This window comes from Rhinolophus hipposideros, assembly GCF_964194185.1.
Source record: "Rhinolophus hipposideros genome assembly, chromosome: 14".
Taxonomy (NCBI): domain Eukaryota; kingdom Metazoa; phylum Chordata; class Mammalia; order Chiroptera; family Rhinolophidae; genus Rhinolophus; species Rhinolophus hipposideros.
In genome coordinates, this window is record NC_138060.1 from 35,134,994 (window position 1) to 35,375,150 (window position 240,157).

General features: G+C 38.0%; 4 protein-coding genes across 13 annotated transcripts; 2 read left to right on the plus strand and 2 right to left on the minus strand.

Moving 5' to 3' along the window:
* Positions 1-97,366: 97,366 nt before the first annotated feature.
* On the plus strand, positions 97,367-131,432 carry NPHP3 (nephrocystin 3; the record flags this gene model as incomplete). 3 transcript variants are annotated; one of them, XM_081071996.1, is made up of 27 exons in its annotated part: positions 97,367-97,762; positions 99,445-99,570; positions 100,123-100,273; positions 102,074-102,226; positions 103,270-103,403; positions 104,867-105,027; positions 105,440-105,596; positions 107,367-107,441; positions 108,876-109,049; positions 110,952-111,055; positions 112,026-112,140; positions 112,393-112,536; positions 112,983-113,080; positions 114,184-114,286; positions 114,697-114,779; positions 116,246-116,384; positions 119,993-120,157; positions 120,899-120,993; positions 121,492-121,614; positions 122,864-123,053; positions 123,213-123,454; positions 124,673-124,748; positions 125,929-126,056; positions 126,988-127,228; positions 128,269-128,394; positions 128,978-129,093; positions 129,697-131,432. In XM_081071996.1, the coding sequence occupies 27 exons, from the start codon at positions 97,367-97,369 to the stop codon at positions 129,875-129,877; spliced, it is 3,996 nt and encodes a 1,331-aa protein (XP_080928122.1). In that variant the 3' UTR covers positions 129,878-131,432. The 3 variants fall into 3 exon arrangements, 2 of the variants coding, with proteins under 2 accessions (XP_080928122.1, XP_080928123.1); XM_081071997.1 differs by having other exon boundaries at positions 129,678-130,714; XR_013994869.1 differs by lacking the exons at positions 112,983-113,080; positions 125,929-126,056; positions 126,988-127,228; ... (1 more) ...; positions 128,978-129,093; positions 129,697-131,432 and having other exon boundaries at positions 124,673-124,697.
* Positions 131,433-132,828: 1,396 nt separating this feature from the next.
* Positions 132,829-149,887, minus strand: UBA5 (ubiquitin like modifier activating enzyme 5). 5 transcript variants are annotated; one of them, XM_081072001.1, is made up of 12 exons: positions 149,038-149,887; positions 144,413-144,458; positions 144,227-144,316; positions 141,107-141,216; positions 140,176-140,262; positions 139,426-139,510; positions 138,569-138,673; positions 138,271-138,398; positions 135,892-136,027; positions 135,001-135,076; positions 134,747-134,853; positions 132,829-134,193 (listed from the first exon to the last, which is right to left on the minus strand). In XM_081072001.1, the coding sequence occupies exons 1-12, from the start codon at positions 149,196-149,198 to the stop codon at positions 134,110-134,112; spliced, it is 1,215 nt and encodes a 404-aa protein (XP_080928127.1). In that variant the 5' UTR covers positions 149,199-149,887; the 3' UTR covers positions 132,829-134,109. The 5 variants fall into 5 exon arrangements, with proteins under 5 accessions (XP_080928127.1, XP_080928128.1, XP_080928130.1 ...); XM_081072002.1 differs by lacking the exon at positions 144,227-144,316 and having other exon boundaries at positions 149,038-149,783; XM_081072004.1 differs by lacking the exons at positions 144,227-144,316; positions 144,413-144,458 and having other exon boundaries at positions 149,038-149,797.
* ACAD11 (acyl-CoA dehydrogenase family member 11) lies at positions 149,845-221,455 on the plus strand. Of its 4 annotated transcripts, XR_013994870.1 has the most exons (21): positions 149,938-150,116; positions 162,675-162,774; positions 163,667-163,792; positions 164,366-164,527; positions 166,258-166,422; positions 174,284-174,425; positions 174,787-174,908; positions 176,639-176,745; positions 177,777-177,903; positions 184,240-184,317; positions 184,988-185,126; positions 189,729-189,836; positions 191,262-191,360; positions 205,340-205,406; positions 206,025-206,110; positions 207,609-207,680; positions 208,500-208,654; positions 217,734-217,850; positions 218,631-218,740; positions 219,715-219,929; positions 220,919-221,455. XR_013994870.1 is itself a non-coding variant. In XM_081071998.1 (20 exons), exons 1-20 carry the CDS (start codon positions 149,968-149,970, stop codon positions 219,827-219,829), a joined length of 2,346 nt encoding a protein of 781 aa, XP_080928124.1. In that variant the 5' UTR covers positions 149,845-149,967; the 3' UTR covers positions 219,830-221,455. The 4 variants fall into 4 exon arrangements, 3 of the variants coding, with proteins under 3 accessions (XP_080928124.1, XP_080928126.1, XP_080928125.1); XM_081071998.1 differs by having other exon boundaries at positions 149,845-150,116; positions 219,715-221,455; XM_081072000.1 differs by having other exon boundaries at positions 149,860-150,223; positions 219,715-221,455.
* Positions 189,180-208,090, minus strand: ACKR4 (atypical chemokine receptor 4). The gene is made up of 3 exons (XM_081072008.1): positions 205,794-208,090; positions 194,821-195,224; positions 189,180-193,551 (listed from the first exon to the last, which is right to left on the minus strand). Exon 3 carries the CDS (start codon positions 193,540-193,542, stop codon positions 192,490-192,492), a length of 1,053 nt encoding a protein of 350 aa, XP_080928134.1. The 5' UTR covers positions 193,543-193,551; positions 194,821-195,224; positions 205,794-208,090; the 3' UTR covers positions 189,180-192,489.
* Positions 221,456-240,157: the final 18,702 nt, after the last annotated feature.

Consider the following 240,157-nt stretch of genomic DNA (forward strand, 5'->3'; position numbering starts at 1 on the left):
TCTGTATCCTTTCCTTGAAATAAAACATAACTATGAATATAAAAAAAAGTATAGATCTGTTTTCATAGTTATATATTATTTATGCTTATGTACAATAGGTTCATTATGTTGTTTTTAAATGAACAAATACTTTTTTAAATCCCTAGTTTTAATTTCTAATACAATAAATATTGACAGCTATAACCCACATGATCAAAAGCCCTTTGGGGTCCTCAATAAGTTTTAGAGTGTGACAGGGTCCTGAGACCAACGTTTCAGAAATGCCATTCTGTGCACTCTGGGAGGGCAGAGCTTATATCTGTCTTGATCATTACTCTGTCCTACATAGGAGATATTTGAAACGTGGCTGGCAATATGTATTGAAAAAGTGAGAGTGAATGACTGCATGACTGAATGAATGACACTGGAAATGGACCTTGCCAGGAATTCCAGACAGAGGGTACGGTCTGATGAAAAGGACCAGAAACAAGAAAGTAAGGATTTTAGGAGAAGAGTACGAAACTAAATATGTGGAGCAGACTAAGCACAGTGGATAAAACTTAGGTTTTGGATATAAATAATCCTGAATTTGAATCCCGACTTGAACCTTTATTAGCTAAGTCATGTTTGGCAAACCAGCCATTCTGAGCTTCAGCTTATTAGCTGTGTGTACTAGTGCAAGTTACTACCTCTCTGTGCCTCTATTTCTTTATCAGTAAAGTGAAGATAATAACAGCACCTACCTCCTATGTTTGTATTAAAATAGTAAAGGTCCAACATGGCAGCCACTAACCACATGTGGCCATTGAGCACTTGGAATGTGGTCAGTGCAACTGAGAAACTAAATTTTTAATTTTATTTCATTTTAATTGACTGAAATTAACATTTTTAAATTGAATTGATTTTGTCAATATGGTAAAGAATAGAAAAAGAATGAATTTTGGTACTTGATTCAGGTATTAGAAATCATTTAAGTATGTTTGGAACAATTTGGGTATGTGAATCTACTTTTTTCACTGTACTTTTTATGAAATCTAAATATAGTTCAACTATTTCCAATGAAAATTTAGTATCCAAATTGAGATAGGCTGTAGGCATAAAATATACAGTGGATTTCAAAGACAATTCATATACAAAAAATATGAAATATATTAATAAGTTTTTATATTAATTACATACTGATAAAACATTTTATGAAAATCAAGTTCACCTGTTTCTTTTTACCTTTTTAATGTGGCGATTTGAAAATTTAAAATTACCCATATGGCTCATAGTATATTTCTATTGGACAGTGGCTTAGCACATTGTAAGGACTATACACAAAGTGTGACTGATCAGTGTTTTATTGTTTTCTATACTATAAAGATAGCATTTCCCTGACAAAATCATAGGATAAACTGTGAGATGGTGTGAAGCTCTTAGCACAGTGGTCGGTAAGTAGAGAGGGCTTCATGTGTTCTGGGCTAGAACTGGAAAGCTAGGTGGGTGATGCACACATGTTGTAGAAACTTTTAAAAATCGGGCTGAGGAGTTGGGGCTTAAATTTCTAGGCAACTGAGGGCCAGTGAAGCACATGATCAGAGATGTGTTTTAGGAAGATAACTCTGACAGCATGTAGTCTCCGAGGGGAGATGTGAGTTTTAGAAACAGTTCTAAGCCACTCGGAGCAAAGTCTGCTGAGCAGGTTGCGTTATCATGCTGAGAAATGCTGTCTGGGGTCACAAACCAAGTTTTCAGTGTGAGTGATGAGTCCCGTTTCGCGGGAAGCTCATGATCCAGCTTCGTGGGCAATTCTGAAAGACAAGTTTCTTAGGCGTTTTTTGCAAAGTGACAGACAACATCATTGGCTTTCAGCAGATCTTCCACTGGGACTATTCCAAAAAGGTGTACATTGTTGTGTGTTTACACAATCAAGCAACTAAATGGTCTCATTATATTGGTGTTTGTGTACATTGGATAAAGGGCTCTTTTGCAGCTTTTATAAAAAAATTTCCTAATATCAAATACCTGACCAGTCCTTCAAGTTCCTCTTTTGTATAAATAAGCCCATCCTTCCCTAGGAAATACCAAGGCACTCAAAGAAACAACATTGATATCCTTTCGTCAGCACTTCCCTCAGATCCAGGCAAAAGGGCCACTGTTCCAGGCCCACAGCTTTGAGGGTTCTGGGAAGGCCCCTTTTCTGCTGCACCTTCTCCTTTATTAGTTACCTAATGTGGCCATGAAAAATCACCACAAAAACAGAGTGGCTTAAAATGAATAATCGTTTATATCATTCATGGTTTCTGTGGGTTGTGAATTTGAGTGTAGCTTCCCTGGGTGGTTCTGGTTCAGGGTCCCTCATGGTGTAGCCATCAAATATCTGCTGGCTTGACTTGGACTGGAGGATGTTATACTTCCAAGAGGGGGTGGCTCACAGAGCTGACAAGTGGGTTTTGGCTGCTATGAGAGAAGCTTCGATCATCTCCATACGGGAAGCTTCCTCATAAGATGGAGGCTGGGTTCTGAGAGACTGAGTATACAAATGGACAACAGCTAGACCATATATGAAAGTAGAGCTCTGACTTACAGTCTGCAGCAAGCAGCTCAGGAAGCCAACCACAACCTCTGCCGCAATAAGCTTAAAAGGGCAGGACTTCATCAATAATTGATAGCTTCCCTGATTTGTGCCCCTACTTCCAACTGAGGGCTAACCAGAGAAAACCAAATATGCTCACCTAACCAATCACATAGGATGCCCCGCTTCCAGTTAGCCTGCTTACAGCTTCCCCATGTTTCCAATCAGGCCATACCCGAAGAAGCCTTCTCTTTTCCCCACTGTACAGCTTTCCCATCCTCTGCCTGACTTTGGATCTCTGTAAAACAAGTGATGCTGGCTGACTCCTTTACTACACAAGCTCTGAATTAAATAGTCTTTGCTTGTTTTCATCAGGGCGGTCTTCATTTATTTCCACAGTTCCAAAAGCAAAAGTTCTAAGTGTGTGTGACAGAATGAGCATGTGTGGCAGGGGGTGGTGGGAGGGGTAGGGTAACACAAGGGCCAGGCAAAAAACAGAAGCCGTGTCGTTTCTGTAGCTTAGTTTTAGAAGTCACATATCATTTTCACCATACTTCCTTGGTTCAGGCAGTCACAATCCCCTGATTAGGGAGAACACGGACCCCACCTCTTGACAGAGAGGCATGTCAATCCCATTGTGAAACGAGCATTCGGGATGGGATAAATAGGTGAGTTTGGGAGAATACAGGCTGCTACGCCTGCTCAGAACAAGGAGTCTGTGGGGTCAGTGGACATGTTTGCTTTGAGCCTGCTCCCCAACTTCGAGATCTGCACTGAACACTATGGTTGCTGCTAGCCAAATGCGAGTAGCAATTAAAATTAAATACAATTTAAAACTCAGTTCCTCGGTCACACGAACCACATTTTGAGTACTCACTAGCCACTCGTGGCTAGCCGCTATCGTTCACATCTGCCTCTGCAAACCCGCTTTGCTGACTTCCAACTCTCATGTAATTAAAAATTCCTCTTCCGTGAGGCCTCACGCAGGCTTGAAATCCCGCAGGGTGGAAGGAAGATGGAGTAAGGTTGTCTTCATCATTATTTGCACACTTTCTTTACCTACTCTTCTTACTCCCACCCACAGTTCAGCTTCAGGGTTCCCTAGGGAGTGAGATAAAGCTGGGGGGTGGGAAAGAAAAAAGATGTTTCTTTTCTTAAAAAGACACAACTGTAATCTGGCATGGATGACCCCTGGTGGGACCCATGTCCAAATGCTAATTCTTGTTTTCCGCTGGGACATTTTTTGATATACCCTTCCCCCTTCCAACACACACACACACACACACACACACACACACACACACTCAGACACATACAGCCTTCAATTGCAATTTCCTGGTGTGGTGACTCCCCCCTTCCCCCCAGTCTCTGGCAGTACCCCTTCCTCCTCTTTCTGCGCAGGTCATTTCACCCCAGGATGGATGCTCTCTTGGGAAGTGTTCTTTTCAAGACAACTCATAGCAGGACCTTTCCAAGGAGTCCAGATCTTTAAGGGCCCCCTACCCCCCCACAGTAACCTCCTTTCCTAGGCCACTCTATTTTTCTGCTCCAGTCCCTTTAGCGACAGTCTCTCATCTGGATTCTTCCAGCTGTGTGTCAGGGATCTTCCCTCACATCCCTAAATTCTAGGAGACGCAGGCCAAGCTCTGGGCAGTCTGCTTCACACATTCTCCCTGCTTGACGTAAAGCGATACAGAAGTTACCTCTATCCTCTGGGAAGTGAAAACTCCACAGTTCTCCAACAACTCTCTCGAAAAAAAATACTTATTCTCCGCCACATAATCTTCAACCTCCCTGACTCTGGTAGAACCAGGCTCTGGCCACCCGCTTTCCAACAGAGTCTACCTGATTTAGTGCCTCACACTGGATTGTGGGAATACTTGACCCCTGCTGTTTTCAGTTCAGAGGCTCAGCTAAACAAACTGAGATTTTAACATCCTGTTATATAGCAAAAGCTCTGACAATTAAGTTCGCGAACTTCCCACTGTGCACTTATGCGGTGGAAAGTTCGCAAACTTAATTGTTGGACCCTTCGTATGATAATAATAGCTAAATTTATGTCATGCCTACTATATGTTACTGTTCTAAATCCTTTCCCGCATTTAATAACCTTAATCTCACATTGCTCTATAGGGAGGTACAATTTTTATCTCTATTTTATAGATTTGAAAACTGAGGTACAGAGGGGTCAAGATTACCCAGGGAGTAAATGTTGAGTCCTTGATTGGAACAGATCCAACTCCCATCCGACTCCCAATACACATGTCCTAAGTCACCTTCCCGGTTTGCCTCCAACAGAATTCAGCTGCAATTCCTTACATTCTGTGCTGAGTTTGGGACTCTGAGGGTGACTTTTCTTTCAAGTGATCCCTGGAACAGCAACCCTCATGCACAGAAATGTTCCTTGAAACACTCTACTGTTTTCCACCTGGTATATCTTTAAACAGAAATGCTTGTCAGCAGCTGGCACATGAAGAAGGTCACTACCAGTTTTCCATAAGTTTAAAGAAATATTTTGGGCTGTCCTTTGAAAATCTCTTTTTCCAGATCAGCGAGTTCTCTCCCTGACGAAAGTTCCCAAACCCATATGGCTGCTGATGGTGAGAACCCAGACTCCTGACTACACAGAAAGTGGCCCTTCTGCCTCTGTGACTGGGTTGAAGAGCAAACTGTGCCCTTGGCTGGGGCAGCTTCTCGTGTTTTTTCTACAGCACGAAAAAGACACCTTTGGCACTCTCTCCTTTCTTGGTTACTTTTGTTCTTAGCTCTCTGACCTTGAGGACCTTTGTGGTGTTAATAAAATGTGAGCCAACATTGTAAATTCTGCAGAGATCACCTGGATGTCTAGACAAGGTGGCAGAATTAGCAGAGTGTAAACCAACTCTGCTCCAAATACACAGAAAGGCTGCTAATATATATTTTTTAATTAAAAATAGATATGGGGTGGACAGTAGGAAATGAAGACCACCGAATGTGGTCCAAAACAAAGCTGGATTCATTGTTTACTAGGAAGGGAGAGCCACATCACTTCATTAGGGTGTGATTTAACCTGTCTGTCCAAGCAGAAATGGAAAGAACTTGGTTATGGCAAAAATGATGTGCACCAATAAGGCCAGATTCTGAGCGTGGGTCTCTGGTTGGTCCATGAGGCAGAGTAGTAAATTCTTTCTTTGCCTGTCTCTGATATAAGGAAGTCTGGTTTCAAACAAGTCCAGGATTGGTTACCAGAGCTTCCAGTGGGTCTAGCGCCATTCAGTAGATGGCTTAAATCCTCAAAACTTAATAAGGTTTCTCTTTAACACTTGTGCTGACAAGAAAATTCCCAGAGGCCGGAAGCACAGAAGGAGACTTTAGATCATGCAGTAGGTTGAGGTTGAAGCTATGAAGCCCTCAGGATGTTGAGTCTTAGATACACCTTAGGGGCAGAGGTTTTTAATGCCTGGGAAGGAAACAGAATAGGTCTATGGACAAAAGCAGGCACCCAGAATCGGTCCCTGCACAATGCCAGGGGTCAGAAACCCTGCCCCATCTATGGGCTGGGATTGGAAAGTTGCATCTGGAAGCAAACTCTCGGCTCCAGCCCTTCGTGGGAGCATCACTAGTGAGAAATAGAAGCTTAGTATTGAGCAAGGTTGTCCAGGACGTACCTAGTGAACCTACTGGTCTTGGCAGAACCTGCCACAAATCCCTTTTGTGGGTCTCCAAACCCAGAGCACCCCCAGGACTCTCAGGGAAAATGAGCTCTCTAAAGGCTATCAAATGGTGGTAAGTGCCATGATTAATGGCTTTCTTGAGGTGGGGCAGTAGGGGAGGAGGGCTTCAAATATGCAGTAGGACAGGCCCCTCTAGAACTCGTATGGTTCATTTATCAACCACCATTGTGTGCCTGGCACTGTACCAGGCTCTTTACCACTTGTTATCTTGAACTTTCCCAACAACCACATTCTACAGCATATCCTTAACCTGGGCAGGGCAGCCTTCCAATCTGGCACTATTTTCAGAAAGCTAGACAAAATTCCACTCTTATCACATGCCTAAAACCCCACCGTTTGGCTAAAATTCATTCTTTGGAGTTGACCGCTTTTCCATCTCAATGTGTAAACACACCCCTCCATACTAGATTATACACGCTGCGCAATATAGTACAGTGGAAAGGGCTCTGAAATGGCAGCCTGGTGACCTGGGTTCTGATCTGGTCACCACTGTTCTGACTATGAGACTCCTGGTCAAGCTACATACCTAGGACGGTGTTCGGCACATACGTAGTAGATGGCAAATAAGTGACAGTGTGTAATTTTCATTGTATTATCATGTGTTCCTAACCAAGGGCTCAAGATCCTCATCCACCATGGCCCTTACCAACATGTCATAAAAGCAAATGGAACCCCGCTGTATTGCATGGGGAGGTGGGCAAGCACAGAAAGAGTCCAGGCTTAGTCAAGGCAAATCTGGAACACACTCAGAGCACAGGGGGTCACAATTGGTTTTACCATTGCCCTTTGTACTAAGGTCTCCTCACGTGGGTCTGGAAGCTCCTCTCCCCCTTTGAATTCCCTCCCTTCTCCTTTTCCCACTGTTCTTGGCCCAAGGCACCTACGTCTCTCCATGGTTGCCAAGCTGACAAATCTCATTGCTCAAGGCTTTAAATTCTTCAGAGTGGAGCAGCAAAAAGAAAGACCAAGCTCTCTCTTGCCAATATTAATGACTTCTTGCAGCATAGCTTTGATTCTACATTATGATTCAAGTTGCCCTCTCCACCAGAAGAAAGGATAGAAGAAGGATAGAAGAAAGGTCCCAGGACATCGAAATCTGTCTCACCATGCAAATGTTTTCTTATACATTTATAATCATTTTAGAAAGAAACAGCCTGTGGTTTCTATTATTTGGACAGAACTCTACTGTACACATTGACAACTTAAGGGATTTTTTAAAGCTCTCTTTTAAAATGGGAGGTTGGGGTGGGAAACACACTGTGACACACTTTAGACAGGTGAATTGCACCCTTCTTCGATACCTTGATGAGGCAGCATGGGGTGGGAAACAAAGCACCAGACTGGAGTCCCAGCTCTGCCTCATAATAGCTGGGAGACCGAGAGAGGATCACTGAGCACCAATTGCTTCGTATAAAATGTGATGATTATGGCTCCTTTTGGCAATAAAAGTATAGTATTTAACTTTGTTAATTTCTTCCTCTTTATTTCGTTTTTTAATTGAGATATACTTGACATACAACATTGCATGCATTCTATCTTTCGCTTTAGACATGGTTTGAAGATGAATACTTAAAAGAATTCATGAACAGCAAAAAAATGAACACCTAATGATATGCACGTTCACTTTAAATGAAGATGGGTGACGCTGCACATTATATGCACAAATGACCTTTGAACTCATTTATCCAATGATCACATGCACATATTCGGACAACTTTAAGAAGAGAGCCAAATGTTTCTGTTTGAAATGGTGAAAGTTATCCAACTAGATGCTCCACAGGCACCTCAAACTCAGTGTCTCTAAGAATTCATCATCCTTCCCTTTAAATCCACTCCTCATCCTGCACTGCCTGTGTCAGCTGATGACACCACTGGATTTGCATCACCTTGGCTACAAAACGAAGCCTCTCTGTCGTTTTTCTTACCCTCCACACTCATAGGTGATCAGGTCCTAATAAGTTCACCTCCCTACTTTTTTTCAGATACCTTCTCTGAGAAGGGGTGATACTCATACCTCAGACTCATCTTCACTTACCTGGACCACTACCTGCCGTCATCTTACCCTCCACCATCCATTGTGCATGCTGCTGCCATAGTAATTTTTCTGAACCACTACTCACTTCCCTGTGCAAAACCATTCATGGCTTTGCTCACACTTTTCCCTGGAGTTCTTTGCTTCCCCTGCCATGCCATCCCTCTCCGGGCCCTTCATCAGCCTAACTTCCTCTCATTCTTTGGACTCAGGAAGCATGTCTCTGCTCCCCACTCTCCTGTGAGGCTCCACCAAGTAGCCCCACTATCCCACTACCCTTTGCATAGCTGTACTGTTGTACTCAGTGTAACTTCACAGAGTTGTAACTTCCTGCCTCCCTGAGAAGAGGTAGCACAACTCCCGGCCCATCCTAGTTACTTAAAAACTTTAATTCCATCATCGGGGACCAGAAATGTCATTGATCTAAAGCGGAACACAGCCATGACCCAGCCACCTAAATCTGTTCAGTGTAGTCAAACAGAGGTAGCAGACATGCAAGGCCAGGGCCTCAGACAGATGCCAGGGTTTTTGCTGGGCACCAGGACCTGCATGGGCAGATGCCAAGTTGGGTCAAGTTGATGCTAACCAATTATTTGAGGCAGAGTCATTCTGACAGCTATTTCTGTTTCCCAACGAACATTCCATATGGCAGATGCGACATTAAGATAATTATTTTATACAAAATGTAATTAATTTGCTTGTATATTTTCTCTCCATAAAATGATTCTGTAGAAAGCAAATTTTATTATTTTGGCCTGCTTAAGAGGCTTTTTCTGGCATGGAAAAAGAAGTGCTCCAGAAATCGTGACAGAAATTCCCAAATATCACTGAGTCTTCAAATATTGCACTGCAGTGATCAATTTTCATTGACTTCCACTTATGGTGTTGACTCAATTTCTTTGCAAATCACTTCCTTCTTTACACCTCATTTTCTCCACTTGCAAATAAAAGGGATGAATCAAGTTATTTTAAAGACCTCTTTCCAGCTTTTAAATTAGAATATTCCAAGATTCATATTTATTATTTTACTTTCCATTTGGTCTGTTTTAAGTTAACTGGTGGTACAGATATTTAGCAGTAAAATAAGTAAATAAGGGGATTATTCTTTATGTAAAACTGATTTGTTGTAAAAGAGTTTTATATTGTCTATCTGGCTATAAACTGTGATATGGGGTGTGTGTGAATTTAATTAATTTGAGAGAAAAAATGGTCTCATTTAAATTGCATTAATTTGACTATTAATGAGTTGAAATGTTTGTATATTTTATTACATACTATTACTCTTTTGGAATTGTTTGTTCTTATCCATTGCTTATTTCTGAATGAAACAAAATGATTTTCTTATTTATTTGTATGACTTTAAATAGTAAAGACCTTCCCGATATGTCTGTGGTATAGATAGCAATATTTTTCTAAAATATCAGATTGTACTTTTTTTCATTACAAATAACAGAATTAAATTGTGTGGTATTGACTTGTAACTCAAACATGAAATTGAATTGTAAGTGAAAGACTTGTTGAACTTCATTTATTTCTGTAAAACAACTGAAAGGAGATACTACAACTTTTCTCTGAAGTTTAAAATAAATTATGGTACAAATGAAAAAAAAAGAACTGATTTGTTGTTATGTAGGATTTACCCTTAAATATCAAATTTCCCTAGTTCATTTAAAATAGGTTTTGAATACAAATACTTGACCTGCACATTGCCTATATTACACAAAGCAACATTTATCTCCAGGACTGCCTACATAATTTCACTACAAAAATGAAAATGCTGGGCCGGTTGTTTAAAAATTAGTAAGAATTTCAAGATGGCAACAGCAGAGAATTAAACCAAGGCTGAGCCTCTTCTGAGTGTGGGTCCCTGTGCAACTGCCGGCCCCCATCATCTGTGCCATTCTCTCTTTCTCTCTCTCTCTCATATATATATATATACACACACACACCTCTGTGAAGCAACAAAAGTATCTGTTAGTATTAAATATGCCTAAACATTTCCCCAAACCTGATCTGAAATAAATCCAAAAAGAAGTAATAAAGATGACCCAAGTGAACTGATTACTACATAGATTTTTGGCCACAATCTAATGTCCTTTATGCCCATTCAATGAAAAAGCCTCGGGCTACAATTAGACAGGGGTACCATGTTCAGCTGGGCCACGGCTCGTTGTAGGACTTTAGATAATTCACTAGACTTCCTGAGCACTCAGCCTTCTCTTCTGTCAAATAAGGGACGTCATGTTTGGCACTAGAATTCCATCAATCTCTGCTTGCTTTCTGATCCAGGACTTGTTCCATGGCACGTAATAATTTCTTAACTTACTATTGAAGTATGACATATATTTTTAAAAAGTATTCATATCATATGTGTACAGCTCATTGAATTGTTTCAAACTGAACACCTTCATGTAATCAGCTCCCTGATCAAAAAATAGAACATGATCAGAATCTCTAAAAGCTCATGTTCCATTCTGGTCACAGCCCCCCACTCCCACAAGGGTAACCACTATCCTGACTCTTAATAACACATATTAGGTTTGTTTGTTTTTGAGCAAATAATAAGTAGAATCATACTGTATGTATGCATCTAACTTTAACTTAGTATTATGTTTTGAAATTCATCTACGTGGTTGTAGCTAGTTCATTCCCATTGATACAGCATTCTGTTGTATAAATATACCACAGCTGAATTACCATTCTATGGATGATGGACATTTTGGTAGGTTTCCTTTTTGGCTGGTCACGTAATTCTATAATTTACTAAAAATTTCCACCATTTCTAATTCTCAATAATCTTAGTAAGATTTAAAATAAGTTTACTTTCTTTGATTTTTATAAACAATGAGGATGAAATGCCCTTGTACAGGAATTTCAAACGCCTTGGACTCTTTCTTTAATACTAGAAGTGAACAATGAGCAGAGGAGAATTTTCTTATTCTTCTTTCAGCTCAGCTTCTCTGCTTGGGTGAAGCTTCCTAGCCTGCAGAAGAAGCAATTGCTGTCATTGCTCATTAACATCTGACCAAACGCTGTCAGATGACGACAGAAATGACTTCTAATTATACCAGAAAGAGTATATGGCTTCCTCCATGGCTCAGGAAGGCTGTGATAGAACAAAGCTAACCAGCCCAGGGGGTATCTGAGTGATGGGAACACGTCACACTTTTTAGGAGCTGCAGGCACTTGTATAATGGATAAGATACAAGAGATGGTGGTGGTAGGTGGGAGACAGTGCTCCAGGCAGGCATGTGAAATACAGTCTCAAGAGATATGAGAATATACAAAAAACAAACAAACAAAAAGACTACATTTGGCAATCTAGGCAGGTGGTCTATGGTTGGGAAGTTCAGTAGAGAGTAACACATAGTTCCTCTCCAGAAGGGACTCAATAACAGAAGATATGAAAGCAGGCCATCCTTTCACTATATGGGCAGAGCATGGCCCTGCTGGCCATGGGCATACGACCAATCCTGAAGGAATTGGCAAGAACTAGAAAAGACCAGACCCAATGGACAAGTGATTGCAACTCCAGGCAGGTTACCCAGGTAAGGGCTCAGGTAGCCTCCTGGGACCTACCTGGTACCTTGTCACTAGAAACAAGACATGGAGTAGACTCAGCAGTAAGACTGAACAGTGATGTCATTTACTAATCCAATAAACAATTATTGAGCTCCTAGCCATATGCCAAGCACTGCACTATTTGATTGTGGTGAACAAAACATACAAGGTCATTACATCAGTTATGAAGCTTTTGGCTCCAAGTAACAAAATGTCCAACTAAAAGTGGCTTAAACAATAGGGGTTAATTAGTATTCTTACATACTGAGTCTGGAAGTAGGCTGTCCTAAGGTTGCCTGAGTCGCTCACCAATATCAGGATTCTGGCTGAACTTCTCTTCAGTTTCCCTCATGGTTGCAAGGAGGCTGCAGTACTCCCACAAATCACACCCTCACATAATAGTTCTGAAAGTAGGAAAGAATAAAATAACTTCTTGTATGTCCTTTTTTTTTTTTTAATCTAAGAGAAAAATCTTTTCCAAAAGCTTCCCAGCTGAATTCTTCTTCTATCAAATGGGTCACATGATCACAACTAAGCCCATCACTGGAAGAGGGAATGGGATGACCACAGTTGCCTGGACCAATCAGAATGCAAGCCCTGGGTTTGATATATGGTGCCTTGATACCTGAACAAACTCAGGGCCATGTCAGTGAGAAAGAAGAGGGATGGCTGTGAGTTAGACAATCAAAGAACTGTAATCACTACCCAAACTCCTGACAAAAAAGGCTTCTTTCAACTACTTTGGGGCCAGGATGGGTCCGAGAGTTTGGAGACCTCTCCTACGCAACAAAATCACAGTGAGTACCTTCACTGGGTAAGCCGGTGTGGGGTTTCCAGCTGTGAGTGCTGGAAAGATTGAGCCATAAACCACTTCCCTCTTCAAGCTCTACTCAAATAGATTTCTCATAAGGACCAGCCCATGTTTAATTTATCCTGCCCTTTCTAATTGTCGCATCCAGAGGGATGGGGTGCTATGGAAACAACAGTTACTTTCTTGGCCCTCAGAAGTTCGGTGCGTCCTAACTTTAGATCCTTCCACCTCTCCTTGAATTCGTTTATATTTTTGGCTTATACAATCTCCTGGAATAGCAGACAAAGTATGGTCCATGGATCAAATCTGCCACCTGTTTTGAATATAAAGTTTTATTAAGACCATAGTAGATTAAATATGTCTGCATATCCTTTGCTATCTCTCCCTTTTAGGTGTGGAGTCTCTCATCCCCTTTTAATATGGGCCACAGTTCTAGGACATCTCATCAACTGATTGGCTTTTTTGATTACTATTTCTCTCTATTATTGGCCAGCAGTTGCTAAATGCCCCTGTACCCCTATGTATAAGCACTTAATACACTTTTCTCATTCAATATTTAAAACAATCCATTGAGACAGATGCTATTTTCACTCACTTTCAAATGAAGAACTGGAGACCTAGAAAAGGTCAGGGAGATGTGCCAAGGCCATCAACCTATTAAGTAGCAGAGACAAGACTCAAACTTAGACCTGCCTGATTCAAGCCTACACGCTTAGAGCCATGTGTGCAAAATTATCCAAATTTTGTGTTATTATCTTCATATTTTATTAGTTAGAAGGAAAAATACAAAAAGTTAACAGTGATCATATCCAGGTGGTTGAAATATGGCTAGTTTTTATTTTCTTCTTTATTCCTTCTTATATGTCCCAATTTTCTACAGTAAAATGTGTTGTTTTTATAATTAGAGATTAGGAAGATTGCCTAGGTCCATCAGTAAAAGGTCTAGGTAAACATCCAAATGGGAGTACAGGATATAACTAATGAGCGTTTTTTTAATATGTGAGGAAATACAGAATAGTAGACCTGATAAAGTGATAACATTTGATCCAAAGCACCAGGGATGATAAGCAGCAAGTGGTTTCTCTCTCTCCTTTGCTCCACTCTGCATCCTTTAAATCCTTGGTGTTGATGACATTCCTGGGAACCCTCTTTCCTGTGATCCCAAAATAGCTACCAGAAGTTCCTGGGGTTAAAGGTTTCCAGGTTTAAATATAAAGGGGGAAGAACTAGTATTGTGCCTCTAAATTTCAGCAGAAATGTTGTCCCATCTCTTTGGCTTTGAGTGGGTCTTATGTCCAATACAAAACCAGTTTGGCCAGGAACCTATGTTGAGTGGATTGTTTCTTATCTGAATCACTTTCTCTTCTGAGTCATAAAGTAGGACCAACTCTTCTGGAAATAAATACCTGGGTTAAAAGTGGAAGGAGATTGTTTCCCAAAGGAAAATCAAGGGGCTGTTACCAGGGAGAAAAAGATTCTGGGTAACAAAAACACAGTACCAGAGTTCTGATTCCAGGTAAGATAAAGTAAACATATGCCAACCTTTCTCTTCCACTGAATTCAACAATAAAACTTAGACAGTATGGTACAGGTATTTGGAGTCTACTAAAGTAAATATCAGCAGGCAGATTGAAAAAGAATACCAAAATTCACGATAATACTAAATTGGTGGTGAGTTTACTATTTTCCCCCTCAACTATCCTCTGGCCTGAAATCAATGCAGCCTGAAACACAAAAATAAGCAGTGTGATGCAAACAGAGAGAGATCTATGAGGATCCCTCTAATTTGGGACAAGGAGCAAAAGAGTATCTCCTAAACCTCAGAGAGAGTAGGGAAAATTCTCTAAGTTATTTTTTCCCCTTTTGTTTTCTCTTTCCCCAGTCCCCAGCAATCCAGTGGCAGGTGCGTGACAATAAAGGAAATCTATAGGAAGTAACATTCTGAGGGAGGGGAACCTTCCTCTCAGTTCAGTGGAACTGCAGTTCCAACAGGGCAGGCCAAACCCCTATATTTCTCTTCTCCTTCATCCTTTCCACACAGCATCATAATCAGAGAAGTTCTAGATAGGGGACTGAAAAAGGGAGTCCTAAGGAACCAGAAAGTATCTAGGAAACAGTGAAAAGGAAGGAGCTCAGAAAGCAACCCCATATATCTGCTTAGGAACTCCTGGGCTCACCCTGACCTGTGTGTTCCAGGTCAGGTCGTTATTACACATCAAAGATTTTAAGAACTGAGTTAATAGAGGGGCTTGTGCATGGATCCCAAACTGAGCATTGAGTGGCACACACACAAAATAGATCCAAACGACACTGCAAAGTCTTTGGAAACAAAGGTGATATTACAACCATAGCCCATAGAAAGTGGAATGGAACTTACAGCCTAAAACTTAACAAGGTCAAGGGGCTCCTAAAACAATAATCTCTATATGGTCCACGGGATTTAAACAAGACCCAGAGTCTTCTAACACTGAAAGTGAAAGCCTCCAGGATATAATTCAAAATTACTTCACATACAAAGAACCTCAAAAACTCAACATGCATCAGACATCAATGATAAAATGACACAGATGGTTGAATTATCTTACAAATTTAAATCAGATGTAATAAAAATGTTTGAAAAAATTGTTAACACTCTCAAAACAAAAAAGGAAGTATCAACAACAAAAAAGAGATAGAAGAACCAAATGAGAAGAAATTCTGTAACTAAGAAACACAATAACAATAAAAGCAACAAAAATACCTCATGGGACCAATTCAATACCAGACAGAGGTAAGAGTCAGTAACCTTGCAGATAAATCAATAGGAATTATTCAATCTATGTAACAGAGAGAAATATATTTAAAAACTTGATAGTTATAAAATAGTCACAGGGATGTGAAACACAGTATGGGGAATATAGTCAATAATATTGTAAAAACTACATATAGTGTCAGATGGGTACTAGATTTATTGGGGGATCACTTCATAAATTGCCTAACCACTATGCTGTACACCTGAAACTAATATAAAATAGTATTGAATGTCAACTATAATTATATAGATATATCTATATGTATAGATCTATCTATCTATCTATCTATCTATCTATCTATCTATCTATCTGTCTATCTATAGTCATGGTATGTAAAGTACAGCAGAGGGAATATAGTCAATGGTATTATAATAGCTATATATAGTATCACATGGGTAGTAGACTTGGGGTTATTATTCACTTTGTGAAGTGTGTAAATGTCTAATCACTATGTTGTTTTGTACACTTGAAACTAATAAAAAAAGAGTTAGAAAAAGAAAAAACTTAAACAGAACCTTGGGGGCTTGAAGGAGAAACAAAAAAGGAAATGTCTAACAATCATGTCCTAAAAGAAGAGGAGAAAAGAGTATGATGCTGAAAAAATATTTAAAGAAATGATAGCTGAATATTTTCCAAGTTTGTCAAAAGTCATAAAACTAGATTCAACAAGCTAAGATAACAGATAACCCCAGATAGAAAAAACCCAAAGAAATCTATGCCTACATAAGTAAAAAGTAGAATACTGTAAACTAAAATCCAATAAAACACTTGAATGCAGTCAGAGAAAAATGACACATTACTTATAGGGGAACGATGATTCGAAGCACGGCACAGCGGATTTTTCATCAGAAACCACAGAAGCAGGAAGAAGCACAACAGTTTTCAAGTGCTGAAAGAAAAGAACAGTCAACATAGAATTCTATATCAAGTAAAAAGATCCTTCAGAAATAAAGGTAAAATGGAGAGATTCTCAGATGAAGGAAAACTAAGATAATTCAGGAATGAAGGAGGGGACATCATTACAGACACCACATTAAAAGGATAAGAAAATACTATTACCTCTGCACAAAATTCAACAACTTAAATCAAATGGATTAATTCCTCAAAACCCACAAACTACCAAAACTGATCCAAGATGAAATAGATAACCTGAAGAACCTTATATTTATTAAATAAATAAATTGAATTTGTGTTTTAAAACATTCTTTAAAAAGAACAAATATATGTTTTTAAAATTCATAGAACTGCATATTAAAGAGAAAATAAGTCAACTTTACTATATAATAATTTTTAAAAATTTAACGTTTGGAAAAATAAATCTCTAGGCGTAGATGGTTTCACTGATAAATTCTATCAAATATTTTACAAAAGCATAACAGCCATTCTACATTATCTCATCCAGAAAACAGAAGAGGATATACTTCCCAACTCATTTTATAAGGCTTGTATTAACCTGATATCAAAACCAGAGAAAAGACTCTCTGAGAGTGGAGGGGAGGGAAGGCGAGCAAGTAATATCCCCAATGAACATAGACACAAAAATCTTAAGGAAAGTATTGGGTTGGTGCAAAAGTAATTGCTGTTTTTGCAATTATTTTTAACCTTTTAAACCTCAATTACTTTCACACCAACCTAATATTAGCTAACTGAATTCAGTAAAATATAAAACAGTGCTACACTAAGACCAAGTGGGGCTTATCATGAGAATGTAGGGCTGATTTAATATTTGAAAATCAATGAATTCATGTAATCTACCATATTAAGAATATAGAAAAGAAAAACTACATGATTGTATTAACAAAGGCAGCAAAACATTTGACAAAATATAACATACATTCATGTAAAAAAATACCAAGAACCTGGGAATAGAAGGGTATTTCCTGAACTTGATAAAGATCACCTACAAAGCCTGTAACTAACATTATAATTAAAATGGAATGGTTTCTCCCTATTGGGATCAAGGCAAAGGTGTTCACTCTCATCACTTCTATTCGGCATTGTGCTGGAAATCTTAGCCAGCACAATAAGAAAAAATAAATAAATAAATAAATAAATAAATAAATAAATAAATAAATAAATAAATGAAATAAAAGTCACAGAGGTCAGAAAGGAAGAACTAAAATTCTCCATATTAGCAGACACTATTGTCTTTATAGAAGGAATCCATAAAAAGTCCTTAGAACTAATGAATGAATGATCAAGGTTGCACGATACAGAGTCAACATGTGCAAAAAAATCAATTACATTTCTATATACTAACATTGTACAATTAGAAAGTAAAATTTAAAAAATACCACTTACAATAACTCAGAAAATAGAAATATAACAAGACATGCACAGGATCTGTATGTTGAAAACTAAAAAAATGCTGATGAACTTAAAGAGGATCTAAATAAATGGAGACGATAAAAATAGTAAAGATGCCAATTTCCCCAAAATTATCTATAAAATTTGACTAATACCAATCTAAATCCCAGCAGGATTATTTTTGTAGATATATGCAAATAGATTTTAAATTTTATATGGAAAGGCAAAGGAAGTAGAATAGCTAATATATATACATGAAGGTCAGACAATTAAGTTCTCAAACTTATCCTAGAAAAAGTCTACATACCTCATTGCTGAGCATCACTACAGTCACCTTTGGGAAGTATGCACCAATGCCAACGCCTAGTCCACCCTTCAAAGCAAATTTGGAACTCTTTTTCTGGAATGGCCATCAGAGCTGTCATTCTGTTGCCCTTGAGTGAGTCCTGAATGTCATCAAAATGTCTTCCTTTCAATATTTCCTTTATCTTCAGGTAAAGAAAGAAGTCATTGGGGGCCAGATCAGGTGAGTAGGGAGGGTGTTCCAATACAGTTATTTGTTTACTGGCTAAAAATTCCCTCACAGACAGTGCTGTGTGAGCTGGTGCATTGTCGTGATGCAAGAGCCATGAATTGTTGGCAAAAAGTTCAAGTTATCTAACTGTTTCACACAGCCTTTTCAGCACTTCCAAACAATAAAATTGGTTAACTGTTTGTCCACTGGGTATAGATTCATAATGAATACTCCCTCTGATATCAAAAAAGGTTAGCAACATCGTTGCAACAAGTTTGCAAACTTAATTGTCAGACCTCGTATACAAAGGATGCCAAAAAAGTATACTCATTTTAAGAAATGAAAAAACTATATTAAAATTGTAATACTCGATAGATACCAATACAAAAGATGAATACAAGTCACGTTTGACTTCTGCAATTACAAGAGGTGCTCAAAGTGGTGACCATCAGAGTCCAGACACTTCTGATTACGGTGAACTACTGCTTGAGCAACGTTGACCAAAGTGTTCACTCGTATACATTTTTTTGGCACCCATTCCTACATCTCCTTCAAGGACCTCATAAATGTCTAACGAGGTGGACTAGAATGGAACGGTCATCCATGCATTTAGTCTTTTGTTCAAACAGTGTGTATTCAGTATCTTCAATTGCCAAGCACTGAGCTCCACCCAGGGATACAAACATAGATTAGCCTCTGTCCCTGTCCTTCACGTGCTCACAAAACATGAGATTGGTGGTGGAGGCAGGGGGTAGTAGATTCTACCATGTAGGATATTAACACACAAGAGTTTTTCATTTAAACTTCACTGGAGAGCTTTAGAAAGTTCTTCCAATCAGAAATTCAAAAGGATTGAATGGGAAAAGGTGTTTGGCAAAGGAGACTATCAAAGAATCAAGTAAAACTACGTCTTAGAAGAACAGGTACTAGGAACTAAAAATATTAAATATAAAAGAGTGTCTCCCTTTTCTAGACTCATCTAAATGCAATTTGCACTTGTCTTGCTCTCTTCTATGGTATTTGTCTTATAAGTGAGGATTGTTGTCTAGTTGGCAAGTGGAAATTTGTAAAATGATTTGGGTTATTCATAGGGGGAAAATGGGGTTATATGCAAGCCTAATAAGAATAATTATCAAGTGGTTACAACTGATGAGTAGTTATATTATTAATCATACTGAAGTCTAATATTAGCATAAAATTAGAAATGACCTCAGAAAAATTCAAATCTGCCACACTTTGCCCATATACTCCCAGGGAGAATGATTGTAAATAAGTAGAGATATATATACACATGACAATTAAGTTCACGAACTCATCCTACAAAAAGTGCTACGTACCTCATTGCTGACTATTACTATGGTCACTTTCGAAGTACTCCCCTTGGGAAGCTATGCACTGATGCCAGCACCTAGTCCACCCTTCAAAGCAATTTTGGAACTCTTTTTCTGGAATGGCCATCAGAGCTGTCATTGTATTACCCTTCATGTCCTGAATGTCATCAAAATGTCTTCCTTTTAATATTTCCTTTATCTTCAGGTAAAGTAAGAAGTCATTGGGGACCAGATCAGGTGAGTAAGGAGGGTGTTCCAATACAGTTATTTGTTTACTGCCTAAAAACTTCCTCACAGACAGTGCTCACAGAATGGTGCATTGTCGTGATCCAAGAGCCATGAATTGTTGGCAAAAATTTCAGGTTGTCTATCTTTTTCATGCAGTCTTTTCAGCACTTCCAAATAGTAAATTTGGTTAACTGTTTGTCCAGTCGGTACAAATTCATAATGAATAATCCCTCTGATATCAAAAAGGGTTAGCAACATTGTTGCAACAAGTTTATGAATTTAATTGTCAGACCTTTGTATATGTGAAGGCTTTCCTATAACCCTGTTCCACTCAGCTCACTGAGTTTGGGTGACTCTGTTAAACAAATAGGCCTTCAAACAATAAATCCCTTATAAACATGGGTAACCATGGAGATAGTAAAGAATATCTCTTTTCCTCTAGCTGTAGAATTTGGGATTGTTGAGGTCCAATCATGGTCTATTTTGAAATATTAAAAGATATGATAAAAATAACTTTGCTGGACAATGTTTGAAAGTTGTTTTTACTCATAATGTACAGCAGTCCTCATGGGGGATTGGTTCTAGGACCCCCCAGATACCAAAATGTGATGTTCCAGTCCCTTATACTATAAAATGGCACAGAACAATGAATACAGTCAGTCCTCTGTATTCATGAATACCCAAGACAGTTGTTGATTTGCAGTGGGTTGAATCCATGGATGCAGAACCTGTGGATATCGAGGGCGGACTGTATTATCCATTTATGCCCCATATCTCCATCCACCATGCTACTACTTGATTAGAAAGGAAGAGGAATGATATTTGTAGATGGGACTTGGAAAATTATAAACATTTAAAAAATTTTTTTGTTAAAAAACACACACCATAGAATTGCTGTCTCTGTCCAGTTCTTATTGATTGTGGTTGGGTCTTCATATACTCAAGTAAAACTCAGTAGAGTTCAAAAATATGTACAAACCTGGTGCCAGTGGTGGTGAGTTCACAAAAGCTTCTGTAGTTCTCATCAAAGCCTCCCTGAAACACGAAATCTATTTGAACCTCCAGTTTCTCACCTCAAAATAAGGATAATATTCACTTTATTGGGCCATTAATAAGATTAAGTGAAAATGTGTATGTTAATATGCTGATGTGAAAGGACGCTCAGGCTTAAGCTGCTTATTCCTGCCTACTCCCCTGGCCCACATCCTTCATGTCACCTAGAAGGCCATCATCTCAGTCCTGGTCTAGCTAACTCCAACATCCCCTAAATAGGCTGCTCTCTAGTTGCTGTGCCGTAACCCCTTTCTGAACAAGTTCTCTCCGCCTGCAAACCCTGATAACACTCATGCATCCATAGCACATAATGTAGCACCTTACTGTGCAAAGATACATCTATTAACATGTTAGGTGTGGTCCAGCAAGGCACCTCTGCTTGTTGGGAGGAAGAAATATCAGAGTGGGCATGGGGATGTATTCCAGAAAGTCAATGGCAGGGGGAAGGTGGTTCAGAGCAAAAATGTAATTATATACTTAACAAAAATAACGTAACCCTTTATAGTCATATGTTTTAAAAGGCTATGATAAAGTTTATGACGACTATGATAAAGCAATGCTGTATGTTGCTATGGCAGCCTTTACTAAGGTCCTGTTCCTGGGCTGCAGATGGGCCTGGCTTTTAGTTATAGACTAAGACTCCATTTATTCCCCAGTTGAAATATCTAATTCCAAGTTTCCAGGCCTTTAAATCCATGAAATGCACAAATCAATTAACAAATAGTCTAAAATATTATTTAAGAATATTCACTAACCACCATTGTTAACAGCAATCCATTCCAAATATTTACTGAGTGTCTCCATCGCAAAGCCTTGTGATAGAATCAGAGTGTTTAATTACAGTTCTTGCCCTTCGACATTTTGTAACCCCAGAAAGGAGAATGAGATTTACATGGGCAGTAAATGCTGCCACTGGTTAAGGAGAGAGCTATAAGATATCAGGGGAGGGTCTGGTCGATTTTGGCTGGGAAAATAAGACTTGATTTCACAAGGAAGTGTGTAGAAGGGAGAAAGACAAGGGAAAAAGCACATTTGGAAAGCTTCAAGAACAAGGTCAGCTCCACGTCACAAAGTCCAAAGAAGGAATGGTTTCAAATCAGCAGGGACATGGATGGTCTTACAAGGAAGCCATGGTCACTGGATTTAGACTTTAGTGACCAATTCAATGGAAGGTCCAATTTCAATACAGAGGTGGAAACAAAAACCAGTTGTAAACCAATCCCAGAATTCTAAAGACACATTTTACAATGGAGAGAGAATTCTAGTTGTAGGCAGAAGAAAAGGATTTGTTGTGAGAGAGACAGAGAGAGAGATGACAATAATCAAATCGGATGTAGCAAACCAGGCTGGAATCACAATGTGCAGAAAGAGGAAAGCCCTGAGAAGAAACACGTTACCTTCCTCATTCTGTGAGTCTCTCTTTTTGGACCTGCTTAATTTTCTTTATGGCTCTTATCACAATTTATAATTATCCTATCTCATTGATCATATATGTATTTGCTTCCAAATATTTAGTGAGTGCTTGCATGTTTATTATTAGCCTTCCCTGAATGCACCCTGAGAGCAGGATTATGGACTGCACAGTGCCTGGTATATAAAAGGTTCCTAGTAAATCATTTGTAAATTAAATATGAGGAAAGAAGGAGCAAGTGAAGACGCAGTAAGTAGAGAGAAGAAAGCTGAGAGACTGTATTGGACTCCTTGACCTTCTAAGAGGAGTGGCAAGGTCACTAGTGAGAGTGAGAGAGGTCAGAGTGGGATTGGTGGTGAGAAAAGTGAAAACCAATTGTACCACTAGTGGATGGTCAGGAGTGAGGATGAGGGGACAAAAAGCTGAACTGTGTGATCTGGGATTGGATCAAAGAGCAAGGCTACATGAATTTCTTCAAAAATTTTTGGCCATCTGAGCAAGGAGAAACAAAAACAAATGGGAGTTGCTGATGGCTGGAGTTGGCAAAGCGAGTACAGCAGAACAAAGTGGCATCAAACATGATAACCGGCCAATACCCCCCTCCCTAATTTGTGAGGTTATAACATAGGCAACTCATTGAAAAAGGATATTCAGGCATACCTACCTTACATTCTCATCTTCTTCGAAGGTCCAGGCCACAGCTTGATGGAAGAGCTATCCCGGGGGATCAAAATCTGAGACATCACTGCAAGTCCTTATGATTTCTTAAAGAGTGATGGGCAATAAGACACCTGGTGGGAGGACCAAAGGCGGCATTTGTTAACTGTATGTCACCAGATCCCAATTTCTCCAACGTCTCTACTGCAGTGGTGCTCAAACCTTTGCATTCATCAGAATCACCGGGGGTGCTTGTAAGCACAGATTTCTGAGCCCACCCCCAGAGTTTCTAACTCAAGAGGTCTGGAATGGGGCCCAAGAATTTGTGTTTCTAAAAGATTCCCAGATGGTGCTGACGTTGCTCATCTGGGGACCACTCAGAGCGCTATACTTCTAAGGCTGCCTCTGTATGCTTCCATGTACTATTTCTCTCCTGCCTTTTTATCACTGACAGAAACATTTGAGTGCCTATTATGTTCCAGACAATATTCTAGTTCTCAGAACAGAGCCTGACCCAGACTAGACACTAAGTAAATATTTGTTGACTACATGAATGAATGAATAGTGAAAAAACCCAGACACAATCCTCGCCTTCACGGAGCTTACAGACTGGTGGGGGACTCTACATTACTATAATAATCTCATAAACAACTATACAATTACAAACTGTGCTACATGCTAGAAAAACAAATTCCAGTGTGCTATTAGAGTAATATTAACAAGAGGATGGGAAAAGCCTGGAGTGGGCGGGGGTGTGTGGTAAAATGGCGACCTGAAGGCACTACTGATTTAAGATGATTTCACCCGGATGAAATGCTTGTAAGAGTTATGAACACAGAGATCCATAGTCCACCACACTGGTCTTTTTTCTAAATTCCATGGCACTCATCGCAGCACTACCAAGCACAGTGTTCTATAATTGTTAACCGATTCGTGATACACTAGCTAGCAACTAGCTGAATGGTTCTGGGACAGTAAGTAAAGCAATTTGGACTTTAAGCCTCTTATCTGTAAAATAAGGGCGTGGTGGTGGTGTGGTTTCTATCATTGTTCCAGAACTGAGGTTCTTAACCTTAGCTGTGCATTAGAACCTTCTGCGAGACTTTAAAATAAGGCCTGAGTCCCAGCCCCAGAGACTCCAATTTAACTGGTCTGTGTGCAACCTAAGAGTCGGTGTTTTTAATAGCTCCCCTATTAAGTTATTCTAACGTATAACCCAGGTTGAGGCTCGGGGGGGGGGGGCCTAGAAAAATTCTAGATGAGTCCTATAATTGGTTGCAGTAGCCGAATTCTATGACACTATGAGTTAAAAACCCCAGGGTTATACATCTTCATTCTTGGTTTCCATAGCAGAATATATTCAAATTTTAGCTGAGATAGGTTCCATTTTAAACAAGCCTCTCAGAACGAATCAGTTTCAATGTAATTAGTTTCTCTCGGGTTTTTAGAAAAATTCTTAGATTTTTTATTCAACTTGAACTCTAACTGAAATGTAACCTAAACCTGATCTTAGCAAAGCTCATTTCTTTCCAGATTCTGCAGGTCATGCTGATGGCACCTGCTATCATTTTGTTCAAGAGTTCTTGAGAGCGACTTCAAGCTGACGCCAGGGAAAAGGCCTGAAGAAGTGCTCTTTATTATGGAAAGCCTGTCCATGTCGCGTTTTGTATGTAGTGAAAACTAGAGACCCAGGTTTAAAAATGTCTGTTCTTTTGTCTCAGACATAAGGCTACTCAGCAAGTTTTTCCCATCTTGACTTGGTTAGCTCAGTTAGAAGCATATGATTTTAAGATTGGTTTCTTTGTTGCCAGTGATACCAATCTGTAGGAGAAACTTCTAGTTCATGATCAGCAGCACTTTATCTTGGCCCGTGTCTCTATCAACTCCTTCCCTGTTTTATGATACTCTGTCTCTGAGATCCATCCAGATCCGTCCAGGGGTGTGATGGAAATAGTTAACAACTATTGGGCGTGAGGGTAAAGAGCCCTGATTTGCAGTGTTTGCCATCTTCTGTGGTGTAAATACTCCTATCCTGGTTTATTTGAACCCAACCAGCATGTCATGCCAGAGCACAGAATTTGGGAGAGACATGTGTTATTGACTCTCACGACCTGGTACCAGCCAGTGCCAGCATACCACTGATCCCACCTCTGAGGCTCTTCTTAGGAAGAAGAATATAATCTGGTGATGTATTATTTGATATAAACTAGGACATCCTTCCATCTCTTCTAAACCCACCTTCTCACCCTCAATCCCCATAAAAACGTACTCCTCTGCTCCCTCAAGATCCTTGCACTCATTTCACTTAGAAAGGCTATGACAGGGACTAAATATAGATTTAGAAGATCCACGGACTGGATTTCTATGTTCACCACCACCATCTGCGTGTTGAAGCAGGTCACGTAACCTCTCAGAGCCTCAGCTCTTCCTTAGTGAAACAGGGATAATAATATTCATCTTCCACAACTGTTGTTAAGCAAGGAAGAGATGCTGTATGATTAGCAGAGTGTCTCAACCTTGAGTTTGCATCACAGTCGCCTGGAGACATTGTCAAAACAGGATTGCTGACCCCCACCGACCCCAAACATGTACACACCATGCTTCTGATTCAGAAAGTCTGAGCGTCTGCACTTCTAACTAGCTCCCAGGTGATGCTGTTACTGCCTTCTAGAGATCACGCTTTGAGGAGCACTGTGACAAATCACCTTATGAATTTTTAAATGCCATGTACACATAAGGGGTTTTTAATAAAGGAGGACTCTGGCTTAATGCCTCATCTGTCCTGGCCCTGGGGAATATACACATTTAAATGAGTTCCCCACGGAGATATAATAGTGGCTTTGGCAAAGGAATGAATTCTGTGCATTTCACCAGAGGGTTTAATGGATTGCACCCTGAGATTTGGGGATGTTGTAGAAGTGCCATATGGTTTAGAATGGAGTATGACACCATCTCCATTCATCTGAGGAATTCCTTCCTTCATCCGAGGAATTCCTCAATCCCTGGAAAATGAGAATCATACTTTACGTGCATATGGGACTTTACAAGACGGTGAACCTGTCCCTCTTCCAATGCTTCCCTATTCAGGGTATTGCCTCACCACCCAAGGGTTCTCAGGCCAGAATCAAGTCCTGTTCATTTTGTTGCCTAAATATCTTTCACTTCCATTCTCTTCTCTCTGTGCCACCAGCACCATCACCCCTCTAGGAGAAGCCTCTATCTTCTCTCAACTCGGTACTACAATGGCCTCCTAGCTTGGCTACTTGTACCGACTCTGTGTATCTTTACTGCACTCTTGATAGTATAGGCAGAGTAATATTCCCACCACACCTGATGGCTTGTCCCTTGGTTTCAAGGTAAAGACAAAACATCTGAACGTGGCCTAGAGGACTCTTGCTGAGCTAGCCCCAACCGACTCCCTCTAGCTTCAATTCAGGGAATTCCAGCCACATAGCACTGTCAAGGGAAAACCCAAATGGAGATTCAAGCAATAAGAGATGTTCCTTGCAATGTTTGCAAGAGAGTCCAACCTTCAGAAGAATGGGTCACCCTGAATAAAGGATCAAGTGGGTATTTAAAGAAAAATACTATGAAGTTACAATCAGTCTGGTTATTATTTTCATTGCTTAAAAATCAAACACACAAAAGTTCCTCCCTTGATTATCATATCTGCACGGATAATTATATATCTAAAGACATCAAAGTTATAAAAATCAGTGATAAAGTTGTTTTTAATTTTAGGGGCTCAAGGCTTTATTTTGAAGATTAGGATTTCTGATTTTTGTGATCATCCCATGATGCAAAGTTGCTTTTATTTTTCCCTCTGACTATGTATGCAATGTGTACCCTTAATTATATTGGTGGAAGGGCAAGGTGCCAGTGGTCTTTTCCCATGACTTTTCAGTCCCTTGTATACACTATATCTCTTCTTTGTGGTGCCTTTGTACATGCTGTTGCCACTGTCTGGAATGCTCTCCTCTATCTTTTCCTTTAGTTAGCTCCTATTTTCCCTTCAGATTATAGCTCCATTATCACTATAGCAGGGATCGCTTCTCTGACCTCCAACCTAGATCACATCTCCCTAACATAGCCTCTCATAGCACCATATACCTCTGTCTTGGGACATTTGTCACAGTTAAAGTTTACATTTGCTTGTAAATGTAATCAGCAGCACTTTAAAACTCAGCCTCTAATTTTTCCACTAGACTCAAGTAAACCCATATGGGAAGAAACTATGTCTACCTTTGCTCTATCCTCACATGCCCAGACCCTGGTAGAGTACATGGCATAGAGTAGGTGCTCAATAAATGATTTTAGGCCTTCCATATCAGGATCTCTTCTGGTTTGCATTTGATTCCCTATGAGGTGGGCAGAACACATGAGGTGTGACCAGACAATATGGTGAATGTTTAAATTTAAAAAGCTCATGACAGTGAAAGACACATTGCCATTAATCCCCCCTCAAAATACTCTCCCTCGCTTCAAACACACTTATCCCATGGTTCCACTTTCTGAAGCAGTTCCCGGAAGTCCTCTTTTGTGAGTGTCTTTAGTTGCGCTATCGTGGCTGCCTCAATGTCCTGAATTGATTCAAAATGTTTTCCTTTCATGGTCATTTTCACTTTGAGGAAGAGCCAGAAGTCGCATGGTGCCAGATCCAGTGAATAAGGTGGATGAGGACACACTGTAATGTTTTTATTTGACAGAAATTGCCGTACCAGGAGCAACGTGTGACACGGAGCCTTTCCATTGTGATCAAATATGGTGAATGCTGCTGCCGAGTGCCATCCAACAGAAAGGCTGGGATCTTCAATACAGGAAGTGGAGTGTTGAAATTTAGTAACAGTGTGTGACTAGTTTCAACTTGTTCAATGCAGTCAGTCGGGTGTGAGCTACAATTGAGAGAAGGTATGTTTTAAAGTGTGCCATAAATCACCCTTCATCATGACAATGCTCCATGTTGTCATGAAGGGTAAATGCTTTGAATTGATTCAGGACATCGAGGCAGCCACGATGGCACAACTAAAGATCCTCATGAAAGAGGACTTCCAGAACTGCTTCAGAAAGTGGCAAGAATCATAGGATAAGTGTGTTTGAAGCGAGGGAGAGTATTTTGAGGGGGGATTAATGGCAATGTGTCTTTTACTGTAATAATGGCTTTTTATTTAAACATTCACTGTCTTGTTGATCACACCTCATACATTGCAATTCAACTGACAATAAAATTGAGGCTCAAAAACATCTGTGTCTTGCTAAGCCTATATGAGTAAGCAGAGGAGTGGAAATTCATCCCTTTAAGCTGGGTCACAATGCACTCTGCTTCTCAGAGCCTAATGAATCCTTTTTAGATGCACTAAAATACTCCTAAAGTATTTCAGGAGCGGGGTGACGGTGGGGGGGGGGTAATGAAAGGGAGAGATGATCTTTCACAAGATGTCCTCAAATATCTGGCTTTGGAAATGTCAGATCAGATAGTCCCCAAGACCTTGAAAAGAACAGAGACTATGAACTCTGCAGTTACATAACCAATGCAAAACTCCCGGATATCTTTGTTCTTGTTCTTTCTGCTTAGCGATAAGCAGACATCAAAACAGACTGACAATATTGCTGCTTGTTTAAAGCTAGGAGTTTAAGGAGTAGGCGCCTGTTTGACTTCACATAATAAAATGCTAATTGAACTTCACAGTTGACAAAAGTAAGAATACGTTATTTGCATAATGGCAAATGTGTCAGGTCTTCAATAAATCTTTGATATCAAGACTCAGTGCAGAGCTCCATGGGTATAGTGGCTGGAACATTTGAGGTAGTACTTTTCTCCAAGCTCCCTTTGAAAGTATCAATTCTGACTTAATCCTACAGGGCTCCTCTATACTTATGGTATGTGATTTGATGGGAGTAGCACCGTATGCCCTAGTTTTGGCTTGAATGGTGTCGCAAACACTCTAGGCTCTGCAATCTATATTTTCCTACAAAGCAAATGACATACACTTATGCTTAATTGCCTCCTTGTGTTGCCCAGAATTTAGTGCCTGAGTTGATTAGAAGTAGATGGCTACTTCCAGAAATTCTCTTACTCCCTAATCCCTCCCTGCTGACTCTGCATCCCTGTGGATTCATGGAGGGAGAGGCAAGTGAAGGAGAATAGCATCATTTTGGATGAGTGGAGATAGTTACAGTGAGAAGTCGGGGTGCTCCAGTGAGAAGTCGGGGTGCTCCAAACAGTTCTCCAAACCCTAGTTTGGCTGGGCAAGAAGATCCAAGGACAGAAAGCTCTCCGAAAGGACAAACAGGTCTAACAGTTGTTTGGGTATGAACATCCCTTGTCAAGTAATGGGTGAAGTGTACTTCTAATAAAAGATGGTAGGGGCATGGACATAGCTGGCACACTTCTATGGGCATATCAGCTTACAAAGTAGTGACACACCCATAAGGGTCCCTGAGGCACCATGGTCTCAAGGACAATTTTCCTTAAAATATTCAAATGACCTTAAGATGCCTAAGGGTGGAGCTGCTGGTGCAAGTTGTACAAGGTAAGCCTTACCAAAGGAGACTGAAATCACTACAGAGCTGGAAAACAGCTGAACAAAGGGTTTAGTAAAGTAACATTGCAATGAAACTGCTTTTCTATTATTAAGGCTGTCTTGCTAAAGTGTTCCCCTCAGTCGTCCTTCCCTATTTACAAGTGGGAACTAAACTCCCAGCAATCAACATGGTTATAGTGGGGCTGCAGGAAAAGAATCTCCACCACATGGGTCAGTGAGGTCCTTCCTTGGGGATGTGAAAGGGGAATAAGAGATTCCAGTTGGTCTAGCTCTTCTGTCGTTAATTGAGGAGTGCAAACCAGGGAATTGTTGGCAGTGGCTATTCCACCATGTGGACTGGAAAATAGAGACAGGTGGTCTGGACCAAGAAGAAAGAATTTAGCAGATGCACACAGAAAAATGAAACAAGAGACAGAGCAGAAAAATTTCCTGGTTCCCAATAGCCTTCCATTCCTGGGTTTCTGAGCTCCAACTGGCCCTAGCCTGCCCCTTAGGTTGTCTGAGGCACCCTTGAATCTTCATATGTATTCCTGTTTTTACCTAGGCTAATCCCAGGGGGATTCTGCTATATGATTCTCCTGGTTAGAAGACAAGCCAAACTATGTTATTTATATGTGCGATACCAGTTACAATAACAAGAACAACAGCACTGTGAAATAAATGAAGACCAGTCAAAAGAGAACAAAGAGAGGCTATTTATTCAGAGTTTGGCGGAGCAAGGGAGTCAGCCACCATCACTTGCATTTGGCAGAAACTCAAACACAAGCAGGGGGATAGGAAAGCTTTATAGTAAAAAAAAAGAGAGAGAGAGAGAGAGAGAAGACTTCGGGTATACCCTGTTTGGAGGTTGATAGCATGGCGATGTTAGAGTGGGCTAAATAGAAAGAGTGCATCCTATCTGATTTGTTTGCGGAGTGTGTTTGACTTTCTCTGGTTGGTCCTGAGTGGGAGGGGGGGTAAAAAAATAGGAAAGGTGGCAGTTTTTGACTGAGTCCTGATCCTTCTAGGTCAGTTACTGCAGAGGTTGTGGGTCAGAGATCTTTTTTATATGTGGTCTAGCCATTATCTGTTTGTATATTCAGTCTTAGAACAAATACTCATTGAATACCTCTTAACTGATAAAACTAATAGTCTCCCTGCTGGCTAAATATTAGAGTCACCCAGGAAGCTTTAAAAGCACCACACTGGACCAATGAACCAGAACCTCTGGAGATGGAGCCCAGACATCAGTATTTTCAGCAGCTCCCCAGACGATTCCAATGTACAGCCCAGGTAACAAGCAAACAAAGGAAGAATCGACACTATCTTTGGTAAGGCTGCTGGCTTCTCCACTGACCCTCTTTTAAAGAAGACACGTCATTGAAAGAGCTTACATAAAACTGGCAGAGTGATAAAACTCAGAAGCCATGAAATAAGAAAAGAAAGTGGCTTTACCAGGCCTGGAGAGCCCATCTAATACTTTTTTAAAAAAACAAGAGTGCCCTAGAATGAATGCATTTCCTACTATTTTTGTGCATTTATAAGGCTGTCCCCTGGTGGCAAAGGCTCTATAGGATTTTAAAAGGAGATTTGGAGGACCTTAATAAGAGCTATCATTTATTCGGCATATTTCATGTTCTAGACATTATGCTGAGCACTTTGTGCATTATCCCTTTTACCCTTCACCATTCTACCTCATAAGTTTAAACAGAAATGTGAATTTATGCTAGAGACAGTAGTTTCTCCCAAATCATCATCTAATTATTTATTTAACAAGCATTTATTAAGTAACTGCTATGTGCCAAGACTAGTCTAAGTTCTAAAAATGTAATACTGAGGATAATAAACATGGTTTTGGCACTCATGGAGCTTGAAAAATAGTGTGAGATTAACATTAATAAATAATCATATATCATTACAAATTGTATTAGGGTTTCGAAGGAAAGTTATAGACAGCCAATGATTGGCGAACTGCTCTAATTAAAGATAAAAGAGTAAATATGTTAAGCTTGTGGGCCATAAAATCTCTGTTGAAATCTCTGTTGCAACCTTGACATTGTATTGCAAAAACTGCCAGAGACAATATGTGTACGAACAGATGTGGCTGTGTTCTAATAAAACTTTATTTACAAAAACAGGAGGCTGGCTGGATTTGGCCCAAGGGTCACAGTTTGCAGACCTCTGGATTATAACAGAGATGTAATCTACATTGAGGAGTGAGGAAAGAGGATTCTTTAAGGAAAGGACATTTGAGAATTGATTGCAAAAGCTGTCTTTGGCATTCTGGCGTCCCATGTATCTTAGAACCTTTAAGTACCAAAGTACTCATATTTTGTTGGTATGATGTTGTTATGCTGGCATCTTGGAAAAAAAAAAAAAAACTGAAGCCAGAATCATATGTCTTGAGAAATACCAAGAGTTATATTCCTCATTAAAATTTTGAATCAAAGTCGCAATCATTTTGAAAGTGTTCTTTTCTTTTTCCCTCTGGGATACAAAGGAAAAATAGAAATGACAGTGGACAAAAACCTGAAAAAGTAGACTAGGTAGGTATAAGTTTCTATATTTACAGATAACTGCATTGAAATCTTTACCTATACATGAGAAATGTAAGGATGACAAAAATAAACCAAAAATGCTTTCTTTGAAACAAAAACTGTACCTCATTTTTTTAATGGGGGTGGGGGGAGAATAGTGGATTCTGTAGTTCCTATCAGGGGAAGTGTTCAAAAATATCTTCTCAGAGTTTCAATTAAGAAATGGTATTATTGGTGGGGGGTGGAAGATGAGGGTAAGGGGATCAAATATATGGTGATGGAAGGAGAACTGACTCTGGGTGGTGAACACACAATGGGATTTATAGATTATGTAATACAAAATTGTACACTTGAAATCTATGTAATTTTACTAACAATTGTCACCCCAATAGATTAAAAAAAGAAAAGAAAGAAATGGTATTATTTGTTATGGCTGAGTAGTAGTCCGTTGTATACAAGTATATGTACCACATCTTCTTTATCCAATCATGTATTAAAGGACACTTTGGCTATTTCCATGTTTTGGCAACCATGAATAATGTGGTAATGAACATAGGGGTACATATAGCTTTACGGATAAATGTTTTCAGATTTTTGGGGTAGATACCCAGATGAGGGATTGCTGGATCACATAATAATTCTATTCTTAATTTTTTCAGGAACCTCCATATTGTTTTCCTTAGTGGCTGTACAAATTTACATTCCCACCAACTGTGTAGGAGGGTTCCTTTCTCTCCACAGCCTCTCCAACACTTGTTACTACTCATCTTGTTGATGATAGCCATTCTGACTGGGGTGAGGTGGTATTCACAATTGGATACTACTCAGCAATAAGAACATGAAATACTGCCATTTGCGACAACATGGATGGATCTTGAGAAAATCATGCTAAGTGAAATAAGTAAGATGGAAAAAGTCAAGAACCATGTGATTTCCCTGACGTGGGATATAAAACTGAAAGCAACAAATTAACAAAAATACAAAAACTAATAGGCATAGACAATAGTACGTTAGTTACCAGAGGGAAAAGGGTATGGGGGTGGGGGTAGGAAAGGATAAAGGGGGTAAAACATATGGTGACAGAAGGAGATTTGACTATAGTGGTGAACACACAATGCAATCTACAGGCAATGTGTTACAGAATTGTACACTTGAAACCTACATAATTTTATTAACCAATGTCACACCAATAAACTTAATAAAATTAAAAAAAAGAAATACTATTTGAAGATAGGAAAGTCAGAAAGTAAATGTGCGAGTTTTAAATTCCTTCTTGACATTCACGAACCAGAAAGTCCAATAGTTGGATAATTCTGCACACCCCCCCCAGTCAAAAGTGAAGCCCACCTCTAAACTGGGGGGCTGATGTGGTACCACTTTTTAAGAAATTTCTCTGTAATTCACCTGCTCCAGTGCTTTCTCATCAGAGTTGTAAAGACAAAAACTTTAAATAACCTATTGTCAAGATGCCATTTGGGTTGAATATGCTCCTAATGGGTGACCATTCCCATAACTCTCCCGCACTCTACCCACCCCCAGGTATCTTAGACCCCAGATATAGAAAGACCATGCCTTACCACCAGTGTATTTTGACTCCTTCTCAATTATTATAATAATTGTATTCTGTCATGCCTAACCCCATTTGCTGACAGGAAAGCATTGAGCCTTCCCAAACTTCCACAGGAATGAGGGGAATCAGTTCCATCTCCATAAGGGTGTGAATTCAAACCCATTCAGTATCCCCCTTTTCTCTCTTAGACACCCTTATATCACCCAAAGGCACCTCATGTCCCAGTCTGACTTTTACCTTTGGATTATGTCAACAATGAGTTTTCTATAGTATGGCCCACAGACAAAATAAATATGATGCCCAGATGTGACCAGCTAGTGTTAGATGATGCCATTCGTTATTCATTCAACAAACCTGTGCTCAGTGTATACTACACATCAGCCACGCTATGAGGCAAAAAAGAATAAGATATGCACTCTATCGTTCCTCAGAAGCTCAGTATTTAGTGGAGGACAGACTCATAAACAGACAATTCCAATACAATAACAGTGACTGTATTGCATTCTGAATTGTAGATCCTTTGTGATATGTGTTTGCTTTCATTGTGGCAAGCACATTATACTCTGTGTCTTTGTAAAAATATATTTAGCATCAAAAATTCTGGTGAAAAACTGTTGGGTCTTTTCTCCCTCCAAAACTGGAACATCTTATTATGACAGCTGAAGATAGAATAACCACTGAATACCTGGAGGGAGAAAGTTGCAAAAGGAAGCTGTCTAAAAACAGAAGGGTCACCTGTTCCGGAAGGGCCTCCTGGGAGTTGGGGATGCTGCCCAAACAAAAATGATGGATGTTTGCTGAGCCAATCAGGTTCCTTCTCTCATTATTTGGAATTGGAAATAGGGGAAGAAGAAGTCCATGGGTGGTATGAAGCAGATGTGGGCATCCTTGAAGAAACGGATGCATTAGAGGAGCCATCCTGCTAGTGGAGGAGTCTAAAGGGCAGATTCGTGAAACATGTTGAACTGCCTCTGACCTCAGCCCCTCGATACCTCCTGGCTTTAGAAGACCAAACCCTCTGGGTAGGTGTCCCTGAAAGTCTTCATCCACCTTTGCCTCAAATGTAGCTTTAGAATAACTATCCCATTTCTGAGTTACCCGAGTCTCTACCACTCTTTTTTTTTTTTTGTTTTGGTCTTGTTTTGTTTTTAATTTAGAAGAGTTTATTTGAACCAAACTGATGACAATTGCCGGGAAGGAAAATCTCAACAGATTGACAAAATGCTCCCTCTACTACTCTTGACCAAGAGAGGAGTTTAATTGGCAGGAGTCTGTCAGAAGGGCAGATTCTTGCTTCCCTTCAGAGACTATGCTTCTTTGTCCTTTCTTCTGACATTTATCCTCTCTCCATATGCTGAGCTGTCATGCCATATTAGGGACATATGCTTATCTGAAGACAAGAAGGTCAGGAGCTTTGAAATTTAATTTCTCTGGTGTTGGGGTCTCTGGCTGTTTCTTTGGCCTTATTTAGGGTCCTCTTATACCTCATAGGATCGTAAAGAAGATGGAGTAGAAAAGTACAGCAAACATTTAATAGAATCGTGTGTGTCTGTGTGTGTGTACACATCTGTACACTCTCAAATCAAATCACAGCCCTACGCTTTCCTAGCTGTGTGACCTTCAGTAGGTTACTTAACATGTCTGAGACTAAGGCTAATAATAGAACCCTCCTCATCCAGTTGTGAGGAATAAGTGAAATATACATGTGGAAATCTTAATGCACTGCCTGGTACAATGTAAGCATCCCATCAGTGCCAGCTATGATTACTATACACATACAAGAGATTATTTACCCATTTAAAAGGGCTGTCTGAAGAGGAATGGATTCTCACAGTTAGAGATTGGCAAAAGGGCCTGACAACCAGATTGGCCTCTCACTATAGGTTTCTTACCTATAACTGTAAACTGAGTTAAAGCTGTATAGCAGGCAGCCATCTGAAGCTTTGGGATAAGCAGCAATGAATCATTCTTGGGCATCTGAGGGACTCTGTGAGCCTTCATCTAGGAAGCAAGGATGCCCCATGGGCAATTAAAATACAGTCATAGCAATAAGAAAAGCTCCACTAATTAAAACATAGCACATATGGTCATGAGGGACTCATCAACCTACCTGTGATCTCACACTTGCCTCGTGTCCTCTGTGATTTTAAGCCCTAGTCCTGCCTCTGGCACAGTATACAGGCATGTGAGGTTCCAGGAAGGAAAAGCAAGTGAGAGAGGCCCCTCCAGACATAAACTCTAATCCTGACATCAGGCAGCAAACAAGGCTTCTTCAGCAAGTGAACTCATACAATCAAACAACTTGGGCCAAGACTGTTTTTGTCTTTAACGACTCCAAACATACACAAAAAGGAAGCAATGACTGTGGAAATGCCTACATTTGCAAGGCTCTTGGAACCAGAGAAGTAGGACTTACTAGACCTCCATATATAAAAATCTGGGCTGCCAGTTCTTCTAGAGTGGAATCATCCACACAAATCTTTAAAATACTTTAATTGCCAAGTGCATATTTTATTAATTGCAGTGAAATTTCAGCCTTCCTGAATGGGTGGGAGAAAGGTTTTCATGTCTGTTGCTAAATAATTAGAATATAATGACATTCTCAGCATTAAAAATGAGCTAAATAAAATAAAATGTTTCATGACATAGATTGAATCAGCTATAACTGCTGAGACTAGGACAGTTAGAAATTTCTGTCAGAACTTTCCATGTGGAAGGAGGTGTCCTATACCTGTGCTGTCTAATATGGTAGCCACTCGGCACTGCTGCAGCCATATGTGTAGCAAAATGTGGTGACTGTAACTGAGATGCTGAGTGTTTAATTTTATTTCATTTGAACTAATTTGAGTGTAGATTGAAACAGCCACATGGAGCTGTGACTACCACTTTGGAAGTTGCAGGAGAATTAGAGACTGGATTAAATCTGAGGTAACCCAGTATAAGCAACATTTCAGAATTAACACAAGTTATTTACCTGTCATTTGTCTTCTTCTCAAAATACAAAAATAAAGTCAGAATACACAATATCCACTCTCCAAACATATACAAAACAAAAACTGATTATCTGTGCTTTCTGGTTAGCTTAGATTTCAGATAAAGAGGTATTTGCCATATATTCAAACGTCAAAAAAAATTACAAGAGCCATAGAATTCTAGAATTGGAAGAGACGTGACAGATTATGCAAAGTGTCAAAAAACAGATTGCTTGGAAATAGTTGGGGATATTTGGGGTTGTCAGAAAGACAAGGAGTGCTATTGGTCAGAGGTCAGAGATTTTAAGAATCCTGCAACATGCAGGACAGTCTCACAAATGGAAGAATTGTCCTATAACTGTGAGTTGAGCAAAATCCAATTGCTCCTCCATTGAAAATGCTTTCTATCCAACTGTTTATTTTAAAAATTGGGAATTTGTTCCCCAGGAAATTAAATGATGTGCTCTGGATGCCACAGCTAGGGAAGTTACCTAGACCATGACATAGGAGGCCAATGGCACTTGGGGGTAAAACTTATGTGTGCTGTTGCTCTGCAGGCTGCACTGGATTTTTATGAGAAATGAATGAATACATAGCAAAAGAAGATGTTTTCTTGAAGTTCACTGTCCATAAACTCAAAGTAAATTGAAGACAAATTCTCATACTGAGGGCTTGAGATGACCCCACAGACTGGTACCTGGGCATATAAAGACCTCTGAACTCCCTTGAATACAATGGCAGAGTTGAGTATTTGTGACAGAGACTGGCCTGCAAAGCCTAAAATATTTATACCTGACCCTTCAAGAAAAAGTTTGCCCACCTATGACATCAATTATTACAATACCATACAGTTAGTATGATAATGGAGGTAAGTACCAAATGCCACGGGCATTAAGGAGTTACCGCAGTAAGTAGAGGATCTTGCAAACATTTCCCAGAAAACTGGATTTTGAAGGATAAATAGTTGAAGAACATGGTATGCTTCAGGTAAATTGTGTCCCTTCCAAAATCCCCATGTTGAAGCCTTAACCCCTAATACCTCAAAATGTGACTGCATTTGGGTAGGGTCTTTAACGAGATGATTAAATTAAAAAGAGGCCATTATGTGGGCCCTAATCCAATCAGACTAGTTTCTTTATAAGAGCAGACTTGGACACACAAAGAGACACCAAGGACAAACAGTGGAATAACCATGTGAGGACAAAGCAAGGAGTAGGTGGCCGGCTACTAGGGTAGGAGAGAAGCTTCAGAGGAAATCAAACTGCTGATACCTTGATCTTGGAGTTCCAGCCTCCACAACTATGAGAAAATAAATTTTTATTGTTGAAGCCCCCCAGTCTGTGGTACTCTGTTATGGTAGCTCTAGCAAACCAATACAGGATAGAAGAGAATATTATTTTTAGATCGGGGAAATCAATATAGTCAGAGCCTCAGGGCATGAAAAGCTATGACATTTTCAACAAATGGTAAAAAGCTGTCCTTGGAGAATTGTGAGTACTAGAATATGGGATATGGGGGAAAATACACAATGGAGGAGGGACTCTAAATGCTAAAGCATTCATCGTATCCTTGGGTAGATAATGAGCTTTTAGGATTTGATTTCTAGAATGGCAAATTTGATGGTAGATGAGAGAACAGTGCCAGGAAAACCAGTTGGGAAGCTTGCAATTTATGGGCCAGAGATGTGGAAAACCTGAACTATAATACTGCCCAAGGGCACAAAATGTGAGTGAATTTAAGAGACATTTCTGGAGAAAAACAAAAAGATTTTGTTGGACAGTTGGTTGTGGAAGAAATGCTTCAGTAAGACTCTGGCCTCAGTACAATGAAATCTCCACAAGTTTGAAACAGGTCCTTTACACAACTGTATACTTATTTCTAGCCCAGGAATAACAGAAATACTATTTTAAAGGGCCAAATAAACTGTGCTTCATAAGTTTCGTGATGAATAAAAAATACCAAATTACTAATATATATATGTGTATATTTATATCTATATCTATATCTATATCTATATCTATATCTATATACATATATATAGTCACAGGATGTAGAGCACAGCATAGGGAATAGAGTCAATGGAACTGTAAAAGCTATATATGATGTCAGAGAGGTAGTAGATTGGGGTGGGGGTTATCACTTTGTGAGGGGTGTAAATGTCTATTACATTGTTTTGTACACCTGAAGCTAATTTAAAAAAATACCAAATTGCTTAACTTGAAAGAATTTCTAGATAGAGAAAATCAGATCTTTTGTAAATTAAAGCAGAAAAAGAAAAACATAAGATGGATAGTTAAAACTAGACAGACAATGAAACATAGTTTATTAATACTAGTGTTTGGGAGTGTTGGAATGATGGGTGCATGGGCCTTATCAAACAGAGATGGCAGCCTTAAAAATGAACTCTGCTTTTGTGAGGCTGGACTAGAAATTGATTACTTTAATATAAATTTTCACTGATGCCACAGTTTTGAAATAATAACAGCATCATTGCACAAAATGTGTTTTGTCCTGCATTAAAACATTTGCTCTTAATAATGTGATGCTCTTTGAAACTGATATCCTAATTATGCAGATGTTCCTCCCTGAATGAAATATAGCCAAAAAAGAACCAGCTCAGCCAGACGTAATGCCTGAAGATACCCTTATTTTCAGAGGCCTTATTTTGAAGGACGTCAGTTCCACTAGAATCAAAAATGGCAAAATGAAAATGGCAACGAAAATTTTCTGTTGTTCATACTGCATACCCACTGTGAATTGTCAATCAGAGATTTAGGTTAATGGAGAAGCCCTTATCTTACAATTTGCCAGTTGTCGTGGGAGAAGGGAAAAAAATGTGGCAAAACACCACGACTCTATAAAGTTTTTTCCCAGAAAGATTACAAAGCATTGCCAAAGCAAGTCACATGGCTACACTTAACTTCTAGTAGGTAGAAAATAAAATCCCACCATGTGCCCAGAAGGAGAGGGAGCTGGAATCTATGGAATGGAACATTTGTGAAAAGTTTTAATGGCTACTAGGGCAGACTGTCTCTCAGGTCCTCAAAGTACGACCAGTGACCTCTATTCTGTTCATATTTTTCTGTGAGATAGAGCTCATGAACTTTTAGCAAAGACGCATGTTAAGTGATAATTTCAATGAAATTCAAAAAGGTATGCAAGAAAGTCCATTTGTGTCATTCATTTATACTCTTGAAGAAAGTAATCATGACCAAAGAGTATTAATAATGACAGCTAATAGTTGTTGAAGGCTGACTACATGCCAAGCTCTGTTCTAAGCACTTTGCATGTAGTAACTAATTTTATACTCATCACAACCTATGAAAAGGCCACAGTTATATCCTTATTTTACAAATAAGTAACCTGAGGCATAGGGAGGTTAAGTAATATTTCCTAGGCTTTACAGCTAGTCAGTGGCAAAGAGAAACAGCAAACCAAGCAAAATAACTCTAGAGCTAACCTACCGAATCACTTATTATTTGCACAATAACAACAAATAAAACTAAATACATATTTAATTGAAGGAGGATTTCAGTAGCTGGAAGAATATTTCATTGCATTCCAATATTTTCATTTTCAGTTCATCCCAATAGTCCATCAACATTCCAATATTCACATGGTTTTAATAACACTAGATGTTTATACTGAATTGTTATATCATCTTCATCCATGTCATAATCAGAAACTATGTATTTTAAAAACACCTCTATTTTTTTCTAACAGTACCATTTAATTTTCCCAGCTCCAAAGAGATTTGGTATTTTTATGTGAAATTTACCTTACTGACTCTAAGGGGTCAAATTCCTTCAGATCAGTGTAAATGAACAATTAGTTCTCTAACTACATAGGGCCACCTCTATCCCTCCCCTGCTTTCTTTTGGAAATAACCTCTTCCCCCTCTTTTTCCCTTCTCTACCAACATGGTTTCTGAATCAATTGTCTTGTACAAAATGTGTCCTGGCCAGTTACCTGGTCCTGGGGAAAATATCTGGGCCAGTCACCTCCCAGAACTTATTCTGGTGAGCAGATTGGTTCCGGAGTGAGCATGTGATCCAAACGGAACCACTTAGAGTCCTTTGCCAGGGGTTTGTTAACTGAAAATGAGGAGAATCCATCTCTTTCCAGGTGACTAAAACTATAAATGAAAAGCTCAGGTAAGGTCCAGTCAAGAGCCAAGTTTTCTTTCCATGAAAGCAGAGCAAGCCAGTGAAAAAAAAGTGAGGAGGAGAGAAATGAGGTAGAAAAAGACATGAATAGGCAAAAGAGGAAGAGAGAGGCTGCCCGAGACTGGTATGTAAGCCCCATTCCTGCCCTTGAGATCAGTGACACATCACAACATCCTTACTCCAACTACTGTTACTTGGCTTTCTGTTATTTACAACCAAAATAGTCCTAATTAATACAATCAGCTTATAAAATTCTTTATCCAGCTGGTATAGTATTGAAAGATCTCAAAAGGGTACATGTTTGCGAACATGATTGCTTATGATTCACCAAAGGAAATAAAATGATCAAAGTAGAACAGAAGATTGAAGGAATCCCATTATGACTAACTACCACTATGCAACCATAAGAAAAGGGGTAATTCCAGATTTTCTTTAATTTTTGCCTGTCCTGGCAAAAGGAAAGAGAAACCAGAACTACACTGTATCTACTGCTTACTGAGAAAGGAGCAATAATAGGATAAAAATCATTTTAGACATGCTCTCAAGTGAATAGAACCCCAATTTCAGCATTCCTAGTAGATGACAAAATTTTAGGGATCTCTTATTCCAAAACTCTCTTATTACATGCCTATTCCTTTGAGATTTTGAGAGGACTCCATCTTCTTGAGCAGGTTCAATGAGTATTTTTTTTCCAACACCACCACGCAATTCTCCGTATCTCTATAATTTAATTCAATTCTGACACTGTATACCTGGAGATAGCATCAGTTCCTACATGTTAAGAGTTCAGTCCCATAAAACTGCACCCCACTCCCCCCACTTCAGATGCCAATTGCAAGTCCAGGTTGTCACTTGTGCTTCTGACCCACTGATCAGGTTCCTACCACCCCCAACTCGAGTTCAAGTAACCTGACAGATCAGCTCACAGAACTCAGAGAAACATTTGCTTAATTTTACCAGAGTATTATAAAGGATATTATAAAGGATACAGATGAACAGCCAGATGAAGAAGTATATAGGGCAAGGTATGTGGGAAGGGGCTAGGAGCTTCCGTGCTTTCTCTGCACCACTCTCCCAAGACTTCCATGTGTTCACCAACCCAGAAGCTCTGTGAATCCCATCCTTTTGGGTTTTTATGGAGACTTCGCTCATAGGCATGATTGATTAAATCAACGGCCATAGTGATTGAATTTAATCTCCAGTCCTTCTCCCCTCCCTAAAGGTTGGGGGTAGTGGGACTGATCACAAGGTTGGTTTCCCTGGAAACCAGTCCCCATCTTTAGGTTACTTAGGGGCTTTCCAAATGTCACATCATTAACATAAGATAGCTTTCTCTTTCTTTATTTAGGACATTCTAAGTGTTTTAGGAGCTCTGTGCGAGGAATTGGGATGAAGGCCAAATACGTATTTATTATATACCACAATATCACAGCAGGGGAACAAATTCCCTTTCAAGACACTGATTATGGAAATGGTCATCAGGATTCCCCCTCCATGATCATGAGGCTCTAGAATTTGGAGGGGGCCCAGCTTTACCTAAGAAGGTGTTCTTCTAACCCCCCTCCCTCTTAACCCCCTAAATTATATGGACCACTCTCATGACAATATATCCATTAGGAACAACTAATTAGACAAGTTTCCAATTTCAAATAAAAAGAAGTCATATTATATCACTATCAATGCAATCAATCCTTAATTATTCATATTAATAGATAGGAATAAAATGTGAATTATCCCAAGAAGCAAATAATTTCAATTTAACTCTTACAGTTAAGTCAGTTTATCTGCTTTGTAGATTCTCCAAGACCTCTTTCCAACTATTATACCATAGGATCCTAGGTTATAAAAGAAGTATCAAATTGGAGGAACTTAAAACCAGGAGTAAAAAAGATGAGTTTTGACTATCAGTAAATGGGGGAGTGGGTGCATCTTAATATCAAATATAAATAATTTTTGGATAATTCGTTTGTCTATCTCCTTATATAGATAACAAAATAATTACTATAGCTGCTTTTGGAATGGTGTTACATACTCCAACATACACACGTGCATGCACACACACACTTACCAAACTCAGAAACACTTCTCTGTAAGTTTGACTCTGTTGGTAGGCTTTAATGAAAAAGGATAAGAAATAAGAGAAAACACTAGCTCCTATTTTATAAAGAAGAATACTGTCTTGGCCTCAGTTCCCCTCAAAGCAGAACTGAGGCAAAAACCTCTATGCAGGTAGGTTATTTTGAAATATGGTTCCTAGGGAGCAAAACTACAAGACGGGAAGCAAAACAAGAAGGCAAAGCTGACACAAGAACGTATTATTGAGTTGGCCATTCCTACAAGCAGCCATTACTTGATGCACCAGGACGTTTCAAGGATCCTTACATAAGGCTCCTTGTATCTCAGAAGCGTCCACCCAGGGGACAAAAAAGGAAGCATTCATCTGTCTCGTCCTCTCTCCCAATGGTCAAGGGAGGCTCATGCAAACTTCTGGGTTGCATATCTATAAGCACAAAGCAGTACCGCATGTGTGATATCAGAGAAGCCATAGGGCAAGAAACTAGAGGCACATGGCATGAGCCAATAGTAAGTCTCAGTCTAATTGCTCCTGTATGAAGAAGATTAAAATCTGTAGGAACGAGCTCCCACAAAAGTAGTTCGAATAAGCGGTGGGCCTGGTAAATTTTTAAGTAATGCACAAAAGCTGTCCAATCAAATAAATAAGGTCATAGGGTTTGGAATAGAGAGATGTACTTTCAAGGCAACTTTTAGAAGTGTATCTTTTGTCAAAAATGCCATACATCTATTCATGAACATGCTCCTAACATCATCGTGTTAACGAAAGACGGGGCCGAATTTCCTCTGTATTGTCCCTGCCACTGAAGAAGAGAAATGTAGCAGCTCTGTCTAGCACAAAATTTCAGCAGCTGAGAGTAAGAAAGACAGATGGCATACTCCTAAAGCATGATTCGATTGTTTGGTGGGGAGATGACAGAATATCATGAGCTCAACAAATACAATATCATGCATGGCTAAATATATTCAGCAGCAAACTAAAAAAAGTATCGAAAAGCTCTTGAGCAATCATTATTTTCCATAAAGAACAACTATGAGTCTCCAGGTCAAACCATTCTCAAGGTTTAAAATCATCAAGACTCTCTGGGGTTCATCTTAAAATGATCTACGGATCTCAAATTTATGGGGCCATCCCATAGGAGAGGTACAAAATTAGACAAGATACTTTGTATAAAAATGAGAATTTCTCTTAGTAAGACAGCATTCACCTAAGTCCTCAACGGGCAGACAAACGATGTCACAAAAAGAAAGTTAAAAAAATTCAAATATTTGCCTTTAGTCATTTGTTCCTTGCCACTCTTGAAATAAGCCACGACTGTGTAAGACCCTAAAGGAAATTAAAATATGGTCTTTAGGAAAACAAGGCAGCTGGCAGACGTATTAGGTTGGTGCAAAAGTAATTGTGGTTTTTGCAATTATTTTCCTTTTAGACCACAATTACTTTTGCACCAACCTAATAAAAGAAAGGATTGTGTTTCCCATAGGGTTTCCATGGGAATTGGAGATTAAACTCTGAGCTTATTTTGCTGCAGACAAATATTTTATATACAGTGTTCCACACAGTGGAAGGAACTCCCTGGGTCAATCCACCAATGGGAAGGAACCACAACAGTCGACACCAGGGCTGTCCACCTCCCTCCAAGGGCTCACCACACACTGAAGGCCGCTGGACTCTCAACCAAGTATGTCAGCAAATGACCATAATATAAGGCACGTAGGCAGAATTTCTGAGGAGAAAGTACTTTAGAAATGGTAATGTATTACCTTGAAAATGTGAACCTGAGTTTTTGTTTTATTCTCCCACAAATCATGTTCATCATGATTTGGCCAAGTCACAGTCTGAATGCCTTGGGGAAGGAGGCAGGGCCACTTAGGACAAAGAAGTCTTCAAATGCACAACAGAGGAAATGGCTTCAAGGAAGTTCCCACCAGACAGAAAGGGCAGGTTCTTCCCTACCTGCAGGTCATTCCCTCCCCTGAGAGAGAGGGGAGAGTGGAGGAGAGTGTCTGGTTCCATAAAGGCCCAGCACGCCTGTCTCTCTGATTCTTAGATCAGGCAATGGGAACAGACAGTGAATGAATAGAAATCTAAACTAGATAGGAAGCAATACAAAAGTGATTTGGGCATGGCTATAGGTCAATGGGGGGAACGAAAAGTATAGAGACTATCAAGCATGCAAGGTGCTGCCATGGAAAGGGAACTTTATAGCAGAGGCTGGGCCAGGGACCGGCATCCTGGGCAAGGCTCCTGGATGGGACTCAGCCACCACCTGAGATCTGAGGACGTGCAGGGCCTAGAAAACCCAGCCAGATAAGACAGAGTCAGCAGTAGTCCTAGCCACAAAGTCCCAGTCTGACTTCTGTAGCTGAAGTCAGCAGGGTATCCAGTATAAGAAGAGCATAAACACCTGTCTTCCCTTCTGCCACAAGGACAGGAACCAGCCCCGTGCCTAGATACCGTGTTGGCAGGGAAAAAATTCCTGAAAGCTTGAGCATGTGACTATTATCAATTGGCACATTTAAGTCCCATTGTCAGCCTCCAATGAGGTGCAGACTCGATAGCAAAATAAGTTACAAAAAATAATGTTACCTTATTTGTACATTTCAGTTGTCATTCAGGATACACGGGGTTATGATGATGTAATCACCCCCAAATCTCAGTAGCTTAACACAATTATTTCTTGCTTATGCAATATGTCCATTGTGCATTGGTGGGGCTATGAGTGGCTACCAGTTTCGAGTCCATGTCACCCTCACTCCAGAACCCAGATTAGTGAAGGCTCCATCATCTGGAACATTTGAGGTTCCTATGGCAGAGGAAAGAGAAAACTGGAGGGTTTTACAGCAGTAATTAAATACTTCAGTTCACATGTCACTTCTCTCCACATCCCAGGGGCCAAACTAGTTCCATGGCCCTAACCAAACGGAAGATGAGTGGAAAAGAGTAACCTCCCACGGGCCAGGGAGAAAGGCAAACGGGATAGGACGAGTATTAAGTCTCTATCACATAAGGAAGAGATTTACTCTACTACATAAATTATTATTATAATCTTTTTGAACATTTGAATTACCCAAATTCTGCATTATCTCCCAGAACCCAAACTGTAAACCCCCCAACCCCCACCCAGGTCATCTTTTCCTTCCCAAACTTATCTTAGAACTGACCTGGGCTTCTTCATCCCGAACCCAACCTCCTCCTACTACCTTCTCTCCAAATCCTTTCCACAGTGCCTTCATGAATGTACCCATTGCTAGGGAAACTAACTTCTCTATTCTTGATTCCCTCAGTTCCCCGTGACCACCAAACGCTTCCCAGCTTTTACAAGCCACCCCGGACCCTCAATACGCTCATAGCATCACTTGGATGCCTCTGCTTCTGCAGCTCCCATGCAGCCAAAACCCAACATCTGTAGAAACTTGATAGTCCAACGTCCTAAGATTCCAATAGTCAAAGGCCAGTTAAAATAGAACTAATCAATAAAGATCAGTCTCAGCTGTTTTATACTTTGAAAATTGCAAAAATCTGATCCATCTAAACTGTATTAAAATTTGAGATCAATTCTAATATTTCATGACCCAGGCACTTATTTTTTTAAAAGCTTTCTTCCCGTTTTGTTCTTCCCGTTTTTGCTCAGGAGTGTTGATTAGGAGCCTAGAATTTCTGTTGATTGGACTGTGATATGGACAAACCCAGAAAACATCACTCTGATGTTAGCTCCCATAGCATATGCATTGTTTAGGAATTTGAAATCATCCCAAATAACTCCCCAAATGTGGTCCATATATTTGCATTCACTTTACCCTGAGCCTTTATAACACCAAGGATTTTAGTCATTTCCCTCTCAGTCTTTATCTAGAGGTTGTGAATGTTTTTAGTCTATCCTGTGTCCTGGTCCACGATACTGACTTTGTATGTGGGGAAGATAAGAGCTTTCCCCCTAGACCTAAATCTACACAGTTAAAGGGTATGATTTAGCCTGATTCTCTTTGCACAGGTCTGAAGGGAAATTGGTGGAAATTAAGCATAGGGTGGATTAGGGAATTCATTGGTTTCTTGTCAGGGAGTGGAACAGCCTCAGATGAAAGCTTCTCTCTTATCTCCTATGGGTTATGCCTGCAAACTCCCAGGGGTCTTCAGTAATTGTTTGCAATTCCACCATATGTCACTTCCTTGTGCCCTTCTGAGAAGCTTGTCATCCAGCAAACTGTACAAATACTACCCTAATGAGACTGAACCTGAGGTACAGATACAGGCAGACCTCTTCCTGAAGCAACATTTTTTATACTCAGGAAAACAGGAAGAAAAGAGGAACAAAACATTCTTAAAACCAGTGATGAAAGTTCTTACCTCCATCTCCAACCTCTTCTCAGAGGTGTTTACTTCTCAAGCCCAAAACTCTTTGAATCTAATAGCTTAGGCTCCTGGTAGTCACTAAACCTTTGGCAGATTGTATTTTCCCAAAGATGCGCACCAATGTATGTATCTTGTCCCATATATTCCTCTTACAATGTGATTGACACTCCCCACCCTGAGAGGCAGGACCTACCTTCCTTCCATTAAACCTGGGTGAATTCAAGACTGCCCCTACAGATACAGTACAGCATGTGATGATGTGTAAGTTCTGAGGTTAAGTCAGACAAAAGAGACAGTGTCCACCTGGCTCTCTCTCCTAGGAAACTCACCCTTGGAACCCAGCCACCATGCTGCAAATAAGCCCCAACTAGTCCATGCAGAGAGACTGCATGGAGAAGCCCGTGTGGAAAGGAACTGTGGCCCGAAGTGACACCTAGTAACAACTGCTAGTTGATTGCAGGAGCTGTCAAACGACTCCTGCTCCCAGAATCCCAGTTTCTATTTGATGCCCCAGGCCTCATGGTACAGGATAGGCAACCCCTGCTGTGTCCTGTCCGAATGTGTTACCCGTAGAATTCGAGAGTATGATAAATATCCATTGTATCCCACTAAGTTTAGGGTAATTTGTTATGCAGCCATAGTAACAAAGGAACAAACTTTTTTCAGGTATGTCATCTCCCATTCGTCTTTAGATTACTCTCAGAGTGATGTCTTCAAACAATCTAAAGATTACATAATAACATCTAGGGAAGTAGGAAGATTATTTCTGCCCATCCACATTTCCACAAAAGAGGATTTTGTTTCTCTGTAAGATGAAAGCAGATGAAATGTTTCTAATCTTTACTTCTTAGAGGAAAATGGAACTTTTTGAACTAAAACTCTGTTCCTCGTATTGACAAGGCCCTTGAGCCCGCAGAAGGTATATTTGTTTTTGTGCCTACTTGGCTTCCTCTTAATTCCTGAAGAATTGAAATGAGGGGAGAGCAGTTTCAAAGAGACCAATAGTCATGTCAAGACCCATTAATCTGAGAGGGATCTGAAACAAGTGGTCTGCAGAGCTGGTTTTCATCCTAAAGATAAAATTAGTAAGACACTCCTTCATGAGGAAGAGGAATAAGTGAGAAATGTCATGAAAATATTAAACAGTAATAAGAGACAAAAGCCTCTCCAATAACCTTTCTGTAATTGAGAGACAGTTTTCATGTTAACTCATGTTTTCACCAGGTCCAAAGAGACTCTAACTGCATTTCTCTTTTCTGTCTGCACTCCCACACCCTCAATGTACTCATCTGGCCTCTAGCTTTTAATCTCCCCTCCTTTCTGACAACTCCCAAATTTGTGTCTACAGCCCAGGCCTTGTCCCTAAACTCTATCCATTTGCTATCCAACATCATTTGAAGTTTAACAGGCATTTCAAGTTCAACTTATCCCAAAAATGGACTCCTGATGTTCCTTCCCAAACCTGTTCCTCTTTCTGCCTTCTTCATCCTAGGTGATAGAAATTCTCTCCTTCCACTGGCTCAGGACAAAAACCTTGACATCCCCTTGACCTCACTTTCACAAACCTCAGCTCACCCATCAGCAAATCCTATTGGCTCTAGTCTCAAATCACACCCAGAATCTAACGACTTCTCATGACCTTTACCACTACGTCATTTCTCAGCTAGAGTATTGCAACAGCCTCCTAACTGGTATACCTGCTTCCACCTTTGCTTTCCTATGATCTGTTCTTTCTCCAAAAAACCAGAATGATCCTTTAGGAATATAAGTCAAATCGTGTGCTTCCTCTGCCCTGTATCCTCTAATGGCTTTGCATGTCACTTGTAGTGAAAGCCCAAATCCATAAAATGACAAAAAAGGTCTGCCACAGTTGGCCCCCAATTTCTCCTCTCTTATCCCTCTCCCCCTGGATCACTCTGCTCCAGGCTCGCTGGCTTCCAGGCTGTTCTAGAAGATGCCAAGCACCCGCCTGCCTTAGTGCTTCTGACTTGCTCTTCCCTTTGGCAAGAACACCTTTCACCCCCAATCCTGTCCCTTATCTGTGCAGCTCATTCCCCACCTCCTTCAACTTATCAGCAAGGCTTTCCCTCACCACTCTGTTTAGAACAACAAATCCTATGCCCTAGCGCTCTTCACTATTTCAATTTTCTTCAAAGAAGTTATTACCCACCCCCCAACCACTAAATGAGTGAATAAGTAAACAAACATTCACTTATTGTCCATCTTCCCCACTTAGAATGTAAGTTTCATTACAGAAGGGATTTTTTTGGAGTCTCTTTTGCATGTTGCTGAATTTCCAGGGCCCAGAATAATTTCTGGTACATAGCAGTCACACAAATGGCCAGAACAAACTACACCTGTTGATGAACGAATGAACTAATAAAGGACCATAGTCAATTCATAGCCAAGCATCACCTGTGCTGAAGGCAGAAGCCATGTGGAAAGCTTTGGAGAATGTGTACGTGTGCCTGGCCAGCTCCTGGGTGCAGAGTAATGGCAGCAAGACTCGAGGGTAAGGTCAGTCATCTTTAGCCAAGGGAACATGGCATCACCCCGTGAAAAGTGCAAGCTTTAGTGCCAGAGCTCTGGTTTTCAAGTCTACTATTCATATAATTTGAGACAAGTTACTTCACCACATTGAGCCTTGGTTTCCTTGTCTGTAAAATAAAAGTAATATCAGCTATTTTCCCTAAGTGATGCAGTAAAGATCAAATGAGATAACACATGGACACAACGATCTATAAGTTATAAAGGTGGAGATAAATATAAAAAGTTATAATTATATAAGAGAACAACCATTTAGAGCCTACTTAGCAATTTAACACACAGTGACATATTCAGTGCCATCGATGGGTATGTGACTTTCACATAAATGGCCAAAATGACTGGCTGCTTACTGCTGTGAGACTTACTGGCTTCAAAGGGGAAGGGACTGACAATTTTTAGTGCTCGTAAGTAGTGGGTACTTCACATACATTATTCCATTTTATTCTAATAAAAATTCATGGGAGGTAAATCTTACAATAGTCATTTTTAAGTGATAAGTGAGGTTCAGAGAGTTTAAGTAATTTGCCAAAAGTCATGCAGCTAGGAAATATAAAGCCATTTCCAAAACACCAAGCCATTCTCTTAGACTTTTAAAATTAAATCTCTCTACCCATGATTCTCTACCCTGTGTTAAGGAGAGGTGCAAAAGTATTAGGGTGGTGCAAAAGTAATTGCGGTTACACAGGTTAAAAACAATTGCAACAGACCGCAACTGCTTTTGCACCAACCTAATAAAATGTGAATGGAAGAAGAAGGTGAAACATTTCATTAGAATTCATAACAAATGGGAAAAGCATGATACAAAAGAATACACACTCTACTATTCCATTCAGATGAAATCCTAGAACAGACAAAACAGAAGCTACAGAGATAAAATCAAACTGGTGATTGCTGTGCGTGTGGTGGGGTAGGAAGGGGTAGCAGGGATGTATTGGGAAGGGGTTAAGGGAACTTAGTAGGGAAATAGAAATCTCCTATATTATCTTGATAGTGCGTTAGATGGTATATGCAATGTTAAAATTCATCAAACTGTATACTTCTTAAGATCTGTGCATGTCACTGTCCATAAATTGCTGTCTTAGTCTGTTTGGGCTGTTCTCACAAAGTACCACAGAATGGGTAGCTTATAAACAACAGAAATTTATTTCTCAAAGTTCTGGGGGCTGGAAGTCCATGACCAAGGTGCAGCATGGTCAGGTTCTGATTGAAGCCCTCCTATGGGGTGCAGACTGCTGCCATTTGGCCTTGTCCCCACATGGTGGGCAGGACAAAGGCGCTGTCTCTGGGATCTCTTTCATAAGGGCATTGATCTCATTCATAACCTAATCGCCTTCCGAAGGTCATACCTCCTAACACAATCCTATCAGGCATTGGGAGAACACAATCATTCAGGCCACAGGAACTGCATTTCCTTTTTAAAAGTTGGAAGTCATAGAAAAATGATTTTTATATTTGAAACCCAAGTGAAAAATAATGACACTGCTTTAAGGGCTATTATTAAACCTCATGAAAAATCCAATGATGTAGTTTCGAAAATCAAAGTCATCTTCGAGATGAAGAAGCTGAAGTACAATATTAAGTAATTTTGTGGTCCACGCAGCCAGGAGGGATGGAGCTAGGAGTCAAACAGTCGGTGTAACTAACCACCCCACTACAGCTGCATCTGAAGGTTCGTCGTGACAACAATGAAGCCGGAAAGGGAAAGTTTTGGTTTATTTTTTCCAAATATGTACCAAGTTTTTAGCTTTAGCATCTTGTGGATAAAAAGACTATATGAATACTGAATAGCCAATTCAGACCTTATTCAAAGAGGTGCCTTAGCAGGAAATTATAAAGAGTGATGATAATCTGTGGAACCATAGGGATAGAAATAAGGATTAGATTTTGTTTCCTATGCCACAATCCATTTTATTTTACCTTACTTAAAATGTTTTTTAAAAATTTAATCTTATCTTCATAGGAACAAATGAAGTAAACATATAGCTTTGAGTTGTGACAAAGAATGAACGTTATATTGAATAGCCACCATAACCAAGATTAAAGTCATCTTGAATGAAGCTCATTTAAAACTAATATGGAAGCTTTAGCCACATTGATTTGTGTGGTCTATTTTTAATGCATCTCCCTATAATAGCTTTTATTTAATGTGGGAAAGGAGGCAAGAATGAAAATGTCACAGAATAGATACGAGCCTTACAGCACATTATTTCCCAATAGTCCCTTCCTTTAGTGATTGAATTCACTACATCTTCCTTAGTAAGGCAAAATGGTAGGTAATTTAAATTCAAACAACCATTCTGGACATAGCCAATGTAGCAGGCAGAGGTTTGCAAAAAGGAACGCAGAGATCAGAGAAAATATTAACCATAAAGAAACAATGGAAGATAAATACTAGAATCTTGCTTACCACACAGGCCTCTAACTATGGGGAATGACTACTTCCTTGATATTTTTGTCAAATGAGGCAGTAAACAGAAAGGCTTTGGAAGAGAAAAGCATTTATGTGGGTGAAAGAAACATAAATAAAATAGGTACATGATATACATAATGCTAATACCAAAGAAGAATATTTGGTGCATGCAAGCCAAAAGTTCTACAAAAACCCCATACTGCCATGCAAAGGAGTGCAAGTCTTCTACAGGACGTCTTACAACAATGCCATCCACTAGAACTTTTTGCGATGATAGAAATGTACTATATCTGCTCTGTTCAGTGTGGTAGCCACCAGCCACATGTGCCTCGTTGAGCACTTAAAGTGTGGCTAGTGTGAATGAGAAACTGACATTTTAATTGTACTAAGTTTGATTAATTTAAATTTATATAACCCAAAGTGACTAACAGCCATTGTATTCAACAGTATATCCTTAGAAACAAATATTTGAAACTGACCCTATCCTCAAAGAAACCCCTGATGACGCTGTCGTTTCCCAAAATAACTTTTAAACATTAGTCAGACAAAGCTGCAATGAACATTGGCGTACACGTGTCTCTATAGAAAAATGCTTTTATATTTTTGGGGTAGATACCCAGGAGAGCGATTGCTGGGTCATATGGTAATTCTATTCGTAATTTCTTGAGGAACCTCCACACTGCCTTCCATAGCGGCTGCACCAGTCTGCATTCCCACCAACAGTGTATGAGAGTTCCTTTTTCTCCACAGCCTCTCCAACACTTGTTACTATTTGTTTTGTTGATGAAAGCCATTCTGACTGGGGTGAGGTGATATCTCATTGTGGTTTTCATTTGCATTTCTCTGATGATTAGCGATGTTGAGCATTTTTTCATATGTCTATTTGCCATTTGTACGTCCTCTTTGGAGAAATGTCTCTTCAGGTCCTCTGTCCATTTTTCAATTGGGTTGTTTGTTTTTTTGTTGTTGAGTTTGTTTACGGTGGCCAAGACATGGAAACAACCAAAATGTCCTTCGATAGATGAATGGATAAAGAAGTTGTGGTACATATACACAATGGAATACTATTCGGCGTTAAGGAAAGATGATATAGGAGCATTTGTGACAACATGGATGGATCTCGAGAGAATAATGCTAAGTGAAATAAGTCAGACAGAAAAAGCAGAGAACCCTATGATTTCACTGATATGTGGTATATAAACCGAAAAGAACAAGACAAACAAATGAGAAACAAAAACTCATAGACACAGACAATAATTTAGTTGTTACCAGAGAGTAAGGGGGTGGGGGGTGGGTGATGAGGGTAAAGGGGATCAAATATATGGTGATGGAAGGAGAACTGACTCTGGGTGGTGAACACACAATGGGATTTATAGACGATGTAATACAGAATTGTACACCTGAAATCTATGTAAATTTACTAACAATTGTCACCCCAATAAAATTAATTAAAAAAAAAATAATAATAATAATAAAGACACACCCCATTAAAAAATGGGCAGAGAAAAACAAACAAACAAACAAACAAACAAAAACATTAGTCAGACATGTCTATATGGTTTAAAGAGTCCTATTTGTTGTAGACACCTACTGTTCCAAGGGGAAAACATGTAGTCATGACTAATGAAAGTTTGCCCCACAGTAATGAAATGGAGTGTGACATTTGGAAACGCTGTTCCACCTCCCCTTGCCCCATGAGATTCCTAGGGCATGGACTTACACACAACTGTAGACCTTTATCTGACTCTTGGATTCTAAACCAAAAAAATAACAAGGCTGCCTGGTGGGTTTCTTGAGAAGGAGATACAATAGATCTGACAGCATGGCTCCCCTTCTGCAGGAGCTTGTCACTTACTAACAGAATTCTTCCGTGTGGTCAGTTCCTCCACATGCCATAATGCTATAGCATTATAGCCCACTATAATCCTCTAGCCTTCTACGCGCTCCCAAATAAATCTAGTTCTTGGTGGAAGCCACCCATGGAGTCTGGGCACTGAAATTCACTTCAACTAACCACAGCATTAAGCTTTTATTATGAACAAAGTCATAAATATAGCTAGAGATGGAATGCAGATTTCATTTAATCAACTGGTAATAATTGCCGGGAGCAGTTATTAGTAATTAATATCTGGAGGTGTCTTGAAGTAACTTTAGGCTTAGTGCTGTAATTATTTAGTAGCCTCTTCTATGGGGACACAAATGAGGACTTGTGGCACCTGGGCTGTATGTCTGCCATTCCAGTGTGAGTCAATGTAGGGATACATAGTTAAGGAAAACAGAATCCAAACACATTTGCCACTAAATATCCTACAAGAAAGCATTATAGGTAGAAATGCTTAATTAATGCTTAAATAATAGAGCACAGAGATAATAAAGATTAATTGCAACTGGAAATATTGTGGATGGCATCATGGAAGAGGTGACCTTTGAGCTGGGTCTTGAAAGATGAGCGGATTGTGGAGTATATAAGGAGGGCAAAGATATGACTGGCAATAACAGACCCAGGAATGCATAGCATGTCAGAGGAAGGGCAAATGTGGTTTGACAAAGGCAGAAAGGGGTGCAGTGAAGGCTACCACCAAAAAGACAACATGCAGCCAACTCTAGAAAGATACTGGATGCTGTGTTATGAGATTTGTTTTGCAGTAATAGGTAGCCAGCAAATTTTCTGAGCAAAGTTGTAGCATGGTCATATCTGTATTTTAAGAATACTGCCATGAGCAAGATGGATACGTAAAACAAGATGTCAAATGTAGCAAGTAGTTCTGTTCATTTACTTGGAATATAAGCTTCACGAAATTCCAAAATTGAGTTGAAAGGGTTTATTATGACCATCACTGTTCATTGGCACCCCAACAACCATTTTCTCTTCTTTGTCAGTTTATAAAACATGTTAATTTTGCTTAGGCAGCAAGGCCTTTCACCTTACCTCAGAAGGTGGACTATTATTGGTCCATAAAATTCATGGCCCTTTGCTAGTGATGTTTTTCAATAGGCACAGAAAAGGCATTTGACAAAATTCAATGTACATGCATGACATGTGATAACTTTTGGAGTGATGGATATGTTTTTACCTTAATTATGGTTTCACTGGTTTATATGTATGTTCGAAGTCATCAAACTATATAAACAGGTGCAGTTTTTTGTATATCACTATACCACAATAAAGCTGTTTTAAGAAAACTCTCATCAAAGCAGGAATAGAAAGGAGTTTCCTCCTTCTGACAAAAGGCATCAATAAAAAAAACATGCAACTGATGTTTTCCCTAATGGTGAAATATTGAATATTTTCTTTCACCCTAAGATTGGGAGCAAGGCAGGGATGTCTACTCTCACCACTTATACTAAACATTGCCCTGAGCATCCTAGTCATACTTTAAAGCAAGAAACATGAGTAAAGGGAATAAAGTTTGAAAGGAAGACGGAAAACTGTCTTTATCCACAGTCAACAAGACAATATGCATAAAATATTTTCAAGACTGTACTAAACAACTAGTAGAACTACTACATGAATTAGAAAAGTCACAATATATTCATTTACAAAAATGAATTATACCTGTAAGTCGTTGCACACGGAGACTGGACCCAACCAGGAACCAAGCAGCAGGCTCGAGTCCTGGAGAAGCACGTGGCTGTGGGAATGAATATGAAGAGTTATAATGATGGGAGCGCAAGCTCACCCCTGGCTGAGCTTTCCCCCTGAGGGATGGGGATCTCCTCTCTGGCCCTTTAAAGAAGAGCAGGGGTCCAATCAAGGTCTACACTAGCAGCTTCTTGTGAAGCCACCAGCCTCTGTGGGGCGGCAGGGTCCCCTGACCTTGACGAAACACATTAGAGTTGGGACTCCAGAAGTTGAAACGGAATGATCAGGATGGCCGTGGGCTTCTCAGGGGAAGGGGCTCTCTAGGAAGGACGCTGTATTTCCTGTTCACTGAGCATGTCAGGGCTCACATGTTCAACTTTGGGACCCCACCTGAGTGGTGCCTTTTTCTCATCCCAAACTATAAATTGGGGCACTCTAGTTACAGATGTATAAGATCCCTTACAGCTCTAATATATTGTGATTTTAATGTACGATTCAAAGTGAAACCCAAACACTGAGCACATAACTATATCCTTATGTTTGTAGACAGTGGGGCTCCTGTCTAAAAAAAAAAAAATGTAAATTAGGGATCCATCTGTGACCATTAAATAGCCTAAAATTAACACAGAAGGCATATTACTGTTAACGATCCATGAATTCACTCCATATGCATTCATTAGAAATCATTAAATGAAAGCTGGAATGCAAAAGATAATTATATAGTTTGAATATCTAAAGATTCTTCCTTATAAGGGACAGATTTGTATGTATGTGTAAAATAAAAGTGTGTTAGTGTGATATTGAAACTGAACCACTTGCTTCAATGGAAGATGATTGTTACATTAATTTCCTGCTTAAATTTGCCTTAGACTACAATCATCAGCATTGCAAATATACATACAGTTCAACCCAGCAGTTTTACTTGTGGAAATTTATCCTGATGAAATTTTTTACATAAATACAAAAATAAACATGTAAAATGTTCATGGTCACAACATAGATAGCAGGGGAAAATGGAAAGAATTGAAATGCTCATCAATAAGGATTAGTTAAATAAAATATCAGTCATCTATATGCTGGAATACTCTACAATTACTAAAAAGAGTTAAACATACCTTTATAGCAGAGAAGTAATTTTATATTAACTGATGTGGCTTTCATTTACAGATTGTTTACCCCACATCCATTCCCTGCTTTACATCAAATGTGTATTGAGGTTGAGGCCATCCTGTGTCAGGTAGGCATGGTTACAAAGAGCACAGACCACAAAAAGATGATTCTTATCACTTAGGACCCAAGGCAAGGACCCAGAGAAAGGTATTCTTGCTCCAAAGGCCATACTTTTGAGAATGAAAGGAAGGCTGTTAGCATTGACATGGAAATAACATGGACTCTTCTGGGGAAAGAGGACCACCTGACTTGTGGACCTTTCCCTTCAGGTTAACTCATTTTCTAATAAACCAAAAGCAAATGTCGTCTTTTTGCAGATAAGGTCCTTGTTCTCAGGGAGTTTAGACAAAGTATACAAAATAATGAACAAGATAATTGGAGACTGATAAAGCTTTGAAGAAAATTTTAAAACCGGGTGAAGTGATGCAGGATAGAGAGGTAGAATGGTCAGGAAGGCTGACTTGAGGAGAAGATATTTGGCTGGAGACCAAAATGTCCTGACAGGGGGAGGCCAAGATGTGGGGACAGAGAGCTCTTGACAGATGAGCAGCAAGAACAAAGGCCCCAAGACTTCTGTTGTGTTGAAAGAACAGACCTCATGGAAAGGGAAATCCATTGAAGGTTTTAAGCAAGGGAGTGACACAATCTGATTCAGAGTTTAGGGAAAGGAACAAGAAAGAAGGAAACTGTGGAGCCAAAGACAACTTAGGGAAAAGAATGGACGATATGTCTCGGAGAGAAAATTAGTAAAGGCAGGAATAGAGAAGGGGGAGTTCTGGAAAGAACGATCCTTGTCCCTGCTCCAGGCTCGAGGTGACATAGGTGATACTGTGAATTGACAGTGTCAGGACTGGCTCACCTAAAGGGCAAAGGGCTTTTCCTAAAATTCCAGGTAGAAAAGAGAGAGATAGCAGGAAAACCTGAAATTAGAGAAGTGCTGGCTAGTCAAGGAAAGACTAACATAGAAGTTACTTTTAAACATATTTGTTATGATTACAATTTATCTCAGACTAAGCCACTGGGATTGTGCTAACTTGAATCTTTAACTAAAAGAGGTAATTTGGGTTGTTGGATAATCCCTCTGTGTGGAAAACTCTGCAGTGGTGAATATTTTGCAATTCCATCTTTTCTGAACTGTGTATTGTGTTCCACTGATCTGTGTGTCTATCTTTTTGCCAGTAACACACTGTCTTGATTTGTAAAGACTTTATAAATACTTAGTTTTGAAATAAGTCTTTGTTCTTTTTATTGAAATGATTTGGCCTATTCTGCGATTCCATATTTTAAAATATTATTTTAGTATTTTGTAGAAATTTTTCCATATTTTTAAAAATATAGATGGTTCATGTATTTTTATTTGGAAAAAGGAAAAGAAAGAAGAGCCACATGGATGGAACACTTTGGGCTGCAAGTGACAGAATCCTTCATTTTAGTGCCTTAAACAAAGAGGGTTTTATTCTTCCCAACATAAGAGAAAGTCTCGAGATAGGTGTCTGTTAGCATGGCTTCAGTGGCTTAGCAATGTCAGAGCCCACTTCTCTGTGGGTCTCTTACCTCTCCCCCAAAAAGGCACAAAATGGCTGCTACAGCTGCTGCCTTCTTCTGCATTCAAGGTAGAAAAAAAAAAGGAGAAAAAGGGTAGGGGTAACATCTCCTTGCCCAGCATTGTGTCATATGGCCGCCTTTGGCTGCAAGAGAGGTTGGGAATGGAGTATTTTTGTTTTTCAGCCTATATAATAGACATAGGCCATGAAGAAGGAGATTTGATGTGAGAGTTGAGAATGCCAACCTCTGGCGTCTGCCACAAAAGTTGAGGAGAGGTTTAAACCAACCAAACAAACAAAAAACAAAACAAAACCCAAGTTTGTCATTAAATTTGGTCCCCCACCATCTCCCGAAAAAATCAGCAGGAACAACCAGTGAGAAAAAAATCCATCTTAAGCCACATCACCTTCCTTTTCAATGTTGGATGGGAACCATGTCAGTGCCTCCTGATCCTGCCTCTCTCTGTCACAGCAGTTAATTCTCCACCAGCGTTCTACAGAACTCACACAGTCCTTGAGAGTCAGAAAGATCACCCAGAAAAACAAATCTAGTCTATTGCTTAAGGACAAGCATGACATTATGATGAGGCTACAACATATCTCTCTTTAATAAACTTTCAAAAAAAATGTTGGAATTCAATGCACATTTATGAATTGCCCATTTCAGTCCCTGAATGGGGCAAACTGGGCATTTCTTCCTTTCTCTCATTCAATAAACATTTATAGGGCTCCTATGTGCCAGGCACGGGGTGTTTTCATTCCACTCCCTTTTATTATTGTCCTTTTTTCTTGAATTATTGTTCTCCTCATGTGTTTGTTTGTGTGTGTGTGTGTGTGTGTGTGTGTGTGTGTGTAAAAGTATATGACAATATATCAAACCTGCAAAGCCCAGAGCACAATAACTACAGCTCTGTCTGGTCTCCCTGCCAGAAGAGCATTGCTCATATCCTCTTGGGAAGCAAAGCCTGGGAAGGTGTAAAACATCAGGATGCAAGAGGTTTCCTGTGAGGAATGCTGCTTCTTATACCATTCATGGACTTATTCAGGCACTTATTTACTGAATAAATAGTTACTGAGCCCATTTGCTAGATTCTAGATTCTAGTGAACCTATAGACATGGTCTCTACCCTCATTGAGCTTATATTTGTTATGGGACAATGGTTTTGAAATATTAATGATGTTATTTCTCCCAACAGTTCACTTTTTTCTTTTCCTGCTCCCACTCAAGTAGCTAGGCTGTGTTCATTGCCTCAAGTGAGAGAAGTAATAAGCAGCAAGCAGAGAAAAAAAGCAGACTTCCTATATTTTAAGGAAATAGAAATGACATTAGACATAGGCAAAATGCTAACATGAACAAGGCTTCACCCCACACAGAAACTCCACTAGATCAAAAAAGATTCCTTTGAGCTGAAAGGAGGAAAAGAGACAGAGGGCAAGGGAACTCCCCTGCAGGTAAGTGGGAAGAGGAGGGAATAATCCACACCAGAAGGGGCCATGAAAAAGTACAAGCTGTATCTCTGCCAAGAACCCTAGTGAAGACAATTTGTGTGCACCCAGGAACCAGATGGTAGCCAAAGGTGCATCTGCTAACACAATCCTTTAACCCACACCTGCGCCTATACCAACCATCCCTTCCCCAAGCATCCGAACTCCACGCCTGCCTCTTCTTCTCGAGCACACACTTAGACTCTATTTCTCAGCTCCTGTGCAGTTAGAAATGAAACCATATCATGAACCATTGAGTTCTATCCAATGGAATGTGGGAGGAGGTGATATATACCACTTCCTATCCTGTCCATAAACACTTCCAATGCAATCCTCCATGCTCCCTCTTTCCTGTGCTGCCAGATATAAATGATGAGCTAGGGGGTGGCAGAGCCAAAAGATGGAAGGAGCCTGGGTCCCTGAGTCCTTGCTTGAAAGAGTCACTGGGTTTCTGGTCTAACTCTGACCAGAAACATTTGCACTGTGGGAACAGAAGTTAATTTTTATTGTGTCAAGCCACTAAAATGTTGCAGTTTGTTACAGAAATTTTACCCTACTCTGAAAAATATTCTGAGCAACCCACCAGTTCAAGTAACACTTTCCTGTCCCCGGACTTAGTTCACTCCTTATTTAACTTACCCTATAAAAAACAGGCACCCCATTGCAAAATACTAGGACACAGGAAGCACCCCCCAGAAGGAAGGTGGAACCCTCACAATCTACCATGGTGGTGTGATGGTAAGGAAGGGCAAGGATACTCTTATACTTGTGAATCTAAACAACTTGCTGAAGATTTTTCCTGAGTTAGGAGAGTGATTAAACTCACAAGCATCACACAGTATAGAAAGGGGAAAGAAATATGGAACAAGTAAGTGTAGAGTTATGTGTAGAATTAAAAGTTGTGCAAGCTCTGTGAAGGAAAAATATGAGTAGTGTAGAGAACACAACAAGTGAGGAAATAACAAATATTAGGGAGTGGGAATGAGTGAAGAGTTCTCTGAGGAAGGAACAGTTGAACTGAAACCTAAGAGGGAATCAGAGTCAAGCAGATTAAGAGTTTGGGGTAATAGCATTCCAGGCAAAAGGGACACAATGTGAAAAGGCCCCAAGAAAGGAAAGAGTTTGGCTCATTTGAGGATCTGTAAGATGTCAGTAGAGCTGTGATGTAGAGAGAAGGGCATGAGATGGGGATGGAGAAAGAAACAGAGGCAAATTCATACCACCCCATGGAGGCCTGGTTCTTGATTTTACACTGTATTACAAAAGCCTAGGAAGAATTTTGAACAAGGATCAGGGTCAGGATTGCATTTTAAAAATATCAAACTGGCCAAGATAAAAACTGTTTGGGAGGGAAGCAAAGGTGGGAGGAGAGAGCCCTTGTAGAAAGCTATTTCAGAAATCCAGGCAAGAGATGATGGTGTGTTGAATGAGAGGTGGGGAAGTGTGTATATGTGGGGAAACAGATGGGATGAAGATATGTTTTGTAAGCTGATGGCATAACGAGTCTTGCCTTCAACATCTTTAAACTCTAGTGAGAGATGAGAGCAGGTAGTAAGTTGAGTAAGACGCAATTCTAGGCTTGGCCCTCTAAATGTTGAGAGGATGTGGCAGCCAACATTAACAGCAGGTCCTCCTATGTCTGAAACACCACTGTTTCAGGAGATTAGAGGTTGCAGGGAAAGCTGGGCTTGGAGAGAGAAAGTTGTCACCTAAATGGGTAGATGACTGTGTACTCACTCAAATGTGTTGTCATGCCCAAAGGACTAGAGCCAGATTAGTTAAGCACCTTCGAAACCTAACAAATAATGACTCTGTGTAGACATGATCTAAGCACTACAGAGGAAGGGCAGCACTAGAATCATTTCATCCATTGTCCATTCCTAATAGCTATTAAAAATAAGAGTAAGAAGAAGAATAGCTAGCATTATAGAGATCTTTGTGCCAGACGCTGTGCTAAGGAATACTCATGCATCTCTGACTTAAGCTCATCAGGGCTCTGTGAGATAAGTACTATTACAGTGGTTCCTCAAACAATGTTATTTCTTCAGTCATTCGGTTATAATGTTGATGAGATGTCCTGGGATGTAACTCTTATTTATATCAATTAGCCTATGGTAAAATTGGTTTCATCCACACAGTGTGAGAGATATAAATGATAAATGTCTAAGTATTTAAAAAAAATTGTTTTCATTACACATCGTTTCAATTCAAGTAGCAGGACCTATGAATTGCATTAAGTGAGGACCTAATGTATTACCCTCTTTTACTAACACTAAGGCTTAGAGATTAGCAGCCTGTCCAAGGCCATGTCTCTAATAAGCACAATAGCGTATATTCAAATCCAGTTCTGTCCTGACTCCAGATTCCAGGTTTCTCCCCATATAGCCTAATGTGTTATAAAGGATTGTGACAATGCATTTGGGCTCAGTGGGGCTAAGGCAGGTGAGTGCAGTCTGGTCAGTCATGTATTTGCCACCTCTGTACCAATTCTCAATGCCTCCAAATATATAGACCCTATTTAAATAATAGTAGATGCTAGGATTAAACATCTCTCCCCTAGCTGTCTTACTGTAAACCGAGTACCTTATAACCATGTTGCCTTATTCTGAAAGATAAATCACTGTGGATCGCATCCAACTTAGAATAACTGAAGAAAAATGTAATCTTACTTTATGATTTTATAGGATATCATATTCTAATGCCTGGTTATATTTTTTTAGAACAACTAACTAGAAAGTATATTATTTGAAGACTCTAGTATGTGAAGACCTCTAGACACCTTAGCACAAAAATTCTAAAAACATTATGAAAGATGAAAAACCTACTTTGAGAGCCTCTTCTCTTTAGAGCTCAACTGGGGAGTCACACTGGGCTACAAAATGGTTCTGGGATGAAGCCAAGCTTTGAGCTGTTGGAGAAAGGCTGCACTGAAACAGAATTGCAGAGTCTCTGGGAACCCAATGTTAACTGGTATAAACCAACATCATTGTTGCTGAATGCTCTCATGAGAAAAGAGCATTTTAAGCTAATGTAGTTTTCTTCTCCTCACCCTTTTCCTGCCCCCAGTGGAGGAAAAATGTTTATTCTTCTTATATAATTTCTCTCTTCTTGATGTAGCCAAATGCCTTGTGATAGTATTACATTTGACAGATCTCTTATTGAGAAGTTGCCAACAACCAAAAGATAATTAGCTTAGTTTTCCAGGCATATTAAAAAAAAAAAACAGAGAGTGGACTATGTACAATTCATTGGAAATCGTGTCCAACTGCTCATGTCTCAGTGGAATTTGGAGGAGTGGCAAACAATTTCTCATCTTAAAGAATGCTTTGTGCAATATAAATTTTTTGCTGAAAGGAGATGGGTCCTTAACTTTTAGGGAATAGAAGAGAGGCAGAACTACATAGAGAATCAACAGACATTCGTGAAATGTCTACTTGTTCTGGGGTGGGGGTTGACCTTACGGAATTATGAGAGCTGGTCAAGCAGTCTCTGTGAGGCTTGTTGTCTTTGTGTATGAAGCTACAGCATGAAGTCCAGAGAGTAAACAGAAGAGAAGATGGATGTAAAGTGAGATCCAAAGCAGTCTGGAACCCATAAACGTGAGCTGGACCCCACTAGGATGGACTGAAACCTGTGTCAGTTCTCGCTGCCTCTGCCCCTAGTGGTGTGGGTACTCTGCAGAACTAGAGTTGAACACACACCCCTGGCCTGTGAATGGGAGCACTGAGGGGGGTTCAGGAAGGGTAGAGCAGTTGCAGATGGGGAGGCGGGAGGGGGCTGCCTCATAGCAACCAGGTGAGGGAGCAGATGAGTAGCACCATGTGCAAGCTACAAAATGGCTGGCGCTTCACTTCCACTCTCCAAATCTCCCACAAGAATCTCCTTTGTGGTCCAAATAACTAGAAATATACAAGAAAGGAAATTCTTGGATATATAGTTCAGCTAACCCAAGCTAACACATAAAACCGCCACAAGGGTGGTGTGTGTGTGTGTGTGTGTGTGTGTGTGTGTGTGTGTTAAGAAAGGACAGAGATCAGCAGATGGAAAGATTGAGGAGTCAGTCTAGAGGGACAGCTGATGGAGCAATACCCCAGAAAAAGAAGGTAAGGAAGGAGTCTAGCCTTTGATGTTGGAAAGGGGGGACATTCCTTCCTCTAGTATAAATAGAAAGAAGCAGGGTAAGAGGGAAAGGGAGGGCGGGGCTGGAGTGGGGAGGCAGTGGTGTAACTTGTACCAAAACACAATTGTTGGAAGAAAAAGGAGGCAGGTAACCTGAGACCACACATAGGGAAGCGCAGCTCCTCTCAAAGACAAAGAACAAACTTATGTCACTCTCTCATTCTGAGGGTCTTTACATAAGAAAACTTCCAAGAGCAACCAATTCAAAGATAATCTGCAGTCTTCTGGCTATGGATACAGGATAAATTGATGATCTTCCAAAACCCAAACTGTGACATAATTTTAAAAATATGGTTATTAAGCACCTGCTTGTTCATCACTGTGAATTTAAGGACATTTACAGAGGTCACATCTTAGCATATGGTCTGCTTCTTTCTCACTGAAGTTGTTGGCAGCATAGCTGCTCACAGCTTGGTGTGCTGTGCTAGCACCAGCGTGAGAATTTAAGGAATGTCGTGCTGTGCCAGCCAGTCCATCTGAGCTTTCTGGCAGAAAGAGGCCCAAAGGGGAACTTTGTGGGAAGGCAGAGTTCCTCTTAAAAACCTAAAATTACAAGTTAAGGGATGTACCAGAACACCCACAAAACTTCCCTAACCTGAGCCTATTGTGAATGAACGACCTAAACCAACATCAGCCAATTTATACTTTAAGACTTCACTTCTTGGGGTAGTGATTCCTCTTAATTGACTTTCTACGTAAAAATAGAACAATTCTTCTTTTATTAACTTTAATTCTTCTAGTTTCAATCTTCAAAAAAGTCCCCAAGTTCTAACAGACAAGGTTTGATGAAGAAGACCAGTTCAAACTATCCCTACTTGATTTTATGAACTTTTAATCATGTCTTTCCATGACTGTTTACTTTTTAGGCTAGAAAATGTTTCCTTTTATTGTGCGAAGAATCCATTTGGAGAAAAGAACTAGACTTGGATACTGATGATGTGGACTTCAATTCCAGTTTTCCCACTTGCTTGGGCAAATTAACCTCTTAATCAGTTTCTTCATCTAAAAATGGGGATGGATACCAACAAATACCTTACATGATAATTATAAGGATTAAATAAGATAATACATGTATTAGTCAGTGTATCAACTAAGCTTCTATAACACAGAGAACCTAAAATATAGGGGCTCGAATAAGACAGAAATTTGTTTCTTATGTAGTATTCCAGAGGTACAGTTTCAATAGATAGCTTTCATTTGTAGGTGGGTCATCTCCAGCCAGCAGAGGAAGAAAGTGATAATGGGGCAAAGATCTTCCTTTTCTAAGGTGTGACCCAGAAACCACACACATCACTGTTGCTTATATCCCACAGCCAGAATATAGTCACATGGCCACATCTAATAGCAAGGAAGGCTGGGAAATGCAGTTTCTATCTAGGTGGACAGTAAGGGTAAACCGGTTGGCTGCCTATACAGTCCACCATTTTAGAAAATGGTAAAAAAGGAAAATAATTTGCACGCTGGCTCTGGAAGTATGGCCTTGGTGTCTTACATCATGAGAATTTTCTAAGTTTTTATGTAGATAATTCAACCTTGGATCTATTTTATTATTATTATTATTATTATTATTAATACCTTTTCTAAGGTTACGCACAAAAATTTTCTTCTTAAACTAGATTCAACCAAGAGAGTAAGACTAAAGACTTAAAACATACTCTATCTAGGCTGATTCATTAACTTCTAAATGCTTCCTCTTAGAATTCTCTTAGAATTCAGGAATAATTGAGTAGCATAATTTGTGTCAGATGTGTGCTATTCATTTTTTAAAACATATTTGACCACCTAAGACCTAATTGTTAAGTCCAGATATTGGTTCAGAACTTCCAGGAAAAAAAGATGTACAAGGATTTAGAAAGACGTAATGAAATGCATATGGCTCTCATCTTGATAAGGAAGTTTGAAAAGTATAGCTAAAAAAAAGAAAGAGAGAAAAGTATAGCTAAAATGCATCAGCCACATTCTTCAACATGAAAGTTTTCATGACTGAGCCAAAGTAAAACCCACAGCAGATAAGGCATTCATCCATTCAACAAGTATTACAGAGCACATCTGGTGTACAAGGATCAGTGTTACATACTCTAAGCACTCTGGCCATGTCTTAGCTCTTCCAGAGGAATTTGATTGGCTTTCCAGATGCATCAGAATGGTATCTTCTTGCTGCCTTGTTTTAGAACAAGCAACCATTCTATGTAAAAAGCCAAATGTCCTTGTCAAATGTTTTCATCTATAAATATAAATTCGCTTGTTTGTTTAGTTATATATATATATAGTGATTGGATGATATAAAGTGCTGCAATTTGTTTTCAGGGATACCAAAAGGACTGGCATTTTGTTACTATCTCCCTTTCAAGCCAGCATAAGAAAAAGTAAGTCATGTATTCCAGCGTACACACTGAAAAAGATTTAAATGGAGAACATCTGGAAAGTTTTTTCACTCGTATACAGCATTATATCATAATTGAGGCCTGCCCTCCACCACATTATCCGTGCCCCAAGCACTGAAATGTTTTCTTTACTCTGGTGCCATGTTTCTCATTGTGTGATTCTTGGACCAGCAGGCATCATTAACACCTGGGAACTTGTTAGAAATGCAAATTATTGGATCCTTCCTCAGATCTACTAAATCAGAAATCCTGGGGGTGGAGCCCATGGTTGTAAGATTACACACTAAACGACATTTTTCAATTTCCACTCAGTAAATGTTTATTTTGGGTCAGGTAATAAATGCTATACATTATTTAACCTTTGTCAATGGTACTTGTGCAGCATGCATTATGATTTAAAATATATATTTACATGATATGACTCATTATGTATGTTAGACACAATTGTGTTTTCACAAGCTCTCCAGGGAATTCTGATGCATGTTCAAGTCTGAGAAGCATTGCTCTAACTCATTATCCATCAGTCCTGCCCTCAACAGAAACCTGATATGATCCACAGCAATAAATATCAATGTTGTACTCATCTTTAAAGAACAAGAGGCACCCAGCCGCTATGGAAGGCAGTGTGGAGGTTCCTCAAGAAATTACGAATAGAATTACCATATGACCCAGCAATCGCTCTCCTGGGTATCTACCCAAAAAATCTGAAAGCATTTCTCTATAGAGACACGTGTACTCCAATGTTCATTGCAGCTTTGTTTACGGTGGCCAAGACATGGAAACAACCAAAATGTCCTTCGACAGATGAATGAATAAAGAAGTTGTGGTACATATACACAATGGAATACTACTCGGCGTTAAGGAAAGATGATATAGGAGCATTTGTGACAACATGGATGGATCTTGAGAGTATAATGCTAAGTGAAATAAGTCAGACAGAAAAAGCAGAGAACCCTATGATTTCACTGATATGTGGTATATAAACCCAAAACAACAAAAGAACAAGACAAACAAATGAGAAACAAAAACTCATAGACACAGACAATAGTTTAGTGGTTACCAGAGGGTAAGGGGGTGGGGGGTGGGTGATGAGGGTAAGGGGGATCAAATATATGGTGATGGAAGGAGAACTGACTCTGGGTGGTGAACACACAATGGGATTTATAGATGATATAATACAGAATTGTACACCTGAAATCTATGTAAATTTACTAACAATTGTCACTCCAATAAATTTAATTAATTAAAAAAAAAAAGAACAAGAGGCACCCAAAGATCTAAGAATTCTTGGCAGCACAGAGCATCCTTTCGCAGTTCCAAGCAATGAAGTACATCAGCTAGAGTGGCAAATTCTGCATAAAAACACTTGGGTTTGAGTCCCTGTTCTTTAACCTCCTGTCTGTTGCTTCTGAGGAAATCATCTAATCTTTACAATAATTTGCTTCCTCATCTCTAAAAGCAGGGCTTCGCCTTGGGCATCTTTATGGGGCCTTCCAGCTCTCAAGTTATGTGATTCTAAGCACCTCAATCAATATGTATATTGTTATCATTTTGGAAATTCCCATATTACCATTTCCCCCCATTTCATGCTGTTACTCAAAAGCATATCAAAACTTCAACAACACGGTAATAAGAATACAATCCAAGTAAAAAGTGAGCAAACAACCTGAATAGACATTTCACCAAAAAATATGTACGAATGGCCAATAAGCACATGAAAAGATGCTCGGCATTATGAACTATCAGGAAAATGCAACTCAAAACCACAATGAGATACCACTTCACACACACATTAGAATGGCTATAATAAAAATGAGTGACAATAGCAAGTGTTGGCCAGGATGTAGAGAAATTGGAACCCTGATACACTGCTGGTGGGAATGTAAAATGGTGCAGCTGCTTTGGAAAATATTTTAGCAGCTACTCAAATGGTTGAACATAGATTTCCCATATGACCCAGCATTCCACTCCTAGGTATATAGTAAAAGAATTGAAAACATATGTCTGTGCAAAAAGTTGTACACAAATGTTCACGGCAGCCTTATTCCCCATAGCCAAAAAGTGGAAACAGTCCAAACATCCATCAATGATGACAATAAATTAAATGTGGTATACCCACACAATAAAACATTCTCCAATAAGGAAGGAAGTGAAGATACATGTTACAATATGGATGAACCTCGAAAATATTATACTATTAGAAAGAAGACAGCCATAAAGACTGTCATAAAAATCATTGTATGATCTCACTAATGTGAAATGTCCAGAATAAGCAAATCCATAACAATCCTTAGATACAGAAAGTAGATTCATGGCATCAAGGGTGGGGAAAGCTGAGGGGAAATAGGGTGGGAAGTGACTGACTGTTATAGGGTAAAGTGTTTCTGTTGGGATGTTGAAAATGTTCTGAAATTAATTATGGTGATCATTGCACAGCTCCGTGAATATACTGAAAACCACTGAATTGTACACTTTTAAATGGATGAGCTGTATAGAATGTGAATTGTATCTCAATAAATCTGTTACAAAACAAAAATAAAAGCCTATCAGAACTTTCTCCCTGTTTCATTTCTCCCCTAGTCATATCAAATGACCATCAGTGAAATAATACACTAATGCCTCTAGGACTATGATAGTCTGGAAAGAAGTGTCATCCTACTGAATCTCATTCAAGCAATGCATTGGATGCTGTGTAGATTGGCCAACACATAATTTTATGTCACTGTTATTCAAACCCAGACTCCTAAAAAAGGCATTCACAAAGATAAATGCTAGAAGCTGGCTCTGTTTTAATTATACTGGAAATGACCATTGCAAATTAATGGCATGCTTTGAATTGGACATAAGTGGGACATCCACAGAATGAGCAAACATTTCTTAATTCTGTCTTCAGTCCCTGAATTCATTCAGTGTGAATTCTAAAAGTGAACGTGAGGGGTTTGCAAAAAGAAAACTATCTCTTCCAAAGCTCATTGGCTTTTTAAGTTTTACACTCACACACACACACAAATGGTGCTTTGAAAACCTTTACGATATTATGCACATGAAAATAAACAACAAACTAAGCAGCAAATTCCTAAAGGAATACAATGATGAGGCAGGCTAATTGCAATCATAAACCGGGCCTTACAGAACACGCTGAATGTCTGTGTCAGTTTTCCCTGCCTGTTTTATTTGCTCAGGCAGGTGGACCAAACCAAAAGATATTCATTGTGAAAGTCTCCATGACTAATTTTTCCTTAATCAAATCAGGAATGTAAATTTCCTTCCCTAATAGCACAGGGCCAGAGGACATGATTTTCATTATAGAAAGGACTATAGATACATGAGAGCATTTTTAAAATCTGGGCCAAATGGTATTTTAAGACATTAAGAGCCAGTAAGAATTTGTGTTATGTTTAACCGCATGATACAATAAAACAGAATCTATAAGATGTGAGAACATAGTTTATTGCTGCTAGCTAATTACAGCCTACCCCATCAGACTGAACAAAAAAATCATATCTTCAGAAACTGCTTTTCCTATGACTGTTAACATTTGAGGGAATGAGGGGCTGCTTTAAGAAGTTGGCATTTAGAGACTCTATGCTCAATAAAATGTAAGCAGGCACACATTTTTGCATATAACTTCATGAACATACCCCACGGGGGTTCCATAGATACAAGTTTAAGAATCCATGAAAACTTGAAAAAAGAACCAGAGACTCCATGACACACCCATGATCATAATGATAAAAGTCTGACAACACCAAATGTTGGCAAGGATATGGAAAAACTGGAATTCTCATAATACTTTGGGAAACGCGCAGTTTCTTACAAGGTTAAACATGAGTCTACATTGTAACCCAGCAAATCCACTCCTAGGTATTTAAAGCCCAAAATTAAAACTTGTGCCTACACAAAGTCTTGTATAAAACGTACAAAACGTAGCCTTATTCTTAACAGCAAAAAACCAGAAACATCCCAAATAGCCATCAACAGGAGTATGGATAAATAAATTATGGTATAAATAAATTATGGAATTCTAGACAGAAAAAAACACACTAAAGAATGTACTACGTATATCAACAACAAGATCGCTAAATTTCAAACACATTATGCTGAATGAAAGGAGCCAAACACAAGAAAGTATGGAGTTCTAGAACAGGCAAAACTAACATAAAGCAATAGAAATCAGAACAATGGTTGTTTCTGAAGGGTGTGATGGACTAGAAGGGGCACATGGGATCTTTGTGGGGTGTTGGAAATGTTCTATATCTTGATAGAAGTATAGGTTACGCAGGTGTATACATTTGTCAGAACTGATTGAACTGTATACATAAGATCTGTGTGTTTTACTTTATGTAAAATCTAGTTTGATAAGGTACTTTTTTAGAAAATAGATGAATTGGAGATTTGTAAGTTTTAGTAAAAGTAAGAGAATTCAAACTCTTTTCCTACATATTTAAGCAAGTATTAGTAAAATCACTGAAAGAGATGGCAAGTGCTGCTTTAAACCAGAGATATTATATTTGAATGTATAGCTGTAAACACACAGAAAAGATGATACCTCTAGTAGAAATATGAATTTGTACTTTTATACTGTTTATTTAGCATTTTCCTATATTTTTGCTTGATTTTCACGGCAACTCCATGAGGGTGATAGTAAGGTCACTCCTCCCCCCATTAGGCAGATAAGAAATCAGAGAGGTTCAAAGAGGTTAAGGGTTCTAACCAAGGTCACACAGTCCATTTATGGCAGAAGCTACTAGGACCAGAACCCTTATTTTCTAAAGGAACTTTAGTACTCATTTCACCTTTACTCTTTTAGAGAAGGGAAAGGTACAATAGCCAGAGAAACACATGAGTTAGATTCCAGAGCATGGATTTTATTAAGTGAATGAAAACTCCAATGTTTCTGATACACATTGTTAAAAGCTTCTAGAGTTCCTTGTATTTAGGGCTCAATGATACTTTGCTCACTGATAAAGCACGACTGAACCACACCAACAATTCTGTTAATTTGAGTTTCACTGTTACGCAGTTAACAAGCTTCAGTAATGATTTTAAGGATACACATAATTAAGAGGCCCAAATGAATCAAAGAGAAGTCCAGGACCTGGACTCCGAGTTCTTTCTTCCTGCATCAGATATGCACTCTCTGGCCCAGAGCAATGATGGGGTCTCCGAAGAGATTTGCAGGTTACCTCACACTGCAGGGAGATTTTAGGTTATGAATCATCTTCATTTTATATCCAGATCATTATATGACTTAAATCCTCCAGGAAGCCATGCTTCCTAAATCCATAGATCCTAAATTCGTTTTCCACAAGGAATCCTAATCCAAGGTAATTCCTGCTGAAAGTATTCCATCGATGGCAACTCTCCATCTAGTCAATGCCATTAGCTTATTTACCCGGAGGGCAACTATCAGCATGTTCATCAAAAGATTACACAGGATCACTTGTTTTCTTTGTCTCCCAGGAGTGTCCTCCTGGAAACAGGATAGAGATGGATAATGGGCCAGCTACTTCTTCCTCCCCAGAATTGAAATCCAAGAGTAACACGATGGACCATGATCCAACCCTGCCACACCTTAGTTACCAGAATCTTTATTAGGAGGCTTTTCATGAGGGGACTGGTGGGTACACAGCTGGTGAGGCACCTCTGAGCAGAGGCATCCCAAGGACCAGGTAAATCACCAGATGCTGGAAGTGCTTTAGAGGAGAGAATGAGCAGGGAACTGGTACTACATACACAAGCACATTAAATATTAGAGTCTATTTATAGAACACTTACTACCACAGCCTTATAAGGGAATATTACTTTCATTTTACTGATATGGAACTGAGGCTCAGAGAGGTTCAGTAAATTGTCCAAGGTCACACAACGAGTAGGTGGCAAAGACAAGATTTAAACACAAAAATAGTTTGAGGTCTAATCTCAACTGCAAACTGTCTTCCACCCCCACCAGCTTCTTTACTATGCTTTATGGTGCTGGAGCATGGACTCGGCAAATCATATTTTGTTTTTTCCGGCAATGCCAATCAGGGACACTAGAGGGAGACTGCAAGGCTGAGGGAAGGAGAAAGGATGTGTTTTTTCCTGTTTGCTTCCCGTTCCTCTAAGCGTCACCCCACAATGCCTCTTCATCCTAGAATTAGCAGGTTCTTCCTATAGCAGCAGCTGAATACAGTTTGTAGTTTCTCTAACATTTGTAAAACTAGCCTTAGAGACGCCTGTACCAGCCAGCCTGAGCCTCTGCAGAAGTCTGGGTCCCAGTTTCCAGGACCATCCTCTGAGTTTCCAAATTTTAAAAATTCTGACCTCTCCCAGCTATTTCCCCCCAAATCTAGGGGTTGCAATTGCATCCTTCAATTGCTACATCCCTGATACCTCAGTGTTTTCTTTTCATTTTTTAAGTTATGTAATTAACAATTCTTTAAATGAAATTCCCTCAGTTCAAATAACTGGAGTGATGTCTCCTCTACACCCATTTTTGCTTTTCGTTCCCCACTCATGTCCTCCATTTGCCTCCATATGGTGAAGTGGGTGGGACGGTGCCTCCCGCTTACACATATCCTGCTTAGGTTAGCTTTAATATTATATGGGGTGTGGAGTCCTAGGAAGCAAACTGAAGTTGATTTAACCAATGCCCTCTAGACCTTTTTGGTCACGCCCCAGGCACTGCATATTCATAATTTGATATATATTATTTTTTGTCAAATTCATTGAAGTATAATTTATGAACAATAAACTGCATCCCTTCAAATGATACAATTTGATGTATTTTGTCTTACTCGTATGTATACACCTGGGAAACCACTGACACAAACAAGATACAGAACACTTCCTTCACCTCTCAGGGTTTTCTCATGCCCCATTTTCAGTCCATGCTTCCCTCTATCCTGGACCCCAGATGACCAATCACTGATCTGCTTTCTGTCACTATATACTTGCCTGCATTTTCTAGGATTTTGTATAATTGGAATATTTTGTGTGTGGCTTCTTTCACTCAGTATAATGATTTTGAGGTTCATCCATGTTGTTGCATGTATCATTGTTCAGTTCTTTTTATTGTTAAGTAATAGTCCTTGTCCAGATATACCATAGTTTGTTTAGTCATTCAAATGTTGATTCACATATGAGTAATTTCCAGTTTGGGGTTATGACGACTAAAGCTGTTATAAATACTTACACAGAAATCTTTGTGTGACAAATGCCTACACATGAAGATATGCTCTTTTTATTTTTTATTAACTTTCTTGGGGTAACCCTGGTTAATAACATTATATAAATTTAAGGTGTATAACATTATATTTCGACATCTGTATACTCTATTGCGTGCCCACCCTCCGAAGTCTAGTTTCCTTCCATTACCATATATTTGGCCTCCTTTACTCCCTTTGCCTTCCCCCTGCCCCCTTCCCCTCTGGTAAAATATGCTGTTTTTAAATTGAGGTGTAACATACATACAACAAACTGCACAAGTTATTAATATACAGATTGACAATTTCTTAGATTCATTTGCACCAGTGTAACACCACCCAGATTAAGACTTAGAACATTTTCAATACACAGAAGGTCCCCCTTGCCCCTCGTCAGCCAACAGTCTCCTGCAGAGGTCATCGCTATTCTGATTTCTACCTCTATTAGTTTTGCGTGTTTGGGGATATTACACAAACAGAAATACGGAGTATGAATGCACCCTTCTGTGTTTGGCTTCTCTTGCTCTCATATGTCTATGAGATTCATTCATGCTGTTGTGCATAGTTAGAGTTCATTCTTTTATTGCAGTGCTGTGTTACGTTGTATGCATGTATATTTATTAATTGATTCCCTTGTTGATAGATATAGGGCTGTCCCCAGTTTTCTTTCTCCTATGAATATAGCTACTATGGACATTCTTGGACATGTCCTTGGTGAACATATAATCTCTTTTATTTTTTTTGACTCAGGAATGGGATTCTTGGGTCATACGGTAGGTTTAGATTTAGCTTTTCAAAGTGTCTGTATCAATTTACATACCTACCACCAATGCATGACAATTCCAATTACTCCATGGCCTCTCAATACTTGGTATTGAACGTCCTTTTCGTCTTAGTCATTCTGTTACATGTGCCGTGCACTCTCATTCTGGTTTTAATTTATATTTCTCAGATGAAAAATTATGTTGAGAACGTTTTCATACATTTATTGGTCTTTTGGATATACTCTTTGTGAAGTGTCTGTTCAAGGTCTTTGTCCATTTTTAATTGGGTGATTTGTCTTTATTATTGATTTGTAGGAGTTCTTTATATATTCTAAGTATAAATCCCTTGTCAGATATATGTATGCCAAATAATTTTCTCCTAATCTGTGGCTTGCATTTTCACTTTCTTCAGTGTTTTTTGATGAACAAAATTTCTTATTTTAATGAAGTCTAATTTACCAACCTCAGTTTTCATGATAAATGCTATTTGTGTCCTCTTTACAAATTTTTTGCCTATCCCAGGGTCACTTAACATTCATTTAAGATGATTTACCTACTCACCTGATCTGGCCCCCAGTGACTTCTTTCTTTACCCGAAGAATAAAGGAAATATTGAAAGGAAGACATTCAGGACATCAAGCGTAATACAACGACAGCTCTGATGGCCATTCCAGAAAGAGTTCCAAAATTGCTTTGAAGGGAGGGATTAGGCGCTGGCATCAGTGCACAGCTTCCCAAGGGGAGCACTTTTGAAGGTGACTGTAGTGATATTCAGCAATGAGGTATGTAGCACTTTTTCTAGGTGAGTTCGCGAACTTAATTGTCTGACCTTATACGAACTACTATAAAAGCATTTTAGCTGGATAAGAATTATTTCCTGACTTTAATGTTACGAAATGTTTAATTGTGTTTCCATACACAATATACATTGTGTATACATTGTCTTTCTATATACAATATACATTCCCAGAGCTAGAGGGAATTTGACCCAGTATCTAAAATGCCCAGTCTATGCTTTTAAGGGGTAAATAAACAAAGTGTGGAGTCTGAAATCAGAAGACCAACATTAAGGTTTGACACACTGGCTAAACCTTTACCAGGCAAGTTTTTCAAATGCTCTGCCTAAAATATTTTTTCCTTCTATTTCTAGTATCTGCCCACACATTCAGGCAGAGAACATTTCTGGGCCTGGGTTACTTCACTGACCACAGATCAACAGAGTTATATTAGAAACTTTTCACTTAAAACAATACAAGGTAGAAAATACAGAGCTACAACCAGCTAAACATCCACTGACCCCTAATTATATGGTTATCTCTGTACCCTACACACTAAGGAGATTAAATAAATAAATAAATAAATAAATAAAAGTTGTGGACCTTGCTATCTATGGACAGCCACAGTCTATGATAAAAACAACACATGGATAGATGAAAAATAATTCAAATGATTATAATAAAAATTTGAACAAAAATAAGTACTATGAGATTGACATGATTTTAGTGTGTGAAGGAAACTAAAAATGAAGAAAATGTATTATATGGGAAGAGTTCATACATGTTGATTGGAGGTACTGTTTTCACTTATACCATTTTACTTCCTACCAATGAATTTATTATTTTCTGCAGCTACAGACATTGGATGATTTCCAATAGACATTTCATGGCTCTGTGACTCAGTTTCCTCATATATCAAACAGAAAATCATGTTCCTCATATCTTATATAATTCACAGCATGATAGTTGGAAAACACTGAGAAATATCTCATTGTATTATTGCAGATATATTTGAGATAAAATGCAGATAAACTAAATTATATGTCATAAACAGTTATATCTAGGATAACTAAACAATGAAACAGAGAGCCAATTTATCTCTGCAGCCCCAAAAAAACAAAAATCTTATGACAAAGTAGATCCACACAGAATTGTGAATGAAGCTTACGGGTTTTTAAATATTTCGGTCAGGATTTTTAATATATCAGGAGTGGAATGTTGAGAAATAAATCAGTGAAGTGTTTCTAGAAAGCAAATGAGGGTGTTTTTTCTTTTTTAAATTAAGTTTTTAAAAGATCGGGTCCAAATTAACTAACTCTGTTGCTGCCAGCAGCATCTGCACCATTTATTTTCCCTGTGTTAACTGGACAGCAAAAATTTCCCTGGTCAATTTCTAAGTGAAAGAAGTAGAAGGAATTCTTTCACCTAGTTCAGCCCATGAGAAGGAGCCCAGAAAATGTTTGTCAAATAAATGAATCAGTAAATGAGTGAATCAATCAATCATTAAAAACCACCATTTTAGTGCTGAAAATGATCCTCCTCTTTTGGGAAAGCATGATCTGTCAGTTTTTTTTGTCAAATATTTGTCAAATATTTTTTCTGTTCTAAAATTGAAGTTACGGTGTTCTAGAAATTCACTTCAACATACCTTAGGGACAAGTCATCAAACAGAATTTGGTTATACTTGTACAAGCAAGCTCAAGACCTGTCAATATTTTCAGTTTTACCCATAAGCTGAAAACTACAGAAATTCCTGACAAGAAACCGGAATTTACCGTGAGGTTTAATATCATGTTTCCCCGAAAATAAGACCTAGCTGGACCATCAGCTCTAATGCATCTTCTGGAGCAAAAATTAATATAAGACCTGGTATATTATAGTATATCATGTTATATTAAAGACCCGGTTGCATAGTATAATAAGACTCAGTCTTATATTAATTTTTGCTCCAAAAATTTTTGCTCCAAAAAACCATCGCATTAGAGCTGATGGTCCAGCTAGGTCTTATTTTCAGGGAAACGCGGTAAGTGGCTCCAGCTGAAATAGAAGGAAACAAGAAGTCTGGAGGCAGCTGAGAAACAACAGGGAAGTGATAGGGCCCTTAGGACAGGGGGTCACCGTCAAAGTCCCCTTGAATGATTAGGCTCCCACCCACAGGTAAAGGGATAAATAGAGGCAGGCCTAAGAGCTTGATGGTGAATATGGTTCAGATAGGCGTGAAAGGATGGGAAGAAGGGACCCTAGGAGTCATATCCACCTATAGCTCAAGGAAGAGTAAAGGAAATAATGCATCAGCCAGCTGAAGCTCAGAGAAGTGCTGCATGGGGAGGAGTGGAGAGTCCTCTTACAACAGAACTCAGAGGGGCCAGTGGAACTGCAAAGAAGAAATTTAGGGCAGGCCAGGGCCAGAGAATGCAGCTCCAAGATCTAAATCCAAGGAAGTTTCCTGCAAAAAGTCTGTTAGGGCAATTAAAATGTTTCCCATAAGGTCAGACACAGTGGTAGCCCAGAGTAGAGGAAAACCCTGGATCGACTCCAGTACCTAAACCTTACTTGACATCTCCTCTCAGGACCCTCAGATAAACTTCAAACTCAACACATCAGAAACAAAACATGATCGTTTCCTGAAAACCAGGTTTTCACCTTTTATTGCTCCCTACTTTAGCAAATACATGCTCATTCTTCCAGACTCCTGGCTCAGAAAGCTAGGTCTCATCCCTGTTCCCCTTCTCCCCATCTTCCATATCCAGTTCTTCCTGAACCTAATCATCCCTCTCTCCAATCTCCCCCACCATGCTAGTTCGAGCCACTCTCACTGTTTGTGTGGAGTTAGAAATAGCTTCCTAATGAATATCCCTTGAACCATTTTTGTCCCCTATTTCTCCACCTGCAGCCAGACTGTGCATCGTTTCAAAATGCAGATCTGATCATGTGATTCTGCTGGTGAAAACCCTTTAAAGACGTCTCACTGCTTTTGTGATAAAGGGGGAACGCCTTACCACGGTCTCCAAAGCCCAGAAGGCTCTGGCTCCTGCCCACCTACCTCCCCAGCCTCTTCCAGTTCCATGCTGCCCCTCAGCAATCTGTTTTGGCCTTTGCGTCCTCCTCTCAAGTCCTTTGCACTCACTAAATTCTGTCTCGCCGAAGGGCCTTTGCATTAAGGAATTCCATCTCATCCTTTCAGACTTTAGCTCAAACTACCCAGGAGAGTCTTTCCTGACCTGCCTGACAGGTTAAGTCTCCCTTTTTTCTGGGTTCTCTTTATGCTGGGAATCTCTCCCACAAACTCTTCTCACAGTGGCACTTTTAAACTGATTCACACAATTTGTTTTTATTACTATTAGTATTCTCCCTAAGTTCCACGAGTACAAGGTGAGGGTTTTTTTTTTTTTCTCACCCCTGGACCTACCTTGAGCTCTCAGAAAATAACAAGCAGGCCAAGCATTGTTAAAAACTAAATAAATGAATGGATGGCACAGAGATGGAAGCCAGAAAGATTGAGGGGCCATCTGAATGTGTCTTCCTATTTCTGGTCACCTACACATATTGTCACAGTTTTAATACAGCATTAATAATACTAACATAACTCATTTATTGAGTGCTTACTGTGTGCCAGCCCTATGCGAGCACTTTGTGGATATTATCTCCTACCACCCACTACAACTTTGTAAAGCAGACTATATTTCTGTTCCCTCTTTATCATCCTTTTTATAATTCTGACAAAATACTAAAGGTTAAAACGGTTAAACAAATTGCTCAGGGTCATATTCATTGAGAGTAATAACCTTGGTTAAATAAAACGTTAGTCTGAAATGGAACAATTAATACACGAACAAACTAAATTGTTGACGGCTTTTAGAAGAGTTGCGGAGGGTTTGGCTTTCCCTTACACAACATGCAAAAATACCACGGACTGAAAGAGGGAAATAACTACAGAACAAACAAGATGCTGATTAATACATCTTCCTTTCCATCCCAAATAAAGATTTCCATTTATATCACTCATGATAATTATAATGCAGAAGCTCAAAACATAACCCTGTAGAAAATATCAATTAATAGTTTGCTGTGAATAAGTGTTAACTTGGTCACTGACTAATGTTCTGGAAGTAATTAGAGATGGTTCCAATAGAGTGGTCTTTCCTGATGGCTGAATTTCAAGGAGTATAATACAGTATAAATTTCAACATAAATAGACATAATCATCAGGAAACTGGGTGACAGTCATCACTCTGGATGATCATCGTTATCCTGGCTGTGTTTCTATTTCTCACTGGAGTTTTAGTTAAATTGTTAAACAGTCTCATGTTTGGAAATTCTGTCTTTCCAAATTTAACAAGAAGACTTGTTCAGGGAGCAAAATGTGGAAAGTAACTACCATGGAGAGGTCACATTATTTCAGCATTGCTGGGACTGTCTTTATCCCTGTAGAATATATGTGGCCTCCTTCCACTCTACTGCTCTGTACAAGCAAGACCCCTGACGCTGCTCTTGACGCAGCCAACCTCTTCTTTTTTGGGGGGGAATTGTGATATGTACTTCAAAATCCCCTCAGTGCTGTTGGAATAGTTCTCTCTTGACCTAGAAAGGGGAAAACTATAATAGGTTTCCTGCTGACTTAACTCCCCAAAAAAGAAGTGATTGGTAGGTTTAGTTATTTAACATCTCTATTTGCACTTTTAGTAAGAAAAAATGTGACCAAATGAAAACACCAAACTTTGCCTTTGCCGACCTAGTACTTCTATAGATGGAACTCATCCTTAGCATGAGGTTGTAGAAGGACCTTAGGACCAGGTGCCAGAAACTTTCGTGTAGATGTCACACACTCTGCCATTCACTCTTCCAATCTGCTAAGGAACTTGTAGATACTCTCCCTTCACAGCGAAGCCTGGTCACCTTTAAAATGGGCTCATAGCTAAAAGCCTATACCACCTCATTTGTATCAGCTGCAAAAATAGTCATTGGTCCAAGTTTTCAAAAGAAACAAACAATAGACACTTAATTCAATAAAATGTAAATGATAAGTGACAGTATGGCACTGAAGTTTATTCTGTGAGACTCTAAGTAGAATACTTTAATGTTCAGTAGGAGAGTGTGATGGAAAATAAATGGGTAACTTAGCAAAGCTAGGCTCACTGAGTTAAACATATTGACTTTGCTTTAAAAATCCTGTCTTTAGTATCCTCGTCCCTGACTAATTTTCAGAAAGATTCTCAAAAAGCTCCAGATTCCTTCATCTTCTAGTGTGTCTATATGGACATATATATGTGGATCAAACATGTTTTCAGGGAAAGTAACAAAACTAATAGCATTTATTGGGTCCTTTTTTATTGATAATTACTACAACTATATTTTGTCCAAACAACAGTCTGTATAACTTAAGATAAATTTAGATAATAACAAGCTTTCCACACAGCCTACAGAAAGGAGTTTTTTCCACAAAGGTCAGTGGATATGTCCCATTCGTCATGCTCTGCAGTAGTTAACAGGAGTACAGATAATATGTTTATCACTCTAACACTAGAATGGCTTTTTTCCCCTCAATTCATCATTTCGGCTGCGACTTACTTAGTTTGCCATAACAAAGCACTGGCTTAAAATGCAGCTGGGAGCTTCCCTTCTGATTTAAAAGCTATGTGCATTCTGGCAGTTCTGAGCAGCGCCTTCTATGGTTTTGTTTACCTTATTCTAAAATGAAATGACAACTCATTTTTCACAAATAAGCTGAAGAGTTGTTGCAGCAGATTTTACCTTTAAAGTAAATTTACAAGAGGTTTTCAGATGTATATGTTTTTTCTTAAAGAGCAAATAGAAAACACCGCTGCACGTTTCGCCTTCTGACATCTGGTAGAAAGCCTTGTAAAAAAGGATCCACTCTCTATAAGCAAATGACAAACTGTGAGTGTCATCATTTGTCCCCTTTTTAAACACATAATTTTCCACTTGCTAGAGTTTGGTGATTTGTTGTTTCCTGTTATACTGGAAACACAATAAAGTCATTGCTTTCAAACAAGAAAGCATGTTGGCTCTTTGACTAATGCATTTTATGCTAAAAAGTACAAATTCTGAAGAGTTCTGTTTTTCATTCTGAGGTAGGTGTGCCTTTTAAAATTTACTTACTAATTTCCTTTACTCAGTGTAGCGCTGCAGAAAACCTCCAGTGTAGGAGGCAGGAGACTTCAGATTTGGTCTGGGGCCTAGCATTTGTATTTAGGACATACTAATGTCTGAGAAAATACTGAAAAATCTTTGGGCCTCGGTGATCACAACAATAAAACTAGACAAGAGAGTCTTCCAATCTCCCAGGTCTACGACTATGAGTCTATGATTTTATAATCTAAAGGAGGCAATTTGATATAAACAAGGTGTTCTGGGTGCGTAAGGAAGATTAGTGAATTCCGGTATTAACCACCAATGGCAGCAGCTACCTGCAGTATGGTTTCAGATAGCATAGCTGTGTTTGTCTGATAGTAAAAGGTGTCTTTAGAATGCAGCCTCTTCATTAATTGAGACTTTTCTTTCTTCCTCAGTTTCCTAGGGTAGCACATACAATGGCAATTGAATCTGATTCCAATGACCTATCTTTTCTTTCAGGGAATTGTTTATCTGAAGTATATTAAATTTACATTTATCTTTAAAATGAAATAATACATGCATTTGTATTACATTTTTATCTCCTAAAAATATATGAAAAGAAAGAAAATGGGTCTGTCCCAAGCATACAACATGTAAGCTAAAATAGCTTCTAGGCATAATATTTTGCATTTAATTATCCTATACTATCATCCAGAAGTCCCGTAAATTTTTAGTATTTATCCATCGGTATATAATGTTATCTATATTTTATACATGGGGAAACAGGCAGAGGATAAACATGAAACCTATTCATGAATACATAGTATCTCTGAGCCGATGAAAGAAGAAAATCCCTACTCTACCACCCCCGTGAAAGCCATTTTGTTTAGCTTACCGCTACTATCTTCCCCCACCTCTGAAATTTCATAATTAGTATATTTCTAAATATCTTCATAGCACTGATAAAAATTTTGACTAGAACCACTAGCAACATCAAAAATCGTAAGCAAAGATCACAAGCAAACACTGACAACAATATGAGTATAAAACAAGAGATTAATATCTTCAGTATATAAATTTCTGGAACAAACTGATAGGAAATAAAGGTAGGACCCCTATAGATAAGTCATGGGTAAATGAGTATCAACTGGGCATATCAATAGGCTATTCAAAAAAGAGGAATGTAAGTTTAATAAATCTATTTTTAATGGTCAAACTCAATAATAACAAAGGAAGTACAAACTAACACTACAAGATACAGAAATATCTTAATATGTCAAAGGAAAAAAGTTACAGAGGACTAGTACACAATGAGAGGATATTATGAGATAGCTATTCTCATATGCTGCTAGTAGGAATTTAAGATGTTACATTCTTTTCTGGAAAGCAATTTAGGAATATAATGTTTGTTAAGAGTTCTAAAGATGATCCCAGTAATTCCCCTTCAAATAAATAATCCAAAATGCACATACCAGGGGTGCCAAAAAAATGTATAAACATGGCTTGTATTCATCTTTTATTATTGGTATATACAAGTTCAGACAATTAAGTTCGTGAACTCATCCTAGAAAAAGTGCTACATACCTCAGTGCTGAATATCACTTCGAAGTACTCCCGTTGGGGAGCTATGCACCGTCGCCAGCGCCTACTCCACCCTTCAAAGCAATTTGGGAACTCTTTTTATGGAATGGCCATCAGAGCTGTCATCGTATTACCCTTGATGGGCTGAATGTCATCAAAATGTTTTCCTTTCAGTATTTCCTTTATCTTCAGATAAAGAAAGAAGTCATTGGAGGCCAGATTAGGTGAGTAGGGAGGATGTTCCAATACAGTTATTTTTTACTGGCTAAAAACTCCCTCACAGACAGTGCCGTGCGAGCTGGTGCATTGTCATGATGCAAGAGTCATGAATTGTTGGCGAAAAGTTCAGGTCGTCTGATTTTTCATGCAGCCTTTTCAGCACTTCCAGATAGTAAACTTGGTTAACTGTGTGTCCAGTTGGTACAAATTCATAATGAATAATCCCTCTGATATCAAAAACAGGTTAGCAACTTCATTGCAACAAGTTTGTAAACTTAATTGTCCAACCTCGCATTGAGTATTACAATTTTAATACGATTTTTTCCTTTCTTAAAATGTGTCTTCTTTTTTGGCACCCTCTGTATATATGAAAACAAGTCATTTTCATTGCACATGTAATTTGTAAGAGGAAAAAGATAGACCCTAAATGTTCCAAAACAAAGAAATAGTTAAATAAATCATGGCACATCCATACCACAGAAAGTTATACAGTTCCTAATATTATTCATGAAATATTTTAAATGAAATATGAAAAACTTGATGAAATAGAGGGAGGAGTAAATTACACGGCTATATATACAGTGTGACCTCAAGTATGTTAACATTTAACATAAAAGTAAAAGCATAAAGCCTTTCAGAGAAGACAAAGCAGATTATTTGCATAACCTAAGAGCGGGCAAAGATTTTTTAGACAGAATGTAGAAGGTGATAACGATAGAAGAAAATTTTGATAAATTTGATTGTGTCAAAATTTATAACTTGTGCTCATCAAGCAACAACATTAAGAAAAAGAATAGGCTTGGTCCTTTGTTGTTTTCAGTTTTATATTCCACATATCAGTGAAATCATATGGTTCTTGACTTTTTCTGTCTGACTTATTTCACTTAGCATAATAATCTGAAGATCCATCCACTTTGTCACAAGTGGCACTACTTCATCTTTTCTTATGGCAGAAATAATATTCTATTGTGTATATATACCATATCTTCTTTATCCAGTCATCTATTGAAGGATAGTTTGTGGTTACCAGGTGGTAAGAGGGAAAACGGGGTAGAAGAAGAAGGTAAAAGGGATCAAATATATAGTGATGGAAGGAGAACTGACTCTGGGTGGTGGACACACAATGTGATATACATAGATGATGTAATACAGAATTGTACACCTGAAATCCATGTAACTTTACTAACAATTATCACCCCAATAATCTGTAATTTTAAAAAAAAGATTAAAAAAAAGAATAGGCAAGCCACAAAGGCAAAAATTATTCACAAACACGTCTAACAAAAGACATATCCAGAACGAATGAATTACCAGAATGAATTACTACAAAATAAGAAGGAGGAGTAGGAGAGGAAAGAGAATAAATGGTTGAAAATAAGCGAACACAGCAGATACTTCACAAAGGAAACTATACCAATGGCCAACAAATACATAAAAAAAAGTGTCCCCCATTATTAAGGATTAGGGAAATATAAGCTAAAATGCCAATGAGATACCACTATACAAATCCACTAGAATGTTTAATTCTCCCATCCAATCTTTGTAGTTTCCCCACTTCCCCCATGACTTCAGGCCACAGATGCTCTTTTCACTACTACACTGTTCCTGCCCTGTCCATCTTTTCTAATCTGTTGTCAATGTGAAAGCCAATATCCAACACAATAGTGCATAGGATCTTCATGGAGACCTTAGATCCTCTCCTTGAGTTAGGGGAGTGTTGGCCATGGAAAGTGCGAGGACTTTTACAGACACTGTTCTTCTCTCTCATGTAAGGTTTTTGGGTGGTAGTTCACATAGCTGAGGCTTCCCTATAAGTGAACTGCATGGAAGTGGCAGCTATATGTTTGCTGATTTTTATTAACAATGCATATCTACTTCAGTCTGAATCAACCCTGTAACTCCTTTAGGAAACTGGTTCTATTTAGCAAGGGGTTGGGGTGGTGGTATTGGAGGTGAGGGAGAAAGGAGCTACCACTGACTGAGCAAGGGGTCATGCCAGGTAAAGCTCAGTAACCACTGTAATACCAAAATTAATTCTTAAAGCCAATCTATGAGGCACAGATTACCAACTTTATTTTACTATTAAGGGGGAGGAAAAAGACTAATAGAAAAAAAGGTAGGTTCAGAAAGGTAAAGTAACTTGGCAGAAAATCATACTCCCAGAAAATGACAGAGCTAAGATTCAAACCCTGTTGTGTCTCACTGCCTCCTTTTTTACCTTCCACTACGCCAAAGCTTTGGAAAGTCTCAGAAATTAACTGGAAAGGATCACTGCTGAAGAATGTAATATGGTGAAAACATAGCTACAACATTCCAGGCAATATTGTTGTGGTTCTAAAACTGCAGAGATGAAAAAGATGGCATGAAAATATAAAATTCTAGAATATTCCTCGGACATAAAAAACGAATAAAATCTTCCCATTTGCTACAACATGGATGGACCTGGAAGGTGTTATGCTAAGAGAAATACAAGTCAGAGAGAGAAAGACAAATACCATATGATCTCACTTATATGAGGAATCTAAAGAACAAAATAAATGAACAAACAAAACAAAGAGACTCATAGATACAGAGAATAAACTGATGGTTGCCAGATGGGAGGGGGGTTTGGAGGTTGGGTGAAAAAGGTGAAGGGATTAAGTACAAATTGACGACAAAATAGTCAAGAGGATATAAAGTACAGTATAGGGAATATAGTCAATAATACTGTAATAACTGTGTAGTGCCAGGCGCGTATAGACTAATGAGGGGCTCGCTTTGTAAATTATATAAATGTCCAACCACTGTGCTGTACACCTGAAACTAATATAAGATAATGTCAAATGTCAACTGTAACTGAAAAAAATAAATAAAAATTTAAAAATATATAAGTAAAATCCTCTAAAGAAAGAATGAACAATCTTAAGTAATAAACAGTATATACAAGAGAAAGAGCAAGATAGTTTTTAAGTGAATCTGAAGCTTCTTAGTAGTATTTCTAAACTATAAAGGGAAATTATAGGTAACCACCAAGGATCAAAATTAACATGTAGAAGGCGTAAGGTGAGACAAGGGCAGTGGACCCGAATGTCTGAAAACTTCCTAGTGACTGAGAATCATTTAAATTTGCATAAACTGGCTTTGTGAAAGTGGTGAGACCCTACTGGTCAGTCACAATTCTAACTGCCTGATTTGAAGATTAAATGGTGTGAGAAAGACTATAGCTACCTTCTCTGGGGAAAGATTAGAAAATAGGCTTTCAACCAGGTACGATTTGAATTACAAATGAGCATCCCATGGAAAAGGCACACTTGACAAAAGGCAATGCAGAAACTGGACAGAGGGGAGAAGTTCAAGGGTAAGAGGGTGGATTTAAATGTCACTTATACAGAGACAGCAGCCGACCTCATGGATGAAGATGGGACCACTCAAAACCCAAACACACCAGAAAAAAAGCTGAAGATAGTTTTGCAGAGACTCCCTGAGTACACCAGGAGTGGAGAAAATGTTAATCATAGATAATGAAAAGTGATTAAGCAAACTATTCCCTATTTGCTACGCCCTGTAATTTTGTGCTACCAACTAATGCTTTGTCATGACTAAAATCATACTCCATTCTAGTTGTTTTTTTGCACCGTGAAAAATAACCTTTCCTTCCATTTTCAGACCAGCATTTTTGTGAATTGTGTTTTGTTTTGGTTTGGTTCAATTTGATTTATGAGTCTGTTGTCATCTGAAAAACTGACGTATGGAAGACAACTCAAACGCTGCTAACAAGTCTGGAATTTTCTGCTTTCTGACCTCAGAATCTATTAGATTAGTGCAAAAGTAATTGTGGTTTTTGCAATTATTTTTAACGTTTTAAACTGAAATAATTTTGCACCACCCGAATAACAGACCATCTTTGTGGAATGGTTTGATTTGATTCAAAATGGAACAGCCACAAGAGAAGTCAAGACACCAATTTTAGGACAGTGGTGATGTGTGCTTAAGGATAAATATATGCCCGTGTTTCCTAGGTCACAGGGAGGCTGAGTCTAGCCGGCGATCAAAACAGTCTTTGGAGAATGAAATACATATATCTGTCAGGTTTTTCAAATTTTCTTTAGGGTCACCCTACTAAATTACTTAGAAAAGAAAATTTAGCTAAATTAAGTGTTTTCTGGGTCCCTGAGGAACAAAATATAATGAATTCTAACACTTCCAGATTACTCATTTGGCCATCTACAATTGTTGTGAAGAGAATTACCAGTATCTCCCTTTTCAAATGAAGAAACTAAAGTGCAAGCAGTCAAACAACTTGCACAACATCTTGCTAGAATCCAAGCAATGGAAACTATACAAAAACTTGTCCCCTGCCTCTACTCCAGAGGCCCTCCCTGCTCGAGCATTTGTGTCAGACCACTAGAATGTGCCCATATTTGACTTGTGGCTATAGGTGTCCTCTTTTTCTCTTGTCTTCTTTTTAAAGGAAATTTTTCTTATTCAAATAGAGTAGACATACAGAAAAGGGCACAAATCTTAAGTGTAAATCTCAGTTTCATTTTGTTCCAGTTTTACTGAGGAATAATTGCTATACATCACTGTGTAAGTTTTATGTGTCCAACATGATGGTTTGATTTACAAATAATTGTGAAATGATTATCAATTAATTTTTATAAAGTGAATAACTCATGTTACTACCTCCCAGATCAAAGAACAGATCATGGAACACTACCAGTGCCCTAGAAGCTCCCAGTCTCTCTCTTGCTGAAGGAAACTACTACTCTGCCCTCTATTATAAATTACTTTTGCCTGCTTTGGAACATGCTATAAAGGACATCATGGAACACGAATTCAAAATTTTGTGTCAGCTTCTTGAGCTCAACATTTGCAAAATGTAATCTTGTGTTGGCCAGTGAAGCAATTTGTTCATTTTCATTACTGTGTAGCATTCTATGGTGACTGTTCCACCATGTGTCCATTGTACTGCTGGTCCGTAGTTATAAATAATGCTACTCTTCACATTCTTGTACATGTCTTTTGGTAAAACATACGTGTGCATTTCTGTAAGGTTTATGCCTAAGACTAGAATAGCTGGGATATGCAGCTTTAAGAGATACTACCCAACCATTTTCCAAAATGCTTATGTCAATTTATACTCAGACATGTAGGAGAGTTCAAATCCCTGTCCTTATGACACTTAGAATTGCCTCTGTTTTTCATTCTGTTTTGGTTGTTCGGATGAGTAAAGAATCCACATGTAAGTGAAATCATGAAGTATTTGTCTTTCTGTGTCTGGCTTATTTCACGTAGCATAATGTTTGGTCCATCCATGTTATCACAAATGGCAGGATTTCCTTCTATACCCAGAAGTGAGATAGTTGGATGATATGATAGTTCTGTTTTTAATTTTTTGAGGAACCGCCATACTGTTTTCCATAATGGCTGTACCAGTTTACCTTCCCACCAACAGTGGAGCAAAAGAGTTCCCTTTCCTCCATACCTTCACTAGCACCTGTTATCCCTTGTGTTTTTGATAAGAACCATTCTGACAGGTGTGAGGTGCTATCTCATTGTGGTGCTGATTTGCATTTCCCTCGTAATGTGATGTTGAACACCTTTTCATGCACCTGTTGGCCATTTTTATGTCTTCTTTGGAAAAATGTCTACTCCGGTCCTTTGCCCATTTTTAATTGGATTATTTGACTGTCTGCTATTGAGTTGTACAAATTCCTTATATACCTGGGGTGCCAAAAAAATGTATAACAAGTGGACACTTTGGTCAACGTCGCTCAAGCAGCAGTTTGCTATAATCAGAAGTGTCTGGACACTGATGATAAACACTTTGAGCATGTTTTGTAATTGCAGAAGTCAAACGTGACTTGTATTCATTTTTTGTTATTGGTATATATTGAGTATTACAATTTTAGTAGTTTTCCTTTCTTAAAATGTGTATACTTTTTTTTGGCACCCTCTGTATTTTGGATGTTAACCCCTTATTAGATATATGATTTGCAAATATTTTATCCCATTCCATAGGTTGTCTTTTCAGTTTGCTGCGTTTTTTTGTTTGTTTTTTTTTTGTTCGTTTGTTGGTTAGTAAGCTGGGGTGGTTTTTTTTTGCTATACAGAAGCTTTTTAATTTGATGTAACCCCACTTGTTTTACTTGTGTTGCTTGTGCTTTTACTATAATATCCATAAAAATCACTGCCAAGCCCAATGTCAAAGAACTTTTTGCATACATTTTCTTTGAGTCTTATTTTTTTCTTAGTTTAGCTAAGTTTGTTGATTTTGTTTATATTTTCAAAAAAAAAAACCAAGCCTTAGTTTTGTTGATCTTTTCTACTGTATTTCATTTCTTTCTTTTCTACTCTTTATTATTTCCTTCTGTAGGTATCTTCTTCATGGTATCTAGTACGCCATAAACATGAGCAGGGGTGATAGCTAAGATTTCACAACTCAAGGATGGATGTGTTCCTAAATAATCTGAGTTAATATGCTAAAAGCATGGCTCATAGAATACATAGTACAATGGTGTTTCAATTGTTTTTATTCTGCACTTGGCATTAAACAGCATTCTGTGTGCTGAATTGAAACAATAACCACCTTATCTAACATTGTTTCTTGAGAAAATATGCATCAAATATTAAATATCAGATTATTAAATTGGAACATTGGAACACAACTCATTTATAGTTTAAGGCTATAACTTGAATATAAAAACTCCTATTATTGTTATGATAAAAATTAGTAAAATTTTATAACCATGAATAAATCTTATCTAAAAAAAACTCTGCTATGTTTTAAACTCTGAAAGTTGAAACCTGCCATTTTTATCCATTGATAACTTGGGAAGTGACATATATACGTAGATAATTTTTTTCCTTAACTACAGCTCTCAGCTAACTTTCCCCTCAGTGTCTTACTTAAGTCAGAAAGAGGCACATCCTTTCTCAAATGTGTACAGTAGTGGAGAAGACTTCATTTCTCCTCTGTGGGAGCTCATTAAATCTGGCTCCTTGCCTGCTTCCTGCCATGTGGGTCATGAGTGTGGGAAGGAAGTGGTAGTCAGTAGTGACACCCTGAGTGGGCATTGGCTACCAGACTTGAAGTGGGTGGTTTCATAGAAAAAAATTAAGGTTATATTCAACTTCACAGATAAATATGAGTGGGAGTGGCAGGAGGAGAGAGAACAGCTCTGAACTTGAGAAACAAAAGGACATTCCTCAGCAAGTAAGAAATCAATGGCTTTATGCATCCCAGAGGCCACTTCTGCTGCAGAAAATTAAAACTGCTTTATTTGTTACACAAATGTCTGAAATATGCAGTATGTTTTAGGACCATAAGTAAATATATATGCTATCATATTCTTAACAAAACCCATTGCAGCTCTTTATACAGCATGGTTTCTATGTATCCATATATTTGCTTAGTGCAAGGTGAAATAGCCCAGGGCAACCCTGTCTTTAGAGAACACACTTCATGAGGAATGGACACTCTAAATTTAAAATATTCTTACCCCAATTCCTTCCCCACTTGTTTCACCCTTGTACTCACCTACACATTAAACTCCTTCCTTTAACCAATTTCTGCAAACGAAAAAAAAAAGAAAGAAAAAATCCAATCACAGCATGTTTTGTGAAACTGTAAATTTATTGAAGATGTGGGATATTTTAGGGAGATACTGCACAATATTCTACCATCTCTTAAAATTCTTCCTTTTCTCTTTACCATTTTCTTCAATCTCTTCCCCTTCTCTGTTCAAACTAATTCAGTATGCCCCTCTACCAGTCAGGAAAGGCTACGATGTGCTGCTGTACAAAACAACCCCCAAACCAGTGGCTTAAGACAAACATTTACTACGTAGGAATGAGACTTTCACTGGCGTGCTTTGAGAGTACCTGTAGAGATAATCTGAGCCCAAGCTTTACCTTATATCTTTTATACCGTGAATAGTTATTCAGACACTGAAAATATTATAATAGGCCAAAGAGGACCTGTAGTTCCCTAAAAGGGGCAGTTAGCTTTATTTTGGCATAATGATTACTAAATTAGTATTTGCTGCAGAATCATGTGGGGATTTTCAAAAATTCAGATGCCTGGGCCCCATCCACAGATACCTTGACTCAGTAGATTTGATGTGGGATCCAAGACTCTAAATATTTAACAAGCTCCCCAGGTACTTCTGAAAATTATCCATGTTCAAAAACTATACCTCTGGTTGAGGGGTCAGCAAACTATAGCCCTCGGACAAATTTGCCCCACTACCTGTTTTTGTAAATAAAGTTTAATTAGAATGCAGACATGCCCGTTCTTTTATGTATTCTGTATGGCTGTTTTTGTGCTATAATGGCAGAGGTGAGTAGTTGAGACTGACACCATATGGCCCACAAAGAGTGAAATGCTTACTATCTGGTCCTTTAGAGTAAAAGTTTGCAGACCCCTGTTCTTGTCTGTTTCATGACTAATTGTTATTACTTGTGATGGGAACTAGTAAGCAAGGCAACGTAGATGATCACTAGTGAAAACAACAACACCTGAACTGCATTCTTTATAGTCTTTATCCTCAAATTAGAAAGATGATTCTTTTATATACCGAGAGTGCCAAAAAAAGGCATACATTTTAAGAGACGTTACCTATGTATTACTTTTCAAAGTTGAATTGAATTACGGTAGCAATATGTAGTATGACGTTCACTCAAAAGGCGGCATTAATCAAATGAATGCTATTATTAGCGTCATTCATCGTATTATAATTTTAATACAGTTTTATCCTTTCTTAAAATGTGTATACATGTTTTTGGCACCCTTTGTATATATACACAAATTACCAGTCAAATTAATTTTTCCGGAGTCATACTGACCCCTAATGGTAGAAACTTTAAATTACAGATGCTCAGTCAGATTATATGTTTCCCATCGTTAATTTACTTAATTCCTGAAATCAGACTTTGTGGCAGGGGACTTTAGGAATCGCATTCACTTGGTAGAACTGAGCAAGACTAAATAGCCTGGCATAAGGTTGGCAATTTTAATGAGAATTAGAATCCCTTCCTTCTGTGAAACTCCTTTCTCTTTGAAGACTATGTATTACTCCATGTAGCATTTCCAATGAGATAGGTCATTACCCCAAGGTGATAAATTTTCTCAGGGATATTTTGGTCATTTGTGATGCCATGTCTATCTCTAAAATTGAGGCACAATGCTATCAAAATGGGGCGGTCACATGTGTGCTCACTATGATGAACTGTGATGAAAGAAAGCTTAACTAGCAATCTGAACGCACACAAACATACGCTAAGATGGTTACCAAGAGGGATTCCACACATGTTGGCAAAAATGAAACAGCAGAGATGAAACCATTGGTTTTCCCCCTTGACTATTGATTAAAATCCTCTGAGGAGTGATTAAAAAATAACAATGACCAGATCTCCACCCCTGGAAACTCTGATCTAATTGGTCTAAGGCAGCAAGCAGTATTTTAAGTTCTCCAAGGAATTATAACGTGCAACCAAGGTGAAGAATCTTTGTTCGCCATGAGTGTTTCTCGAATTTGAAGGTATATCCAAATTACCTGGGGATCTTTTTAATCTGCACATCATGATCCAGTAGGTCGATGATGGCACCTGAGAATATATTCCTAACAAGCTTCAAGGTGATTCTACTACTGCTACCTGGGAACCGAACTTTGAGTGGCAAGGAATGACATCATCTCTAGCCAATTTTTTTTTTTTTTGCAAGCTCAGTAGTTCTGAGATCTTAAATTACATAAGTACCACCTGGGAGTTAGCTAAACATGCAACTTTGCAAACTCCTGTCTCAGAAATTAAACTTCAATGGATCTCAATTTTTAGCAACTGTCCCAAGTGATTCTGAGATTCATAGTCTGAGAACCAAACGCACACTAACCTATACAAATGATATTTATTCCACAAACACACATTTTTTAAAAAAGATGGCAGCATTATTTGTTAATTTTACAAGCTATCTTGACCAAATGTGAGGAAATTTTTCTCTTGTTCCAGCTGTGAGAATACATTACCCCCCAATTCACTGGCTGAAGCCAACAATTTTATTCTATCTCGTGATTTTTGTGGGTCACTTATTTGGGCAGAGGTTGGCTGGGGGATTCTTCTGTTCTCCCTGTGGCGTCAACTTAGGTGTAAGTCACTTAGCTGTAAAAAGGTAGCAGACAGGCTGGTCTGAAGAGTCCAAGATGGCTTCACTTCATGTGCGTTGGCTAGAAGGCTGGGTGCAACTGGGACTGTGGCCTGGAATGCCTACACATAACCTCTCCAGTCTGTACGCTCAGTGGAGTGGTAGGTCTCCTTACATGGTGCTCAAGGCTCCCACAGAGTATTATAAGACACAGGAAGTGGAAGCTGCCATTCTCTCAAAGTCTGGGCTCAGAATCTGGCATAATGTCATTTCTGCCATAGTTTACTAGTCAAAGCAGTCAGAGAGTCTGAACAAATTCAAAGGGGGAAGCCACAAACAGACTGGAGTCATGGGTGTGGGACAATTTGAAGAACCCCAAGTGCAGTTATACAGGTCCCTGAACTCAAAAGGTCCCCTTGCTTGGTTTAACGCTTTACTGTTGCCATCTTGAAATTCTGGGTTTTTTTTAAACCAATTAGTTTTCTTTTTTTAGAAAACCAAGCTTTTGGCTAGTCATTTTTATAAATTATTTAGAAAGTGCAGGGGTTTTTTTTATTATTGGGGAAGGGTAACAGGACTTTATTGGGGAACAGTGTGTACTTCCAGGCCTTTTTTTCCCCAAGTCAAGTTGTTGTCCTTTCAATCTTAGTTGTGGAAGGTGCTGTTCAGTTTCAAGTTGTTGTTCTTTCAGTCTTAGTTGTGGAGGGCACAGCTCAGCTCCAGGTCCTGTTGCTGTTGCTAGTTGCAGAGGGTGCAGCCCACCATCCCTTGCGGGAGTCGAACCGGCAACCTTGTGGTTGAGAGGACGCGCTCCAACCAACTGAGCCATCTGGGAGATCAGTGGCAGCTCAGCTCAAGGTGCCATGTTCAATCTTAGTTGCCAGGGACGGAGCCCACCATCCCTTACGGGACTTGAGGAATTGAATTGGCAACCTTGTGGTTGAGAGCCCACTGGCTCATGTGGGAATCAAACTGGCAGCCTTTGGAGTTAGGAGCATGGAGCTCTAACCGCCTGAGCCACCGAGCCGGCCCTTGAAATTCTTTATAGTTTTTGAACAAGGGCACATTTTCATTTTACACTGGGTCCCACAAATTATGTAGCTGTCCTCCATAAACCCCACCTTTCAATGGGAGGAGTGTTAAAAATTGGTAGCCATCTGAAATCAGCCGTACGATGCCTGCCAGAGACTTTATTCCACACCATATTTCTGTATTCAAAGTTACTCTTTTCAAAATACAGACTGAAGTCTGTGAGTTAAATTCAGCATAAAGAAGGGAAGCAAATTAGGAAATTCTGTGATGTTTCAGGATTAGAAATATGTTGAAAACCAAACACATTGAGTATCGAGTATCTGGTGGGCTCACCCACTCTGATATGCCACTTAGGCATTAACTAACAGTCATCCAAGGTCAGCATGCATTTATACATATTATCCCTGAATTTATACATATTATCCTTGACGAGAAATGCAGTCAGTAATCTCTATACAGGGGGAAGTCTCCATGATCTCATCTAACCTGCATTTGTATTTGGGGGCATCTGCAAAATTATTTAAAGATTAAGGAAGACAGTGGCAACTCATATGCTTTTTGAGAACTCGGGTCATACTTGACTCTCTTTGGGCCATCAGTCATTTGCACATTATATTTTCAGCAGGAGCTCAATAGGGTTTCTGGTGATGAACCTAAGCTGCAAATAGCATAATAACGACAACAATAACAGTTACCAAAAAACCAAGATTGGTAGAATATAATCACAATTAATAAAGAACAAGGTCAGGAAAACAGGTACAGTGCTTTGCATATAGTAGATGAGGGTTGTTGAAATGAAATTGTTGGTGTGATAAGCTCTTGAAAAGTATGATTATCCATATCCTTAGAGAAAGAAGCTAGACTTTGAAAGAAGTGGGGGTTAGCAGAGAGTAGTGAAAGGAAATAGAAACCACATTGGCTTGAGGAGATGAAAATCAGCCTGACTAGGGTGGAAGTGGGTAGACAGATGTTTCTGGATATATGAAAGGTTGGGAGATAAAGAGATTCATTGCTTTAGGGCACTCAGTCCAAGGTTGCATAATCTGAATTACTTCACAAACTATGGGAAGTTAGTGTAGTTTGTTATTGGTTTGGAGGGAATGGATGATGGCTTTTTATTATGCAAGCATAAGAATGGAAGTCTTCAGTTGAGGCACATTCCAAATGGGGTGCAAGACTAAGATGCCGAATTTTTCAAAGGAGGTGGTCAGAAACCTAGTGGAATGATCCTTAAACCACAGATCCACATTGAGGAAACAAGAATTGGAAGCTGGAGATTGGAAAGGACTTTAAAAGGGAGAGAATTCTTGAGGTATTGTGATGATGGGATCATCACAGCTGACTACCTGAAGAACTTAATATGCATCTCCTGGAGTTTGAAGAACACAATGGCCTGGTGTCTGATTTTCCTCCTGAAGAAAATCTAAAGGGTAAGAGATAGGATGACGAGGTATTTTGATGGAGGGAGTTAGAACTGACCTGCATCCCCAGAGTTCTTTGGGATGAAGATTGCACTTCGCATTGTGGTAGATGTAATAACTGAAAGACTTGTTCCTCCAGCCACTGGAGTGATACCAGCAGACAGCCCTCAACTGTCAGTGCCCACAGGGATTGTTTTGGCTGAAGAGAGCTGATAACTGGCTGGTATGGGGATATAAAACATCCCCCCACACACACACCCCAATTTAGGACAACTCTACAGGGCCATCTCAGCTTCAGAACTCCTTGTCAATTAGCCGAGGCCTCCATGAAGACTGCAAAAAAGCTCAACTTCTCTCTCTGCCCCATCTTGCATCTTTCCCTTCCTTTCCATAGGTGTTGACCTCAGGGGCACTCCCTAATAAACATCTTGCTTCTTAGAGTCTGCTTCCTAGAAAACCTGACCTGTAACACCTGTGGATCAAATGTGGGCGCCTGGGGAAGTAAACAAGCATGGATTACCTTGGGTCTGTTCAAGGGTTACCTTGGAGGAATGAAGAAATATCAGCAGAGAGGAAGCTTAAACTATCACTGGATTCCTTACAGCTGGGGAAGGAGTGACTAACAGCTGGGATTAGAGCTGTACTAGCCCAGGTCAGGAGAATTAAAGATTAAAGATTCCCAGTTATGAGAAGAGGGGTCTTTGAAGAATTATTTAAGAGAAAAACTAAGAGAAAAGGGGCTAGCTTTAACCGTTTCCCAAGTCCAAAGAGCACAACATCCAGCTCACAGCAGTGTCAAATAGAAGCCTTTCCAGCCGTCTCTCCCAGGGCTCTAGATTTGGAGAGATCAGCAGCCAGAGTTAGCAGGTAGAGGGGCAAGAACACAAGATAGGGTAAGAGAGAAGATGCCAACCCTACCCTTCCCCTAACTTTAAAGTCTAAAACAGTTTTCCCGTCTCTTTCCATTTTTCGTATCACCTAAACACTGCCATTCCCCCAAACACTGTAACACTCTATCCCTTTATTTTGTGAGATGCCCCCGTTTCTCTGATCCGCAGTCTCCAGTGTCCGTTATTCCAAGAAGTTAAAAAAATAAAAAACCCTCACCTCGTCTAAGGATTGTTCCTAGTGGTCTCAGGCTGTAAAGCCGAAAAGCTTTTTCTTGGCTGGCACAACGTCCTGCTGGTCATTCCAACACGTAGTGCGAGGCACACAGCAGGCGCTCAATGAATTCCTCCGATTTCCCAACTGCCTTCAGAGAGACTGGACAGAAACAGCAGCAGCGGCGGCAGAGCAACTGGGAGCCCAGGCCAGGGCTCACTGAGAGGCACGCACCAGCCGGGAAGCCCCGCGCGGGTAGAGGCAGCGGAGCCGAGCCCCGCGCGCGCTCGCAGGTAGAACAGCAGCGGTTCCGCGCGGCCGCCTCAAAGGTCCCGCTCCGCTCGCCCCGCCCTCCCCGTCCTGCCCCGCCCTCCCCGTCCTGCCCCGCCCTCCCCGTCCTGCCCCGCCCTCCCCGTCCTGCCCCGCCCTCCCCGTCCTGCCCCGCCCTCCCCGTCCTGCCCCGCCCTCCCCGTCCTGCCCCGCCCCCCGTCCTGCCCCGCCCCCGTCCTGCCCCGCCCCCCGTCCTGCCCCGCCCCCCGTCCTGCCCCGCCCCGTCTCGCTTGCCCCGCCCCGTACTGCTCACCGGGACCCGCCCCCTCGCTCCATCCCGCCGCGTCCCGGACCCGGGGTAGGGGCGGCTGTGGGCGCCATGGGGACCGCCTCGTCGCTCGTGAGTCCGGCGGGCGGGGAGGTAATCGAGGACACGTACGGGGCAGGCGGCGGAGAGGCCTGTGAGATCCCGGTGGAGGTGAAGCCCAAGGCCCGCCTGCTGCGTAGCTCGTTCCGCCGGGGCACGGGAGCGGCGGCCGCAGGGGCCGGGCCCGGGTCGCTGCCCCGCGGGGCCGGCGGCGGCGGGCTGCTGGGGGCCAGCTTCAAGTCCACCGGCTCGTCGGTGCCGGAGCTGGAGTACGCCGTGGCCGAGTACGAGCGGCTGAAGAAAGAGTACGAGATCTTCCGGGTCAGCAAGAACCAGGAGTTGCTGTCCATGGGCCGCCGCGAGGCCAAGCTGGACACGGAGAACAAGCGGCTGCGGGCCGAGCTGCAGGTAAATGCCAGCCCCGGCGCGCACCGAGGGTGGCCGCTACCCCGGGGAAACGGAGGCCCCGGGCGTCCCGCCGATGGTGTCGGAGCCGCCTGGCGACACTGCCACGCTGGACTCTGGATGCCTGACCCCGTCTCTCGTCCATGCTGTCTCCTCTCCAAACCAAATTTTGAAAGTTGAGCCGAAACTCTTTTTCATTCTAATTTGAGGGTACTTTCTCTAGGGATCTAAACTGATTCCTTACCTAACGCCGCCCCTGTTCTATTTCTGATTCATTCATTCGGACACCTTGCAGCAATTAGCCTGAAAGTACCCTGAAGCAGCAAATGCCAATCTCCAGGGACTCCAGGGAAGTAGGTTCACGCAGGGCACATACACACAAAACATTTTGGTGACATCTGTTGAAGCAACTGATCAAATTCTTCCTAGGAGTTTGCAACTCCCCACCTTCCTCAAATTTTAGATACCTCCAAGGTGGGACACATGTCTTGATTTCTTTGCGAAGTTCCATCCCTCTCATAGCTCTTGGGTTTTAATGATGCTAAAGTCAATTTTTCCAGAAACCCCTGATTTTCACCATCTTAACTGCTTGAGGTGTAGTCAAATTCCCTTAATCCATTTGGTTAATTTACTAAACAAAAAAAAAATATTGCTTGCCCTCCCTGTAGTAGATCTATCTTAACTCATTAAAATAAAGCAAAAGGTTGCTTTTCTGTGAGCAATGTTGTAAGACTCTGTGTCATTGGTTTTGGACCCCTCTGAGGGTTGTGGTTTGTTTCCTCTTTTTCTTTACTATGTAAGAGACTTCTGGACAGCCCACATGTTCCTGGGCTCATTGCAGTAGAACTGAATAAATACCTCAGCATGATTTTTCTAAAGGAAGAAGCCTTTTTCCTTCTAGACTAGGCATTCTTGTCAACCCTCCCCAGCCCCCCACTCCATTACTTGTTGTATTATTGGCACTGTCATCTGGGAAGACATACTTATCAGCAGTTCTATCTGTGGTCATAATCGTTTCCTACTGGGCAGTCTTAATGCACTTGCCTGTATAAAATGGACTTATGCATTTCAGATATCTGATTTAATGCGCCCAAGCCACTGTCCCGTGGACACTGCACATTGGAAATGACTGAGATGGGGGTAGAAAAGAAATCTGGACCAACCAGGGCAGAAGTACAGTAAAGGTTGACAAACGCCAGTCTCAGGTTCCTCCTGTTACCAATCCTGATTCCTTATGTAATCCTCTGGGTTCCTTTCTCACATATCTAGGCATTCAAAAAATTCTTCAGTATTTATTTAATCTAGTCAGTCAGACATTAACTGGAGGAGGCCTGTGGATAACAAGATGAGTAAGACATGGAAGCAAGGAGTGCACCGTGTCCCTGAATTAATGATCTTTCAAATTAAGCTTACAAATTGTAAGCTTAAAGCTGAGAGAAGTGTGGTGTAAGGAAGATTAAGAACTGGTACAGTAAAGAAAAAGTACTAATCTCCCTTTACTATAGTTCAAGCATTTTTGCATTTTCCTGTTGTATTTGAACAAAATGGCAATATGCAGTTCTTGATAACTGATAAAATAGTAAGTAAATTGTTAAAATTCAAAGGTATGTGATATGTATGTGGGATATTGCAAAATTTGGGAAGCATGCCATTTTTGTTAGAAATAACAAGGTAAATTATTCCAGGCACTTCAAAAAACTTACCAGAAGATACTTCGGGAAAAGGAAAGTGCTTTGGAAGCCAAATACCAAGCAATGGAGAGAGCAGCAACATTTGAACATGACAGAGATAAAGTTAAAAGGCAATTCAAGGTACTCCTTACATGTTCACCACCAAAGTGATGCGGACTAAAAACAGTATGTTTTCAAAGTTCATATAATGCTGTGATGAATAAATAGAAGTAAGTGATGTAGGAATCATCAAAGTTACAAGGAGTAGAGCACTTTTTACATTTTTGAGTTGAACCTGGTAAACTTGAGATAATTTCAAAGAAAAGGTATAAAAGTGAACGTTTTAATAAGAATTTTTAAAAATTGAGTGTTTCTATATGGGGGAAGGCATTTGGAAATATTTGGGAATGTTTTGTATGACGGGGCATTATTGGCAGTTAGTGAAAGGGTGACAGATTTGCTAAACCTTATGCAATTCACAAGACAGCCCCACAGACACTCATTCTGCCAGAATTCCAGAGGGTTCCAGATACATAACAGTGAAACAGAGGTACTCAGATTATTCATCCTACAAAAGAGGAGATCAAGGACTCAATGAATATTGGTTTTATGAATGAAAGATTTTTCCCTTAAAAGTTCGTGATACAACTTTTTTATTATAGAAAAAGTTTCAAAATTTAAATTCTTTCAAAGATTTTTAGGGAGACCAAGGAAAATGAAATTCAGGACTTATTGAGGGCCAAGCGAGAGTTGGAGAGCAAACTTCAAAGGCTACAGGCTCAGGGGATCCAAGTATTTGATCCTGGGGAGTCTGATTCAGACGACAACTGTACAGATGTTACTGGTAAATTTATTTCCTTTTTTACAATATTTCAAGCTTCCAGGATAGGTGTAATGATATTGTAGAGCACACTTTGAATTCTTTTCCTTATAAGTGATGGCTATTACAAATAGAGTTGTGCTTTCTCTCTTTCTCAGCAGTTATGACAGCTCTTTTCCAAGAAGTCCATGATGTTGTCAGGGGCTGAGGTTCCTTGTGTCTTGCTACTCTGCCAACCTTAACCCATAGCTTTTCTCTCTCTGGTCTAAGACAGCTCCTCCAGGTCCCACCATACATCTACATTTTAGCCAAGGGAAGAGGGGAAGGAATACATTCCTTTTCTTGAAAACAATCTGAAAGATACACTGATCACTCCTACTCAAATCCCATTGGCCGAACGACACCTAGAAAGATTGGACAGTGTAATAATCACTAGCAGGAAAGCCATGTATCCACCTAAAGTTTGGGATTCTGTTACTAAAGGAAGAAGGGTAAAATGGAAATTGGAAGACAATTAGTAGTCTCACATTATTTTTTCCACATAACAGTGTATTCTTTGCAACTATCAGAATGCCTGCATAATATTTCATAGAGTAGTTTCCAATGCCTTTTTGTGAACTACTCAAAAAGCTTTTATAATTAAACATATAAAATATGTTTATTTCTAGATATAAAATCATAGCATGGAATGGAATCATAAATGGAATCGTAGCATGAAAGGGTCCACCATATTCCAAGAAAATATGAATAAAGTGTGACTGATACTGGAAAAGATTCTATTTTAAGTGTGGTGGGAAAATGCGGTCACTCTCCCATTTATAAAAAAACCAATCATATTCTTACAAACTGATACATTTTGGAGTGAAATATGGCCACTGACAGTTCCCTCTTAATTTGCATTTTAATACCACTGCAATCTGACCAGCATCCTAGGACTTTTATTACTAACTTGTGAGAAATAAAATGAAATGGTTCTTATTGGCTTAAAATGGCGAAAATGCTTTTATGCCCCAACATTAATCCTAGTGGTTATTTTAGTATTGACATATGTTAAAATGTGTTTCAAAACTATTGTAATTGTCTTGGCAAGTTAATAAAAACAAGTTAATATTTTCTGTTAGGTCTTTCTTCATATTTTGATTTAGACATGAAGAAGGACTGCCTGAGAGGATATCACTCATTTGAGATTCAAAGACCTACGAATAATCATCTCAGTTTTGTCAGAGATTTAGCCCAACTACCATTTTACTTACAGTTAGTCAAGTATGGCATGTAGATAGTCTGGCAAATATAATTTATATAAAAAATCAGTAAGTTCCTAAGTACTTACTGATTCAGACATTAATTTTGTTGCTCTGGGAGATTAAAGAGGATGTACTCTTTGCATCCTTAGCTTACAGCCTAATGAATTACCAATATTAATTACTGATGTGTTAGCAAGAGTATTCCTTTGAAATTCTTTCCGTAAAATTTTGTATTGATACCTAAGCCATATAGTTAGAAATGTTTTTTAGAACTTTTGAGTGGGGATGTTTTTAACTTCTCTCTGTTATTTTAATTCCTTTGGTTATTGTATTCTTAATTTCTTTTCATCTTTCTCTTTTTAATTCCCTCGTTGAGATGACAAACAGAATTATGTTAACCTGCATCTTAGAACTGGCCAGAAGTTGATGGCAAAGTATTTCCAAAATCATTTAAGTTTGACTGTTGTATTATAATATTGTAGTATTTTTTTTAAGTTAGAAAACCTATTCAGTATACATGATAAGTTTTTGAACATTCAGTAATTTGGTTTTCACAAGATAAAATCTCTTGCTTTAACAGCTGCTGGAACCCAGTGTGAATATTGGACTGGCGGGGCCTTGGGAAGTGAGCCTTCCCTAGGGAGTATGATCCAGCTTCAGCAGTCGTTCAGGGGCCCTGAGTTCGCCCATAGCTCTATAGATGTGGAAGGACCCTTTGCAAATGTCAACAGAGGTAACACACGCCATTTGCCAATTACCTTGGCTAATGGTAGTGACTCTTCATATACTATGATCTTGTGCTGAGAGAACTACCGTCAGCAGAGCATGAGATTTGTATGCCTGTATCTTCCGTTATCCAACCATCATGTACTGGTGCTGTCACTGACCAGGGCTGATGAAGTTACATATTCACATCAGAATCACATGGTGCTCTCCAGCCAGACTGGCCAATCAGGTTCTAATAACTGAGCTTCTGGTCTGAATTCTTTTTAGGTGTTGTAGTTGAGCAATGCAAGTTTAGTGTAGACTAACTGAGAAACAAGAGTTTTTAATCTTTCCCTAAAGCATCTTTGATGGTGTTGGAGGTTAGAGCAGGTTGCAGAGTATAATACAAAACCTCAGTTATATAATATAGCGTTCTTAGTCAAAAGAATATTTTCATTATTTTTATATAATTTGGTGTACAAAACAGCTCTAAGATCTGTTCAGAATTTCGATACCAGATTACAGATCTGAGATTTTATAAGTAGTTCCACTGTTTTTTTTGAAACTATACAATTATTTATCTACTAGCAAAATGAAAATCATCTTTTAAATTATGCCTTTTGAATTAGCCAAATATGTCTAATGAAATGTTCATTCTCTCTAAATAGCATATGGTTACTTTTTGTTTTATGCCATTCTTGAACTTTCTTTTTGACTCAATATTATTTCAAGAATAATAGGTGGGTAAAACCGTAGGCCAGCCTAGGAATGTAGGCCCTCCTCAAGTAACTAACTGAACAGCCCATGTGGCGGAGTTCCGTGACATTTGACTGAAACCACTGGTACCCCAGCAAAGACCACTGGTGACATTGATTGCTCCAAAACCCAGAATAGTTTTACATTAGAGAGCTGATTGCCTTCTACTATGTCATTTTAGAATGTCAATATTAACAAGTGAGAAGATTCCAGTCTACGATGCCTGTAGTGTTTTTTTCAGACTTTCTAAAATTCATTTTGTCAAATGTTTTCTGGTAATTTTTTTCATGAACTTACGAGAAATTTTGTTTTCAGATGATTGGGATATTGCTGTAGCTAGTTTATTACAAGTCACTCCCTTGTTTTCACATTCCCTGTGGAGTAACACTGTCAGATGTTACCTCATTTATACAGATGAAACCCAACCTGAAATGGATCTTTTCCTGAAGGTAAGGATATTTATAAATTCAGTATTCACTGATTTAAAATACAAGTTGATATCGTGTCCTATTTTTGATGCTAATACATGTAAACCAAGTAGTTTATTACCTCCTAGTAATAAACCACCTACTGGATTATATATGTCTTAAAGAACAGGAAGCATTTTGGGCTTTTCTTAAGCGCCAGTATTATCAGTATTTTTAAATTAAGATCTTGGAACTTTGTGCTTTTGAATGCTTTATTTCACATTCTCCGCAATGTTTAAGACCCTAGTTAATAGTGCCTGCCTTAGTTAACATTTGACAGTTCTATCCTTGAATCTGTTTCAGGTTATAATAAAATTTAATCCCTGTTATGGTTTTTAATTTTTCAAGACAGCCATTGGGGTTAATCTGAGGCAGAGGTTAGCAAGCTGCAGCCTATGTTCCAAATCTGGCCAGCAGCCTGTTTTTGTATGACCCAGAGCTAAGATTGGCGTTTACATTTTCAAATGGTTGAAAGAAATGAAATGAAGAACAATATTGTGTGACGTGAAAATTATATGAAATTCAAATATTAGTGCTATAAATAAAGTTTTATGGGAACACAGCCACGCTCATTCATTTATGTATTGTCTGTGGCTACTTTGCACTACCACAGCAAAACAAATTGTGACAGAGACTAAATGGACCACAAAGACCTCTGCCAAAACAACCAAGTTGTTAAGCTATTATTAATTTGTGAAAATATTTGCCATCTGTCCCTTTATAAAAACGTTTGCTGACCACTGTCTGTTTGTTCTAACTGAATTATAAATAAATCTGAATGTCACATATTAAACCTGCTATGTTAACATCCTCTAGATTGTTGATTAATAAGTACATTTAGCTTTCCTTTTTGATGTGACTAAATTTTGGTACAAGGATAAGATATTTTGAAAACCAAAGCTTTTACTCACTAATTGAATATAAGTTATTCCCAAACACAGATTGAGGGAATTACTAATTTATTGCATAATAATGGTCATCATAACTTAATTTGTTGTAGACCAGCATATTATTTTATATCTATTTGTTTAGTGTTCTAATATATCATAGTGGACATTTTTTCCTGTACAGATAAATGGATTTATATTTTCACTCTTTATAACAATAAAATAAAAATCATTTGTAATAATAAAAATAAACAAATACCAAAGCAAGCAGCCTAATATTTTTCTCTCATTGTTTCAGGTTCTATTATGAAATAAATCATTTTCTGAGCTAGGAAACAGCCAATTTGCTAGGCTACTATTATTTTCGTTTTATAGAGAAACTTGCCTTTTCTCTTAAACATTATCTTTAAAATGTGATTATATATATTTTTAAATTTTAAATCAGAAAATATTCAACATAGCCTGTTCTAAGGCATACTTTTTTATTTTAAGTAGTATGAAACTGACTAGATATTTTAATTAAATAAACTGTGCCTTTATGTTTTAATTTGTTTTTAGGACTATTCACCTAAACTTAAAAGAATGTGTGAGACAATGGGATATTTTTTCCATGCTGTATATTTTCCAATAGATACTGAAAACCAATACCTCACTGTAAGAAAATGGGAAATTGAGAAGAGCTCATTAGTTATCTTATTCATTCATTTAACTTTACCAAGGTAAGCTGAAAATTCTGTAATTTACTATAGGAGTGAAGCTTGTACCTTTTCCATTTATTTGCAAAGTCTCATGAGTCTGATCCATTATTTTGAGTCATATTTAACAGTATTTTTGAGCATTTTTTAATATTAGATTTAAAAAAATTAAGTTCTGTATATGCTTTAAATTTTAATTTAATGCACAATTTATTGTACCTACTTTCATTGTCTGCTAATGAACATGTTATATTTTAACACTAAGCTGGAGCAGAGCTGTAAAAACATCCATTTTTGGAAAGCTTCACTTGTTCTGCAGCTGGGCCTTTTCTGGCCACTTGTCATTGCAGTGAGCCCCCATTATTGACCCTTAAGTTGATTGACTAACTGCTGCCACCATGCAATGTAGTAAAAGAAATACTGATTTCCAATCTAGGCTTTTGTTGGAAGACTGTGAAGAAGCTTTTCTGAAAAACCCTGAAGGCAAACCACGATTAATTTATCATCGTTTGGAGGATGGGAAAGTCAGTTCCGACTCCGTCCAACAATTGATTGATCAAGTTTCTAACCTGAACAAGACCAACAAAGCCAAGGTAAAATTCATAGGATTCTTTAAGAACATGCCTGACAGAGAATATCCTTGTTAGTGCAAAGACCGTGAGGTGGGAGTGAGTCTGGCTGTTTGGGGAGAAGAAGGAAGCCAGTGTGAGCAGAGTGAATGAGGGGAGGTAAGCGGGAGCTGATTGTGTACAACCTTAGAGACCATTTTGAGGCCGTAGTTTTTGTTTTGTTTTGTTTTGTTTTACTTCAATTGAGATGGGAAGTCATTGGAGGACTTGAAGCAGAAAAAGAAATGTTATTCTGAGAAGGATCTCTTAGACTGCTGGGTTGAGAATTGACTGTTTTGGAGGGTATCGGGGTATGGAAGAGTTGCAGTCGTCCAGGTGAGAAATACATCACCTGGCTTAGACCAGGTGATGCAGAGGAAATGATAAGAATGGCAGGATTCTGGATAAATTTTGGTAGTAGAGCCTACTGATTTCCTAACAGATTAGTTGTAGACTAGGAGAGAAAGAGAGGGATAAGTAGCAGTATAGAACTAAAAAATATGACCCGTGAGTGGACAACGAAGGTTGTTTTCTGTGCTTTTTTTTCTTTTTTTGTTTTTTCTTTTTTATCTATTGTTGACCAAGGATTAGTGTAAGAAAAGAGCCTTTTTATAGTAATCTTTCCTAAGAGTACTGGGAAAAGTAAAAAACTGACGATGAGTGGAAAAAAGAGATTTGATCATCCCTAGATTCATGGTGAGATATATTTTAGAATGGAGATACAGGCTTTGCATGACTACACACTGAGATAACTTGGTAAATGTTTATTAACTTGGTAATGTTAAGAATACAATAGAAAACAACTCCAGAATTTTTTTGAAAGTTTTTATTTTTCTGTGCCCAGCCAGAAAATAAGATCACATGTGAATATGAGCATTTTTCTTTACACCATTTAGTGTTGAAAAGATAGGTTGAGACCAGCATAACATACTGAAAAGCTTAAGCCAAAAAAGTGCATTTTTATTATAGTTACTCTCCAGAGCCATTTTATTCTTTCTTTTAACTTTTTTATTATCAGCTTAGTTCACTAGGTCCCATGAGACAAGATATTAATTCATCTTTCTTATCTCTATTCTATTTATTCTAAAAATATTGCTTTTAAACATTAGTACACTAGAAGAATGAATTTATTTTATAAAAGTAGGATTAAAATACGATTCCTATACCATGATTATAAGTGTAAATGTAGGCTAAACTTCCAAGCCAGTTCACTTGATATGCTTTCTAAACCATTTCCTTATTCTAATCTTAAAATAATAATCATTTATTATTAATACACATGTTCTTTACAGATAGGACATTCTTTCATCAAGTACAAAAGACTACTGTTTTACATAGCCAAATACCATTTTGCATTTTTGTTTTGTAGAATTATAGCTTTACTGGCATAAGAATTGATTTTGATGTATGTTTTGAGGGTTATATGTATTGAGTGGGACGGAAATACGTAAGATAAAATTTGGACACATAAGCAAAAAAATGTGCTTTTTGTTTTATTGCAACATTGTTCACACTAAATCCCTTGTGTGACCCTAGACAAGTTACTTGCCTCAATTTCCTCTTGTGTAAAATGCAGGTAATCATAGTGTTCCCCTCATAGGGCTGTTCTAAAGACAAATGAGCTACTACATGGAAAGTACTTAGAACAGTTCATGACACGTAAGCACTATAAAAGTGTTTGCCGCCACCACCACCACCTCCTCTTGTTATTATTGGTTTTTTTCTTGTTGTTGTTAAACTTCTTTTTTCTCCCAGATCATTGATCACTCAGGAGATCCCGCAGAAGGAGTATATAAAACTTATATTTATGTGGAAAAGATTATTAAACAGGTAAATATGCATTCCCTGTATGATTTTATCTAAAATATTTAAGACTGTTTTCCATGAAATTGGATTTTCCAGAGAAAATCACTTGTTTGTTTTCTGAAAATAATACCCAGTGTCACTGTTCCGTTGGGAGTTCATCCTGTGATATCATTGTGGTATTACTAATGCCATGTATCTTTATCTCTCATCTGTCTCTCAAAGCTATTTGATGCTTCAATACCTGTTAAGAGTAAACTGGATTGCGGAAGTGCTAGTTAAAAAGTATTTGAGGGAAAATGTCCATTGTATTCAATAGGGAGTCTCCTCAGATTCTGGTGCACCTTGAATTTTTGTATATTAAAAAAAATCCTTTTCATTTTCCACAGCATTATTCCTAACAGCAGAGAGGGGTGAACACACACCTTTAGGGGTCTGTGGTCACAGATCATAGAGGTGTCTGGAGCTAAAAGTTTCCATGATGTCTCAAGTATTATCTTGAACAGTTATGTGAGTTACATAATCTGCTTGACATTATACCTGTGTACATTTTTAATATAGAAAATCATTTAAAATCATATATCAGCAAACAATGCCAGTAATGATAATAAAAAGAAAAATAACCTCCATTTTCAAATAAAATGGGCACAAGAGGAAGATGTATCATGTGTAGCCTGTGGTTGCCCGTATCTGCTGACATCTCCCCCAGGGTACTGCAGACCCTACTTGAGAAATAAGGGATTAGATTACTTTTTAAAATTTAACTTGCATTATAAGGACGGAGATTTGTTATCAGAGAAAAAGAGTGAGCCCCAAAGCATAATATGACTTCTGGCAACACATTCTGTATTGTTCTTTAGTATAAAGATTGACATTATCAATTTTGATTTTCTCAACAACCTTATAAACTTTAAGACCAAGATAAATGAAATGAATTGAGCAGAATAAATCACAGCAAGTGAAAAATGGATATATTTACTATCTTTACCACTTGAAGGATAATGTATTTTCAGTGATATAGTATGAAGACTAGTTATTACAGCAGAGATATTTGATATCAAGAACCCCATCTTAGTAATTACATTCTTTAAAAAATGTAAGCAGCATATTTCTTAGACATTTGCACATTCGTTAACATTATTCACCAGCCAGATATAACCAAAGATATTGTGTAACATTTTTCAGAAAACAGATCCCATGGGAGTCAAATACCCCTCTAACTTTATTTTTAATAAAAGAGAGAGGTCTTTGTTTTTATTAATATTTCTTTAGTTTTTTCTTTATTTTTAAGCTAGCGCTTATTTTTATGGTTATAAATGTATTTTTCTGGGTGTTGTACATGGGTCCTGGTTTTGGACTTGCCCTCCTCAAAGGTGAAGCTCACCTTAGGCCTGTGTGTTAACGCTGCTACGAGATCTTTGCATTCTTCATTCATTTTCATGTGCTTGCTCTTGTGTTCAGGACATTTTAGGCTTTGAAACCACAGACCTGGAGAGTAAGGATTTGGGCAGCGAAGATTCTATTCCAGAAGAAGATGACTTCGGTGATGTTCTCTGGGACATACATGATGAACAAGAGCAAATGGAAGCTTTTCAACAGGCTTCAAATTCAGCCCATGAGTTGGGATTCGAGAAAGTAAGCGTTTGGAGTATTGTTCCAACAAAGATCAGCCGCCACTTAAAGGCTGTATTATGATTGTGTTTTCACCTAAATATAGTCAAGGTTAATATTTGTGTTAGTGCCTGTTCTCGTGGCTTGATTATCGTGTTGGGACATGTGCTTAGGTATGTATGTATTATTTGAAAGATATGTGAGAATCAGATATCCTTATGAACATCAAACCTTTTTAGTTACAGGTTAGGATTTATCCACCGTGTGTTCGTTATGCTACCATCTGAAATTCACCAGACGAAGATTAGTATATCTAGGAAATTTAATAAAAATAGTAAAGCTATCCTTCCAATTTTCAGAGGAATCAACATATCAAACATTCAGGAAACAAAGCACAGTAGTTAATTCAATAGGCAGATCACTCCTTCAGCATCCTTAAATATCTAAAAGAAAAAAACAGAATTTGAAATGTACAAAGAATCTTGTGTCCAAGTTCAAAAAATTTGGAGTGCTTTTTAAAATTAACGTAAGATAATACTTTAAAGAATATTACTGTGGCTGTCGCTAACAGCTGTATTTTTATAAGACTTTTATAACTGAGACTATATATTATATTTATGTTGTGTTTTCACCATTTCCTGACTATGGATTTGACTTTCTTTTCTGTAAAATGAGAATAACTAGTACCTACCTCACATGGTTGTTGGGTGGATTAAACCAGATAATGCATGTAAAGCACCTGGCACATGATAAATGTTAAACCATTATTATTTTATAAGGGAGATATTGTTACCGTTATTTTATAAATGAAGAACCTAAGGTTCGGGTTAGGTTTGCCTAAGAGCACACAGAAAATAGGTTGCAGACTGGGATTTGAATCAAGGTCTTCTGGCACCAAATCCTGTTTTCTGATATAGGAAGGGTCTTAATTTGGGAACAATGGGTCTATAAATGGGCTTTATGTGGGACCATGAACTAAATTGTTTGGATTTGCAAGGTCATAAAGCAGTAAAGCCTTTGTTTCTTTAGAAGCATCATTGCTATCAGTATTATTTGAGTTCCTGGAGAAGTATTCTGTATTCAGATTTGACAAACAGAAAAATTGATTGAAAAACTATATCACATAATCATTTATTGTAGTTGCTGGAAATTTCTTCTACCCTAAAGCCAGCCACAAACTACTTAATACAAATTATTTTAATTCAGCTGTCATTTGGACCACTGGTACACTTAGTAAACATCTCAACCCCAAGATAGCTTTGGAATCTCCTTAGTAAGTACTGAGATATTTTGGTTTTCTGAACGTGTCTTTTTCAGCTTTGAACCAGTTTTTAGCGTCTGGCGAAAGCCTGGGAAACATGGTTCTTGGACTTTGCCTAGAGCTCCCTCAATTTCAGAAAGATCTCAGGTGGCCTGTCCTAACCTGATTCTCTGCAGCAGGTTGGGAGACTCCAAGGCCTTAGACCAAAGCTGCTATTGTTTGGATCTATTCTCTTGAATCCCAGGAGGTGGGATTCCAGGACAGGTTTTTGGACAAGGAGATCGAGGTGCCTGTGGGTACCCTCAAGGCCTTCTGTGGTAATTCCTGTGGTTTGGGGCCGCAAGGTTAGTGGCCTCCTTGCAGCATTCTGCAAAACACCTGAATGTTGTAAAACCCTGTGGGACTATTAAGTGTTATCCCTCATTCATCATTTACGGCTATACTATGTGTAGAAGAAATTGGGGCCCATTTGCAGTTCACTTCTTTGGGCATATTTAACCAGCCATAAAAATAAGCCATTATGAGAGTGCTGTTGACTAAAAACATATTTAATTTCCTCATTCTGCTTTTCTCCAGTGATTTCAGAGGATAATCAGAAGTTGATTGTGTTTAGTATTCTAAGATGCCTGTGCTTCCTCTCAGTTTAAATTTGTTTTTGTTTCTAGTATTACCAGCGCCTTAATGACCTAGTGGCGGCACCGGCACCGATTCCACCCCTCCTGGTGTCTGGAGGACCAGGTTCTGGAAAGTCCCTTCTTTTATCAAAATGGTATGATGCAGTGCAATGGAATTGTTACCGTTGTGACATTTGAATTGCTAAATCCATTCAACAAAGTGTAGTATTGCATGTCTACCTTCCTGCATAATCTGTACTAAAAATTAAAAAAGCAAAATGGAATGAAAAATAGATTCATGCCCTGAACTGTATACAATTGGGATGTTAGAGAGAAGATACAGTATAAGAAAGGAATAGGAAATGTGCGTGTTTGTGATTGTGTACGTGAATTATGTAGGTCAGAGCTGCGGGGCTGCTTTGTAAGGGAGTGGTCAGTGGGATATGCAATCAGGTGATTCTAGAGAGGATGTGCCTTCTTCATTTTCAATTACTAGCTTCCTCTTAAGAGTTTTAAATATTTGAAACAAGACAAAGACTAGAGTGAAATAAGTCGTAAAGAGTATCAAAATAAAGAATAACCTTTATTATGAATGCAAACTAGTCCTTCAAATTATGGACTAAGGTTCATATAAGCTAATAAATTCTTTTAGTTTCATTTCAGTTCATCAATTTAAAAATAAGTCTGAAGAATATTTTATTTCATTCATAATTATTATTTACATTGAAGAATTAGTATATGTTGTTTCTTTCTATTAGTATATGTTGTTTCTTTCTATTCAGTTATGTTGGAAAGTACTGTTTTTATACTTAATAAAGAAAGTTATTTTTCCTCTAGTATGTTTGTAATTAGAGGTTAATGCTCATTTTACTAATTCTTTAAACTCAAATGTACTATTTTGGTTTGCATTAGTTAATATCGGTTTGTAATTAAAATACATCTATAGTTTTTTTAAGTTTATTTAAAAGGGTCTAAGAGTGGAGTAAAAATGGGAATGTCCTGTATTTATTCAAAATTGGCCATGTGATTGTTGACAGTAGCATGTAGGGCTGAATGCACTGTGAATTCCTTTTTGTTGACAGTCAAGGAGCTTTATCAGTCTTGTAAAAGGTCTTTTTCTTTCAGGATTCAGTTACAACAGAAGAATTCCCCTAACACATTAATTCTTTCTCATTTTGTGGGGAGGCCCATGTCAACCAGCTCAGAGTCTTCCTTGATTATTAAACGACTTACTCTAAAGGTATAGTAGGCGATCTTTTTGGATTATCAGAATTTTTATTTAGATTCAGAAGTTGTTAGGGCTACGTACCTGATGATACACCAGTTTTCAATATTACCCATTTGTTTTGGTTTTGCATAGGGTTAAAAAATATTCATGCAGTTGGGTCCTCTCGGTGACTCAATTTTGGTTTAAAATGCAGAGATAGAAATATTTCTCACCAGCTGTGGTCAAGTGTAACTACTTTAAATTGCCTGTGTTCTCATCTTGTAGCTGATGCAGCACTCTTGGTCAGTATCTGCTCTGACTCTGGATCCTGCTAAGCTGTTAGAAGAATTTCCACGTTGGCTAGAAAAACTCTCTGCCCGTCATCAAGGAAGCCTCATCATCATTATTGATTCTATAGATCAAGTTCAGGTACTGTTTTCACTTTGTTACCTACTGATACATTCAGAAAGAGACAAATATATCAGGAAGAATTATATCAGGCATTTAATTTATATGTTTATTTCTGCTTAATTCCTAGGGAGGAAGCATGTGGATAAAAAAATAAACTATGCCAATAGACACTAGTATCTTATTGGGAAAGACCAACTGAATTTTCCCAGTTAACAAAGATTGTTCATTTTGACTTATTTTTAGAGCCTGGACACTTCCTTAAGTGTCCAGAATTCAGATCAGCAGCAATAGTCTTTTGCCACTTGTTCTTTTAATATTCTGAGCTAAATCATCCAAAAATAAGCTTTTACCCTTAATAGTAATGAGAAACAATGAGAATTTTCATTGTACTTGGGGAGATACTATTGGGTTGTTTTTGAAATATTTTGAATTAATAGATTGAATTTTGTTTTTATATTTTTAAGCAAGTTGAAAAACACATGAAATGGCTGATAGATCCACTGCCAGTGAATGTAAGAGTAATTGTTTCTGTGAATGTAGAAACATGCCCTCCAGCATGGAGGTACGATGCTAACTTTAGTTCTTTCAGATTACATAGAATGTTTTAAATACAGACAAGGAAAGGTTTTTGATATGTGTTTGTGTTTTTCATATTTTTTACAAAAGTGGCAGTGAGGATGGGGAGGGGGGACAAAATCAGGAAAAAGGTGCAGTCTATAAGATTTTGTGGGAGGTTCAATTTGGGCCGTGAGGGAAGTAAAGGCGGGGATGACTCCAAGTATCTGAGTTGAGATATTAAGTAAATGGTGGATCCCTGAACTAAATGGGAAGCACAAAGGATGGTTTGTTTTCAGAGATGGTTAGTTTGAGTTGTCAGTTATAACTCTGAGTAGTGGTGTCTCGTAGGCAGTTAAATTTATGGTTGAAGAATATAGGGAAAGGGCTACAGTAGGAGTAATAGACCAGACATCTATTATCCTGAAATGCAAGCTCATTTAACAGTTCTCAAAAAAGGGACGTAATGGCTGAATTCTGTGAGGCTGTGTTTCTCAACCTATTTTTGCCCTCCAAAAAGCTTTTTAAATAATTTTCTTGCTAATCACCTCCCCACCAAGAAATGTAATACCACACATATATCAGTTCATGCATATAAGTACATATGTGTATATTTGTGCTTAATACATAAAAAGAATGAGATTTTTTACACACACACACACACACACACACACACACCAACAAACACCATACCACCGAGAATGCATATTGCAGGGTGATTAAATTTCAATTGGATTAAAAGTAATTTGTGGACAAAGACTGTCTTGTATTATTCCTCATAGGCTCTAATACCTATGTTTAGTTTTACTGATAGTATAAAACAGAACTAGAAATGTTACCACTTCACTATCTAAAGTATATTCTGTTTATTTTATAACAGCATTTGTTATGATTCATTGCTGTATCATTAACTGAAAGTAATGATACACATGTTAGAATGAATGACATAATGCTACTTAATAGGATTACCAGAGATTAGTTTTGCTGATTTTATAAAAGTAGTATAAAAAATTAATTCTTACAATGGAGTTTTACCTGGGTTGTGGGTAGATTACAGCTTTCGTGGTATTATTAGAAGAGAATTTCATTTTTCTTTTCTTTAAATGAAAGGTTATGGCCTACACTTCATCTTGATCCTTTAAATCCGAAAGATGCAAAATCTATTATAATTGCAGAATGCCACTCTGTAGACATTAAATTGAATAAAGAGCAGGTAAGTATTTTCAGTTGTGCTACTATTTTATACGCTATCAGCTTTCCTATAAAAAACCTTATATGAGACTTAAAGTTCAATATAGGAGATCTCTGTGGTTATAAGGAAAATTGGAGTTCAGTAATTGTTAACTGCATTTGGTTTACTAATAACAAATATAGAAGAAGCAATAAAAAAGATTTTGGTCTTAAGGTTTACTATACTATAGTGCATCAAGCAGGTATTTAAAAGCAAAACAGTATTTGCATGTTCACCTTACCTGCAGCCCACCCTCACCTGGCAGTAATGCTGCTGATGAGATGGCAGGAACCGTGTCATTTCTGCGGGGATACTTGATGGCTCGGTAGTAAAGACTGCTTAATTCCAGGGTGGTTTTGTAATTTTGTTTTGTTTTTTGGTAACTGATGCAGGAGAAGAAGCTAGAACGACACTGTCGTTCTGCTACAACCTGTAACGCCCTTTATGTCACCCTTTTTGGCAAAATGATTGCACGGTAAGTGGTGGTTATTTTTCATAATCTTCTGCATGTTTTGTGTTTGTTGCAGACTGCTTCCTCACCATGTGAAATGGAGAACTGATCATTATGACAAGCTCTTGAGCCACTCAGATTCTGTTTGTTCTAACAGTGATACTAACATCCTATGAGAACATGACTTATGACTGACAATTGATAGCCTATGAAGTATCAGAATTTGTCCAATGTATTTGTGTAATTTTCATCATCCTTACTTTTACCCTACTGGGGTTGCAAAACAAGGCCATCTTTGCCCTCATTTGGGGCCCACCTGTAAGTGCTCAGTGTCACCTGCCTGAAGCCCCTAGCATTGGGAAAGTGAGGAGTCAACTGATGCCTAAAAATGTTATTTCCAGTGTCCCTGAATATCAGTAGGTAGGTATGTAGGTAGGAATTTTCAGTTGTCTCTGGTCTCAAATCCTGATAAATCTTTCATCTTAAAATAGATTCTTAAAAAAAAAAAATAAAAAAAAAAAGATTCTTCTCTTTTAGATATCCATTAGTAGTTTGCTTTTAGATAAGCATTAGAAAGTTTTACTACTTCTATCTCTTCTTCAGTACTGCCTCAGCCCACTTTGTCTGTTCGAACCCAGAGGTAAAAAAGATTAATATATTTTTTGGTATTCATCACAATAGGTAGTAATCCTAGCACAACTCATATCCTAGACACTGAATCTAGTACTCTTGTCTCTTAACTCCACAGTCACATCTTAAGCATCAAATTTGACATGGGAAAAATCTCCTAAAACTTTGAATTGCCTGCGATATTCCCACTATTTTTTCTCCCTGTTCCCTGGTTTGTGCAGCGAATCTGGCCCCTGGGAACCTCAGTAGGTTGCATAAGTATGAGTCAAGAGTGAGTCACTTTCTGTACATTTCATAATGTTTATTGAAATTATCTATGTAAGAAGGACTATAGACCATTTTTTTTGGTTTTGTTTTTTTCCTCTTCTTTAACATATCTTTATATTTTAAAAAGAAACTACTGGTAAATATTGTGTAATATTTTAAAACAAACTCCCCTATTTATTGATTTTTTTTAGACTGATATTTTCCAAATTGTCTCTTAAAAAAGTTTAATTTGCATGGCTAACTGACTAATACTATTTGTTTCTAATTATTTTCGTGCGTCTTGTATATAGTTGGCATGCTTCTAGATGACAAGAACTATGTCTTACCCATTTTCATGTTCTATAATATAACATGTAGTAATTGTTTGACATGTAGTAAGTCCCAACATTTATTTATTGAATTTAATTAAATGGTACACTAAAATAAACTTGATGACTCTAGCAGCCCCATTAAACTACCATTTCCCTGTATCATGGTTTATTAAATTATTATCAATTGCAGTATAAAATGTGGAGTTAGTTTTTAATCTGTCCCAAATTTTTCACAGATGTTGGCAGTCTGTTACAAATTAAATCTGTTCTCAATTCTAACAGTGCTGGGAGAGCAGGCAATTTAGATAAAATCCTTCATCAGTGTTTCCAGTGTCAAGATACTGTTTCTTTATATAGACTTGTTCTGCAGTCTATCCAGGAGTCCATGGCAAATGATACGGATAAAGAGCTAATGAAACAGGTAAAGTGTAATAAATTTATAAAATGATGCCTATCTTCCCTTATTTGTATTTGTGTGTTGTAATTGAAGTAAAGAGCAAATTTTTGTAAATTTGTGCTTAAATATATTTCAAGCTATAGGAATGTGTGCTACCATAGTGTGCTTGTGGCCAGAAGTGATACCTCAGAAAATTTGCGTTTTCCTCCTTATCACTGAGATTGTTCATCTTTTCATGTTTATTGGCTATTCTTGTTTTTTCTTCTGTGAATTCCTTGTTCAAGTCCTTTAAACATTTTTTAACTGAGTTGTTTGTCTTTTTCTTATTGATCCATAGGCATTCTTAAATGTTCTGTAAACTGAGTACAAATCCTTTGTTACAGAGTTTGCAAATAAATGTCTTTTTCCTGTTTGTTTCTTATCTTTTGACTTTGTGGTGTCATTCATTATACAAAATTTTATTTTGATGAAGTCAGATTTATCAATAGTCTTTTATGGTTTATGCCTTGTATCTTATTTTTAAAATTCTTTGCTATCATAAAAGTGTTCTCATATATATGTTTCCCCTTCAAAATATTTGACAGTTTTGTTCTTCACGTGTAAGTCTTTTACATATTGATTTATTTTTGCTTATTGTGTGAGGGATGAATCTACTTTTTAATCTTCTATTGTATGGCTGTTTTACTAAATAGTACATCTTTTCTACTAATATGAAATGTCATCTTGTTCAAGTATCAAGCTCATATACTGTGTTTTCCTGAAAATAAGACCGAGCCCGACCATCAGCTCTAATGCGTCTTGTGGAGCAAAGATTAATATAAGACCCGGTCTTATTTTAATATAACATAAGACCGGGTCTTATGTAATATAATATAATTATAATACAATACAATACAATACAATACAATATAATACAATATAATATAAGAAATATAATATAATACCGGGTCTTATATTAGTTTTTGCTCCAAAAGATGCATTAGAGCTGATGGTCCGGCTCGGTCTTATTTTCAGGGAAAATAGTATATGTACACGTGAGTCCGTTTCTAGGCCCTTTTGTTCCAATTTTGCCTATTCCTTGCCAATACCACAGTGTCTTAACTGTTAGAAGTCTAAAGTAAACTTTAATATTTGGTTGCGCAATCCCCCTCTTAATATTATTCTTCACAATTGTGGTGGCTAATTTCCCGTGTGTATTGTTAGAATTGGCTTGGCAGGTTCCATGGGAACTCATTTTAGAATTTTTGGGCTTGCACTGGATCTAGAGATTAAGTTGGGGGAAGTCATCATATAAACCTTCTTCTTTATGGAAAGCTAAATAGCTCTCCATTTATTTAGTCATCTTCTTTAGTGATTTTTCACTAACATTTTATCTTCTTGCCCATAAAGGTCTTTTACATCTTTCGTTAAGACTTGTTTCTCAGAACTGAATAGTTAAAATAACATTTTATTTTATTGGTTTAATTTTTTAGTATAGTTAGGATACAGCAGTATATTCGTTGCAGGTGTACAACATAGTGATGCTACATTTTTATACCTTATGATTGTGATCACCACACTAAGTCCAGTAACCATTTGTCACTATGCCAAGTTATCGCAATACTAGTGACTGTATGCCATATGCTGTACACTGCGTTCCCAGGGCTTATTCATTTTATAACTGAAAGTTTGTACCTCTTATTCCCCTTTACATTTTCCATCCATCCAGGATGTGGGAAAAAGGGAACCTCATGCAGTGTTGGTGGGATTATAAATTGGAAAACAGATGGAGTTTCCTAAAAAAAATTAAAAATAGAACTACCTTATGACCCAGCAATTCCACTTCTGGGTATTTATCTGAAGAAAACAAAAACACCAATTTAGAAAGATATATGCACCGTTATGTCCATTGCAGCATTATTTGCAATAGCCAAGATATGGAAGCAGCCTAGGAGTTCAATAGATGACTGGATAAAGAAGATGTGGTACCTCTATATACAATGGAATATTGCTCAGCAATAAAATAAGAATGAAATGTTGCCACTTGGGACAACATGGATGGACCTAAAGGGTATTATGCTAAGTGAAGTAAATCAGACAGAAATACAAAATAACATTTTTAAATTGTTTGTTGCTATTTGATTTTTGAAAATTTACTTTGTATTTAGCACCTTGCTTGAACTCTTATAGTTTGAACCTGAATACATTTTTATGTTAATTTCTCAGCTTGGAGGTTCCTGGGGTTTTGACTTTTCATCCTGCTTTCTAGCCCACAAGTCTTTGTCTTCTCCACATGTTTGTGGGCTAATGTTTTCCTCATGTGCCCCTTCCCTGGAGGTACAGCCCTTGGAATATCCAATGTGGGCAAGCATTCGAGTTCCAACTCCTTGACTTATGAGGTTTATGGACTCACCTTCCATCCCCACTGTGGGTTTGAAAACTCAAGCCCTTACATTACTGGGAATGCTGCCTATCTTCTATCCACACACCTTCCAGAGGGGCAGCATTCCCAACTCTTTGCCTCTGATTTTCAGTTTCCTATCATTCTTGGCACCCAAGGGATTTCCTTTTCTTTTCTCCCAGCTCAAATGTGCTTTTAGAAATGTTTTGTTATACCTTTTCCCCGAAAATAGTATCCAACTAGAAAACAAGCCCCAGCATGATTTTTCAGGATGCTCATAATATAACATAAGCCCTACCGTATTTCCCGAAAAATAAGACCAGGTCTTATATTAATTTTTGCTCCAAAAGATGCATTCGGGCTTATTTTACATTACGAGCATCCTGAAAAATCATGCTAGTGCTTATTTTCCGATAAGGTCTTATTTTCGGGGAAACACGGTATGTTGTCTGGTATTAACAGGCATTTGTAGTAGAAGGGCTGTTTTCTTCCACCTTGTTTCCAGTATTGGAACTTTGTCATTAGTTTTAATAATACATTTCCTGCAATTTTAATTTTCACTCAACTTTTTTCTATATGTATGTTAGCTTTGGCATGCTGGATTTCATATACACTATTGTCAACCTTAAAAATAAAACATTTTGTTAGCAAAATGGGTTTATTCGAGAATAACAGACAATTGCAATCAGGGACCAGCAAACTATGACAAAACCAGATGACAAAAGAGAGGGAATTGTTTTATTAGGTTTTAGGAGGAAATTGGGGAGAGTGGTTTTGAACAAAAGTTCACTGGAGAAGAACTTGTTCCAGGTTGTGGCAGTTTCTCATTGGTTACAAGCAGTGATTAGTGCATTATTGGGGCAAGGAGTGATCTTCCTCCTTTTTCTTAAAAGCAGGAGATGCAAATCCCATGTGATTATTACCCTCCCTTGTCAAAATAATTCTTCCTTCTTCCACTGGTTACGCAGGCGGCAGTAGTGGTACGTGCATGAGATGCTCCCCTTCAGGGCTTCCCGACTCCATTTTAAATAACGTTTCCTTTATTTTTTTTTTCACTGTGTATTATTCTTGCTTAGTGTCTTTTGGGAAGTGTGTTTTATTCTAAAAAGTCTGTTTCTTGGTTTATTAAATCATTTGAATTATAAATTTGAATAAGAAGTCAATGCGCTTAAAAGTATTATGGAAATTTTACTAGCTGTTAGTTATCGATAGAGGCACTTGATGATCATTGTTCATTGGTTTTTGTACCTAGATTCTCTGCCTCATCAATGTTAGTCACAATGGTGTGAGTGAGTCAGAACTGATGGAACTCTATCCTGAGATGTCCTGGGCTGTCCTGACCTCCCTTATTCACAGTTTACACAAAATGTGTTTGTTGACTTATGGTTGCGGCTTGCTCAAGTTTCAGCATCTACAAGTAAATGTTATTTTAATAAGCTTTTTTAACTTATAAATGTCAGCATATCATTGCATGCTATATTATGCTGCATCATGCCATATTATTTTAAATGTTTCAATTACAGGAGAAAATTGAAATCTGAAATTTGACATTGCAAAATTTTTTGCAATGATTTTAGGTTAGATGTGCAATTTGGCTAATAGTCTTATGTAGTGCCTTTATTAGTTGGCTACAACTTTAAGAAGTGGTTTCTTTCTAGAAGAGAAAATATATTTTTTCCAATTTTGTGTTTAATTGAATTGCTGGTATAGTTATATATATTTATGGGTGTGAAATGTTTGTGATTTCACAGGCTTATCTTTCTCCTTTATTGTTTATTGCTTAAATATAATTTACTCTTTTCAGTACTTTTTCAATCTACATTTCTGAGATTTTTTTTTAACTGATGTATAATTGACATACAATATTATATTAGTTTCAGTTGTACAACATACTTCAACATATACATTTCTGAGATTTTTCATGTATTAATTAATAGTTTGAATTAAATTGTGTTTTGAGTTCTTAAAATATTAGTACAGGAATTTTTATTCTTCTATCAGTTTATCACATAAATACATCCTGAATTTTAAAACATTCTAATGCCATTTCTATTATACAACTATGAAATGGAAATAATTGTAAATTCCTTTTTACAAATGTATTGTTAGGTGTACAGTTACTTACAGAAAATAGACTGCAGTATTTTTTTCTCCCTAGGCTTGGGAAACAGTGAGACTGGAGTACATGGAAGATGCCACCATTATTTCTTCATATAGGCAAAAACTAATCAACTATTTCACCATGCAGCTAAGGTATTATAACCATATTCTTTTGTAACTTCTGCTACACACTCTACCTCTTTGTCCTTATTTCTTTTTCTTAGTTTATAACTTAATGTATAAAAATCTAATTTTTACAAAGAAAAATTAAATCCTCCTACTCTGTTAATGTCAAAAGAACAAAAGATGGCGTAAGTCTTTTAGTATCCTAAAGATTTAAACTTAAGTAAAATCAGTGCAGGATCATTTTATTACTTTTATTTTATTCCAGTTAAGTAGTTGGAAAGTGTGTGTGTGTGTGTGTGTGTGTGTGTGTGTGTGTGTATCTGTGTGTGTATATTTAGGTGCATTGAGGGTTTTGTTTTCTTTTACTAGTTCAGTTTTAGGAAAACACCTTTAAAGTTTGGTTGGTGGCCCTGAATATCACTTTATTTTTTTCATTGTTACAAGTTTCTGATTTTGATATTAAAGCCCTCTGAAGCCGTCTTATCGCAGGAATGTTATTAAGTGTTGTCCCTTCTCTTTTACTAGTCAGGACCCGGTGACTTGGAGAAGTGCAGATGAACTCCCATGGCTTTTTCAGCAGCAGGGAAGTAAACAAAAGTTGCATGATTGCCTTCTCAATCTCCTTGTGTCTCAAAATCTTTATAAAAGGTAAGAAACATATTTGTAGAACACTTTACCTCAGAAAAACAGATTTAAACAGTTGTTCAGCATAACAAAGAAAAACAGCATTTTTAACTTAGAAATTAGTCCAGTTTCAATGCTACCTGAAATCTAAAACAGTGATGGAGAAATTTGAGACAGTTTGCACATTGCCATGAGATCTTAGAAGAAAAGTAAAAAGATAGAGTATGACTGCTTCATAAAATTAGAGCTGGAATGATCTTGAGATAGCTTTGTATCTTCAACCTGCATTTAAGCAGGTTTAAATCTGAATCACCCAGAGAGATGATAACTAATTGTCAAGGCCTTCAGATATCTCAGTGTAGTCTTCAAACCAGACTGGGCTCTACAGAGAACCTGACTGGTGTTGAGTTAAAGAAAGGATTAACCTTTTTCATAAATGTATTGTTTGTCCTTTCTGCTATGTTTGAATTTGCCAGTGTCAGAACCACACTTTCTTATGAGCCAAGCTTCAGACCTACTAAGCCTCATGAAGGGGTTTTTCTGCCTCACTTGGAAATTCAGACATTCTCATAACAGCTATGTAATTTGTTTTTTGCTCCTGAGTGAACTCGCTCAAATTTCTTTGTTGCACCTCGTAACTTATGTCTGATCCCTATTCCGGTTTTTCATGATTCCTTTGAAATCAGATTCATTCTTTAGTTTACCAGCTCTCCCATCCTAATTAACATCATCTACAGATGAATAAGCTTACTTTTCTTTTTCAATTGTTCGATGCAAATACAAAGTAGATATTCTAGGACAGTTTGCCTGTGTTTCATCAGTTTCTTCTTTTCTAATTCCCATCCTTTAATATCGTGTGTTGGGTGAACTCAGCAGTTGACTGCATATCAGGAGGTGTCTAAAAATGATTCTGAGAGATGTCCATCGATGAGCAACTGTAGTATTAATAGAAACAGCCAACACTATGGAGTAGCTGCGGTGTGCTCCAATCTCCTTATAGTAACGCCCGCTGCAGATCGTGTCATTGCCTCTGTTTTGCAGATGAGGACGGTGATGTGTAAGCGGTCAGCCGGCAGCTTCCAGTTTCTAGGCGTTGCACAGCTGGGCAGCGCTGGCCTCAGATGACAGTCCTAGTGTACAGTCTCACCTCACTACACTCTACTCGCCTACTAATACATTGTCCATATGAGTTCTGATCTGAAATCTGGCACTTTCACTCGATAGTGGGTTTTAAAGTCTGTTTTTCATTGACTGCTGTTATTTGTTCAAACAGAGGACACTTTGCTGAGTTGCTGAGCTACTGGCAGTTTGTTGGCAAAGACAAAAGTGCGATGGCCGCAGAATACTTTGATTCACTGAAGCAGTATGAGAAGAACTGCGAGGGCGAGGAGAGCATGATTTGCTTAGCAGATCTCTATGAAACCCTGGGACGCTTTCTCAAGGACCTAGGCCTGCTCAGTCAGGTAACCTCAGCAGGGAGTCAGAGCCAGTGTGGGTTTTCTTGTTTATTCTGCTCTCCTGTCCCAGGAGTTCACACAGTTTTCTTTTGCTGTGCTGATTAGATGGTAGATCTTAACATCCTTTCACTCACTTTAATGGGCCTTTAATCTTTTTCTCCCCAGGCGGTGGTGCCTTTGCAGAGGTCTCTAGAAATTCGAGAAACGGCTTTAGATCCAGATCACCCACGAGTAGCTCAGTCCCTCCACCAATTGGCAAGTGTGTACGTGCAGTGGAAGAAGTTTGGCAATGCAGAACAACTGTATAAACAGGCTTTGGAAATCTCCGAAAATGCCTATGGTGCAGACCATCCACATATTGCTCGTGAACTTGAGGCCCTTGCAACTTTGTACCAGAAACAAAATAAGTAAGATTTAGATCAGTGATCCCCTGATTTTATAATGGGGAGTTACAGTTCTTAATTGTACTCATGTGGTAGGCATTTTTTGTTGCTGTGTACCCTTTCCTTATCTTATATTCTTTTGAATGCACCATGTTCAAACACTAGTTCTTTTTTTTTAAATCATATAAAAATCTTTTTTTTTAATTTATTGGGGTGACAATTGTTAATGAAATTACATAATTTCAGGTGTACAATTCTGTATTACATCATCTATAAATCCCATTGTGTGTTCACCACCCAGAGTCAGTTCTCCTTCCATCACCATATATTTGATCCCCCTTATCAAACACTAGTTCTTGGTGTGGGTCTTCATGGGGTAAACAAAATTGGAACTGTCTGAATTTTTCAGCTCTATCTGAAAATACATGGAAGACAGAGCACGGACTTTGGAGTCACACAATCACATTTGAATCTGGGCTCCTTCACTGATTAGCTTTGTAATATTGAGTGCATTACTAACATGGGGCTGCAAACGATTGCCTGCAGGCCAAGTCCAGATGGCCCCCTATTTTGTAAACAAGGTTTTATTGGAACACAGTTGCATTTTTTCATTTGCATATTGTCTATGGTTGCTTCCTTGCTCTAGCAGAAGAGTTCATTCAGCAGTTGTGACAGAGACTACATAGCCCACAAAGCCTGAAATATTTACTGTCTAACCGTTTAAAGAGAAAGTTTGCTGGTCCCTGGTATAATAAAAAGTATCTGTCATCTATTAGGCACCCACTGAATGGCATCTTTTCCTGTATCAGAAATCATTTCTTTTGAATCATAGTGATACATATTGGATTTTTTTCTTTTAACTTCTAGAAGTATAGTTTCACACACATTTGTATGAATCTCACATTTATATTTCACAAAAAAATAGCCTTTTTAGGAGGTGATAAGCAAACAAAAATTTTAGTCTCATTTAATTAGGTTGTCCTTTAGAGATTCAAAGTGAGTTAAATCAGGTAAAAATCTGTTAAATGTCAACTCCTTGATGGTCTAGATTTATTAGATTTTGTTTTATGACAGGTTTTGTGAAAGACTTTTAATTCCGTATCACTATCACTTCTAGGAATAATGCTGTTTTTAATAGCCAAAAAAGCCTTTACACTAGGTAAGGAGTGCCTTTATCTCCCTGACCTATGATACGTTAGACATTTCCTTTTTGTGACTTTACTTTTTTTTTTTTTTTTTAAGATACGAACAAGCTGAACATTTTAGGAAAAAATCTTTTAAAATTCGTCAGAAAGCTACAAGGAGAAAAGGCAACTTGGTAATGTGAGATTTCTTTTGTGTTGTGCTTGAAATCAAAGAGGCAAAGAGCATCTCTGAATACCTTAATACAGATTTTAAAGTGACTTTTAGAAAAGTAGTGATTAAAATATTCTTATGTATTTATAATATTTGTTTAAATATTGGTATTACTGAAAGGTACAACTTAGACTCTTAAAAAGTGGAACTATATATTGTGGTAATCATTTTGCAGTATCTATGTAGATCAAATCGTCATGTGTACACCTTAATCTTACACAATCTTATATGTTGATTATATCTCAATAAATCTGGGAAAGTTTTTTTTTTAATTTTTGAAAAGTAGAACTATAAATTGCATTTGAAGGTTAGATTTTGGAAGATGGACTTTAAAGCTGCTTCAGTTCTTTTCTTTAAATGGTTGGAAAAGGGAATGAAAGTAATTTAGTTAACATTTAGAATCAAAGGCAAAGAAATTCTTATCCTTCAGCACACAAAAAATTTATTGTCATATTTCTAAGCTGCTGACAAGATTTAAATATAGCACGTTTGTTTTGACGTAAAATGCTATGTACAATTTTTGTTGAAATGTATGTGACATGTAACTGTACATTTAAGGTGTACAACATGTTGGCCTGTTGTACTTTTATATATTTATATATTTTAGTATGATTGCCATTGAAGTGATAGCACCTCTATCACGTCACGTAATTATCATTTGTTTTTTGAGGTGGGAATCATCAAAATCTAGTCTCTTAGCAAGTTTGATGATTATAATGCAATATTGTAGTCTATATTCTTAATACTGTGCATTCGATCTTCAAGACTTATTTGTCTACTAGTTGCAAGTGCTATGTACAATTTAAATATCTGAGGTTAAGATACCAATGAGGTTGGTAAATACGTGCAAGTTAATTCTATTTCCTGATCATTTTGAAGCACGTTGGGGTTCAGTTCAGTGTGCTAAAATATGTCACAATCATTTTCGGGGTAGTTTTGAATGAATTTTGGGATGTGATGCCATGTAGAAATACGGTCATTTTCAGTAACCATTAGATTAATTCAGTGGGATACTTAAAATAATTGAAGTCTATCTTAAAGGGAACAAAGGGGGAAAGGATTTTTTAGGACCCCAGTATATTGTTCCAGGCTCAGAGATGGCACTTACTTAGTGATGGCTGTGAATTTTGTGTTTGCTCTAGTATGGATTTGCCCTTTTGCGGAAACGGGCCCTACAGTTAGAAGAGCTTACGTTAGGCAAGGACACCCCTGACAATGCTCGGACCCTCAATGAACTGGGTGTTCTCTACTATCTTCAGAATAACTTGGAGTAAGTACCATGCTGTTAATAATGAAAACAATTATTTTGTACCCATTTTGACAAAAAGTACCCATTTTGTCTCTGAGATGCAAGACTTTCACATTTCTGTGGAGTCAGGCTAGAAGAAATTGGTAGAAACCATGCCACATTTCATGAACGATACGTAATGAACAGTCACACTTAACAAAGACCGTGGCATTTTTTTCCTACTGTTTCCATTCACGTTTTTTTTTTAGTAACTAAAAAGTTATTCTGTAGCTTTCATCGTATGTCTTATATGTTTATGAAAGTGAGCTTGTGTAGGTATTGTACATGAGGCCTCCCAGGAAAAGAAAGTCGGGACTAAGGGAGAATCAAGAAAAGAAGGTAGATGGGTGCTAGTTTTATTCTTCAGTTTAATTGGCCACAAAAGACTTAAAAATGACATTAATATTTATACTTTCTGAAAAAGAAGTGTTTGGGGGCTTCTTTGGATATCGGAAAAATATAACAAATTTTATACTTTGGATATCAAAAAAATATAACAAGTATTTCGTCTACTTTACAAAAGGCCCTTTTATTTAAAATTGTTTAGCACTAACCCCAAAGAGAGTGAATACCAAAATCTTATGAGTTAGGTCTAATAATTTTAAAGGTATAAAAAGTTTGTTTTGGAAAATATTCATGGGTTTGTTTTTTAGAAGTGAAATGGAGAATTGAGGCAATCATGCAGATACTTTAGGCCCTTCCACTATCAAGAAAGCATTTTTAATTTACTTTTTGGAGAAAAGCAGGAAGGGAAGTGGGGGAAGAGGGAGAGAAAGAATTCTGAGTTGAATCCTTCATTTTAACCATCTTGGATTTGAGAATAAAATTGCCTCAGTTCTCCACCTACCTAGGGCTAGGGAGTCTGACTTTTAGAGAATAAACTGTTTAAACCATTTTGGGATTTTGTCCATAGAACAGCTGACCAGTTTCTGAAGCGTTCCTTAGAAATGAGGGAGCGAGTTCTAGGACCCGATCACCCTGACTGTGCCCAGTCTTTGAATAACCTGGCGGCTCTATGCAATGAAAAGAAACAGTATGATAAAGCGGAAGAATTGTATGAACGAGCTTTAGACATTCGGAGACGAGCGTTAGCTCCTGATCACCCTTCTTTGGCTTATACAGTGAAACATCTTGCAATCTTATATAAGAAAATGGTAAGTAATCCTTGGCGTGCTTACATGTATTTTCTAGTATACCAGTTAAACCATAATTGCTATGAGCAACAATCATTTGTCTTCTGATGGATAGATTATTTTCTACGAGCTTTTAAATCATGATTCCGTTTTTTAACCAATAGCTGAGTAGAATAAAAATATTTTTTAGACTTAATTAAATTAGGATTTTGGTTTGGTTTTGTTAACATACATTCTAAATACACATGCATTCCTTAGCATTCTAATTCAGTTTTTTCTTGTATACATTTCAGAAGTTCTGAAATTCAACCGGTGTTGTTTGCTGTTAAATTACCATAAATATAGCATCACCCAATTATCAGGGCTGAACAAGTTTTTGTAGTTGATTAAATGAGCATTTTAATTTCACTCTTTTCTTTGCCTTCAATTAAATGTAACCTTCCTTACCATAGGGTTCTCGCCAGAGCGATGTTTAGAACTTCAATAGATCTGAAAAAAAAAAAAAAGCCAGAGAAGTTTGCTTTCATTTAGTGCAGTTAGCAGAGCTATGTAGACTGTCTCTGGACTTGGTGGGACCCTTTCCTGGTCATCCTGGCGCTGAAGGTGTATTTTAGTAAGAAGACTTCAATGTTGCTGTTTCTCCCCAGCAAGTAAAAAAGAAATAATTGGAAAAGTCTGGAAGGGATTTGGTGGGAAACAAGCTTTTATTCTGATGCCAGCTCTGAATTATGTATAGTAGCCAACATACTTTAATTGGCATGATTTTCCTTCACCAGAAACGATGTGCAATAATGAATGGGTGATCCTGAAGGGCTTCCTAAATTAGCAAAGAAAATGTTTTTCTATTCTCTAAAATGTATTTCTATTTTCAATGTAGCTTCGCTTACTTATTGTTAGATTTCAGTTATCTATAAACTTAATCATTAAACTGGGATGAAATGCTTCTGAATTTTTTTCCTCAGAACTACTTTTTAATACAAAATTTTATTTGTGGAAAAGGCGCTGATCACATAGTATTGATTGCTATAATATTTTTGTTAGATTTCACTTTTGTATTTTAGGGGAAACTTGACAAAGCTGTACCTTTGTATGAGCTGGCTGTGGAAATCCGGCAGAAATCCTTTGGCCCAAAGCACCCCAGTGTAGCCACTGCTTTGGTAAACTTAGCTGTTCTCTATAGCCAAATGGTAAGTGCCCACTCTTCAGCTCTTTATAAGTGAATGGTTTTAAGGTATGAAATAAGATAAATATGAATTAGATGTAGCACAGTAAAAATAATTAAAGGGAATTTAAGATTAGCTACTAATGCTTCCTTTAGTACTTGAGAAATTATTGAAGTTATATTTGTAATACAGCCCCTTCCTCTTAGTGTAAAACACTGTTTAATTCGTTGCATAGGCTTAGTTTTTTAAATTCTAGAGACTCCCTACATCTATCTCTACGTCTAATATTGTCTTTAAGCTGCGACATTTGCCTGTGATGGGTGAGAAACAGATGTGGTACCCACTGGGCACCAAACAGGTTTGTGCTCGTATAGTTGGATTGAGGTCCGTGGTTACCAAGCCAGGTGTAAAACAGGTTTCTATTATACTGCTTTTCCCATTATGATTATTCATAAATTAATCTGTTTATGCACATCTTGTGGGAGGATATTAACATTTTTAAAATGCTTACCCAAGTTGATCAGCTAAGTCTAAATAAAATACATTAATAGTAATTTCAGAAACCCAATATGTTCAAGTGAGTGTTATTACTTTTTTTTTTAATAAGAAAAAACACATTGAAGCCTTGCCATTATATGAAAGAGCATTAAAGATTTATGAAGACAGCCTGGGGCGCATGCATCCTCGAGTTGGAGAAACATTAAAAAATTTAGCTGTGCTTAGGTAAGAAATTTTCCCTTTCCTCAACTTATAGCCAAACTCCATGTTAGAACACCTTTACTTTGACTCGTCATGGGATAGCAAAAAATACTGATTGCTGATGTTTTCTCTTGGCGGGGGCGGGGTTGTTTTTGGTTGATTTCCTTCAGGAGAGACAATAGTAGTCTCTAGACGTGAAATGAAGGGTGCACAATCTATTTTGTAGAGGAGAGTATCATGACTAACAGTGAAGGATGGTTTACATTTGCAACCAACTGGCTCAGGGGCAATAGGGGTGATTTACCGTCCTCAGAGCTAATTCACCATTAAGTTCATGTTGACTCTTGCTTTGTGTTTGTTCAACCCTGGATGTAGAGAATACCTGCCTTCCCTTAGCAATTTCATTGCGTCCATTACGTTTTTAATGGTGTTCATACGAGACACCGAACTGTTCTTTAGCAGTACAAACAGAAAAAACAAGAGCTGGGGTATTGTTTTTCTGGTTTGTCAGAATGCACTGGGGAAAATGAGCGATTATTCACAACGTGGGTTTTTTGTATCCTATAAGGTCATTTAGAATTGTTAAGAGGTTATGTTCTCATTTTAAGAATTTTTCTTCTCTGAAAGCTATGAAGAAGGGGATTTTGAAAAAGCTGCTGAACTATACAAAAGGGCAATGGAAATAAAAGAAGCAGAAACGTCACTTTTGGGTGGAAAAGCTCCTTCTCGACACTCATCAAGTGGAGACACATTTAGTTTAAAAACAACCCATTCTCCTAATGTTTTCCTTCATCAAGGACAAAGGTAGTAGCAGCAATTACAATTCATTGCAAGTGCACCTTAGGATAAAATAATTAAGAAACATTTGAAACATTAGAATTTAAAACTTATAAAATGTTTTAAAGAAATTTTATTTTTACTTTGTGATTTACTTGTTATGTATATGAAATTGTACTAGACTACATTGAAGTTTGAATCATGATTACGTCAGTTTTAGTTGAAATTATTAATTTCCAAAGATATAGACACATTAGAATCTTAGACATGAAGAATAGATTGGTTTCTATTCAACAAGAGCTGGCAGAGCAGTTAAGTTCAAAAATTCCATGATTCTTTTCATCTCTCAAAAGCTGCTTTGGCCTCTTCGTTCCTTGTCTTGCTTTTCAGCATTAGTCTGGTCCAATTTTCTACCTCAAAGAAAAGTCGCAAGGAATAAAGGGATAAAGTTTATGAAAAGTTTGACTTCTCTTCTGTAAAATGAACTTGTAACAGGAATCTGACTCCTATATTCTTTTTATTTTACCTTTTCTTTGAGCAGAATGGGTCAAGCCCTCTGCTTTTCCATGCTCTCTACTTTGTATAATACATTGTTTTACTGTGTAGTATGTACCTGTATAATCTGAAGTCATTAATGTATTAACACATCAAGCTCGTTGGCATTCTTTGACCTTACCCAAAATATGGACATGACATTCTCCTCTCTTCTTTCTTAAGTGGCCTAAATCTATCTCTTCATCCTTTATCTCAAACTCAAATTACTCTGCCATTTTATACTGAAAATTAAGTATTTTTTATAAATATTGCCAGTTTGGATATTGTTTTGTTCCATATGTATTTATATATAATAAAAATCTTCAATTTTCATACTTGTAAGATTCCAACATGTATTAATTGTAAATGTGAACGATAATAACCATATCTTAGTTTTAAAAGGAAAAGTGCAATTTCAAGTTCTCTTTTTCCCACTCCAGTTTATACAAGAGGATTGTATTTACGTAATTAAGAAATACATTGAACATTACAAAAAAGACTGTTGTCACTACTCGCTGAGTAGTTTGCTCAACTTGAGCTTTGGTGACTGTATAGGATTTTGGGTAATGTTCCTTAAGGCCTGGCTACTTACAGGGTGTTCCATGAACCACCATCTGGGAACTTACTAAAAATCCAGACTTTTGAGCCTCTCCTCAGACCTACTGAATCAGAATCTGCTGTTTAGCTAGATCCTCAGGTGATTCGGATGCACATAAGTTGAGAAGCAATATCGAACCCTAAGGCACTACAGGGTGACGTAATTCAGTAGGATTTTACAAAATGAATATCCTTCTTCCCCCTTTTGGGAGATGTTCAAGAGGGAAAAAAGAAGATAAAATATGACCACAACCCATCTTTCTGGGTTTGCCAGCTGTGAAAGGCACAAAGTAATTAAATTTACAAATATACCACTGATTTTAGAATTAAGCCATTAAAGTTCAAAATTTGATTATTTAGTGGTATAAGTAATTTAATACATTATATGTAATATATTAAGTTGAAATGCATTAAAAATTGCTTTAGGAAATAATCTGAGATTAATATACTAGAAGATCCCTGAAAAAAGGAAAAATTAGCAAAATAATAATGTCCATTTATTCTTTATTCCTACAAAATTCAGACTGGAAAACATACAAAAAGTGGAAATGTAGTATTTTTCAAGTTATTAATATTATTCAAGTAACTTTATGGTAAAAATTTACTAATTACATTTGGAGGATGACTATATATTTCAAAAGATTTAAGTCTAAATATTAATTTTTAAAACTTTTGATCTTACAACTTATTGTACTAACAACTCAAATGTTTCATGCAGAATGCCTACTTAAAGATAAAAATAGCTGGGACAGATATTTGTGTATTTGAGGTTCTCAAATAGGAATATTATGTTCACATTAATATATCCATTCACAATGAAAAAGGTAGCTTTCAGACAACTCAATTATAAAACTGAATTCTAGCATCCAAATTATGGTAGTTTTAATTTTTATTCATTAATACTTTACAAAGAGAAAAATTTTTTTTTAAATGCAATTGAGTGGGGCGGTCAAAGTTTCCTTAATAAATATTCTTAAATGGTTATTACCTTTCTGTGTGGGTCAGTGTGTTTGTAGGTATTCAGGGAGTATTCTTATGTGAAGAAACCAATAATATATATTTCCTTTACTACATAAATCATTTAAGTAGTACCACAAATTAACTTTCCATTAATAATGAAGGAAGGGATTAAAGTTGAATATATTGTTTTACTAGAACTTAACAGTCTTTGTACTAAGGCAATTTTGAGAGTGTTTCCATCTTTCACATTAGAAACAGTAAGTGTTTATAAATCTGGTCAAACACTAAGTGTTTTAGTCATGTAAAATTCAGTGATCATTAATTTCACATAATCAGCTGCCTACATATACAAATTTTCATGGCAATAAAACTGTCAAGAGAGGTTGCAAAAGATACCTGTTACCAGATTTATTTCCAGGTAAAATAATCCAATAACTATTTTTAATGGAAGATACAAGACGAAAAAATTAGATAAGGTTTGGTGCAGGGTAAAATACCAGCAGTGTGCAGTGCCAAGTTAAGAGCAGAAAAAAGGTCTTTATCAGATGTGTTCTAGCTATTATACTTTCTCAAACTATAAAAGTTTTCCCTTATAATTAAAGCCTTACTAAATTAGGGTACCAAAGATTCCAAAGGAATAGGATTTAGGAAGACTGCATTTCTTTTTTGAAATTCAAAAACATGTAGTAACTACAGAAGGTATTTTATAGATGAATACACTAAATTTTTAAAATACGGCAAAGGACTTACAAAGGGAAAATAAGTTTCAAGGCTATTAAAACTATCCCTGTACTTTCCTGACATCATTCTAAACACAAGAATCAACAATGTAACCCTAGAATCTCAAAACTATATACATTGAACATAATAGATACTTGGGGCTTTCTGAAATCAGTTTTCAGAACTTTATTTTACAAGTAGGGAATGCACTTTTTAATTTTTTACTAACATTTTCCCCCTAGAGATACAATTTAGACATTCATATCTGCAAAGCAAAGAAATCATCAAACTAAGAGATTAGCGTAAGAGTCTATAGATAATATAATAGTTACACATGCATGTTCTCCAAACCATTGGGAATTTATTTCAACCAAGGCTCTCTAAGCCTTCATTATTTGTATGCAACTCCAGAGAAAACCAGTTCATCACTTTACAATTTCATGGTCATGATCAGGGAAAATGATGCTCTTCCAGTGAATCTGTACGTGTCAATCATTTCAGAGGCAGTCCAGGCCTCCTTTATGCCCATTATCCAGGGCAAGCCCTTGCCAATAAATAATCCCCTAGGAAATCAAATTTAAATGAAAAAGTATTCAGAAAGTACCCCATATGCGGGTATAATCTAGATAATCTTAGCCTAAATTTATCCCTGTCTCCTCAGTAAAGTACAGTGACTCAAGGTACATATTCCACAGAAGCAATGATTTCTTTTTCTTGGTCAGTACAGAAATATAATTTGTACTTCCTGAAAGTACTTTTACCTGTCTATCCATGAAGAAAGCCTCCTTTTATTGCCTTTGTCTTATTTCGAATATGTAATTCACAGGTTTACAAACTTTTCCAATGGCTACATTTCAGTTTGTAATCAGGAAACTTTTGAGTGGATGTTTTTATTTTATAAGGTTAACTATTTTACATTCATCGTTGGCCACAATAGTAGTAGTGGGCAGTTTCCTCGTAGAGAGCAATTCCAAACAGTGAGTAGATGCCTGCTAGCTCTCATCAGCAGGTTGTACCTCTTGTTCTTTTCCCTACATTTCATGACCATGAACTGCTTGACTGTCCACGGCAATGAAGCTCAGGCAACAGACCACAAAGGGTGACTGGAAGGAAGGAATATGTATGGCATCAAATTGGTCCTTTCTTTCCACCCTTCCCGAAAAAGCCAAGACATTTCAGTAACTAAGTTTTCAATAAGATTTATAAGTGCCTAAAATAATCCTTTGAAATTTTCTTACTAGAATAAAATATGAATTTTAGGAGAGTTATTGATCTAATTAAGGGTTGGGGGAGCACAAGAAACAGTAATAGTATTTTCAAAAAGTGTAACAATTCAGCAAAGATTATACATCGGTTGATGTGGCCCTAAGTTTTGTCAGTTTTAAAATGATTTTTTTAATTGTAAGGAAATAGGCTTAAACACAGAAAATAAAATATAGGCCAGTCCGTTATCTACATATTCTTCATCTTGGCCATGAGGTCTTCCAAGCTTTCACCAGAATCTTCCACTGTTGCCTCAGGCACAGAATCTTCTTGCTATCAACAAATGAGGAAAACCGCAGCAAAAAATTAACCATGTAAAATTCTTGATGCTTAGGAATATATAATGAGTAAGCTTTAACCATGCTCAGCAAGTTTACAAAGTAAATTCTCTTTAATAACCATGCCTTCTAATTTTTAGGAGAGACAAAGTCCTTTACTTTCCCCACCATCTTTTGATTTATAAGGCAATAATTTCAATATTCTTGAGATATCTACTGAAGTGGTACTTTTAAATGGTATTGTGGCTAAAACTACCAATGTACAAAAATGATTTATTTTCATTTAATCAAAATCTATTTTACTTGATCCATTAATGAGTGACAAAAAACTATTTTATGTTTATGTTTTCAAAAAGTTTAAATGTGCTTAGCATATTTCTATATTAGCACGGAATACCTCTCTCTTTCATACATCTTAATGCCTATAGTATAAAATATCTAAAACAAAAAATACTACACTGGCATTAAAAAACAGGATGAAGACGAAAGAAGATAAACATTTTCTCTTATGTGATATTTACTTCTGGTAAATCAGATTTTAGATGTACCTTTTTGGGAATTGTGTATGCCACTGTAATTCCTTCAGGTAAGTCAGGAACTGGACCTGAAGAATTTTTCAGTTCCTCTTCTGAAACCTCAGATACCAATTCAATACCTGTAGAGTTAAATTTGATCTTATAACAGTTTTTAAAGAACTTAAGCAATACTTATTCAAAATTTTTATCATCTTAATTATAATTAGATTCCCTCCCATAAAAGAGTTTGCTTCATGCTGCCATTTCATTTTTGAAAGAATTCCTACCCCACTCATTGTCTTCATGTATTATCTCTTCCTCTTCTTGAACAACCTCCTGTTTGGGCAGTGCTGCTACCTTTTTCTGTAAAAATCAAACAGAATCAAAGTGTTTATACTCATTCTCAGTTCTCTGAAGCATTAATCAAAAATTCTGGCAGGCTTCTTAGACTACTAAAAGCAAAAAAAGACTTTGAACAGAATTTTCATTTTTGAAGCATGGTGAATAAAAGTTTTAAGAATACAGAACCCGGGGCTGGCCTGGTGGCTTAGGCGGTTAGAGCTCCATGCTCCTAATTCTGAAGGCTGCCGGTTCGATTCCCACATGGGCCAGTAGGCTCTCTACCACAAGGTTGCCAGTTCAACTCCTCGAGTCCCGCAAAGGATGGTGGGCTCTGCCCCCTGCAACTAAAAAGTTGAACACGGCACCTTGAGCTGAGCTGCCACTGAGCTCCCAGATGGCTCAGTTGGTTGGAATGTGTCCTCTCAACCACAAGGTTGCCGGTTCGACTCTGGCAAGGGATGGTGGGCTGTGCCCCCTGCAACTAGAAAACAGCAACTGGACCTGGAGCTGAGCTGCACCCTCCACTACTAAGAAAAAGGACAATGACTTGAAGCTGAACGGCACCCTCCACAACTGAGATTGAAAGGACAATAACTTGACTTGGGGGAAAGAAAAAAAAGGCCTGGAAGTACACACTGTTCCCCCAATAAAGTCCTGTTCCACTTCCCCAATAAAAAGCAAAAAAAAAAACCATGGAGTGGACATTTATTTAAAAAAAAAAAAAGAATACAGAATCCAATTATCTTATATTCCAAATCTAAATAATTGTTTCTTCTTTTTCAAGTTATTATCTATGCAATATGATCTCTCATACATTTTGACAGGTTGACATATACCTTATATTCTTCCTGCTTCTTCCTGCAATTTCTGTCATCACACTGAGGATTAGGCTTCATGGACATAGTAGGAAAAAAATCCTGCATTGCATTGTATCCAAGGTAAAAACTAACAGTACCAAAATTTAACAGAAACCTGGAAAACAAATCAGACTTAAATAAAAGTATTAGAAGAAAATAATTGGATTTTCAAAAAATGAGTTTGAAATAGGTAGTCATTTTTGTAACAAGCAACTCAGAAAACAAATTTTTTATCTTGTTTATAGGGCCTTGCTTACAGTAGATATTTATTGAATGAATGCAGGAATGAATAGATTACTCCATTTCATCAACCATAAAACTATTATTTTTTTAAACCTCTAATAAAGAAAAAATACTGCCAATTAAACTATGGTATTCAACAACTTTAAGAAGCATCTGCTTTTAGAGAGGTTAAAATGTGGGAGAAGAATATCTTAAAAATCCCTGCGATGTGGTACTAAATCTAACTGCTAATTTTTTTAAGTTTTTATATATAACTTACTATAAAATTTAGTCTTAAATGGACAGCTCAATAAAATTTTACAAAAGTATTCACTACCAGATCAAAATATAGAGCATTTCCAGCATGCAGTAAAGTTCCCTGTGCTCTCTCAGTCAAATCTGATTCCTTTTGGAAGCTTATAGAGGGAAAATAATGTACATAAGATAAACAACAAAAGGAAAAATACTTTCAAGTGAATGTTCTTAATATACAAGACAAAAAACTGAGTAAAGGATATGAGCAAACATTTCACAGAAAAACTTAAGTGCTCAAATTACCACAAATAATTGAAAATTAAATGAGATACCCATTTTTCACCTTCATATTGACAAAGATTAAAGAATTTAATGATACCCAATGTTGTCAAAGGTCTGGGTGAATCAGGTACTCCTACACAGTGAGGGACATGTATAATCCTTTTGAAAGAGAAATTTAGTAAAATCTGTCAAAATAAATATTGCACAAACCCAGAAATTCCATTCTTAAAAATTCACACAGTACAAAAATCTAATATACAAAGATGTACGGCAAGATGTTTGCAGCATTGTTAATAGTAGCAAAAAAATTTAAGGTGCCTAAATTTCCATCAGTAGAGGGCTAGCTAAATATTCTCTTACATCCATAAAAGAATTATTTTATAGCCATAATGCCCCCCCCACCGCCTTTCCGTATCATACTATAAAATGTTTTGTTTAGATAGGACCTACTGAAGTTTGTACAGGCTATCTGCTCTTACATGATAAGCTCTGGACAGTCACCTTGAGAGTTCTTATGTATGCATTTTACAATTTCTTTTCTGGTAGTGGGCACTTCTGTTATCAGAGTGCCTTTCTATGTTACAATTTATTCTTATTATATTGGAGGCTTAGGAAGCATAATTAAGCTTATTAAAGTTATAAAGTGAGGAAAAAAACTGGCCTACCTAAAGAGATTCTGCTTTTAATAAAGTGAGGGCTGGTTCAAAAACTCTTTGATATTAATCTTAGCTGCAAGGAAATCTTCATCCTTTTTAGCTATAGATTAGATGGTATGGTTGTTGGGTATCTGTTTTGGGATTGCAGAGATATTACCCTGGTTAATGTTTAATCACATTCGTATTATTTTTAGTAAGAGTTTAAATCAAGATAGTGGAAACAAGTGCATTTATGCCTAAGTCTCCAATCTTTGGTCAAACCTGCAGATTTATATCATTTGGTTAATGAGTCATATATAACTACATCAGTACCATTTGTGTCACTTAACAAGAGCTATTCCAAATGCAGAGAGTAACACAAACATGTATGTGTATTAACACATGTAATATTAATTGACAGTTGACCCTTGAACAACACAGGCTTGAACTGTGCGGGGTCCACATATGTGTGGATTTTTTTCAATAAATACACAGTTGACCCTCCGTATCCCTGGAAATCTGTGGATGTAGAGGGCTGACTGTATGCTTTGTTCTACATCATTTTATATAAGGGACTTGAGCATCCATGGATTTTGGTATCTGCAGGGGGGTGGAGAGTGGTCCTGGAACCAATTCCCAGCAGACACCAAGGGTCAACTAGTTAAGTTTCTGGGGAGTCAAAAGTTGTACGTGGATTTTTGACTGCATGGGGGTTGGCACCCCTAGCCCCTGCAATGTTCAAGGGTCTGTACATTTAAATTAAATCTTATAAGATATACTTACATATAAATAAAAAGTACACATATATTATACATAATATATAAAATAAAAAATATATGTATATTTGAAACTAAATTTTTTAAAAATTAAATTCTTAGCTGGTAATTCCAACATTTGAAATACTTCATGAAACATATTTTCATCAAAAGCAAACAAGACATTCAGAAAATTAGCCCTTACTCACTTTAACACATTTTGTACCAAGATCCCAGCAACCACTCCCATAGTGGTAGGAAGACTGGCTGCACAAACACCTTCTCGTTTCAGAGTCTTTTCATCAATATTTGCAGCAACTACAAGTGGTGGAGCACACTACATGAAAAAACATAAAAGAAAATTTCAAAGAAAGGGAAAAAAGTATGTTCCAAATAGCATTCCACATACAAAGTTTGTTTTTTCTTTGAATTGTAATAATACATTTTCAATGCCCCTACGAACTCTAATACTTAACAGTGAAAAATAACCCAAAATGAATCGCATACCGCAAAACAAGCAGATTCTCCAGGAATTATGAGCTGTATGTGCCCCGAAACTGCATTTTCACTGACCCCAGACTCCATCCATGTTTGTCCAAGTTCATTACAAGCCTTAGTAGAAATAGGTGAAAACACAAGAACAAAAGAGCAAGAAGTAATTTACCGTAACTTCTTTTCATGAAAAACGGGTTTAACTAAATGGATTACCATAGGTTTTTAAAAATTAATTTTCAGAATAAAACAAGAAAGCTGTAAATAATGGAATTCCTTGGCAATTGCCACTCTCTATTTAAAAAGAAAACTGACAGGTAAGCAGTCTATAAATATCTATTTAATTGAACCACAGTTTACTGGATTTCTTATTAATGTAAAACTTCGTTTTTCTAAAACAATTTTAGCAACAAAAAATGCAAAATGTCATTTGAAAAGTTGAAAACAGTAATTTAGGAGAAAAAGAATTCAGTTTTATTTTTGAAAAAAACATATTTATATGCAATTTATATATATTTATACGTGTACTTAAAAATAAAGTAACAAAAGTTAAAACCAATGCTGACCAAGAATAAGAGTATTATAAGATAATAATTTATTTTAAAAATTGACATCACAAGTATCTATTTTAGTTCCCTCTTGTCATAAGAGAAAATAGGATACTAAAACATACGCTACAATAGCAAGTCTAGACAGGTCTCATAGCCATTAGAATACATTTCAAAAGTAGGCGAAGAGAACATTAAAAATAAAACATTATAAAAGGGTTTAAATGCAGAACTATTTTTAGTAAGGGGAACATATACTGATGGGATATACAGGAAAGTGGATCAATTCATGAGTATTACATTTTATACAATAGGAATACTCACTGTATTTATTGTCATTCGAGCTTCAAAATTGTCCACACAGCTAAGAACTAGGTCAACAGGTTTTCCCTCTTCTAATCCACCATTACTAGGCAAAGAAAGTAAGTTTTATTTGAAAAAAATCAGGACACAAAATACATTCTAATTATACTTTATTTGTTAGGTCACATTCATTCAGTAATGTTTAAGTATAATTATGACATAGTACATCTTTAATATTAAAGATCCAGTATATATCGAGTATTGCATAACTATTATAATATCAATGATATTGCAGTACTTCTTACACAACATGTATTAATATAAGGATGTAAGAAATATAAAGTGTATTCACAAAAGTTACCATTTACCTATAAGCTTTCACACACTTTTTTTCATGTTTCACTACAAATGCAAAAAAAGTTAACTGAATACAATTCAATATTTCAGTGGTGTTCTAAGAGTCTGCAAAAAACCATTTACAGACAGAAATATATTCTAAAACACAGAACATGTAATTGAGGATTCCTTATTATACTACTATAATAATGGGGACTTTTTGTTTTTTATTTTGTTGTTACTATTTTTTTTTGGACAATATATACTTTTTATTGAGTTCCTAGTACATAAAAATTACACAAAAAATTAAGTATTTGAAAAACAAAAATATGCATCATTCTATCAACTCATTGAATTAATCATCAGTACATTTTCTAATAATACTTGTTTAGCTGAGCTGGATATTGTGCAAAATATTCATAAATAAAAATTTACCTTATTCTATCCATGAAATGTTGAAAGTTTTCTACTGTAGTTATATTATAGTTGTGGACTTCAAAAAGAACATCAGGATTAATGTTCCTAAGAGAGAAAAAGGAAATGATTACAAAAACTACTAGTAGGACTCGTAGGAGAAAGCAGGAAAAAGAACTAAAGATCATTTAACAGAGATTAAAGAAATGAAATTCAAGTTATTCAAAGAAAACCCAAAGTCCTCTTCTATCTCTTTTGTCCCACTTCAAGGGCTAGGTTCAATGATTAGGTACAAAATGTAGATTGTCAGAAGGCTTATAAAAATGTTCTTGCAATCTAGGTGCTGGGAATTAAGCCTTTATCACCTGTTAGCAACAGCTCAGCCTGACAAAAGAGCTTCTTGGTTCCTTGTTCAATTCAGTGGAAGTATGTTTGGGCCCACAATGAAACTTCCTCGAGTAAGGGTTGGCCAACTATGACCCTTTGGCCAAAACTGACCTGCTACCTGTTTTGTAAGGTCTACAAGCTAAGAATAGTTTTTACATTTTTAAATGGTTGCAAGAAAAAAACAAAACAAAAGATCAACAGTATTTCATAATGTGAAAAATATATGAAATTTTAATTTCAAATTCCATAAGTAAAGTTTTATTGGAGCACAGCCATGTTCATTCAGTTTTATATCATTTATATTGCCTATGGCTGCTATTACACTAAAACTTCTTAGCTGAGCGATTTCAACAGAGACCATATGGCCCTCAAAGCCTAAATTTTTACTATTTAGTCCTACACAGAAAAAGGGTACCAACGCAGATCCAGGAGGTAAGACAATTCTTTGTATAAGTGAAATCTGCATTTTTATAGAGAAAAATTCAGGGCCATTTACACATTAACTCATACCAAATACACAGAGTAAGATTTCACTAAATACAGTTATGATTGCTATTCCATTTACCTCAAAGTATGTTCTGCTGCTTTAACTTTACTTAATCCTGCTTGATGAGGTTGGAAGAAAAGTCTATTCATATTGGCCAGTTCCACCTTGTCATAGTCAAAGAGTAGCAACTAAAATGAAAATAGTGGTATTCTGATGAAAAACATACCAATACAAAAACTAACAAAGAATAAACTAGTGGGCTTTACATTTGATGGGTTTAACAGTCTGACAGTCTGACAGTAATATTAGTGAACTCTGAAACACTGGGTGCCATATATTAACTCATTTAATGTGCATATGAAATAAGTATACAGATACTATTATCCTCATTTTAGAAATGAGACAACTGGGGCATTTGCCCTAAAGCCACTCAACTAATCTGTAGTAGAAACGGGACTCAAATCCAGGTACTCTCAATCCAGCATCTGCGCCCTAACCACACGCTGTACTGCCTCTCTAAATGATTTGCTGAGAAATTAACGTTTATAGTACTTCATACCAATTTTTTTTTAATTCTGCCAAAATTCTCTTCATTCCAATTTTTTGCTAAGAGCCAAGAACCCATTAGATAAATGAAATTTTTAAATAAGATAAAACTATAGTATAGCGTGACTCCCTTTGTGAATATGACACTGTATATACCCATGCCATGGCTAAAACATTATTCCAAATAGAATTACTATCTAATCAGTTAATCATTGTTTCCAGCTATATATATTTAGGCATGACAGTGCTTGTCACACACACATGCACATACTTTAAAATGGCCAAAAGATTCCATTTCTTATCTTTTAAGAAAAGTTGGACCCAAGGATTTCCAAGGTCCTTTCCTTAATCTAAGATTCTGTGACTCTGTAATACAATTCTCAGCCACTAAATTTAACAATAAAAACAAAAAAGGGAATTTCTTCTTCTCAATACAGAAACTTTAAAAAATTAACCCATTCCATAAAAACAACACCTAGGTAACCCTTAGTATCTTGCTAAGAAAGGTATTAATAACACTTATGCCCCCTATGATAATTTTCCAACCCTAGATTCTCTAAAATACGGTTTATTTAAGCTCATTCAACAATATTTATTAGATCAGTCCAAGTATGAAGGGTGAGTTTCAGCCTCAAAGCTGGTTTATGAGTAAGTTGTAGGAAATCCTAAATTTGGGAACAAGGAGGTGTGATTTGTAACTCTGCCACTAATTAGCTCTCATCACAGGTAAGTCACTTTCATTTTTTAGGCCTGTATCTTCATCTGAAAAATAAAGCAGCTGATCTAAATCTGGTGATCCAGGGTGCCCTGTGGATTCCAGAAACTTTCAGGGATAGAAGTGCGCTCTGGGTCTCCAATCCTCCACCTCCCTACATAACCCCATGACTTAGCTTCTTGTTGATCTGTTCTACATATTGAAGCAAGTTCTGAACCTTACCTATGTAGATCCTTAGCTTACAACCTGGAGTGCACACTGGAATCACTTGGGGGAGTGTCGTGCAGGGTCTCAGCTCCTACTCCCCGCCCAAGAACGAAGGACACGGTAAGGCCAAAAAGGAACACCCACGGAGCCATAGATAGGGGAGTCAAACCAATATATTCTCGCTGGCGGCTGGACTGGAGACACAGGAAGCAGGATCTACATAATCTGCCTAACAGCAGTCCGCGCTTGCCAGCCACCATCCTCTCGCTAGCCCCCATTCCTCCTCTGCTAGCGTAGCCACAGCCGTTATATTAGTGGCCAATGGCTTACGGGTTACAGCTGACGGCCAACTAGCCACAGCTGCTGGCATCTGATCACAGTTGATGGCCATTTACTACCCAAGCCAGCACCTTTCTATTGTGAGGCCGAGAGCCTGGAAACTGTTTTTTGGGGTTTTGTCCCCACAGGGAGTTTAAAAAAAAATAACATGTCTGAGTTCCATCCCCAGAGATTCTGATTAACCTATTATGAAGTGCAGTCTAGACATCAGAATTGTTTTTAATGTCCCAGGAAATTCCAATTACAGCAGTATTTGATAATCACTGTTCTAGATCGCTGCTACTCAAAATGTGGCCTGGGCCAGCAGCATCAGCATCACCTGGAGCTTTTTACAAATAAAGAAGCACTTCTCCACATTTAATATGCATATGAATCATCTGGGGATGTAGTTAAAATGCGATTTTGATTGGGCAGGTCTGGGGTGGGACCTACTGAATCAGAATCTGCCTGAAGCTCCCAGGCAGTTCTGCTACTACTTCTAGGACCAGACTGTGAGTCACAAGGATCCTGAGGTTCTTAAAGTGTCATCCCTGGAACAACATCATAATTACCTGGGAACTTGTAAGAAATTCAAATCCTTAGGTCCACCTGAAACCTACAAAATCAGTACCACTGGGGTAGTCTCCCAAGTGAGGCTGATGCACTGACACCTGAGAACCACGGATCTCCAGGATCTTGCCTATCCTTGATCAATCAGCCAGCGTACTGACAGCAGCTATAAGCAACTGTTGGCTGGCTTTTGTAAACTTCTTGACAGACTTTAAAATGTTATTAAACATTTTTGGTATTTTTGTGTTGTCTTTTCTATATTGGGAAATGAGCGCCTACTTTGAAACCACTTTCTTTTAAGAATTTGGGGGCACAGAGTGGACCAACATATTAAAAAGCATTGGTAACCTTTATGGGAAAATGTATGTTTTACCAAAATGACAAAGGGCATGTAATTGTGGAAAGCTTATGTATTCAACCATTATATAACATCATGGATTTCAGCTTTATAAATCTAAGATTGGTAGCCTGATGTCTGGTATAAGGTTATTTCTCCTTCCTACCCACAGTCTAAACCAATTTTAGAAAAAAAGCGAAAAATGTATGGGTTTAAAAAAATGTGGAGCATTCACCAGTTCAGTTTCAAGCATTTAAGTCCAAATTGTTTATATATTACCCAAACAAAAAAGTTCCTGAACAATTAGGTAGTCCTTCTTATATTAGCAATATTTCAGCTTCCATTTTGGTGGAGTTATGTCTTAACCTTCTCAGGTAGAAAGAACAATATGAATAAAGACACCACAAATCAATAAACCACTAATAATAATAAAAATCCTGATTTACCTGGTGTACTCCAGAGGTGAGTAGTTCCCTATATGATAGGCAAAGAGAAATGTTTTTACCTTACCAATGCCACATCTTGTCAGCATTTCAGCAGTCACACTACCAACTCCACCAACACCTACTATTGCTACAGCGAACGTACGGATTTTCTGTGAAATGCGAAATTATGTCTTGGTAAATAACTCATCAAAAATTATTTTCATTTACTGAAATCATCTTCAAAAATTTGGAAAAGTTTATCATACCTCATAGTCGCTTACAATTCCCATTCGTTTCAATGCCATCAGGCGGCTTAAAACAGAAAAAAAAAAAGTTTTAACGCTTACAATCTTTTAATAGGTAAACCTACATCACAGAAAATAAACAACAAAAATCAATCATTACTAATCCTTTAAAAGAGAAGAAATCTTTCAGCTGGCTTTTACCAGAGGAAACTGAATTACCAGGGCAGCTTTTAAAACACTGATACTTGAAAACCCCTCCCAGGTGCAAACTGTGCAACAAGATTATTTTTTAATTGGAAATAATTTTCCCCCAAAATTTCTGATATAGCTCTAGTGTCTTTTAGCTTCTGAAATTTGTACCTTACTGTGGTACCTTACTGTGGTGCCTGAAATGATGTACCTTACTGTGAATCTATTCTCCTCCACGGGGCTGAGTACTTGGCAGACCCTTACAAACTGGAAACACGTTTTTTCAGTTCTGGAAAATTTTCTTGAAGAATTTGATGATTTTCTTGTTTTTTTCTGGACTATCTTTCTGGAACTCCGATTATTTGGAAGTTGGACTACTTGGACTGGTCCTCTACTCTTTTCTTTCTCCTATTTTCCATCGTTTTAGTTTTCTGCTCTGTTCTCTGGATTTCTTTCAACTTTATTTTCCAACTTTTCTATTGAAATTTTCATTTTTGTTCTTCATTTTCAAGAATTCTTTTTAATAATCTAAGTGATTTTTTTTTCGTAGTACCTTGTTCTGTTTCATGTACAAAATATCATCTCTTATCTGGGGATAATGATAATGTTGGGTATGTGTCCCCCTTACATAGTCTATTCAAGTTATTATTTTTGTTGTTTCATTTCATGTTAGGAGCTTCTCTCATCCTTTGTTCTGCTCATATTTAAGAAGCAGACACTAATAAAGGCAAGGATATGGGTGATATTTGTTTGATTTTTGGGCTTCACTAAAGGGTAATCTGGAAGGGCTATTTAGTTGAAACCCAAAATGTCATTGTCTTTCAGTCTTCTTTGGTCTATCAGATTCCCTAGAGAAGAATCTTTTAATTTCCAGCCTGAAAGGCATTTATGGCTGTCAGTTTTGGGGTGTTAAGTGGAAGAACAAGGCTCAGAGTCCTAGCATTCAGTATGTGAGCAGTTAATTCCCTTACTTCAGGTACAAAGACCTACTTCAATTAATGGAAACCCTCTATTTTACTCTCTCCAATGTGTAAATGTCTAGTCTTTTCTCCTGGTAGGAAAGAGACATTAGCTCAGCTACATAAAGTGGAGTAGAAAACCTGGGCTCTGTTTCTTCAACAGATTTTCAACCGTATTTTTTAATCCCTACCCTAATCCCTTCTAGAAGTACCTCTGCCTATTCCTGAGCCTCTGGGGAATTCTGTGGTATAAACTGGTTTGCTAGCTTAAGAGTCAACTTTGGATCTGTCACCCATCCCTTTTCTAGTTACTAAAATTGTGTTACTATAATGTTCAAGTATAGGATCCACCCATCCCCATTATTAATAGACGCCCTCCATTTTTCCTGTGGGGGTGATTCCTTTTTAAAAATTCCTTTACAGTTGGGGCGGCTGGATGGCTCAGTTGGTTAGAGCACCAGCTCTGAACAACAGAGTTGCCAGTTCGATTCCCACATGGGCCAGTGAGCTGCGCCCTCCACAAACTAGATTGAAGGACAACGACTTGGAGCTGATGGGCCCTAGAGAAACACACTGTTCCCCAATATCCACCCCCCAAGAAAAAAAATTCCTTTACGGTCATTTTGCTGGGATTGAGTAGACAGTGACAATAAATACCTGTGATCAATCTGCTATGTTTGCCTTGATGCTCTCTTTAATCTTTATAAATAACCCTGAGAAGAATGTATTACAACCCCTTTTACAAATGAAGAAAAATATTCAGATTAATTAACTTACCCCAGTGAGCTACATAACAAACAAGAATTCAGAGCTGGGTTTTTAAGCTAGTATTTAAGACTAGTTTTTCTAATTTTAAAGCCTTTGCTCCCCTCTCCATTTTCTGCACAGGCTTATAATTATATTCTATACCACATAATTTTATGGTTACTTGTGTTGTTTAATCATTATTCCAGAACCATTGAGTCTCCAAAACTAAAGCAAAAGGTCTTTGAGTATCAGAGGTTTTATTTTTCTTTTGTATCACTTCATGCAATTAAAATGATGAACACCTACAAACCCCTCTCTTATATTTTTCAATAACTCTGTACTTTATCATAATTCTTACCACTCATATTGCAATCCCATGTTTACCTTTCTGTCTATCTCACACTCATCTGGTAACCTCTCCAGGGAAGTGACCATGTCTACTTTGTATCCCCAGTGTCCACGCATAAGAAAAATTCAATTAAGTGGTAGATAATATCATCCAGGAGGGCTGAGATGAAAAGGTGCTCACTTTTTACTGACTGAACAATATTTCAAAATATTAAGGCTGACCTTTATCAATTTTCCATGTACTACTGAAGAGCTTTGGGAGTCAATTGCGATCTCCTATGTAGCAGTTTTAATAAAGGTACAAATCAGATAGAAAATACTAAATGTTTAGAGTTCTGAAAGTCTGTGATTAGAATATCAAGGGATTGTCTCACATTAAAATGTCTGAAATATGATTCTATATGTATATCTGATCCACATCCCTTTCTTTTTCATTCTTGGATGACAATTTTAATTTTCATTTGTAAAATTACAAAATCTTTAAGGATGCCAAATGAAATACTTTCAACTCATTCTGATTAGAGATGTCAGTTCATGTGTCATGCGGGCGTCTCAGCTAGCTCCCGCTCCCTGCACAAGAAGGCAGGACATGGTGAGGCCAAAAAGGAACACCAATGGAGCCATAAATAGGGGAGTCACACCACTATATTCTCGCTGGCAGCTGGGTTGGAGACACAGAAAGCAGGAGTCACAATCTTCTGGCCATTTCTCTGCCAGCGAATCAACCAGCCTCGCCACAGCAGTTATATCAGTGGCTAATTGGCCAATTGGCCAACTGGCCACAGCTGACAGCCAACCACCACCACCGGAGCCAGCACGTTTCCAAGTGAGGCTGAGAGCCTGGAAACTGCTCTCTGGGACTCTGTCACTACATCATGCTTATTTAAACTCTAAAAATTTTGTATCATTAACCCTTCATATTTGGCAACACAGTTAAAATACATGCACACTTGTCAGTTGTATCTCAATAAAATTGAAAGAAAAACATAATTAAGACAACTTGCTAACCAATTAGCCCTGATGAATGAGGGAAAAGCAAGACTCTGGGATGATTTCAGTTGATTTTGGTTAATAGGAACTCTTCTGTAATTATGGAATTAGAATTTGTCAGGTTTTTCTATTATAAACATAATTAACATTGTTTTGCCTAAATACTGGTCTGCATTTCAGGTTGGTAAAAAAAATGTATACATGCACTGTAAAACTTCCTCTGAGGTTTTATATGTCATAAATAAATAAAACCTTTTTTTTAAATCCAGACTCTGCTGCTATTTAAAGGGAAAGTGTAACAATAACATATTTCCTGTTTCACGTACTTTAAAACTATCCAATTTTTTAGCCACACTAATTAGTGGTTCATTTGTTTTTACTGGGGAGACAGTTCCATATGAACTTTGGATAAAACAAACCTAAGGCCAGTCCAGGTCTTATTACCTATTACTAGCTCCATTACCTGAGGATAAGTCACAGAAGCTCTCTAAGCCTCAATTTTCTCACCTATAAAATGGGGGCAAAATAATATAATAGTAGCTATCTCCTAGGGTTGTGTAAGGAGGAAAATGCACGAGTGAGGATGCATAAAAAGTACTTAGCAGGTAGTGGAAGCTCGGTTAATCTGCACTGAGCAACAGTCTTACACAAAGCTTAGTATGTACAATAGCTACTCGAAGAATTTTATATGTACTGACATTTTCAATCATCACAACTCTGACCGAGATATTACTATTCCCCCCGAGGTACAAGTGACAAACTGAAGCAGACAGGTTTAGAACTCGCCCAAGGTTACTCCGCTACTAAGAGTTGAGATTTGACTCCAATCAATTCGATCCTAGAGTCAGCACCTTAACCACTGCCTAGGTTCGACCTCTGCTGAATGAACAAACCTTATTCTAAAACCAAGGAAGGCAAGAAGGGGACAGAACTGGTCAAGTCGAATGGCTGTAGGGCTAATCCAGCTCTCCCCGCCAAGCCCCCAATTTAAGAAACATTAAGAAGCCTTTCTGAAACTCGAAGGGTATGCTTAGCGGGCATTGCATCTGAGGTCATCTTCCGAGAGCGGTTACTATCAGTTTCGTGCAGAGCCAGGTACGTTACGAGGTAGGGGGAGTAGTAAACTGGATACGTACGTGTCCTCAGCAGGCACAGGAGGAGCGCCATATGGCTGCTTCCCTTGTTTTGTTTTTGTTTTATTTTATTTTATTTTTTAAGAGAAAGGACATTTTCCGACCAGTACTAAGACTTGGCCTTGCCGCGTTTGGGAACAGGACCCCCCGCCCCCCCAGCACAAGAAAAAGGCAATGGGAGGCTGTGTGGACGGGACGCAGGGGAGCCCTCACTCCCGACCACACGGAGTCGCGGTGACCCCGCCCCGGTCGCACGCCTCCGACCCCCGACGCCGGGCACCTGTAGGGGTTGGAGTCCACCACCTCCGGGCTCATCTTCTCGATGCGGGGCCGGCCCACTCCTCCGTCGCTGCCCCCCGGGGCCCGCAGGCTTCTCTCCTGGGCCAACTCCCGCTCCAGCTCCCGAACCCGCTGCTGCAGCCGCTCCACAGACTCGGCCATGGCTGGGACCCCGGCCGCCAAAGCTCCCAGCCCGGGTCTTCGCCGTCGCCGCCGCCCCACGCTGCTAGGTGTCCCGGGCCCCCGGGGGGTGTAAGGAGGCGCTTGGCGGCGGCCCTCCCAGCCCAGCCCTCTGGGGAAGTGCTCGCGGCGCTCACAGCCCGACACGTCTCCGCCACTCCTGCGGGCCCGGCACCGCACCGCTTCCGGTTGCAGTCATCTCTCCCCCGAACAAAACACCCGCCCCTTTCCGCTTTTTCCTTCGCTGGATCCTAAGAGACCAGAACCAGCGGGTCCTAAAGGTCCATCACCCGCGGCCTACGACGTCGCCTTTCCAACCGCTGAAACACCAGGACCTTTTATTCTTGGGCTCGAGATCCTGACGGGCCCTTTTCTGACCAGGACGCTTCCGCCTGCCGGTGCATTCAATTTAGAGGTTGAAAGGCCTGTACGTTCTTATTTGCCGGTAGCGACTAACGTGACTTTGTTGTCTGAAACTGAGGTCGCCCGCTCTGAAAACTGACCAAAAAGTGAAATCCGAACACACAGAGGCCCTCCGGGCAGTACCCAGCTGCAGCCTACATCACTGGCTTCCGCTGCTTAATGTTGCTCAGCAACGGCGCCTCACGTTGTGTGATTGGCTGGAGCCACGGGGCCCGCCTCTAGAGGCGTGCGGGCCTCGCTCCCGGCCTCGCCCTCTGGCTATAAAGTAGCACTCCCCACGCGAGAAGGGTCTGTGGATTCCGGGTTTCTGGGGCTCGCGGAGGCGGTCATGGAGAACCGTGCCTCCAGCGAGCCCGGAGCGGCCGAGGTGCTCCCGCAACACGAGTTCGACTACAGGTCCCTGGAGGCCTACCTAAAGGAGCACTTGCCCGGCTTTGAGGCCGCACCCGAGGCCAAGCTGCTTGTTACCCAGTACAGGTATCCACGCCGGCCTTCTCCAGGAGAATCAAATCTCTGTGCATAGTGCTCGCCTTCCTTGGGCCCTGGGTGGGTGCCCGGTGTAGCCCACCACGACTTCCTTTCCGGTAATGACGCCCTCTGCAGGCGGGAGCTGTCCTCGCCCGTCCCCGGCCTTCCATTCTGGGTAGTTCCCATTGGTGGGCCGTAATGAAAGCGATTCACAGGGATGTACCTCGGGGATTCACTGGGGCAATTAAGGGTGGAAGAGCTGTGGGGTATAAAGAGGCTTTTTCTCAACTTTTGTTCTCGAACCATTAGTTGTGTGTGTGTGTGTGTGTGTGTGTGTTGTTTTTCTGAGGGGCCTATGTAATGTAATGCCTTTACAATTGGTCATATCCCCGGAGGCGGTTAGTGGCACCACCTGGGAGATCCGAATTCTCATACTAGCTTTTCCACGTAGCAAATCACAGCACCACTTTGGGCTTTACTTCTTTTTGAAGTGAGGGAACTGGATGATGATCCTGAGATTACCGGTCCCCACCTTGAATCTGGCTCTAGGCTGACGTTTTATAACAAAATATAAGTTTATAAGTTAAGTTTATTCTAACAATAGTATTTTCATACACAGAGCTATAGAACCAATCCTGGCTTCCAGAAGATTAGATCTGCCACAGACTGAGTGGGAATTTCAATATATTACATAAACTCTTTGGTAATTGGTTTCCTAATCTGTAATGAATACATGGCCGTTCTGAGTAATCCTGATAATGAAATAAGATAGTTGAAAGGACTTAAAACATTGCAACAGAACCACATACCCGTGGCATTTAGTACTGGCATTTATATTCCTGATTTCGGTAGTAAAGGAAATGGATTAGAGAGAGTTTTGAGGTATAGAATTAAAAGGCACCTGGTCTCAAAGATATTGGAGGATAAAGGAGAAGGTGCACTGAAAAATAACAGGTTTCTAGCCTTAGAAGTCCTATGTTACCAACAAACTAAAACAGGTCAAAGTTTAGATTTCAACTGTTCCACTTGCTGTACGAATCTGGACAAGTTATTTAACTCTTTTGAGCATTGAGTCCTCCTTTGGCAAAACGGAGATAATATTTACCTCCTAGAGTTGGAGAATTATCTAACTGAAAGATAATTCTGAATTAACTTGAATGTTAAATAAACTAGGATTGCATTTTGATAAATGGAATTAGTTGTGGCATAAATAGTATAGACATATTCGTTTTATTGCTCTTAGTGCTTTGCAGGTGTGTTTATTACAAATTGAAAGTAAGACCTTCTGCACTGGTATAGAATTAACCCTTGGTCGCTGGCAGAAGGTAAAAGGATTCACAAGACTCAGAAAAGTAGGAAAGCAAAGAAAGGTTTATTGAAGGTTGGGCAGAGAGAGAGAATGTCCATGGCAGTGTCTAAAGAAGACAGCTGCCAGGGGTTTCTGTTTGAAAGAGAAATACTGGCAAAAAGGAGCCAGGGCAGAGTCTGATAGGGACAGGTACAGCAGGTTGCTGTTTAGCTGGGGTTTTATGTTTTTCTATGCATTGTGCAGGGGACTAGTCATCTTGCAATTGTTTACAGTTTTGGCTGGTGCCTTCTGAGAACTATTGTTGAGGTTGGCTTTCTCTGAAAATTGTCCTGGTGTTTGTCAGTCCACAGGTGTAACGTTAGCCCGGGTCTTAGACCTTAAGTGGTTAATCTTTAAATCTATTCTTGCTAGTCTCCAGATTCATTCTTATCAACTCTTCTTCTAACTCATCACCTTACACCAGCAAAAAGATTATGACTCTCTTTATTGCTGTACATGCTTTATTACAGTGGTTTGGAACCAAACATGCAGTATCTCTGAAGTATGCCTCTATCTGTGTATGGAGCTATCCCACAGAAAATACACATTTATTTCCAGGACACATGAAAAAGTTAATGAAAATTGAAGACATGTTAGGCTTGAAAGGAAGTTTTTCAAAAATTCTAAAGTGTCAATCTTACAAAAAAAATCAGAATATAAATGCCAAAAGTTTAGAAATAACTGAAGAAAGACAGCTGTCAAACACATGTTTAGAAACTAACTGATTCACGGATTAAACAACAAATGATCTACAGAAAATAATAAAGTATCAAAGTTCAGTATGTAAAAATCAATTGCATTTCTGTACTTTAGCAACAATTAAAATGTAATCTTCAAAAAGATATAATCGATAAGAGCATCAAAATTCTTAAATATTAATCTAATAAAATGTGTGAGAACCTTTGTAGAGAAAATTATAAAATTTTGTTAAGATCTTAAAAAGAAATAAATTGAGAGATGCCAATGTTCATGAATAGGAAAATTCAATAGTAAATTTATCTTTGTTTTTTTCCAACCTATGTATTGATTCAGTGCAGTGGCAATCAGCCCTACTTTTTTCTGTAATTTGAAAAATTACTTTTAAATTATGTGTTCAAAATCAAAGGGCTAAAGATAGCAAAAACACTCCTGAAGAGGAACAAAGTACGAGGCTTGAATTAACAAGACATGGTATTAATACAGAAATAGACCAATAAAATAAGAGTCCACAAAAAACCCCACATATTTATAGAATTTTGATGTATGAGGTCGGACAGTTAAGTTTGCGAACTCATCCTAGAAAAAGTGCTACATACCTCAATTGCTGAATTTTACTACGGTCACCTTCTAAGTGCTCCCCTTGGGAAGCTATGCACTGACACTAGCACTTAGTCCACCCTTCAAAGCAATTTTGGAACTCTTTTTCTGGAATGGCCATCAGAGCTGTCATCGTATTACCCTTGATGTCCTGAATGTCATCAAAATGTCTTCCTTTTAATATTTCCTTTACCTTTGGGTAAAAAAAGAAGTCATTGGGGGCCAGATCAAGTGAGTAGGGAGCATGTTCCAATACAGTTATTTGTTTCCTGGCTAAAAACTCCCTCACAAACAGTGCCATGTGAGCTGGTGCATTGTGATGCAAGAGCCATGAATTGGTGAAAAGTTCAGGTCGTCTGACTTTTTCATGCAGCCTTCTCAGCACTTCCAAATAGTAAACTTGGTGAACTGTTTGTCCAGTTGGTACAAATTCATAATGAATAATCCCTCTGCTATCAAAAAAGGTTAGCAGCATCGGTGCAACAAGTTCACAAACTTAATTGTCAGACCGTATATGACAATGCTGGCATTGAGAATCAGTGTGTATAGGGGAAGACTTCAACAAATTATACAGGTATAATTATCTGTATAAAAAAATTAAAATTAGACCCTTTTCTTTGAAAGTCCCTGGTGAATTACAGACTTTAGAGTTAAGGCAAAACTGTAAACATTTGGAAGACAGAGATGATCTTTGAGACTTTGGAGTAGAGTAGAAAAATCTTTAAAAAGACCAAAGCACAAAATATAAAGGAAGTGAGTGATAAATTTTCAGCAAAAGACTCCTTAGAAAGTGAAACCTAAAAAAGAAAATGTTTGCAGTGTATATAAATGGGTAAAAGATTAATTACTATCCAAATATATTAAAAAACTACAAATGGCCCAACAGATAAATGGTCAAAAGACTTAAAGATGCTCAACGTCATTGCACTGTAGTAATCAGGGAAATGCAAATTAAAACAATGAGGTACTATTTCATACCTCCGTACTGCCTGAAAAAATATAGTCTGACAGTTTCAAACGTGGGTCAGGATCCGGAGTAACAGAGATTCATACTCACAGTTGGTGAGGATGTGAATTAACGTAACTACTTTGGAAAACAATTTGGCATGATCATGTAAACATGAAGATGGAAAGATATACATACCCCATGACACAGAAATTCTATTCCTAGGTGTATGCTCCTGAGAAATTATTGGAGTAGGGTGTCAGGAGAAAACCTATTAAGACGTTCACTTGCACTGTAATAGCAAAAGTACAGGAATGATACAATGTTCATCAGTAGTAGAAGGGATGAATAAATTGTGGTATACTCACATGGTAGAATTCCATACAGCTGTGAAAATGATTCAACTGCAGCTATTCACAACACACAGAATCAAAAAGTGGACAAATAAGCAGTAATTGTTTAGGGACATAAACTTTTAAGGAATGATAAATTAAAAAATTAGGACAGTAGTTACTCTGAGGGGAGGGGGACATAGAGAGCTTCAGAGATACAGAAATTCCCCCTTAAACTAAGTAGTGAGGACACTGGTATTTGTTGTGTTATTCTTTCTGCTTTACACATTTTGTAAATATTCTTTTTATGCAAAATTTATTTTTTGAATTTGCAAAAGTTAAATCATTAGAAATATAAAATATTTAAACAATAATGAAACCATTGTATAGCTTAATACAATACAAACTGATTTGTGTTAAGTGCCTCATCTGTACCTGGCATTGATTGCTCCATCCACTGGGGATATAACAAAAAATTCTTGCCTTCTTGGAACTTTCATTCTATTTAGACAAAACAACTGAAATCACTTTCTAAATATTTTAGTGAAGGCGATACGTATTTGGAGAGAATTAAAGGAGAACAGGAAATATTTGCGGGGGGTAGAAGCAGGAAGGCCTCGCTGAGAAGGTGGCAGTCAGCAAAGACTTGAAGAAGATGAGGACGTGAACTGTACGGCTCTCTGGGGGAAGGGTGTTCTAGGCAGAGAGAACAGCAAGATAAAGGCTGTTCTGACCTTTAGGGGGGAAGTGTGCCCAGTGTGTTGAGGGAGTTACAAGCCAGTGTTCCCGGTGTAGTGGAAGCAAGGGCCGTGGTCCTGTCAGCCATTATAAGGACTTTGGCCTTTACTTTGAGTGGAGATGGGAGGAGATTAGGGTTTGTGGATAGAGGAAGAACATGATTTGTGTTTTTAAACAATCTGTTTGCCTGTTGTGTTTTACTAAAGAGGGCAAAGTCAGGGAGACCAGTTTGGAGTGTATTGCAATGATCCGAGAGAGATATTAGTGGCATAGGCCAGGATGGTAGTGCGGAATAGGTGCCAAGTGGTCGTATTCTGGGTTGATTTGGAAGGATTTACTGAATGATAGATGTAGGGTATGAAAGAAAAAGAAGAGACAAATATGAGGTTGGTTCAAAAGTAATTGCGGTTTTGCAATTATTTTTAACCTTTTAAACCGCAATTACTTTTACACCAACCTAATAGTATCTGTTTTTGTCTTGGTCACTGGAAAAACAGAGTTGCCATAAAGTAAAATGGAGATGACTGTAGAGAAGTAGATTTGAGGGGGAATACCAGAACTCAGTTTTGGAGTGTTAAGTTTCAGGATGCCTTTCAGATATCCAAGAGGACATGTACAGTAAACAGTTCATTATATGAGTCTGGTGGTCAGGGCAGAGGTCTGGACTAGGTATGTACACATGGGAGTCATTGACATAGAGAAGGTATTTAAAGCCATGAGATCACAGCTTGCCTGGAAAATGAGTCTACGTAAAGAAAGAAGAGGTCTAGAAACTTAGTCCCAGGCACCTCAATATTAAGGAGCTGAAGAATTAAGGAGGAACTACAAAAGAATCTAAGAAGGAGTGGCCGGAGAGGTAGGGGGAAAATCATGGTGTAAATACCATAACAGTATTAGTGACCTTGAAAAAGTAGTTTCAGTGGAAAGATAGGAATGAATGCTGGATTGAAATGGGTTTAAGAAAAAATAGAAGAATTGGAGCAGGGAATGTAAACAACTGTCGAGTTTTTCTACAAAGGGGAATATAAATGTTTTAAGTAGAGGGGGAAGTGGGGTCAAGAGAAATCTTTAAAAAATATATTTGTATGCTGCTGGCAGTGATCCAGAAGAGAGAAAAAATTGAGCAGGAGAGAGGCTGGAATGAAGTCCTTGAGCAGACAAGAGTAGGCTGGGATCTAATTCACAAGAGAAGGGATTGTCCTTAGAAATGTGAACATTCTTCTACAGACTCTGCAGAGAAGACAGCGTATATGGGTACTGATGCTTGTGTGCAGTAGACATGGTACTGTAACCCTGTAGGAGTTCTCACCTAATTGCTTTAGTTTCTCAGTGAAATAGGAAGCTAGAATGAGCGGAGAGTAAAGATGGAGGAGAAGGTTTGAAGAGAGAGGAGAAATTGTGAAATAATCATCCATGAGCATGGGAGAATAAACAAGCTATGATTGTCAGGGTTCACTTTGAGGTTCATGGTAAATTGGAAGCAAGAATAGTTATTTTAGTAGATATTATTGATATTTACCCAGATTCTTTTGGATTCTTTTTTTCTGTTTCCCTGTATGCTCTTGTTTGATGGCTTTTGCTTCTAATAACCAGCACCTGTGGCTCTTTTTTGTACTGCCTGTGGCCTAGTGGAGCCTCCTTTGTCCTGAATGTTCTACTGCTCAAGATGGCCCTTAACTAATGACTGTTGGGTTCAGGAGTATGAAATCCTCATCATTCTTGCTGTGGAGGTAAGACAACTCTCAGGTGTAACCTACACTGCAGAGTCCTCTCCCCACCATGAGATCAGGCTGAAGCTACCCTCGAAAGGACTTTGTCTCATATCGTACTCTTGCTCGGCTTTCTCCCCTTTGTTGACCTGCTTCTCCCGATTTCTTATTGGTTTCCCAAGTGTTTCCTTAATAAGTCACTTGCACCTGAATCTTTCTCTCAGGATCTGTTTCTACGGGACCTAACAATAATCATGGCTGTTTCTTTCTCCAGCTACATTCAGTTATATGAGTGCAGGCAAAGAGTTGCATTTAATCAGGATGGGAGAATCCAAGCAAATAACATGAAGTGAAAAAGGTCAAGTATATTAAAGATGTATTCAAGGGAGTGGTTATGTAATTGACCATCAAATTTAAGCTAGGTAAGGAAGGACATGGTGGGGAAAAGGGAGAGCTGATGGGTGGTGAAAAGGTAATATGATCAATAGCCGATAGGTTCCAGGATTGAAGGATTGTTGGAATTGAAGTACCAGTGGGAGTGATTAGAAAGATAGATTGTGGTCGGAGCTATAAATGCTTAAAAAGTAGGATTATGTAGTGCTTGAATTGTTGATATTTATAAGGTGTAGGGTGTGTCCATTAGAATGAGTGACTGAGGTAGTAGAAAGGGAAATATCACTGAAGGAGAAGAATTCTAGGAACTGACAGGCCTGAGTGTTGGAATGATCATCTGTGTGGATTTTGAAATCATTAATTAGGATAGGAGCAGTGTTAATAAGAGTAATAGTGAATCAAGCTGAATGCTTTGGCAATGAGAGGAAGTGATCTGAGAGTTACTAGGTGAGTGCAACGAGAAAGGGTAGAAGGTTCTAGTCTCATGACAGATTCAAAGCTGCCGGAGTGGGCTTTAGACCAGAGGGAGGGCAAAAAGTCTGGAAGTGCCAGTGAGTACCAGGAAGAACACAGACTCCATCTCCAGACCCATTGGCTGAGTGATGTGGGGAAACCCCACATCTACAGTTAAGAGGCCTACAAAGGAAACAGGGTCTTCATGGAACATTCCGGTTTGAGTTAGAGCAAGGAGATGAATGTTCCATTCAGAGAAGGGATCAAAGTTGTGCGTCATTATGCTACTGAAAGAAAATGAATTCCAGGGCACACAGTAGAAAGGTGTCAGGAGTTGGGGGCTAGGGGCAGTGTGGGAGAACAAGACAAAATAGGGACTATGCAGAGCCTTATGGGAATTAAAATGCAGTAGACAAGTGGTGGTGACGTGGGAATTTGGGACTTCTTTTGTTGATGATATAAACAGGGATAAGGAGCATAATGAGACCAATCCAGGTGGTGTCAAGACAGTGTTATGAGTGATGGGAAATAGAAAGGAGTAGATGTTTGGGAATGGGGCCAGGCAGTCTTACACTAAGTGCTCTGGGCTCACTTTTAAAATTTTCAGATAATGCCATTTAAAAAATAGCTTTATTCTCTGACATAAATAGCATTTTCCACTTATCATATTGATAAAGTGAACCTGTATTATTCTCTTTCCCTATGTGTGTTCAAGTATTCAAAATGTCCAGTAACATATTAAATAGCAGCTCAAATATGATCTTTAGAAACTGTTACTGAACTGACTTCCTACAAATTAGGGTCCATCAGACTTCATGAACCTGTGGACTGTGCTACGTTGTGTTTTGGTCAGCTTGGTCTACTTCTGCGGTCATGGTTCCAGAAGAGGCATTTCTGGAAGAGTGAGCCACCATTCCCAGGGAGCCCCCAATGAAGCACTTAGCCGGGGGCCTGCTCTCTGGTGCACTATGATAATGGTGGAGTTTCAGATCTTCTCCAGCTCTTTCTGCTGATGTTAAATTCTTCCTTTTCAGTTATGTGATTCTTGACCAGCCGCTTGATGATTCCATTGCATTGTTTGACTTCATCTTTGATTCTGCTTTGATGTGTCTCATCTTATACTGTAACCTTATTGTTGAATATATAGGACCCGAGCAAGTTCTTAGGGGATGTTTTGCCTCTGCTTCTCATCTCCAGCTTTGTACTTTTAAGCCTCTTGGACCATATACTCAATGTTTCCATGCTCAAACACCATGACATTAGTATTTTAATCTTCTCTTTTCTTGATCTGTTATCTACAGCAAATACATTTGAGATGCTGTTGGCATCAACATCAAAAGTTACTTCAATTTGTGCAAATCCATAGGCTGCAGGAGGGATTCATAAGCCCTAATGAACACACAAAGCTGATTGTCAGAACAGATGGTGAAGCTTGGTATGAACTGCTGTATTACACTTGATCAAAATAGTCATGACTCCGCCAGTGTTTTCAATACCAAAGGAAAAAGTGTGATATCAAAGAGAAGCAAACCCTGAGTATTTTCAAATTATCTCTGGACAAGGGACAAGATAGCTACCTACATACATAGCTGCAAGCAGAAGTAACACTCTTAACAAGACTGATACTTTTTTTCAATTTCTTGCTATTGAAAAAATCTTGTAGGAATTTCTAAGTTTCTAAGCTTGGAGAAGTAACACCCTTAACAAGACTGATACTTTCTTGCTGTTGAAAAAATCTTGTAGGAATTTCTAAGTTTCTAAGCTTGGAGATGCAGAGCCACCCATTAATATGATGTCATGGGTCTGAGACTTATGTAGTATGATGTGAGGAAAGGGTTACAAAACCTTTTCTCCTTCTCTACAGACAAGTTAAGTTAGCTTTCTAACTCTGTTCTGGAAACTTAGTAAAGGTGACATGTCAGGTGTGTTTCCAGGCAACACTACTCATGGTAAAAATAACATGTAATTGATAAACTCCATCTGAACCGGAAGTCCTGTGAATGAACTGTATCTTGTGGGATACTTTGGGTTTCCCCAGGCGCAGTGAGGTTTTGCAGCTAGGTATATCCCTTGCTAGAACACTGGAAGCTGTGCCCAGAGGGCTGCTACTAGAGATAATGGCTCCTGTGGAGCAAGAGATTGCTAAGCCAGGGTGGTACCCATACTCACCCACTGTGGTCTCATTTCTTCAAACCTGAGCTGTCACCAAAGGGACACGGCGTCATAGAGTAAACCATAGTCTGCTGCGTGGATTGCTGTGAGGACTCTGCTGAAAAAACTCATCGGGTGCTGCCCTGCCGGCATTCTGCACCTCCTGTCGTTCACCTCTAAGTGAACCCGAGCTGAGGGCGGCCTGCTGGGGGCTGGTGAGCTTGACTAGTCAGTCTTCTCCACCCGAGTGAGTGTCCCTAACCACTCATTTAATGCAAAGATTCCGTCTTTGTTAATTAAGGTTGGACAAATCCAAAGTACCACCTCTTTGGTTATAGATTCACACAGCACCAGATGTCAAGTCCTAAACAATAGTTATTACCATCAGTTTGGCTTATTAATGATTCTTACTGTATTGATACCATCACTGGGTCCCACACTATATGAAGGCCTGATGCCTGGAGGGATTACATTTGGCCAGGCTCTGTTCACAGTGTTGGTGGTGATCGTCCCAAGGTGCACTTTTTTGGTTTTTTGTCTTTGTTAGAACCATGGTAGATACATACTCAGGGGAGAAGCTTCTAGTTTGGTGGGTTTTTGTTTTTTGTTTTTAAGATAAAATTCATGATACATGAAATTCAAAATTTTAATTAAGTGCACAAGTTAGTGGGTTTTTTCTTAGTATATTCACAAAGTTGTACAGCCATCATCAATATCTAATTCCAGAACATTTCTATCACCCCAAAAAGAAGCCCTTACCTTCCAATTCCCCCCTCCTCCCATCCACTAGCAGCGACTAATCTACTTTCTGTCGCTATGGGTTTATATATTCTCTGGGTATTTCATAGAAATGGAATCATATAACATGTGGCCTTTTGTGAGTGGCTTTTCTCACTTAACATAATGTTTTCAAAGTCCATCTGTTACTGGAGAACAGACCCTCCTCAGCAGTGTCCAGGTTCTTGCGCCTCAAGCAAAGAATTGAACGAGACACCAGAAATACAGTGGTGAAAGAGCAGTTTATTAGAAGTGAAAGTACACTCCAAAGAGATAGGAACAGGCCCGAGCACAAAGGAGTGGCTCAAAAGGCATTGACTGGCAAGGACTTGGAGGTTTTATTTCCTTCTCTTCTAGAATGGGCTACTCTTCTCTAATTGAGGGTTTGTTTGATTGATACTTGTGATTGACAATGGCTAATGGTTAAGGTAAACAAAGGAAAGTTTGGGGGGAGAGGGGAGGTCTTTTGGGCAGTTATTTCCCGTAGGCTATATTGGACGTGCAGGAATGTTATCTGACATATCCAGGCATCTCAGAGACCCAATTCCTGTCCCTAACTGTCTGCCTTATGTCCCCCTTGAGAGACGTGATCCCCATAAGTCTCGATGGGAAGCTGAGGAATAGGAGATATCTTCTTCTGTATCTGCTTCCTGCTGAATGTGGCCATTGTCCCTGCCTATTGGGGATTCACGGGACTCTTGCCCCGTCTGATCTTTGATGAGGGGAAAGTGTCTTGAGATCCGCCTGGAGGAACATGTTGACCTCTGGTCGGGAGGCACTGGAAGTCTTGGTGAGCATCACTTGTATCCTAACCGCCCCTAGATGAGGAGAGATGGATTTTAGTTAACAGAGTTAAAAGCGTTGGTCCAAGAAGCAAGATTCAAAGCCACTGACACGGTGACTGCATGATGAAAACTTGTTCAGCTTGTTCGCCTTTCTTCTGGTTTAACCGGCCAGGTCATTCGGTTATTGTTTGCCCCGGAGCTAGGCCTGGAAAGAATGCTGTGCTACAATGACGATAATCAATAAGCATAAATCACAAGCTTTAGGGTAATTACCTAAAGCAGAGAGTAGGAGATTTCTACGATTCAGGTTAAAAACAATGTACTGTTTATGATGAAGAAACTGATTTGAAAAATGATTACAACCAGGGGCTATGGAGACACTAGGGAAAGGAGACTTAACGTTTTTATAGTGAGGGGGCTCTCCCGTATCACAGCCATGTGGTAGCACGTATCAGAACTTCATTCCTTTTCTGGCTGAGTCATATTCCATTGTATGGCCATACCACATTTTATTCATTTGTTGGTGGATATTTTGGTTGTTTCCATTTTTGGGCAGTTGTAACTAGTGCTGCTATGAACATTCTTGTACAAGGTTTTGTGTGAACATGGTTTTAGTTCTCTTGGATATATACCTAGGAGTGAAGTAGCTGGGTCATATGGTAACCCCTATGGGAACTTCAATGGTAAGTTTTTAGTTTTCCCTTTATATTTCACCTGAGTCATTTACCATTATGAAAGGCCAGTGCTTCGTATATGACTACATTATCAAAAAAGCATCTAATCAGACGTTTAGCATAAAGAAATGTTTTTTAAAGGTTCATTGTCCCATGTCAAGATAGACAACAGAGCTTGAGATGGTCCCATTTCCTGACGATTGGCAATGATCTCCACTTCCTTATGCTAAAAGGCACCCACATGGGATTAGATGATGCCAAGATCAGTGCTCTTTGGTATGATTTCTGAGGAGGGTGGCTCTGGCTTGCAGGAGAAACATGTAGACACTGGAACTGCTGCTGCATTCAGTCTGAACTCTTGTTCTTAGCTGATGGAGGCTGGAGGCCTAGGGAGAAACTTTGAAAAAGAATTTTTTTCTCTTTCCCCTATTACCTGTTACCTCAGGGATTGATTCTTCTGTTTGTGTAGTTTAAGACCTTTCTTTCATGCTATGTTGGATTGTTGTAAAGTTGGGTAGTTCTACGCTGCTCATATCGTAAATGAAGGTATAGATTGGATAGTTTTCGTAGCTGAAGTGTATTTCATTAGTCTGTGTGAGAATTTCTGTTCAGCTGGTGGAGAAAGTCAGTGCCTTGGTGTCCGTGAATTCCCTGGACACTGTGGCGCCTTGCTTATCAGATACCCAGTGTACAGAGTTGTGCTCGGACGCTAACCTTGGTGATGCGTCTGAGGGTTCTCTCTCCAATGTACATGAGGGGACGCTAACCTAGCTGTTCCAGTCTTCATTGTCATCTGCTTTATATCATCCAAAAACTCATGTTCTGAGATGCTGGTAGCACCGCTCGCAGCCTTCCAACATTGAAATGGATTTATTTTCATTTTGTGTTTCTTCTGTCATTTCAGTACAATTTGGGGAAAAAGGTAAATAATCTTTGTAATGGACCATTTCTCTATTCTTACCTAGATCAGGACAGTCCAACCCAACCTTTTATCTCCAGAAGGGCTTTCAAGAATATGTACTCAGGAAGAAACCACCTGGTCCACTTCTTCCCAAAGCACATCAGGTATGGTATGCACATGTAATGATACATTCTTTGTTGACAAATAAATGCGTTTTATACCCACAAAAACAATTTAAATTGCTTTCAAAAGTCTTCTCATCATTATTAAATAATAGAAAATGCATTGTAATTCTTAGTTAAAAATTTCACTTGAATTGTATCCCCCTTTTTGTTTTGAGACAGGACTTGAGGCTGAGATCTATTTTTAGGCTATTAATCTTGAGCAACAACCAGTCCTTTTGTGGATTTCATTCCTTCCTGTACAATTGGCTAGAAATATAGTCAGAAATATAGTCATCCACTGAATACTTTAAGTGCTACTCATTTATAAATGTTTTGTACTTTGCTTATATATTGAAATTATGTTTTTTTCCTCCTTCCCCCTCCCCTCACTCCAATTCAAGCCGTTGTTCTCAGTCTAGTTGTGGAGGGCCCAGCTCACTGGGAATCTAACCAGCAACCTCAGCATTAGGAAGGAGCACAGCACTTCAACCACCTGAGTCACCGGCCACCCCTTTAACTATGTTTTTAAAAGCACATTATTATGTGAGAAAGAGTGAGCCAGTGATCAGGGAACTGTTGGGAACAAAGAGATGTTTTATGATGATATCTGTGAAATACTGTGTTCAGGGAACTGTTGCCTTCATATTAGCAGAGCCAAGATTAAGCCCCATGAATGCCCCTTGCCTTTTAGCCTAGTTATTTTTTAGTACTGACCTAATTTATATTGTAATAATTGCACTAAGACTACATTTAAGGAAAATAATAAGGAAATTATTATCCTCTGAGTTGTTTGTTGGTACTGTTTTAAAATTGAATTCTAGCCTTAATGTTAGCTTATAAGTAGTTATTAAATTTCTGTTTTTGATTGTTACTAATCTATCATCCTATTTAGATTGATAGAGAATTTAAAGTCCAGAAAGCTTTGTCTTCAGTTGGATTCCCTGTTCCCAAGCCTTTATTGTACTGCAGCAATGCTTCTGTTATTGGAACAGAATTTTATGTGATGGAACATGTGCAGGTAAATTAATCTTACTTTGTTGCTTTTATTTTTAATTTTGAAATTAATGTTAATAAATGATCATTTACTAGTCAAAATTTTAGGTAATTAGTTTGCTTTGCAAGGGTTTAAACTTTAGTTTTAATTTGAGCACACACCCAATATGGTGATAAAATAGAATAGGAACAAATTAATAATTAGGGCATATTAACTTGTTCTTAAATTTTCCTCTAGGTGTCAGTAAAGAGCTATATGTAATGGCAATAACCAAACTGTCCTGTCGGTGGGGGAAAATTACTCCAAATAGAAAATCTATTAACAATAAATTCAAATTCTTTTAAGTTTCTTGTAAAATATAACTTGAGAGTAGTTTTTGTCCTTTAAGTTCATCTTGTTATATACTGTATTTCTCTTTGGCATATATACTCTTACATTAAACATGTTTCATGTATATTTTTCTAGCATGTTCTGCAAAGAATTGGTTTTGATTGCAAAACTGTTATTCTGATCTTTTGTAGGCAATAAGGGATGATGACACAGCAAAGAATTAAGAAAAGATTTGTTTTAAATTATCCGTTGTAATTGCTTCCATAGGGTCGAATCTTTCGTGATTTCACAATTCCTGGAGTTAGCCCAGCAGAACGCTCAGCCATATATGTGGCCATGATAGAAACCTTGGCTCAGTTGCATTCCTTGAATATACACTCATTGCAGCTGGAAGGATATGGTAAAGGTGCTGGGTACTGCAAGAGACAGGTAATGCATCCACATAAAAGGATTCTTTTCTCAAGTTTTTAGAAATAATATATATTACTAGTCAAAATTAAAACCTATTATTTTGTATTTTTCTGAAACTTGGCTGTAACTTTTAATATCAGCCTTCACATTGACTTCTTTCAAGCATAAAATAATTTATATCTTTAGATCAGGTTTTGTTCAGCAAAAGCTTCTGTAACTGACCGAATGTATATGAATACAAATTTAAAGCTATTTTAGCCTCTTCATTTAATTTAGCAACATATTTTCTATACAGTTTTCCCTTTTTAAGATAGGTTAACAGATATTTATTAAGCATGACTATGTGTCTACCATATGGTAGGTACTGTGTTAAATATCAAGAAAATAGAAATAAGTTCTTCCAAAGGAATTTATGGTCAATTTTGAGAGACCTATACATGAGTCTCATTTATATGAAACTTGAAGATATAAAATTTGAAAATGGCATAAAAGAGTATGTAACCTCGTAGTAAATTGTTTGGTACTCATCATGAGAGCTATTCCATTCACAGGGTAGATTCAGTATGCCCTTGTTTAAGTGGGTAAATCTTTCTGGGGGAGAAGTATCTTACATTGTATATTTAAAGAAGGATAAACTCTAGAGTAGTAGGGAAGAGATGGTGAACATTTCAAATCAAAGGAACAGCAAGACCAGCTATGTATGAGGCTGTTTCCCTTTGTGCATATGTCTTTTTGAGGGGTTTGAAGGGAGACCGAAAGGAACTAAGATTTAGAGAGTACTCATTATATGCCAATTCCCATGCTAGATGAATTGTTGACCTACTCTTCTTTAATCTTTGTAACAGCCATAAGACATAGGTATTATTATTCCTGTTTTGCAGCTGAGGAAACTGAGGCTTGCAGGTATCAAGTGATACACAATTAAATGGCTTAGACATCATTTAAACCCAAGTCTGTATGATTACAAAGATGAAGCTCTTTACTGAACTAAATTGAACAGAGATACCTAGGGAAGTGGGGAGAAAGATAGATATAAGCAGATAAATGGTATGGTCTCAAATGATGGAGGACTTTGAGAATAAGTTCATTTGTTTGCATTCGATTCTAAGAACAATAAAAAGTCTTTGCACTCCTCATAACTATAATATACAGAGGGTGCCAAAAAATGTATACACATTTTAAGAAAGGGAAAACTGTATTAAAATTGTAATACTCAATATATGCCGATAACAAAAGATAAATAAAAGTCATGTGTGTAAATTTTTTTGGCACCCCTTGTATTTAGAAGATTCTGTGGGTAATAAGAATGGGTATTCAAATGAAAAGTGAAAATGTCCCTCTTTTTCTAGCCCCAACATTCCCTTTTCAAAGGATTGTTTCTTGTAACCCTTACAGAAACATTTTTATGCTTATTTGTGCATACGTGTGTGTATTTGTGTGCCTTCTTTTTTGTTCTCCCACAAAATAATCACTAAATAAAGACTAGAACACACATCTCTTGATTCCTAGACCAGTATTGTGTGTGTGTGTGACACAGAGGGAGAGAGATAAAAATCTATGTAAGTAAAGTGGAGCTAAATGGAAGAGAGACTCAAATGTTTACATTTTAGATAAGCGTGTTTTAGGGTGATGTCTTGAGCAGTTAGGAAAAAAAACAAATTTGATATAGTAGAATTTTGTTTTAATTTTAGAATTAGTGGATCTTACATTCCATTTTCAGCTCTATTATTTCTCTTATATATCTTTAGGTATCAACCTGGACAAAGCAGTATCAAGCTGCAGCTCATCGGGACATCCCTGCCATGAACCAGCTATCTAACTGGCTAATGCAAAACTTGCCAGATAATGACAATGAAGAAAATTTGATTCATGGAGATTTCAAACTGGATAACATAGTGTTCCACCCTACACAGGTATTGTAAGCCATGTCTACAATAAGTTAAGTAGATCTGCTTTGGGACACAAGCACTAATTTGGAACACAAAATGTTCCCTTGAGAGTGCTGAAAGAGCCCAACCCATCCCCACTCTTCACCTAAATTCAGGACTGTCTTCACCACACAAAACTTTTCGCAATGAATCCTGCAGATTTTCTAGCACAGGCATCTGCCTACATTGAAGGGAGGGTCTAATCCTGAGTGATATCTGATTTACTGTTCAATTAGGATTTGGGGATTTATAAGCATGTTGCTGTTTTCAAAGACGTTTTTCATTGACTAAAAATGCTTAGCTTGTCCATGTTCATGTTCTTTCTTCTGGTTCATTTTCACTTTCAATTCTTTTTCCTATCTCATGAAGAATTTTTAATTTGATTATTATAAGCTCAGAAAGAACAGAATTCCTCTTTTGAGGTCTGGAAAGAATTGCGTGAGATTAACGTAACCTTGCTCTATTTAATGTACACAGTGTAATCTTTATAAAGAGTACAAACAAATCAAAACTGTAACCCTCCTCCACTGAACACTGGCAATGAGGCCGAGGATTAGAGGAGTTTGGTGGGAATGAGGAAGCTACTTCAATTCTCCTCTCATCTATATGCTTTTGAACAAGACACTTGGCCCTCACTACGAGTACGCTGACATTAGTGTGAAAGATTTACAGTTCCCTGAACCCTGCTATTTAGAGGAGGGTTTGCTGGGTTCATTAGTTTTTCCAGAAAGCTAAGATGTTTTAGGGCAGGAAGAACTGCTCTAAATCCACGTGCTAAGTTTCTGGGTTTTCATAACCTCCCTATAGGAAAAGAACAGGAGGAAAATAACATTATAAATTGCATTGTTGTCATAATACTGTATCAATTGAAAGTCAAATATAATATGAAGACATATGAGCACATTCACCAGCAAGACCAAATTTTTCCGGGAAAAGTCAATTTGGTTATTAAAGTTATGTATATGTAATCATATATATGTGCAATCTTTTAATAGCACTGATGAATTCTGAATTCTAACTTTGTTAAATATAAAGTAAGAGAGTTAAAGAATGCCAATTAATAACCTGGAAAAATTATAAAAACTTATAACTTAAAACCTAGCAGGATCTGACCTATATTTGATCTATATCATTTGATTCATTAATACTTTAAGAGCCTACCTGTGAATAAGTCAGAGTCCTTTATGTGTTCTATAACTATAGTTCTTTTCTATTCATTACTTAAGGAAGGAAAAATTCAGACCTAGATCTCCTGAATTACTCGTACGTATTGTCTACCAACATGTTTAAATTTTAGGATTAGCATAATATGCTGAAACTGATGGCAAACTTCAATAAGTACCAAAAAAGTTATTCTTTTTTAATACTTAATCTCATATTAGAATATCATTTCTTATAGGATTAAAGTTTACAAACAGATGTCATCTTCTTTTAGACAAGTGGAATATTCAATAGTTGGGGGAGGTTTCTTTTAAAAAAGAAACAACTGGTAGAGGCATAGCTTTAAGCTATTTAGCTGCAATATTAATTTGTTACATACATCATTATCATTTAATGTTTTAGGATTATACAGTAGCTAATAAGATGTCTTCTGCTTTATACCCAGTAATCCCATAATTATTAGTTAAATCAAATTTAATCAATTTCTGCCTCCCATAAATATTGTAGCTAATTGTTTATGGTAGTAACATATGGTTGGCAGAGTGCAAGTCAACTAGCATTTATTCATTATCTATTATGTACTCTGGAACATGGTGTTGGAAAGAAAATACAGCTCTTGATAAGCTCAAAATACAGATGGATATAAAAGATACTCAGGAACAGCAGAGAACAATATATACCCAACTGCTAAAGTGTATATCATACAAAGTGAACTACAAGAGAAGTCAGAATGGAAAAGATACCCACCCTGGACTGATATTAAGAGCTATGAAACTTTAGAATTTAATGTTAGTCAAGTTTATTTTTTCCACCTCGGTTTTTAAATTTCATAAGTAAATAGGAAATTAGGTTTGTGTGTGTGTGTGAAGACACTCCACAAATTGGAGTTGAACATGTGCCCACCGGTATATGTTCCTAGGGATTTGATCGAAAGCTTTTTGTTTCTCCTTTGAGGGTAAGGATTATGTCTTTAATTTTTTTCTTTCCTTTGCCCCTAGAGTCTATATGGTAGATGCTCAAAACCTAGGCTAAGAACTCCTTTGAAGCAGTGACTGTATTTTATTCATTTATGTAGCAGGTGTTTACATGTTTCTGCATGAATCTATGTTGAAAGAATTGATTTTAGTTAATCACTAAGTAACTATTTCCATCTCATATATTTATGCTTAATTTTTATTCTTTTTAATTAATTTTTTTTTCATTTTTATTAAGGCTAATTATTTATTCCCTTTGTCCCTCAATTTTTATTTTAACTTCTTATTTTGAAATAATTAGTCTCAAAAGATGTAAAAATAGCACAGAAGGGTATACCCATCATCCAGATTCCCCAAATGGATCTCTCACAACTGTAGTATATTATCAAAACCTGGAAATTCACATTGTGTACAAGGTGTGATCAAACAATATGGTGAATGTTCAAATTAAAAAAGAATTGATTATAGTAAAAGACACATTGCCATTAATCCCCCTCAAAATATCTCCCCTTGCTTCGAACACACTCATTCCATTGTTCTTGCCACTTTCTGAAGCACTTCTGGAAGTCTTTCGTGAGTATCTTCAGTTGCACTCTTGTGGCTGCCTCGTTGTCCTGAATCATTTTGACTTTGGGGAAGAGCCAGAGGTCACATGGTTCCAGATCTGGTAAATAAGGTGGATGAAGACACACCGTAATGTGTTTATTTGACAGAAATTACCACTCCGTGTAATGACACTGAGTGTTGTCACGATGGAGGATGATTTACGCACACTTTAAAACACACCTTCTCTCAGTCGTAGCTCACACCTGACTGACTGCACCGAACAAGTTGAAACTTGTCATATGCTGTTACTAAGGCTCGATGCACCGCTTCCTGTATTAAATATCCCTGCCTTTCCGTCGGATGGCACTCGGCAGCAGCATTCACCGTATTTTATGATCACAACAGAAACGCTCTGTGTCACACATCGCTTCTGGTAGGGCAGTTTCTGTTAAACACATAATGGTGTGTCCTCATCCACTTTATTCACTGGATCTGGCACCATGTGATTTCTGGCTCTTCCCTAAAGTCAAAAGGACCATGGAAGGTAAATGTTTTGAATTGAGTCAGGACATCGAGGCAGCCAGGACAGTGCAACTGAAGACACTCACGAAAGAGGACTTCCAGAACTGCTTCAGAAAGTGGCAAAAAGGATGGGATAAGTGTGTTCAAAGCGAGGGCAGGCATTTTGAGGGGGATTAATGTCAAGTGTCTTTTACTGTAATAATTTGTTTTTTATTTAAACATTCTTTGTATTGTTTGGTCACACCTCATACCTTTAAAATCGGTGCAAAAAAAACACACCAACATTTCAGGGTTGCTCTTTTTCTATTCTACTTTTCTAAGACTGCTTATTAATCTCTATTCTTCAGAAAAATATTAAGGTAAAAGCAAATATTTCATAGTATTTACTAAAAGTTAAACAGTGGTTGTAGGGGATTGAATTATAGGAGACTTGTAAGTTGTACATTTCTTTAATGTTTAAGTTTTGAGGTTTTATTGTTTTTTGTTGTTGTTGTTGTTGCAAAACACCATGTTTTATTTTTATCAGAAAGCCAAACAATTAAGAAAGAAAACAAAAATAATTTTAAGTGATAAATCTTCTAGAAATGTGTGTGGTTAGCCAGCAAAGGGTTACTGAAAGGTATGGCAAAACTAAAGCATATTACTCAGTTTAGCATTCCTTATTTTCCAGTTACTTATATGTAAAGTATTTGAAGAATGTTTGAGTGTGCATTTCCGCAGGCAACATGCTCACTGCAATGTTCAAAAGGAATTCAGTTTTTCTGGGAAATACTGTAAATTTTCTATTATGTTGGTGCAAATGTAATTGCAGTTTCTGCTATTATTTTTAACTTTAAACCGCAATTATTTTTGTACCAACCTAATAAATATAAATCTCACCCATATGGCAGAGAAGTATTTAAGCTTTTGGAGTTTTATGTGCATTGTGCCATTTCAACTTGAAAGACAAATATATTTCATTATGAACAAATCAACCTATAGATATTAAAGCCACTTCCATTAATTTGACAGATGTATTTAAGATAGCAAATATATTTAGTCAGATGTATTTAAGATAGCAAATATATGTACACTGGTTCTGCGGAAGTTGTCAACCTTGCAGGCTTCTACATAATAACTTATGAAGAAAAGAATGATTTGATATGCAAAATAAGACTTGTATTTTTAATGGCTTTTTCTTTTTAATTTCCCCCATTGTGTCTAAACTGTCAGGGTAGTTGGAGAAAAGCATAGTGATAAAATTTAATTTTGTTGCAAGAAAAGACATGGAGATTGGATTTTTTCAACCTTCCTATTTTACAGATATTTTTAAAACACTCTTTAGTAAATGCCCTTTTTGAACTCAGGCCTGCAGACTTCCGATGCTCTGTACCATTGCTTCTACACTGTACTGTTTCTCATCTCCACTGGAACTGGTTAGCTTCAGTGATCTAGAAATGCCTTGTCTTTGACCACACCTTCACTTTCTGGTTCTCTTGTTTCTTTACACCTCCCCTGCAATGCTGCAAGTTTGATTGCGGTTACTTTAGAATGCGTGGACCCCCTAAGACTTCATTTGACTTCTTATCCTGCTTGGCCTATGTGGACATGATCAATCATTTTAAAAACTACCTTGTTTATTATCAATTGAATTAATAATTTTTTGACTGTGGATGTGTACAAGTAATGTAAGAGTTACAAAGTTTCCTAACCTTAGATTACTTATTGTTTCAGAATCTTCTGACCGCTTGACTTTATACAATCTCCAACCCTGATCTTGGGTCATCATATTTTTGCTGTAGAATAGTCATGAAGTCAGGTTAACTGGGTCTGGGACATATTTACACTGCGTAATTTCATCTAAGCTGTAAATTTGTCTCTTTGTAAAAATCTGTGACTTTTTTAAAAAACGGATTTTCACATCTTTTCTATTCTTCTCAAACCCTCAAGTTGCTTTTCTCATCGAGACTCCCACTTTCCAGCATATGTTCTTGCCTTCTACTTGACTCATTTTTGTCCTTTTATTCATTTATCAGCACAAGCTGCTTTCTGGGGATTATATGGCCTTTGAAGTTCTCTTGATGTTGTTGAGAAGACATTTCAGCTCTCTACATAATAATGTCTTTCATGCAGATTGATGGGTGACATTTTTCTTAAGGCTCAGTGTCAAGGAAAATTATCACTCTTGAGCATCTGGTTTGTTTTTAATGTACACTATCATTGTGACTGATCATACTTCTCACTTTATGTTGCCCATAGACAACTCAGAGCAAATTTTACTGTCTGTACTAACAATTATATATGACCTATGACATTCAATTTCATGTAATAACCTTACTCCTAGCTTATATTTTTATTAAAAATTGTATTATTTTCTTCCCTGCCTTCTTCATCTGTTTGTCCTCTTAGATTGCATGTTTCTTTTGTTTCAGAAAGGTAAAATACATATTAATAAAATTCTATAGTACCAAAAGCATACACAGAAAAATGAAAACTCAATGTAGAACATGATCAACAAAAAAAAACATTTAGTTGTGCTGAGGTTGCAGAAAAACAGTCAGAAATCATTTTATTAATAAGTTCTTGAGCAGCAAGATGAACTAGTGAATGTTCATTTCAATTACTAGGAGTTATGCTGAGCTTTTTATAGCGCTGTATACAAACAGGCATAGACAGGATTCTAATTAACTTGCTAATTAATTTACATTATTTGATACAATTGATGGACCATCAACTTTTCTCACTGGCCTTTGTTTTACAGTTTTGTGTAATTATCTAAAAAATATTTCAGCTATCTTGAAACTTAACTACAAAGGAATTGTTCACTAAACAAAGGTAAACATTTATTGTGTAAGGAAGTGTCTCATCTTTTCCTTGAATGTTAAGAGCATAGAAACAAACAGAATGGTATAGAGAAAAATGCATCCAATTTTTTTTTGTTTATCAAATCTAGCTATTAACAGTATAGTAACTTATACTACAATATAACACAACAATAAAAGACCTTATAAAGTCAAATCATGAAGGAAGGAGTGATCAATTTTTCCAGTACTCTTAATAGAAAAATTTTGTTTACCTGCTATATGCCAAGCTCTGTACTTATTCATGGAATAAATACATATTGTCCACCTAGTATGTGCCAGGTAGTTTGCTATGAACTGGTAAACAAAACAGACATGCTACCTGCCCTCAGTTAATAGTCACACTTAACCATATACAAGAGGTGTATGTTATGGCTGAAAAAATTGAGAGTCAGAGAGATTAACTAGTTTGTCCAGAGTCACACAGCTAAGTAAATGGTGGAGCTAGGGTTTGAGTATAGATCTATCTGATTCCAAAGTTCACATTTTCCCAGAAAGCTACAATAATGAATACAAGTGTACCAGAGGAGCAAGAGAAAGCAAGCACACACAAAGTTATATAAAGGCATGAAACTTAGTGATTTGCATTGCCCAAATAAACTGTGCTGTTTTACCTGGCTTGGATAATCTTGTTTAGATTATTGCAGCAGCCTCTTCACTGGCCTTCCTACAGTCAATTCAAAACCTAGCAGCAGAATGTCTCCTCAAAATGCAAATCCTATCATGTCATTTTTCTGTACAAAACTCTTCCTATGCCCCATCCCTCTCATCTTAATCCTTTGAAATAACCACAGCCATTGCTATCCATTTGGTGTATATCATTTCAACTTTGAGCATTCATATATAACCTTTTTTATTTAAACAAAAATAATATGTGTATTATTCTGCAAATTGCTTTTTCCCCTTGTATTTACAGTTTAATATCCTGTGTTCTTAACATAAAGATATCTATTCCCTTGGTGCATATTGTTACAAAGTAGAATGAGGAAAGCTTTCTGTTTTATTCATTCCAACTGACATGACTCTTATGTTGCTATATAATGGTGGATTTTGTATTCATAAAACAAACAACATTGGGGGCGGCCGTTTGGCTCAGTTGGTCAGAGCACAGTGCTCATAACACCAAGGTTGCCGGTGCAATTCCCACATGGGCCAGTGATCTGCGCCCTCCACAACTAGATTGAGAACAACAACTTGACTTGGAGCTGATGGGTCCTGCAAAAACACACTGTTCCCCAATAAAATTTATAAAAAACAACGTAATTTGTGAAAATATTTTTAAAAAACCACAAGATATTTTATAACAATTATATTTTTGTATCTACAGCATGAAACAACTTACTTAAAAAATTACTGTTGCCATAAAACTAATATTTTTTTATGTAATGAGATGCGTCACCAAAGCAAACTCATAATTATATATGGCATAGCATAGATTCATAAATTATAATCAGTTAATCATTAGAATTTCTTCTTTACCACAGTTATTTCCAGTTGGGAGATTTCAACTTTTTTTGCTTCTGCTCTTTAGTAGAGATATACTAAGGCTGTGTAAAATAAAATGCTGGAGAACTGATGGCCGGTAATGGAATCAGGGGACTTGGCTCTACATCATAAAGGCTAATTAGTTAGTAGTTGATACTCATACATGACATGTACCGCTCTGGATAAAGACTGCAAACTATGGCCTCAGCTTTGCTTTTGATAGAAAATGTAATTTTGAGTGTATTCTATTTCATTTATTTCCTCATTTTAGTTGTTTTCAATTTAATATGTTCAAACCTTTTTATTTTTAATTAATAGTCTCGAGTTATAGCTGTACTGGATTGGGAGCTTTCAACCATTGGTCATCCTTTGTCAGACTTAGCACATCTCTCTCTATTCTACTTTTGGCCAAGGACAGTTCCATTTATAAACCAAAGTTCTCATTTTCAAGAAGACATAGGTATGAAAACTTAATGTTGCCTAAATTGCTATTAATATAATATTAACTTTATTATTCCTCATAATTTAAAATAGGATTATATTACAATTTCAGATAGCTTTTATTTGTTTTTTAAAATGTTTCTGAATCACTTTATTCCTTATTGACTTTTCTGAATAAAGCATTCCACTTTTAGTGATTTATGACAAAATGTAATCCTTTGTATATAGTGTTCTTTTGGAAATCAGCATTTAGAACATGTTTTTTTATGTGGACTAATGGTTATTATATTTAGTTTTATATACATATACAATCTTATGACATTTTTAAATATTCACCATGAGATTTTTATCAAAGTTTATAGTTTGTGCTGTTTTTATAGGGATACCATCAATGGAAGAACTAATATCAATATATAGCCGTTGCAGGGGAATTACTCCCATTCTTCCCAACTGGAATTTCTTTCTTGCCCTTTCGTATTTTAAAATGGCTGGGATACTACAGGTAATTAATTGTTTTTAACATGTGTTTCATCATTATTTATGAACGTACGGTTGACAATATTTTCTGATCTTTTAGAGGTTTTGTATTCTTTATCCTTAGCTCATTTGGCTTCTCATAATGACAGATACCATACATCGGTAAAATATAAATCCAAAACTTACAGAATAGGAATTTGGGAAGGAAAAAAGTTGAGTAGCAAAATGGATCATCACTGTTTGGTATAATAAACTTAAAAGATGGAGGTCAGAAGAGAGAAAGACATAATGACAAAAAGAGAAAAGCATGTGAGAATTGGCTATTTCCTGAATATCCATTTTAAGAAACAGCTAAAATTTTATAATAATGTCTGCTTCAGACTATAAAACCATTTATTAACCAGGTCTGGTGATGAGGAAAGAAGTATCTTTGAACTTCCCGAACCCTAGTGTAGTGCCTAGCATATAGTAGCCTTTTAATATTTTTTTGAGTGAATATGTAGATGAGTAATTTTTTTCATTTCCTAATAATGTCATATTTATGTGATTAATTTTGAGAGGAAATTGAGAATAAATTCAGTTTTTTAAAAAATTACTCTTTAAACGGATGCATTCTTTATTATACTAATTTAGTTTCCATGTACTTTGAATCTTGGGTGCTTATTTAAGAAATGGATATACTTCATCAGTGGCAAGGGGCTAGGGTTTGGAGAAAGAACAGGTAAATAAGAAATTTCAGAAACAAACAAGAATGGAAAAAAGATTAAGGAAAATTGTGATTTTTCTCTGTCCTCAGAGTTCATGCTATTCACGAACAACTGAAATGACGTCTAGGAAATAGTTGTGTTATATCTCATCCTGTATTTTACAGTCATGTTAATCATATTAATCAACTTGATTGGATGGGTTTCTCAAAATAGTGTTTATGGTATGTTTCTATATCCATCAGTTTCCTCACATCAGATACCAGATAGGCTTTGAATTTAAATTTCACTGGATTTTCATTTCAAATCAAAGTTTGACATGGGTTATGATTGAAATTAATATATATGTTATAAACTATATAGTAGTAAGTAACCTTACAGATGATCATAAACATTGTATTCTAACTAGAAATGTGAAATTGGAAATAATTGAAAGATTATTAGTGTTTTATTACATAAAGAATTGTATAAAAAATAAACTAATGAAATTCAGTTGATTGTGTTTTGGTGGGGAGGCAGGAGAAAGGACAAAGTATTACGTTGGAAGCATAGAAAAGGGAGAATTAAGCAGGAAAAACTGGTTAGCATTCAGCTAACACTGTTCAAAGGAAACTACGGGTTCACTTGAACTACGGGTTCAAAGATGAGATAAAATATTCTTAGAGGTTATCTCATTGCTTTCTTTTTGGTTTTATAGTTTATTTTGTTTGGGTTTCTTTAGATTTTCCCCACTATGAAGGGAGAGCAGTGATCTTCAGAGGTGATATAACTTGCCAATTTGGTATCGTTGGTAACTGCTGAGCTCAGCTTCAAGTTCAGTTTGATTTCCAGTTAAAATTCTGTTAGGATGAGAGTGTGTTTACTAGGTGATACCAGTATGACTCTTTAGCTGGGGGGTATGATGATTCCTTCTTGTAAATTAATAGAATTGATTATCTGATTTATATCTTGGTACCTTGTGAGTTTAGTGACTCATATAAACTGGGAAAATGGAAAGACTAAAGAAGAGTTTTCAATGAATTTTAACTGCTCCATGTTAATTTACTTACAGGGAGTATACAGTAGATATCTTCTGGGAAATAATGTATCTGAGAATAGCTTTCTGTTTGCCAATGTTGTGCAACCTCTGGCAGAAACTGGACTGCAGCTCTCAAAAAGGTAAGCAAAATAGATTCCTTGGCTGACTCAATTTAGAGCCTTTATTAAGTATGTGAAAGTCATAAACTTTAGGGGGATAGGGATTGTTTTTATTTCTTACACCAGAATTGCTGCTGCCAGTCACAATAATTTGGTAAATCTCTTATCTGCCTGAAAATAAACGGACTTCAAATATAAAAATTACCTATATTTATAATTAAAAGTATTTTGATAATTTGAGTGTATAAACTTTTAAGGATATAGATAAAACTCTCAAATGTTTCTTCTAATATTTGTTACTTACATATACCCACTTAAAGTTACAAATTATATAAGGTGATTTATTAAATTTGGAAATATTGCTCTTTTCCACTATCACATTATGATATTTTATTCGGACATTTCGCACCCGTCTTTGACATCCCTGTCTCCATCAGTGGAGCGCTTTTTGAGGCATGTAATACGCTTTACCAGCCACACTCCCATCTCAGAGGTGTGACATGTCACGCTTACTGAACATGTGGATGATACTGTCTCTGGAAAGTCGCCCAAGCTACAGACATCTGTATCATAACATCAGGACAGCTATGTTCTGCAATTCATTTCTTCCATGGGTATATGTAATCTCCAAAACATAACAACCGATAGTGTTGCTCTTTAGAAGTCTTGTTTATAATGATATCCAGCAATTGTATTTGTGAGGCATATACTAAAAGTAATTATTAAATGTGTGTTCAATTTCTTTGGTTCCTTTTTAAGAAATTCTGACAGGTGACTTCAATAAAGATTCAAAACTTTCATTGATTGCAATCATGGCAGGCTTACGTTTTTCTCCAAACAGTGCTTTAGGCATTAAAATTTGATGTTCAAAATAAAGTGATTCCACATTTACCTCATAATAGGAAACACTTAAAAGATTCCAAAACATGGCAACTCCTTCTTGGGGAGTTGGGAAGCTAGCTATTTTGGGGGAGCTAGGGAAGACTTCACATTATATTCAGAAATATATAATAATGATTTTGGATATCTTCATAACATTTTTTCTTACAAAGAACTTTGAGAACTGCGCCACCACACGTTGACACTACCCGACAGTTGTTTGCACAGAGCAAGAGAGGCCAGGAAGTTCTTACTCAGGTGAAGCATTTCATGAAACAGCACATCCTTCCAGCTGAAAAGGTAAATATTGTATGAACAGAATGTATTTGTGCTCGAGCACTGTTGGTGAATTACTTGTTATCTCTGCTTCCAGGGGAACCATGATATCTTATCATTCCAGTTGGTCCTAAACTAGATGCCCCTCCTCACCTTAGCACTGAGCTGCTACAGAACTTGATCCTGAAACATTCCAAGCTTTTAATAATATGCCAAGGGAATGCCACAGATAAATCTGTGAATTAAAATTAAGTCAAAGGAAATGAACTTTTTTTGTAAAGTTGTGATCCTAAGTGTATTAGAGTAAAACACTAATTTCAGGACCTTTCCCTAAGACAGTGACTTTCAGCCTTTTGTTTTTCAATGGACCCTTTTGAGAATTAAAAGAACTGTAGAGAAAAGAAGAGCATACCCAGAAATTTTTGCATATCATTTCACGCTGCTCACAGATACTACCACCTCTCTCTCCACAAGCTACTATTTTGAGGTATTAAGTTTCAATTAGTTTACTGAGGGTAGAGACATAACATTGTACATTCATTAATTCAGTTAACAAATAATTATCAGGTACCTAATAATGGTTTAGGCACCTGGAGAGCCATTGAAAGTAAAAGAAAGAACATGTTAGTGCTTATACTCCCCAGAGCTTATGCTTTAGCATGAAACAAAGACATTAAATAAGATGCTAAATGCTGTGAAGTAAAGATAAAAGCTATTATGAAAGTATGTAAGGCATTTGGGTAGAACACTATTGTAGAATTTGTAAGGGTTTGATTCTAGCCCATTCGTGCCACAAGTTACGTGGTCTTGGGCAAATAACTATCTTTCAGAGTCTCAGTTTCTTCATCTATAATGCTTATAGATATGACTAGATATACAATAAATTCCCATTTTAATCTTCCAGATTCTGAGAGGTCTAGAGCTAGACCTAGAAATAGGAAACTATTTTCTATGAAATAGGAAACTGAAAAAGACCAAAATTCTTTTAACAAAAATGTTCAGAGTTGATATGTGTTTATAGGGTGATTAGTATTATTGCTTGTATTATATGAATAATGATCTCTTTTTAGCAAAGATCTGGCCTAAGACTAACTTTGCTCACAGATTAGGGTATAGTGTTGTTTTTTGTGTGTGTTTTTTTTTAAAGAAAATACTACTTAAATATGAGGAAATTCCTTCCAACATAGTCATTTCTTATGTGTGTTCAGTGCTTAAAGTATCACTTTGGAGACTTTCTGTTCTAGTTAGTATATATATATAATTTTGATTTCTAAAATTCTGTAATTTGGGGTATTAAAAAAATGTAACACTTTGATTAAAGGAGGGAGTATTAGGGAGCACTTGCCTCTCCAACCTCAAATAAAATCCTATTGAATTAACAATAAGAATTACTTTTTTAATGGAATAAATTGGTAAAAGCACATAAACAGGAGGGAGACACATCAGAGGATTAAAGGTTTTGAAAAGAGAATGCAAATTGGATTTGGAAAGCTACTGGTTCATAGCAAAGAGTAAACCTTAACAGAGCAAGCCATATCTCAAAAGAATTTTGAAATAAGAGAAGTCTGTAATGCAGGTGGTAACCATTCTTTTTTTTCTTTTTTTTTTTTTTTTTAAATAATGGGCTCCCATGTAATTGGCTGGTATTGAGAGCAAGAGTGAAAAGGGGTAAATGTTAATCAAGATGTTTGATTGAAGAATTAACTTGTAGATGGGCTGCTTGGATTGGTCTTTAACACTCATGGGTAACAGTGCTGTTTGCCCTAGTCACAAGGCTGCAAGAGTACTCTAAAGAAGCAAATGATCTGTTTCAGAGCAGCCAGGGCTTCACCATGAGGGTAGTACTCTACTGTAGAGTCTTCCATGTTTTGGCTTTTTTTTTCTGGTGGTTTTGGTGTAGACCCCAGCTTGCCTATCAGCAGGCCTGATTCCTATTTGCTCACCTTAAAATGAATCCTTAAAATGACATGTTGATGTTTGCAACCAGCCCATTATTCAAAAGAGATGCGAGAATTAGCAGAGGAAACCATGTAGCCTTGCGTTTTCATTCATGAATGCGAACGGGCGATCAAGGAAAACATGCAGCACAAAAGAGAAGTATCACAAGTTGGATTGTGATACATCTACTGAACTCAATATCATGCAACTATTAAAATATTTACAAAGAGTTTGCAGTAAAAGAAAATGCTTTATAGTAAGTAAAAAAACAGTCTTAACAGTCTTATTGTTTTAAAGGGAGAATTGTCAATATTTTCTGTGGCAAGGAAAGCCACAATCATTTTGTCTTTGTAGATCTTTCAAATCTGGAATATATGCACATCTAATAATGAGTTTTTGCTTCCTTTAAGAACTTGTACCAACATCTGTAAAAATGTTTTATCCTGTAGAATGATTCTGAACAACACTAGTCACTGTCTGTGAACATACGCATTTGAAATGATATTGGGAGATTAGCTTTTTCAGAATGGCAGAGGGGCAGCCTATAAATTCTCTCAAATATTATAACTTAAGTTTACAAAAATGACACAGTTATGTCTGGCAAACATGATCGTATTACATAATACACCTACATTTTCGTGGTACATAGTTTAGCTAGTAAGACTCTTGATTATTTTTTTTCTTAATACTTTTACATATTTTTCCAGTTTTCTATAACAGGACAAAATTAAGTTTCATTTAAATTATTCCATTGACCTTTTGAAACTCCTTGAATATTGTGAAGTTAGAACATAAAAACCCATTATCTATGAAAATGTTAAAAGGCAGTTCTTATTTAAAATGGACATGAGTCCAGAAAATAGCATGTAAAATAGGATCTAGCGACATGATATATTACTGACAACAGACTTTTAACATAATAGTAAAATTAGTCATGTTTTCCTGCTGAGTCTATTAATGTACTAGAGAATAACTGTTGTTTCTAATGGACTTAAGTGTAAAGTGAAAAACTTTATATTGCAAAATTACTTGTAGGCTCAGATTTAAGATTCTGAACCAGCATACTCCAAAGCAGTATCTCAAGCAGTGAATGTTAAAGGTGATATTTTGGGAGAATTGATCATGTATCAAACATATTTTCTGCTTACTTCTTTCACCAGTAAACTCTTCTTCATACTTTAAGAACAAAAGAAAGATTAACTACTAAATCTCTTAATAGTTTAGAACAGGAAGTATTAAATAATACAAGTTTTTAAATAATTATATAAACACTGACGTAATTTAATTTCTCAGACTAGTGTCGTAGAGAAGTAGCCAAAGATGAGGAATTTATAAACGTATTGCATAATATTTTCTTACCAAACACAATAGCATTGCTTATTTTCATGGCAATATGATGGATGGAAATAATAAACAATCCTAAACAGGAAATCTTCCTATGTAACTGACTTCCCGACAGAAATAGCAAATGCTATTCATCCTGTTGCCTTTGAAAGAGTCGTCCTTTGTCTTCTTGAAGTTTCCACTAAATACAGCAGTAGTCTAGACTAGCTAGTCATGCTTCAGTAAAAGTAACATTTTAGTACATTACTTATATGACTGTAACTTGGTGGAACAATTTTAGAAAATAATATTATGTGGAGTTTTGGCAATGTTAATAGCCTTTAATCCAGTAACTCTATTAGCCTACGTGTAGAAAAAAAAATAATAGATACGGAGATGCTATGATAGCAAAATATTGGAGAATGCTTTTATAATCCAATTTTTTAGTTCATCTTGATTCTTTTAGTTGCCCAAATTAGAGATTACTGTTACTGTTTTATGTGGCTATTACCCATGTATTTATCATTTCATTTTGTTTTCCTTCTTGCAACTCAGATGTTTCTTCTAGGATCAGGTTCTTTTAATGAGAATCTTGTAGTAAACTTTTATCTTTTTTCCTTTTCCTTTTTTTACCAAGGAGAGGGAAGTAATGATTTCTATTCATATCTTTTCCTATCTGTCTGTATATCTGTCTATCTATATCTATCTATCTTTCTCTATCATCTCTATCTCTGTCTCTAAGTCTCTTTCTAATGTCTTGTCTGTCTGTCTATATCTATCTATCTTTATCATCTCTATCTCTGTCTCTATGTCTCTTTCTAATGTCTTGTCTGTATATCTATCTATATCTATCTATCTTTCTCTATCATCTCTATCTCTGTCTCTATGTCTCTTTCTAATGTCTTTATTTTGCCCTAATTCTTGAAACTATGTGTTATTTGTTATACACTTTGTGGTTGACTGTCATTTTCTCTCAGCAATTGAAGATATTATCCCACTGATGTCTGGATTATTTGTTGCTTTGAGAAGTCAGCTCTCAGTTTTGATTGTTTATCAGTAATCTGTCTTCCTCCCTCCCCTTCCTCCTTCAAGAGCTTTTTTTTTTTTTTTTTGATGTTCTGCCATTTGACTATGCTCTGACTTCATTGTGCTTTCTGAATTTGAGGATTGGTATCTTTTATCAGTTCTGAAACTTCTTGTAGTTTTTTTCTAACATTCCCTCTCTCTCCATTCTTTTCGTCTAGGGCTCCAGTTAGACTTATGTGAGAACTTCTCGCTGTATTTGTCATAATCCTTAATCACTCATATTTTCCTTCTTTTGAATGTCTGTGCCTCACTCAAGAAAGTAATTTCTTCCAGTCCTTTTTTCAATTTTTTTTCATCTGTAACTAATCTTATTTTTCAACCATCCATATATAGCAGTGGTTTTCAAAATTTGGAGTGTGTCACAACTGCCTAGAGAGCTAATGAGGAATACAGGTGCCCCAGGTTTATTGGAGTGGGATAGGGTCTGGGCTCTGTTTTTACCAACTTCCCCAAGTGATTCAGACACCCACCAAAGTTTGAGAACCACTGCCACTGAGTTTTTAAGTTTAATTCCTATGGGTTCCCCCCACCCCCTAAGTTGCAATCAGTTCTTTTTCAAATTTGGCCCATTTTGAAAATCCTTTGTCATATTTTATATTCCTTCTTTTATTACTGAAATCTATCGGAGAGAAATATATTCTGTATCAGATCATTGTTCTATCTGTAGTTTTTGCGAAGTGTGATTTTGTTTTGTTGAACTATTGTTTTTGCTAATTCTTGCTAATGGTGGCTCGTTTCCTTAACTGTTTAGTACTTTTTCATTTTGAACTCATGTTCTTTGAAGTAGAATTTAATTGGCTGGGATTATTGAAGGCTTTGTTTACAACTCTTTCCTCCAGAGAGGATTTGCTTTTGCTTTTGCTTCTGCCAGGTGCTTTCAGGCACTGTCATCAGGAACACTGCAAATTTCATTTTTGGCTTGAGATTTTAGGGACCCACAGGTCCCTGAATTCAGAGCCTCAACTTGGGTAAAGACAGGATTCGAGTTAGAAATGCTTCTTTTCTTCTATTCCATCCTATGTATGGCCTACATCCCCATGGTCTACCTCTGAGGGCTGGGTGTTTTTTTGTTTTTTTGTTTTTTTCCCACGTAGGTTTTCCCCATTAAGCATCCTGACTTTGGTGAAGGGAAGAGGTAACCTCCGATGCTTCCCGTTTGGGGCATTGGGCTGTCGTCTCCTGACAAGGCCCCCAGTGCCCGTGTGGCTCATTAAAAACTAAGGCCGAGGCCAACGGGGACCAGCCTACAGCCCCAGACAGACTCTGCTCCGCGCCTGTTTTACACCTGAAGAGTCGGGTATTTTTATTCCTGGCCTCAGAAGGATTTCCTTATTTTCCTTCCATCATACCTATGCATTACTAAATGCATGTTTTAAATTATTTTTAATATTTTACCTGGCGTTTTTATTTGTACTACCCTGGAAGGGGTTTCTATGACCATCTAGTGTGCCATAAAGCTGAAAATGAAAGACTCAAATCTTGGTATAAGATTTTACAGGTTTACCATCTGTCGACTGGCCAAATAATTCTCCAGGTAGTCCACCAAAAGAGCGGTTTATTCGAGAAAAGAAAAAGAAACAAAGCCACCAACGTGTGTGTGAACGCACACTTGCCGGCCAATGTTCCAACCAGCTGCCCATGTGCAAAAAGCCCCGATACCAAGATGGCTTCTCTGTTTATTAGCATCTCTGCCCTGGAAGTTACCACAAAGTTTAACAGGAAGTCAGGACTAGAGTTAACAAGGGGGCCCAGCTCCACCCATAGTCCTCCTAGCTCTATGGTTAATCATCTTACGATCATATCTAATATTGAGGCTGTATAATTTTGTGAGCAACAAGCCTCTAGAATTTTTATACTTCTGTGTCTGGTTTTAGAAAGAAATATTATTGATTTAATAGCAGCTGAAAAAACTTCTTCACCTAAATATATTTACTTTGTATATTAACAGTTTATGGTATTATTTACTTTGTATTAACTTCAGCTAATAAACTTTTTTCTTTTTATTACGTTAAGGAGGTAATTGAGTTCTATGTCCAAAATGAAAATTCAGAGAACAAGTGGAAAAAACCTTTAGTGATTGATAAGCTCAAGGTAAGAAAAATAAGAAAACTTTTAACATAAAATGTACATGCAGGTGTCTTTAGAGAACTTAGTTGTTGCTGCCGTTGTTATATATGAAGAGGATAATTCTATTAATAACTTTTTTAAAAAAGAATATTAAAAATAGAATCTAATATACAAATTAGGTTATATAGTGTATTGTATATGGTATGTAATGAAGACAGCCTCTTATAGCTGTTCAAAGAAAAAAATACGATCAACACTGCTCACTACCAGCTGTCACTTAATTGAAACTGAAGTCAAGGCAGGGCTTAATCCACATTTCATGTTTTCAAATTCTAATAGCAACACATGTTAGAAATTGAAATGCACAAAATAATATATTTGGCATTAATCATACTCAAGCGTGGGAGGTTTTGTAATAGCCATCCATGATTCAGTAAGAAGTACTCAAGTAAGCAAATTTAGTTTTTCAGTCAAATCTAAGGAAGCTTAGAGGAAAAGTCATTTCTTTAACAGTTAAGAAACTTTTATGGTGAATTAGTAACTGCTTGTTTTTGCACTCTAGGATACAATGAAATAAATAACTTGATAAATATTTTTAAATTTCAAAAAGCCTAAATACCAGTATCTTTTAAAAATAAACTATATTAAGTCATGGTAAATTATAATCACTCTGGCATGTTAATCACCTTGACAGGAAATGGCCAAAGCAGAGGGCCTGTGGAACCTGTTTTTGCCAGCGATAAGTGGTCTCAACCAGGTGGACTATGCCTTGATTGCTGAGGAAACAGGGAAATGCTTTTTTGCTCCAGATGTCTTCAACTGCCAAGCACCAGGTTACTACATTATTTAAAAAAAGATGTTCTCATATATTTTGAGCAGTGTTTAAAATTTCTCTATTTTGACAAGAAAGTTTTTTGTTTTTGTTATTTTTTTACATAAAGTCCTTGATTTATAAATTTGTCTATAATTTTACTTTTCAGTTACTTTGAGTTAAATTTTTTAAAAAAATGAATATAATGTTCTCAATGGATTACTCTTTTTTTAAACATCATTACATGAAGAGTATTTGTGTATAAAAGCTGCCACAAAGGGATTAGCAGGATAAGGATTGCAGTTTTTTGACTGGGTATTGGATATGTCTATGGCTAGTTGGAATGGATAGAGAATGCCAAATCTTTTGGTTAGCCTCACTATTTCTCCATTTGTTCACCAATTATTTATTGATTACTATGTGCTAAGCACTGTTCCAGATAATTTGGGATATATTAAAGAATAAAATATACAAAGATTCCTGCTCTCTTGGTGCTGATACTTTAATGGAGGGAGACAAAAATAAATAAATAATATAGTGAATAAGTAAATTATATAGTAAGTATGAAAAAGAAAAGTTCGTTGGAGAAAAAAAAAGGGGAGAGGAGCTCTGGAATGCTGAGGGACAAGGAATATGGATTACAATTTAAAATAGAATGGTCTTATTTAGAAGATGCCATTTGATAAAGAATTAAAGAGAGTGAGAGTTAGCTGTGCTTATATCTGGGGAAGAGTTTTCATAGAAAGGGGAAGAGAAAATGCACAGGCGCTAAGGCACTAGCGTGACTGGTGTATTTCAGGAATAGCGAAGGAGGCCAGATGGCTGGGAGAAGACCAGAAGATATCAGAGAGGAAAGGACGTTATTTGTTGGGCCTTATAACACAAATAATGGCTTATAACAGTACAATGGGAAGCCATTGGGGATTTGATCAGGGGAGTGTTAACTGCAAAGGATCACTTTGGCTGCTGTGTTGAGAATTAACAAAAGCAGGGAAGGAGGGAAGCAGGGAGTCTGTTGTAATAATCCTGGTGAGAGATGATGGTGATTTGTTCTAGGGTACTAGCAGTGGAAAGGGTGAGAAGTGGAAAGATTCTAAATATATTTTGAAGGCAGAGCCAAGAGGATTTCCTGATTGGATGTGGGTTATAAATGGAGAAGTGAAGAATGCCCCTAAGGACTCTGGAACAAATAATTGGAAGGATAAGGGAAGGAGGCCAACTTTTCTTTAAAAAGGTAATATGGAAGGGATAAACTTGGAATGTAGTCTGTAGAAGGTGTTTTCAAACCTGGAGTTTCAGAAGAACCACCTCAGGAATTTCAAAAAAAAAAAAAAAAATCAAGATTCACAGACTCCATCCTGGAGTAGGTCTAGGGTGGACCCTAGGAATGTCTTTTGTATTGTTTTTTTAACCAAGTTACTCTGATTATTCTGATGCTGTCAGTCAAGAACTAGCACTTGGCTTGTAGTAGAAGGATTATGGTATGATATCCTACAGTGTTCCCACAGAAGTTAGGCCTCAGCATTGCCTTTTGTGCTTATTGTCTGGCCCTGGTGCGAAAGCTCTCCCAAAAAGAATTAAGGATGGGGCTGCCACAAAGAGGTGTATCAGATGTTGGAGAGAAAACACAATGTGGTTGCATAGCAAAGTGTTTCCTCAGTGGACTTTGACGCTCATTTCTTTGGAACTATTGAGATAGTTTGTAGACTTCTGATGATGGTTGAACTTGTTGCTGAAGTGGTTTTCTGTCTTCAAAGCACTGATTTATCACATTACTGCTGTACTCCATTTTAATCTAATAATGAGGCTATTGTAAAAGTAAAGAAATCTATTCACAGAGTTTCTACAGATTTCATCTCACTCATATAAAGCTATTATATCACGCTACGTAGGTGACATAATTTTATGGAGAGAAAACTGGTAGTTTTTTGTTTATAACTTTTTTATTGCTACTCATTGTAAGAAATATATTTTATATTGTGACCCAATATGTGGCATATGTAGTTGTATGTGCATGTTCATTGATGGATGGATGGGGTGAGAGATATATATTACTGAAAAAAGGCTTCATGCAACAATAGTTTTCTTTTCTACATGCAGTGCATTTAGATATTTTCCACTGAGTCTAATATACTCTATTTTGATCTATTTTATTTTATTAGAGATTGCTAGCCATACGCGTATTTCATTAAATTGATTTCATGAGCACTAATGGGTCATAATATGAAAAGTAATGCTATAGAAGACCTGCTTTGCACATACAGCTCTGCCACTATTTCTCCATTTGACTTGTGAACTCACTTTTCACTAGATGGTTGTAGACTTTTTTCAGTATTAAAATTTCATGAGTCTATCAGTTGTACAGTAATGATATTACCCAACTGCTAAAATTTAAAAATTGGCCAGGAAAATATATTTGATAAAAGTCTGATCAGCAACTCTCCTCAGCAAACAAGATGTGTAAAACCGTAAGTAAAAAACTAGGCATTTATTTTCTTTTTGTAGTAGAGATTTCTTCAGGAACGCTCTGTTGGCATTGTGTTTTGGAGCATTTCCGAAGCAGATGAAGAAGGGGAATTGATGCCAATTAAATACTTTGAGAGGTTTCTTAAGTATAAAAGATGAATTTCTACTCCAGCAACCCAGGTTATTTCCGAAATAGTTATAAAAGCTTATGGGAAATATGTCATCTTCCAATTTGTCTTTTTTTTTTTTTTGCCCTTCAATAACTCATACAATATTGTACAGTGGAATGTTGAAAATAGCAATTTTAAGAGTCTCATGCTCTACCGACTGAGCTAGGCGGGAGCCACTAAAAAATAGCAATTTTAATTCTAAAGTTATTACTGGAAAATTTGGGGGCTATTGGGCTGATTTTGGGGGGAAAAAGTTTTTGTAGAAGTAATTTAGGTTCTTTTCCCCAACCCATAAATGATAGCTTTGTTTTGCCAGCTTCTTGGAAAAAACTGGTAATTTTTGAAAAGTTTGTATTCAATATTTATCTCATTTGAACTAGAACAAACACTGAATTTAAAACAAGCAAAGAAAATAATGATCTTCATTAATTCCAACTCAGGGCTCATTTTCTTCCTCAGTCAAAAGGAATGTTAAGCTTGTGTTAATCTACTAAGAATTTTGTGCATTTTAATATAACTTTGTTAGGAGTGTCTGAACAGAGTACCAACATATTTCGATTTTCTTTTTTTTTTAACAGTTCTTCTTTTGAGGAACAGTATGTCCTTCCAGGACTTTTTCCAAGTTAAGCTGTTGTCCTTTTCAATCTTAGTTTTGGAGGGTGCAACTCAGCTCCAGCTCCAGTTGCTGTTGTTAGGAGCAGGGGGCGCAGCCCACCATCTCTCAGTGGGAGTCAAACTGGCAACCTTGTGGTTGAGAGCCCGCGCTCCAACCAACTGAGCAATCCGGGAGCTCAGGGGCAGCTCAGCTCAGGGTGCCGTGTTCGATCCTAGTTGCAGGGGGCGGGACCCCACCATCCCTTGTGGGAGTCTAGGAATTGAACAAGCAACCTTGTGGTTGAGAGCCCACTGGCCCATGTGGGAATCGAACCGCCAGCCTTCAGTGTTAGGGGCACAGAGCTCCAACCACCTGAGCCACCGGGCCCACCGGAGTACCAACATATTTTGAGAGATTTAGACTTAACTCAGTTTTCACAAGGATTTCAGTGACTATCCTTAAAGTCATTGTAAGAGATGATACCGAAAAATTCTTCCTCAAAATCTTATAAGTAATCAGTATTCATGGGAAAGGTTTTAGATAGTATTTTTAGAAATTTGATAGGACTGAAAATCAGAGGAAGGCATCTAGAACATTTTGCTCTATGGCAGACACGAAGCATTCTTTTCTACCTGAGTGATACTACAGTGTTATCGTGTACTGAACAGTGCCCTCTAAGGATTAGAGAGGGTCTTTGAAGTTATCTAACGTCATTTTCTACCCAAGGCAGAGATTCTGTGTTTAGCATTATAGAGATAGGACTTAGTACTTTTCTAGATGGTACGGGGTGCACAAAAGCAAGAGCAATGTTAGAGGCAAAGATACAATAATTACTATGTGAGTTCAGAGGAAGGAGATATTTATTGGGTAATCAGAGATTTTTCACAATGGAGGTGGCTCAGAAACAGGAAGTTACTTAGGAATGATGGGTAGAATTTCATTTGAGAGAAGGCACGGCCCAAGCAAACATGTGGAAGTTAGAAAACACAGGTGTGTTTGAAGAAGTGGAGTCTCAGTAGAATAATGTTTTCCAGTAGCATTGCAATCACTCCTAGGAGAACACATTTGTAAGACAGCAGCCAAAGGTTAGGCCAGTAAATTGTTTTCCTCAGTCCTGATTGAGTCAGACTTCATGAGAGCCATGATTCACAGAGATGAAGCAGAAAAGTGTCTGTGATTCAGAACAAGTTGAATAAATATGCATTGAATGCCATGTACTTGTAACTATTTATGGCCCATCATCATTGTAAATTATATTTACTGTTATGCTTCAGAATATTTTTGTTAGCAAGCATTTGCTTTAAACAGATGCATGCTTGTATTATCTACATAAAGTTTGAACTTCATGTTGGTAAATTTTTAAATTTGAAACAAATGCTTTTATTATGTATAGACACAGGGAACATGGAGTTGCTGCACCTATATGGAAGTGAAAAGCAGAAGCAGCAATGGCTTGAGCCTCTTCTTCAAGGGAGCATTGCCTCTTGCTTCTGCATGACAGGTAAAAGCAAATCACTGTTTTCCCTTGTGCAATCAGTCATCCCGGAGTTCTTGTGGATGAGCTGAAGAAATGTGGGTTGTGGTTCTGTGTGTCCGGTAAATTTGCGCATGGCCAGAAATGTGACTATGTTTGGAGCCCAGTTTTAAAGTTTGGCATCATTTAAAGTGCAAAACAAGTTAGAAAGCACTGTCCTCCCTTTTGAGAGGACACCAGATGATATTTGCTGGGAGCCTACTTTGGGCATTAGTAGAGTAAACCTAGTTTCACAATCTTTTGATTTGCATTTCTAAAATTGCCATCTGTGGATATTTAAGATCTTTTTTGTTCTTATGTATGAAATATTCATCTTTGGGATAATTTTATATTGATAACTATAAAATACTTAACTCTGCATGAACCCAGAAAAATAGAAGTTGCACCAATGCCAGTAGTATAGCTCAAATTATACTTATGTGGGGAAATGAAAGTAGGAGCATGTTAATAAAAATGGGTTTGGTACCATTTGTACATAGGAAACAGTAATTAAAAACTCTTTAAAGGACAAAGTCATCATTTCATAATTGAGTTTAGAATTAACCTCAATTTCATTTGGCCATAATTTTGGCCATATTTTATTGTCTTCTATAACACTGCATACATTTATAGTAATAAAACTGATCTCCATTTAAATCAATAAGAGACATTTATTGGACACCTGCAGTATGAGGCATTATCTACAAAACACTAATTTGAGATTACAAAATAAGTAGAGTACACAGCTTCCTTTCCAAAGTAACTGAGTCCCTAGTTTTAGAAATAGAATACATGAAATAGCTGAAGGACCAATTTAAAAGAGCAGCATATTAATAAGTGCAGATTACTATGATTGAAAGCTAGCCTATAAAGTCTGAAATGCCATACACGAAAGCAATCATGTAAGTGTTCCATGGAAAACTTTCTGAAGATATTAAGTATTGAGCAGGTTTTACAGAATGCAAAATAAATCAGTGAAAGCATTCCTGATGGAATTTGCCAGGCACAGTTAGAAACTGTTTAAGATAGTAAACTGTATGATGGTGAGATCTGGTTTGTAGATATTTAGTACAAATTTCCATGTGGGAAGAAAAATATTTTTAATCTACTTTTGATGACTGGAGAAAGGATTGAGTTGTATCCCAGTCTTGTGTCAGTGAGAAAGCCAAGAATATAATTCAGATTGCTGATCCCCAATGTTCTAAATACTTCATTCATTCTTCCAATGCACAGTTATTGAATACCTACTATGTGTAGGCTAAGGGGAAACCAGAGCGGAACAGGGAAGGATAGGAAATGAAAAAGACGAAGATGCTGTCTCTGTCCTCAAAGAGTCACATTTCCTTATCTAAGTCTCTTTTGTAAACTGAGAGTATCTGCCTTCCTGTAAATTCAGCCTTTGCTTATTTATAGAGCCTGATGTAGCGTCCAGTGATGCCACAAATATTGAATGTAGCATCCAACGAGATGGAGATAGCTATGTAATTAATGGCAAGAAATGGTGGAGTAGTGGTGAGTATTCAGATTGAGCCTTTGTACTAGAAGCTGTGCTAGAATAATATGACACATAGTTATTAGTTTCATGATCACAGTTTTTAAATTCTGCCTTTGAAAGCATCTTCAGATTTAGAAATAGTTGATAAAAAGAAAGGTAATTTAAAATAACACGTCTTGATGTTTATCTTAAGAGCAGAAAATGCCTTTTTCTTTTATAGTTTGTGAAAGATAAAATTCATAATAGTGCACAATATTTTTGACCATTTTCATTTCTATCAAAATTAAATTTTAAGAGGAACATACAATGTGGACTCTAGTGATTTATGTATAATTGTTTTTAAAGTGAGAAGCTATACATGTTATTAAAAATTATTGTGGTACATATTTTCATTGCTTAAAAATACAAATGTTTAAGTGAAAAATAAGAATCTGTGTATAGAAAAATACGTTGTTTAGTCAACCTGCAGTAATACACTCACACAGACGATGCGCCCTTTAGAAAGTTGTAAAAATTGGAGCCTAGATAAATACGATTATCTGAGGATTGCTTCTAGCGTATACATGATAAATCTAAGACACCCAGTTTATTACTAAAGAAAGTTGACATATGAAAGCACGTTATGTGTTTAGAAACTTACCAGGAATGTATTAAAAGGGCTAGAAAAGCTTTTTATGTATTTTTTGTTGTTAATTGTTATTCTTTCTGGAGTTTTATGAAATCACTACAAATTAAGAAACAGGTAAAGAAAGCTAGAATAAATTTTGCCATATGGTTATTCAAGTACTAAAATTATGCAGGGAAGTCATTCTTATATTAAAATTCAGATAATTTAAAGTAATTATAAATGCCCCTTAATATAAGCCTCTCCATTAATGTTTTAGATGGCCTTAACTCAAGCTTGTCTTACTTATGCTTGTTACTGCTATTTTCCAATATTGTTCATTTTAATTGTCATGTTCTATGCGTTGATTATTTTGTTTCCTCTTTTTCTTGGCTTCTACCTCCCTCCCCCTCTGAACCCCAATCTCTTCTCTAAGTTGCCACCTCAGTGTTGCAGACTTGAGTTTCAGAGGAACGCAGCTGTTGTAGCTGAAGCAGCAGCATCATTCTTGTGTATTGAAGCAAGACAGGGCAGTTTTACATTTAAATGCTGAGTGTACTGGTTGGCTCTGTAGGGCTTGCAGAATCAAAAGGAAACTCCTCCACATTTTGTCGTTGTCTTCTCCAGGACCCGTATTTCTTGGCAACTTTCATAATGTAGTTTTTAAAAGAGGATCCCATAAAAACATACAGGACTGGGTTTAGGCAGCTGTGGAAGAGGGCAATGCTCTCTGTGATTTGGATGGCAACATCCATGCGTTTGCTCATGTCGCAGTCGGTGATCAGGGAGTAGATGATGTCTATCGCTTGGCAGAACTTGACAATGTTATAAGGCAGCTGAGTGACAATGAAAACTATCACCACGGTGAGCAGAACTTTGAGGGGTCGAGATTTTTTAACGTTTGGCATCTTGATGAGTGTCCTTGCCGTGATAAAGTAGCAGACTCCCATAATAAGAAAGGGTATCACAAATCCAATGCAGATTTCCAGCATCTGAATTGATGCTTTCATTGATGTTCCTAGGTGGTATGGAAAGATGGGAATGCACCTATCCTTGTGATTTACTGTATAAAAAACCAGCTGAGGTATACTCAGCAAGATGGCAGCCATCCAGACGCAGAAACAGATGATCCGGCATGGTTTTCCCACTCCCGAATGACTTGGGGCTTTAGTTACTGCCCAATATCTGTCTATGCTGATACAAGCCAGAAACTGCATTCCAGAGACAAAATTGACTGTGTACAAGGCTGAAGTGACCTTGCACATGATTTCGCCTAAAACCCACCCATGAACTGCATTAACTGCCCAAAAAGGCAGAGTGAACAGAAGGAGTAAATCTGCCACCGCCAAATTCAGGATGTACACATCTGTTTTGGTTCTCTGCTTCTTGTAATAGGCATAAATCACCACTACTATGGAGTTGCCTGCAAGTCCAATGATGAAAGCTATTGTGAAGAAGGCAGGCAGGAAAACTTTTGCAAAATTTCTGACCTCCTCTTTTATGCAGATCAGTTCATACTGACTGTAGTCATGAGTGCTGTTTATTTCGTTTTCCTCATAATAATAATCTGTTGACTGGTTGTGTTCCAAAGCCATGGCTGTAATCTAAATGGCAAAAAGAATACAGGTTATTCATTTTAATATTGCTTAAAAGGAAACACTTTTTATTTAGCATATGTTTTGTTCCTTTACTGGAGAATAGATCGTTGTCACAACATACATGAGCCTGAATCTGCCACTTTTTGAAACCTTTTAATGGAAGACACATTGGAGAATATACCCAAGACTAGTTTTTCATCCTTTGTTTTTACAAGCCTGTGTGCAGGAATTGGCATTTTCTTAATCTTTAAATTCTAAATAAAAGTAGTGACTTTTTTGTAAAAACAGTTTTTAAAATATGAAAATACCCTGTAGTAGTAAGATAAGCTTACACAGAATTCAAAAGTTTTAAAATTTATTTAATAATGACTGTCAAGGTTTTTATTATAGTGCTGAGTTTGTTTTGCTTTTTCCTTAGCCTTCCTATCCCCCTTTGGTTATTTCTGTCCTTGGAAGAATCTCAAATATTCTTACAGAATCATTAATGAAAATATCATTTTCAGAACAGAGTGCCAACTTATGGTACATTTTTAAGAGAATATTTTTATACTTGCTAACTTTTTGGATGAGTAAAGCAAAGTGAAGAAGGTCCCCTGGGGAAAGATAACCACATAAAAGAACTATTAATACTTTCATTATGTAAAAACCAGGTGCGGACAATTTAAAATGACTCCTTTTATTCTTAGGATTATTTGAAAAGTTCCAATCTGGAAGGTTACTCCAGTTTTCATTTTCTTATGCATTAATTATTGACACAATATGAACTTTGTTCTTTCCTTTTGTTTGATCACAGAAATCTTGAACCTGAGGATAAGGAATAATATAAGATACTAAGGAAGGATATTTTAAAATAAGAATTAATCTTACTAAAAATGTACATAAGTAAGAGAAGGAATGGAAATGATTTGCAGAAATGATCCTCTGGCAGTTACATAGAAACACATTTAGGTGTCTTTATAATTATTACAAGAACTAAAGAATTAGTATTTGTAAAACACATAAAGCAAAAGAATGCTATAGCAAAACCTATTTTCTCATTAAAATTTCATAAACAGGTCATGATATTTAAATAATATATTTTCTTCTTGTTATATTTAGATTTTTTAAGGTTGAAGTATATAGCAGTTTTCAAATAGCTCTTTTTTTGCACGTGTAAACATTTAGACTTTTATGCATCAAGACTCCCTCTACATGAGTAAATACACAAAGTCTCTGGGCTTTTTCTAAAAAACTCATATCCAAGTCAGAATGAGAAAAGAAAGAAAAAAAACCAACCTGTTTCAGTGGGCAGAGAGGACCAGTCTTGAGTGCAGAGTAAAATCAAATGACCTCTCTGACTCAGGCTACTTTTGTTTTCGTTTTTATACTCCGCCTTTGTCTTGCTTCCAAGAGGGCTTTCCTGAAATTTAACCTTGCAAGTACTTGATCTTTTATTTCATGTATAGCCATTCTGTGAAATCAAACCCAAGTTCTTAAATGTCCTAGGATATAAACCTGAAAGAATTCCATCTTGTTTCAACAACTGCAGAGATTTCACAGTTTCCACTTCACCAAAGGCAACCAAAAACTACCTGTAGCTAAGGAATTGACTGCTACCCGAAAGAATTCACCGAGAGCACCAAGGCAGCTAACAAGCACTTGTGGCCAGTATGTAGAGAAATGCTCTTAAGTTATTTTGTCTGCGAAAGAAAACAAAAATTATTTTAGCCCAGAAAGTTATCTTTTTGAAGACTAAATTATCAAAGACTAAATTTTAAGTAATCATTAGGCATATATAGAAGTTAATTGTTGTATGCCACGTTAATATTTTACTTAAACTATTAGACTCTTCTTGGCTTCACTGTACTCCTCTGTCCTTGATCCCAGAGTATGCCGTTCCCCATGGCTTGAAATTCTCTTGCCTTCTCGTAACCTTTTTCTTCAAAGACCAGCATCCTATCCTATATTTGAGTAGGTTGTTTATGTTTCCCACATTTCCAAACAAATGAAAATTAAAGAAATTTATGCAGATTTTGCCTTTGTGGTCTATTTGAACTAGACTCTCCTCAAATTTGCATAATAGTTTCCTTATTATATATTCATGCAAGGCTAGGCTCAGTTTTTACCCGCAGAAGTTATTTCAGACCCATGCCATTTTTTCTTCAAGCAATTGCTCTGACTCATTGTTTAGCAGCGTGTTGTTTAGCTTCCATGTGTTTGTATGTTTTTCAGTGTTTTTCTTGTAATTGATTTCTAATGTTATACCATTGTGGTCAGAGAAGATGCTTGATATGATTTCAGTCGTCTTAAACTTATTGAGACTTGTATTGTAACATCTGGTCTAATCTGGAAAATGTTCCATAGGCACTTGAAAAGAATGCGTATTCTGCTGCTTTGTGGTGAAATAGTCCAAAAATATCAATTAAATCTATTGGGTCCAATGTGTCATTTAAGACCGCTCTTTCCTTGTTGATTTTCTGTCTGGTTGATCTATCCATTGATGTCAATGGGTCGTTGAAGTCCTCTACTATCACTGTATTACTGTCAATCTCTCTTTATATCCATCAATATCTGCTTTATATATTTGGATACATAAATATTTATAAAGGTTATATCCTCTTGTTGGATTGATCCCTTTTTATCATTATGAAATGTCCTCTTTGTCTCTTGTTATAGCCTTTGATTTAAAGTCTTTTTTTGTCAGGTATAAGTATTGCTAGCCCAGCTTTTTAAAATTTCCATTTGCATGAAATGTCTTTTTCCCATCCCTTTATTTTCAGTCTGTGTCTTTCGATCTGAAGTGGATCTCTTGTAGGCAGCACATGTAAGGGTCTTGTTTTCTTCTCCATTCAGCCACTCTGTCTTTTGGTTGGAGCATTAAACTTATTATTACATTTAAACTTATTATTGATGGGTATGTAGTTATTGCCATTTTATTGTTTTCTGCTTTTTATCTGCAAACTGAAAATCTACAAGAGATATACAAGAAATAAAGAGAAAAGAACCCACACACAAAACTACAAAAAGTCACAGACATACAGAAGAAGACAGCAAGAGAGTAAGAAAAAGGATGCTGGGTCTACAGCAGACCTCCGTCTCACCCCAACGGGGTCCTCATTGATTTTCACAGCCAGATGTTGTGGGTCTCATGTTCCTGACACTGGTGCTCCAGGTTGTGGAGCCTGGTGTGGGACTGGATCCCTCACTCCTCAGGGGGGGGACCTCTACAGCGGAGATGTCCCTCCTGGTTCTCAACCACCACACGTGGGTGTGGGACCAGCCATTTCGTGTCTTCACCCTTAGTACCAGTTTTGACGTGGCTTCTTCTTTATATACTTGGTGACACAAGTTCTGTTCAGCTAGTCTTAAGTTAGTTCTCAAGTATGGTGGTTCTGTATTTAGTTGTAATTTTGATGTGGTTGTGGGAGGAAGTGAACAACAGCATTTACCTAGTCCACTATCTTGACCAGAAGTTGATGCTGTACTTCTTTAATGAGTAGTCTATAACTGCGGCCTCCACAATTAGCAAATACATAGTCTCTTCAATCCATCAATATGGTCTGTATACACAACACTGATTTGTGGGCCTTTGCTCTTGCTATCACTTTTATCTAGAAAACTACTCCCACTTCACTTTAGCTTCCTAACTCCTATTTAGGATTCAGATTCAGGTCTGACCTTAACATAGCTTAATCCTTAACCCTTTTAGATTAGATCAGATATATATAGTCTTTATTCCAATAGCACTGTCTCACTCTGGTGTTAGTACTTATTAAAACATTCTATCTTTCATAGCAATCTTGTATCCTCCTGTATCTTCAGCGTTAACTTCGTGCCTTACTCATCGTACCAGCTTACTCAACAAGAATTAAATACATAAATGAATCAGTTGATTGATGGATCAGTCAGTGTTTAAGGAACTTATCCTCCACAGACTCGTAAGTTTAGCAATGGAGCTGGGATTTTGGATCCAGATCTTCAGGCTTAGACTACTTCCACTTTGTTATGTCGTCTCTTATACATCTTAGTTGTTATTTGTGGGTTGTCATAATTTGCTCCATTCAACTATTGTAGGACTTTTAGAATGTTTCCAATGTTTTGCTGTTGTAAATAATGTTAACAGAGAGCCTATTTGTAGATATTGTGGGAAACTAAACTTAATCTAATCTTACTGATAAGTATTGGAGAATGTGACTATCTCTGTATAAATATTGCCCCCCCCTTTTTTTTTTACACAAAAGATAGCATTCTTACTATTCACACTATAGAATAATCCTCAAGTTCTTTCAGATATGTGCATAGGCTTCCTTATTCTTTTTTGGAAGGGTTCTATTATATGGACATACCACAGTATATTTAAATAGTCTCCTATTGGTGGATATTGGATTATGCCCAATTCTTCGCAAGTACAAACATTAGTACGGCTATGCATAATCTTGTGTGTCTGTCATTTTATTCAGGAATAGCTCTATCTGTAGGCTAAATCCCAGAAGTTGAATAAATAGATCAAAGAATAAATGACTCTATAATTTTGCTGTATATTGCCAAATTGTCCTCCATACGGATGGCATTAATTTGTACTCCCACCAATAATGTATAGAAGTGCTTATTTCTCTAGTCCCTTGCCAATAGAATGTGTTATTTGACTACTACTTTGCTTTCTAAATGATCTGTAACAGATTCAGTACTCCTCCCTGCTCTTCCCAGACATGTGTGAAACATTTCTCTGATTTTTTTTGCTTTTTAATTTTGTTTTTCAATATATAATAGTTTTATATAGACAAACCAATTGATCTTTTTCTTTTGATTTCATTTATCATTTTTAAGGTTTAAAATTTCTTTCCCCTCCAGAGATTTCTTAAATACGAAATTATCTTTTCTTCTAGGCTTTTATGGCTTATTTAAATTAAAAAGAAATTTCAGTTCTGATCTGTTTGGAATTGATTTTGACCCAACCATATTCTGTAACAACAACAGCAACAGTAGCAGCAGCATGGAACATTTATTGGATACTTATTAGATTTAAACCTTCATAGGAGTAGGGTAGGATTGAATGTCAGTGGGTGAGATTGGTGGGGTTATTTTTTTAACTGTATGATTGTATGATAAACATCATTTTTATCAAGTGGAAATTTCATTGAAAAATGATACTTAACTCATAATTGTTTTTGTAAATTTGAATTACAGCTAAGTATTAGTTGTAAAGCTAAGACCAAATGAAGTTTTCCACCTCAGAAATTCAATGTTGGTAGAAGAAATAGCTTTGAGACTTTGTGAACGGCGAACTGTGCTCATATGATATAATTATTTACCTGACTTTATTGTTATAGCCACATCCATACCCATCAGTCATGTTTTTTTCTCCACCTGTCATCTTTCTTTGTGTTAGAGAATGATTTTGTTAGATAACCATGTGGTTTGTAAGAGTTTAATAAATTAAAATTCATCAGCAAATATCAGGGAAATATCATTTTCACCCAGACTAACCTGGCACTTAACTAGTCTTGAAATACCAGAGTCTGGGTTAAAAACAGAATTATTTTATCTATGCCATCTGTTTTCATTCATGAAGGTCTGTGTCACAGCAGATGTACATAAATGCTTTCTGGTCTATTCAGATTTCCTCTAATATATTTCATTTATGACGTTTGGTATCCTGTCCATTAACTAAAATAATATAAAAGAGCAAAACTCTCTTTAAAAGAATATTTCAGCTGCTGTACCTGCCAAATTCTACTTGTAGCTGAGATGATATGTTTGTGAGGGGTATTTCCCATTTTCTGAAACATCAAGGTTAAATCAAAATATTTCAAAATCTACAATCTACGTATCCACCCGTACTTCCTCTACTTAATGACCCCAGAAGGACAGCCAGTTTTGAGGTTTTAGAAATCTGTTGGGCATTTGCATAAGCTGTGGCAACAAATTTTCATGACAGAGCAAGGCATGAAATGTTATTGGAAAATATTAGAGAAAAAGATACATTCTGAGAATTAGAAATATAGGGCTTTTGACTGGGGCTTAAGGGAATTGTACAGATTTTACTTCTGAATGATTCAGTTTCTAGTTATCTAGGATTAAGATCCATGAAACCTTAAAAGATTTATCCACAGTGTTCTTGATTACCAGGATAGAAATTGAGAAATAAAATATCTCTAATGAAAATAAACCCCAAATCATGCCATTCTGTCCTAATCTGATTTTCAGAAGTATGTTCACCATGGAGACAATGAGTTATATGGAGCAAGTGGCCTGACCCTTCAGCCTGTGGGCCTCAAGTTTTCCTACAACTGAAACCTCAAAAACCTCAAGTAGAAAAATAGCCAATTGAAAAATTAAAAGTGAACCTCTCTAGAATAAATTATTTCTCTATAATTTCTAAGAATCAAAGCATTATTGTATATTATTGCACAGCCATGGCCCATCAAGGGTAAAAAAAAAAAAAATCCCACCAACGAAATTTCAGATAATATCCACAATGAAATGTAAGTATTATTATCTGCCATCTGAATAGTCCTAGTGTTCTTTGGGTTGATCCTCAGATTAGTAGGATTCATTTTTTACCTATTAGCACCATAGATTTCTCTTGTATTTATGAAAATGCTTGTATTTTTTCTTTTAATGAAAAACAGATTCACATCTTTTTAATATCATAAATTTCTTCTTTAATTTTATTTGAAACAATTGGATTTAGTAATAAGAGTCTGTTGCAAAAGCCCAGAAGGGTAGGGAAAATTGTTTGTTCTTTATCTCATTCATAACATAGACATTATGTCATATATTTGGGGAAAATATAGGAGAGACAATTTTGCCTAAGATATTTATCTGATTACAGTGTGGATCTAATGGCCAACTTAATGTTCTTTTTTAGTTAAAAGGCTTCTAAACTCGTTAGACTTAGTTCTAAGTTAGTTAAACTTGTCCTAAGTTAGTTAAAAGGCTTCTTCCTTACTTCCCTTACTTAGTTCTAAGTTAGTTAAACTTGTCCTAAGTTAGTTAAAAGGCTTCTCCTTTACTTCCTAGTCACAGATAAAATCATACGTATGTATATATGATTGCATGTTCTTACAAGTCTGGTGGCTTTGCCCATGGGGAAAGCAGTGGTCTGATTCAAGATTTAAAAGCAGTTTAAGGTGTTTCCTTATTCACCTACCAGCCTGAGGATGAAGAGTCACCCATTTTACGCACACTACCTTCTTCCCCTTCCCTCCCGTTCCCAGATGAAGTTTTTTAAAATCAGTTTAAGTGTTTTATAAGGCAGAGTGTGCATGTAGGATTTCTGGAGTTATGTGTTATCATGCAGAAGTGGGGAAATGCCCCACCCTATGCAGGAAATTGCTCCTCTGTAACAGGCAGATTAAATGTACAAGTTAAAAGGAGATTAGAAAGGAGGGAAAAAACAACAGTGAGTTTACTCAGCAAGTCTGTCTCCTACTCCTAATTGAAATCTACTGATTTGTTTACAAGATGGTAGGCTAGGTTTTTTTAAAATTTATTTTTATTTATTTCTTTACTTTTGACATTCAATATTACTTTATATTAATTTCAGGTATACAGCGTAGGTGGTAGCCTAGATTTTTAAAAAATGTTATTACATTTTACTATTAAATTAGGAATGGTAGCAAATCAGAAAATATCTAAGAGCATACTGTTTCTCATCCCTCCAGACCCCAATACCATACCCTAGAGAAAATTCTAACAGTTTCTGTGTTTAGTTTTCTGCTTTCTGCTGCAATTTTAGGTAAAATGCTTTTGTTCTCTCTCCCAGTTTATTTATTTTAGACACTATCCATTGACTCCCCAATTTGAATAATGACAGTTTCACTCATTTATATTATAACTCCACCCTTTCCTATTAATGTATGTATTTTGTGTCAAATTTTTAATTACTTTTTAAACATTAAATGATCTCTTAATCTTTCCTCTGCATCCTCATTGGCCAGAATCTCTTCAAGCTTCATTGTATAACGTAAGAATATGAGTGCACTTACTCCTTTCTCCACCTTTAATCCCTTTCTTCCATGTTGTACCTTATATACCTTATATCAGCCACAGCTTCTACTTTGGCGATGACATTTATGGTCTGCCTTGCAGTCACAACCACGTTGACCACAAGATGAATTTAAACTGAAATCCAACAGACAGCACTCACCTTATAGGACGATGTTAATATTGTCCATATGCTGGTTTAAATAGTGTGTTAGATTTCCTGTCCTTCTCTAACTGATGTACGTAATGTAATATCACCTTGGCCATTCTCAGTGTTTCTAGCATCACAATCAATTAGAATAGCTTTTCTAACACTCTCTGTTAGAAAATTCAGGCCATCTTGTAGTTGGTTTTATATTTGAATCATGGTTCATTTGTACATTTAAAAATTATTTTCCTGGAGTTTAAATTGCCATTTGTCTTTCATTGCAATATTTGCTTTTATCATATTATATCTCCTCTCCTTTACACATACCTCTATATCGTACCTGTAATTATATTTCTTTCTTTTCTGGACACCTCTCAGAATCTTCAGTGTGATGCAAATCTAATCCTCATTACTTTGTAGGTGACTTAAAAAAAAAAAACAAAAACTCCTTAGGATTTTCCCTTTATTGTTGATGTTTTGAAGTGTCACAAACACATATCTGAAGATATTCTTCTTACCAGTCAATAGCCCTTTTAATCTGAAGTCTTCATCAGTTTTAGAAAATTTTCTTCTACAAGTTTCCTGATCAATTCTTCCCTTTATTTTTCTCTTTATTGGACCATTTTCTTGCAATTGAACTCCTTTTATTCTGATGTTGGATTTTATGTTTTTTCTCTAAGCGTCTCTATCTTTGCTCTCCTATTTTCAGTTTCTGACTTTTTCCTCTGCTGATGGAAATTTTCCTGATATGATTTTTAGCCCTCCTATTAAATTTGGTTTTAGCAATCATAGGTTAATTTTTGAGTTTTTATTGTTCTGCGGTTATCCCTGTTTCATAGCATCCTTTTCTGGTTTTATGGTTGCCGTACATTTGGATCTCTCAGATTACATTAACTAGAGCTTTTGTTATTTGTTTTAGCTCAGTTTTGTTTTGTTTTAGGTTCTCTCTGTTTCTTGTTTTATTTTGTTCCTCTCTGGTCCATTGTACAGTTTATTTTGATCGGTCCTTCTCTTTAATGCTGCAGGCTGACTTCACATACTACAGATTCTTGGTTTTCTGTTCAGACAAGAGAAAAGGGTAGCTGGTTGACGTTTTCTTCGTTATTAAATTAACACCATTCTTTTCCAGCCATATTTCTCTCCTGAGTAGGAATTCTGTAGGGAAAGTTGGTGGAACAGGGCTGGACTCACTTCAGAGTAAGCTGATGGGAAGGTTGTTTCCAAGTCTCAAAATGACTTTGTTCAGGTTTTTCGTAACACACTATATATAGTTTTCTCCTCAGACTGTCAGATACCTGCCTGTAAGAGTGGAAGCTGGTACATTTGTCCACTTAAAAATCTTGGGATAATCTCCCTTTTGTAGCCTCACTTCTCAGTGATACCTTCTGATTCTGGGACCAGAACCATCTCCCTTTGCAACTCCTTATGTCATTTTCTAGAATCTGACTTTTCTGTCCATTTCATTGGTTAACTTGCCTCTGTTTTCCCAGATATTTATTGAACTCTGTCATCTGTTGGTGACCACAAACACATCCAGTCCTATGCCTCACCTTTTCCACTTTCTTTTCTGTTATGGTTATGCCTTCATTGTACCTTTATATTTTTATATGAATGGGATCTTAGGAGCAATGGGAGACAAACACATATTTCTGCCATCTTGAATATCTCCAAGTTGGTTTTAGAAAAGCTATCAAGTCTGTTTCCACTGAACTCTAGCAATTTCTAGATTGTTTCCGTTGTACAGTTTTCTGTTTATTTGGTATCTCCTCCGATAGACTGAAAATACCTCAAAGAACTATAGTTGTGCATTCTTTTTCATTTGTTTGTTCTGTAGAGCCAGAGATTCAACTGTATGGAGTTTCAGAATTTCAAATGTAAGTGCTAGAGTTTAAAGTACACCCTTCTTTCTGACTTGACTCTTCAATTCTATCCTCTCAGTCGTTTCTTTACCTCTGCTTGCCTTGCTCTCTGTTTCTTGCCTAATCATCTTTTCTTTAAGCACTGCTTCTTCGCTATGTCCTCTTCCCAATCCCCTTTCAATCTAAAGAGTTGAAGGTATCTTTCCTCTAGGCCCTGCTCTCCTCTACTCCTCACGTTCACTGTTGTGTGAGTTGTACCCAGACATTTCAATATACCACCCGTATTTCTCCTTCATATCTCTGCTATACATTTAGATCTGCTAGGAATACTCTGAATAGTTTTGAGACTTTCCAGTGTTCAACTCATGATCATTCTTGCTTTGGCCCTACTCCCATTGCTTCCTCTTCTCATATAATTTTGAAAAAATCCCAGACATCATGTCATTTCCTTCAGATATTTTAGTACATATCACGATAAGTGCTGTTTTCAAATGTAACTACAACACCATTAGCACACTTAAAATTACTTAATATCATTACATATCCAGTAAGTATTCACATATCTAATTGTTTCATAATTATCATTAATATTTTAATGTGTTTGATTGCATTAGGATTCAAATAAGGTCTCAAAGTTGCTGTTGATTGATAAGTTTTTGAAGTCTTTAAATCTGTAAGCTCCCTCTCTCTTTCTTTTTGTTGCAATTCAATTGTTTAAGAATAGGAATTATTTGTCTCATAGATTTCCCACAGTCTGTACTTTACTGATTACATCCCCTGCCTTGTCCTTGAATACGTTCCACGGAGTTTATCCTTTTAACGCTAGGGATTTTATGGCATTCTTCAACTATTTGACATAATTCCTAACATTTCTCATTGTATCTTCATATCATTTCAAATTTTTTGATACCATTTTTTATAAGAAGTTAGAAAAAAAGAATCTGGTAATTTGTTTAAGACTTTATATAGATGTGTTTAACTTAATCTTACCCAGTTTATGGCCTTGTAATTAGAAAGCCAGTTAAATGGTATAATTACCTTGAGGGACCAGGTTCTTAGACTTACTGCTGAAAATGAAATGTACTTTTTTTCAAGAAGACCCCTTTGGGGAATTGCCATAGACTTCTGAACTATAATAAAATAAAAGTTTGCATTAAAATGAGCATAGCTATATTTTTCAAATTTCTAACCCTTAATTAATAAATAAATGAGAACCTAGGCTTACTGAATGAAGTTGAAATTGGAGCCTTGTATATGGGGATAGTTCCAAGTAAACCATCGTCAGCTGCTTTGTAGTATAGCTAGGACACACGATACAGTCTGGGATAGGTACTGAGATCCTCAAATAGACTCATCCTCACCCAACTCCACTGTTGGGAAAATTAGGTTTTTCTCAGCCACTGGTTGAGGAGTAAATATCATGAGTTTTAATATCTTCTTGTCCGTGTGTCAGAAAATATGAGATTTAAACAGGAGGAAATATGCTAGAAGAACTTCACAACTTTTCCAGCATGCTGACATCTGAAATGATATGAATGGGAGAGCTGTCATTTTGTCTTAAGGTTTCCAACTGTTTCATGGCTTCTTTGACATCTGATTCTTTTTTGTGTAGCAGTTTTTATTGATGGAGTCCATTCTTGGCCTTGCCTAGTCATTTTTCTTGTTTGATGTAGTTTTGTACATAAGCATTTTTAAAAAAATAAATCAAGGTTGTTTTTTGCCAGAGATAAAGTTGGAAGGATTAGAACTTTTAGAATATAATGTCAAACTGAAAATTTCCTTTTATGATGTATTCTGCTCATTTTCCCCTTGGTTTTAGGAGCTGGTAATCCAAAGTGCAAAATTGCAGTTGTTTTGGGAAGAACTGAAAATACCTCTGCAAACAGGTAATAAAACAATTATGATTGAGAAATCTCTGTATGAATAAGAGTCAGTCTTTCTATCCACTTAATTTACTTAAGATGTACTGTTTGGACTCACCTATCATAATAATATAAAATGATATTAAATGTCGCATATTTGTATTTCACAGTTATTTTGCTAAAATATTTTAGGAAACATTTTAGAGATTATTGCTGTACATTCTTCACTGTGGAATTTCCTGTTTTAAAAAGTTGCTGAATCCTCAGTTTTTTGGATCAGATTATAAGACATAGAAAATTGTTTCAGAACTGTCTATAAATAGTTGTTTAGATCAAAGCAGTCATTTGGAAAATGTTTATTATTGTATATCAGTTCCCTCTGTTGAGCAATGAGAAGCCTCAGTCACATACCTTTTACTTATTTTCAAATCCTTGTTTTTGTTCCGGATGACAGTCGCCTCCCACTGTGCTCACGTCCGTTGTTTCCTTGATGTATGTTTTTTATACCCCGCTCTAGACATCAGTGCTCCCATGATTACGTGACCTCAACAACAACAAAATGACAGCTGTGACTCTGCCTAACATCTGTTTTACTTTTCCACTTAGCAGACTTCTCCTAACATCTGTTTTTCTTTTGACCAGACACAAACAGCACAGCATGATTCTTGTTCCTATCAGCACACCTGGAGTAGAAGTGATCAGGCCCCTGTCAGTGTTTGGCTACATGGGTAAGCACGCAACCAGCATGGCCATGCAGGAAGACTAGAAGAGGTGGTCATACCGACGGAAATAGATAGCATCTTAATATATGAGACGTATTCTTAGAAATCTCTTGGCCCCGACGACAGTCTTAGTATAAATGCCAGTGGAGTTGAGAATACAGCAAATGAAAAGAGGTGGTACAGTGTTCTACCTCGTTCTGTTTACTTTTGGGAAAGGGCAGATTGTATTCGAGGAACAGCAACTCTGACTGCCAGTCGGCCCTCTGTCATCCAGGAGAATGGATTAACGAAATATACATAGAAAAATTAAATCTGGGTAATTCACAGTAAAATTCACGGTAGTCTTCAAGTTTAGCTTTCTTACTCAGCCTGTAGGAGCTATTAATAATCAATGAGTTCTGACTGATTTGAATGCAAAACTTTTCCTTCCTCTGTCCTTTGGTGGAATTTCCAAAAAGCAATTTCATTTCCTGCCACCCACCTCAAGCACATGTCCACTGTTTCCTTGCTGCTCAGGTTATTCACTCAGCAAGTATTTATTGAGTGCTGAGCACTGTTCTCAGTGCTTAGAATACATTAGTAACAATAGACTAAAATCTGTCTTCATTGAGCTTTCGTGCTGGTGGGAGGAGTCAGGCAATAACTACAAACATGTAAAGAAGTAAATTAGTATAGCATGGTGAAAACATTTATTGAACTTCAGGTTCTGTGGTGACTCTGGCTTTCTCTTTATTGCTGAATATGGCTAATGAAAAAGTTCAAGTAGCAGATGTAAGACTTGCAGTTTCATACAACATTTGACATCATCACCCTCTGGAAGAAGCAACTACAGAATGTACTGACAGGTTAAGCATTGGTGAGATGGGGTGAACAAGCCCACTGGAGCAAGTTGTGCATGGGACGCTGGGTTGCGGACCACACCCTGAATGGGTTTCTAATATAAGATGGCTGCAAATGCCCTCCACTGCAGAGCCCATGTTTGAATTCTCAGTATGACACATTTATCAGCACCTCTCCAACTCCCTATGCCCAAGGCCAAAGAAACAGTGTGGAGAAGGTTGATTACTAATGTCTATTCTGCCAGGAAAAGGGTGTGGAGTTAGCATGAGACTGTCTCCAGAACTCGGTGGGGAGCAGGGGTGCTGTAAAGACAAGTGTGCATGTGTTCCCAGTTTCAGCCAAATGCCGTCATTTTCAAGAGGCAAACACAGTGAACAAGCCTAGACAGGGAGCAAATGTACTTGAAGATCCAGTCTCTGCTTTATGTCTAATGCTGAGCCTGCTCTGTCCCTTTGAGCAGGTTTTTTGCATTGTCGGGAATTGCTTTCCATAGTAAGAAACAGCTGATGAGTTTTCTGGACTATGCTTCAGGGCTCAGATCTACCTAGGAATGTCTGTGACGTGAGGCTTTTAAATCCTACTTTTTCCTCAGCAGATTAATTATGTGTGACTATATTTTGGTCAACTCATTTTGCTCTTTAAAATCTTATTTTCTGTTTGATAGATCATTTGCATGGAGGACATTTTGAGATCCATTTTAATCAAGTGCGAGTTCCTGCCTCCAATTTAATACTAGGTGAGATAAGTTTGCAAAAATGATTCTCTAATATTTTGTATTAAAATATTTGCAGGCCTAAATATGGAAAAGATGCGAAGTCTGCCTTAATTTAGATACTTTCCCCTCTTATTCCATTTACAAGGGAACATTTTTCCATTTTGTGGATTTTCTTACATGGAATAATGTAAAGTGTTTGTGGTTTTATATCACATCAATTGAAAACATAGCTAACTACAAAAATTATACAATTCAGAGCAACACGTTTCCTAAAACATGATCCTCAGCCTCTACTTGTTTTAAGAAAACCTCAGTACTTTCTGAATTCTGGTCTTATATACACGTAAGAAGCATAAGTAACTTTGAACACCGTACACCTGGAATGACACCACCCTCTTACTTACTGGAATCCTACTCAACCTTCAGACAACATCTCAAATCGCACCTCCGTTTTGTGTTCTTCATCCCATCCACTCAAGTCCCGATGCTGCTAGGCCCTAGAGTTTCAGTCTGTCCCTTGGCCTTTCTTTGTCCTTCTCCATGTCCCTTATCCCTGGCTTCCTTATTCCTGCTTCTTGGTTCTACTCGGAAACGCCTAGCGTAGGGACTCTGTCTAATCTACCTTTGTAAATGTTGCAGCATTAATAAATAGCCGATACCTAGTAGGTACACAAGAGATAAGCACAAGTTCCATAAATGTATAATGAACCTAATTATAGAACTTTTTTCCTACCAGAATGACATTTTTATTGAGGGTAGCTCATCATTTTCTCAGGATTTGTGTACATAACAAAATAAATGAGCTGTGGCCATTTTCATGTTCTCTTTTCTTTCTCCCAGGTGAAGGAAGGGGATTTGAAATAGCCCAGGGCCGCTTAGGACCTGGCAGAATCCACCACTGTATGCGAATAGTGGGTTTGGCGGAACGCGCTTTGCAGATCATGTGTACACGGGCAGCAGAGAGGGTGGCCTTTAAGAAAAAGCTGTATTCACATGTAAGAATGATTATTTATTTCAATTTATTGTAGCCCAACGCACTACACTGACCTTGAACCAAAACAGCATTACTTGGTCAGAGAGAGATTTCCTATATATAAACATGGTGATTCTTTCCCACAAAGTATATTTATGTCTGTATTTAAATATAATCTGATGAGAGATATTCATCTTTGTGAAAGATTAAATAACTCCTAAAGTGCTCCAACACCTCAGCACACAGAGTATGGACAATTCCTTTAACTTTCTCAGACTCTCATTCCATAGACAACCCGGTACATTAGCACTCTTTGTGGACATGAGAGCGCTATCATAAGAAAGAAGGATTTGCTTTGGTTTTTGGCTTTATGGAAGGAATTTGGATAGATAAGTGTAAAGATATAGGAAAACAGCCTAAAACTCAGTAAAAGGAGAGAGATATGAAAATGGAACGAACTGTTTCAGGAGGAAGTAAGTTCTCTGTCACTGGAGAAATGCAAGTAGAAATGGAACCAGCATTTGGCAGGATGTTTGTGATTTTTAAAATTCTCATCTATAAATTATGTACTATTGAGTCTGTAGTTTACAAAGCACAATAAACAATGTAATTATATAGAGGCAACATAATCAAAATGAAAGAATATTTATCAAGAGAGAAGAAGCTATCATTCAGACTTCCTACGAAAACTCTTAAGAGAAGTAGGATATTCAAATCATCCCCCCCAAAGCCCTTCTAATTTCTAAGAAGACAAGAAAAAATATTTTTAAATATTTAATACTTACAATTGCTAACATGTTAGTGTGAGGTCATACTCATGATGATAAAATTTGTTTGCTGGACAGGTATATTTTAGTACATTGGTCGCCTTGTGAAGTATAAAATTTTGCAGTATATTTTTTACCTTAGATTTCTATAGGCTATGTTTGCTTCTTGTGAAATATTATTTAGCATATCTATGATGTAGTTGTAACATTGTCTTTGTGGAAAAATACAGCTTGTTTTCTGGCACACACCTAGGAATAATTCGCGGAAAGCCCTTTAGTACATGGTGAGGGCAAGGGCTCAGCTGTCGGATGGGCTCTGTGGGAGCTGGTAAGAAGGTGTGAACTCTGGGGCCATGATACACGCTACGCTGCTGCTGGAGTGGGAGCTAAAGAGTCACTCATGGTATCAACTATCTCTCGTTACACTTTTCTCTTTTCAAGGTTGCATCCCAACCCTGGAAAAGGGTGAAGGGAGGACACAGAAAGGTAGACAGACAGGCATCTGGAACACACAAAAGCACGCTGCTCAAGTGCTGCTTTCATGAGAGATGTTTTAATACTGTAACAGAGGAAATAGTCCTCCTGCTTTTTAAAGTTAAGGTAGCAAGCAGAACAAGCCTGGGCTTTTCAAAAATATGACTCCCTTCACTGGAAACTTCTTGCATTTGTCACATAGATGATCTGGCAGAAGTAAAAGAGATATGTGTGTGAGCATGTCCTAAACAAAAATATGGGCCAGCATTTTTTGTTTTTCCAACTTGTGAAAGTAACATTCCTTTCCCCTGAATTTGGAGACTCCTTCCAGCTGCCTTCTAAATATTTCAGGCACTAACGCTGAAAGTTCTATATCAAAATTCTGTCTTAATAAATAATCTGGCAATTCCTTAGAGCACTCAGTTTCTACCCTTATAATGCTTTTCAGCAAATCTAGGGTCTGTAGAGACCCAGCTGAAAACACTGCTTTATTCTAAAGCTAAGAAGTAAATGCATTTTGGGTATATTCATGAAGTTATAATCACCCAGGTTTATAGCCATCAAAAAGCTACTCACTGACCACTGGTGGCTTGTTTGAAGTTAACTCAGAGTCTTATTTCAAGCTCTAGGGCAGATCCATCCAATAGAAATACATTGTGAGTCATAATGCAATTTAAAATTTTCTAAAATTTACATTTTTAAAAAGTAAAAAGAAATAGATGAAATTTATTTTAACAATCCTTTATTTAACCCAATATTTCCAAGATGTTATCGTTTCAACATGAAATCAATATAAAAAATTTAATAAGGTATTTTACATTCTTTTTTTAATACTGATTCTTCTAAATTGGGTGTATATTTCAGTTATAGGATGTATTAATACATTATAATATTATATTAATACATTATAATATTATAACATAATATTATAATATATAATATATAATATTATAATATATATATAGTGCATCTCAATTCAGACTAGGCACATTTCACATGCCGAGTAGCCACGTGTGGTTAGCGGCCATCATACTGAACATTACTGTGGTAGGAAACCGATCAAATAGCCCCTGTTGAAGAAGTGTGCTAAAACAAACATGACCAAGTATAAAATTGGAAGGTTAATGTCACTCAAATCAGAACACTGTAATTGTCTACTGGTGAAATTTATCTTAACAAGTATTATTCTCCATTACAAACACCAGTCCTGTGGTTAGAACTGAGACCAAAAAAAATGTAGGTACAGCCATCTGGAAGCATTTGCCATGTCTCCTGAGTATCAATGTTGAATTCTAAGTGCTTGGTTGCTTGTAAGATTTATGGTGGGTTTGGTCTCTATATTCTTCCATTTTATACCCCCACCTCCTACACCCCCCGTTCCCTTCCAAGTTCTGAACAATGGAGAAAACTCAGAGACTATATTCCCTAAGCCAATGAGAAGCAAGTACCAATCTTTTTAATCTGAGATCATTGTAGATTCATAGGCATATATAAGAAATGATACAGAACAATCCCTTGTACCCTTTACCCAGTTTCCCCCAGTAGTAACATCTTGCCAAATTGTAGTACAATATCAGAACCAGGATGTTGTCATTGTCAAGATACAGTACATTTGCATCACCACAAGGATCCCTCCTGTTGTCCTTTTGTAGGCACACCTACCTCACTGTCACCCCCACCTCCTCATTAATCCCTCATGACATGTAATGTGTTCATTTTTATGATTTTGTCGTATCAAGAATGGTATGTAAACTTTGGGGATTGGTTTAATTCTCAGCATAATTCTTTGGAGATTCATCCAGGTTATGTGTATTTAATAGTTGATTCCTTTTTATTGCTGAGCAGTATTCTTTGGTATGGATTACCACAGTTTATTCACCTATCGAGGGGATATATGGGTTGTTTCCAGTTTGTAGTTACAAATAAAGCTGCTATAAACGTTCATGTATAGGTTTCTATGTGAACATGAGTCCTTCTTTCTCTGGGATGAATGCCCAAGAATGCAATTGCGGGGTTTATATGGTACTTGCATGTTTAGTTTTTTAAGAAACCACCAAACTCTTTTCCAGAATGGCTATACTGTTCATTGCACCAGCTGTGTATGAGTGATCATTTCTCCACATCCCCACCGGCATATGGTGTTACTATTTTTTTTTTTTTAATTTTCGCCATTTGCTAGGTTTATTGTGATATCTCACTGTGGTTTTAATTGTTATTTTCCTAATGGCTAATCATGTTGAACATCTTTTCATGTGTCCTCTTCAGTTCATGTCTTATGCCCATGTTCTACCTGGATTGTTTTTACTGTTGAGTTTTGAGAGTTCCTCATATATCCTAGATAATATCCTTTGCCAAATATGTGATTTGCAAATGTTTTCTCCCATGCTGTGGCTTACCTTTTCATTCTCTTAACAGGGTCTTTCACAGAGCAAATGTATTTCATTTTGACAAGCTTTAATTTGTCAACTTTCCTTTTATGGATCATGTTGTTAATGTCAAGTCTAAGAATGCTTTGCATAGCTCTAGATCCTGAAGATTTTCTCCTGTAATAATTTTCTGAAAGTTTTACATTTGAGTCTGTAATCTATTTGGAGTTAATTTTTGTATAAGGAATTAGGTCAAGGTTTATTTCTTTGCCTATGGATATCCAAATGCTTCAGTGCTATTTGTTGGAAAGGCTATCCTTCCTTAGTTGAATCATTTTCATGCTTTTCTCAAAAATCACTCAGGCATATTTGTGTGGGTCTGTTTCTGGGTTCTCTGTTCTTTCTGCCAATACCATACAATTTTGATTACTATAGTTATATAATTAATCTTGAAATCATGATGACTGATTCATTTCACTCTGTTCTTCTCTTCCAAAATTGTTTCAGCTATTCTGTTCCTTGGCCTTTTCATATAAATTTTAGAATAATCTTGTTGATATCTGTGGGGAAAAAAATCCTGCCAGGATTTTTATAGGAATTGTGTTCAACCAGTGTATCAGCTTGGAAAGAACTGACATCTTTACTATGTTGTGTTTTCTAATCCATGAACACGGTATGTCTCTCCATTTATTCAGCTTTTCTTTGATTTGTTTTTATTATCTATATGTAGCTTTCAATGTACAAGTCCTATACATGTTTTATTATTTACATAAAAGTATTTCCATTTTTTGAGTGATTATAACTTATATTGTGCTTTTCATTTCAGTGTTCATGTGTTCATTGCTAGTATATAGAAATATAATTGATTTTTGTGTGTTTATCTGGTATCCTGTGACCTTGCTGAACTCACTTATTAGTTTTAGGAGTTTTTTTGTAGATTGGGGTCTATGTAGACAATTATGTCATCTACAAATAAGGGGCAGTTTTATTTCTTCCTTTTAGAAATGAATACATTTTATTTCCTTTTAATGTCTCATTGCACTATCCAGAATTTCTGCACTATATTGAGTAAGAGTGGTGAGAGTGGACCTCTTCGCCTTGTTCCCAATCTTAGGGGAATATCAAGTATAATAATGTTAGCTGTACGTTTTTGTAGATGTTCTTCGTCAAGGTGAGTTCCCCTCTATTATTAGTTTTCTGAGACCTTTTATGATTGAGTGTTGAGTTTTGTCGAATTATTTTTCTGCATTGATTTATATAACCATGTGATTTATCTTCTTTAGCCTGCTGATATGGGGGAGTACACTTATTGATTTTCAAATACTAAATCAGTTTTGCATCCTTGGAATAAACCCTACTTTGCCATGGTGTATAATTCCATTTATGCATTGCCGAATTCTACTTGCTAATATTTTGTTAAGGATTTTTTCATGTGTATTCATGAGGGATATTGGTCAGTACTTTTTTTTTCTTTTTTGTACCATCTTTATCTGGTTTTGGTATTAAGGTAATACTGTCTTAAAATGATTGTTTTTTACTATCTGGTTTTGGTATTAGGGTAATACTGTCTTAAAATGATTATTTGTTACTATTTTAATTAGACTTCACATTTAACATTACATTAGTTTCAGGTGTGCAGCATAGTGCTTAGACAATTACATAATTTACAAAGTGATCTCTCCAATTAGTCTAGTACTTGGTACCATATCTAGTTATTACAATATTACTGACTATATTCCCTAAGCTGTACTTTACATCCCCGTGACTATTTTGTAACTACCAATTTGTACTTCTTAATCCCGTCACCTTTTTCACTTAAACCCCCTCCCATCTGGCAACCTTCAGTTTGTTCTCTGTATCTATGAGTCTGTTTGTTTTGTTTATTTTGTTTTTTAGATTCTACATACAAGTGAAATCATATGGTATTTGTCTTTCTCTGTCTGACCTACTTCCCTTAGCATAATACTAGCCTCTAGGGCTGACCATGTTGTTGAAAACAGTAAAATTTCATTCTTTTTCGTGGCCGAGTAATATTCGTGTGTGTATGTATGTGTCACACACAGATATATTTCACATCTGCTTTATCCATTCATCCACTGATGGACATTAAGATTGCTTCTGTGTCTTGACTATTATAAACAATGCAGCAATGAACATATGGATGCATTCATTTTTTCCAAGTAGTATTTTGAATTCCTTTGGATAAATACCCAGAAGTGGAATTGCTGGGTCATAAGATAGTTCTTTTTAATTTTTTGAGGAACCTCTATACTGTTTTCCATACTGGCTGCACTAATTTGCAGTCCCTTTTTAATTTTTTGAGGAACCTCTATACTGTTTTCCATACTGGCTGCACTAATTTGCAGTCCCTTTTTAATTTTTTGAGGAACCTCTATACTGTTTTCCATACTGGCTGCACTAATTTGCAGTCCCGCCAAGAGTGAATGAGGGGTCTCATTTCTCCACGTCCTCATCAACACTCATTGTTTGTTGATTTATTGATAGCCATTCTGACAGGTGTGAGGTTGATATCTTATTGTGGTTTTAATTTGCATTTCCCTGATGATTAGTGGTGCTGAACATCTTTCTCATGTGTCTGTTGGACATCTGTATGCCCTCTTTGGAGAAATGTCTATTCTGGTCCTTTGCCCATTTTGTTAATCAAATGGTTTCTTGTTTTGATGTCAAGCTGTATGAGTTCTTCTTATATTTTGGATAATAACTCAGTATCAGTTAAGTCATTTGCAAATATCTTCTTCCATTCAGCAGGTTGCCTTTTTGTTTTATTCGTTTCCTTTTGGATGCAAAAGCTTTTTAGTTTGATGTAGTCCCATTGTTTATTTTTGCTTTTGTTGTCTTTGCCCTAGGGAACATATCCAAAAAATTACTGCTAGACCAATGTCAAAGAGTTTATTGCCTGTATTTTCTTCTAAGAGTTTTATGGTTTCAGGTTTTACATTTAAGTCTTTAAATCCATTTTGAGTTTATTTTGTATATGGTATTAGAAGGTGGTCTAATTTTTTTTTTTTGCATGTATCCAGTTTCCCTAACACCATTTTATTGAAGAGACTGTCTTTACCCTTCTGTATATTCTTGCCTCCTTTGTTGTAGATTAAATGACCATATAAGCATGGGTTTATTTCTGGGCTCTCTATTCTGCTCCATTGATCTATGTGTCTGTTTTTATGCCGGTACTATGCTGTTTTGATTACTATGATCTTGTAGTATAGTTTGATATCAGGTAGCGTGATACCTCCAACTTTGTTCTTTCTCAAGATTGCTTTGCCATTAGTATTTTGATAGGGATTGTACTGAACCTGTAGATTTCTTCAGGTATTATGGACATTTAATGATGTTAATACCTCCTGTCCATGAGCACAGTATATGATTCCATTTATTTGTGTCTTCGATGTCTTTCTTCAGGGTCTTATACCAAGTTTACCCAAAAATAAGATCTAGCCGGACAATTAGCTCTAATGCATCTTTTGGAGCAAAAATTAATATAAGACCAGGTCTTATTTTACTATAATATAGTATATATAATATAAGACTGGGTCTTATATTAATTTTTGCTCCAAAGGACGCATTAGAGCTGATTGTCCGGCTAGGTCTTATTTTCGAGGAAACACAGTAGCTTTCCAAGTACCTCCTTCATTAAATTTATTCCTAGGTATTTTATTCTTTTTGATGCAGTTGTAAATGGGATTGTTTTCTTAATTTCTCTTTCTAATAGTTCGTTATTGTTGTATAAAAAATGCAACTGATTTCTGAATATTAAATTTGTGTCCCGCTACTTTACTGAATTCATTTATTAGTTCTAATAGTTTTTTGGTGGAATCTTTTGGGTTCTCTATATATAGTATCAAGTCATCTGTAAATAAGAATTTTACTTCTTCCTTTCCAACTTGGATACCTTTTATTTCTCTTTCTTTTCTAATTGCTGTGGCTAGGACTTCCAATGCTATATTGAACAACTTTGATAAAAAGTGGACATCTTTGTCTTGTTCCTGATCTTAAAGAAAAAGCTTTCAGCTTTTCATGATTGAGTGTGATATTATATGGGTTTGCCATATATGGCCTTTATTATGTTGAGGTATGGTCCCTATATCCCCACTTTGCTGAATTTTTAACATAAATGTTAGATTTTGTCAAATGTTCTTTCTGCATATTGATACAATCATATTTTTTTAATCCTTCATTTTATTTATGTGGTGTTCTGGTTAATTGATTTGTGGATATTGAATCAACCTTGTATGACAGGAATAAATCTCACTTGAACATGGTGTATGATCTTTTCAGCATATTGCTGAATTTGGTTTGCCAATATTTTCTGGAGGATTTTGCATCTGTGTTCATCAGGGATATTAGCCTATATAAACCTTCTATTTTAGCTGGCTTTCTGAGACACCACTCTGTTAGAAGATGGGGTTCTACCATCTCATTACTGCCAGGCAGATGTAGAAGTCCAGGTTCCTTCTCAGCTTCCACTGATACTGAGGAGTCCAGGCTCCCCATGTGGTCTCCACTGACACCACAGGTGGAATTGAGCTTGTTGCTGGTCTAGCTCCTCGTTTGGCTTCTCTGACACCTCCCTGGCAGGGGTGTTGAGGTTCCTCATTATAACACTGATGAGAGTGGAAATCTACAGGCATGAGTAGGGGCAGGGCCATAGTTTTTTCTGCATTTGGCTTGGGTAGAGTTGTTATTGTATTAAGGTTTTCTGTCTTGCTAGGCTACCCCTAACCAATCCTTCAGCTAAACAGAGGAGGCTTTGGTGGGACACTTTTTTGTTTGATTCTTGTTTGTGCTCATAGGCATTTCCAGGTTGCTGTCTTGTTCAGCTCCAGGTCTGGGATATGTGAGGCAAAAAGAAAGCCCAGAGAAATCACCACCAAGTTATTCTTTTAGTCTGGAAGTCCCTAGCAGGTCTGCCTTCTTTTCTCCAACATTCAGAGTTTTCTTAGGTTTGTTATATAGATAATGCTCAGGTTTTTAACTGTACTTAGCAAGAAGAAAGGGAAAAGTACATCTCTTACTCCATTTTCCTGGAAGTAGAAGTCATTGGAAGTACCATTTTCTTAATCCGTGCAGATACCCTGTAAACCACAATGCAGAGCTCTCCAGGAAAAGCTGGACTGGAGAATAGGCCTGGAACTGAGGCTGAAATGGAATCTCCTCCACTGTAGATCTGGGCCTTGGGACCCTCACACTCAGGCATGAGTGCACAGTACATAAATTTAACAACTTAGATGAAATGGACTGAGTCCTCAAAAGCCACAAACTACCAAACTCACTAAAGGTGAAATAAATCAGGTGTTACAACTATTAAAGAAGTTGTATCAAACGCATTAACTCTTCCACTTAAAAACATGTAGAGTAAGGCTTGGGAACAGTTGTTGTCCTAGAGTGTTTTCACCAAACCACAAGGCTGTGTTACACGTGCCATCAGCACCAGCTTATCTCCCCAGTTTTGCTGTCCTTTGCTCCCCTACAGGAAGTTGTGGCTCACTGGATTGCTGAAAGTCGCATTGCCATTGAAGAGATCCGCTTGTTGACCCTGAGAGCTGCCCACAAAATTGACACTCTGGGCAGCAGTGGCGCTAAGAAGGAGGTGAGGCCCCTAGGACCACCATTGGCCAAGCCTGTTCCGGTTTCTCCACCCATTGGGCATTTCAGGTCCCACTGGTGCCTTGATGGCACTGGGAATATTGGAAGCTTCTGTATGGTTTTGGTTTAAAGATTATAAATGTATGGCACCTACTAGTTTTCTTGAGATGTAGCCACAGGGATTAGGGAAATCCTAGACTTCATACAGACCTGGAATTGTACTCAGTATGTCACTTTCTGCTAGCCTTGTGACACTAGGCCAAGTATCTAAGCTTTCTGCCTATGGCGTAGGGTTCTAATAAAGAGTGACCAGGGTGATAGAGAATGCACAGCACTGTGTTGACACATAAAAGGTGCCCTGCCTTCTTATGCTTCTGGCTTGTATGGAATAAGAATGTGATCATTTAATTCTAAATGCCAATAACATTGCTAAGAGAAAACTGATTAGTAAAGACTCTTGAACTCTTTTTATGAGCCTTAAGGTGATGAAAGTAATTTATCGGCTGCCTGAAATTCTTTTGGAAACAAAGCAAGCTAGAAATAAATAAAATGTGATTTGGAAGAGCTACTATCTCTTTCCAAAAGGTCTGTATTGACTGAAATATGGCCGTTCGCTGCATCACAGCGGATCCTTATTGTCCTTCATCAAAGATCCTGTTTAAGTGGTGATGCATGTGGGAAAGTTCCCTCATTCCATTTCACAAAGAAAATACAGATCATATCAGAGTGTCACAATGTGTATTGTTGAAGAAAGGTACATTCTTTTTGTGTCTTGCTTTTGTAGATTGCAATGATTAAAGTGGCTGCCCCTCGGGCTGCCTGCAAAATTATTGACCGGGCCATCCAAGTGTGTGGAGGTGCAGGTGTTTCCCAGGATTACCCGCTGGCTAACATGTGAGTAGATGTCATTTAATAACCATCTAATTTTGATAGGCTTGGAGTTAAACATCTACAGATGCCGTGACACTGTTTAAGAAGAAAACAAAGATACTAACCTAGTTTAAAGCATAATTGAATGCTAGATAATGGACTTGTTATATGGGGATTTTCAGCTACACTGAACATCAGCGACCTACCCTCCTCACTGTTCAAAGGTCAACTGTAATTAATATAGGTACTTTAACATACAGCTCAGGATGAATTAATAGTTGCTCTTACGATTACAACTAGTGTCTCAGTCAATTATGTAAGCTTTGACACTGGGGTTCCTGGGTAGAAGAAACAGCATGGGATGTTCACCCGGAACTAGGAAGGAAAGGAGGGGGCAGAGAAGGCCAAAGGGAGCCAGGGCCAGGCTGAGGTGTGTAAACCGAGGGCGGCTTGCCACATCCACAGGAGGCCTCAGCCAGTGTGCGCAGGGCGCACCAGTGACCGTCTCATGTCCAGATTCCGGTTGCTGGGAGTCGAGAAGGAATACTCGCCATTGTCCACCCCCACAGTCACAGGCCACCTGCTCTATCACATCCCTTTCCCCTCATCCATTTCTAACCTTAACAAAGAACTACGTATCTACACTGTAGAGTTATAAATGTAGAAGTATTACATATTTATACTTCACTGCTTCTGGCTTACCTAAGAGATCCCCTACAGTTGTAGCAACTTCTAGCAACCTGTAGCTAATCAAGGCTGAGACTAAGCCCACTGCACTATGCCCTTTGAAAGTACAGTTCCCAAGGTGAGAACTTGAAAATGACATTTCAGAAGTCTGTGGGCTTCTTTCTTTGATTTTCCCTCTGCTCTTTTTCTTATCACTGCTTTGGTGAGACTGCAAAAATTAATAATTTGGGCTTAGAATCAGAGTGACTGACATTAAAGTATCTGTTCCGCTCTGGTAACTCCTGCCATCCCTGTTCCTTCTGTTTGTCCAGGTACGCCTTAACACGAACCTTACGCTTAGCAGATGGGCCTGATGAAGTCCACCTCTCGGCAATTGCAGCATTGGAGCTTCGGGACCAAGCCAGCAGCTTGAGGGCCAAGGTGTAAGGAGGCGGCACTGTCTCACCTTTAGACAAACTTCATGGGCTCCAGCATTTGAATCTTTCTATTTTTGCAGCAATTTAACTACAGGACTTAATTACTTTCGGTAAAGATTTGAGCATCTATTTTGATCAGTAGGTTTTATAATTTCAAGGTGTTAGGCTGATGTCATTCAGTCTAATACCTAAGTGTTTTGCATTTTTTAAATACTCAATTAGTAGAGCGATAATGAAGTAAATGACAGCTAAAGCATAGGCATAAAAATATTTTCACTTTGATTCTCATGAATTGTTTCATTTAAATAAATATTCAACGAATATGTAATCATTGCTTTGTAAATAACGGGATCTCCTTTTTAACATTGGTCTTAGGAGTTGGTTTAATATTTTGTAGTAATGTTTACTTTGGAGAAAGATGCTTCATATAAGTCTTTTTATAATTCAACAGGAAGCATTTATACATAATATCTGAATGCAGTTTTACTACAAAATATGGCATATGACAAAATATAATTAAGAAAAATTTTTATAATTTATAATATGTTGATGAGACAGTGGATAGTTTAAGGTACAAGAAAGTTATTTAATTTTGAGAAGAGAAGAGATTAAAGACGTCTGCTCTAACTGTGTCCCATTAAATCAACACCCTTGTATTAAGAGCAGACTCCTGTGGCTCTTTAAAGCAGCTGGTTCAGTATAGCAGCCATGGGCCAGCGTGACTCTTGAGCACTTGAATTGTGGCTAGTGCAACTGAGGAACTGAATTTTTGATTTTTAAAAATTTTAATTAATATTGATTCTCAACTCAGTTACTGGAAATCTTTTAAGTATACTTCAACTAACTTGGGTATGTGAATTGACTTTTTCAAATGTAAATTTTATGAAATCTAAATACAGAGCAAGTATTTTGAATGAAAATTTAGCATCTGAATTAAGAAATAAGGTATAAAATATACACCAAATTTTGATAGTATGAAAAAATAGTAAATATTTTCATTAATACTTCTTAAATATTGATTACATGTTGAAATAAAATTTGGATATAGTGAATAAAATATATTAAAATTAATTTTACCTGTTTCTTGTTACCTTTCTAGTGTGGATGCCACTGGAATAGTAACTGGTGAATTTTTCAGTCTTCAAATGAAAGCATTTTTATTTCTAAAAATGACAAAATTGTTTTATTAGAAAGCATACACATCACATCAGTGTGCTGATGTTCTGAGATTATTTCAATCACTGTTTAAATGTTGTCTTGGAGTGTGGGGGCGTAGAAGCAGACATTTGACAAAGACCTGGGTTCTGATTCCTTATGTATCACGTGGGCCTCTTAAACATTTTTCCTTTGAGCCTTAACCTCTCTCTACACCTCATTTTTCTTTCTGCACGTTGGAATTAACCTTTAAACCTAGAGGACTCTTACTTACCTAGGGTTTCTTAAACAGTCACTGAAGCCATATTGAAGAAGCACCTTGATATTTGTGAACCACAATAAAGTACTGTATAAGGTATCCTTAAACTGGATAAAATCTTATAACCCAAGCTAGTTAACCTTATTACTAGTTTTAAAAGTTGTGACTTAAATCAGGGTTGTTTCTGAACAATTAGAATTAAAGGTTATATCTTGTACTTACGGTTTTGTGATCATTGTTTTCTCTTTGAGGAAAATGGGCTAAGCTGGTGGTTAACTATTTTTATCTATGTCTGTCATATACACAGTCACTCCCTGTGGTCCATATTCACTTCTCTCCCTTACCCTTAATTTATTCAGATAAAATGCTGTAAAGAATAGTAAGGGTTGTTTTCAAAGGGCAGAGTCCAGTCTCCAAAGGATAAAGTAAGCTCAGGGAACCCTGGCCTCAGTTGCAGTGAGTGAATGGACTAAGCATGGGAGCCTCCAGGCCATTTCTGGGGTCTCCTCAGGTTTTCCCCTGGGACAGGCAGCCAGGTTTGCTGAGCATCTGGCAGCACATGGTTTGAAAGGAAGAAGCTGCCCTTTGTAATACCCCACATGGTGGGAAGAAGGCGAGAACTCACCAGTCAGTGCTTTACCGGGCGGGAAGTCTCCAAGATTTGCATGTGGTCAGCAGCAGGGAGCACTGTCCGGCAGGGACGTCACCACGAGGCTCCCCACAAAGCTGTCGTGGACGGTGTGGCAGTGCTTTTCCAGGGGGAACCTCTGGCAGCTGACATTTTAACCTGGGGGAACACATAAGGGGAAGTTCAGCTGCTCCTGGAAGAGCTGATTTCCTCAGCACCCTGTGCTATTTACAAAGGCTCCCCCCCCAAGGCGCACATCACCCCAGCGCTTCACACAGTGTGGTCCACGTACGTGTCATAGGCGCGCTCATATTTCGTCCAAGAAAACAAGCAGGTGAGAAGCCGCCGAGTTCAAGAGCAGCATGCAGGCGCTTTGACAGATGGGCTGCAGAAGGCTTGCAAACACCACGGTCCTCAGTCTTGAATTCAGCAGCAGCAGTTTCTGGGAAGTTAAGAAGAGAGGTACTTCTTATCCAGGCTTCTGAAGGCATTTCAATTAGTGACGGCCTTAAATACATTTCACTTTATAGCCTTTATTTAAGAAAATGTCTTCTCTGGACAAATGCCCTGTTTCAATGAAGCTGGGTAGCCTGAGCGCGGCTTTCCTCTTTCTCTGGCACTTGATGCTCCCATCCCCAAGGAGTAAAGGGGTGCAGAGCGATCAGTGGGCCTACTGTTAGCCCAGGGTTTGGGGCGTGTATTTCTCCTTTTGCCTGGATGACTGGGCTGGTCTCCCATCAGGGCTTCTAGTCTCTCCCCGCAGCCAGCACGACCCTGTCAGCATGTTGCAGGGGCTTTCTGCCTCATCAGCCTAGAATCCACAGGCCTTGCCCTGGCAGACAGTTCCTTCTGAGCTTGTCCCCTGACACCTCTGAGTGCACCGCCCCCGCTCGCTCCCTCCATCACGGCCTCCTGGCTACTGGCCCAACAATCAATCACGGCCAGGCCTCTCAATCTGGTTGTCCCTGTTTTCTCTGCCTGGAAAGATCTACCCTGAGATTTCCAGAAGCCTGCACAAAAGTCTCCTTCTCAAAGTGTTCTTTCTTGACCACTTGTTCTAAACTAGCACGACACACTTTGTCCTTCTCTACTGCTATCTGCCATTCTTTTTTTCATAGCACTTCTCACTGCACATACCGTGTCTCCCCGAAAATAAGCCCCAGTTAAGATCTCAGACAGACAGACAGCAGGGTGTGCACACGGCTCTCCAGGGGCCCCTGCCCTGCACCCCTGCACCAGCTGGGTTGCGGGCTGACACCACCCTGGTGAAGAGCCGTGTTTCACTCTTTAAATGGTTGAAAGTGGACATTGCAGATGCCTCCTCTCCCCACCGCACTCACCTGTCTGACGTTAATTTCTACCATTCTTTTTCTTTACTCCACACCAGCCACACAGAACTTCTGTTCTGCCAATACCTCAGATACTTTTTTTCAATTAGAAAAAGTACTGTTTCCTGTTAAAATAGGGCATTCTTATGGGGTAAAAATATGCAAGAAGAGCGTTCCTGGATTTCCTCACTTATCTCAGCATGCTGGGACTACTGATTAAAATCTTCCCTTACTGAGCAGAAGGGAAAGCTTTCCACCTACTCCTGGGAAATTAGGATACTCTCATTTGACTTTTGGTTACTTGAATGCATTTTTAAAAAATCAAAACCCAACTGTTAACAGGCTTATCTGTCCATAGGCACAGACAGACGTGGGCCTCAAGTCCAATCCTCACATGCAGGCCAGTATTCGAGGTGCCCTGGGGATCGGAAGCGTGTCCCTCACAGGGGACTCAAGTCCCCAGCTCCTGGTCAGCTGCTTGCAAACATGCCGAGTGCCGCCCGTGCGAGGCTGACATTGCCCCTTTGCAAGGACTATGTTGGGTAGAGTCAGGCAGCCCTCTGGCCACAAGTGGTATGTGGTCTAGAAGCTACTTACTCCTCCTGCAATTCCTCGTGAGATCCCTTCAACTGACAAGAGTGGATTCCAATTTCAAAACGGCCCCGCAAATCACACAAGGGAGGAGATGTGGTTAAGGCAACAGCCTCCCCGAGTCCCGCACAGAGCTTGCCCTGGCCCCAGAACCCCCGGCCCTGCCCACTGCCCCTCTGTGACCACGGGCAGCATCCAGAAGTTCTGAGCAGCCTTTGGCCTCACAAGTCAGGGGTGGGGGGGCGAATTAAGGAACTTCATGGCAACTTCAAGGCCAAAGTCCTACCTCGGGGTCTCTGCACTTGCTTCTCTGTTTGCCTGGAAAGTTCCCCCACCCCATGCTCGGAAGCCTTGCTCCTCCCCTGCAAACATGACCTCCTAGGTGCTCCTTCTGTGACCACCCCGTCTAAACACACACATTCAGACCTTACACCCTTCCCTGGTTTGGTTTTCTCCTTAGCACTTTCACCATGTAACATACTCTGTTTCTTTTTTTATGGGGCTTATTAAACCCGTTCCCCCACTAAAAAGTATGTCTAGCAGAGAGGGGTTTGGGTATTTTGTTCACTGTCATTTCCTTAGCATCTAGGACAATGCCGAGAATGGGAATAAATATTAGCTGACCGTGAGAATGGTATCCTTCCACTGGAGGGCAGGGATCCCAGGAATGGTGTGGAACCTCTATCAGAAGTGTGCTGGCATAGGCTGTGTTTACCACCTCGCCCTGCTGATGCTTAAAAGACCTAGAGCCGAGCTTCTCAACCCTGGCTGAGCACCAGCGTCCCCAAGGAGCTGACATAAACTCCGCTGTCCCAGCCCCAGGGTTGTGACGTCAGCGGCAACAAGCCGTACTAGGGATTCGGGTAAACTGGGGGGCCGTGGGTAGAGACTCACTTCCTGACAAATCCTGGTCAGGTCTGTCCAGCTGTTTGACTGCAAACATCAGGAACAGCCGGCTAATGTGAGGAAAAGGGACTCTGGGGATGTGGAAGCGGAAGACTTAGGCCCCCTGAGGGGGCGGGGGTGGGGTGGGTGGGCAGTGACCCTGCAGTGGCTCACCTCCCTCTGACTTGTCCACTGGTTCTGTCCTTGCCTTGCTTGCTGGGCTCTGAGGAGCATTCGGTTGGCCACACTCGGGTTACAGGTCTGCCCCAGCCTGAAGGGGAAGAGAAATGTAATGCAAGCCACACTTGTGATGTCACATTGCTAATACCACGTTAAAGAAAGGAAAAAGAAAGGAACTAATCGTAACAACGTATTTTATTTAACGTCATCTCGCCAAATAGTATCATTTCAACATGTAACCAATACAACAAATTACCAATAAGATATTTTACACTTTCCCCCCAAACTCCAGAGTCTATTTTACATTTGTAACACATCTTAATTTGGAAGCTGAACTTTCAACAGAAATACGGAAATACGTGAACTATAAAAAGTTAACTGTAGGTGGATTTCATAAAATTGAGTTGAAAAAGTAGATTCACATACTCAAATTGTTCCAAACATACTTAAACGTTTTCAAAAACTGAACTGAGCATCAGTTTTTAAATTTAAATAAGTTAACTAAAATTAAATAAAAACTCAGTGTCTTAGAACATTTCCTGTACTCAGTAGTCATTGGTGGTCAGTGACCACTGGATTGGACAGCACAGCTGTGTCCCTTTAGCTTCTGCCGTTCAAGGCGTCACCAGGCCACCTTCCCACCAAAATCGCTCCCTGTGGAAAAGGACTTGGGGCATTATTAGAAATGGAGAATGGATACTGAGCAGCCAAAAACAACCGTCAACTACGGAACGAAGGGAAGGTAGTGATTTTATCTTTCATGTTTTTGTCTAGTGAAGGGAAAAAGTTAATTCCAGTACATTTTCTATTTAAGAGAAAAAGAAAAAAAAATAAACACTCAACAATGAATTACTAAGCATTTCTAGTTTACCAAGGATCCTGTGGTATTACCAATTCCTAACGATTATTTGAGGGATAACTGGTATTTGTTCAGCGTGGTTAGGGTTTCCGAATGGAACAAAAGGTTGGCTCTAATACACAGAAATAGAAGAGTATAAACTCGGTCTCTTAAGGTTACGCAGTTGATTTATGAGCCACAGTCCTTCCAGCTTGGTAGGAATTAATAACAATCTTGTCATGGAAACTGGAGACTTTTTTTATACAATTCAAAACTGTGATCATCAATTATTTTCTCCCAAAATTGTCTGTGATGAGGTTTTTGGCTGCAGGGGAAATGGTCCCTAATTGGCTTACTTGTTGCATTTCATTCCGTTTAGTTCAGAAATCCTACCTCTGCTTCTCAGATGCTAAATGAAGCCACTATCAGGGGCTAAGCCATGCCTCAGGCTGGAGGGGTGGCCTTCTCATCTGGACACGGTCCTTCTTTTTTTTAGAAGAAAAAGCCCCCTTCCCGGAGTGCTGAGAAGTAAATGAGCTTCCTTCTATAGCCTGCTCTCCCCTGTGTCCGTGGCCGCTGCTCGTCAGGCCCGAGCAACACAGACCTATGGAACCTGGCAGTTTGCCCTCCTCCTTTGGTTGAAGGTAGGTTCAAATTCTAAATCCAATTGAAACCTTTTCTGCAAGAAGTCTCTTTCCAAGCCTTCAAGACACTGGACTAAATCCCCAGGAGTAAATAATTTCACAGGCAAAAACATAGTATGCTGTGATCCTCACATACTCAGTTAATGATATTTTTGTTTTATTTTTAACTCTTTTTTTTGCTGGCAAAGTTTGAGACAATAAACATCCAAGAGAGGCAGAAACAGCCACTCATGAAAGCTGTAACATTTGACCTGAATTGTGGGATGAATGCTGAGGGACTTACGCAGTTCCTGCCTGATACTCAGTGTTAGCTTTGCTAGCTCATGATTTTTTAAAGTGTATTAAGTCAAGGATTTCTTATTTAAAGCTAGTCGAAGCAACGCAGCATGAGGCCAACTGGAATTGAAAGAACACTAGATTCATTTTGCAGCCGAGACTTGGGCGATCCAACCAGTCCTACTGAGGGCCCCAGGGGGCTGCGCGTGTGAAGAGCCCCACCCCCATGTCCTTCAACTCAGGCGTCTTTCATCCAGCTGACAACTCACTCAACCTAAAAACCCCACCCAGCCGTACTAGATAGGGCAGCATATTTGTCAACCACACAACCTTGAAAACATAAACTGGTACTTACATCGGCAAACAAATGAAAATATTTTCAAAATTTCTCTTTTAAGATCCCATTTCCACTGTAGAAACTCGAGGACAGCATGCAAGATGAGGCTGAAGTAACTTCAACTGATGAATCTAGAAGCAAGAAGCAAGATAACAGGTGGGATGTCTCCTCATTTACTTCTAGGACCAGCCCCAAACCTCAGTGGGTCAGATTTTGAGAAGCGACTTTGGTTGGAACTACTTAGAAGTCAGAGGAAACTGGCCTGCAGCAGGAATGTGTCATTTGGAAACTGGCTCACTCAGACACAGCCCCAGTTTTATTAATGAGAGTTGGTAAATGTTGCTGTTTGCTGTTACCATCCGTTGTGCGCCGTGTGAATTTGGGCTCTTTTTAATCATGAAGAACTGACTTACAAAGGCACAATTTAATTCATTCAATTGTGTCTACTATGTTCTAGATGTAATGCCAAATTCTGGGGGACTTAAAGATGGACAAGACAGATGTCATCTCTGCACTCACAGAGTTTACTTCCTGTGTGGAAACAGACAGTTAAACAAAATGCTCTCCTTAGCCATCCACACCATCAGGGAGTCACGGAAGGCTCCCAGACCTGAAAACAAAGAGTTATGAGGAGGAGAGAAAAATGCTCTGGATAGAACAGTATGTGTGAAGGTCTGGGGGTGAAAATGTTGGCAAGTTCTAGAAACCGAGAAGTTCACTATTTTTGGAACGATACTGAGAGAGCAGGAGAGACGCCAGAGAGAGAAGCGGCTAGATCACGACAGGCCTCGCCGTCCAAGACGAGGCCCTGGACTTCGGGGTCCTGACAGCAGTGAGGGGTCCTGGGAGGGTCCTCATTGCTGATGAAACATGGATTGAAAGGGTCCTGTATGGGTTATATAATAGATTATTCCATGGAAACTGGACGGGCTTCAGATCATGTGAGAAGTAGGATCCTGTTGCACTGATCCAAGAAAAGACACGTAGAAGCCTACACACCAGGAGAGAGACTAGAGACGGATTCTAGAGATACTTAACATGCAGAAGCAACAAAACACAGTTAATTAAAAGTGGTGAAGGAAATGCTCATGGCTCTGGCATGGCAACTTGGCTAGATTCGAAGATTCACTCAGTTTGATTTAATGATTTTATATTTCTTTTTCATTTTAAACCTTTGATGTAGCTGGGATACATGCAGCGTAAGAAAATGGGGTGGGGACCCACTGTGCAGATCCTTTCCTACAGAAGGTGGGATCTATAGAACGCCTAGCCAGTTGCTTGCTGACTCCATTTTTTCTCTCTCACCCGAATATACACACGTGCTTAGTGGGAAGGCCATTTTCATCACAAGCTATAGGTCACATACGCGGACTGATTTTTTTAGACTGTTTGGTTCTGTTGGCCTTTGGTTTACAGTGCCTACACCACACTTTTTAAATATACCTTACAACCTGGCTGGGCAATGCCGGATGCATTCTTTCCCATATTTTTATAGAGCATGGAGCTCTAACCGTATTCTCACAAATGAGCCATCATTTTGTTGCAGTTTTATTTGAGATTGCATTGAACTTACTCGAAGGACCACTGTCACCTCTGTAATATCGAATCATCCGACCCAGGAACAAGACATGTCACTCCTCTCAAGAACTCCTTTATGCCTCTCAGTAGAGCGCCAGTCTTCATAGAAATATTACGTTCCATGTTCAGGTTATTTCTAAATATTTTAATATTTTGTTGTGGAAACTATTTTTTATTCTATTATATTTCCCATACATGGTTTCCACGTACAAAAACTGCTTTTTTTAAAGTTTTGGCTTTACTGATTTTTGATTTCCCCTTAATAGGTATTGATTTTTTTTAATTTAGTTTTTATTTTTAATCAAATGTGTACATGTCTGACTTTAACAATCAAATCACTGTTCAAAGTCAGTTATGAAAAACATCAGTGGTTCCTCCTTCCCACCTGTCCAACATGCTAATTTCCCATTCCCATTAGCAACCACTTTCACACTTTGAATAAGCATGGCTATCTACTTCTAAGTAATGGCGTAACACTACTACTCGGCTCCCAGTTTTCAGTTTGAAAAAATGTCAAACCTTCAGAAAAGTTACATGAACAATAGAATGAAAACTTGTGTACCCTTAGATTCACATTTGTGCATCCTCTCTCTCTCTCTCTACTATTTGAGTTAATTGCAGAAATCATGTCACTTATCCATAATACAATGATCACACTTGGGAAATTTGACCTTGATAATATTACTATCCATAAATAGTCTGTTATAGTGCTTCTCGTTGATTTTTTTTTAGCCATTATTCATTTTTCTTAATTTAGAAGATTCAATTGTCTTTCATCTTCTCCCCCCACCAAACTTACACTCTCTCACACACACCCTGTTTTTTCATTCTCTCAATATAATCAGATTGGCATGAGAACTACGTAAGCACCACTCAGAACCTTACCTTCGCATTCACACGTCCTATGATTATGTTGCTGTCTGACTCTTCTGAACGCTTCCTCAGGCATGTCCATCTTCCTCTCAGCATATTCAAACACAGAGGTTGACTATCAGTTTCATCTTCCCGAAGAATTTGTTCGCAGAGCCTGTGACCTGCTTTGGTCTGGTCTGGTTGTGCTGTAAGTCAGCAGCGAGCCGTTGTCTTCCTGTGGGATCTCTTCACCACCATCTGGAGCACCCACCTTCCTTTCTTGGCTACCCTGCTGTGGTGGAGAACAGCCTCAGGGATTTTCTTACAAAACATCCAGGGGAGGGAGATAAATCTGAGGCACTGTGTATTTGAAAATGTCAATTTTGTCCCCTCCCTCAGTTGGTAGTTTGGCTGGATTGAGAGTCCTGGGCTGGGGAATCATTGCTCCTTAGGCTTGTGAAGGCATCACCCCCTTGTCCTCTGTCAGTGTCACTGAGACATCCAGTGCTACTCTGATTCTTCTTCCTTTCTAGGAAGTGTCCTCCCTTTCTCCTGCCGCACCCTGCAAGCTTGTTGGAACGTCTTGATTCCATATTATAAAATTTCATAAGGCCATATATTTGTAAGAATTTATTTTCACCCATTGGGTTGGGCACTCAGTGGTATACTGTTCCTTTGGGGGAAAGTTTCTGAAATTTCCATTTTGTCCTCCACCCATTTAGTCAGCGTGGGCTGCTGTAATAAATTACATAAACTAGGTAGATTTAACATTTATTTTTCAAAGTTCTGGAAGCTGAAGTCCAAGATCAAGGCACCGGCAGATTCAGTATCTGTCCAGGGCCATTTCTGGTTTCCATATGCTGCTTTCTCACGGTATCCTTATGTGGCACAAAGAGCTCTCTGGGGTCCCTTTGGCAAGAGCACCAATCCCATACATGAGGGCCTCACCCTCACTGGCCACTCTCACCACTTCCAAAGGCCCCACATCCTAAGAGCATCATCTTAGAGGTCACAATGTCAACATGTGAATTCTGGGGGCACACAAATGTTTAGTCCAGAATACCTCCATTTCAAAACTAGTATTTCATTTTGGATTTAGGTTTTTTGGATAATGGGCCTCCCGGCTCTCATTTAACTTTCATTTCCTGTTTTTCCATCTCTATCTTTTTATTCTTCTTCCGGAAATTTTTCAACTTTATTTCTCGATGTCTTCCATTGTTTTTCATTTCTGCTATTCTTTTAAATTTATCACTGTTGGTTTTAATTCTGTGAAAAAAATATTTTTTAAATGGCATCCTATTGTTTTGTGAATGCAGTGCTTATCTCTGCTGAAATAAGTGATAGCCTTCTTTTCCGATGTTTTCTTCTTCCTTCATCGTCTGTTTTTTTCCAAATGGCCTTTATCCATCCCCCTTTCTGTTTTGGCCCCTTTCAAGCTTCTACTCTCCGAGGCATACACTTACCAGCCTTCAATCTATGGTCTGACTTGAAGCTAAGCTGCTTTAGGAAAGTCCCAGTCACAGGAAGGGTGTGGTTATTGCATCCAGCTCTGTAGCAACTGATCAAGTTTTCTGCTCTCAAGAGATTCAAAAAGATGAATTCACATCTTGATCATTTTAGGGCTGACAAGATAGTCTCTGGCCAACTCTTAACTGTAAAGTCAGGAAATCTGCTTCATTTCCTGTCTTAGAATGCTAGGAAACCAGATAGATGTATACAAAGGGCTGTTTTGAGTCCTGTAAAATATTATAGAGTGAGTTTTGAACTTAAGTTCTAATTGAAGCAACTTCACTGAGCACAACTAAATATTTGTAGAATTACTTTCATGTGACCTTTCTTTTTGAAGACAAATGACTCATTTCTTCACTAATTCAAGCCACATCTTCATAAACTTTTCCCTGAAATAAAGATATTAAGGCCACGGGCTTCCTTTTTCTGCTCACAGACACTGCGTGCATACTTGGCCGGCGCCAGGATGTGAGGCAAATGTTACTTACAGACATACAATGTCATATATACAGTCATCAGAGAGTAACTGAAAGCTCTGGACACACAGTAACTACATAACCTTGTTATATAAACCCTATAGCTTTTCTTCTTTTCCTTTTTCTTTTTTTTTTTTAAAGATTTCATTGGAGAAGGGCAACGGGACTTTATTGGGGAACGAGACTTTATTGTACTTCCAGGACTTTTTTCAAAGTCGAGTTGTTGTCCTTTCAATCTTAGTTGTGGAGGGTGCCGTTCAGCTTCAAGTTGTTGTCTTTTCAGTCTTAGTCATGGAGGGCGCAGCTCAGCTCCAGGTCCAGTTGCCGTTGCTAGTTGCAGAGGGCACAGCCCACCATCCCTTGCGGGAGTTGAACCGGCAACCTTGTGGTTGAGAGGACGCGCTCCAACCAACTGAGCCGTCTGGGAGCTCAGCGGCAGCTCAGCTCAAGGTGCCGTGTTCAATCTCAATTGCAGGGGACAGAGCCCACCATCCCTTGCAGGACTCGAGGAGTTGAACCAGCAACCTTGTGGTTGAGAGCCCACTGGCCCATGTGGGAATCGAACCAGCAGCCTTTGGAGTTAGGAGCACGGAGCTCTAACCACCTGAGCCACTGGGCCAGCCCATAGCTTTTCAATGTTAAACAATGTAAGCATAAGCATTAATTCTTATTTATATATATAACTGAGACTTTCATTAACAGTTCAGGGGCTTTTCTCTTTTCTTACATAGCTATTTCCCTAAACTGGGGCTTTGTAAAAATGATGGAAATGTACACAATCTTCTTTTGTAAACTTGATGGAAAAACAAGCTTTTTAAAAATGGCCACTCTACCCCCTGCATTCACGGGGCCCTGGAGCTCACAGAAAGCCGGCCCTGAATTTGGAAGTTAGATGGCCAGTAATCCAGATGTGAAATTCTTTGCTCCAAATGCTAAATAACACATCAAACAACACATGTAAAAAGTAGCCACAGGAAAGCGTTAACGAACAGGTTACATTCCTGGATGCTTCCACTACCATGGAAGAGAGACAGTCTGTTTCATGATAAGCCCAGTCATTTTTGGGAAACAGTATCATAATTCTTAGAAATGACCTGGCTCTGGGGTTTTTACTTTGGATTAGAGTGGGACTGAGTTATCTAATATTTTTAAAAATATGGGCGTTTGTACATTTTTACATAGAAGGCTTATATTACCTTTCACCACATTCTTAACAGTGAAATAACACATATTTCCTGACCAGCCCAACCCAGGCATTTTGTAAACGACATCAATGTCCAAGGTCAGAAACCTAAGTAGGAAAGAGTCTGCCTGGGAAGCCAGGGTTTGCTCCGGACCCCACCTCACAGCCCAGGAGGCTGGCGCTCTGTCAGGTGTTTGCATCCATTATCTTGGATCCACAGAACACCACCGCGAGGGAGGAGTTAATGACCCCCATATTTAAAGGTGAAAGGTCACACATTGAGGGCCAGGACCGCAGCCTGGACGGCCAAGTCCAGAGCCCATGCTCGCTCCAGGACAACGAGCTGCCTCTCTCTTGCTCCGTTTAAACAAGACTGGGTGACACAAGACCACAAGTGAGACATAGACTTCAACTCCAAGTGCACACAACCACTTGGGGTTGATGTGAATGAGGAGGGAGTGGTTAGTACCAACCCCTAGGTCTTTGAGCACCCAACAGCGATTCCGATATAACTTGGATACCCAAAATTTCACACATACTTTAAAAACACCAACAAAACCAGAAACACATGGGAGCCAGAAGCCTTCTAACCCAGTGCGCATTCCAAGTTTTGGCGTATGCTGTAGACCAGCTCTGGGCTGGCCGCCCCAGCTTCAGGACAGGCTGCCGGGTATGTCTGAAGGCGCTTGAGCTGAACTTATACCAAGCCCACTCCACGGGCAGGTGGCTCTGCGCCCGATCAGCCCTTGTCCTGCTAAATCTAAGAGCAAACTATCCAGTTGCCTCAGCTACAGGTCCTCCAGCCAGCTCAGGCTGCGGTAACAAAATACCACCGACTGGGCTGGGGGGCTTCAGCAGAACATTTTCTCAGTTCTGGAGGCTGGGAAGCTTGAGATCAAGGTTTTGGCAAGGTCAAGTGCACTCTAAGGAATCTCTTCTTGGCTTGTAGGCAGCTGCCATCTTGGGTGCACACAGGGAGAGAGCCAACTCTCTGCCATCTCTTCTTCTAAGGGCACTAATCCCATCATGAGGACCGCACTCTCATGACCTCATAACCCTATTTACCTGCCAAAGACCCCACCTCCACATACATTGGGGGTTAGGGCTTCAATAAATGAATTTGGGGGCAGCGGACATTCAGTCCATAACAACAAGCTTCTCTGAAGCCCCATCCTCCTCCCTTCCCTCATAAAAGCAGCATGAGTGAACCTGATGGTGAAACTACCCATCCTGCAAAAGGAATTGTCATTAAAAACAACGGATTTAACAGTTAACTCATTAGACAGAAAGCACATTCATCCAATTCCTTGTAACCACTCATTTCTATCTCATTTCAAGGGGACTGAACTTCAGATTTTTTTTCCCCGAGGCAGAAAATCTGATCCATAGGTACTGTACGGTTCACTTGGTTTTAAAACTTTGAATGGGTTGCCCATCGTTAAAATCTGATTTCACATGGAAATCCAGATTTCTTCTTCTCTTGGACATGGCAGCACCTGGCCCTGACCACCCCTCCCACAGGTCCCAGTGGAGCCGAGCAGAGGCTACCCTCTGACAGGCCTGGGCGAGCCTTCCCCCCACACATCCACCTGCCGGAACTTTGCAGGCCATGGTGGTAGCCCTGGTCTCTTCCTATGGGAATGGGAGCTGGAGGTTGGTTGCAGTTATCCTCAGCACTCTTAGAAATCAGCTTCCCAAGGAATTCTGTATTCTCTAGCTTTTTCTAATTGTCTAACTTCTGATTCAAAATTTCACGTCACTTTATGAGACTGGTTTGACTGTGTAAACCGTCTGTTTTAGTTTGGGGTGGGAACTCTTCATTTAACTCAGTTGTCAGGCATCCCCCTCAATTAGGAAGCCAATTTAAGTCATTCTCTGGGTCTTGCCTCTTGGTAACCAGGCAGCAACTCAAGGGAAAAGATGTTTCAGTGTGTAGGAAACAGATGTCCTTGTTACCTGAAGATCATGGCATCTCGGTGTTGGGAGCCAAGGTAATTACTTTTTAATTACAGGACTTTAGTTTAGCAAGAGGACTACTTTTGAAAACCAATAAAAAAAATCAGAAACCCCTTTTATGTATCTCAAAGGTCCTTGGAATTTATTTCACCCTGTCCCTGATCCCAAAAGTAAAGATAATGAGAAAACTTGTTGTTGGTAATTGATGACTTCAACAGCTGCCCACTACTGTTACCTCACGGTTTCCAAAGTCCTTTCAGTCACATTTAATCCTCACAGCAGCTCTGTGAAAGGGGAGGTTAAGAATTCTCAGCCTTATTTTACAGATAAGGCAACATACCCACAGGGATCTCTGCATTCCCTGCTCAGACTGCCCTGAGCACTGAAAGGGAAGTGGTTCTATCACGTGGGACACTGTGCGCCCAAGTAGGCGAATTTCACACACAGACCGAGTTTATCTGCAATGTTTTTTTCTCAAACTGCTCTTGCCAGAATCCTAATAAAGCGTACATGTGAGTATAGAAAGGCATTTCCTCATATAATGGGGCCATTTAAGCATCAGGAAAGGGGTCACACAATTTCTAGGTGGAAAGGGATTCCTGAGCTGACTAGAAGTAATCCTCAGAGTACAGAGAAGGTCCTAGCAGGGTCTCTGGCCCGTTCCCAGTGTTTGTTCCCTGCACTGCTCCTCAGATGGGCTGTGTATGATCAGTATCTTTTGAGTTTTGCCACCTGTGACAAACCTCATAACAAAACACACCAAATTGGTCACACCCCAATGCTGTCTATTTTACAACACAGATCTCATTCCTGAACCACAAGGAGGCCTGGACGCCAATGCCTCAACCTGGCACTCAGGACACTGCCCAACTGACCCCTCCGTGGCTCTCAGGCTGGGTTCTCTCTCCTTGAACTCCTCTACACCAACCATATCAGGCAACCCCATCCTGCCAGGTGTCCTGTATTTGCTTTCCTGTCACCCTGCCCATGTTGCCTCACTTTTGTATTTCAGGACAGAGGCAAATTGCCACATACATAAATCTCAGGTAAAGTCTTCACCCCACCCCCCACCCCAAAATTAAAACTCAGCATTTAAATATTGCTTTGAGACCACTTTCAATTCTTTGGGGTAGATACCCAGAAGTAGGACTGCTGGATCATATGATAATTCTATTTTTAATTTTTTTGAAGAACCGCGATAGTGTTTTCCAGGCAGTTATACTAGTTTACGTTCCCACCAACAGTTCACAAGGCTTCCAATTTTTCCACAATCTCCTCATTTATTTTCTGTTTTTTGACAGAAGCCAGCCTACAGGGTGAAAGGTTTTATCTCATTGTAGTTTTGATTTGCATTTCTCCAATGGTTAGTGACTAAGCACCTTGGAGAAATGTCTCTTTAAGTCCTTTGCCCATTTTTAAATGAGGCGGTTGTTCATAGTAGCATTATTCACAGAAGCTAAAACACAGGAACCTAAATGTCCATTGAGGCATGAATGGACAAAAAAATATGGTATATTCATACAACAGAATACCATTCAGCATTAAAGAGGAAATTCTGACACATGCTACAACATGGATGAACGCTGAAGACATTATGCTAAGTGAAATAAACCAGACACAAAAAGATAAATACTGTACATTTCCACTTGCATGATAATCAAAATCATAGAGACAGAGTAGGAACAGTGGTTGCCAGGAGCTGAGGAAAGGGAGATAGGGGTGGGAATTGTTTAATGGGTATAGCTTGTTTTACAAAATGAAAAGTTCTGGAGATGGATGGCGATGGTTATACAATATGAATGTATTTAATATCACTGAACTGTATACTTAAAAATGTTTTAGGCAGTGAATTTTATGTGTATTTTACCACATTAAACAATTTTATTTAATAAATAAAAAAGATTCAAAAACTAGAGTGAAGAAGCTTCCACTGGCCAAAGAGGGAAGATTTTTAACTTCTATACATACAGCTGACCCATGAATAACCCAGAGCTTTGGAGTGCCAACCACCATCCACCCCCCGCCCCACACACAAAGGTCCAAGTATAACTTTTGACTCCTCAAAAGCTTTACTAATAGCCATCTGTTGACTAGAAGTCTCACCAATAACATAAACAGTCATTGGCATATATTTTGTATATTATATGTATCCTACTGTATTTTTAAAAGAGTAAGCAAAAATTATTGAGACAATCATGAGAAAATGCATTTACAATACAGTACTGTATCAATATCGTAAATTTACAACATCTGATTACAGAATGAATCTGTCAGTACCTACATCAATATTGTTTTACATGATACAAAACACTGTAGATGTCATAGGTATTTCTAACACTAGACATCAAAAATGAAAAGATAATGTGAAAAAGAAATTCACAGTTATCGACAGGTTTAATGATTCATGTGTAGATAGTGAAGCAGCAGCAATATGATTGCTTTATGGTGGCCTAGTATAACTGATAGGATTGCTTCATGGTAGCTTAGCCTATACACTAAAATGAATCGTTTTAAAATTTTTATGACATACAGTATCATTCATAATACAGTATTGGGAACATTGTTATTTTTTTTAAAACCACTTACCTCTGACAATAGGCTGATATGCAGTTTCTCCGATTAGAGACAGAGGAACATACTGTATGGCAATGTAATTCTTTGAAAGCAAAGTTACAAAACAGTAAGAAAACTAACACATTATTCATTTTGTATTAAACATCACTGACTTACGCCAACGTCAGGACAGGCTATCCACTTCCACACAAGTCTTGCTCACGATGTCCTACACGATGAATACTTAGGTGATGACGATGACACAAAAATGTCTCATACGTCACAGTTATTAGATTTTCACATGAAGTCCCACGCATACACAACAGATACGTTACTAACCTTCTGACATGATTATTTACTGCCCGTGAAGTGGAAGTGGATCACCATAAAGGTTTGCATCCCTGTCGGCTTCACGTTGAAGAGGCTGAGAAGTCGGGCTTGCTCTCGGGTTGCAGAGGCAGAACAGGTGGAAGTGGAGGGGGGACAGGCAGGCGCGCTCGGCGTAACTTTACAAAGATACGTTGTAATTTTGTCTGACTTTTAGCTTTTTCATTTCTCTAAAAATGCTTCCAAACAGTATCATCCCTTCTTCTACATCTGCTTTCGTTTCAGTGCCCATATCATAGAACGGTCCATGCCATAAAAAAAAGTCAGAAGTCTTGAATAATTGGAACCCTTCTGCCTTGTTGTCAAATGACACGTTTTCTGGCACTTTTCCTTCTACGTCTTCTTCTTCACGTTCTGGCGCTGGTTCAGAAGCACTCACCCTATCAAGTGGTCTGCTGTTAACGCTTCTGGGGCAGTGTCTCTTAACTCTTGACTGCCTCCAATACCCGTATCTTGAAACCCTTCACGCCCCACCTTTTTGCCCTATTCACAACCTCTTTCATGATTTCCTTGATGGGCTGTTGTCAATCCTGTGAAGTCATGCACAGCTGGACAGTTTTCTCCCAGGAATGTACTGTTTGGGGCTTGATGGCTTTCACGGCCTTTTCTGTAACAATGATGGCATCTTCGATGGTGTAAGCCTTCTAGGCTCTCATGATGTTTTCTCTGTTGGGGTTCTCTTCCAGAGCACTGACAGTCGTTCCCATAGAGCACCCTGTGGGATGAGCCTAAGGGTCTTATCACCCCGATCTAGAGGCTGACTTACAGACATTGTGTTTGGGGGCAAGGAGACCACTTCAAGGCCTTTGGTGCTGCACTCCTGGGGTTCTGGGTGAGCAGGGGCATTGTCCCAAATCAAAAGAACTTTAAAAGGCAGTCTACTGGCAAGGTACTTCTGACTGCAGGGACAAAGCATCAATGGAACCAATCTAGAAAAAGGGTTCTCATTGTCAAGGCTTCTTGTACAAAAAACTGGCGGCTAGTGTTTACCTTTTCCCTTCAAGATTCGGGGGTCAGCAGCTTTATAGATAAGGGCAGTTCATCACAAACCCGACTGCATTTGCACAAAACAACAGAGGTAGCTTATACATTCTGGCCTTAAATCCTGGTGCTCGCTCCTCTTCTTTACTGGTAAATGTCCTTTGTGGTATTTTTTTTTCCTCCCAGAAGAGGGCACTTTTGTCTTCATTTAAACTTCTGTGTTTTTCCAGGACCCATCAGCTCCAAGTCAAGTAGTTGTTTCAATCTAGTTGTAGAGGGTGCAGCTCACAGTGGCCCGTGTGGGGATTGAACCGGCAACCTTGTTGTTAGGAACACTGAGCTCTAACCAACTGAGCTAACTGGCTCCTCCTCAATGATTTTCTTTATGGCATCTGGTAACTTGCATGTTGTCTCTTGGTTTGCAGAAGCTGCTTCTCCTGTTATCTGGACAATTTCTAAGTCAAACCACTTTCTAAAATTATCAAACCATCCTTTGCTGGCATTAAATTCTCCAGCTTTAGATCCTTCACCTTCCTTTTGCTTTAAGTTGTCATATGACTTCGATTTTTCTCTAATCATATTAGAGTCTATAGGTATGCTTTCCTTATAGCAGTCCTGCACCCACATAAAAGCTGCATTTTCAATACGAGATAAAAAAATATTTCACAATATTTTTCTGGAATAGCTGCAGCGACAGCTTCACGAATTTCCTTTTCTTTCTTCACAATTGCTCTTATGGTGGATTCATTATCTTGAAATGATGGGCAACCACAGCTGCACATCTCAATCTACAGTATGTATCAAGCAATTCAACTTTTTTCATGAGGTTGTGTCTTTTCTCTGCTTGTTGGGAGCACTTTCAGCTCACTAGTGGCACTTCCTATGGGTCCCCTGTGTTATTCAAGGTTAATGGTATTGCACTAAACACAAAAACCACGTGAGAATCCAAGATCACTTTTCACTGTGATAGGCGATTTCCTGGAGAGATGAACTGCTCACGTGGCGATTAGTGCCCTACAGCATTTTAAGCGGATCCTCACAACACGAACTGACAGCAATAGCAACAGAGGAGGCTATGAAATTATTACAGTACAGTATGTACTACAGTTAGTAACATGCAGTTATGATTTAATGCTGCATCTTTATGTTTGTTTACATTTCTCTGGACTACTAGTGGCTTCATGTACACTGCTTATGTGCGTAAGTTTTGATAAATTTTAACATTTTAAAATAGGTTTGTGGATATTTTATGGTAGTAAATAAAAGACTAATAGCTACATACGTTTATACATTCATGACATGTTTTTCTCAATTATTTTCAATATTTCTAGGCTACGTGGTTTGAGAGTTTTTTCAAATTGTCACAGATCTCCGAAAAACTCCCCATTTATTGAAAAAAAATCAGGTAAAATGGACTGGAACAGTTCAAATTCATGTTCAAGGAACAAGTGTAATTGCTACGGACTGAAACATATCAAATATGTTTAAATCTATGACACTAAAAAACACTACAATAATGGTGCTAATAAAATAAAGCAAACTGGTCACTTTCAGAGGATGAAAAGAAATAAGCTGATAAGGGAATGAATTAAGACTTTATATTGCCTTTCCTACATGAAATGTGCCACTAGGTAACAAATAGCAGATAAGGGGAACATTTCTTTATCTGCTATTTGTTACTCAGGGGCACATTTAGAAGTATTACAGTTACTATAATAAGTGAAAGAGCCTCAGAACAGCAG

Coding starts and splice junctions, on each gene's coding strand:
- ACKR4 (XM_081072008.1), bottom strand. CDS start 193,542: ATGGCTTTGGAACACAACCAGTCAACAGATTATTATTATGAGGAAAAC.
- ACAD11 (XM_081071998.1), top strand. CDS start 149,968: ATGGAGAACCGTGCCTCCAGCGAGCCCGGAGCGGCCGAGGTGCTCCCG. Junction 163,793..164,365: donor ATGTGATGGAACATGTGCAG/GTAAATTAATCT, acceptor TTGCTTCCATAG/GGTCGAATCTTTCGTGATTT. Junction 164,528..166,257: donor CTGGGTACTGCAAGAGACAG/GTAATGCATCCA, acceptor ATATATCTTTAG/GTATCAACCTGGACAAAGCA.
- UBA5 (XM_081072001.1), bottom strand. CDS start 149,198: ATGGCCGAGTCTGTGGAGCGGCTGCAGCAGCGGGTTCGGGAGCTGGAG. Junction 144,459..149,037: donor GTGGACTCCAACCCCTACAG/GTGCCCGGCGTC, acceptor TTCTGTTTTAAG/CCGCCTGATGGCATTGAAAC. Junction 138,674..139,425: donor CTCGAATGACAATAAATACA/GTGAGTATTCCT, acceptor ATTTCTACTAAG/GCTTGTAATGAACTTGGACA.